The 254,093-nt window shown below is 40.6% G+C and overlaps 2 protein-coding genes and 4 long non-coding RNA genes across 14 annotated transcripts; 4 read left to right on the forward strand and 2 right to left on the reverse strand.

The window, feature by feature from the left end:
• Positions 1–5,335: 5,335 nt before the first annotated feature.
• On the forward strand, positions 5,336–68,283 carry ZNF475 (zinc finger protein 475). 5 transcript variants are annotated; one of them, XM_083818710.1, is made up of 7 exons: positions 7,383–9,140; positions 14,379–14,595; positions 18,862–19,750; positions 31,062–31,242; positions 34,692–39,766; positions 52,746–52,876; positions 64,537–65,429. In XM_083818710.1, exons 3-5 carry the CDS (start codon positions 19,070–19,072, stop codon positions 34,841–34,843), a joined length of 1,014 nt encoding a protein of 337 aa, XP_083674836.1. In that variant the 5' UTR covers positions 7,383–9,140; positions 14,379–14,595; positions 18,862–19,069; the 3' UTR covers positions 34,844–39,766; positions 52,746–52,876; positions 64,537–65,429. The 5 variants fall into 5 exon arrangements, with proteins under 5 accessions (XP_083674838.1, XP_083674837.1, XP_083674836.1 ...); XM_083818711.1 differs by lacking the exons at positions 14,379–14,595; positions 34,692–39,766; positions 64,537–65,429 and having other exon boundaries at positions 7,377–9,140; positions 52,746–53,487; XM_083818712.1 differs by lacking the exons at positions 14,379–14,595; positions 18,862–19,750; positions 34,692–39,766; positions 52,746–52,876; positions 64,537–65,429 and having other exon boundaries at positions 5,336–9,140; positions 31,062–31,201.
• Positions 39,014–52,700, reverse strand: LOC310890119. The gene is made up of 3 exons (XR_014577038.1): positions 51,197–52,700; positions 48,895–49,070; positions 39,014–47,783 (listed from the first exon to the last, which is right to left on the reverse strand). It is a non-coding gene; the product is annotated as an uncharacterized lncRNA (long non-coding RNA).
• A 221-nt stretch (positions 68,284–68,504) lies between the features above and the next one.
• Positions 68,505–160,318, forward strand: SNCAIP (synuclein alpha interacting protein). 5 transcript variants are annotated; one of them, XM_083819154.1, is made up of 14 exons: positions 68,505–68,664; positions 69,289–69,362; positions 77,860–77,932; positions 104,667–104,769; positions 113,391–113,463; positions 127,805–128,667; positions 130,392–130,571; positions 133,174–133,287; positions 137,728–137,853; positions 141,249–141,418; positions 149,127–149,219; positions 151,736–152,798; positions 154,534–154,604; positions 159,736–160,318. In XM_083819154.1, exons 4-14 carry the CDS (start codon positions 104,713–104,715, stop codon positions 159,818–159,820), a joined length of 2,895 nt encoding a protein of 964 aa, XP_083675280.1. In that variant the 5' UTR covers positions 68,505–68,664; positions 69,289–69,362; positions 77,860–77,932; positions 104,667–104,712; the 3' UTR covers positions 159,821–160,318. The 5 variants fall into 5 exon arrangements, with proteins under 5 accessions (XP_083675280.1, XP_083675279.1, XP_083675282.1 ...); XM_083819153.1 differs by lacking the exon at positions 77,860–77,932; XM_083819156.1 differs by lacking the exons at positions 77,860–77,932; positions 154,534–154,604 and having other exon boundaries at positions 68,506–68,664.
• An 11,642-nt stretch (positions 160,319–171,960) lies between these two features.
• On the forward strand, positions 171,961–176,091 carry LOC310889005. Its single transcript, XR_014576313.1, has 3 exons — positions 171,961–172,134; positions 174,711–174,762; positions 175,681–176,091. It is a non-coding gene; the product is annotated as an uncharacterized lncRNA (long non-coding RNA).
• A 47,822-nt stretch (positions 176,092–223,913) lies between these two features.
• On the forward strand, positions 223,914–232,836 carry LOC310889255. The gene is made up of 4 exons (XR_014576481.1): positions 223,914–224,597; positions 225,184–225,841; positions 228,363–228,512; positions 232,416–232,836. It is a non-coding gene; the product is annotated as an uncharacterized lncRNA (long non-coding RNA).
• LOC310889256 lies at positions 228,360–230,045 on the reverse strand. Its single transcript, XR_014576482.1, has 2 exons — positions 229,858–230,045; positions 228,360–229,341 (listed from the first exon to the last, which is right to left on the reverse strand). It is a non-coding gene; the product is annotated as an uncharacterized lncRNA (long non-coding RNA).
• Positions 232,837–254,093: the final 21,257 nt, after the last annotated feature.

Genomic DNA, 254,093 nt, shown 5'->3' on the forward strand with positions numbered 1-254,093 from the left:
GACGTGCTACCATGCACTGCAGCAGCAGCCCTGAAGAGGGAGCATAAACTCAAGAGTTTCCAGGGCAATAAAAATTGCCCCATTGTGGTGGAGTGAGTTTAGCCTCTGGACTGAAGGCTAAGGCAGTGGACACTCATTCACAGGAAACAGTTACGCATAGATGTCTCTCGTAACTAATGATTTCGTCTTTTTGCCAAGACAAAAAAAAATAAAGGGTTAACTAAAATTTTTCTTTGTTTAAGTTATTTTTCCAGGAAGTTCATCATCTCATGGTCTTCATGCTATGATTTATTCTTCTATTGCTTCTTCTAAATACTGGGTCTGTTCTTTCTCTAGCCAAACACTAGAATCCTCTCCACACCCTTATTACTTTTTGGAGTTTCAAAAAGCAATCTCAGAACTTCTCGTTCTCTTATTAATGGTGGTAATAGAAATTATTTGATATTTCTCCTACCAATCTCTGTTACTGAGGGGTAATACCATGGCAGCGTACAAAGTTGCCAGAGGTGTTGTAGAAGCATAATTGTGAGGCAATAAAGTCTTTAGGGAAAAAAATGTAGGTGTTTTCAGGTGGTCACATAATGAAATGTCATTAACACTGTAATTTGCTCAGAGTAGTCCAGCCTTGGAATGTGTGGCAGTATTTCACTGCATACAAAATTATTGTTGCTTCAGCTGCAGCCATATCCATCTCACTGGGAAGACTTCCAGCTTTGAAGGGAAATTTGGTTGTACATGTCTGAACTGTGTTTTTAGCTGCAACATAACCTTTTCTGTCTTCTGGCTGTCCATTAGAAATGGTAATGAAAACATGGCACACATTTCCCTCAGCCTCAGGGTAACCTTTCCCTTTTACAGGAACGAAAAGTTCCTCAACCCGGAGGGTAATTCTGTTCTGACATCCTTTTGAATGCTTCCAGGGTATGCTTTGTTGGAGTGTCTGCATGCTAATTTGTAGGGTAAAGCTAGAGGATGGTACCTATGAAGGCAGTAACAAAAATAAATAAATATATCAGTCTTCTAATTAATTCCTTCACAGCAACTGAGTCATATTAGACTGATTCCATGGGCTGAGGTCACATTCTTAAATCTTCAGTTACTTGAGTGTGTTATAACAAGAAAGCGTTCAGTGAACCTACTCTTATTATGCAACACAACAGAAAAGAAACATTGGTAATGGGAAAGCCATATAAAAATTATTTCTAAACTTTCAGAAAAGTGAGTAAAAGAAAGTGAAAAATAATGGATGATGAAATGGACTTCCCTCATTTATTATCTCTCTATGAAGAAATGAGGTTTAATAAACAGTAAAAACAAGGAAGTCCTAGCAAATGATGACCTGTCACCTTCACCCCCATCCAAGCTGCTTTTTAAGACATTTTCATACTCTTAGCTTGTTTATTGTTCTTCTGCTTCTTCCAAGTTGACTTTCAGATAGGATCCCACTCAGAGTTTTGCAAGAAGGAAAACAGGGCAACAGAAGCGAAAGAGTTATTAGCTGGAATGACGGTTACAAAAGATTGTGCAAAGTAATTATATTTGGACCATTCCTGTCTTGCCTGGATACAAATATTTTACTGATGTTTGTCCCAGACCCTGTGGGAATTTCTCAGATACATGGATAACCTATGATAAACTTCTGTATTATTTCTTGTATTTTCTCATGTCTACTCTGTGTCCCTTCCTGTTGTTCCAGGATGCCCTCTTTGGAAGATATTACAGCCACTGTCACTATAAAGGATTAAGTAATACAGAAAAATAAATAATAATAAAAAAGTAGCCTGCATTCTTCTCCATATAAATTCTCACTAACTGCATATATACATGAAATTTAAACCACTTCATATAATAAAGCCTGTTCTAGGGAGTATTTTGACCATTGTGTGATTTAGTCTGGCTTAAGATATTCACTAGAAATCAGGTCACTTCTGCTATTTTTATTCCTCAGGTAAAAGTAAATTTTTTTTATCTTTATTTATTTATTTATTTCTATTTTATCTAGTCAGCAAGGGTTAAAAATGGCATACTGGAAAAACTCTGAGAGATTAAAAGCATACTGGTACCATGCAACTCAAAGTGGCAGAAATCTGAAAAAAAATGAAAAAGATTAAAAGTATATTAGTACTATGCAAATCAAAGTGGCAGAGACCTGAACCAGTCAGCTGCACTAACAGGCTATATCATGCCAATGTGCAAGCTACCATAAGTAGAAGAAGAATAATATACCAGAAGTAATATAACCACATTTGTGCAGCTCCAATCTGAGCAGCTTAGATGTTTGAGTATCATATGTAAGGCATATGTAATGCAGCAAACATTTTTCGAGCTTGTCCATTTTTGTTTTTATAATAGTTAAACATTTACAAGCATACATACATATATAAGATGCCAGATGGGAATTTAGCTGAAACACTCTCACCAATTTTTAACATATCGTTAGCATGAATGCACTTATTAAAAAAATAGCATATTTTATATCTATAATAACTAATTCAAAGATCAATTTATTTTATTATTTTTGTAATATAAAGTATATTCTAACATGTTGATGAGATTTCTTTTTTATTTTTCTTAGGGCTTTTAAATTGAAACATCATTTATTTTGTTCCTTATTTCTAATGATGTGAGAGTAATTTTGCTTTTTAAACAGAATAAAAAAAGTTTGTTTGTTTGTTTGTTTTTCCTCACAATTTTATACTATGGATAATTCCCATGCTGCTACCAGACATTTGAACTGATATCTGGACACCTGACATAGAAACAGCAGTCCTGTTTACTACTAACGTGAGTTCCTCCTAAAATCTTGCAATGGAGACAGATATTTTTTGTCTTCTGAAGACACTTGTACGGGTATATAGAAGATGGAAGATACATTTTATTTATTATTATAAGTTTTCTGTAAGATCTATGGCTCAAAAGGCATCAATAATCTTCGTATTTCCTGAATTTCAGATCCTTAACTGCAGTGATATTTTTCTAGTATATTTAACATTCTTGAAATATATGTAGTTACATAACTAAAGGTGTTCCTGATCTTAGTGTTGTGGAATTTATCTCATAATATTGCAACATAAAAGCGTTAAATAATTTGCACCATACTAAAATAAGAAATTAGCATAGATCAGTTAAAATATCAGTACAAATGGCCATTCAGAATATCAGAATGTTGTTACACACCAGACTTGGAAATTCACATTTTCTTCAAGAGTTTAACATACCCTGACATTTACATAGTTTCTTCTTGTGTGTAACTTGAGTGTCACTCTTCTAGCAACTGCATGTCACAAAACATAAATTCAGGCAGATAAAGAGAGGAATATACCCTAAATGACGCTGATAACAGAATATCAGATGCTGACTGACGCTCTCATGCTCACTAGAATACTTGTAACCAAATGAATGTTTACCAATTTAAATGAAGGATTTCAAAACCAGTTACCAAATTGTAATAACAAAAGTGTTTTGATTGTTATCGTGCCATATGACGTAACATAAATGTCATGACCAGCTCAGTAAATAAACTGATATGTATTTACTGATTTATTTTTATTTTAGAAGAACTTTTAAGAGAAAAATATTTGAACTATTTTGGCATTTTCTGTTGGAACAGCTTTCAGTATTTATAAAATTAACTGTAGGCTCAGCCAAGTCTGAATGAACTGTTTCAAACTTATTGCATTGAAGCTCTTTTTATATTACTCAGACTAAATATTTTTATTGTCAAAATACTTGGAATATTTTCTGCAATAAAATTTCAAATTTTAATTCTGAATGTTATGAGATGTTCAGAAAGGAATAATAAAAATTATTGTGAATTGTCTCTGCAAAAGACATCCTTTGATCCAGCTCTAACAGTGGGTATAAGGTGGACACCTTCTTTCTCATTCTTATGTCATAAAATTGAATTACCTTTTCCAATTCACATTTTGTAATTTTATCAGGCTGACCAACTGAAGAGTATGATTTTCCATGTTTTAATTAAGTTACGTTGTAGTAGAGTGTGCCCATACTGTTTTTAACTAAGAAAAAAACACCATAGCTGTTCAACAAAGCCAACCTAAGCAAAGAGTTCACACAACTGAAAATGACAGATACACTAGAATTCATATACATATTTGGGGTTGTGTTTATATGATAGATCTTTTCCTCCAAATGCCATAATACAATTGTAATTGCAATTAACACTTATATGTTCAACTATAGATACTCCTATAACCCTTAGGGGTATCTGCTATTATGTAAATAAAATTAATAAAAACATCAATATTGCATACCTGTTTATTATTATTTTTATTAATATACAATATATCATTATACATATTATTATAATATTTTTATTAATATATATTTATTTAATATATTGCATATATTAATTTATTTGTGTATTGAACTTACATGGCAATGTTTTGGTGGTGTTGGGGCTGCAGGGATGGCCTCTGTGAGCAGAGCCCAGCAGCTGCCCCATGTCAGAGCAGAGCCAGCTCCACCTGCTCCGAAAGGAACCTGCTGCTGGCCAGAGCTGAGCCATGAGCGACAAAGGGGGGGCGTCTGGGAGAGCAGAGTTAAGGAAGGGAAAGAAGTGCTGGGCTACAGCAGCTGGGAGAGAGGGGTGAGAGCCAGCCCTGCAGCCCCCAAGGGCAGTGCAGCAGGAGGGCAGGAGGTGCTCCAGGCACACAGCAGCAGTTCCCCTGCGGCCTGTGGAGAGGCCCCTGGTGGAGCAGGCTGTCCTCCTGCAGCCCATGGGTCCCACACGGAGCAGATCTCCACGCTGCAGCCCGTGGAGGAGCCCCCGGTGGAGCAGGTGGATGTGGCCTGGAGGAGGCTGCGGCCCATGGAGAGCCCCCGCAGGAGCAGGCCCCGGGCCGGAGCTGCAGCCCGTGGAGAGGAGCCCACGCAGGAGCAGGGGGTCTGGGGGGAGCTGCCGCCCACCCGTGGGGGACCCGTGCTGGAGCAGTTTGCTCCTGGGGGATGGATGGACCCCGTGGTACGGAGCCATGTGGGAGCAGTTCTTGAAGAGCTGCTGCCTGTGGGCAGCCCCCGCAGGCTCAGTTCGGGAAGGACGGCATCCCGTGGGAGGGACCCCACGGGGAGCAGGGGCAGAGAGATGACAAGACAGCCTTCTGGAGTATCATCCATTCCTTTCATTTCTATGTCACTACTAGTTACTGGCTTACAAAGAGGTGTCCTGTGTCTGATCCCCACTCTCCTAGCATGCTTGTTCAACCAATTTGCAACCCACTTAATGGTAAATCAAGGCAAAAAAAAATAAAAAAGACACATCAAAACACCAACCCAACCCAACAGTCTTTGTAGCATCTGGGGCAAAGTGCTACAGGCCCTGTTGGGGCAGATGGCCCATGGTGACATCACTGAGCGATGGGCTGTGACCTCGCAGCCCTCGCTGCTTATCTTGGGGCGCCAGCAGAGGCCACGTCAGCCTAGCTCGTGGCTTGACTCCTGCTGAGCGCTTGTGCGAGGCTTGGAGCACCGAGCGAGGATTTGGTAGAGCCGTGCTGTGGGGCCGCCGGCAGCTGTTCTCAGTGCCCGTCCCCACAGTCATTGCCTGTGTTTCCCCGGCCCTGCCTGTCTCAGGCAGCCGGGGCCCCGCGGGACGCGCTCGCAGCAGCACAGGTGAGCTGTGTGGGGACACGTGCCCTGGGGCAGCCCACAGGGGGCACGGGACGGCCCAGCCGTGGGGCTGGGGGGTCCTGCTGAGGTGCCAGGGGGGCATTGCCTCTGCTCGCCGTGGCACAGTGAGTGACCTTGGCCTCTCTCCCTTGTGCAGATTCAGACATCCTTTGGCAGCTGCAGCGCCAGGGTAGGGGAGCAGCGTCTTCACCTCAGCTCTCCCCAGCCCACTGTAGATCCCGGTCGTGATGGATGTGCCATCGGACTGGACCTGCCCAGCCTGTGGGGAAGGTCGGGACGATGTCGCCTGCGTGACCCCCTGTCTCCACCAGCTCTGCTATGGCTGTGCCCTGCGGTGGGCAAAGAAGAATTCAAGGTGCCCCTTCTGCAGGGAGGCAATCAAAACCATCAAATACTCGGTGAGGTCGGCTGACGATTTCTTGGAGTGTGCTGTCCCAGAGCCTGCAGAGCACTTGGCTGAGGTTGAGCAGGATGAGCAGGAGGCTGTGGAGCTGGTGCCCAGGGCTCCTGACCTCGGCTTCCCACCTGAGGTCTGGGCAGCCTTCTTCCGGGAGCACCCGGAAAACGTCGAGCCCCTGCTTGCGTGGCTGCAGCAGGAGCTGGAGACCATCTCCGGCTCCGAGTGGTGGGAGGTGGCTGCGGGCCTGAGCACGGTGGTCGGCTACCTGTGCGTCTACGGGCTCGACGAGGAGGGCTTGGTGCGGGCGCTGCAGCCTTGCCTGAAAAACCAGACCCTGCCTTTCGTGGTGCGGCTCATCACTGCCGCTGTGGAGCTGTGCAGCACAGAGATCCGCCGGCAGCGTGACCGCCAGGACGCCCATGCTGCAGGGGGCCAGGAGGACAGCCCCGCGGCCGCCCACAGCCACGCCACCTCTCCAGGGGGGACTCGTGCCCCTGCCACCACAGAAGAGGAGGAGGCACCTGAGGAGCCAGGGCAGGCGGCAGCAGGTCCCTCTGCCCAGGGCAGGGACTGCTTGCCTGGGGGGCGCCGGCGCGCCCCGAAGAGGAGGGCCAGCAGCAGCCTCCAGGACTCTCCCCAGCCCCGCAAGAGGCCGCCCCGACGGCGGCGCTAGGCGGGCACCCCTCGGCTGGCAGCATCACATCTGAAAATAAAAAGATGTTACTGAAAGAGTCTCTGTATTATTGACGTGCAGACATTGCTGCTGTCCGTACCCATGTTGGTTTCACAGAATCACAGAACTGTAGGGTTTGGAAGGGACGTCAAGAGGTCATCGGGTCCAACCCCCCTGCCAAAGCACGTTCCCTAGCGCAGTCTGCCCAGGTAGGCATCCAGACGGGCCTTGAATATCTCCAGAGAAGGAGACTCCACAACCTCCCTGGGCAGCCTGTTCCAGTGCTCCGTCACCCTCACCGTGAAGAAGTTCTTTCGCATGTTGGTGCGGATCTTCCTGGGCTCCATTTTGTGGCCATTGCCCCTTGTCCTGTCCCCACAAAACGCTGAAAAGAGGTTGGCCATATCCCGTTGTCTCCCACACTTCGTGTATTTATAAACATTGATAAGATCCCCCCTCAGTCTTCTTTTCTCAAGGCTGAACAGGCCCAGGTCTCTCAGCCTTTTCTCACAGGGCAGATGTTCCAGGCCCCGTATGATCTTTTTGTCCCTACGCTGGACTCTCTCCAGGAGATCCCTGTCTTTTTTGTACTGGAGATCCCGGAACTGGACACAGTACTCCAGGTGAGGCCTGACCAGGGCAGAGTAGAGGGGGAAGATCACCTCCCTTGACCTGCTAGCCACGCTTCTTTTAATGCACGCCAGGATCCCTTTGGCCTTCTTGGCCACCAGGTGCTGCAGCCCATGGAGAGGAGCCCACGCAGGAGCAGGGGGTCTGGGGGGAGCTGCCGCCCACCCGGGGGGGACCCGTGCTGGAGCAGTTTGCTCCTGGGGGATGGATGGACCCCGCAGTACGGAGCCATGTGGGAGCAGTTCTTGAAAAGCTGCTGCCTGTGGGCAGCCCCCGCAGGCTGAGTTCAGGATGGACGGCATCCCGTGGGAGGGACCCCACGGGGAGCAGGGGCAGAGAGGGACCGTGAGGCAGCAGTGGAGATGAAGCATAATGGGCTGAACGCAGCCCCCATTCCCTGTTCCCCTGTGCCACACGGGGGAAGGAGGTGGCAGAGGGTGGATGGGGGAAAGGTGTCTTTAGTTTGTTTTCTTTGTTTCTCACTTCTCTAGCTCGTTAGTAACAGGTAACAGATTTTTCTAATCACCTTATGCTGTCTGCTTGGCCCATGATGGTAATCAGTGATCTCCCTGTCCGTATCTCAACTCATGAGATTTTTTCTCATTCCATCTTATTTTCTCCCCCTGTCCTGTTGAGGAGAGGGAGTGAGAAAGCAGTATTGTGAAGCTGAACTGCTTGCTGGTGCAAAATCACCACAAGTTGTCACCTGTAGTCATCACCGGTTTGTAAACTTCAAATAAGTAGAAGCTTATTGTCTCAGGTGACAGAACTGGTATTCCAGGTTAAAACATCTTTTTTTTTTTTTTTTTTTTTCCCATGTGTTTTTCCTGGTATTAGTATATCCTACAAAAACTGATTTAGAGATTTTGATAAAAGTGCCAGGGAAGCTGGTCAAATAAAGTAATGTTTTAAAAACCCATTTGACTGGTTTTCTTCATTAGGTGCATTCCCTGCACATCAGTTTCAGTGTGAAACTGGTACTAGAATTTGTATGCAATAGATCCCCATTGCTTAGGTGAATACAGGACATTTTGCCAAGAATCTGACAAGCTACGCCTGTTGTGCCTTTTCAGGTCTTCAATAAAAAACAACTGAGGTTTGTTATGCAGGAAGGGGTAAAATGGAGGAAGCACAGCAGGCTTGCACTCAGCACTCACAGGGCCAGCAGAACACCGTGCAAGTGTTTGAACCTGGGATGTTGTCATGATTATTTATCATTTCTGTAGAATTAATTTCCACAGAAAATATGAAGCTTGAAAAAGTGAGATTTGGGAAAATATTGAAACAGTTTTGGCCAAAAAGATGTGAATTTTTGAAAGAGAGCAGTGCTTGTGTAGGAGTTAGAGCTCCCTATGCTTTTTTCCTTCTCCATTCCCTGGTCTTAGCGATGAGGCCATCAGTCTCTTTTCCTGTAGTCACAGGGGGTTTGACAGAGAAGTCCCTGGCCGTGGACACAGTCCCTGGCAGGCAAATCTACCACGGAACAAATTACAGGTGTCAAAATGACCAAAACGTCCTCCTCTTCCCTTTCCTTTTCCCTTTCCCTTTGTCTTGGCGGGGGCCGGGGCCGGGGCCGCCCTTCGCGCCTCAGCCGAGCCCCGGGTCCCGCCGTTGCCGGTCCCGCCTTTCGCCAGGCTCCGTCCCCTTTCCGTGACCGCAGAACGCTGCCGGCCAATCGACGCCCGTGGAGCCGGCCGAATTTTGCATGTGTTGACCCGTTGCCGTGGCAACGGCGGGGCCGTGGGCGCCATCGCACGTCCCGCTCCCCGGCACGGGGCGGGCGGGGAGGTAAAACGGGGCGGCGGGCGGGGGGGGGCGCGCGGTGGGGCACCCGGCTAACAGGGGCTGGGGGGGGCTTCAAAGTCTTTTTTTTTTTTTTTTTTTGGTCTTGAAAAGCATAAGTAAATCAGAAAACTTTGCTTTCATTTCCAAGTTGTTTTTTTTTTTTCTTTTTTTCTGAAGCTGATGTTCACAGAATTTCTTAAGATACACTCGTTGAGCTGATGGCTCCTATTATAACTCAACGCCATTGACTTCACCAGAAAGTTATTTAATTTAAATTGAATTCTCTGTTTACTCAGTTCCCAAAGACATGGCTCTGCAGCAGTAAGCTCTGGTCCTAGCCAGGTGCAGTTATGGTTACACAGTGCGGTGGGTTGGGCTCTGCTGGCTGCCAGGTGCCCACTCGGCTACTCCGTCTCTCCCCCTTCTCCACAGCACAGGGAGAAAATACAATGAAAAAAATCATAGGTTGAGATAGGACGTGGAGATTGCTCACCAGTTACCACCATAGGCAAAACAGACTTGACTTGGGGAAGATCAGTTTATTTACAGAGTAGGATAGTGAGAAACAAAACTAAACCCATCATCCCCCCATCCTTCTTCCCAGGCTCAGCTTCATTCCCTATGTTTCTGTCTCCTCTCCCGCACCAAGCAGTGCAGTGGAATGGGGAACGAGAGCTGTGGCCAGGGCACAGCAGTTTCTCTCTGCTGCTCCCCCATGGTCAGTCGGGGAGAGACTGCTTTACCATGGGCTCCCCGAGATCTGCTCCACTGAAGGACCCACGGGCTGCAGGGGGGACAGCTTGCTCCACCATGGGCCTCTTCATGGTTTCTTCTCCATATGCTTTTTCTATTGGCTCTTGGAATTTAAAAAGGCTTTTATATAAAGAATAACAAAGATGACACAGTGTAAACAGATACATAAACAACAGCTTCAAATATAAATTGAGAAAAAGACCACTGTTAAACATAACAAACTACAGAATCACCAAAGCCAGTGCAACCAGTTAAGACCAGTTAAGAACTATTGTTTATCAGCCATGGTCTCTCATGCCAATTAAAAAAACACTGATGATCTGTTCTTGAGGAAAAAAAAAAAAGTAAAAGAATGATGTTTTTAAGATTCATTACCAAGAGAACCCTCAAAAATGAATGTTGTGCTACCAGTAGCCATCATCAGCCTTATGCTGTAATGCCCTCCAGTCTCATGATAGATCTGCTGTGTATTTTTATACTACTTTTAATAGCTGGTGTATCTTACAGGGCATAGGAATTGCCATGGTAATCAGATTATCTAGCTGAATATACTGTCCATATAAAGGCAGCAAAAACCTTTGTTATAAAGTCACCTGTTATTAGCAGCAGTTTCTGTTGCAAAATGGTTACGGTAGATTTACTCTGTAAAAGATGAGAACGTTTTCTCCTTATTTCATCCTGAACAATTTAACTGTGGCAGGGCAGATTATTGAGGGAACTATATTTCCTGCTCTGAATCACTTAAAACTTCTAGTGTCAGGCTCTCAGCACATGCAAATTGTTATCCTGCATCAGGCACAGCACTGCCACATGGCTGGAGGAAGGGATTGTTCCGCTCTGCTCTGTGCTGGTGTGGCCTCACCTCAAGCACTGTGTGCAGGTTTGGACACAACATTAAAAAAAGGATATAAAGCTGTTAGAGAGTGTCCAAAGGAGGGCTATGAAGCTGGTGAAGGGTCTAGAGGGGAAGACATATCAGGAGCAGCTGAGGTCCCTTGGTTTGTTCAGCCCAGAGCAGAGCAGGCTGAGGGGAGGCCTCATGGCGGCCTGCAGCTCCCTCACGAGGGGAGCGGAGGGGCAGGCGCTGAGCTCTGCTCTCTGGGGACAGCGACAGGACCCGAGGGAACGGCATGGAGCTGGGACAGGGGAGGGTCAGGCTGGGTGTGAGGGAAAGGTTCTGCACCCAGAGGTGGTTGGGCACTGGGACAGGCTGCCCAGGGATGTGGGCACGGCACCGAGCCTGGCAGAGTTCAAGGAGTGTTTGGACAACGCTCTCAGACGTAGGGTCTGATTTTTGTGTGGTCCTTTGGGGACCCAGGAGTTAGACTCTATGATCCTTGTGGGTCCCTTCCAACTCAGGATATTCTATGGTTCTGTGATTCTTATTTCCACTGACTTGGGTCAGTTTATACAAGGTGACATGCCTAGCTTCTGTTTTTGTATCAAATAGATTTATTATCTATTTTGCATTTATCCGTCCATTAGTTTTTTCCCCTGTCAGGTCAGCCTACTTTCCTGAAATTGTCACACAAAGTGCCCACTGTGCAGGCACATTCACCATCAAAATCTCTAGAAGTAAGCCAGATTCTGCACATTTTAGTGTCAAAGACAGAGGTGGTAAACAGAGACACCTGTGCTAGGAAGTGCATGTAGCTCACTTTGAGCTGTGTAAACTTACTTGCTTCAATGTCTGCTTGCTCTCACACTCCTGTGCTGTGGAGAGGATAAACATGCATAGCCTGTTCCGTATTTTATGGATATCTAAGATGCCCTCTGCAGTTTGAATGGTGCTAAATATCACAGACCTTTTGCAGCAGTTGATGCTGGTTAAGACAGTGATGATTGGTATCCTCACTGTCACCCAAACTGGGAGTATGTGTCTATGCTGATACATTTTTCTACTTTCTCATTTTTGCACAAGAGTAAATGTGCAGTCAGGATAACATTATTGATTTAAAAAGTGAGGCGAGTGCATTAAATAGTTGTACATGAGTGAAACTAGGATAATCTTCACCTTAAACAGTTATAAAACATCACTAAGTAAAATGTAACTTTACTTACGAAAAGCAAGAACTTTGGCTGTAGAGCATGAAGGAAATCTGAGAGACAATGGCATTGCTGGAGCTGTTCCAGAATTTTTAATTTTGAAATTAATGACATATTACATTTTTCAACCGAAAATGTTTTAAATTTTCCACCTATTTTAACTATTAATAGTCATAATGTGTCATTATAAGGTTACAATTTCTGTTAAATCAAAGGAATTCTTCCTTACATTTGGCAGAGGAGGACATAGTAATGCAGAAGAATTGTTGGGTCTCTAGAACCAGTCTCCAGTTTTCTCTGGCAACACAGTCATAAACTTAAATCAAATGAAGTTAATTAAATAAAACAAACCTAATTACAGCATAATTATACATAGGGTGTCCTCAAATGCCAAGTAAACAATAACTGCTATGGACATTAGTGAATTTTGGATTGACATGTAAAAGTTTAAGTAGGAAGCGAATCAGATCCAAAGAAAGATATAGGCACTTTAATAGGTCAGAGGAAAAAAACAAAAATCCTTAACTAGGTTGAGTGTCAACCGAGTTGACTAGTTAGCCCATCATGGCCAACACCTTAATTAGTTCTTTATATGAATCATATAGAAGCTTCAAGGTTATGTATTTTCCTTCTCTTATGTCTTAATGAACCTTTACACACACACACACACACACACGACCTGATTTTGTTCTTACTGTGCTGTAGTTGATGTAGGTACATTTTTGAAGAAAGTTTTCATTTTTTCTAAATAACACTTCTAACTGTGGAGACAAAGTTTGTCAGAAAATTCTCAGTCAGTTCTAGCTTGTTTGTATGCATCAGGAAACTGTGGCTTTTCAGCCTGGTATTTTTTGTTTCTGAGCATTCTTGCCTTGTCCATCATCTGGCTGCATCCACGTTTAGAGATGTAACCACCAGCCTCTGATAGTACTGGGGAGAGGGTACAGCTATACGTGCAGCTGATGCTCCGATGGAACAATCTTCATGTCTGGATGTTTCTAAGTATGCATTACTCATAAGGCATTTAAGCCAGAGTGCTGCAATGTTAGATTTACAGACTAACAGTGTCATGAAGCTGCCAGAAATGGGGGTACATGCCAATATTCGTGCGTTCAGAGCTTTCAAAACATTTCTTGAGGTTGAAGGATGCATAGAAATGGGTTGTTCTCATCTATGACAAGATAAAACAAGCTGACATAGAAAACTGTGTATTTCTTATGTCTCCGTGGTCTTGTGGTCTTTAATAATGTTTAACCACATAATAGATTGTCCTTTTCACATGAGTGAAGGAAAAGATTGGTGCCTAGGACTAATCAGAGGAGACTCTTCCAGCCATGTACAAAATGCAGCGCCGAGCTGGAAAAATGTGAGGGTTTTAATATGTAGTTAATTCGCTAAAAATATTGTTGGAAACATAAAAATGTTTTGTTTCTTTTTCCTTTTATCTTTCAGTGAAAAACAGATCCAACAGTGAGATAGTGCAAATTATCCAATATTTTTGTCCAATTTATATTTCAGTGTTTTGTTTTAACAGATTTCTAAAATGATTTATAATTGAGCAATACAAAACAACATTCAGGACAAAAAAAATACAGCTGAAGATGTTTATTTAATTCAACATGATTTCCCTTAAAGAATAATGGGAAGCCTCACAGAAAGCATTTTATTTGGAAAGAGGGCCTCAAGCAAGGATTTCTGATACTCAACACAGGATGTCAGTTAGGTCCTTTCTGATGCCTCTTTTATATGTAAATGTAATGAAAACCCATAAATAGAAGAAAAAGAAGAAATATCTTACCTTGACTACAAATGTAGGTATCAGAATCAGGAACCCTGTGACCAGACTGATTTAGTGTTGAGGCCCTAGAAAACCTATGTTCATCTCCTTCTCCTTTTGACTTGAGTTATGCTAAGTGAACCATTTCATATCTGTCCTTCTCTACCTTTTGCCCTCTTTGTCTGAGTTGTTCTTCTTTGTCTTTTTACGTAGTCCAGCCCAGACTGAGAAAGCAGGATCTCTGGACACTACTGTAGTACAATAAATTGTTGCTTGTTGTTTCTCATTTAAAGCCATTTATGACATTTATAATTTCTGTAGCGGTAAAGCTAGGTATTAAAAAACAAATAACTTTTCTTTTAGAATTCTTGTGAATTAGCTTCAGTTTACCTAAATCACCTTTATTAAGTAATCCACTCAACAACAGATGTGAAGTCACAAACAGAAAGCTTGTAACTTCAAGCACTGAAATAGGAACAGGCAGCATAAGTAGACAAGACTAAATGTGGTACTGAAGGCAAACAAAGGGAAAGTTGCCTTATAGTGAAGTGGGGTCTTGAATTATTAAGGGCTTACACAACTCTTGTGTTCAAGATCCTGGATTAACCAGTATCTTCTTTCAAGCAAAAATTAATTTGTTCTTTTTTTTTTTTTGACACTGACAGATTGATCCATATCTGGACTTCTACCAGGCTGTTGTATTTGGATGCTACCATTTTGGAACCATATGTTTCCCCCTTAATTTAATGCATCATTGTGACCTGTCATACACTTCCTCAGGCAGAGCAACCCACAAAGACATTCTCATAACTCCGTTATGTGGGTCCTAATTTTGTAAGCACTCTGCAATTACAGATGACCTCTCCAAAGAGCTTCCTGCATGTAAGCCACTACCACCTCAAACATCACATTATATAAATCCTTTTCATAGCTTATCAAGCACTGTTTTAAAAACAGTAAAGGAATCAGTTGTTCCCACTATTTATACTGCTTGCTTATGGTCCTCCCTCCTAACTCAAAACATGAAAATTGGTTCTGCCTTTAGAGTGAGTCAAACATGTCCAAGGGGTATTTTCTTTGAGATGTATGAGCTTGAAAGCTCCGTGACATTTTTTTTTTTTTTTTTTTTTTAAGCTCTGTGTTTATCTGGATTTAGCTTGTCCCTTTCTGTGCTGGCAAAGGGGAACAATGACGGTAAGCCAGCTGTGTAGTTTAAGTGGATCTTATAGTCAGATACAGCTGCACAAGGAGAAGCCATGCTGTCGGTCAGTATTTGTAAGCTGCACATAAACAGGTTCCCCAGATTATCACAGCTATTTCTATATTTTGTCCAGTGAATAAACATGGTTGTGTTCTGGCAGCAGGAGGCTTTATGCAATGTGTTCTTCCACAAGGTAAACTCTTCTTTTCATCTGGGAGGTCTCCATGTGGAATTCTTGCTAAGTCAAAAGCAGTAGTGTTGAGGATTCATTGGAAACAGCCAATTTAATCCCCCAGCTAGCACAAGTATGTTTTGTTCAATTCAGTTAAGGAATCCAGCCTTATAAAATGACCTTATAATGGGTTTTGAGGAATTGTTTACATGAGAGAATCAAGAGAGATGAAAAACAGAGTGGGTCACTCTTCAGGAACAGGCTGCATACAGGAAATAGGAAACGTATGTGTCAACTTTGCTTCCAAGTTCCAACACTGATGTGAAAGAAGACATAAAGAAGGCCATTTCAGGGTAGGAGTTTCCATTTGCCTGTGTAGGTTGAATCACACATGGCAGCTAAGAGAAAGCAGCATTACTAAAGCCTGGATAATAATGCTATTGCTGTGCTTTCTGGTTAGGATAAGCTTAAAAACGCAGGACAAGAAGATAAGAGATGTACTGAACTATTTGCACTCTTATCATTCTGTTCTCTTCTGGGTAAAGTGAGGCTCCCAGCCTGATGTTGAACTAGCAGTTGCATTTCAGTTCCTTTTAATTAAATCGATGTCATCCATCAGTGGAACGTGCCCTGTCATTGCAGTTCATGAGGTATTTTTTAAGTATGGTACTCAGTGGAACTGTAGAGGAGATGAATATTTTCCAAAAACTATATGCAATGATCAACTGTACCTTCCCACTTTATTAAATAATATCATAACATTTTTATAAGAAAAAAAAACAACAAAGTTTTGTTTTGAAAAGAAATTTTAAATCCAAAACCTGTTTTACTTCCACATCTTAATTACTGAGCTTGAGAAAATAAGATCTGAACAGCTCATACGCCTTTTCATTACACTGAATTTATAGGAACTTTCCAAATAATAACGGTCAACTTGGCAGCAATAAATGTAGACCAAATGGTGTAATCCCCACAAGGAAGCATAATTCTGTTATGAAGTATTTACAATAGCAAGCTTGGAAATCCAACAATAGGGTATATTGTTAATAGGTTCTTTATAGCATCTTTTATTGACTGATTCATTCTTAATTTTAATAGATTTAGTCACCTAACATTCTTCATGCGGCAGTCAGATCGATGTCCACTGTTCCTTTAAGAATCCTCTCAGGTAGCAGAAAATTTTCTGGGATAAATCAATAAATAGGACATGTAGTTGTGAGCGTTAATCTTGCGAAGTTCAGAAGTTCCCTAAGTGTAGCTGGACTTTCTGATGCTCCCTTCCTGTGACCCTCCAATAACCCTTATCTCCCCTGCCTTCATGACCCTTTAATGTTTCTCTGGCTCTCCATTCCCTTCATCCTCCTAAAGAGCTTGGCTAATTCCCAACTTGGATTCATCCAACAGGCCACCCTCCCTGGAAACTCTCCCAGTCTTTGAAAGGGCCTTACAGTAGGGTAGCCTCTGGGCTAGTTTGCAAATTTAAACCTCACACACTCGAACCACTCACCTAACTGAATCATGTACGCTACCTCACTGAAATGGGCAAACTCTTGCAAATTTGTGGTACAAAGTGGTTGGCTTTCTTTAAAGTTAAGATCAGAAAATGTAGACCTTCTAAAAGGAAAACAAGGGAAAAGCTTTGACATTGGTGGTACTTTAGTAATATTTTCTACACAGTTACCTAACAAAGTTTTTGCATTAAGGCAACATTGTTGGTAGGGGCAAAAACTATTTCATTAAAATGTGGCTGCACCAATTTGGAGTCAGTTAGCTGCCTGCGTATTGTTAATTGTTCCTGTCCAAACTGCTTGTAACCTTTGTCTCTTTGTTTTTAGCATGCTTTTCCATTGGATGTTTTACAACTATACACTGTGTAGGCACCAAACAAAAACGTTTTTTGATACCTGAGTTAAAAATTTCAGTGCTATAGTTTTGTGTGTCCTTTAACATACATATGTTATATGAATGTACTGTATATGAATATATATATTATATATGAGTGTATTATATGAATGTCTGATAGCTTCAGACACAAGGGGATGGCACAGCCTTGTAGTTTACTATATTGTTCCACAGACTGCAGTTACCTAATAAAATGTGAGAGGAGGTGTTAACTCCGAGCGCTAAGTACACTGTCCCTCAGGAATTTTATTTTTAGGAGCTAGCTGCAAAATACTTTTTCACAGAGATGCATTCCAGTACAAACCACAGACTGGCTCTGACGATCCTCACATCTTCCAATTTGTGTACAAACATATCTGAGGAGATTTTTTAAAATGAGAAAGTGTGACAAGTGTCCCTGGAATATGGAACCTTGTGAATATTTAATCAAGCAGTGTGGATGCAGCAGTCTAAACATCTTTGTACACCTGGCAAATCGTGAACCTGTTGGCAACTCTTTTTTTTTTTTCCACTGTTGCCTATGTCCTTAATCTATCCCCGAGAATTTATTGGAGGCTAGAACTGACTCAGGGCTTCTCAGTGGTGTAGACAAAGTTTGTCATCTCAAGGGTAATGGCAAAACTGTGTCCTCATCCTAGAGTGCAGGAAAATTCATCCCCTCTGTTCAGACCAGGGAGTGATAAAAGTGAAAAGGCTGTTGAGTGGGAGCAAAGTCTCCCGTGGTTGATACAACAAAAGAGCAGCTCAGGGGAGATCCAGGTTGATCAGTTACCTGAAATGGGTCCGTGGGATTTCTGGGTAGATAAGTTTGGGAGTTAGGAAACCCTGAAGACGTTAGAGTGGTTGAGATCGAGTTTAGAGTATTTGCAAGGGGATTCTTAAGTGAAAGAGATGCCACCTCAGACTATTGTGCCTTGACCTTACCCTTGGTGGCAGAAGAAGAAACAATCAGCTATTTCTTGTGTTATCGATAGACAACGGTGACCCATCCATGCAATCACTTCCATGCTGGTGACTAGAAGCTAGTCTGCTAATTATTCTGTATTCTTGCAATAGAAGAATAACCCCTGCAGTAATGTGCTTACAGTCTGAATTTTATTTTCTGATCCTTGGAGGATAAGCCCAAAATGTTGTCTCTGTGAGAAGTGAATGTTTAAGTGACACAACACAAACTTGCCTGTATGTAGAGATAGACTGCAAACTGAAAAACTGAAATACGTTTGGCTGTCTTCTTGGGACTAGACAAGCGCAGTGTCCCCAGCTTCTTGTCATATGTCATGTGCTTTAGTCCCCACATCATCTCAGTAGACCTTACAGACAAACGCGCTCCATTTTGTTAATATCTCTCTTGTACTGGGAGATCCAACACTTGAGATAGTACCTCACAAGTGCTGAGTAAAGGGGCCTTGTCACTTGCTGCAACCTGCAGACTGGGAAGATTTTCCTTGTTAATTAATCACCCTTTGGAGGTGGATGTTAACATCTCTCTACTAAGGGGCATTTCTCTTGAGGCAGGAAAATTATGTTTAACTATCAATATAAGTAGTTTAGAAATTATAGACTGTGTCAGTTCTGTCAGAAATTGAAAATAAAGAATAACGATTATGCTCAAAAGCACATGTATTTCAAATACTTCCCTTTATACAAACCTTTCCACTTTCCTTTCCTTCATGGCTTTGAACCACCTGAGTCTAGAATTTCAGATTTTCATTGTTCAGGTGATAATTAGGGATAGTTGGTATTTGATGTTATATGCCTACTATTTAAAAATGTAACGGAGTAGTACAGTCAAGTGATCCTTGTAATAAACCACTGGTTGTAACCATAAAAAAAAATAGTATTTATTAATGTGTACTGACTGAATTTGTTTCAGGATCATGCAAGACCAAAAAGCAAAAGATAAACACACAGAAACCCTCCTTCTCTACTGAAACAGTCATTAGATGCAATTTTCTAGCTTTGAAGGCTCTAGTACATTCCAGCCCATTAAACTGAATTTAGGAGCTGGAGGACCGTGCTGAATAATAGACTTTCTCGAGTCCTTTATGGGTAGAAGAGAGAGAACTTGAAATGTACTCTTGATGGAAGCAAATGTCAATAAAAATAATCTGAACAAAATTAGTGACACTCTGCCAAGTGCTGGAGACACCCCTGCTAGTGTCTCTGCCCTCTTGCCTTCAGAGCAGGTTGCACCATCAAATGTGCGGGTTATTCCCCGAATCTTGCCAGAAGAAGTACATCTAGAAGCTGGACCCCAGAGAAGGCGGCCAGGCACTGCAATAATATCAAAGCAGTCAGACTCTTCAAACATGTCTCGAATGCCACTGAATCGACCAATCATCCCACCAAGAAGACCTTGCTTCAGGGTATGCTATATCTGTGGCAGAGAATTTGGGTCACAGTCCATTTCTATACATGAACCCCAGTGCTTAGAGAAGTGGCGTATTGAAAATGATCAGCTACCAAGACATCTGAGAAGACCAGAACCTCGGAGACCTGAGGTCCTTACTGGTGGTTCCTGTACGCTTACAGCTGAAAATGAAGCAGCTTATCAGAGTGCTCAAGCCCAGCTTCTGCCCTGTGGAAATTGTGGCCGGACCTTCCTTCCGGACCGTCTCATTGTGCACCAAAGGAGTTGCAAAGGAAGTGGCAGTGGTGTGGGGTTACCAAGTTCTAACCCCCATAAATCTGGCTCAGCAAGAGAAGATCCATGTAAGACCAGTCAACGGAAGAGCGGGGCTGCACCAGCCACTTTAGACAAGGTAAACTGCTAAAGCATACATTGTGTGAAAGGGTGTGGATGCATTTTGTTGCAGGAGCGACTGAGTTCTTACCAAAATTCAGAATCGCTTTCTTTCAGAAGAACCTTTTGGCTCCATACAAATGTTTCTTTGATGAATAGTAGGCAAAGGTGAGGGGGCTATTGTTTGAATAAAGAAAACTACTTATTCCTATCTCTTTTGACTTTTCTGTTTAAGAGAGTAGTTTGGTACTTGTACTCTGTGTTCCTATGAGAGTTATATTCCCAAAGGGGACCTTTATATGCTATAGTTTATTAGGATAGTCTGTTCAGCAGCTTAGGCAAGCTTTGAATGTTGTGCGTTTTAGTAGATATTAGGCACTTTTATTTAGTTAACATGAAATACAATTCTTCATTATTGTGTAAGCACTACAGTGAATTTCATTTTTTGCCATTATTCTTAACCTTGGCTTGAAATATGAATTTACTGAGGACTGCATGTTCAAAGGCAGCAGAGTATAGCAACAAAATAAATAATACTGCACATTTCTTTCCACTGAATTTGATTTGATTCCAGATCCAAAAAAAAAAAAAAAAGAGAAGCTGATTCACATTACCCAAAAGCTACACAAAGTTTTGGAAAATGGCATATTTTTTTCTGTGTTTGTTTCTGCACAAGTTGTCTTTTTGGCTAGGACTGTTTTAAAAAGATAGATGTCTAAATTTAGGCCTAGTGTCAAAAATAAATGTCGTGATGTTTTTTCTCAGTGGGGTTTGGACTCTAGGTTGCCTATTTTACTTCTGAAAATGGCCTTTAGCTATCTCAGTCACCAAAAGAAAGAAGGAATGCAATGCTATGCAGAGCACTTCTAAAAAGGTTTTAAAAGTTGAAGCATGGTCTTCCCCAATTCTCTAGCTGCTAAATATAATTGAGTTGATTGAGGCAATGGCAAATATGAGGATAAAAATGTGAGGCATTTCAATATTAAGCTACTTGAGGCCACTGACTGATAGATAATAGCAATACCAGGCACTGGTTCTCATGGGGGATTTCGATTATCCGGACATCTGTTAGGTAAGCAACTCGGCCAGGCACGCACAGTCCAAATGGTTCCTACAAAGTGTTAAAGATAATTTTCTGACGCAGGTGGTGGAGGAGCCAATGGGGCGGGGGGTGCTTCTGGACCTTGTCCTTACCAACAGGGATGGGCTTGTTAGGGATGTGAAGGTTGGGGGCAGCTTGGGATGCAGCGACCATGAGATGGTGGAGTTCAAGATGGAACTTGGTGGAAGAAGTAAGGCTAAAAGCAGGATTGCTACCCTGGACTTTTGGAGAGCCAACTTCAACCTCTTCCGGGACCTGCTTGGGGGTATCTCATGGGCTAGGTTGCTAGAAGGTAAGGGTGCTTGTAAGAGCTGGGCAACATTTAAACAGCACTTCTTCCAAGCTCAGGATCGGTGCATCCCTAAGAGCAGGAAATTGGGGAAGGGGGGCAGGAGACCTGCGTGGATGAGCAAGGAGCTCATTGACAAGATCAAAAGGAAGAGGAATGTCTATGAAATGTGGAAAAAGGGCCTGTCCTCTTGGGAGGAGTATAGAAGTGTTGTCAGGGTCCGCAGGGACGCGACGAGGAAGGCTAAAGCCCACCTAGAGATGAGGCTTGCAAAAGAGATAAAGGATAATAAGAAGTTTTTTTTTTTTAAGCATGTAAACAGTAAAAGGAAGACTAGGGATAATGTGGGTACCTTGCTGAATGAGGGGGGTGTCCTGGTAATGGGGGACGCCGAGAAGGCGGAGATACTGAATGCTTTCTTTGCATCAGTCTTTGCTTCAAGGACTCCCCCCCAGGAGTCCTTGACCCTGTCGGGAGGACAAAGGGTCTGGGAAATGGAGGGCTCCCCCCTGGTTGATGAGAGAGTGGTTCGGGAGCGTCTGAGTGGGCTCAACACACACAAATCCATGGGTCCCGATGGGATGCATCCACGTGTGCTACGGGAGTTGGCAGAGATCGCTGAACCGCTCTCTATCATCTTTGAAAGGTTCTGGAGAACAGGAGAGGTGCCTGAAGACTGGAGGATAGCCAATGTCACTCTGGTCTTCAAGAAGGGCAAGGAGGAGGATCCGGGAAACTACAGGCCAGTCAGTCTCACCTCTGTCCCTGGAAAGGTGTTGGAACAGCTTGTTCTGGATGCCATCTCCAAGCAATTGGAAGAGAAGAAGGTTATGAGAAGTAGTCAGCATGGATTCACCAAGGGGAAGTTGTGCTCAGCCAACCTTGTTGCCTTCTATGATGGCATCACCAGCTGGGTAGATGGGGGGAGAGCAGTGGAAGTCATCTACCTTGACTTTAGCAAGGCTTTTGATACTGTCTCCCACGACATCCTGCTAGCAAAGCTGAGAAAGTGTGGGATAGATGAGTGGACAGTAAGGTGGGTTGAGAACTGGCTGACTGGCTGAGCTCAGAGGGTGGTGATTGGTGGCACGGAATCCGGCTGGAGACCTGTGACTAGCGGTGTTCCCCAGGGGTCGGTGCTGGGTCCGGTCTTGTTCAACATCTTCATCGACGACCTTGATGAGGGAATAGTGTCCGTCCTCAGCAAGTACGCCGATGACACAAAGCTGGGAGGAGTGGCTGGCACGCCAGAAGGCTGTGCTGCCATTCAGCGAGACCTGGACAGGCTGGAGAGATGGGCAGGAAGAAACCAAATGAGGTTTAATAAGAGCAAGTGTAGAGTCCTGCACCTGGGAAAGAAAAACTGCACGTATCAGTACAGGCTGGGGGACGACCTGCTGGAGAGAAGCTCTGAGGAGAAGGACCTGGGGGTCCTGGTAGGTGACAGGTTGACCATGAGCCAGCAGTGTGCCCTGGTGGCCAAGAGGGCCAGTGGGATCCTGGTGTGCATTAAAAGAAGCGTGGCCAACAGGCCAAGGGAGGTGATCCTCCCCCTCTACACTGCCCTGGTCAGGCCTCACCTGGAGTACTGTGTCCAGTTCTGGGCTCCCCGGTACAAAAAAGACAGGGATCTTCTGGAAAGAGTCCAGCAGAGGGCCACAAAGATGATACGGGGCCTGGAGAATCTCGCCTGTGAGAAAAGGCTGAGAGACCTGGGCCTGTTCAGCCTTGAGGAAAGAAGACTGGGAGGGGATCTCATCAATGTGTATAAATAACCTGAGGTGTGGGAGACAGAGGGATTTGGCCAACCTCTTTTCCGTGGTTTGTGGGGACAGGACAAGGGGCAATGGCCACAAAATGGAGCCCAGGAAGTTCCGCACCAACATGCGAAAGAACTTCTTCACGGTGAGGGTGACAGAGTACTGGAACAGGCTGCCCAGGGAGGTTGTTGAGTTTCCTTCTCTGGAGATATTCAAAGCCCGTCTGGATGCCTACCTGGGCAGCCTGCTCTAAGGAACCTGCTTTGGCAGGGGGGTTGGACTTGATGATCTCTCAAGGTCCCTTCCAACCCCTACAATTCTGTGATTCTGTGAAATTATGTCCACACCTCAGGTCTTTTATTGGCCAATTTCATATAGTGCAAAGTGCTGCACAGGTACATCTACAGCTGTAGGAAAGGAGATGTTCTTGTTGCCTTATAATGCATTGTACTATTTACTGAAGAACCATTTACCAAATGCATTGTTTTAAGGTGATTGCGCAATGAAAGGCATGGGTGTGAAGCCAAGAGTTTGTCCATCGTGCACAATTCTGTATGTTTAAAACAGGGGGAAGTGGTTGTATGAGGAAAAATGTCCATAGTTATAGTGACACACAAAAACAAGTTTAGCATGTGGTTTGGCATTGAGAATGAATCTGTAAAAATGCTGCCCTCTTGCACAACGTATCGGCTCCCTCTGTGGACTCACTCACATCTGCTGACTTGTTGAACAACAACATTATTACCGCTTTTTACTTCTGTGAGCTCTACAGAGCCAGATTGAAATGTGTTCCAATCTGTTCTTCCCTGTGTGTGAACAGCAGTTTTCCTCATTTACTTCCAATCAGTAAGTTTTTCAATTGCAGCCCTACTAATGAGGCTGTACAGTTCACAGTTTGTAATTGACTCTAAAGGACTTCACAGTTAGTGATGACTTTCAAGAAGGGAAGATGTTTTTTCTCTCTTTGTACTCAATAATATTTTTCAAGCTGTCCGTCTGTACAGAGGTACACTTTCAAAGCAGAGATGGGTATGGAAAGAGTGAAAGAAACATCCTGTGATTGCAGTGGCTGTTCAGGATCGGAAGACTTCTTCTAAGAAGCAGCCAAAGAAAGCATCTCTTCCATTGATTTAAACTCTCTGTGTGACGGTCTCCACCTCCAGTTTAAATTTTTGAAAGGTCCACATATCAAAGGATGTTGAAAAGCACTAAGTTCATGGAAGGACAGCTGATTCACTGTGAGCACAGATAAGGTCAGGGTCCTGTATACAGTCTTCATCTTTTTCCAGCAAATGGTTTTAATTTGCTTGCCCTAACAGCTATTCAGCTGCTTATTAATTCTATTAAAATATACTGCTAGTGGAATGAAATGGCAGTTTGCTTTGGTTCTGGCAGGAATTACATCAGTTACTCCTGATTAATGAAGGGTTATAGTTAAAGCAGCTTCCAGCCCTGTTTTCTGTAGGCTGATGTAAATTCATACGGTGCTCATGGTGGCTCATGAGGGAAAGAGTCACAGTGAGTTTACAGAGAGACTTTGCAAGCTTCTTGGAGGAGAAAAACATTTGGGGAAGTCCATGTTTCTCTTAACAGACCTAGTCAATGTGACAGTAAATTATTTAAGCACCTCTTTTAAAGTCCTGATTCAGTGAAACATCAGAGGGGAGGAATAACTGAAAACAAAGATGAACAAACAAAAAACAACTGAGGCTGTAATACTTTGAATGTAATCAAAGAATCATAGAATGGTTTGGGTTGGAAAGGAAGAACCATAGAATGGTTGGTTGGAAGACCAGCCAGTTCAAACCCACTTGCTGTGGGCAGGGACACCTTCAGGACCAGGTTGCTCAAAGCCTCATCCAACCTTGCCTTGAACACCTCCAGGGATGGGCCATCCACAGCTTCTCTGGGCAACTGTGCCAGTGCCTCACTGCCCTTGTAGGAAGGAATTTCTTCCTCATATCTAACTTAATCTATGCTCTTTTAGTTTAAAGCCATTACTCTTTCTCCTATAACCATACTCCCTGACAAAGAGTCCCTCCCCAGCTTTTCTGTAGGACTCCTTTACGTATTGGAAGGCTGCTATAAGGTCTCCCCAGAGCCTTCTCTTCTTCAGGCTGAACAACCCCAGCTCCCTCAGCCTGTGTTCATAGGAGAGGTGCTCCAGCCCTCTGATCATCTTCATGGTCCTCCACTGGACTTGTTCTAATAGGTCCATGTCCTTCTTGTGCTGGGGGCCGCAGAGCTGAATGCAATGCTCAAGGTGGGGCCTCACAAGTCCAACGTAGAGGGTGAGAATCACCTCCCTCACCCTGCTGGCCACGCTGCTTTTGATGCAGCCCAGGACACAGTTGGCTTTCTGGGCAGCAAGCGCACATCGCTGGCTCATGTTGAGCTTCTCATCCACCAACATCCCCAGGTCCTTCTCCTTGGGATCTCAATCCATTCTCCACCCAGCCTGTATTTGTACTTGGGATTGCCCTGGCCTGGGTGCAGGACCTTGCATTTGGCCTTGTTGAACTTCATGAGGTTCTCACAGGCCCACCTCTCAAGCCTGCCCAGGTCCCTCTGGATGGCATCCCTTCCTGCCAGCATGTCAACCACAGCACATACCTTGGTGTCATTGGCAAACCTGCTGACGGTGCACTCAATCCCACTGTCTATGTCACCAACAAAGATGTTGCACAGCACTGGTCTCAGTACCTACTGCTGAGGAACACCACTCATCACTGACCTCCACCTGGATACTGAGCTGTTGACCAAAAATCTTTGAGAGCAGCCATCCAGCCAGTTCCTTACCTACCGAGTGGTTCATCCATCGCATCCACATACCTCCAATTTAGAGATGAGGATATCATGGAGGACAGTGTCAAATGCTTTGCACAAGTCAAGGTAGATGACATCAGTTGCTCTTCCCCTATCCACCAATGCTGTAACCCCATCATAGAAGGCCTCCACATTTGTCTGGCATGATCTGCTCTTAGTGAAGCCATGTTGGCTGTCACCAATCACCTCTTTATTTTCCATGTGCCTTAGTATGTTTTCCAGAAGGATCTGTTCCTTGATCTTGACAGACACAGAGGTGAGACTGACCAGCCTGCAGTTCCCCAGGACTTTCTTTTTTCCCTTTTGCCTTGTCAGCCACTGCTGTGTGAGCTGCAGGCTCCTGGCGGGTCTCTGCACTCCCATGGACCTTCCCTGGCCAGCTGCAGGTACTTTCGTCTGAGTGTCTCTATCCTGGAGAATTCTTTCCCTTAGCAAGTGCAGGGTCAGCCAGACCAATACTTACTGACAAACTCTTGCCCAGTTTGGTGTTAAATGCCTTTAGTGCGGAACACTCAACAGCCTCCATAAGACGTCGCTTCAACTAACTATCCTCGCTCTGTGAATACATGAACACATCTGAGTTAGTCAAGTCTGACTACGTAAAACAAACAACTGCCTATGCTTAATAGAGTCTCAAGAATGACGTCAGCTCAGAAATCCTATTTCTTGCATACAGTTTGGATTCTGCTGTGATACCTTAGGCAATGGAAGTGATGTCTGGAACTATTGAAACTCAGACTTGTGGTAGAGCAGAATGTGTTTTTTTTTTAATTCTTGCGTAGACCAAAATGTTTGCTACTGCCTATGTAAGTGAGTATTAATGACTTGGTGTGGGTATATGTTTTACAGTTTTTTGGATAACATATGGTGATAGCATTGAGCCTAAAATCCTATCAGATGTGTCACTAGCATCTGGTGCTGCCATCTGCTGTTTTCTTCTTATCATGTTGACTACCTAAAAATAAGATTTTAGTGTTCTCCCTTTACTGTAATTCATTTTAACACAAGATAAGTCTTGCAAACTTGTGTAATAACAAAATATTGATTTGTGTAATAACAAAATGTTGTATCTTCCTCTATCATAAAGTCATCTACTCACTTTGTAAAATGAAAACACCTTCAGCAGCCCTGTAATTCAAAGGAGGATGGGAAATGATAGACTTTGTCTCAGTTGTGGCAGTTTTTGATATCTTCTTAGGTGAGTTCTGGCAAATATGCTGGCAAACACAGAAAGTAGATGAGAATAGACAGTGAAAGAATTTTTTGAATTAAATTTAGTGTATATTGTCACTGCTAGTGGTAGAAGTTCCTGCCTTTCTACTTTTACACAAATGCCGTGTTCATTATACTGATTTTTTTTTTTTTAAAGGTAGCACATCAGGATTAAAATGGGATATTCTGCTGATTGCAGTAGGGTAACATCTTTAATAACCTGCATCATCAGGCAGAATTACCTTGTTGTTCAAGGTCATTTTATACCTTGGCACAAGGTCATTTTATACCTTGGCACGTGACCAGTCCTTACATCTGTCTGCTGTTGTGGTGGGGCGGAGGCTGTGAAATGCTCCTTTGGGTGGAGAGCTGCTCCACAGGTTGCCTCTGTCCCTGGTGCAAAATGCCTCTTGCTTTTCAGAGAGGAATGTCTGAAAAAGGCTGTTTTCATACAGCCTGATGCTGTTACTAAGTCTTTATGCCAATCTTTTTTTCTGAACCTGTGTTCCTTGGGCAAGTAAAGCATACGATGAGAGCTGTGACCTAGAGATGGAGGCCTCCCCTCCTCCCATTAAAATACATAGACAATTAAACAAATAACAAATGGGAGGTGGCTTTCATTCCTGGATGACAAATATTTATGGAGGGGAGCTTGGGAGCCAGTCTTGTTGGATATGCTTAAGAAGAAATTAAAAGCTTTGTTCAGTATGGGAAGGTTTGACCTCATGTAACACCAGAACAGCAGCCTGGGGCTAACCTCAAGTAATGTCAGGTCTATTGAAAACACACCATTTTGTAGCACTCTGAGTAAAATGACTTCATTCATGGTAACAAAGGCATACTTAGCAGTCATGGAGAAGAAAGAAAATACTGAGGCACCAGAGGAAAGCCTAACTGCACCATGAGGTATTTGTAGGTATTTTTATAAGAACACATGTCCTCAGGAACAGACCTTTCTTACTACCCTTTTTAAAAGTGAAAAACAAAGCAGGGAGCAGACAGCCCAGCCACTGGCCTGTGAGTAGTTTGGGTTGGAAAACTGTGGTGATTCCAAAAATAGTTTAGTTTCAAACTGCAGGCCTCCAGATGTGACATTTGGGGTAGGCATACTCTGAAGAGAAAAAGAAATGAAGGATAAATATGATCAGCTGTAGAAATTCCAAATAAAGCATATCATACCAAGGATTCCACAGTTAAGCAATGAATAAGCTATTACTACAATTGGATTAATATGGTAGTATTCTTCAGATTTTTGGTGGGTTTCCTTTTTTTTTTTTTTGTGGGGGGGTGGAGGTTGTTTTTTTTTTTTTTTCACTGTGTGTATTTGCAGGAAAGGATTTGTGTATGTAATTTAATATGTGGGGATGGTCCAAACTCACTACATTTCTGGAAAGTCATTCCATCCTTACAGTGATCTGATTCCTTTGAATTAATTTTGGTTTATGCTATTGTTTCTGCAGTTTTTAATTCCGAAAGTTACAAAACAGATAAATTCTACTTGAGCGGATTTCTTAATCATTTTTTTTTTCACCAAATAGGATTTAGCATTGAATCTGTCTCAACTGATAAGCTTGGAAAAGAGAATCCTCTATTTAGCTGCAGGCCTGATTGTGTTCACTTGCACCATAAAACCCACCTATTAACTCTATCAGTATCTGGAGGGATCACAGTATTGCTCATTCAATCTTTAGGTTTTCAGGTGAGACTATCAGAAAGACCATCCTGGTGAGCTGTGGAAATGTATCCAGGTTGCACTGCACTTAGTTTTGTCCTGTGGGTCTGTGGCAGCTGTTCAACAGTGAGACATTACAATTACTTTAGTACAAGAGTAACTGATCTGAGTGAAGCAGTCAGAGATAATAGGCTATACACAATCACTAGGGAAATATTTTTAAGATAAAAAACACTTGATTTCAGCAGTGATTTTCAATGTTTCTTTTAAATTTATTGTGAATATTTATTTTTAAGTGATTTTTCACCTGGGTCATATCAGGACTTTAAGTCTTCTTGAAGCTACACATTTGTTTTTACTATAATGCTCTATACAGTGGAAATGATTACAACAGTGCAAGCCAAGCAAGCTTGATTTACATTTTTGTTCTAGGATTGCTTTTTACCATCCTGGTACCATAAAAAGCATCACTACATAATGAATGTAAGTCAAATTGATCTGTCCCACTTTGCATCCAGTAAATCAGCTGTTTTACTGAACAGCAGGAACATAGCTAATGGAAACTAGAAAAGAAAATGTGTTGCTGGTGTTCTTACAGTTAGCAGTCTGTTTTAGAAAACTACTTCTAAAACACTGTAAGCATACTCAAAGCAAACATGTACACTGAAATGGGTCCTCTAGCCTCAACCGTCTGTGCTACAGTGTCCTCATCTAGAGCGCTTTGGAGTCTGCAGAGAATCACTCACTGTCTCTGCCGGGACCCAGAGTTGTCTCCAAATCAGGCAAGAGCTAGGTGAAGAGCTGAAGTAAGGAGCTTGGTGAAAGTTGATAAAGAAAAGTTAAAGGGCACTCTTAAATCAGCAGTTGCTATGTTCAGCTGTGAATAGAAAGAGGTGGTTATGCATTCATATTTAAATTACCTTGTTATCAAAGATGACTTAGGAAATTGCATTTGAAAGTTAAGAAGATGAAAAAGTACTCAGATTGACTGTCTTTGGGTAAGTTATATTTCAATTCTATGTGAGAACTTTCCAGACAAAGCCCAACTTTTCCCAGCAAAAATACGCTTTGTAGAGTAGTATTTCTTCATGTAATTGAGTTTACATGTGTGTTACAGGAAAGAAAGATGCAGATTATTCTCTAATGACATTTTCAGACTGTAGCATAAATGCGAGAAGAGCTGCCCAGACTTTCTTGAATACACTGATGGGCTGACAGAGAGAGTCATAAATACTGGAACTGGTTATGCTTTGTCTTACACAGAGGAAAAAATGAAATCCCCACCTCCCTTGTTTGAGTGAGAAGGGCCTCCCGTGTTTGGTCTGGCACGTTCTCCCCCTACCTTTAAGAGGACAGGGAGTAGGTTGTCTCTTACTGGCATTTTTCAGGCAGGAGTGAAGGAAACAGTGACAATTGCGAGAACCCTCACTATGTCTCAAAGTCCTGTCTCTGCAGCACATTTCTGCTTCACACTACTCCTGAACTAGGGCTGGTGCTGACACCACGCCTAGCGCAGGACGTGCCTTAAGACACAGTCAAGTCCATAATCTGCAACACCACAGTAATTATATATTTTTCAAGCTTAGAATGTGTATCTGTGGGCCTTGGGTTTGAGGGATTTATTTTTTCATTTTTTTTCTTTTTTTTTTCTTCTTTTTTTTTCTTTTTGTTGAGCTATTTATTCCTGCAAACAAAAGCAGGTCTGGAGTGCAGAAACAATGACTTGCTTGGAGTCTAGCTCTGCCCTCTCTGCTATCACTGGCAAAATTCACACTGAGGTCTTTGGGATAAACAAGAAACAGTTCCTTTTTCTCCCAATACTGAAATATCCTGGATCAGTTTTAATCCTTCAAGGCCAAAAATTCCACTGGCTAACTTATCTGTAATAGAAGTAACACAGTGTTATGGACCAGAATCACAAGCCTGAGGCAGCTGCCTTCACTGTCCAGCTTAAGGGAGGTGGTAAGGCCAGACACAATGCTTGAATGGGGGCTTTCTGCTACTGGATGTGCGTATCAGCAGTTCAGCTGAGGAAGCTTCTGTTGCTGCTGGCCATGCTACTTCTGTTTGATAGATTAAAAAAAAAAAAAAAAAGGCTTTGATGTTTAAAATGGTTACTGTGCTGCAGCAATCCGATCAAGAGTCAGCATTTCCATGAATGTGACGGTGGGAAATAAAAGAGCTGAAATCTATGTAGCTAAGTATTAACTAGGTGACACACATGAATTTTCAGCCCAGTATCTGCAGAAGGAGCCTACCTATTCCAAATTGCCAGTTTATGCGGCAATGTCCCCCCTACAATCTCCAAGACTGAATCCAGAGGTAACAAAACTGACAGAAACATTCACACTGAGTTCACACGTATGAACCAGTTTCTTAACATACACGCTTGTTTTCATTCAAAGATGTTCTGATTCAAAATTAATGTTGAAAACAGTGCTTATCCTTCTTTACAATTGTTATTTGCAGGCACGAGTGGTAAGACGGCCTCCAACAGTGATTTGTTACATATGCGGCCGTGAGTATGGAACAACATCTATTAGTATCCATGAACCACAGTGCCTGAAAAAATGGCACCAAGAGAATGACATGCTATCCAAGCGCTTGAGGAGGCCAGAGCCCAAAAAGCCTGAAGTCAATCCCGTACAAGGTAAGCTGCAGACCAAACAGGAAACAAGGGGAAGGAAGTGGGAGGAAGAAAAAAAGAATTTTAAGCACTAGTTTAGTAATTTGCAGCTACTTCTTTCCCCCATTTAGTCTGAAGGGAAGGTAGTCATCATGGCTTGTTTTAAGCCTTCTGTTAAGTATCCTGTTCTCTTTTTGTGCTCCATCCAGGAGCAATAAAAGTAGTCATTGCTTTGCGGGACATGCCTCCTGGGACAGTTCTCTTTATGTGTCAGTATATTCTGAATCAAAACACAAAAATATTAGCAACCTGCTTCACCACTACATCATTACTTTTTGATTTCTTTCAAAACTGCAGAAACACATATTTCAAAATGAGCAGCAGGATCCAAGAATAATGTGCAGACTTGATGCTTATAGTCATTAAAATAAAATATCCCTCAGGCAGCATTGGGATTGATAGTTCAGTCAGGTTGTACACCTGTGCTGTTAGCTGTAAAAAAGGCACAACACTAGCACTTACCCAAAGGTAAATAGTAGGTGACCTTGAAAATAGGAGTTCTGTGGTGAAATAAGAAATACAATTCAAATGGATGAGGAGTAGTAGAAAAAAAGGTATTTTTAAACACTGCATAAATATCTATACTGTAGTTTTATGTTTTTGTTAAAATACATGTATAGATAAAAATGCAGTGTCTTCTACAATGAACATCCAGTGGATGTCATTGGTCCTTTTTTATTTACAAGCCTGAGAAGATTACTTTGTGATACACTGTGATATAAACATACTGGGAAAAATATATGTAGTATAAGAAGAACATTCTTTTTCTGCTGATTATGTGTATTTGTGCTTTGGGTTCTTTTTTGTAAGAGGCCTAGATCCCGCTTCTTCAAATCAGTGAAATAGCTGATCCCCAGCACCTCACAGAGCTGGGCTCCTCTGAGTATCCCAGAGGCGTGTGCTCATGGTAGAACCAAAATGAAATCTTAACTGTGCTTTGCCTGGAAGCTGCTCCCAAGACCTCTCCATTCCCATATAAAGTTATTTCAGTTCAGCTGGATGTTTTCCCTGGGCCTGCCAGCTGTTCCGAGATACTTCGTGCCAGGTTTGGACCACTTGCTCACAGGCAGTTAATTCACCCACTTTTTATTTTTATTCTCCGTGATTTCCCACAGTTTCCTTTAATGTCTGGAAAAGTAGATAACTTCTCCTCCAGTTCACTGGGAAAGAATCATACACTAGATCAGTTTACAGCAGTACAAAGAAATATGTCCCCAGAAGACACACAGAGAAGAAAGCAGGACCGGTGAGAACACTAATCATCTGTACAAAACAGTTACAGCTCAAACAGTATCAAATTGAGGCTTGGTTAACAGACGCCAAGCAGCAGAGTTGAATCTGCAGGAAAAGATAGGTTTAAAAGACATTTCAATTGTATTTGCTGTTTTTGTTGTTAGGCTTTTTTAATTACACGTTATGTGGTAAGAAAGATGGAGAAAATGAGAATTCCATCTGGAAGAGGAGGATGCAAAAGGACAATTCAGGTTATTTTGAAATATGCTATTCTTATTTTGAGGGAGTGGAAGCAGAAAGACAACTGTTCTTTGAGAGAACAATCCAGCAGAAGGCTCCCAGATATGAATCAGAGAATTGTCTCATTTATGCAATGAGTCATATCAGGCGCCACGCATCTCCTATGAGGTGTTGTGTGCCCACAGCTCCCCAGGGGGCACTGACCTGCTTCCAGCATCTGTCCCTAAATGCTTGCTGATGCAAGTCTGATCGGTTCTGTAGCTTGAGCTAAAACTGTTCCCCCTGCGGTTGCCTCATGCTCCTGGCCTCAAGAAAATAATCTGTGTTGTTCTTTTTCCGTAAGACTTACTCTCGATCATCTGGTAAATGCTATAACTGACCTTCAGACCACATACACGTACTGCATGTCTCTCAGTTTCTCAGTTTAAGGAGGAGAGGTTACCCCTGTTGTTGAATGGAACTGGCAGTGTTCAAAAAAAGCTCAGAAATATTAACTGCTTACATAAAACTTTTTATAACTTACATAAATCTTTTTCTGAAAACTCAAGTGTCACGGGAAGACAACCGCTGCTCTGATTACACAGTGTTTTGTTTGTGGAATGCCTAACACATGCCTGCAAGGAGAAAGTCATCTTTCTCTCCTTCTTTCTTTCTTTTTCTCTTTCTCTCTCTCTCTCTCTTTTTTTTTAATATATATTCAATAAACTTTCCAAAGTACAGAAAATACACATTCATTTCCTGCAAGTAAAAGGGGTATTTGTCTCAGCCAAGAAAAGAAACTTTACTTGGTTGCTCTTCTAACAAAAAGAACATTAGGAACAGGCATATTAAGAGATCTAAGGCTTATTGTGGTTATGTGAACCATTGGATATGAATCATATTAAAACTGTATGGGCCTTTAATGAAGAGCTCTATCATGTGCCAATGACAGAAACCATGGAATATTTTTAAATGCACAAATCCTTTTCTTTTAAGATTGTGTGCTGCTAAGAGTTCAAAGACAAAAACAATTTTTTAGTCTTTTTCTGTATTGTCACACTTTTTGGAAAGGGTGAATCAAACACATCTTCACATCAAACCATGTAGATCTTTTTCTTCATGAACTTCAAATGTAGACTCTTAAGATCTAAGTTCAGCTACTAAGCAGCCTACCTTTTGGAAATCCATTTGAAGCAACACTGTGCAAGGCCATTTCAAGATGGAAGTAAACAAGATTTTTTCATACTGAAATACAATCTTGAAAATGCATCTGAGGTGAATGTTTAAAGAATGCTCCTGAGCTTTGAGCAGTCCCTCTTCCTGCAGTGGAAAATAACTGAGGGTAAGACTGGGTTAGAATTTAGATGACAATAGGTGCAATGACCTCACTGGAAGTTGTGGCTATGGAGAGCTGTAGGTTTTGTCTGTAAGGTTACAGGCTTACCTAAGCTTTACTCCAGTTATTGGCAAAACTTGCATAGGCTTCAATGGAAGAAAATTGACCCCCCCTGTCCAAAGCAGTACAAAGAGCATATTCTCAAGTACGATACACTCCCCCTCATAGCCATGGTCAGATAACACATGCTTATTAAACAGAATTTGAAGTAAAGCCAAAAAGTGAAATTTGCTGATAATAGTATGTATGCAAAGATGTTAATAATTAGTAGAGAATGCATATCATAACACACAGCATGATGTTTTCTCTGTAGTCTCATACAATACAGAATGATTCAGTTTGAAGTTTATTTAATTCAACCCCTGGGACAAAAAGCAGAGTCTTTTTATATATATTTTTTACTCTTTTACTTCTTTCTTTTCTTTCTTTTTCATTTGCAAAAGCAATATGGTTTGGTTAAACTGAAAGGCTCAGTCAACAGGTATTTCCTGAAAATATTTTCCATAAAGAGTTGAATGTGGGTCTCCAGAATGAAAACTGATACTTTCTTTTTTTAATTTTCCAGCCAAAGGTTTCTATGATCTTGATGCTTTAAATGAGGCTGCCTGGATCAGCGCCCAGAACCAGCTAGTTCCATGTGATATTTGTGGGCGTACTTTCCTTCCAGACAGACTGATTGTACACCAGAAGTCCTGTAAACCGAAACCTGCAACATAAAGTGGATGTGACACACATACATACATATGCATGCATGTTCCCCCTCCCCCTGCCCCCCTGTGTGTGTAGGCATGAAGGTGCACTCATGCACTTGTACCTTTCAACCAAACTACAGAAGAAATAAAACCCAGCTGGAGAGCCATGGGCATAAAAACTGCAGTGCGCTGTTAAATCGCATGATCCAAAAGTTTCCAGAGTAAAACCAGCAGTTGCTACTGCAGGGTAATGTCAAATACAGTGATATTGAGCCCAACAGTAGCAGATATGCTTCCTCAGTTGAGATTTTCAGTTAGCTTCACCTTGAAAACACAGTTTGAGAGGGATGGCATAGAGAATGCTTGAAAGTAATGTTAAATACCACCTTCTCACTCCCACTCCTGTGCTTTGCTTCCTGTTCTGGAAGGATCCTCCCAGGTTGTTTTTTATTTGCTTTGCTGTCCTCATCTCTGTTGATTGAATGCAACATGTACAGGGCAGGGCATTTGGATTTAGCTAGCTGGGCTTTTGAAAAATCTTGTGCCTTCTGCATGTGTTTCCTGACTTATGTGCCATGTTTTGGTATTCAGCAAGGGACAGAAAGAAATGAGCCATAGCTGCAGAAGGTTTTTCACCGCAGAGATCCCCAAGAGATTATCCCGCAGGGATCCATCTTGTGGTCTTGTTTTTCAACAGATCTGTGAGACTGGGAGAGATGGCTTACTGTCAGGAGCTTCCTTGTCAACAGGCACATTTGGCTACAAATGCTGCTCTCAGTGAATGCACTTACTGCTTCAGAAACTGAAATTTCAGAAAACTTTTAGGAAATCAAAGTTTTGATGAGGACTGGATTTTCAGTGGAAGCAAAACCAAGTGATGTTGGTCAGGAAAATTGTTTTTGAATGATCATCTCAATTTTTGCCTCTCCTTCCATCAAAGACTTGTCTAGTCAGTGTAAGGACCTCCAGCTGAACTTGAGTAATCAAAGAACCCAAGCAGCTCCATTGTTGTTGGGCTTTGTCTGTTGTTTTTTTTTCTTCCTTTTTTTTTTTTCTCCCGTCATCAGTCACAAGACAGTTCATTGACTCCAAACAGAGCTTAAATCCATGCAGCACCTCAGCACTCATACCCTTGTGGGGCAGCGCAGTTCCTGAAGCCTGTGACTACTGCAGACGAAACATCCCCATACAAAGGGATCCATCTATGGAGCAGAAACAGAGGCTGGCTCTTTTAGAAAACACCCGAAAAGGGTGCTCTTCTTGGATCATTTCTTGTTTAAGAATGATACCAACAGTGGGATTTGCCCTCAGCTAGATTAACCAATTGTGCCAGAAGTCATAAATGAGAGGAATCACATCTTTCTCATGAACCTGATAAAACATATTTGTATGTCAATCCAAAAGAAGCATGGTGTGTCTGGTGGATGGAATAAGATACCACCCTGCTCTCTATGTTAAATGTGACCACAGCAGTGTCAGTATGGGCAAAAAGGGTAGGTATTATACAAGAAAGCGTTGGGGAAGGTGTTTGAATGTGTTCCTTTGAAAAACGCTGTTATGTTACATTGCAGAATCAGTGACAAAACACATCAGTGAATAGGTTAAACACAAAGGAAGTAATACTTTAACAAGGTACAGCAGAGAGCACTTTTCATTGTTATTTTAGTTTGAAGTTTTTTATTAAGTAGTCAGTGAAGTTATTCAAAAGGTATGACAAAATCCAGTACAAGCTGTTAACCACCAATATGTGCTTCCTGATACCATGAAATAAACTTTATCTTATTATGTTTTCACCTTCAGGCTTAAAGCCCTAGAGGTATCTCTTACATACTGTGTGACCAGTGGGACTTTTCCCAGAGTGTTCACACTCAGTACTACACTTACACAAATCAGATTAAGTGTTAAATATCATGGACGTCCTCATACACACTAAATGAAATATGGGTACCAGCTTTTTCTTTTCCAAGCCATCAAGCTGTGTGACTTGTGGTGTAAGTGAAATGAGGAGTAATGTCGTTATTCAGTTATTACGAGGAACACTCTTGGCTCGAGCCCTGGAGGACTGTTAATTCAGACTGGGAGAGATACCAGCATTCTTTGGTGAAAATAATTTCCAAAACAATCAAGGGCACCTCAGCAGCCCTTTCATCTACAGAATGAAAACTGTATTGTTTGAAGATACTTATCTTCAGAAGTCAAAGGTTCAGTTTCTGCTCTAGCGCAAAACTGTGCAAACCTGCAGATCGGTCCTCGTTAGCATCTCCAGTGTGAGGAGAGCCACCAGTGGACCTGGACCAGTACCATCCCTGCGCCGTTCGCCTGGGAGAAGGCAAGTGACCCGAGGAGAGGAGAGGGGCAGTGGTTTGTGACTGCTGGACTAGCTCCCAGGAGCTGCTGGCAGCGTACGCTGCAGGAACCTGGAGGCTGCTGTAATTCACATCAGGTGCTGGCCCACTGAAGAGTGCCTTGGTGACGGGAGGATTATGAATGTCATGTGTCCCCTCTTCCTCATCTCAGGCCCCTCTGCCTTTTTTCAGACATGAAAAATGTTTGTTGACTACATCTGCCCCACTGTGTCATCAAGCTTCATTAGTCACTTCAAGAGCAAAAACAGTTTTAAACGGAATAAGCACCCCCTGCACAGTCAGTGCAGTCTTTGGCGTTAAACACTTAGCAGCTCAGCTTTCAGTGAGATTCAGCTGCCCTATGTCGTTCTGAAAGTTGGACTCGGGGTGCCAGTGACTAGCTTTGTCAGAAATTTTACCAAGATGAGTTTTTCCATATTTCAATGTAAATTCTCTTCCTGTCTACTTTTCTGGATTATAACCTCCAAAAGCAATAAAATCTGCTTTACAAGCTAAGAAGAATGATTATAAACACTCACAAAAGTACTGATATTAACCGTACTTTTACTGAAGTGGTGTGTCTTGCCCAGAAATATGCCTGTACCTAGGGGCTTCTACCATAGGTCTGAAATAGTTTCCTTGTCAGTTTTCAAGGGAGCAAAATGAAGATTTGTCAAAGTGAGGGCTGCCTCTGCCTATAAGTTTTTGCAGCTGAGCCCTGAATTTAAGATGGGATCTGTGAAACAGGAAGCCCTACCATGCTCAGAGATGAGATAATATTGGGCTGTGAGGGCTGATGGTGAGACAGGAGCATGCAGGAACTCAGCAGGAGGCAACAGACCTCAGAGAGAGCTTGGAGGATGTGACATCTTCCCTCCGTAACACTGTTGGTGCAATGATTTTCAAAATATGTAGAGAGGTAGAAAGCACTGACATGGGAGAGCATATCATCCCATTGCAAACACTACCAAGGTATCGCTGTCACTCTCATCTCCAAGTCTCTCTGCCACGAGCTTTTCTGCTGTGTTCACTGATCCTGATGTTAGTTTGGGCTGACAGTGATGGTGAGTTCTGTGGCAAGATTTGTTCAGTGGGAAAAGCACTGATAGTGCTTTCATGGTTTGCTCTCAGTGGAGTTAAAATAAGATCTTACAAGCATTTTGTGTTATTGCTTGGCATCATTCAGACTTTTTTTTTTCTTTTCTTTCAGAAGAGGAAAAGGAAATGAGAAATTGAGCTACTTTGCCTCCTTTGTTTCTGTACTTTGGTAATTTGTCACTTAACCTTATCTCATCCAGTTGGCTCACAGTGATTCCCAGCTCGATCCTGTGTTTCCTACTGGACATTACATTTAAAGAGCTGAAAAATGTTTTCCTGTACTTCAAAAACAATGATATTCCATTTAGCTTGCTACAAATGTGCTGATAGGAGCTAAAACTATTCTTGGGCAAAATGTACAGAGAGTCAGAATGTGAGTTGACAAGCAAAGTTCAATCACATTAAAAAACAAGCAAACATCCACTATTAGACTGCAAACATAATCCCTGACTGTTGTTTTTATTCAGCCTGTTCCTACCATTCAACTTTTAGAAACAGAGATTTTAGAAAAGCAGTCCTGAAGAACTTAGAAACTTATGAGTTTAGTTACAGACCTTAAAAATTGGATATTAGTGAAACAAGTCTTAACTACAGGTAAGGATTATATGTAAAGTGGTATAATTTATCAAGTTGACAATACTTCAGTCCTTTAGTTACCATACAAGCCTTAAAAGGTCACACATTTTCAAGGGCAATACCAAAAACTGCATAGCAGTCCTTCATAAAAGGGCTTCATACACTCTTTTTCTTAAAGACCATCAGCACTTGGTAGCCTGAGGAACAAAATGCAATGTTAGTTTCTATTTGAAAGGTGGCAAGGAACCTACATAGATCAGTGAGTTCTACATACCATAGACCTGGAAAAAACATGGGACTGTATAGAAATCTTGCTTTCAACTTTACCTCCTGGCCACTGAAAATGTGTATGCTTATGTTTTGATTAAGTCTTTGTGAACAGAATATTTGATACTGCTCTCACTGAAGCAAAGTCCCCCCCTGGCACAGGAGTACGGGATGGACCCAGAAAAGAAAGGGGTTAATAAGATATTGACATGTATGTGCCTTAATTAAATTATTTCTTGGAGTTTTTTTGGATGCTATGCAAACCTTCCTGGGTTTTGTTTCCTTAACAATAGAATTCCATTACTACAAATTATGTTTGTTTTTATTACTCAAGTCAGGTAGCTGATCATTGCACAGGGAATTCAGGGGAGGCTCTCATCTGATTCAGTGTTTCCTTCAGGGTCCCTGTCTGCCCAGGTGGATAGTTTTGCTTCATCCTCAGAGGAATAGAGTTTCCTGAATTCTGTATTTCTATATTATGTCAAAGTGATCTCAAGTAAGTTTTCTACATCTGGAGAGATGCCACACTCAACAAGACAGTAGGGTCATACAACAGGAGCATCCAATTTGTGCACGAGTTCCACTAGGAAACAGAAATTACAAGCCTGGAAAACCCTCTCAAAAGTTGCCTGAGGACGTTCTGTAACCAAGAGTGACAGAAGGTGGGGACATTGTTTTTCATTCTGGATATTTCCTCATCAGTGAAAACAGTGTATTTTTTGCAATCCTATTCACTATTGTCTGACTCTCTTTACCCTGAGCTTCACTCTGTCCTCCCTGAAAACTTTCATGGGCTTTTTCTGCTTCGTTTCCAGCTATTTCCTGTGTATCCCTTTTCCTCTACCTTTTTCTTTGAAGGCAAACTTACTGCTTGTCTTTAGCTACTTAGTTCTAAGGCAAATTAAGATTACTTTTTTTTAATTTTAATTATGACAGTGGTGTGACATTTGAAGACAGCTAATCTTCTGTCCTATCAGTTTGTTCTGTCCTGTATTGATCTTGCCTATTTAGGTTTTTAAATGTTCAGAGCAGGGACATTCTGTGTGAAACATGTCTGTGTTCTCGCATGCTGTTCTTTGGCATCTTACCTGCTCCTCAGTCCGTCTCAGCTCCTGAGGTGTACAGAGCATTATTGACACTAGATTCCTAAATCTGTTGTTCTTAGAAAAAGAAAACTTGTGACATCTACAGTTCAGGGAAAATTGCTCTGATCTGTATAGGGTTGAGAAGAGAGCAGTGACTATAGGACTAGAACCTACCTGATAAATCTTCAGGACAAGGAAAAAACTATTTGCAAAAGTCTTAGAAATATATTATGAGTAGCCAAAGGTATCTGAATTAGGTAGTTAATACTACAGGGGTAGCAAGTAAAAAGTAGAAACTGAAACATGAATACCTTTTAAAAGTCTTTCCACCTTTAGTAGCCTGGTATCTACAAGTGTGTTTTCACTAGTTACCAGACACTTCACTGATGTGTCATTAAAGATACCCAATAACATTTCCAGAATATCTGGTATACACTTCAGAAAGACAAGTGAGGACACTGAGGCTAGCTGAACTCAGCTATCCTGAAACAGCCAACGGAAAGTATCTGCGGGTCCTCTAGTGTCTGCCATGTGTTATGGTCTGTGAAGCTGAGCTGAATGCTGGAGAGATTAGCCTCAGAAAGTTAATAAAAAATGGCTATGATACGAAGTGGCCTGGAGAGGCCTTTCTATTTCTCCTGTGAGACTATAGTCAAAGGAGGGGTGCTTACATACCCCCAGAGATCCAGCTGTGCTTAAATCCATAATTGTACGTTGTCTCAATGACAGAGTGAGCTGTTGCTCAAACTGAAGCACAAAACTATGGGCACAAGCTGAAACACAGAAGTTCCAGCTGAATATGAGGGAGCACTTCTGTACTGTGAGGGTGACAGAGCACTGGCACAGGCTGCCCAGAGAGGCTATGGGGTCTCCTGCTCTGGAGACCTTCAAAACCCACCTGGATGTGATCCTGTGCAACGTGCTCTAGGTGATCCTGCTTGGCAGGGGGGTTGGACCAGGTGATCCTCAGAGTTCCCTTCCAACCTCAACCATTCTGTGATTCGGTGATTCTCTAATGCCTAATAGTGAAGAATGAAGGGAGTTTCTATCCCATACAGTTCACAGTAACAATATACATGCTATGGATGTCTTGACATTTCTTATTAGAAATAGGAGAACATTTCTTAGTTCTCTAAGAGTCCTCTCAGAGCTATAGTTTCATTTCTTCCTGAGTGTGACCTCTCAAATTTTGATAGACTCTACTATTCTAATGAAAAACTGCATGTAGGGAGGTGGAGGTGGTAATGTATGCCCTGTGGTTGCTGGACAGTAACTCCAGGCCAGGAGAACTAGTGCTAACTTGCAGGTTCAGGGTGCACAATGGACATCAGCACATTCCAGACAAGTCTGGGGGATTCTCAGCATTTCAAAAAGCTCAAGAAGAAAGACTCTTGCCCTTAATAGCTGTTGCTTTATAATACAGTTCTAGCAATCCAGCCCCAGGTACAGGGAAAGATCAACTCATAGTTTTCTAAAGCCAAACTTTAACACAACACATTCCTTATTCTCTTTTATTTTTATTTTTTTCCTTCTTCTTGAGTTTCCCTAGTCCAGTTTATAGCCTCCATCTGTCTGTATCATCCACCATTTGAGTCCTGCAGTTGTATTCATGCCTAAAACCTGATTGCAACACTTCTCCCTGCAAGTGGTTGTTTTGCTTGGTGACTTGGTTGGCTCACTTGTGGTCTAGACTTTCATAGTTTCTTTTCAATTTTACTTTTTATTAAGTATTTTCGTTCTTTTAAAGAAAATTGCACAAGAAAACTTTGGTCTGTATAATTGCACTGATGATACAGATATTTAGTTTAAAACAACCTTAAGAAATAGCTACTCTTTGGCATCTAAAAGCTGCCATACCATTCTGAATCCCCAGTAAAACAGAACTGGCCCTTGCAGAGCCATTTAGAAAAAAAATGTCATTGTCAAAATCTGCATGAAGTGATGGTAGAGTGAGGTTTGCTCTCCTCGCTGGTGAAAACAATTATAAAAAGCCAGCTGAGTCGACATAAGTAGTGGGGGTCTCCAATGCAAGCAAGGTGTTTGCCATGAATTAAGAGTGGAGCGGCAAAAGGATGGCAGTTGTTGAGAGCACAGTTCCAGGACATACCCTCTGCTTTTCTACGTTGTGGTTATACAGATGTTTCTGATCAGTTCTGGTTAGGCCAGCCAGGAGATTTGCAGCTTTCTGAAAGGAAAGGCTGTAACTGAAGCTGACCAACAACAAGGTTATGCTACAGATTGTGGCATTACATTCAAATGTCCAACTAATTTCAACTCTTCAAAATCTGACATTGAAAGCAGTCTAAACTTCATAGTCCAAATAGGCTAATACACTCTGTTTGCAGGCACACTTTGCAGCATGCATGGTGTTTATTCTTGAGATCAGGTTCTAAACTCCTTAAAAATATACCTGCTATTCCCATTCATGTTGCATTTCTCGTGCATTACCCTAAGTCTAGGATCAATAGCAAGCCAGAACCCTTTGAAGAATGCCAAACATATCTTATATGTGAAACTTTTTTTTTTTTTTTTTTTTTCCAATTGCATGTTTTCCCGTAAAACTTGAATAAGCATTTGTAAATCCTTTGTTCAGAGGCTGGGAGAACCAAAACAATTACACAAATGAAAGCTGATCTTTTTTAGGGTTGGATGTTTTACCAGTTTTAGGAAGCTGTTTGTTCAACAGCATAATAGTGAAGGGAACAAACACAGTATAGGATAAAAACTGTAGGACTGAACTATTTCTACAATTTTGTCCTTGTGTCTCAAAAGTAATATCTTCTGCCACCTTTTTTTTTTCTTTTTTTTCTTCCATCCAAAGAAATATTATATTCAAAATTTCCCCAAGTATATTGTCTCCTTAGATTTAATTTCACTTGTTTCCTAAAAGCTATTTCAGTGGAAGAGTGAGTATTATTATTACAGCACATTTGATATTTTAATGGCAGAGCCCCATATGCAGCAGTTTTCTACTAGTCTCCACTTTCATGAGTTTTCTAAATCTAGAGAGTTATGGAGTGTCATACACAGAACAGAGAATTGCATTTGTAAAGCACTTTGTTTTACTGCAAACTTGTAACTAATTTTGGCCATTGCTTATGTTATGCCAAGTACATCTTCCTGTAGATGTGCTGCTTTGCATAAAATGATACTAAATGATAAACTGCATTAAGACAGCTGATTACATTTTGAAACTGGATTAATCTTACAGTAGCACAAAGAGCAGTCTAAAATATTTGTGTGACTACCATAGTGACTAAAGTATTCAGAGAATCATAAAATCACAGAAAGGTCTGGGTTGGAAGGGACCTTAAAGACCATATAGTTCCAAACCCCCTCCTATGGGCAAGGACACCTTCCACTAAACCAAGTTGCTCAAAGCCGCGTCCAACCTGGGTATTTAGCACAGAGGAGATGTCAATTATTCCAGAAAGAAACAAACAAACAAAAACCAAAACAGTGCATTCATATATTTTATGTTACCCTATCTCTACAGTATTAGATAGTGCAGTGCAACAAGAACACCCCACTATTCAGCATGCCAAATATATTCTATACCCACTTTTGAACAGATAATTTCATGTGTGGTAACAGTTACCAAACATGCACCTTAAAACGGATTTACTTCCATTTTAACAAAAGACAATTGGCCTAAGTATAAATTCACGAGGAGTAGTCTGCTGGAGGCATTAACGCATGTGGGTTTTTTTGTGTGTGTGTCACTGTCTGCTCATTCAACTTGAAATGATTGACCACTCTGTATCTGCAAGAGACATTTGAAAAACTGGTGTGCACATTTGGGAAAGAAATTGTCTGATTTGCTTTGTTTGCTCATGAATCAGTGAAGCCCAGCAGGTGGCAATATAAGCACTTCTCGTAATTTGAAATCATTAAACTCTTGTCATCCAATAGCATCAGTATGATTTAGTCATTTATAGCTCTAGCCTGCATGGAAAATAAGCCTCAACACAGAAGGTGATTTTAGTCACTAAAATAATGCAAACTCCATGTGCGAGAGTCTGGCATTCTTTCCACCTCTGGATCTTTCTTGTGTCTTTGGGATTTACCAAGTACTATTACATTCATCTCAGGTTGAACAGGGTGTCTTGCAGCTGCTGGGAGCAGATTACATCTAGAAACACACCTCAGATATATATATATACATTTTTTTTTTTTTGAATGACTTTTTGAAAGTTGACAGAGTGAGCTCTGATCAGAGAGCTCTCCTGAAATGCTGGTCTAAGCATGTTTTACGTATGAGTCACATGAAGTAAATATTCTCATCTGGTTAAGGTTTCAGAATGTTTGCTCTATCTGCAATTAATCAGCCTCCTTCAAACACTCAGTATGACTTCAAGGTCAAGTCTCTTGATAGTTAACTGATTGCCAATTACTTTTGTACATGAACGTATACTATTTAGAGATGGGTGAAAATACTTGAGATTGGAGCAGAATGTTTTGCTCCTAAACCCACTCAAACAAAGAGCTCATGGAAAAAGAGCAAGTGTAGGTTACAAAGTATGTATTTAAGGAAGGTGTTTCTAGCTATAAGCTACTTTTTTTGAACCGACCTGAATATCTGTATATGAGAAAGTGAGCCTAGAAGACATCAAGTTTTCTTCTGGGCTTCTGGGTACTGAGGTAACTGGAGATTCTCCCTGGGTGAAATTAAGAACTAAAAGTGCTGCACAGCCTGTGGGAGCTCTGCAAGTACCACAGAGAGATTTGAGAGACGCTAATAACTGTAATGCTTTGCACTCCCATCACACCTTCCCTCCAGAGCTCTCCAAGTAGTTAAAACCCAGCTATTAGTTAAGGCTTACAGCCTCCGCCAGGTGAGCCTCATTAACACTGTTTTAAAGCTGGGGAACTGATTACTGGAGTGCAGCGTTGCCAGTCAGCCCTGGGTTCACTCACTCTGACCTCCAAGAAAGGAACACTAGCTACGCCATTTGGTAGGAACTTGAAGTTTGCAAGAGCCCTGATCTTCTGAACTATAACAACCAATCTACAAATTAAATTTCATATTTAACATTGCAAGATCGGTTCTAGAATAAGTCAGATGCATGTGACCAATCTGTCTATGTATATATGGTTTTAAAGCAAAAGAAGGTAGATTTAGATGAGCTATTAGGCAGAAATTCTTTACTCAGAGGGTGGTGAGGCACTGGCACAGGTTGCCCAGAGAAGCTGTGGATGCCCCATCCCTGGAAGTGTTCAAGGCCGGGTTGGATGAGGCCCTGAGCAACCTGATCTAGTGGGTGGCGTCCCTGCCCTGTCTTTAAGGGCCCTTCCAACCCAAGCCATTTTGTGATTCTGTGATCCCAGTAAAACTTTTGATGTTTTCTATAATGCTGCAGGTAAGTAGGTCTTTGGATGTGGGGTCTTGGACTGGGATTATGGAGACTAGAACAGGTTGCTTCTGCTCACAGTGGTGCAGTTGCTTGAGAAGTGTGTTGGGGAATGTGGTCAGCCACAGACCCCTTACTGCCCACTTGTACAGACGTAATACCTGCTATTTATGTCATGCATCTGGAGTGAAAGATGTCTTATGCTGCAGACAAACCACGTACTAATGAGAGACTAGTTCTCTCCAGGCATTACTCCTGGCTTCCAGGTGCCCTTACATCTCATGAAGAAATCCTCCAATAATTTCCAAACCCACCATATGTAAGGGGGAATCCAGGAGATACCTTTATTTGATGGGAGAACCATTCGGAGGATGCTATAAATACCAGTATCTCTCACATGCTGCACAGCAATTTTCTCAGCATTTGGCCCTCAGCTGTCTGACACTATACTTACACTCTACTTGTAGAGCTGTTGGTGTGGATTTGCTTGTTTGTTGTTTGTTTGTTTGTTCGTTTTTGGAAAAGAAAAAAAAAGAGAAAAGGGAGTGTCTCAGGCCGAGTCAGACAGAGGGCCCAGAGGAGATCACTGTCTGCCTTATGGCCAGGCTATGCCAGGAGCCCAGGAGAGGCCTCATGGCTTTAGACTCAACATGTCTCCTCAGCAGCAGCATCAGGCTGGCTATGACAACAGCAGAGGCCCTGTCAGTGAAAGAGAAGAGCATTTTTTTTTTCTGTTATGCTGTCTGACAGCCAAGCACGGGGATAGACCACAGTCTGACAAGCCAAACTCTCCTGCCAGCACTGCGTCATGGTGCTGCTCATGGTCTGTGACTCCCTGGCCTCAGGGCTCGGCCTTCAGACACGGCCCCAACGTGGAAGGAAATCATCAGGACTCTGGCCCAACATCACCATCTGGGTTTGATGAAAACCACCCAGATTCGAGGCCACCCAGTAAGCACAGGGCACAGACACGTCCCTTAGCCCAGCTCTCCTGTGCCACGCGGGCCCTCAGTTCCAGGAGCCCCGCTTCGGTGACGGTGCAGCACCGCGAACACTTGTTCCAGCCCGGGTGAAGAGGGGGTGGCAGAAAGAGCACGTTTGGGGGGCGCCGGGCGGGGTATGGGAACTTTCAGCAGCTTCCAGCGCTTTCCCACATCACTCCTCCCTGCTGCGTACCACCCACAGGCTGCGCGGAGGGGCTTGCTCTCCTCGCGGCAGCTTCCCATGCCCAGAACGGCGAACGCCGCCCCGCAGCCTGACTCCCCAAAGCCCGGGGCCATGTTCACAGCGGTAGCGACGGCTGCTATTGTGTATGGAGCCCCACGGCAGCCCTCAGAGGCATCCGTCCCCTGCCACAGCCCTGGCGCCGTTCCCACGCTTGAGGGATTGTGCAGCGAGCAGTCGTAAGGGACCAGATGAACATCTCCAGGAGAGATTCGGCTTCCCGAGTTTTGAAATGTATCACAGAACCACAGAGTCCACCAGTTGCTCTTCCTAACAAGAGGAAATGCAAGTCACGCTCATCAGAGTACAGTCATAAGGCTGAAATTTCTTGGTGCCTGGCACAGCCACATTTGTTTAAAAAAAGAGGTTGTTTATTGGGCAAATAAATAAATAAATAAATAAAAATACTAGTAATACAGGCAAGGAGGTGAGCCTTTTGGATTCTAGCATGCATTGATTTTATCTCCTCTTACATTCTTTGAGCTCCTTTTATGGCTTTCCTCCCTCTTCTACTTTCCTCCCTCCTATTTTCATTTATTATCTATCTATCTGACCATGTCCCTGTTAGCTTGCTTTAAGTGTCAGCTGACATATTTTAAACATTGCCAAATCTTGACGGGGAAAGTTTCTGTATAAGCATTGTGTACGCTCTACCACAGACTTGGAATTTTTGAGGACCAGAAACTTGGTGGAATATCATATTTGCAAAAGGAAAAAAAAAAAAAAAAAAAAAATAAAAGAAAGAAAGAGACCGAAGCCTAAACCTTGGCCTCATTTACATCAGACAACGTGCTGAAATTAATTTTTTATTTAAATTTGTGTAACTGAGAGTAGACTTTGGCTGTAGCCATGTGTTCTGTCAGAAGCTGAAGACCACAGCCACCTTTGGGATAATGGTCAATTAAATAACCATCAGGCTGCCTTTCCTGTGCAGGTGGTGCAATCTCATATCACGTGTTTATTCTCCCCAAACATCTGACTTAGTAGATCTGCAAATGTCCCAGACTCTATGAACTGTTCTGTAATGAGGAAGAAGTTAATGGCCAAAATCAGAGATGAGCCACAGACATGAGTTCAAGTCCAGACTGGAGCGTTGCGAGATCTGGGGCTGGGAAGGAACGTTTGGTTCTAGGGTTTCAGCTCATCTAATTAATGTGGAGCAGAAATAGGCTGGGGGAAGCTGTTTGGCACCTGCAGATGTCTGCAGGTGCTCAGCACCGATTTAGTTATGACCCAGTAACAGTATTCGCAAGTGTAAAAAGAAATTGGACTATTCCCCACACATGCATGTGGGATTAGGGAGAACAGCAGGAATAGCTTTTACAGTATCCTCCTGACCCTGAATTCACCTCATCCTTTTTCAGTACATAAACTACTGTAAATATCAGATGTGACATACTGCAGTTTGATGTAAGCCAGTACAAAATCACACATGGTTCACTTAAAGAAATACCTCCCCCTGTAGCAACTGGACAGAATCAAAGATGACCGTATTTCCACTGTTTCCTGTGTGCACCTGATATTTTCTTCTATGAGTTCCCAGTTACTGCTGGAAACATGGCACATCCTGTGCAGTAATGCTAAAGAGAAGAAAATGTTTGCAGTGTACTGAAGCTTTGTGATGGTTTGCTTTTATCCTGGCCATACAATCCACCTCAACACCTATGGTGAATCCTACAATGAGCATTATTTTAAAGGGCGGCGAGAGGTACATTTAAATTTAAGAGGTGGTTTTCTCAGTCTCTGCCCGATTTCCTTACTGAGGACATGGTTCCCATGATGTGCTAGAAGACAGGCAGGGCTAGTGCAGTGCCCCACAGATGCTGCTTGCCAGAGTACAGGTGCAAACTTAAACAGAAGGTGGGCAGAACCCGAACCTGGCTTTGGAGAAGGAAACCTCTAGATACTGGATTACTGGCCATTATTTATTCCCCTCCTCTCCACTGTCCAAGGGTGCCAGGAAGAGCAGCTGCAGCTGTCGGAGGCAGGAGTGCATTAACCAGCCTAACTTCTGAAAGCTGTCACCAGTTTTAAGTGGGGCAATGATTGGCTCCTGTCTCCAAGCCAGGGTCCCCTCCAGGGAGATGACATTTTTCTTACCCACCAGGCATCTGTAGAAGTAATACCCACCTCGACTGGCTGTGACAGCTTTGCCCTGATGCTAAAGCCGTGAAGTGTGTCAGCTTCAGTTGGGTTTTCTCTCAACACAAGCATCAGCTGGGCTCTGCCTCCAGCAGTGAGACGCTCTCCTCGCGCTCCTGTCATGACCTAGCACTGGAACCGAGCCTTCAGGTCAGGTTTCTAACCTGAAGATGAAAGAGAGGGCTATAAAATTTGAAAGTGGTTCCAAAAGAGAATTAATACATAGTTAAAAGTAAAATTCATCTTCTTCTTCCACAAGAATGCTGTCTGTATGTGACCTAAGCACTGGAAAATTCCTTCTGAGAACAAATCCTGTCCTCTAATGTAGCGACAACAACTTCTGACTAACTCCATTGGAAGAGGTCCTGAACAAAGAACATGTCCACAGACATAGTGGGCGACGTTAGGGTCTTATAGGTATTCACCAGTTAAACACTTTGGTAAGCAGACTAAAAATTAAGAATACTGAATTACCGATTAGATTTCAGCAAACACTTGCATTCATCTTTGTCCATACTACAAGATCTCCAGTCTATGTATCTGTGAAATGTTCTAGGAAAAATAGTAATTAACAAAGTGCAGGTACTATGCTGCACTAATCAATTTAAAATCTGCAGGATATGCAGAAAAATCAGATGAAATACTTACTATTACACAGCACTTTTTATTTACTCTTGTCTCTCTGGTGTCTAAGAAATATCTTTTCTTTGCAGTTGTAGATTTTTTCCATAAAATATGTATTTTTATTAATCATTTATTACTAAAAGCAAGTCAATATCACCCAGTTTGCAGACTTAACAGATACACCCCTGTAAACAAGCTAAATCCACATCACTACTTTGTATGTTTGTCTCTGTGTGCTTGTTTAGATGTCTCTGTTAGGCAAAGAAGGGAAAGATTACCTTACAAATGAACTAAGGAGGTGAAATACATGTGGCAGGCTTTTGTTTCAGCACCTCTAAGGTTGTTTATTATATACTAGATTTACTACCTCTTCGTGAAGCATGAAATGTGCTCACAATTATGGGTGCAACACAAATGTGTCATTCTTTAAAAGCTGATACATCATGGCAGGAAATACCACAAGAATGGATTTTATCAAAAACAAGGACTGGGTGAACCTGGCAAGCTGCAAGGTATCAGTAGCCAAAAGATTATCATTCCCTAGTGGATTACTTTTTACAATACAAACTCCATTTTATGCTTGCTCTTGTTGAGCATTAAATACATGCTGTTGCTAGGGAGGGATACTGTAGTTTGAAAATAAAGGCTGTTTTTCTCAAGACTGTTTTGGTTGTTTGGAGCACTCCTGGAGGGTCTGCTCTGCCACCAGTGTGCCCTGTAACATCACTGGAGCGTGGTCCTCCCCTTTCCAAGTAAGGTAGTGCTGCTTGGCCTTCCCAGCAATGTTACTTCACTGGCTCAGGCTTGTGCGTTAATGAGGGGATTGCAGACGTTCAGTTTACAGTGCTGCTGTTGTTAGTCACAAAGCATAACAAACTGAAGCCCAGCCACTTTCTGGAGCCTTTGAAATGACCTTTTCCATTCTTTAGGACCTTGGGTTTTATCTTTGTATCTGTTGTGCCTTTGTGTAAGGCAACTTTTGTAGGAAAAAGAAAAAAAAAAAAGAAAGCTAAATTCCTGTCCATAGAAGCCAATAAAGATATTACCACTGTTTGTTGCTTTTTATTTTTTATTTTATTTTTTATTTTTTTTACAGCAAAAAGCTACAGGGGCATTTACCTGAGGCATGGTTCTCTAGCTGAGTAGCTGAGTAGTTCTGTATTAGCTCATTATTCTGTGAGCATTAAAATAATATTCTGTGTTTCTAGCAGGGAAGTAGTAATTATTTTTTTCTGTGGCATGGAGTTGCAACACAATCTTGGCTCATCACAAAAAAAGTTATGAAGTGCTAGCAATAAATGCTTAAGTGAAGCAACTCTTTAGATCTGCAAAACAACACTAAATCTGGGTATTTCTGAAGGCTCAAATTCTCCTATTTCCAGTGGGTCCATATTTCCTGCCATATAATTTCAACTGGCCTTTTAGATATTGCTGTAATTGTCTTACCTCTAAAAGACAGTTTCACTTAGTTTGAAGGATGGTTTGATGCAAAAGTTCTTGCCTTGGTGAGTACTTCATTCCTTTAAGCCATAAATCCAAGCCCTAATAGCATCAATTCACCTATTCTTTCCAAATCAAATCAGAATTTCATGCCCTTTTCTTTGTTAGAAGAATATGAGTTATACTAATTATTCTCTGGCACTATATGCAGGAGATTTTTCAGTACCTTTGATCAATCTTCCTTTCTTCTCTTTATTGCTTAACATATTTAAGCATGTCTTAGTTTTCTCTCCTTCACTGCAGAGGAATAGGAAAAAACTGGTGATGCTGCACAACCATAATCTGAAAAGTTCTTTGTAATAAAACACAAACAGAAGAGTAAATGCTATGTGAAATAAAATACTGGTCTCTTTTAAAACAGTTTTTTTTGGGGACAATGAGGATCTTCAGGAAGATCATTTGCAAAAAGCAAAACAAGAAAAGGGTTGGTAAAAGTTTATCTCAGAGTTCTCCCACAATGCTGGTGCCCTGTGTGACTCATGCCAGCCTGTAAAATACAGTTCTGATTTCATAATTTATATTAGGCTTTCTCGTATTCCTAATTTACCAGCACATATAGAAACTTTGAAAACAATGAGACTTGTTTTCCTTGAATGCTCATGCAGTGTTTATGCTGCCTTAGAGTGTTTATCCAAAACGTACTCGTTTCCAAAGGATAATGGCACTGGTCCTCCTTTTCAGTGAAGTGGGCAAACCAAACATCATTTAATTCAAAGAAGCAACATCAACAAAAATAAAAATACAAATATTTTAAGGAAAGTACCTGATTTCACTGTTTAGCCATCCTGATTCTTTAACTATCCCTCTCTCCTGATTTGAATTTATGCCCATGAAGACCTCAGTTCTGCAGCTCACTCTGTGTTCAGACACCAACCCAAACCCAAATGTTAGCACAATGTAAGTCATAGCATCCCTTTTCTCTTTATGTAGCATTGTGCACCTACAGTAGTCTGTCATATCTGAAACATTCTGTCTGTGGTAAAGGAATAAGAAGTTTTGTAATTGTGACTGGTTTCTGCATTTTGCAAATTTTCAATAAGAATTATTTGGAAAATAATTCACAAAAAGAAATCCTTTTTTTTTTCTTTTCTTTTTTCTTTTTTTTTCTTTTCTTTTTTTTTTTTTTCTGCATTTGGAAACCATTTCCAAGTTTGCTGTATGAGAATTTTATATTATGACCATGTGACTCTCATTTAAGCTGCAAGATACACGCTCTTACCTTTGCTCCAAGTAGTGTTTTCCTCTGGCATTACAATGGCATTTTCGTGTGAGCAGAACCAGGCTTACTACATAAAACAATAAAATGGGACAGTAAGACCTGTTCTACAGCTCCTTTGTGTCTGTCCCAATACAGACCAGCTCTAAAGCTACTGCAGCTTGCTGTAGCCTGGCCTCTTGTAGTTCAGAATGATCAGTCAAGACTTAATATTACCATGGCCTGGAGGGATGTAAAATAGATGAACCAAAAAAGACAAATAAATTTTGAGCTTTCTTGAAAATCAAACCAAACCAAAACCACCTCCTACACAGTGCTTAGTATTTCAGGGTCTGTTTTGTGATTAAAAACAAAGAAACGGCAGCAACAACAAAAACCCATAATTGTCAGAAACAATGGATTTCTGTTTCAGAGCATTTTCAAAAAATAACAACAAAATAAGCAAAGATATGGCAGATTAATTAACAGAATCTTTTTTTTTTTTTTTTTTTTATGACAGCTCAGTTATCAGAAAATCCACCAAGATACAGCAGCTCCAGGCTCAATCCTTCCTTACAAGACTTCCAGCTGATATAAAGCACTGAAGAGCTGTTGGAAGACAAAGGTGCTTCCTCTCAAGGGACTGTCAAGGTACCCATCAACACAAACAGCTTTGCAACCTCCTTTGTGAAGGGAGCACTTCATACAATGTGAATCCTCTCTCTTAGTAGATGAACCTCCTTGTCTGGCTAATCCTTTCTGAGCTGGAAGGCCCAACTGCAAATCCATTCCCCACCTCAGTAGTGTCAAGACGGACTTGTCAATCATTTCAGGATGACATGTCATGTTTGAGGGACAAGGACGGTACTATTCACCTTGGAAGTGCTACCCAGTTTAAATTGTGACACTGCAGCCACTGACCAAATCTCCACAATTTGGTCTATTGGCAGTTACACCAGCAGCCAGTCCACCTGCCCACACAGGACTCTGGAAAGGCACAATGATCCTTGGAAAGGGGGCGAGAATAAAGGATGGGGAAGTATTCTGGGTTTTGTTGTTTCCTTCTGATTCTGCTTGATATCAAAAGTAGTTGAAAACCTATGATCTGCTCTTTCTATCAACACATTACCGAAGATGGAGCCAGAGAAGCCCCGAACAAGCTCTCTGTGGCCTCTTCTTTCTGGTTTCAGGGGGCAGGAGAGCTTGGGGTGAAGGACAGCCTTGGTGCACCTGCAGGAAGTCGCTGCTATTGCTGTGTGCTTCCCACCTTCTCTGCTGCCCCTCACCCTTCCACACTGACTCGTGTGGATCACTGTCCCTGTGGTAGCTGTGCAGAGGTATTTCTGGTCTCTGCTGGGCTGGAGGCACTGCAACATGGCAAATAATAACAATATAATAATGGAGCGACTACCATAGAAAGGACGTAAATGCTGCTTTAAGGTATCCTGACATAACCAGGTACTGCAGAAATCCCACTTGCGAGAACCATAATAACTGGTATTAAAGGTATCTCAGCTAGTGTGTAGTTTAATACAGCATGTATACTCAAATACTTAGCCAGAGCCAGATGTATTATGGATATGATTGTGTGTGTGTGTGTATTTAAATGAGACAATTAACTTTATAGTTTTACCTTTCTTTCAAACATGGTCTCTACAGTAAAGCAAACAAACAAAATGAACCAAAAACCCCACTCGTATTGTAATTATACCACTTCCAAAATCCAGAAGGATCAGTTATATGAAGCAAAGCCCCTGCTACTGACACCGTATCCTGCCTGCAGCTCTTCTGGATCTGTGGAGCCATTACAGTGAGTGCCTTTTACGAGACATTGCCTCTGATACTACTATCAGACTCTCCAGACATGATACCATGAGAGAGCTGCCAGTGTGCTGCTGTTGCATAGTATGTCACTGAATTTTTCCATAACATGGCTGAAACTGTCACAAGAAATAGCTTAGATTTGGGTGGTATGTGAGTGCACACAGCTTGTGTGCTGGGGGAGCTGCTTAAAGCAGTGAAAATCACCATTTCATAGTAAGAACTAAGGGACTTAGCCCGCGTTTCTTTTATTGTTGCCAACGGCAGCTTCCTTTATCCAAAGAGAGTAAAATATGCTTTTAAGTGCTTGCAAAGCCCTGGAATGTGTGGTTTACAACAGTATTAAGAACTGACCTATAATTACAAATAGACGTGGCACTAGTAATTTATTTGGTAAGCTCCTGAAATGCTGACTATTTCATTCCTTCTTATAGATTGAATTTCGGTTGTACGAAAGCAGGCAAAGCAGAGGGTCATGGTTTTCCCCTGCCTCCCCTTCTCTCAGGAATTCAAACAAAGCATGTTTTCTTCTGCACACGGTCTGAATCTGAACATTTCCTTTACTTCAGAATCCATGGTACCGAAGCATACTGGGCTCTGTCTGATCCAAGCTGATGCTTATGCTGGTCAGTTGTTTTTTATATGGTACTTTTCCTGGCAGGGATTATCTGGTTTGTAACAGTGGGTTCTGCAGATAAAGCAGGAGTTGAAGAAGGTGACCTTAAACAGGATCAGTAATAGCTTACAGGCACCATCTTGCTGTACAAGATCAGTCTTGGTGGAAAGACCTATCACATTTGCAGGGATAAGGAAAGTCCAGACACTGATTGCTTTCTCCATGGCATGCCAAAAGACTTTGCCAGACTAGTCAGTGGAAAACAGAGGCCTTTGTCTTCACAGTCTGCTAGATGTACTTGCTTGAGTGAATCTGAAATATAGCTATCACCTATACCCAGAGCCCTAGCTCTTGAAACAATGTTTACAGAGCAAAACCAGGATTTCTCTCTTCTATGAATAAATTAGTAACTGATTTTGTTGCTACTGATAAAAAAAAAAGCAGATTTACAAGTCAGATCAAGACTTTTTTTTTTTTTTTTTTTTGGCTCTTGTTGAGCTTTTTGTCCACCAGAACCCCCAACTTTCTCTCTGCAGAGCTGCTCTCAGTGAGTTCTTCTCCCAGTCTGTGCTCGTGTCTGGGATTGCCCTGATCCAGGTGCAGCACCTTGCAGTTGAACTTGTTGAACCTCATTAGGTTCAACATGGGCCCCCTTGTCCAGCTTGTCTACGTCCCTTTGGATGGCATCCCTTCCTTCTGGTCTATCAACTGCACCACTCAGCTTGGTGTCATCTGCAAACTTGCTGAGGGTGCACTCGATACCACTGTCTATGTCGCTGACATTTGTCTATGTCATTTACTCATTCCAGTTCCAGACATTAAAAAAAAAAAAAAGTGGGTGACAGAAACAGAAAATATACGTACCTATTAAATTTCCATGCCTCCATCTAGACTTATATGCCAAAGGTAAGTGCACAGATAGCAAAGTGGGTATTTTTATTTGGTCTGAGTTTTTCTGCAATACATTTCTTATTTGGTATCTTGCCTTTATTTTATTTTCTATTTTTCCTGTGTTCTGCTTATTTTGGCTGTCATCCCTTTATTCTTCTGTACCATCTCATGAATACAGAGCCCTTCTTCTCTAGTCTTTAATAACCCAGATGTGACTTCACACTTCATGAATCTTATTTTGAAACCAATTTAATTGAGAATATAGCAAAAGATACAATGAGTAACTGTTTTTTTTGGATAGCTTTACTGGATATTTTAAGTGCGTGCTTTTCATCCTTACCTTCAGAAAAGGTGATCATGAAGGATAGGTGAACTTTCCATCACTGTATTGTTGTTTTCCAAAGACACACCATTTTGTTGTGGTTGTTGGAGTGCCCCAAGGAGTTTGTAAATTCTGCTGTGCTTTCAGCACCTCAATGCACTGCAGACTATCGATGTTTCAGGAGGTGAAAGTTGGGAGGAGGTAGTTGTATTCCTTTTGCTTTGTCTCATCTTCCCAAGTAGCAATTTGTGCAATGCACACAACCAGTAGGGTCTTCAAGTATTTCAGGTGACCATACAGTACAAGCACTTGAATTTGATCTCCACATGTACATAATTTATTGAAGCAAGATGAAAGATTTATGTGATATTTTTCCTTTATTTACCACAAAATTTTATTTAAAGAAAAAAGATAAATTTATTTGCATGATGAATCATGAGCTGATAAATCTAACTCCTGCCCTAGTTTTCAGACTGTGCTAGTCTCCTCTAGTGAAAATCTCATATGATAAACTTTTCATGAATTAGACTTCCAGGATTATAGCTGACAAAAACACTACTTATAAAGGTGTTCTTTCATGCGTTAGGGGAAAGTTTTATCCAGCTTGATCCTATTAAAGACTCTGTTAGCACAGCTTATACTATTACCATGGCAGTGCTCCCTAACACTTCTGTAGCTAAAAGTCTGTCATTATTTCTCCAAACGTTAATCTCTCTGAACAACACCCACCTCTTCTTTTCTCTCTCCTAGACTTCACAAGTGTACATGCTTTAAAAAATGTGCTTTGGCTAAACAAGCAACAGAGATATCTATAACCTAGTTGTGTGAGTTCTTAGGTTGCAATATGTACATTGAAAATGGGCAATAACATCAAAAGCATGTGAAAAAAAACAATAGAGTGGTGGTGGACATATTGCTTGGAATTAAGAAAACAGCTTGATGGAATAAATGTCTATTTCTATCAAGTATCTGTATTTTTGTGTAACCACATAATGTTCTATCTAAAAGTAAAAATATGAAATGAGAGCTTTGGCCTAAGTTACACCCTAAAAGAAAGCACTAAGACCTGTTTTTAAAGCTTTTTTTTTTTTTTTTTTTTCCAGCAGAACAGAGGGATTTGATACTTCAGGGCTAATTTGCAATCCAACCCTGTCCCTATGAACCTGTTCTTTTCTTCCTATTTTAAACTGTGAGAACAGTTTAATTACAACAGTATAGAATTACATCAAATAAATACAAACTTCTTATATTAGCAGTTGTTGCACTCTCTGAATCTCTCAAAAAGGTTTGAGCTCTAAGGGTCTACCTCACTGAATATGCAGAAAGAAAACATAGGTCAAGTAGCAAATCCGTTGACTACTATGGTATGGAAGTGTGGTGTATTTCAAGTAAAATCCTGACCCTAGTGAAGCCAGGGGAGGTTTGTCCTTTTTCTTTTTGGTAGAGATAAAATTACTCTCTACATGGGAGCTTGCAACACTTTTGCAACACACTTTGAACCCTGTACATATATATATATTTTTTTTTCAAAAAGAGAGGCAGCACACTGAAAAAGATTGTTTCAATAAGTTGATCCACTTCTCTTTACCAGAACCAAGGGATGTAGTGACAATACATAGTTTACTCTGAAGAGGTGTGCCAAAACAACTCCAAATTAATGATGGGTTGTCCTTGAGAGGTTGAATTGATCCATACATTACTGAAAATGGAACTGCATTACTATGTCTCATTCGCAACAAATAGAAAAAAAACTAATCTTACTCTTTGCTGTCAAAGTCTTCCATCATCTTCAAGCCCAAAAATACTCAGAAACAGGGAAATGAAATCCATTAACTTCAGATGAAGAGAACTCGAACATACGTAATATTACATTTAGCACACTTACTCTTTCCTTGAAATCTTAAATGTAGTAGGGTTTCTGTAGCCAACCATAACTCTGGCCATAAATCCCCATCTATGGGATATTTTTTCTCTGTATCTTGAAGTTCACTTTATGTATAATACTTTCAGTATTCATGGCTGATTATTTTGGAAATTTAGTTTGTCTCTGACTCAGAGAGAAATGGTGAAAAAGGATAGTGCTCTCCAAAGGACACATATACTTAAAACGTGAGAAATTTGTTATTTATTGCTGATGTAATAGCTGAAATAGCAGGTCAGGAATTAAATTCATTGCACATCAACTTGTTCACCAAATGTTCTGTGTATCCCTAGTACATTTAGCTCAAATCCACTCTGCAATTAGATTGAAATAAAGATGAAAGGGATAGATACCTCAAGTCAGGGATATTCCATCCAAAGTAGCAGCTGACTGAAAGAACACTTGGCAAGGCAAATAACAATGACAGAGATATGCATCTGGGTGTTGTGTCAGAATTACTTCATATTCAACTACATGAAATGTTTTACTGTTTCCTTTAAGTCAATAAGGCTTTGAAAATCTATCCCAGCAGTCCAGGGACGTATCCTATTTATACGCAGTGTCAGAATAGATGGCTAACAATGAGTTGACCCTGGCAACAACACTGGACTTTCATATAAAAGACTAATGAAAAGAATACATTGAAGAATTCCTTTACCTTATCAGTGTCACTTGGGCACCTGCTTGGGCACTACTCCCTGTTCTCACCAATTAAGGAACAATACATTTTATACCCATGTGGTCTGAAATTTCTTTAAGGTATTTCTCTTGCAGTTAACACTGGTCTGACCCATTTTCTCTGGATCTGCTGGCAGTATTCACAGTCTTCTTACATCTCATAATCAAGTTGTCATCCAGACACCCTAGACCCTATATAAACCCTTTTCTGGATGTTTGTTACAGTGTTTCCTATTTTTCTAGATTTATTGTGACTTCATTTTCTGTTTTCAGGTTTCTACCCACTTACATGTTCCAAAATACTTTTAGAAAAATTTTGTGAAGTTGGGGTGATTAATCTTGAGAGGCACTGAGACTTCAAGCTCCCCTGCCTTCCTTAGCTGAGGTGGCTTCAAAGGCAGATGTAGGGTTCTGGTACCTGTCAATGTCAGATCAGAATTACTCTTGCTTTGTCTAGGTTATCCTTAAAATTTACAAATCCTTTCCTAGCTGGTTCATAATTACCTTCATGATCTCTCCGGTGTTGAACTATTGCTTACACTTGCTTTTGCTAACATCATCCTCAAATGAAATAAGTGACCTCAGACTCTTAGATCCACTTGTGAATTTGGCCTTTTCAAGCACCTGGAATCTACAGGCCATTCAGCCTCACCTCCATCCCTGGAAAGGTGATGGAACAGCTCATCCTGGAGGTCATGTCCAAGCATGTGGAGGATAAGATGGTCAGGAACAGTCAGCATGGATTTACCAAGGGAAAATCATGCTTAACCAATGTGGTATCGTTCTGTGTTGAGAAGACTAGCTGGGTGGATGAGGGGAGAGTGGTGGATGTGGTCTACCTTGACTTCAGCAAGGCTTTTGACACCGTCTCCCATAACATCCTCATAGACAAGCTCAGGAAGTGTGGCCTAGATGAGTGGGCAGTGAGGTGGGTTGATAACAGGTTGGATGGCAGAGCCCAGAGGGTTGTACTTAGTGGTGTAGAGTCTAATTGGAGGCCTGCAGCTAGTGGTGTCCCCCAGGGGTCAGTACTGGGTCCAGTGTTGTTCAACTTACTCATCAAAGACCTGGACGATGGAACAGAGTGCATCCACAGCAAGTTTGCTCATGAGACAAAGCTTGGAGGAGTGGCTGATACCCCAGAGGGCTGTGCTGCCATTCAGAGGGACCTTGACAGGCCGGAGGGTTGGGCTGAGAGGAACCTCATGAAGTTCAACAAGGGCAAGTGCAGGGTCCTGCACCTCGGGAGGAATAACCCCAAGCACCAGTGCTGGCTGGGGGCTGACCTGCTGGAGAGCAGCTCTACAGAGAGGGACCTGGGAGACCTGGTGGGCAGCAGGCTGACCATGAGCCAGCAATATGCTCTTGTGGCCAAGAAGGCTGACGGGTTCCTGGGCTGCATTGGGAAAAGTGTTGCCAGCAGGTCAACGGAGGTGATCCTCCCCCTCTGCTCAGCCCTGGTGAGGCCACACCTGGAGTATTGTGTCCAGTTCTGGGCTCCCCAGTACAAGAGGGACATGGAGCGAGCTCAGCAGAGGGCCACTAAGATGATTAGAGGACTGGAGCACCTGTCATACCAGGACAGGCTGAGAGAGCTGGGCCTGTTTAGACTGGAAAAGAGGAGGCTGACGGGAGACCTCATCAATGTCTATAAATATCTGAGGGGAGGGTATCAAAAGATGGAGCCAATCTCTTTTCAGTTGTGCCCAGCAACAGTACAAGAGGCAATGGGCACAAACTGGAGCACAGGAGGTTCTGGCTCAATATGAGGGGGCACTTCTTTACTGTGAGGGTGACAGAGCACTGGGACAGGTTGCCCAGAGAGGCTGTTGAGTCTTCTTCTCTGGAGATATTCAAAACCCACCTGGATGGATCCTGCACAACGTGCTCTAGGTGCTTCTGCTCGGCAGGGGGTTTGGACCAGGTGATCCTCAGAGGTCCCTTCCAACCCGCCCATTCTGTGATTCTATGATTCATGCTTCACCATTACTAGATATCCAAAAAGCAATAGCTGGCAGAAGTGCCTTGATTATTGTGACTGGACAGGAGACAGCCTGTTTTGGCAGATGGAGATTTGGCTATGATGACCAATGAGCTTGTGAGCCTTCAGGCTTCATTATTGCAATGTACCATATCTATCCCAGAATAATTTCCCACAGGGTGAAGGAGGTGACAGCCTAACCCTGTACAAATTCTGGAGTACAGACACAGCATCTGATCCAATAGGTTTCTGGGTTAAACTCCAAGTTCTTGATGTAGATTCTCTGAGGCATTCAATTTCAACTTGGCAATCACATAAAGGGAAGTGTGGGGAGGAGGGCGGAATAGCTTGATCCTCATGCTGGTCCACTGCCAGCTGCCAAACAGTTTAAAGCAACCAAAAGGCACTTCTAAACTACACCAGCTGCTAGCAGCTCCGGAGGAAGCATCTGCCAGGTTAGCACATCCCATGGCCTGATTATGCAGCTTCCATTTCTTACAATAGGGTGATAAATTGCATGTAAGACACCAGCTAGATGTTAATGCAAGGCTTCCTTGGAAATTAGGAAACTCTGTCCTGGCAGCTGACAAGTTTCAAGCCCCTTTATACTGTTCTAGTATGGCAAAGAGAGTGGAAGAAGAGAGAGAAGATACAATTCCACATCTTGCTTTTCCAAGCTCTCTAGGCTAAGTATTCTGGAGTTGTCCTCATTACTCTAGCACACCACAATAACAACAAATATCCAGAAAAAGGGAGTTGTCACTAAGTGCAGAGGCTGGTACTTCCATGGTGGCCCAAGGGTGTGCAACATGCTGCCAAGAAAGATTCAAATAAATCTGTTTTCTTCTGGAGAAAAATTAGGAACCAGTTTCTTTGCCAGTTTGAATAATAATAATAGCTCAAGGGGAAAGACACAAAAGAAATAGGAGGAGAAAGGAAACTCTTCTAGAGAAGAAAGAAAAATAACTGTAATGTAGTACACAATACTAAAAAGACAAATACAAAGAAAATATGAACACTGTGTAAGCCAATGTGTTATCATTGGCTACTATTAAGATCCTTATTGACTTATTGGAAGGAAGAAAATGAAAGATCAGAGCTGGAATCTCCACGGGTGGAAATCAACATCATTCTTCCTTGACTGCAAAAAACTAGGCCAATTTAGAACAGCTGTTATTTGGCTGGTATTTTTTTTCCTACTTTTATTTTTGTAAATTACAGTGATGATCATGGGACAGAGGATGGATTGACAATAGGAGCTGTGAATCTCATGGGACATGTCTGCTGTTTTTAGTTTTTGTAGTCCTTTGAATGCCTAATGCAATGCTATTTGAATAACTAACAAGGTTTTCTTTGGCAGAAACCCTATTTGGTATCAGAAGAACTAAATGAGGACTTCAAATGATAATTAGCTAATTGTGTTATTGCTGGTTCATAATTACATGTTAGAGTGTTGGGAGAGAGAGAAATTAAATTCTGTATCATTGACCGTGTCAGGAGAATTGTTATTCTGAGTTCAGGGGGAGTTACTTTAGACTTCAACTTCTGCTTTGAAAATATGTTGCTGTTTTTTGTTTTGTTTTGTTTTGTCTGTTTGTTTGTTCTGTTTTGTTTCTTTGTTTGTTTGCTTTCCTTACAGAAAATAACATGTTGTTTCTTAATTTCCTTTTGGTCTATTTTGCCCTCACTCCTTATCTGATTGTCAAGGATCCTTACAGAGTACCATCATCCAACACATCTTTATAATTGTGATTCTTTTACAAATGAACTATTGCAAGCAAATAAGAGTTCATATTACTTAGTAACATTGGCAGAGTTGTAGAAAAGGAACACAAATAATTTCTTCTTTACTTCACAGTTCTTTAAATAGCTATATGCTAGGCTTCAGAGATGGCAAACAGATAAATAATTAGACCAGAGACAGAAAACAACAGTGAAATAAAACATGCCATAGCCAAAAGAAAATGCTGTCTGAAATGATCTGGTTTCTTATCCTCTGTGCAAGGGTAAGAAAGAGAGGCTTTCCCTACACAACTATCAGAAACCCTACACAAACCTTAGTCACGTTAAGTCAATTCTAAGAGTCACAAAATAATTCACTTTATCCACCAAAAAATTACAACATTGCTTAAAAGTTTTTGATTTGAAGTGTTAATTATTGTAAATGAAAGCATCATTCTCATTCTCCTGTGTTCTTCCTTGTTCACATTACTATTTCAAATCTTAGACCACAGAGAAGACAGGGAGTTGGTTTTAGCAAGTTCTGGTGAACACAGATTTGCTAAATAAATCATTTGAATCAGAATTTCTGAGGCTTTATCAACGTGGAGAAGAGAAGGCTGCAGGGAGACCTTATAGTGGCCTTCCAGTACATAAAGGGGGCCTACAGGAAAGCTGGGGAGGGACTCTTTGTCAGGGAATGTGATGATAGGACAAGGGGGAATGGCTTTAAATTAAAAGAGGAGAGATTTAGAATAGATGCTTGGAAGAAATTATTTACTCTGAGGGTGGTCAGGCACTGGACCAAGTTGCCCAGATACATTCTGGATACCCCATCCCTGGAAGTGCTCAAGACCCACCATCTAGTATTCTCCATCGAGTAGATGGGGGTGGTGGCATCATTCCATGATTCTGTGATTCTATTAATGCAGCTTTAAAGTTCAGTAGTATCTTGGTCTTGTCAGCCACATAAAAGGATGAAAACCTCAACACCTGATTACAAAAATGAGACCATTTTTTCTTTGATGCTGCAGGTGAAATGGCTGTTTTCTGGGGCAAAGTAGCACATTTAGTAAAAGTTTCCATAAAGTCCTGCCAACACTCATCCATGAAATACCTGTACTCTACTTCAGTGCTATTGCCATGTTCCCTTGATATCATCCTTCTCAATATATTGAAACTCAGTTATTATTTTTACCCGAAGTAGCGTCTTTGACCTTTATAGGAGTATTTTGAAACATTGTCTAAGAGGGCATCACAACGTGTGATCTTTGACTAGGTAGTGCAGTGACTATTAACATCCTTACTTTTATAAGAAGCAAAGCAGACCTCGACAGATGAATCTTACTGCGTCCTACGTGATACACGGAGAAGCAAGAGAAAGAAAGAATTGGTGTTCTCTTCCAGGAATCAATTTTCAGGGCTAGTTTTAGATATCATCTTGACAAGTTCCTTTCATACACATAGATAGATAGGCAGATGTGTGTGTGTGTATGTTGTCTGAGATCCAGCTGGACAAAGAAAAAAAAAAACAGCCACCCTTCTGACTGTTTAGAAACTCCTTATATTATCTCTGTGCCCCCCAAGTTGCTTCCTCCCAGAACTATTGCAGAACTCCTCATTGTAGTAGGGAAGTACCAGACCCCAATGCAGGCATTTGGTCAACTCCCAGAGCTGAAGCTTTTCCACCCTTAGATTTTTATAAGAAATGCACCTTCTTTCTCATGTAAAGCATCATTGTGATTTGGTCTGTAAGTCTTACTTTGTTTTCCTTTTGTGCCTTTTTTACACAGTCAGCTGATTTCCAGAGATTTCTCCAGAAATGTTTTTCATGTCATTATTTTAGCAGTTACTTAAAAGTGAAATGTCTTACTTTGACCTAACACAGGAGATGGAACCTTCTGCCAAGAGACTGACAGTAAGCATAGGTTTAAAATTTCTCAGAGTCATGTTATTAATGGGGGCGTCTTCAAAACAGCTTAATTAGTAACAATGTATTGGTTATAGCTGTAAAAAATCTCATTAATTTGTAGAATTGCTGTGATCAGAATTCACTTACAGCTCTTACAAGAAGTTTATGGGAGTACTTGCTTAAGGCTCAAGTGAAACATAATATTTGGCCATAATCCAATTCATAGTGCTGCACAGTCAGGATTTCCTCCAATGACTCATTCATACCCCTACTGAATTGAAAAGGATACATGTGTAAATCAACATTAAACTTAAACTCCAAGACTTTTGACTTTTTGTCTTATGTCTAAATTGGCAACACACAATATCTATCTGTGTATTCTAATCATACAAAAAATATCTCCTCTTTTTTTTTCCTTTTTTTCTTTTTTCTTTTTTCTTTCTTCTCCAGTGATGTCACATCAAAGAATGCATATCTCACACACAAGAAGGGAGGAAAGCAGAACGTAACTCTGGACAGCCAGCTACACGTGTATTCCTGGTATGACACAGTAGCCGAGCAATCCCACAAGCAAGCTCCGATTATTATCCAAGTCTCAGGAAATTCAAGTAAATACTTGAATATTTTGAAAGGGGGGTTAAAAAGATACTGGAAAAACATGGATGGTAAGAAAACCTGTGAGAGGGGAGAGGTTTTTTTTTTTTTTTTAACAGCATGCAAAGGTAAAACTAAAGCCAGAATCAGAATTTGAAAACACAAATAGACAAATGAGAAGCTGGACAAAGCACACATAATTTAACAGTGAAGCTAATTATCTATTACAACAATGTTGCAAGGAGTGTGATGATGGGGATTAGATCACTTTCTGAAAAATATTCTCCAGCTCAACCAGGAATGATGGGTTTTTATGCCAGAAGCTAGAGTAGCTGATTATGGTAATTTTTTTCTGACCTTTTAATCTGTAATGCCATGTACTAGCTTTACATCCATATGTGTTATATTGAATTATTCTGCACAGTTCTGCTGAATTTGTGAATTTAGGACCTTGGATGTCCCATTGTGAATAATCTGACTGATTCACCCAACAGAACAGACCAAATCAGTAAGCGTTTAATAAAGCCCAGGCTTGAGACTTTTCTCCCCTCGTAATAGCTGCCAAGTAAATGGCCTCTGGAGATTGCAGAAAATACCTGCATGCACAATCCCAGAAACAGAGCTGAAAATGTCTTCAAATTAATTATTAAAGTTTTCTTAATCTCTTCTTGTCTTATGGGTGAGGATCCCATCTGCTTTCTTTTCAAGGCAACGTTTTGCTTTCTGAAATTCATTGACAGCAAAGTGATCCATTGTGGGCTAACAGATCAGGTTCAGACATCTGAACACTGAGGAGACGGAAGGGAAGGGAAGGGAAGGGAAGGGAAGGGAAGGGAAGGGAAGGGAAGGGAAGGGAAGGGAAGGGAAGGGAAGGGAAGGGAAGGGAAGGGAAGGGAAGGGAAGGGAAGGGAAGGGAAGGGAAGGGAAGGGAAGGGAAGGGAAGGGAAGGGAAGGGAAGGGAAGGGAAGGGAAGGGAAGGGAAGGGAAGGGAAGGGAAGGGAAGGGAAGGGAAGGGAAGGGAAGGGAAGGGAAGGGAAGGGAAGAGGGTACCAGGTACAGAGTGTCATGATTTCTTCAGATGTAGCAATTTCATAAATCTAAGGTGGTATATATGGTACTCTTTGTTGTAATCTAAGCTAAACAGTAACTCAGTACTTCTAACAGTTTATGAAATGTTGTCATCATCCTCTCAAAGGGAATTATGCCTATGCTTATATTTGCTACAAGTTTACGCGGTTTTCAGAATGAAAATATTTTCACAATTTGAGTAAAATGTAAGATATATTGTAGGGCAAACTGAAGATGGGAAACCCAAGAATGATTTTTGGAATGTTAGAAGCAAGGTTGGCTTGTCTGGTGTCCCATTTATCTCCACTCAGTAGGAACAAAGGAATAAAGCACCTGGTCTGGGCTCACTCTTTTGAAATGAGTACATAAATTCTGTCAAGCTCTAAAAATGGTCGTTACCCTTGCTAAGCCTCTTGTATGTATATATATATATATATATACACACACACACAGATATATATATCTGTTTTTTAAGAGAACATTTAAATGCCACAATGACTGCTCTGAATGATTGTGATTCATTATGAGTCATCCTACGACCAACCTAAAGCTTGTTTTTTGTTATTTCAGGAGATGCACTTACTCTGTAATTGCTAGTTTTTCCGTAATATGATACCGTCTGCGATGTTCTGTGGTGGGGATATCACACGCCAGCAGTCCTAGGTCACCATCTGGGAGTCCACCGGCTGCCTTTACATATGAAGTACTTAAAAAAACCCTAGAGCTTCAGCAACTGTTAAAACATTTTGTACAGCAGAACACTGATTCCCCGCCTTGCTGCACTGGAGAAAAACAGGGACGTACTTCGCCTTCCTGGGCCTGTCTCTCCCAGGTTCCTGCTGCCTCCGTCCTGTTCCTGCCCACTGTTCCCATCTCAGGAGTGCTGCACATTTCCTGAACAAACACAGGGGCACCAGAGCTGGTCCTGCACAGGGCAACAAGGCTCGTGCAGGACACGTCTCTATGGGCTTCATGCTTTAACTGGAACACGGCCACGTCTTCGTGAGCAGTATTATCAAACAGCACACTTCTAAAGCTGGCTTGAGGTCATCTCTCACAGAAGTTTCAAAACTTATGGAGAGTTTTTCTCATACCATCATAGAAACATAGAACCACAGAATGGCTTGGGCTCAGTTGGCCTGTAGGCCCCCTTTAGGCACTGGAAAGCCACTATGAGGTCTTCGTGGAGCCTTCTCTTCTCCAGGCTGAACAACCCCAACTCCCTCAGCCTGTCTCCATAGGAGAGGTGCTCCAGTCCTCTGACCATCCTTGTGGCCCTCCTCTGGACCCAGTCTAACAGGCCCATGTTCTTCTGGTGCTGGGGCCCCCGAGCTTAATGCAGGGCTGCAGGTGGGGCCTCACAAGAGCAGAGTCACTGACATCACTGGATGTGATCAGTGATGGATGCTGTGATCATCACGGACTTCCACAGACCCGTGACGAAGGCCACAGGATTCAGCTTTTCAAGATGCTGCCATCCTACACAGATCCAGCCTTTCCTGCGTGCACCCAGCTGCATGCTGCACAGCTCTTACCCAAACACCAGCCTCCGCCTCACGGCGTAGGGAATACCGAGGCTCAGCAAACCGTGAAACGATCCTGCAGAAACGTGCTAGAAAAAACAACATGCAACACATTTCCAATCCATCTTACTCCTTTGGGAACAGAGTGACCGGTGGGGAGAAGTTTCCTTTTTTTTCTGCAAGCCTTGTGTCTGCAGGCATTGAACAGGCAGCCCCGAGGGTGTCCTTATGCCAAAACCAGCGATTTTAAGGTCTGTTGTCCTGACTTTCCCCCCCTCTTTTCCCATCCTGGGTGGTTTTGGGGTGTTTTAGGGCTGCTCCGCATGATGCTGGTGCAATGCGCCACCGCCGGAGTCCTGCGCACCGCCAGGACCCCCCCCCCAAGGCACCGAGGGCACTGGGGCCGCAGTGGAGGTGGTACGAGGGGGGCAGGGGTTGGAGGGGACCGAAAAAAAAAAAAAATGGTGGGAGGGGAGGGAGGGAGATGGATTACAAAAAAAAAGCTAAAGGAAAAAAGTTAAAGGAAAAAAAAGTGAAAAGAAAAAAGATAAAAAGAAAAAAGCTAAAAAAAACAGCTAAAAAGAGAAAAAGTAAGAAATAAAAAGAAAAAAGATAAAAAGGAAAAAGCTAAAAAAACCTAAAAAGCTAAAAGAAAAAAGGTAAAAAAAAGATGGAAAAAAAGCTAAAAAAAGCTAAAAGCTAAAAACAAAGCTAAAAAGCTAAATGAAACTAAGAAAGGTAAAGCAGCTGAAAATGTAAAAAGCTAAAAAAAAATGCTAAAAGAAGCTAAAGAAAATCTAAAGAAGTTAAAAAATGCCAAAGGAAGATTAAAAAAAAGCTAAAAGAAACTTAAAAAAAAGCTAAGAAAAAGCTAAAAGAAGCTAAAAACGCTAAAAAAATTAAACAAAAGCCTAAAAAGCTTACAAAACGTAAAGACACCTAAAAAGGTGTTAAAAAAGGCCAAAAAAAGGACATAACAGTAACAACAATAAACACATAATTAAAACATAGACCCCCCCCAAGCCCCCCCCATTCCCGCAGCGCCTCTCGCTCGGGGCCGCGCCCCCCCCCCCCGGGCGCCGGTCACGTGCGGGCGTCCCCGCGCCCCCTCCCCTCCCCTCCCCTCCCGCTCCCGCTCCCGCTCCCGCTCCCGCTCCCGCTCCCGCTCCCGCTCCCGCTCCCGCTCCCGCTCCCGCTCCCGCCCGCACCGTGACGCAGCCGCCACCGCCCCTGGAGCCGCGGGGAGGGGCGTGGCCACCGGCGGGGGCGTGGCCATCCCCGGAGGGGGCGTGGCCGGGTCCCCCCGCGCCGTGCGGGGCGGCGGCACCGGGGCCCGTCCGCGTCTCCATCACCCGGCGGCGGGCGTTGAGCGGCCGTGTAACGGCGCGGCGAGGTGAGGCGAGGCGGGACCGCGTTGTGGCGGCCGCAGCGGGCGTGGGGGCACCGGGGAGGGGACGGGGGTGGACGGGGGGCGAGCACCGCTCCCCGCGGCTCGGCTCGGTGCGGGACCGGGGCCGGGGCCGGGGCCGGGAGCTGCTGTCGCGGGGCGCCCGCGACGCGGGGGAAGGAGGCGGCGGCGGCCGGGCCCCGGCCCTGCAGACCCGCTCCCCGGCGGGCTCCGGCGTCGTTGTCACGGGCGCTACTCAAAAAGCCCCCCCCGTCCCCAGAAATCCCACCGGGAGAGCCGTGTACGCCGCGCTGCCTGCATGTGCTCCTGGCGGGCCGTGAGTAGCGGGACCGGCCGCCCGCTGCGCCGCCCTGCAGCCCGCAGCCCTCCGCGCCCAGCTCCTCGGCGCCCGGTGAGCGCGGTGAGCCGCCCGGCTTCCCGTGCTGCAGGCGTGTCTGGGGCTTCTCCACCTCAGCCGGACACCTGGTCCCGAGGGACACCTCAATAAGTGCCTTACAAAGACCTTCGGTGCAGATCAATCAGGGTTTGACCTGCCCGGTTGTCAAGAAGAAACTTGTCTCGCCACTCTAGTTACAGTTCCAAAATTAAATAGCGATTTTCCCTTTACAGATTCCTCCGGTTAATGTGTAGCATCCGTGCCTAGTGCGAAAAGGAATAGTTTTCAGCGCTCCTCGTAAGGCGTGGTATGTTTCTCATCTGCACATTCTCCGGTGTCAAAAACTGGCTTATGCGAACAGGCTGCTACGTTTCGCCCAGTCGCTGGTGATATCGTAAGCCAGCAGATCCGTGAGGTTGTTCGGGTCTTTGTGATTTCTGATCTATGCCATTGGCTCAGTGTGCAGCAAAAGGGGATGTGGCTTGTATCTTGCTGAGAGGGTGGGTAAAATAGGCATGTTTCAGAGGAAGGGGCCAGTGAACAGTTCTCTCCCAGTCTGAGAAGCCTCCAAGGGACCATCCTGTCAGACAGTGGGTAGCCCAGTGTGGGCTACTCAAAATACTGTGATTACTATTTTGGCGTAGGGAGAAAGACAGTCTTTCAGGTAAGGAAGTCATGTAGAAGGTGATAAACTAGATAGAAGTGGCTCCTGTCCTTAGCGGCGTTTTTTCTCTGAGGACAGAAAATGATGTAAGTATGACTTGATTTCTTTGGGACCCAATTCTGAGGTTACAAGGAGCCGCATGTAAAAGGTAGACCAGTTGGACAAAGTGACTGAATGGTGTCTTTGGAGATGCAGAACCTCCCCTGGGTGCTGTGAAGAAGTGATGGGTAACTTCTCATTTTTTTCATGATTGGGGAACGAGAATTCCAAATATCTACATACTTTGTAATCATTTTTGGCAAGGCGTCAGCAGAACTTCAAGGAGCTATGAAGTCTCTCCCACTGCCCCTCTGCTTCCCAGCTGTCCAGCCTTACTGGGAGCTGAAACCTGTCCCCACACAAAACTCTGTAGTACAAGGTGGCTGCGGTATTTTGGGATCACTTCTTCCCAAGCATATCTGATGTGGGATACTGCCCGCGGTGGTACTGTTCACCATCTCACACAGGACATCCCTGTTCTGTCTACTCTCACAGCAGCTCCATCCTGTGTGTACGTTTGCTTGATTAGAAGCAGGAAAGGGAAAGCATGACAGCCTTGTGCAGCTGCTTTAGTTTGTGTCCTCTGTAGCAGGGATGTTTGAGTAGCACTGTCTTGCTGCTGTGGTGAGATGCCAGCAAGTTGCAGGAGTGCAGAGGCAGAAGCAGCCCCGCATGGAACACACAACTGTGGTGGAGAACAGCACAGAAGATGTGTTGGGAATAGTGCAAGGGTGCTGGCACTCATAGTGGTGGCATCATTTGGTGTCGCGTATACTTGGAGCGGTGACACCAGTGTGGGCGTACTGCACCTCTCAGTGCAGAAGCACAAAGACCAGTAGTTCCAGCAGCCCTTGGGGAATGCAGCGTGTTATCTCCCCTCACTCTGTTTTTAGGTATTTCAGCTGACTAGAAGGGATGTGCAGCAGAGCTCTATTCCCATGGCTGGCTGACTCTGATTACCTGCCTGAAGCTCCAGAAGACATCCGTGAATCACTAGCATGGTTACAGGAAGGAGGAGGGAAAGAGAGAGGAAAACCTACCATTTTGATTTCAGTTTTATTTACAGCTTGGTTTTAAATCCACATTAAATAAATAATTTTCGATTTATTTACCGAGAGAAAGTCTGTATCTTTTCTGGGTTACAGTTGAAACTGGCAGAATGGGAATCTTCTCCTCTTCCCTTACAAAGTCCTGTTAATTGCTGTTAAGTAAAAGAAAACTTCTATTTTGGGGGAGTTAAAGTTTTTTGTAAGAAGCCAGTTTGCCAATGCTTCACTGTGTTTTACTTAGAAAATAGAGATTTTATACAATTGATGTATATTTTCACTGTCAAGATGAAAAATATGGTAAGAAAGCATTGGGAATCAATAGATTTTGGAAGGGTGTGTAGCCATTCTTTTCACTCATCAGTATAGGCTCATAGCTAAACCAAGGGAAATAATCCTGAGATAATTGGCAAGAGGACTTGTAAGAAGGTTGTGTCCAGGCTTGCTCTTTTTCTGGCAGATATATCTGCTTCTCAAAGGAGGCAGAGAAGATAGGCTTACATGGGGCAGGTGCATAGTAACACAAGGGAATATCTCTTTCAGTGCAAATGTAGCTGTGCAATAGATTTGTGTGCTCAATGGAAGGAACTGGGGAACCATGAGAATAAAACACATACATCACATACCTTATTGATTTAAGGTCCCAAGGGAGTTTTTAACTGATGGGGAAAAAATAATTAATTAATTGTTCTAGTAGAAATATCACCTGCTGCTTACCTGTCTGAGGTGGAACTGTAAGCTCATCTTCTAAAGTTATAAGTGATTCTGAGGTGTGGAAATCTCTCAGTTATTAAAGAGAAGTACAAATTAGGTGTCATAGCTTGGCGGCTGGGACAGTCATTCATTAGGTATATTTCCTTGTATATTAAGGAGTATTTATGAAAGCTTATTTTGAATATGAACTTGGTGTATTTGCACTTCATATAGAATTATTGAGTAACACTTGAAAATGTATTTTTCTGGTTAAAATGCAGCATTAGCTTTGTAAGGTTTGCCCTAAGCATTTCCTTTCCAGTTCTGTTTCCTCCCCAGTTTTTGATTGCAGTTGAAATGCTGGCATTATTTTTCTTTGTTTATACCGCAGAAAAAGGCATTGTCTCACTTATCTTTTAAACTCAATGAAATGTATTGCATGACCTCTCCTTGTGTATAAATCCCTCCCTCCCCATCTGTTCTATTGTTACTCTATCAATTTGGAACTTGTCCTTTAAAATGAAATTATAGTCAGGAACATAACACTTCCCTTCAACTCTACCATTTTAGCAATCTGTGTTTACATCTGTGCTGCATAGCTTTCTCGCATGTGCATGACAACACTATGCACATGATTATAATTTGGAGTTATACGGCCCTGTTGGTTATTCATCCATAAGATCTTTTGTGGGATCTGGCTGTAATGGCAGGCATTTTTCTTAAAAATGGGAAAAACCTTTAACTATCCAGACTAACAACATAAAACTGCTGGCATGTTTCAACATGCATGTACGTATCTCATGTTCTCTTTAGTAAAATACAAACGTAAATATTCTGCCTTTTGTATGCTGCACTGTCAGTTCCAGTTGTAGTCACAGTAGTAAATTTATAAGAAGACTAAGAATTGCTTTTGATTTGGCCCAAGATTTTGAATATTAAAGCTGTCATCATGATGAGAGATTTATGTGAATGTTTGTAAGTGCAATGTCCCAGATTTAATTAAAAAAAAAAAAAGAACAAAGCACAACTGGGAAATACAGTGCACTCAGAAGCAGAAGACTACTAGCAAGGTAAATAGGCTGCATGTCATAATCTTTGACCCACAATTCCATTGTGCTTAGGCTAGACATTTGATTATTTTTTTCCCCCATTTGTGCATTCAGATAGTCCTAAGGTATACGTACTAATTGCATTGAATATTAGGAAATTGTCATTCTAGTAACTCACATGTTGAGCGCTGGATAGAGCACAATATTTGTGCTTGTTGCTAGGACATGGGCATAAATTTATCTTTAATTACAGAATGGTATCACTACGAAATGGAGTTATACTTACAAAATTAGTTATTTGCTTTTGATTAACCTAAACCAGGTTATAAATTAGAGGTGAAGGATTTTTATGGTGGATAAATACAAGCAAATGTGAATACATTTTGCAATCTTGAGCTTTGTCAATGTTTTTTAGCTTTATATCTGTAGAACCGTAGTTACCTGGACCCCCTGGCTAACATCATTGGTGTCTAAATTAATGGGCAGTCTTGTGGCAGATGTGAACAAAGAGGGGCAGTGTACCCAAGAAACAAGCAATAGGTTAGACAAAGGAGGATTCAGCTGTTCACTGCACATTTGAATATGATACACTCTATAACATCTTGATGCAGTACTTCCTTACAGGAATTTGATAGGATAATTCTCAGAAGGCTGAGTTTGTTTTTCATTGCTCCATATACATGCTTGTGTTAATTATTTGTGTATGGCGTCTTAGGGCACCCTTAGGAAAGGGAGAACCACCTCTTAAAGTCTAACTATGTTAACAGTAGTTTCTGTTTTGATTGAACAGGCCAGATCTTGGAGAAAAAAAAAATATATATATGCTGGTAAAGCAATTAGTCACAAGGTAAAATAGAATCAAATTTGTGATGCGCTGTTACAGAGCATGTGGTGCTGTTCCAAAAATTAAATGTTGAAATCTGTGCATGTAGTTCAATATGCTCCTGTTAGTGTTCATTTGTGTTAGTGTATCGTGTTGTATCTTTGGTGAATGGTAATGATGCTACTTTGGGCATTAAATTCACTCTTTAGTTCTAGGTTCAGGAAGGCCTTGTTTACAAACAGCTCAATACAACAATTCTTGAGAAGTGTTTTGGGAGCACCGTTATCTCAGAAATTAACATGAAATCATTACTTATTGATCAGCATTATGAATGTGCTGCAGGCATATGTGACACAAATTTAGCAGTTTGAAAAGCTTTAATAATGTGTTTCTGTCCATACCGCATGTGCCAACTTAAGGTGTCATCTCCAAGACTGAAGAGAGATAGGAATTAAACCCTCATCCGCTTCCTCACAGTTGTTCATGAAGGTCACAGTTGAAGCACATGAGCAAATAATGCAATGGGAACTGTATTTCTGCTCTTTACTGTGGTGCTCCCATTGTGGAGGAGTTAACTCACTGCCTCTCTGTACTTCTTATTAAAGTTACCTCACAGAACAATCCTTAGATGCAATGGCTTGAGCAGTGCTGCCCAAGCGTCTGGAGTTTTAGTTGTGCCCATATGCTGCGGTGCCTGGGTCTGAACAGCGAAGTAGAGCGTGGCTGTGCATGTGCTCAGGGCTTCTGCAGACAGACAGCAGCACTGGATTCTTATCCGTGTGCCCAGAACTTTCTGCTCCTCACTACCTCACTTCTTCCCGTGGTAAATTAGCCCTGATGTAATCCCTGCTGCTGTGATTTGATTCCAGCCAGAACTGCTATTATCTGAGACAAAACTAGCTTGTTTGTCTTTGCACTCCCCTCTTAAGGCAGCTAAGTATGCCTTAAGACTTAACACTTAAAAGTGTTCCTCCTTAACTTGTGTTCTGGCTGTGATTTAGCAAAATGGGCACAAAATCTCCCTGGAGTGTATCACTCAGTATACAGGTTACGAATGCGTGTAAATCCTTCTGGTCACTAGCTGGACAAACTGTCATGAGCCATCCTTGAGTGGCCTCCGTCTTCTTAGTGTTTGCAGCTCCCTGTATGACAAACCACCATTTGAGAGGATAACGTCCTGAATTTAAAGGACTTTATCAACTGCTGGGTTTCTGCATTGCAGTAAGTTCTGCCTCTGTTAACAGTGGTTATGGTTGAAGGCGTTATTGATGTCTTGATATTCTTCTGAAATAACTGGCCTTGAAAGAGCAGATAACTAAAGTGCCTCCTTGGATTAGGATTTAGGCATCTGGCATTAGTCCTTTATGAAGATGAGTGAGTGCCATTTACACATAATACAGTTGCCTCCAGCTGCCTGGAGAGTATAATCGTATCTCTGCATTACACACTAAAACTCGGTGAGTCACTGTACCTGAACATTCGGATTAATCTGTCCTGACTCTGCCAATCCCCACAAGAAAGGCCAACCAGCAACTTCTCGTGTTCTCCAGGAGTTCAAGGAAAGCAAGTTGTGTCGAGAGAGATCGTGCCCTGCTGATACAATTTAGTAAAATGGACACTCTCTCAAGCATGTGTTCCTCATGAGGTCCCATATGCTTTACACTGTGTTCCCAGGCCTTTGTTTTTGCAAATGCAGTTTTTAGATGAATGTATCTACAGTAGCACATTTTCTGGATGTGTCTACGCAGCAACTGAGTAGCGTGACTGCAGCTTCATGTGGACAAATCTGTACTACTTAGGAGCAGATGATGACAAAGCTGACAGTGACTACAAGAGTTCTCAAAAAAGGAAAAAAGCAAAACAAGCTGAAAAGGTCCAAGGTCCAAAAAAGGTCCTCCTCCACTGAGGAAGTTTAGATTGGAAACTAAGAGGAATTTCTTCAAGGAGAGGGTTGTCAAGCATTGCAAGGTACTGCCCAAGGGAGTGGTGGAGTCTCCATCCCTGGCAGTATTCGAGAGGCGTGTGGACACGGCACTAAGCGACATAGTTTAGTGGTGGGACTTGATAGGTCACACAGATGGTTGGACTTGATGGTCTTTTCCAAACTAGATGATTTTGTGATTCTACCTTTAACGTATAAATGATTTGAAGACATGCCAGCCTAGACGTAAGGGCGGGCTGTCCAGCCCTTCCAGACAGATCGTTAAGCCATGCTGATGGCTGCTTTCATCTGTCTTCACTGCTATTTTTAACTTTGCTGTCTAGATTAGCACTATCATGGATACTCCTACACATGTTGAAATCAATTCATGACTTCATGCCCACTACTGCTCTGCTATGTTGTCTGCGGATGCTTTGCATCTGCGTGTGTGTCCCTTAGTCTTTGCACTGATACTGTCTAATTTTCTTTTCCACTGATTTTAGTTGTTTATTTTGGAATTCCTTTGTAGGGAATTATAGGGAGGGCTCCAAAAGACAGGAGAGACTTCTGGCAATGTTCCACTACAAAATTCATGTTATAGTCCGTTTTCCAAGTTAGATTATTTAGCTCAGCCTTAACCTCCAGGCGCAGGCCACAAGTTTTTGCAAGAAGTAAAATCAATACAAGAGACCGGATTGACAGAGCAATGTCAGAAAGTTATCATTTTATAATATTCTACATGAAAACATTGAATTTAGAGCAGAGTTATATGAAAAAAAAAATTGTGAAAAATACCAGTTACTACAGTAATGTGGCTACTTGTGAAGCTACATAACACACATTTGTTACCATATATAAAACACTGTATGTCTCTTTTGAAAGGACTTGCATATTCAACAGAAGGTGTTGTGTAAGTATCTTTTTTTTTTTTTTTAATATATATTTCAAGGAAGAGCCCTGCCTTGCTGAGATTTCCTTGGGAATTTTATTTTATTTTATTATGGGTGTAATAACGATTATTTCTTTACTTTGTCAGATTAATTATTAAGTTAATCCACAGCCTTCTCAATGAAATGTGCTTCCACTTAAGGTAGAGAGAGCAAAGTTTGACAGCAGCAAGCGTACTTCCACATTAGATTTTAGTAATTTTTATTCAGAAATATACTGTCCTTCTGACTTAAAAGCAAATAAACAAACAAACAGTGACAACAAAAAGCAACAGAAAACAACAAAAATGATCTGTATCTAGGGGTATAGTCTGAAACGATCTGCTGACTGTCAGTTTCTTTTTACTGTATAATTTCCATATTATTTAACTAAGACCCTTAGAAAAGATGGGTTGGAAATTGAGGTTAGGACATAAAAAGATGTTTTCATGCAAATTTTTTCATGCCATGAAAATATTTCACATAAAAGTGAGTATTGTCAGACAAAGAGGAGTACAAAATAGACTCTAACAAGGCATATGTTTCTGTGACATGAGGCATGTTGTAAGGTGAAGTTGAGCGTTTCAGCCTGGTGGAATGTTGCACTTATCTGCCAAGAAAATATTTTGTCTCTGGATAAATGATTGTACTGAAATAAATACTCATCTTTCCTTAAGTGGACATACTTTCCTTAAGTATTTTCCTTAATACTTATCTTTTTCCATAAAAAATAAAAAAGTATTATGGTTGTACTTGATGCCCTCCAGAGGAAAATGCTTTGGTACATTGGATGGAGCACAAGATGTAAGCATGTACCTGCTAAGGCTGATTCTAGCACCAGGGGACCTTGAATGAGTTATCTTAAGCTTTTCATTTATCCTTCTGTCAAATGAGGAGAAACTGTATTTGGGAACCGGGGTAATAGAATTGTTAATGGCGGTATCATTTTGTAATATGGAAATCTAACATTACCTATTACTTTTCATTATGAAAAAGATTTAGCCCTTTCCTGAACAGCACCAGGACCTTCAAGGTTTGAAGGTGCTAGAGTTTGAGTACATCACCTATGGGGTGCTTAGTCTTCTTCATTCCCCTTACTCATCCTGCGTAATGCTACAGGAGCCCTCCTGCAGGACTGTGCTCTACACAAAAAGCTGGCTATATACTGGTAGAGAACTCGGTGTTTCATTGCAGGTGAAGCTCCTGAGGAAAAAAACAGCCATCACTGGAAATCATATAAATAGTTAGAAGATGTTGTGATGGTTACAAAATCAGGTGCTCTCAAATTAAATAAAAACATGAGAGAGGGTTTACTGTGCCAGTTTGTGCTGCCCTCACTCTCCCTCCTTTTGGCAGGTTGCATAGTGGTCAGGGATGTTTAACAGATATCTTGACTCATTTGACAGGGGATCTGGAAAGCGCATAGATAATGGGCAAGGAAACACTGTGGAATAAAGAGATGTCATTGTAATTAATACAGACAAGGCAACATTGACCAGTCCGTGTCCCTGCCTCTGTGGTGGCAGTCTTGTATGATGCTAAGCAAGAAACCCAATTTATTATGTGGCAGGTGGCCACAAAACCTTTATGCTGTCACACTCAGGTTGCCTAAATTAAGTCTCTTGGTTGTTTGCTATGTAAAGGAAATGAACTGCAGTGAGAGCTGTCTCCCATTTCTGGCAGTGATCAACACGGTCTGGAGATACAGATACACAGGTAATGTTATATGCCATTTCTGATCCTTTCCCTTCTAGTGCACTATTCTGTGGCTTCCTGTAAGTCCCCTTGTCTCTGTTTCCAGTTTCTAGTTGGGGTCAATAATGCTTTATTATTTTTTAATGGAGACTGTGGATGAATTAACAACTGCAGGTGGGATAATTGGACAGTACTGGTGTGCATACTTGAAAATGCTGTGAAGATGTAAATGATCTTCCATTCAGTTTAGGGCTTAGACAAACTAAAATAAACAAGACATGGCTAGGTAAATGCTGGAAGGGGGAAAGAAGAAATGAAAACAGCTTCCTGATTTTCTGAATAGCTTTGGTTGTGCCCTGTATGAGGCAGGTATCCCTCTGAAAAACACTAAAGTGTGATAATTCTGTTAGACTGTATCAAAGTCAATATGAGTAAAGGAATGTCCCAAATGCACACATTATATAATATGGTAGGTTTTTATGTAGTGACATTTATTAATTAAATTTCAATTTTTAAGCTATGTTAAATTTTTAAAGGATTTTAAGAATCCATAAAAGAAGACACTACTAAAATACAGCTTAAAATAATAGCAATACTCTACAGTTAGAATTTAGTTTTGTTATAGTTCTAATGTCTGTACCTCTGAGTGTTAATATTGTGTTGTATCTGCTGCCCATATGGTTTAAAACAAATAGTATTCATAGCCGTGTAGCAGTACTTTATCATAACACAGCACTGTATAATTGCAGAAGTGCAGTGGCAGTCTATTTCCAATTATTTTAATTAAAAAAGAGTCATGACACTTTAAGAAGTGTCTGATCTCAGGGGCACAAATATCTCTCAAGAATAATTTGGTTGTTCATCTCTGAATTTGCCAATTTCTATGAAACTACTGGTTAAACTTCTAATAATTTAATCTGCAACATCATAGGCTCTGTTTAGGGAGTAGAATGTGAAAAATTTTCACATTTTTTGTCGTTTGTCCATTTTAATTTTATCAAAATGAAGACATTTGCATAGATGTTAATGGTCAAGTTCCAGGGTTAATTGTCAGAAATGAATGTCTTTATTTGTGGTAAAATTGTTAAATGTTTGTAATAGTATGTTTTAAAAGTATGTGCCTGTAGTAATATATGCATACAACCAAATTTGTGTAATTCATTCTGTAGTCTCAAATGAAAGTGGGGTGGTCTAAGTAACTAGAAAAGTGAGTTTTTGTGGAAAAGCTTTTAACTTCAGGGTTTGGTTTTTTTTTTTTTTTTTTTTTTGGATCTGGCCACAGTATACTTAGATACACAAATGATGGATACACTCCACATACTGTGACCGTTGAATGGAATGTTACTTACATAGGAGTTTTCCCTTGAATTTATAATTAAAGCTTATATGAAGCAAAAAAAATGTCATGGAACTAAATTCAGGATATATATTTTGGCAGGCAAATATAAATGAGGCAAGCTCTAAATTACTGATTTTTAATACAGCATTTGAATGTTATAAACTTAAGAGGGTACTATTTGGCATTAGTACTTTCCCAAGATATTTCTAAAAGTAATTGAACAGACCACTGTGGGACTACAGGGTGTTGAAATTCTAATGGATGATTATTGAATTGAGCTGAGGAATTTAAATGAGAAAATGAAGGACATAGGGAAGTGTTTGAAAAAAAAAAAAAAGGCCTTTTTCTGATCTTAAACATAATAATAATAGTAATGAAAAAAACATAACCTAAAGATGCTGTCAGTATTCAAAATATGTTGAGCAATGATATCTCACATTACTTGGTTTATTGAAACAACAGTTATAGATGAAATGTGTTCTTCAGTGAAAAAAGAAGCTTAGGAAGGTTTATGGGGATGGTGTATTGATTCAATTAGTTCCATATTTTTCTGTGATCGGGGCCACTGTGGAAGGTAAGTTGAATAAGGGTTTTGCATGGCACTAAGGAGATAAACAAAAGTCAGGATGTGAATATCATGTCATGAAATGGCAGTGTCAGATACTGTGATTTATTGAACTGATTTTACTGACTGTAGAAATATCTTCTGTACAGTTGCTACTGCAGTGCTAGAGCCCCCAGCGCTGCTGCCATTGATTCAGTGGAAAAAGGAGAGACCTGAATTTCTGATTTTAAATGAGAGTGCAATGAGTCACATCTGCTCTATAAAGCCGTTGACACAGAATTCCCCACCTCCCCCCAGACCAACACATGGTTTGGAAAGACTGAGCTCTGCTATGGTTGATTTCATCCTAACATGAGCACTGGAGCCTACATTAGCCGTGGTACTTGAAATAAGCCCTTTGCTGCTCCATCTTATTTTGGGGCCAAGTATCTGATTCCTGGTGGATGCCATTGCTAGGGTGTATTATTTTTGGATTTTTGCACGAGAGCTAGGCTACCAAAAGAAGGCATCCTTTTTATTTCTGTAGCTCATGAACTTGCAACAGCTCTGCAGATGGTGGATATTCATTACCTTTGCCAAATACTTTAGAAGTTGTGAACGTTTTTACAGCACAGTACTTTTCAAATTGTACCTGGAGTACTATTTGACTATTGGTAAAACAAAATGTCATGCATATTTCTATGTATCCCTTTCTTCTGGAGTTGATGGGAATGATATGTCACCATTAATTTTCTCAGTGTTTGGTTCAATTTTCCTGAAAATTCATGCTTCTGAAGTTTTGCTCAAGGAAATACCACCATGCTCACACATGCTTTCTCATGTTGTATTTTTTTACTTTGGTAAAGTTTTATGTTGTTGTGAAATGGTATAAGGTGATACATGGGCTATGCACTTTCAGCAGCCTTTGAGGGTGTAGTGGTTGAATTTTCATTTTCCTGTGTGTTTTCCATAGAAAGAAGTCACGTTTGTTGTCTTGACTAAAGGTCTATGGTGCATTATGGGACTTGAATTGGAATGTGTAAGAGGAGCAAAGCAAGACTGTGTTGGCATTCAGATAGTTAACTCCCTCTTATTTGACAGTGTTACTAAATAGCTGCACAAAGCTCTGCCGTTTCTTTGCTTACATTAGGAGAGTACCAATGGCATCAAACAACCCAGGAGTTCTGTCAGCTGATACCCCAGTTGCCATTTAGTAGTTCGCTTCCTGAATTAAGGAAAAGAAATAAGCATTATCTTTAATGTGGAGTATGCTGTATTTCAGTCACTAGTATTCTTTGAAATGATGAAGTGAACTGCAAATAATCTTGACCTGAAATAGAACAACATTTTATGTCTCTGTTCCAGTGTTCCAAGCAACCATGACTTGATTCATATAGGTCTTTGGTTCAGTCTCAAATCTATGTTTAATGGAGGATTTACAGAAATGTTGAACAGCACTAGTACTTGTACATGATTGATGCAGTGTTCTATATATATTTTACAGTTCTGTATTATAAATTATTTGGTGTTTTAGTATTAAAAACAGATGACAACCTATAGCTTTAGTATTATGTATGCATAGAAGATGGATAAATACCCATACATACTCTTTGTATTTGATTGTTGAACCCCTATACTATATTAAAATGTATTATTCATTTCTGCCAACAGCCATGAGTCAGTGGAAAATAATGAGCGCAATCATTTGAAAAATGCGCATTCACAATTTGCTTGTATTCATCTCAAAGTTCAGACTGCAGATGTGTAACCATTCATTTTACTGTTCTCAGTGATGCATGTAAGCCTCTAGAGTATTCACATTTATGAACTTCCTGCATTGTCATTGATATTTAAAGTAGAGCAGATAGGTAACGTGAAATAAAATTTATTTGTGCCATAGAATTTACTGATATAAGAGGTTGTTAGTTCAGCAGCTATATTTTCACTTGTAAAGTAATAAATTAAATTTTTAGTGGGCTTTTTGTAGTAATCGCAAATGTGTTGGCTCCCCCCCCTCCCCAAAGGAGTCATGCTTTGGAGGAGAAAGTGGCTTCTTTTTTTTTTTTCCCCCAAAATTGTGCAGGAATTGAAGAAAAAAAAAAAAACAGATGGAATATCTTTTAAGCTTACTTTGTTAAGCTTTTTTTTTTTTCTTCAAATTTCACATTTCTAAAATGACAGAAGAATTGAATTGTTAATTCCTGCTATTTCTGCTCAATCAAAATTTTTCAGGGAAAGCTTCATTGTATGCAATCATCCAATCTGTATGCGAATATGTGATTTTAACCTGGGTTTATTGTTAGCATTAAATTACTGATATTCAGAACAAACATATTTGAAGACTACTTTGGGTAGTTCTGCTTACAAAAATATTTTTAAAGCAGAGAGGATATACAATGAACTAGTTACTAGTTGCCCAATTAAAATGTGAGATTTTGTATATTCTGTGCTCCTAAATGTATCAGTGGCAGATTTCTCACCCTTATGCGTGTTCTGCTTTATTACTGATTGGTCCAGATTTTGCTTCTGGTCTAAATTATTCATAGCTTGTCAGGAAATGTATTTTTTTCCTTTGGTTCAGTTGTTTTTGTTTAGTTTTGCTCCATTCATTGACCTTACTGTTTTTATTCACCACTTCAATAAGAAAAGAAAAAGCCCTTCTGTAGGCCTCCTTAACAGAACTGCTTTTTTACATGTTATTGAAATCTTGCAATTTCAGAGGTTGTTTTGCTTGTAGGGATAGTGCAGTGTGATTAATCATAAATTTAATCTTACGAGAACCTGCAAAAGAAAATATTGCAGTATCAACCCGTTGCTGTAATTTTGGCTCTTTAAGCAAGAGGTCAGGATCTAGGAAAAAAATAAATCCTTCTTTTATAATTTTAAAAACATGTTGAGATTGATGGCTGTGATGAGGAAGAATGTGGAACAATGTTTTAACTACAGGTATCATGTAATACAATGTTCCCTAAGTGTATTTTAGATTTCCAACTGCAACATGAAAAATGCAAGTTTCACTAGGAACAACAGACTCAAAAATTCTTTTGCCCTATATGGAGAGGTTTAAAACAAACAGTATGCTTGAAAAATTGTAGTACTTGCAAAATCTTTTAAAAATATTTGCAGATCACAAATTTTCCAAGACATGAGCCTCCTGGATGGCAGCATAATAAATTATTGGCTTTGAGGGAAATTACTTCCATAAAATTGAGAAAGTGAAAAACAAATTGCCAGTACTGTATTTACATCACCATAATTCTGCAGAGAGAAGGAAGTTATTCTCTTTCTTGCTTTGAAGTCTAAATTTAGTTTATATTAAGAAAGCAATAGTCATCTTTTTTATTGCATCCATCATTCTTGCCTTGTGGAATACTCTTAGGTGCCTTGTCCTGGCTGGGAGAGGTGGCGAAGCTGAACTGTCAGCCAATGCCAGAGCTGCTGTGTCCTTCGCTGGTTGAAGCATGAGGATAATCAGCATCTGCTCTTTTCTATACTCAGAGGGAGCTTTTCAAAGTTCTGAACTGGAAAGTGGACATATATCACTACTTCTAGGGTCTCAGTTACCTTCTCCTGAGTTCAACTTTTGAGACTGGTTGATTTGGCATTTCTGTTTTGCAGGCTGGTAGGCGAATCTCGATTATATTAGCGGCAAATCCTTACTGGTTGTTCACTGTAAATCTGAATTCTAGGCTCTCTAGTACATCAGATAGTGCATGATATTAAGTAAAATGCTTATCATGTGCACTCTTGGTTTCCATATATACATAAGTACACAACAGTGTGTTTTCTGTCCTAGTGGGCCTGCCAGCTGATTCTGAAAGAGCACATGGATCTTATTTAGATTCAGTTTCCTCATCGTGGAAATAACTGCTTAAAAGGTTCTGCTACATTTTTAGAGAATTTGCACAAGCTTTAACTAACTTGCAGTCAAATAGGACGTTCAGTCATCTTGCAGGAAAAAATGTGGTTTAGTAAGTGTTTTTGGTGATGGTCTCTGTCACCATTTGAATGGTGACAGGGGATGTTACTATCTTTAGCAGTTACAGTTTTACAGAAGTGGCCTCTTATTGAAACTGTTCCACAAGTCATAAGCTTAGTAATTTCTTTGTGTGAATCTCCAGCATGCCCTATGGTTCTACATGTGTGAAAAGGTCAGTTTCTCATCTGCACTTGCAATTGTGTTGGATCTTCGAGTGTTTGAACAGCTGAAGAGGGTGAAATTCTTCATAAATGGTCAGAACGTTGAGAACTTGGCTGTTAGAGATGAACTCTATTTTGGGACCAGAATTTCTGTAGTGTGTGGAGGATGACTTCCTGACACGGGTGGTGAGTGAGCTAACTAGGGAAATTCTCCCACCTGACCTGTTATTGGCAATTAGTGAAGGACTTTTGGGTGTTGTGATAGCTGGAGGTTGTCTCGGGCATGGCAATCCTGAAATGATAGAGTTTTCACTCTTTGGTGAAGTAAGGAAGGTGGTTAGCAGAACTACTACCTCAGATTTCTGGAGGGCAGACTTTGGCCTATTTACAGACCTGGTTAACAGAGTCCATTTGTGAGGTGGTTCAGGAGTTCAGGAGGGCCAGACCTTCTTCAGCAACAAAGCCTTAATGGTAAAGGAGTAGGCTATCACAGTGCACTGAAAGTCAAGCTGGCAGGGGAGCAGACCAGCCTGGATGAACAGAGAGCTTCTTGAGGAGCTCATGAAGAAAAAGAGTTTATGAACTGTAGAAAAAGGGGCAGGTAACTCAGGAGGATGATAGAGTTGTTGAGAAGTTGTGTGGGGAGAAAACGAGAAGGGCCAAAGCCCACCTAGAACTCAGTTTGGCTAGTGCAATAAAAGACAACAAAAAATGCATTTATAAATACATCAACAGCAAAGGAGAGATTAAGGTGAATGTCCATCCTTTATTGGATGTGAGCGGAAACAGTGATGGAAGGTGAGAAGGCTGAGGTCCTTAATGACTTTTTTGCCTCTGTCTTTATTAGTAAGGCCAGTTGTTCTCAGGGTACCCAGCCCCCAGAGTTGAAAGACAGTGACAGGGAGTGAGATGAAATTCCTATAATCTAGTGCGAAAATGTAAGTGACCTATTGCATCATTTGAATGTTCATATGTCTGTGGATCTGGATGGGATTCATCCAAGGGTGCTGAAGGAGCTGGCAGAAGTGCTCACCACTTCCAGTAATTTACCAGCTATCCCATTGACTGGAGGTTAGCTAATGTGACACCAGTCTACAAGAAGGGCAGGAAGGAGGATTCAGGAAATGGTGGGCCTGGCAGTCTGACCTTGGTAGCGGGGAAGGTTATGGAGTAGATCATCTTGGATGTCATCATCCAGCATGCATGGGACAACTGAGCGATCAGATGCAGCCAGCATGGGTTTATGGAAGGCAGGTCCTGCTTGACTAACCTGATCTCACAGAATGGCTGAGGTTGGAAGGGACCTCTGAAGATCTTCTTCTGTGACAAGATGACCCACTTAGTAGATAAGGGAAAGCTAGTGGATGTTGTTTACTTGTACTTTAGCAAAACATTTGATACTATTTCCCACAGTATTCTCCTGGAGAACCTTGCTGCTCATGGCTTGGACGGGTGCACAGTTTGCTGGGTGAAGAACTGTCTGGATAGCTGGACTCAAAGGGTGCTAGTGAAGGGAGTTCAATCCACTTGGCGGCCGGTCACCAATGGCACCCCCTAGGGCTCAGTCTTGGGGCCAGCTTTGTTTAACATTTTAATCAGTGGTCTGGATGAGGGCATCAAGGGTATTCACAGTAAGGTTGTGGATGATAAGAACTGCAGGAGTGTCAATTTGCTTAAACTTAGGAAGGTTCTGCAGAAGGATCTGGCTAGGCAAGAGTCCAATCACATATTCAACAAGGTTAAGTGTTGAGTCCTGCACTTGGTTCATAACAACCCCAAGCAGTGGTATAGGCTTGGGGAAGAGTGGTTGGAAAATTGCCCAGGAGAAAAGGACCTTGGAGTGCTGGTCGATGACAGACAGCTGAACGTGAGCCAGCAGTGAGCCCAGGTGGCCAAGAAGGCCAAGAGCATCCTGCCCTGCATCAGAAATAGTGTGGTCAGCAGGAACAGGGAGGTGATTGTTGCTCTGTGCTCGGCACTGGTGAGACTTCACGTGGAGTACTGTGTTCAGTTTTGGACCCCTCACTACAAGAAGAACATTGAGTTGTTCAAGCATATACAGAGAAAGACAATGAAGCTGGTGAAGGGACAAGACAACAAGAGTTAAGAGGAGTGGCTGAGGGAACTGGGGTTGTTTAGTCTGGAGAAGAGGAGGCTGAGGGAAGACAACATCACTCTCTACAACTATCTGAAAGGAGGCTGCAGCCAGGGGGGTTTTGGTTTCTTCTGTCAGGTCGTAAGTGATAGAAGATGAGGAAACATCCTCAAGTTTCACCAGGGGAGGTTTAGGCTGAATATCATGAAGAATTTCTTCACAGAAAGAGCAGTTAGGCTTCCCAGGGAAGTGGTAGAGTTGCGATCCCTGGAGGTATTAAGAGACATATGGACATGGTGCTTAACAACATGGTTTAGTGGTGGGTTGATAGTGTTAGGTGGATGGTTGGACTGGATGATCTTAAGGGTCTTTACCAACATAAATTATTCTATGATTTAGGGTTCACTTGCTTCTGTTATTCTACCTTCTACAAATTCAGTATCATTTTAAGGCAGTAAAGGTACAAAATGTAAACATCTGCATAACTGCATACTCAGCCCAGAATCTGTACTGTAGTTCACATGCAATATTATAATGCTGTGGCCGTTCACCAAAAAAAAAAGAAAAAAAAAAGATGGTTGTAACATAAAGGACTTTCATATTTTACGTGAGTTTGAATCACTGACAAGAAGAGTCTGACAGCTGCAGGCAATGTCTTTTATTTATTTATTTATTTATTTTATTTGCCCAGCAGGGGTTCTTCTGCAATTTTAAAGGCATCATCTTTCATCTCCTAAAAGTACTTGTAAGAGTTACAATTGACTTCTGAGTAACAAGAGTATCCTTCTTGGAAGACAGATTTTCTAGATAGCAAGCAACCTAAGATCATATTCATCAGTGGCAGTTAAATGCTGAATTGACATTGTGATGCAGAGTTCTCTTTCAGACTATACAGCTATGATAAAAAAACAATGAATCATCTGTGTAATTGAAACACCGTATGAATATTCTAGCCACATAAGATTCCCAAACTCTACAGTACTCCACAATGCAAATTATGGGATTGGCAACACTTCCATTTGTGTAGTAGGGTGTATGAAACAGGAAATCCATGTTTCTCCCTGCTTTCCAGATATAATGGTAATATACCTTTACCTTGTAACAAGTGAATGGAAGAAATTGGAGCTGGTGTAAAATGAATAATCTCTTAAAACAGTTGCAACTGGCACTGATTTTTTCTGAACGGTATTAAAGCTGTCTTTCCTGGAACTGGGACAGATCCTATCTGGAGCATTGTTGCTTGTTTCAGTGTATGTATATGTGGGAAAAAGATGTAGTAAAAGAAATTTTTCTTTTCTGGAAAACTGGAATAACTGTCTTACAACATTGCCTAGCCAACTGTATGTATTTCCAGTGAAGTGACTACACTTGCAGATTGGTCACATGCCAAGGCTGATGATGTGCTTTATAGATGCAGAAAGTTATGTTAATAAAACTAGAAATTATAGTGCTACTATCCACAAGCACAGACTTTCCTATGACAATATTGTTTACCTAAAAACTAAATATTATAACATTAGTGCTTTTTTTTTGCAAATCACTTGCCCAGATTTTTAACCAAATCTAACCAATCAGTGTTTCTGCTTACTTGTCAGTTGCGGATAACTACATATTTGCTTATGAAGCTAATCTGCTGTCTGCCAAACATTCTGAGTTAGATTTTTTTTTTCCCTCAGTAAATAGATGTATTCCCAGTTTCTTGTCTTATTCTTTTACACCCTCGTAGAACTAGAATTAGAAATGTTGCTTGCTCTAATTTTTGGTGAAAAAGATTGTAGTATTTGGACATACATAGAATCATAGAACCATTAAGGTTGGAAAAGACCTTCAAGATCATCTGGTCCAACCATCACCCTACCACCAATGTCAACCACAATGCCATGTCCCTAAGCACCACGTCCAACCTTTCCTTGAACACCCCCGGGGACGGTGACTCTACCACCTCCCTGGGCAACCCGTTCCAGTGCCTAACTACTCTTTCTGAGAAGAAATGTCTCCTACTTTCCAACCTAAACCTACCCTGGCACAACTTGAGGCCATTCCCTCTAGTCCTATCACTAGTTCCCTGTGAGAAGAGGCCAACCCCCAGCTCCCCACACCTTCCTTTCACGTAGCTGTAGAGAGCAGTAAAGTCTCCCCTGAGCCTTCCCTTCAGACTAAACAACCCCAGGTCCCTCAGCTGCTCCTCACAGGACTCGTGTCCAGGCCCTTCTGTAGCCCTTCTCTGGACATGCTTTCAATAATCACTGTTAACAGATTATACTAAACATAATAATTGTTTTGGTAGGCCCAATGGTCATTACCACAGATGAGTTCGAGTCCAGTATGGATTATCTCAGTGGAGGTGGAGGAGCTGGGGGAACAGGAAATGGTAGTTCAATAGTGATAGCTAAATCCTACTCTTTATATGATAAGCAACTCAGGCACATAGTTCCTGTATCACAGAATCACAGAATCGAGGGGGTTGGAAGGGACCTCGAAAGATCATTGGGTCCAACCCCTCTGCCAAAGCAGGTTCCTTAGAGCAGGATCTTACACTACAGTCTCTTTCAGAGGTCCTCCTAAGTGATATGGTTGTGTAATTTGACTTGTGAAGGCTGGTGGCTAGGAGTCAGAACTGGAAATTTGTTAACAGCAATCAGAGATTAGAGCCGTCTTTTTAGCTTCCTTTCTTGTTGCATTAAACAGAAATGTAGTTGGTGTGGAGCAAAAGTGAAAGCTACCAGTGAGTAAAAAACTTAGTTACAAATCAGTACTGATTGTTTTCCCAATCTGTTTTATCACTAGGCCGTGTCTGCTGATTTTTATTAAACTCCCTAGTTCTCACTGTCTGTCTCACTACATAGTTTGATAGCTTTATGAATGATTTACACCTTTTTCAGTTAAGTTTGAATAGAGTATATAAAAAGAAAGTAAAACGTGTTTCAACAGTTTTGAAAGGATCATCCTTTTTAATATTTTTAGGTTTTTTTTCTTCATTACCTTTGAAAGTCTGACATCATTGCCCCAATTTTTGATCCATTTGAGGATGACTTTTGAGTCATTCAGCTTCTTCATATGCTTCAGTAAGAGAAACTTGACTGTTTTTCTCAGCTGCAATTGTTTCCTTATCTAGCACCAGTTTTTCCTACTGTTGTCACCCATATCCATGTATGCTGGTGATTTTTCCAGACAACAAGGCTGCTTTTTGGCTCCTTCATTTCCTTTCCATGTGTCCTTAATTAACAGTGACACCCACTGAAGTAGTTGGAGTCCTTTAGGCAGAGCACTTAAAATCATGAGCTTTAAGAGAGTCACATGTAATGGAGCAGGGGAGTCTGCATATTAGTTTGGAGAGTAAAATCCTGTATGGAAAGTAACAAAAGTGCAAATGAAAAGTTTTTCTGTTTGTTTAAGTAATTTATAGTGTGGAGTCAAACCCAAGAGATAGATTTAAAATTTAGCAGTAGAACGTCTGTGGTCTAGTTTCCAACTGTAGTAGCAAGTCATTGTGGCCAACTGACATACAAAAAGTTAAAAATACTGCTGCAATATTTTTGCCTGTGGTAAAGGAAAGCACCGCGGTTTAAAAACTAATCTTACCATCTGTGGTATTTCAACATGGAGGGCATAGGTTACAAATTTCTGTACATTCATTAAATGTCGTTTTTTTTTTTTTTTTTTTTTTTCCCCTGCATTTTCTGCAGTTATTTCCATCAACATAGAGTAAGTGTAAGTAAGAGTAAAATACTGGTAAATCAGAATGTAGGAGTTCTAAATCCATGTACAAATGTAGTAAGTTACTCAAGACAGAAGTGCTCACCCTCCAGCTACCTGTATTATCTGTATAGTCTTTCAAACACATGATTGAAACATGCACAAATTGAAATGGTCAACGTTGCTCCAGTGAGTGGAAAATAACAAGGTATGCTTGTTTATCTGTCTGATGAACAATTCTGAAAAAATGGCAGTTGAGAGAGGAGTTGATATATTCTTTCAGGCAGTGTATACACAGTAGTCCTAGCAGAGTTCTGACTGATAGTGGTTCTAGTTTTGGGTGAAAATAGGTAATTACAGTAGATGATAGTGGATGCCAATGATGATAGTGACAGAGCTCTTCAGGAAGACTAATTACTAGGTGTGTAATTTGAGATATGAAAGGAACGCATTGAGAATAAAAAAAATCAATATATTTTCTGCATATTAATTTTTCTCCAGTTGCATTCAGAACGTTTCCATGTCCTGTGTGATTGTTGTTTTCTTTCTTTAACTGAATTGTTTTGTTTGATGTGAGAGGATGAAAACTCAGAAAAGAAGTAGCAAAGAGAAGAACAGCTGAGAGAATCATGCTGTCCATTTTAGATTATAAAGAGTGATCTGCATTGTTCAGATGGTGACTTTTTAAAAATCTTCATTGATGTTATCATTTCCCATCCAGAAATTTGTGAATTTTATATGTCCCTAATGGCTTATAGATATTTAGCTGAATGACAATTAGTAAGGGAACTGATCTGTGTGTGTTCTTTTTGATGTATAGGTCAATAGTAATAATAAAAAAAAAAAAGTACGATTAATTTCAAAACCTCTTCCTTCCAACCACATAAAAAATGACGTCTCTATTGATTTCTCTGATAATTGTCGTGGAAAAATGGTAGGAGTTTAACGATATGAATGTATTGAAATGCATTTATCAATAGACTACGTATTGGATATACTACATTAGAAATAGGGGGTCTGGATGTGAACTTTAGTGGCCTCTTTCAAGGCTTATAGAAATGCAGAAATCATGTAAAAAGGAGAAAAAAATATTGCAGTATACCTGTAGGAAAAGGCAGACATTTCAGAGGAAATGCAAGAGCAAGGTCCTCTGTATTAATCTAGCAAGTTCCTTAAAAGGACACAAAACATAGTCTGTTATACATATGTTCTAGATTTTATAGAAGAGACTTTGTGAGAAATATTTTCAGAGCCTGCTGGGATATAGTTGAGATTATGGCAATTTCCCATAAGAACATGTGTTTACCAGCTCCAGCTTCCTTTTGAAACACTATAAAGAATTGCTTTCATGACTTTTTCTTTTTTTTTTTTTGGGGGGGGGTGGGGGGGATAGAGGGATGGGGGGGATAGGGGGTAGGGTGGAGTGGTGGTGGTTTTGTTTCTTTTTGAACAGGCAGAACAAACAGGATATCTTGGTCATAATGAGCAGCATAATGTAATGATAAGTGCATCCTAATTGCATCTTGTTTATATAATGATTATGCCCACAATTATTTCAATGGGTATTCCTGTTTCTACACACCCTAAGAAGTTTTTAAGCACTATTGTCTCTTTTTTGTTCTTTTTTTTTTTTTTTTTCAGTTGGAGACTTGAGAAGTCCATCTATGAGAAGGACACTAAAATTAGAAGTATTGAAACCATGCCAATGTGTAAAAATGTATATGGAATGAAAAATTGTTTATCTCTGCCTTGGTTTTAGTTGTCAGTGTTGGATATCCTACATTACTAGCATTATGATATCCAGTAAGCATCTGAAATCGTAGAATCATTCATGTTGGAAAAGACCTCTAAGATCATTTAGTCCAACCATTAACCCAGTACTAAAGTCTACCACTAAATCATGCTCCTAAGTTCTACATCTACATGCTCCTTGAAGACATCCAGGGTTGGTGACTCAACCATTTTGCTGGGCAGCTTGTTCCAATGCCACACAACTGTTTCAGTAAAGAATTTTCTCCTAATATCCAATCTAAACCTCCCCTGGCACAAACTGAAGTCATTTCCCTTAGTCTTACCACTTGGTGGTTGGGAGAAGAGCCTGATCCCTACCCTGCTATAGCCTCCTTTGTGGTTGTTGTAGAGCACAATAAGATCTCCCCTGAGCCTCCTTTTGTCCACACTAAACACCCCCAGTTCCCTCAGCCACTCCTCATTAGATTTGTTCTGTAGACCCTTCACCAGCTTTGTTGCTCATTTTCGGACATGCTCCAGCACCCTGATGTCCTTGTATCCCAAAACTGAACAGAGTGTTCAAGGTGCATCCTCACTAGAGCTCAGTACAGAGGGACAATCACTTCGTAAGTTCTGCTGGCCACACTATTCCTGATACAAGCCAGGATGCTGTTGGCCTTCTAGCCACCTGAGCACACTGCTGGCACATGTTCAGCTGGCTATTGACCATACCCTCAGGTTCCTTTCTGCCAGGTCCATTTCTAGCTACCCTTTCCCCAGCCAGTAGCGTTGCCTGGGGTTGTTGTGCCCCAAGTGCAGGACCTGGCTCTTGGCCTTGTTGAACCTCATACAGTTGGCGTTGACCCATTGGTCCAGCCTATCCAGGACCCTCTGTAGAGTTTTTCTACCCTCAAGTAGATCAACACTTGCTCCTAACTTAATGCCATCTGCAAACTTACTGAGAGTGCACTTGATCCCCTCCTCCAGATCACTGATGAAGATATTGAAGAGAACTGGCCCCAGTACTGAGGTCTGGGAGACACCACTAGTGACTGGCTTCCAACTGGATTTAACTCCATTCACCACAACTCGTTGGACCTGACCACACAGCCAATTTTTAACCCAATGAAGCCTACACCCATCCAAGCCTTGAGCAGCCAGCTTTTTCAGGAGAATGCTGCGGGAAATGGTATCAAAAGCCTTACCGAAGTCTAGGTAGACCACATCTATAGCCTTTCCCTCATCCACTAAGCACATCACCTTGTCATAGAGGGAGATCAGGTTTGTCTAGCAGGATGTGCCTTTGATAAAGCCATGCTGACTGGGCCTGATCACCTGTTTGTCCTGTAGGTGCTGCGTAATGGTACTCAAGATAATCTGCTCCATGAGCTTTCCCAGCACCGAAGTCAGACTGACAGGACTGTAGTTTCCCAGACCCTCCTTCTGGCCCTTCTTATAGATTGGCATCACCTTAGCTAGCTGCCAGTCAACTGGGGCCTCCCCTGGTAGGCAGGACAGCTGATAAATGATACTGCCTTTTATTTAATTTCACACAAATTTATATACTAGCAAAATAATGGAAAATAAATGCTTAAAGGAAGAAGTAATTGTTAACAGAACAGCCTCCAATACTAATTTGTACATCTCTTCAGAGATCTGTTTGGAAGAATCTAGTGTTATGGCTCTGGAGAGGAGAGGGGTCCAAGAGTACTGGTCAATATAAAAGGATTACCTCCATGCTCAAGTAACATCCATCCCAACAAGCAGGAGTTCAGGAAAAGGTGGCAGGAGGCCTACACAGTGCATGGATGAACCAGGAGCTCCTGAGTGAATTCTGACATGACAAAGAAATGTACAGGAGGTGGAAGCAGGGGCAAATAACCCAGGAGAAATGCTGAGCTGCTGTCTGAAATTGCAGGGGTAGGGTTAGGAAAGCCAAGGCTGACTTGGGGTTAATCTGACAAACGATGTGAAAGGCAAGAAGAAAGGTTTCTGCAAAGAAATAAACAGCAAAAGGAAGGATAGGGAAAATGTGAGGCCATGTCTGAATGAGATGGAGAACTGGTGACAAGTGACATGGACAATGCCAAGGTACTCAGTGCCTTCTTTATCTCAGTCTTCACCACTCTGGCTGGCTGCAGGAATCCCTGGCTACAGAGACCAGAGTGAAAGTCTGGAGCAAGGAAGACTTGCCCTTGGTGGAGCAGGACCAGGTTAGGGAGCACTTAAACTGGAAACACATAAGCCTACAGAGTCCGATGGTTTGCACCAGTGAGTGCTGAGTGAACTGGTTGATCTCAGTGTGAGGCCACTCTCTATTATCTTTGAAAGGTTATGGCAGTTGAGAGAGGCTCCTGAAGACTGGAAGAGAGCAAATGTCACTCTTGTCTCCAGGAATGGCAACAAGGAAAATCTAGGAAGTGGTACTGGTCAGCCTCACCTCAACGACTAGGAAGTCAATGGAGAAAATCTTCCTGCAAAGCACTTCCAGAGAGATGAAGGACAAGCAGGTGATCTAGAGTAGTCAGCATGGATTTATGAAGGAGAAACCACGCTTATCAACCTGATAGTGTTGTCACCTACAGCGAGGGGACTGGTTTGTGGATGATGGGAGAGCAGTGGATGTTGTTTACTGAGGCTTATTGGCATTGTCTCCCATAACCTCTGCACAGAAAAACTTACAGAGGGTGTGTTAAATAAGTGGACAGGCAAGTGGATTCAAAACTGGCTCAATGGCTTGGTCCAGAGGGTTGTGATCAGCTATGCAAAGTCTAGCTGGAGGCAAGTCATTATTGGTGTGTCATCAGGGCTAGTACTTGTGCTAGTACTAAGTTTGCAGATGGTAGAAACTAGGAAGAGTGAAAGACTCACTAGATGATTGTGCTGCTATTAAAAGGGACTAAGGGACTTGGGCGTACTTGAAGACAGAGCAGATAGGAATCTCCTGAAGTTCAGCAAACAGAAATGCAAAGTCCCACATCTTGGAAGGTATAACCCTATGCACCAGTACATGCTGTGAGCTGACCAGCAGGAAACAAGCTCTGCAGGGAAGGACCTTGTGGACACCAAGCTGGCCATGAGCCAGCAACATGCCCTTATGGGGGCAGAAGCCTTCTGAAATGCATTGGGACAACCATTACCAATAAGTCAGGAAAGGTGATCCTCTCTGCTCAGCCCTGCCAAAGCCACACCTGGGGTACTGGGTCCTATTCTAGTCTGCCCAGTGCAAGAAGAACACGGACTTCCTAGAACAAGTCTAGCACAGAAACAAAAAGACAATTAAGGGACTGGAGCCTCTTTCATATGAAGAGAGGCTGAGAGAGCTGGGACTGTTCAGTCTGCAGAAGAAAAGGTTCAGGAGAATCTTACCCACAGGTAAAAAAAAAAAAAAAAGGAAAAAAAATGGAACAACAGTGGAACATTTCATTTGAGAAAATCAAGTATATTTTATGGTGAAGAGGCTGATCTCTTTGTGAGGAAAAAGTGACCCTTTCCCTTTCATACTTGAATGATAAGAACTTCATACTTTGAGTAGAATACCTTTTTTTTTTTTTTTTTAATAATATTATTTCATGTACCTCTACATGACTGGATTTTATATTTACAAGTAGATCATTTTAAGTTGATAGCAGTATTTCACCTCTAGCCTACATTTGATAACAAGTTCCCCATTCATCGATTAGAAACGCTTCAGCATTTTAGAGTCATGCTGTCACAAAATGTTTAGTTGAAAGACCCTCGAGAGAAGTTTTGAGAACGAGTCATAACTGAGGACAACATGAGGTTAAATATATATTCGTAGAACAGTTTAAAGGAAGAAGTAGAAGCTCATTACCATTTAAAGCCGCTTTCTAAACAAGTGAAGGGAACAGATGTTGTGCCCAAATAGGGTCAGTGACTGGCAGGAAGTAGTTTTCTGTAGCTTAGGTGAATGGAATGAAAGTAGCACTGCAAATAAGCTAGGTAGAACTACAAGATGATTTCTACACTTGACTAGTTTAATAGCCTTTGACAAAAAATTGACTGAGATGAATGAACAGTGCATTGTTTTGTTCTATCCCCCATCAGAGGTAAAATCTCATTCTTCCCCCCCCACCCCCCCCACTTATTAATATGGAGAATTACTAAGGAAGGAAGGAACATGATTATTAGTTATAATTACTTTGTGGTCCCTGTATGCAAAACATGTAACAGTATGTAACGGAGAGAGGAAAGTATGCTGCTGCAGTGTGCTCAGTAGAAATTATACCTCTGTGCTTGGCACATCTGTGAAAGCACTGCTTTTCTTACTAGCACAAGTCGTCAGGTGGATAAGTGGCAGAGCCAGGCCAAGTTCAATTTCTAGTGCAAAAGTTAAGGTTGTTAGAAGCTGAAGTAAATCACACCACCTGCATTTCTTGCAGATTGGCTTTGGACTGCATCAAAGGCAGCAACAGTACGTTCTAATCCAAATGCACTCGGAGTTCAGTACATCCATTGTCCTACTGTGGCCTTTGTTTTTACTTGATCACTGCTAACAGTGGCATTATAGAAATAAGTTATAGTAATGGACATGGAATAGTGTAGCATGTAATATTGCTGTGTGCTCTAGAGAGGTTTCTGTCTGGTCGTTCCCTCCCTTTGTACATACATGTACAGATGTCATATAAAGAGGTGAGTTGTTGGATCTAGTTTTGATCTGCATATCAGTGAATCTTAAAGACAATAGAGTTAGCTAGTGGGAAATATCTGAAGCAGTTGCCATATGAGCTAGAGTACAATGAAGTAAACATATTAATATTGAACAACTGCAGGATATCTCATATTACGAGTAAATAGGCTTGTAGTAGTTCAAAGGGGAAAAAAACCAACAACAATCAAATACGGCAAAATAACATCTCTTTTTAAAAAGATTAGTTGACCTCTTATTTATTTTGATCTTTCTATTAAGATTAAGCAGACAGTGCATTAGCTTTTGTACAGTGCTTGAATCACGTATGCTGTTTCAGTTTTAAAATAACAAATATTAATTTCCAACTCCAAAGGTTTCTTCTTCAAGGCTAATTGAAACAAACATACTTATTTTTCTAGGCCTCACTCCAGAAAACTCAAGTGCATGCATTCTTGCTTAATGCCTGGAGTCCATTTTTCTTTCTGCTTGAATCTTGAAGGAAATATAAAACTGTACGGTGCAAAGGATGGTTTTATTATGAGAAATCTAGAGTGTTTCTTAGTGAAGAGATGCCTTCCAAGTTTTATTAGAGTACAAACAAAACTATTCAGTAAGTCATGTTGCTCAGTAGCCTGAATATTGACCTCATATTTGTTAAACTGCTGTTTACTTTTTCGACACGCTGCAGATCCTGATACGTATGTGCCTGGTACAGTGCCAGTCATTGTAACCGTTAAAAATACTTGATGTTAAAATACCTCAAGTTGTGAAGAATTTTCTATTCAATTCATAAGAAGATAAAGCAAGTGAACCACACACTATTACCTGTCTTCACATGACTTCTTTAAAATAGGTTCCTCTGAAACTCCATAAAATTGCTTTATATGCATGGTTGGATAAATTTTGAGATCTAGAAGTCTGTTTACATTTGACTAGAAAAAAATACATTTGTTCTCATCTAAAATCTGTGCTGAATATGCATTGACTGCATTAGGAACAGGACTGGGCACAGCATCTGTGCCTCTTTAGGGCTGCGGGTGCATTGTTTCTGCATGTCTCGAATGCATGGTTTTTCTGAAGTTATATTTTAAAAATAGCATCTTTTGCTTGTTGGAAAATCATTGTACTTTGCTGCATTCCTTCTTCCTGTACTATCAGCGTAGCTTGTGCAATAATGGTACTTGCATGCTGATTAAAAGCAGTGCTTTTACTTTGACTTGCTGTAGAAGTACCATACTGTTATAAATTGCTGCTGTGAACTTTTAAACTCAGGAAAACTTCTGAATAAACGTGATAAGGGATAAGGTAATCCCAGCCTCAGAATTCATTCCTTCACTGAAATAAATCACATCATTTTCAGCCTCACTGTTAACTTCTCATTTTTCTTACAACAAGAAGTTCTTTAAAATTCATCTTTATTTTTTAAAATCTCCTCCTGCTCCTATTAAGCTTTCCCCTATATATCTTTTATATTTTAAAGTTGACTAGACATAAAATTTCCTTTGCATGATATATTTTTTCTTGGCTTACATAGAAGGAAGAAAAGTAAATAAAACAAACTAGTACAAAAGAGGTGCTCAGTCAGTGAGAGACAATCCAGACACTGAGCAGAACAAGTAATAGAAAAAATGTTATTTCACATAATTAGAAAGGAACACTTTGGGAGCCCTAGAAGGTTACAAAAAGTGGTTAACACTTCAGACTGCATTGTAGTGTCACAAACCTTTGAATGACTTAATAGTGTTAACACAGTCTAACCATGCCAAGTTGTCATTTTATTTCAATGCATGAACCTGAAGTGATACCTTCAGAAACAAATAAATCCCTGTTTGTGCTACAGTGTTTCCCTTTACATTCTTAAGTCCGCTTGAATTTTTACTGATCATATTCAAGTAATTTCCCCCTTAGTGTTATTGAAGAGAATGTTGATATAAATGAGGGGTTTTCTAAAAGTGCATGTTTGTATAGTATTTAAGGTTTTGCTCACACATGTGACATAAAGATGAAGCTGCAAGCTTTTCGTGTCTTTGATGCTTTCCTCTTACGTTCTGCGTTTATTACCTGCAGAGGTGCCATCTGTATTTAGTGAATAATGATTTTCAGTTGTTCTGGGGAGCTCCTACACAACTTCATATAGAACCTCCGCCAAAGCCCATTGCACTGTGTTTGCATCATGTTCTTTATCTAATTGAATTACTCTTGTACTGAGGGGCTCTGTTAATTGACAAGGACACAGACTATGCAAAAAGCCAGACAGACACAGAGAGATAGACCCAATACCTGTCCCAAAGAGCATATAGTCTTTAACATAAGACAGCACACAGCAGACAACAGTAGCATAAAGCAGTAAGACAGGTGTGATGGCTGGAGAGGCAGTGGTCTCAGCCAAGACTAGCTGTGCTAGGACTCAACGACCAAGCTTTTTTGCTTTCATTCAGTAGTGCAGCTCCCATGTTCCTTAATTATGGCGGTGCTTCTAAATGTGTTATAGTGCTTTCCTTGTGCTTTGTAGTAAAATAGCTAATACAAGGCCAAATTCATTTGGGTAGAACTTCACTGTTACAGTGAAATACAAAGGTGGAGGAACTGAATTCAAAGTTCTTGGTATTTTCTACTGCTGAAAGATGATGTGCTTTCCTGAACTGTGGGTTTTAATTGGGTGCTAAGCTTTTCACTGTCATTCAACATAATGCAAATTTACACCATTCTACTTGTTTGACAGTGAAAAAAAATATTTTTTTCCTGTCTTTTTTTTTTAAGTTCTCCTGACATTTCTTAATGCTAGAGAATAAAATTCAGACAGTTAACAGATTTCGAGTGTTATTTGAAACATGTATTGTGTCCTTATTTTAAACATGTAAAGCCTTCATTTTCCTGCCCATGAAGCTTGTTCATCTTGAGCTACTATAGCATCTGATGCTTATGAAAGGGCAATATGTTTTTTTCTTTATCTCAAACATATAATTGTAAAATGTAACAGTATCCCCTAATTAAAAAGCAACCATCATGGCATTCTGAGATTTAAAGTTCTAAGTCTTTAATATTAACTGTGCTTAAGGAAACAGCCTTTTCCAACCACTATAGAAGTATTTACATCTGATTTACTTTACATTTGATTGAAAATTTAAGTAAATCCCCAAATATTTTGGTATAGTTGTCCTGAGATGTGGAAAATAAAATCCCAAGTGGCATTCAGCAGGATTTCTTGGTTACAGCTGAAGTAGACATTTAATCGACAGCAAATCTTTATTGCTATTTGTTCTTGCTATTTATATATCCACAAATAATTAAAATGATACATTCTCAGTTACCAGTGATCAGTTGTTTTGTTTTGGTTCAATAAAAGACATTTCCCTTGTGCACCCTCTTGGATTTAGTCTTTCACGAGCAACACTGAGACTGTTCTTGGCTGAGGTGCTGGTTCAGATTCCTTTCAGAAGCTACTGAATTCACTACAACCTTGTTACTCCACAGTTTTGCATTGAACAAACAGAAGAAGAAACTGAACTCGATGCTTATTTACTTTCTGCCTCCATACCAGTGTTTTCATTCACTCACAGTTAACTGACAATCAGGCAAATTTTCATTTGTTAAATGAACATCATTTCATTGATGTTAACTGACAATCAGGCAAACTGACAAATCAGGTGTGTTGATCTGCTCGAGGGCAGGAAGGCTCTGCAGGAGGATCTGGATAGGCTGGAGCGATGGGCTGAGGTCAACTGTATGAAGTTCAACAAGGCCAAGTGCCGGGTCCTGCACCTGGGGCGCAACAACCCTAAGCAGAGCTACAGGCTGGGAGATGAATGGTTGGAAAACTGCCTGGCAGAGAAGGACCTGGGAGTACTGGTTGATAGTCGGCTGAATATGAGCCAGCAGTGTGCTCAGGTGGCCAGGAAGGCCAACAGCATCCTGGCTTGCATAAGAAGCAGTGTGGCCAGCAGGTCTAAGGAGGTGATTGTCCCCCTGTACTCGGCTCTGGTGAGGCTGCACCTCGAGTACTGTGTTCAGTTTTGGGCCCCTCGCTACAAGAAGGACATGGAGGTGCTCGAGAGAGTCCAGAGAAGGGCAACGAATCTGGTGAGGGGTATGGAGAACAAGTCTTATGAGGAGTGGCTGAGGGAGCTGGGGTTGTTTAGCCTCGAGAAGAGGAGGCTCAGGGGAGACCTCATCGGTCTCTGCAGGTACCTTAAAGGAGGCTGTAGAGAGGTGAGGGTTGGTCTGTTCTCCCACGTGCCTGGTGACAGGACGAGGGGGAATGGGCTAAAGTTGCGCCAGGGGAGGTTTAGGTTGGATGTTAGGAAGAACTTCTTTACTGAAAGGGTTGTAAGGCATTGGAATGGACTGCCCAGGGAGGTGGTTGAGTCACCATCCCTGGAGGTCTTTAAAAGACGTTTAGATGTAGCCCTTAGTGGTATGGTTTAGTGTAGGACTTGTTAGTGTTAGGGCTGAGGTTGGACTAGATGATCTTGGAGGTCTCTTCCAACCTAGACGATTCTGTGATTCTGTGTGAAATGTTCATCTGTGTAGCCTTATTCTTGCTTGATGTGTATGAGCATGGGTAAGACAATGGCCATTGACTTTACAATGCAAAATCAGTGGCAGGACTGGCTTTTAAAGCATTCCCAGTGTTCCCACATTGAGTCTTCTTCATCCTCGTGTGGCAGTCCATACCAGTCCCTTGGGACTGCTGTTGGTGTGGCTGTTTTCTGAGTCTGTGAGGTGAGACAAATCCAAGACTTGATCTAGGTTCAAAAAGAAATGCGAACAATGTAAATTTTTCACCTGTTGGCAATGCCTGCCATCAGCGTAGAGTGGAGTTTTAGCGTTCACAGAAAATTATCAGATTTGTTTCCATTATCTAATACGTCATTGCTTTTTTTGTTTTGTTTTGTTTTGTTTTTACTGTGAATTGCTTTCTTTGTCTGTTTTATTTACTTATTTGTTTATTTTTTTATTTATTTATTTAATTTATTTTCCTGATTCACCTAATTGTATTGAATGTTTGTAACAGGATTTGGGTTCAGACAAATAATTTTAGCATAGAAGGACAACATCTGAGGAAATCCTCTGTTTTGGAAAAACAGTGACAATTGTTGTTTGAAAAGGAGAAGGATGGTGTTTTTTCTATTTTGTTCTATTTTGCAACTTAATCACTGTTCAGTATCTGTTGCAATGCAACATATGCAAGATATTATTATGCCAATACTACTATTGCCACATTTCTGTGTGGTAATTTTCAGCTTTATGACTTCTCCTAATGGAAATGTGTCATGCAACAATAAAAACACTTTTTGTTGAGTACCTGTAGATGATGTTTTATGCAGTTTTCTCCTATTTGCTTTGAATTCTTTGGGCAGACAGGATTTCTTTTACTTGTATAAGTGTGTATGTATATGTGTGTCTCTCTCTGCAAGCCAAATTGCCAGACAGGAAATGCCTTTTGGGGGTTAAACTTCTATAAAATGTTTAATGTACAGCTTCCAAAATACAATTAGGAAAATTGATTTGGAAATAAATTATTCATCTATAGTCATCCATTGTTGGCAGTTGCAACTTTGATTGTAATTATTTTTACCTTGAATTTCACCAGTTTGCTTATTGTCTGCTTGTGAATGCTATTCAAATTGTGTATACCTCTGATGATATGCTGGATTCAGCCATGGCAAAGGTCTCAAAACGGTCACAACCCTGGGTACTGTCCTTACCATATGGTTTGCATTATATATGGTGTAGTTCCACCCTGTGAAATTGTTTCAGAAAGTGCACCTCCTGAATAACACTGTAGGTACCGTCATGGAAAATCTTATTTAGTAATAGTATTTGTTCACTGAGTTGATGTCCAGTTTCACTGCATTGAGAAAAACCTGAAAATCTGTAATTATAGCAAACGAGCATAAGTTTTGTACCCTTTCTTTACACATAACCAAGCACCATCTTCAGAAAGAGAATCTTTCAATAGAGAAAATCTGCTTGTTTTGGTTACTGACTTTCTCTTCAACCCTTTTGTGTCTCATAGTCTTTTTCTTTTGAGGAGACAGAAGACACTATTTGGGCAAAATAATGTTACAAGACTGTGGACAGACATGATGAGGTTTATACATCTCCAGCTGAAATACAGCCTTTTCATCAGCACATATGGAGGCAGTATTTTTTTTTCCTCTATGGCTTCTTGCAATTTAGAATTTAAAAATTTCCAAAGGATGAGATCTTTTCATTTGAGAGTCTGGAGATATGTGGTAACCAGGATTATAGTTCTTTTGTCAGTTATATTTTTTTCTTATTTGGGCTGGTATGATTTTCCAAAATAAATCAGTTTTAATAGCAAAAAAAACCCCACAATGTTGAGGTTACACATTAGGATGGTTTATTATGTGGCGTGTTTAGAGTTGCTTTATTTATCTCTTCCATTATTTTTTAAACATACTGGGATTTTATTTTTTTTAAAATCCATTTAATATTAGTGAAAACTTGCAACTTTGTTCTGTGCTCCATACCACATCATTGTAGCCTTGTTCCATACTAATTGTTTTGCCTCATTTCTTTGTCTTCTTCTGCCCTATTACAGTATAAAGGAGATTCTAGTAGCTCCACAGAAGCTATTTTGGCTCTTAAATTGCTCACTCTAAAAATGGTTGACAGTGGAGATTTTGCATCATTTGGCCAAATATAAACTGTACCTATGCAACAGTGATCACCAAGTGTCCATATATATATACAAACAATACAGAAATTGGTTTTTCTGGGGTCTTGCACTTGTAAAAGCAACTTGGTTGTTAGTGTCATGATGGTATAGGTGACAGAGCACTTTGCCACAAGTAAGCTCTAATGTTGCCCAAATACAACATGCTAAAGCACAAACCTTAAAAAAAGAAGTATTCTGAAATTCTATGCTTCTGTTAAGAAAGCAAAATTGGTAATGAGAAGAATAATCTGTAGACTTGAATGTTACCCTTATTCACAGATAATTCCTTTCATTGCAAGGATTTTATCTGATTTTAGTGATTCCCTCCAAGAATAAACTGAGTATTTAGGAAGTTTGAAAAATGAACACTTTCTGATTAGTTTTACTTTATAGCTCCATTTTCTTACATAAATTTGGAATGAGGGCTTTGTATTGTGCTTACCTTTTTGTAGCTATCTCATTTCCCTTGCTTCACTCAAGGCTAATAGCCAGAGTGAGAGACAAAAATAGGTAGCTGAAGTTGTTCTTTCACAATTATAAAATTATACTGAATACATTGCCTTCAGTAGTTCAGTGAAAAATAATAAAAAAAAAGTTTTCCAGCTCTTTCAGCTTAAAACTATGAATGTGCTTCTTGGTTCTTCTTTCAATAACTTTTCAACAACACCTGTCTTAGGATCAGCTTTGTGCTTGTCTGGGTTGTTATCAAGGAGAAGGAGACTCATGATTAAGATTTTGTCTGCCAGTAAGTTTAGCACCTGCAGAAAAGTGGACAGTCTTACCCACATGTAAGTGACTCATACAATGATTTTATTTAGACCTACACAGCTGACTTGTCATTATTCATAAATGTATTTCTTGGCAATTGCCATATGGATAATCTGGGCTTACATTTTTTTTTCTTCCTTCAGGCATTTCCTTTTGTTATGTACAAGTGTTAGCAGGATTAATTTCCTTCCATAATAATACTTAACGCTTATGTAGTGTCTCACATCATGTAAAAGAGATCATCACTTTTTTTCAGCTTCTTCTAAAATAGCTTCCTCTTCCACTTTTATTTCTGTTATACTTGTCTTTATTGACAATGCAAGACTTCATTCTACTTGGGATTAAAAAGGTTATGAGTGTTTTATCTTTGATCTTCTGAATGTTTAAGCTGTGATTTGTTCATAAATATGTATTGAATTTTCCAACCAAATTTCTTGTTTTGGAAGAGAATTTTTGCTTCCTTTTCCCCTTGCTGTGAGAAAATGTTGAGGAGCCCTGAAAATCAGTGCACATAGATATACTTCTGCTTTTGCCTTGGTTATTGTTCAGGAGGAAGTGATGTTTCAGACTGAGGACAGATAAACTACCAATTTGTAAAGCACTGTCTGCATTGTGTGTCTGTATGGAGAAGTGGAGATAAGGTGTGATAGGATTGTGGTTTCTGTGCGCAGCATGCTGCTCAGTTCTTTTCTGCCTTCTTGAGCAGAGGAAAATTGTAGTAGCAGAAGTTGTTGTGTTCTGGCCAGTAAGGTAATAGCATCCTTAAGAGAAGATAGGTCATTAAGGTCTGTGGTTAAAGGGTGGTGAGGGTGCTCAACAGCTTAGGTGTTTATGCTTATATTGAACTTCTAGGAAGACAGAGTGATGCTGGATAAAGTATTTATGACTTCCATTTCAAGTAGCACTTAGCTATCCTTTCTAAAAAATCAAATGACTTCTACATGATACGCGGACTAGAGTTGAAAAAATGTTTAGCTTTTAGTATTAATTTATGGAAGACTTGTCCATGCACCCTATATGTTTTCAACAGTCTAGTAACTATATTAAACTATTTCTGTGTGTTTTTGACTATTTAGTAGACAATCTATTTTTCTTTTCTTAACTAGGTCTTTACTACTACGCTGAGGCACGCAAAATGTCCATAGAAGAATAATGGAAGCCCCTGAATACCTTGATTTGGATGAAATAGATTTTACTGATGATATATCAGTAAGTACATGCCTTTTTATTTATTTATATTTAAAATTTAATATAAATTGAGAGATTTTTAGATATCTCAGTCCTGATATAACAAACAAAACTATTGTTGCAAGTCACATTTGCTTATACTTCATACATGAGAATGTTTAAACAGGTTGATTTTTGAATAAAATAAGGTATTTTGTAAGGAAAATCTCTAATCAGCTTAAGGCCCTCTCCTTGAGGTGGTAAAAATGATTTGCAAGTCAAATGAATAAATGAGTTTTATTTCTGGGTTGCTTATGTACTCTAATTGTCTTGAATGAATTACATGCTAAGGCTAGCCATAGACACCAAAATGATGTTTTATTTATTTATTTTTTAATAAAATACATTTCATTTGAAAAAACAAAACAAAACAAACAAACAAACAAAAACTCCTACCTCTGACCTGTGAATTGCTCCTTCTTCATGTGAGTTGTTGTTTTGCCCTTACTGACAGAAGCCAGCTCCAGTCCAGCAAGATTTTATCAGTAAGAGTAATACAGCTTCTTGTGACATGGGAGAGTGCAGGAAGAGGCAGAAAGACTTCCATGGATTTGAAGTACTGATCTTTAATGTCACACCTAAAATAACTTCAACTGTAATTGCAAGCAAAAAGGCTGTTGTTCTAAATTATATTGTTAGGGGTTCTTACAGAGAGCACTGATACAGTGTATTCTGTTACTCATAATAATGTTGCTCCTGCCAATATTCCTGCTTTTTTGAGTTGCCAGTATGCTGAATATCTGATAAACAAAGGACTTGAATACACAAATTAAATCCACCATAAGAAGAATTTATTAATTCAGTTTTCAGGTCAAAGAAAGTATGCTCCTATCTCCTTCAACATTCTTCATAAACTTAGTTTGGGGTAGTGTTGTTGTGTTTTGTTTGAATTGTTGTTGTTTTTTAAAACAAAACAAAAGAAAAGGCCTGTTTTTTTCCTTTAGTATTGGGGACTCTTGATTCATTTTAAAACATTCCAGATGCTTTATTCACAGACAGATTCCTTTTGGAGAGGATTTTACTTTTACCTATTGTAACATTGAAATTTATTAAAGAGGAATATGGCAAATGCCCAAAATATTACAAGACAATAAGCCAGTCTCGAAAGAATACCTTATTCAGGGCAACTTTCTTTTTATTACTGTTATATAGTAGATCATGTCCTGGTATCTGTTTCTATGCTCAGTTTTGCAGAACTGTAAAGCATAATAGATGTAACCTCTCCATGTCTCTCCCGTTGTGACTGTTGCTGCATACTGCTGGGTTAGGTTACTCACTTTTCCACTGAACAGCTCAGGCTGCCTGCTTTAATACACTGTTCTCTCATTGGATGCTGAACAATGAATTAAAAAACAGCACAAATTATAGAGGTAGTGGTGTTATTCCCACTTCAGCAGGTAAAGGAACAAAGGATTTGTTGCCAGGAGCCGGATTAATAAGAGAATTCCTGGTTATTGTAGTGCTCTACTTGCCTGTTACTGTGTACAATTTAGAGATACCTGACCTTCACACTTTACCATTAGCCTGCCATGGAAATAGCAGCTGCACAGCACTGGAGTTAGCAATTTAAATTGCTCCTTTTAGCCCTCTGGTTTTAATCCAGTGCAGAAAATACTGGCTAAAAATAAGGGCAGCAAGAAGGCTGTTAAATGATGCACTTGTAAAAGTACCTGAGTTAGAAAGCCACTGTGTTAGCGAAGGTCCTTGTAGACCATTTCAGCAAAAACAATCAGAATGTAATGGGCATAGAAAATGGACTAGGATTTGTTTTAAAAGGCAAATGGACTTGTAAGTGTTCTTGCTTTGTTTTTTGATTAACATTGTAAGTAAGTAAATGAAACTACATTTATCCAAAATAGCATGTTTCTTTGGAAAACTAAGATGATAACATTTGCAGATCCACCTGGTATAGTATATTTGAGTGTAATTTAGACAACAGAATAGTTTTATGGGACTCTAGCTTACATTAAACAAAAATAATATTCTGTTCACAGTGACATTAAAAAACAAACTTACTATTTTCATTTATTACTTCATGAATAACTATTCAGAAAAAAAAGAAAAAAAAAAGCTAAGACCTTTGTTGCATTAAATGACAGTATGTTTTAAACTTTCCCTTTTTCCCTTTACTACTCCTGATTTTCCCCATAAATTTATCCCTGCTTCTAGGTTGTATACCATTGTTATGGCTACTTGAAGTTTTCCTCATCCTTTAATTAAAAGGCAGAATTTCTATTGCACTGGCAAATTAAGCAAATTGAAAGTATAATAATAATTTATTGGTTTACAGAAATAATACCAAATGACTATACACAATATATATAAACCATATCTCCTGCTGCTAGATATTTGTAAGCTAACTGAAGCTCAGTTTGTAGATCATTCAAATAGCTTTGTAAGAAAAAAAGCCTTGCTCTGTGGAGCCAATGCAGGACTGGGTCTAAAGTTTGTGAAATGTGAAAGCAGCGAAAACAGTGAATGGGTTAAAACACAATGAAGAAGCTGCTTAGTAGCCAAATATTTCAAAATACTTTAAAAAACAACTTCACGTCCATCATCACTTGGCAGGGCATCGGTAGTCAGGATTATGGCCTATCTCCTGACCCCCCACTTACCAGGTGCAGGACACCTCCTGAACTTGCTGTAGCCCAACCTTGGCTATGGACAGAGTTGGTGCACCTCTCGGGCTTCCACAGATGTGCAAATGAGGCACAGCCAGACTTTCTCTACCCAGCAATCAGGACTTCAGGGCTCAGCATGGAGAGTCCTACACAGCTGTGCAGAGACAGTCACTAGTCACTGACTGCAATGGCTTGATTTGTTTCCCACCCATGTGATTAACACCTACATAACTGTCTTTTTTCCGCTCTCTCCCTTCTCAGAATTTAAAAAATGCAGATAGCAACTAAAATATACTTAGAAGATATTAGATTCAGACAGACATTTTGTACCTTTAACAGAATTAGTGTCAATATAGGTATCCTTTGAAACTAAAGCAAGAATAGCATTAAATGTGTATATAAAATTGTATAAACAATGCATAGCCCAAATAACCGAACTGGTATTCTGAAGATGCTGACCGCAGACATTAAGTAATAAACTTTTTGCAGGGGAGAGACCAACTACTCTTGCCTCACTTGTTCTTGATGGAGCTAGCTGCTCCCAAATAAGCATCTAGGACAAAAGGTAGCATTACAGAGTTATAAATGATTAAGCAAAAGTAATATAAAGATATTAACTTAAGGGGATTTGAATATTAATCATAGAATCAATTAGGTTGGAAAATACCTCTAGGATCATCTATCTCAACCATTGACCTAGCACTACCAAGTCCACCACTAAACCATGCTACTAAGCTCTACATCTGCACGTTTCTTGAATACCTTCATGTATGGTGACTCAACCACTTCCATGGTCAGCCTGTTCCAGTGCTGCAAAACACTTTCGTTAAATACATTTCTCCTAACATCCAAACTAACCCTCCCCTGGTGCAACTTGAGTTCATTTCCCTTCGTCTTATCACTTGGTGCTTGGGAGAAGAGCCCGATCCCCACCCCACTATAGCCTTCTTTAAGGTTGTTGTAGAGCGCGATAAGGTTTCCCCTGAGCTTCCTTTTCTCCATACCAAACAACCCCGGTTCCCTCAGCCACTCCTCATTAGATTTGTTCTGTAGACCCTTCACTGGCTTTGTTTGCTCATCTTTGGACATGCTTCAGCACCTCGATGTCCTTCTTGTAGTGGGAAGCCCCAAACTGAACACAGTGTTCAAGGTGCAGCCTCAACAGAGGGCAATCGCTTCCCTAGTAATGAAGTGCTTTATTTTCCACTATAGCAAATAAACTGACATGAGGCTATTGGATGGCATACAGCAGTAACAACACCTGGGAACGTTATGAAGAAGGAGGGTGTCTGTTTTCTCTATCTAAACAAAAACAAGGAGCTGTGAATTTCAGATGAGGACATAATCACAAGGGTCTTGATCCAGTGGAGGTAAATTAGATGAGCTTGGGTACTGACTCCAGCTGAACCAGGACATAGCGCTTAGTATTTTGGGGTTGTCATTGTTCTGATGACATGGTCTGAGAGTCATGCTAGCTGTCCAACTTTGCCATTTGACGCTGTTTCAGGAAATATTAAAGGTGATCTTGACAACAGAAACTTAAAATGTCATTTTCACTTTTTTTTTAACTCTCATACATACATTTCTGTGCCACAATTCGTGATCCGGTATTTCTTCTTTCTGCTGCTTCACAGGTATAAGTGAGTCTGCAAGTGGCATACAAGTTGCACAGCCAGAACAGCCTTGCTAGAGATTGAAGTTTTCTTTCTCATGTCTTGTGTTAAAATTCTTTGCATTAAAATTTGAGAACCAAGTGAAATGTAAAATGTTGACATTTTCCATTCATTCAAATTCTGTAGCCCAGTTTTACGTGACTTATAAATGTTTGTATGACAAGGGAGGTTCTGTTTTCCCCTGAATTGGTAGTGTCTGTTGAAGAAAATTGGGAATATGGGAATATCTTACATTTACACGGAATAGTTGTTACTGCCTCTTGACTTTTATTTCCTGTTAATACTTTTCCTCCATCTTGCAAAGTTATTAAGGGTTTTCTAAAATTAACTATGTCAGGTTGGCCATAGGAATGCCTTAAAAGCAGGGGAAAAACAAACAACCTTCACACAGCAGTCAAAAAGACCATTACGTGCATTAACCTGGGAAGAAGCCTGTTACTGAATTTCACTGTGAACCACAACACACTTTTGTAAAATTGCAAAGAGCGCAGATACTTAAAGGCTGTGGATGTGGTTTACCTTGACCTCAGTAAGGCTTTTGACACCGTTCCCCACAACATTCTCCTCAAGAAACTGGCTGATCATGGCTTGGACTGGCGTACGCTTCGCTGGGTTAGAAACTGGCTGGATAGCCGGGCCCAGAGAGTTGTGGTGAATGGAGTCAAATCTGGTTGGAGGCCGGTCACTAGTGGTGTCCCCCAGGGCTCGGTACTGGGGCCGGCCCTCTTTAATATCTTTATCGATGATCTGGATGAGGGCATCCAGTGCACCCTCAGTAAGTTTGCAGATGACACCAAGTTAGGTGCGTGTGTCGATCTGCTCGAGGGAAGGAAGGCTCTGCAGGAGGATCTGGATAGGGTGGAGCGATGGGCTGAGGTCAACTGTATGAAGTTCAACAAGGCCAAGTGCCGGGTCCTGCACCTGGGGCGCAACAACCCCAAGCAGATCTACAGGCTGGGAGATGAGTGGCTGGAAAGCTGCCTGGCCGAGAAGGACCTGGGAGTATTGGTTGATAGTCGGCTGAATATGAGCCAGCAGTGTGCTCAGGTGGCCAAGAAGGCCAACAGCATCCTGGCTTGCATAAGAAGCAGTGTGGCCAGCAGGTCTAGGGAAGTGATTGTCCCCCTGTACTCGGCTCTGGTGAGGCCGCACCTCGAGTACTGTGTTCAGTTTTGGGCCCCTCGCTACAGGAAGGACATGGACGTGCTCGAGCGAGTCCAGAGAAGGGCAACGAAGCTGGTGAGGGGTCTGGAGAACAAGTCTTACGAGAAACGGCTGAGGGAGCTGGGCTTGTTCAGCCTGGAGAAGAGGAGGCTCAGGGGCGACCTTATCGCTCTCTACAGTTACCTTAAAGGAGGCTGTAAAGAGGTGGGGGTTGGTCTGTTCTCCTACGTGCCTGGTGACAGGACGAGGGGGAATGGGCGAAAGTTGCGACAGGGGAGTTTTAGGTTGGATGTTAGGAAGTACTTCTTTACGAAAGGGTTGTTAGGCATTGGAATGGGCTGCCCAGGGAGGTGGTGGAGTCACCATCCCTGGAGGTCTTTAAAAGACGTTTAGATGTAGAGCTTAGCGATATGGTTTAGTGGAGTACTTAGTGTTAGGTCGGAGGTTGGACTCGATGATCTTGAGGTCTCTTCCAACCTAGAAATCTGTGATACTGTGATACTGTGATACATTAACTGGCAAAGCAGTCTGATGTGCTGACCTCTCACACTGTCACCTATGCCTTTAGTCATGGTCCTCAGCTCTTGGTTGACTTGGTTACTTTGATGGGGAACTGTGAGAAATGGGGTTTATTTTTGTATGTAAAACAATTTAAGATTATAGAACAAGAAGTGGGAAATGATGAGTATTAAAAGCCATTGAATAGGCAGTGAATCTCAGTGAATTTCTGGGGGAGAGCTGCAGTCTCAGCCTCTTTTTCTGTCACTCTGGTACCCCTAATAACCTTGAAATTCTGGCTGAAGAAAAGCTAACAAACATCACTGATAGATCAGAGCTGGAACTAGAATATGTGAGAAAGCAGTTATAGAAGGAAGAGCTGGCAATGTTATGGTTGGGAAAGGTCCATTTTAAAGAGCAATTTTAGTTGCTTGCTAGACTGAAAGCCGGTTTTCCACAACTTGGCCACAAAATACAGATGGCAGAAATGTAAGTGTGCAAAGTCTGTGAGGACAGAGGTGAGTGGGAGGAAATCTGTTAATGAAATGAAACCAACATGATTAAAATGCATAATCAAATTTATAACATTAAATTAATTTTTAGTAGTGGGGAGGGTCAAACATAATTGAATACATTTTAGTGCAGTATTGAAGCAGAAAAAAAAAACGTTTTTCCAGGAAAGAACAGGAAAAAAAGACAGAAAGAGAAGAGGTTTTCTTAGGTTTTCTTTTTTTTTTTTTTTTTTTTTTGAGGGTGCCTGACAAAACACATAGCAATGGAATACAAAAGGCCTCATTCTAATTGAATTACAAACTGTGTAATAGTTTAAACTGCACCAGCTGGTCTTATGAAGCTACCATATTCCTTGGAGACATGTTCCTTGGATTCTCTTAAGAATCTTACTAGACCAGTTCAACATTGCCTTCTGAATCTTTGTGCTGAAATAGCAAGATGTATAGCTTAACAGCTCAATCTTTATTAAACAATAACTACAGTGAAGCAAAGCACATGGTGTTTGTGCATGTGTGTGTTTAACTTGTATTAATTTGTATTTAGTAGCATCTTTGTCTCAGTTCTTCTGCTGTTTGTTGCTTTAAGTTGTCAGATCCTAGAGCAGTCACAGCCTTATAATCAACCCCTTGTTTAATGGGGATTGGAGTCACTGGGTAGCTCTGCTACACATACTAATTAATAAGTTCAGTGCTCTGCTACACATACTAATTTATAAGTTCAGTGTTCATCCTGGGAATAGTTATGAGAGATTCTTGTTGTAGGTGAGGTTTATCAATACATCTCTGAATCAGGCCAGAAAAGGAAAAAGTGAGGCATGGGAGGTTTTTGAGGCTTAATAAAGTAACTACAGTCAAGTGAACAACAGTCTTACTTAAACTTGCACCAGAAAAGTAAATAACTTCTGCAATTGATAATGGGGTTGGCTTTAGATTATTTTGAAGTAGAGTGCCAGCTGTGCATTAGGTGAAAATCAAACTCTGAATGACAAACTGTCAGCAAAAACTAGGACAATGTATGACCATTTATATTTTGTGCAAAAAGCTGGTGGGGTTGTAGTTGTATAAGTAGTTGTTTTGCTTCATTGGTCAATCACATACCAGCAAAAAATATCTGTTTCCTTGAAAACATATGGTGTTTATGTATTCTTTAATTTTTTTCAGTTGTGCTTATTCTAAGTGCTTTTTTATGTCTTAGTTTCCAAAATACTGTTTTTAATAGTTTTTTTAATGGGCAAAGCCATTGATCTTTCACAGGCTTAATGATTTTCATTTGCTTAAGTGAAGATTCCTGTAACATTTAAACATTAGGTTAAAGAAGGCTTCATATTAAGTAACTTAATTTGTTTTATTTTTATTTTTTTATTTTTTTTCCAGAGTTTATAGTTTTATAACTCTGGATTGTATGTAGTACTGAGTAATGATCGTATGTATTCCACAAATTTATTAAAAAAATAAAAATAAAAAATTCTGTTTTGTAAGATACCCTTTTAATGCTGAATTCAGAGAAAAACATACTGATCATTATCAGTCATATACTGTCACATCGCAGTAACAATGCAAGATTTTTTCAATAAAACCTGAATTACAGAAATCAGTTTGCTGTCTGATAATATGCATGTATATGTATCCATCTCTGAAAACAGATGTCTTAGCTGTAAATATTCTTCATTAGTTTTACATATTTCTTTGTGAAAACTTGAATTCTAGTTTTTAATTATGTAGCATCTTGCAGTATAAATTCCATAATACATACCAAGATGGGCAAAGTGAGACCCTACATCTTTACTGTGAAGTCTAGATTTATTCTTACCTTTGATGTATCTGTGCATTCCATGGAAAAAATGTGTAAAGTATATTTGTGACTTGAATAATGATGATGTACAGGAAGGAGAACTCTGAGGTTGGGAGATGCTTTGCTATGGCTTTGAAAATCTCTTTGAGATCTCTTGAGGTGGGATACAAAAGCAAACATCATCTGCTTTTTTCATGCAAAGATGAAAACCATCAGGCCACCCGAAGTACCCTCAGCTTGGTAGATCTAGACAATGCCAATGGTATCAGGACCTCTTGGAAAGTCTTACATTTTGTCTTTTTAAAGAAATCATTTCATTTATATTTTTTCATTTTTTTTACAGTATTCTATAACTTCTCTCAAGACCATCCCAGAATTATGTAGAAGGTGTGATTCACAAAATGAAGACAGATCAGGTATGATTCCTACTTCTGTCCACCATCATTTTCTAGACTGCTTTTTATCATGTACAACTTGGCAACAATTGCTTCTTGGCAGTGTTCTGTTTTGTTTTCTCTCATTTTTGTACAGCTTTCTGGAAACATGACTTTTTTTTTTTTTTCAACAGATGTTAGTTCATTAGAAGGAAAAAAAAAAGTTCCAAAAAAGGATTTGGCTGTATACAGATAAATGTAGGGCTTCATCTCAGCAGCTCCAAACCACAGTATATGCAACAATTTACTTGAAAACCCGAGAAACCATTGGTGACAAGACGTAATAATGTAGGCGCCAATGAAAAAATGTTGGATACATTTACTACCCATATGGCCACGACCAGTTTGAGGGATGATGTTTTGCCAGAGTCTGAAACTGTATCAAGGATGCTACATGATAGAATCCACTCTAAGGCATACTGTACTAGTTAAGATTAAAGCAGAGTTTTTGAGTTTAATAGTGTAAACTAAATGAAGAATCATGGCATACAGATGAGAACCAGCTGGGGACCTTCCCCCTTCTCTCCCTACCCCCCCCAACAAAAAGTGCATTCAGTGTTGTTTTTCACTCTGTAAATCAGATTAATCCCTTTTTGTTTTTCTCTTCCTGATGGAGGAGAAATGAATTGGTGAGAGGAGCATTTTTGTTGAGCTACGAAAAGTTTATTGTGCTTTCATCTGATCCTTTAATTGAATTTTCATTAATGTTGTTGAATCAAAGACTTTTATAACAGAAACGGCAGACCTGGAATTTGTGGGATGATAGAAGGGTTTAGGAACTGTGCTATACTTTGGCAACTTTCATTTCTGTATTTCCTTTCAGAGAATTGTAAATTTCCAAGGTGCGTAACTAATTTGAAACTTTATATGAGCTAGTGCTTCTGCCAGAGTCATTAAAGACCAGGTCACCATAGCCCTGTGCCACTGCCCTTGACGAAAAGGGAAGTGAAGCTTTCCTTACCATATGTTCTTGCAGTATTTTTACCCACACAAGGCACAGTGGTTATTGTGCAACCAGCGTTACCTACTGCAAGCAGAAAGGCAGGGAATAAGAGGAAAGGGAGAGGGTCCCCAGTCTCCCCACCACCTCAGTTTTCTGTGTCCCTTCCTCTCTCTGTTCTCTCTCATTCTCCGCCTTTACACCCTCCATCTTTGCCACCCCTTGCCCATGTCCTTGGCCCCTGTCCTCCGTCCTATCCTCATGCCCAATCCATCCTCTACCCCATGCCTTTCTCACCTTGTTTTGTCTCTGCTGTTGTCTCCTCCCTGTTCTCCTCCAATTTCAGCCCCACATTCTCCCTCGTATTTTTGCCCCTATACTCCCGTCTCTTTCCTCCCCTTTCCTCCCTCTTTCCCCACTTCTTTCCCAAATATTTTCCTTTCTAACTCACATTTCCTCCCCACTCTTTTTCCCTCCCATTCCTCCCCCTGTCATCCCCACCATCATCCCACCAAGTCTTTCCCAATATTCTTCCCACTGTACTTCTAGACCATTCTTTTTCCCATTCTTCTCACCATTGTCTCCACCATTCTCCTCCCCACTATTCACCACTCATTCTTGCTCTCTTAATTCCATCCTCAATGCACTTTCCCTTTACCCACCCCTCATTTCCCCCCTTCATTTTCTCCCACAGTGCTATTTGCCTCCCTCCCTCTGCCTATCAGTATTAACAGGTGATTACGTGGCAGCAGAGCATTGCCTCATATTTTCACAGAAATAGATAGTCGTTCATTCACTTCTTTGCTCCATGAGCAAGGTGAGCCAGAGAAAGAAAGCAAGAATTGCACATAAGACATGTTGTACTCTTAGGTCTATTCATGAGTACTACTTAGCCAGAGTGACAGAATCAATGTCTGCTCTCAGGAAGAAGAGAGTATTCATTTAAAAATACAGATAGTAGTCTTAAAGGAAAATGCCCACAAATGGCGAGGATGGGGCATTGGTCATGAGTTCTTCTTTAAGACCCTAGGATACTGACAGCTTATTGTATAGTCATGTCTCATGATCGCCTCTGCAATCAGCCATTTTTCAGTGATGACTTTAATTACATCTCCACTCATCCATTGCCTTGAAAAGGAGTTGACAGAAGTAAATACAGGCATTGCTGGAAGACAGTAGCAGCACTGGGGAGTCTGCCAGTGGAAGTTAATTCAGAGCTTTGTTTAAAATTCTTGAGTCAGAAAATAGGTCTTTAGTACTGATAATAATATCAGCAAGCTGGAAACAGTACTAAAATCTGTTTTTTTCACTCTATTTATCATTTAAAAGTTTTGGTGAGTTGAAAATAGTACTAAAATCTATTTATTTTCTTTTTTTTTTCTGTATTTTCTTTTTACCCGGTGAATACACATACATAGTGTTGTACAGAAAAGTATCACTTTACATCCCTGCACAGACTTTGCTGAGATATCAATGGAGTTGCATCAGTCAATGCTGTGTAAGGCCCCATCTGCTGATTGTTCATAGTTGCTTCTGCTGTGGTCTTCTGCCTTCCTCATACCATAGAACATTAAAAATAGTTGCCCAAATTACTGTTGTTGTGTGCTATTTTTGATGAGGATATATTATATCCTGCACTGAAAGATATATAAACATATATATATGTATCTGCACCTATATATATATATGTATATATTTCAAGACCCCACCTGGAGAACTGTGTTCATCTCTGGGGTCCCCAAAACAAAAGGTGCATGGACCTATTGGAGTGAGTCCTGAGGAGGGCAACAAGGATGATCAAGGGGCTGGAGCATCTCTCCATTAAAGACAGGCTGAAGGAATTGGGGTTGTTCAGCCTGGAGAAGAGAAGGCTCTGGGGAGACCTTACAGCAGCCTTCCAGTACCTAAAGGGGGCCTGCAGGAAAGCTGGGGAGGGACTCTTTCAGGGAGTGCAGTGATAGGACATGGGGTAATGGTTTTAAACTAAAAGAGGGGGGGGGGGTTAGATTAGACACTAGGAAGAATAATTCACTGAAGGTGGTGAGGCCCTGGCACAGGCTGCCCAGAGAAGCTGTGGATGCCCCATCCCTGGAGGTGTTCAAGGCCAGGCTGGATGGGGCTCTGAGCAACCTGGTCTGGTGGGAGGTGTCCCTGCCCATGGCAGGGGGCTTGGAACTGGATGGTCCTTAAGGTTCCTTCCAACCTAAACCATTCTGTGATTCTATGATATCATAAGTTATTAGTGTGAATGATGTTCCTGCTATGTTGTATCTGTATTCCAGTAGCAATTTAAGTAATTATGCATAGAAAAATTCAGAAGTCTTTCAAAGAGCTGGTAAAGCTTTTTGCCTCATACTGACTCCTTTTCAGTTGAGGTAACATTTTTTCTCTAAAACAGAGAATGTGGAATTAGAACCCTACAAGAATTAAAACAAAACAAACAAACACAAACAAACAAACAAACAAACAAACAAACCCTAAAAGTTAAAAGTTAGCTGTCAGACTAGATATGTGAGGACCCTAATAATCTAAAGAACGAATTGTCTCTTTCAGCCCTGTCTCAGAAAAAATATTTAGTTCACTAAGACAATTAAGACAGAGGTATAGAGAAAAAAAGTTTCAACTTTAATATACATATAAATACGCTGGCAAACATTTTCACCATGAGATTGTTAGAACAGATTTAAACCACAGTTCCTTTTTCTGGAATTACATTTTTTAATTACATGGCTGGTCTTTCTGTTCGTTGTTCACAGATAAGTTTAGCAAATTACCTTGTAAGTCCCATTTTCTTTCCACATTTCATCTAAATGTTGAACAATATGTTAGTAATGTGTGGAAGTGTTTGGTTACATTGTTTCAAATTGCTCTAAACACTTTCAACCCTAGGCAAACATACCAGTGTTTACCAGTCAGCACACTTTCTCACACATTTCTCATAAACCTTTCACAAGATTTATTTTTTTAACTATTTCTTTCTGCCTATAACTTTTGCTCAAATTGTTCTTTTGCATGAGGAGAAATTAGAAAGTCTGAGAAATTGAACTGCTTATAGTTCTTCCTCCCTGAATTGATCAACTCCACACTGCCTGCTCCCTTCCTTAAACTGCAGTGCCCATGATCTGTCACTATGGCAAGGTGTTGGTTTTTTTTCCTCAGTATCTTGCAAGATGTGTCTGAAAGTCATGCAGTTAATACAGTCTCACTGTGACTCCTCCATGTTTTGACTCAGATTGAGGGAATTCTCACTGGGGAAAATTCCAGGGGATTCCTGGAACCAAAGTATATCTGTCAGCAGCCATGGGTTACAAGGTAAAATATTTACAGGACTAGAGAGAAGGTGTAGGCCAAATCCTGTTTTACCCACAATAATGTGAGATTAAGGATAATCATTTTTTCTTCCATCATCTTTCAAGAGAACAATCTTTTTAGGTAGTATAATAACCACTAAGAAGTGCATTGTTCTTCTTCAGAGATGGAGAATTAAAGAACATAGTTTAAATATGGATCTAGCAAACTAATTTTTCAGAAAAGAAGTGTTAGCCAGCCTGCCCACTGAATTCTGGCGTCAGAAATCAGTCCTTTATGCTTTTGTTATTAAGCATGAAATTGGTTACTTTCTTTCTGTGCAGGTTTTCTAAGGCCACTTGAGTAAATGGTTCAAGACACCTCATAGGATCATGGAATATCCTTAGCTGGAAGGGACCTGCAAGGATCTTCGAGTCTCACATCTGTGTTCAACAGGCTTCTCTAAACCTTATCATTGTGCTGAAGTATATCTGCCAGCTACAATGACTTTTGGTTGTCCTTAAATGTTTGTCTCAAATAAGAAAAATATTCTGCTTTAGATCTTTATTTACATGTTGATAAAAGCAAGTTTATTTTTAGCATCCTTTTGCAGTGCTTTATTAATTCCCCACATAACCGTTACCCATGAAAGAATTCAGAAGATCAATTTTCTATTTGAGAAAACTAAATTAATGAGTGTAAAATGTCAGGAAATATAAAATTGCGCACAATTTTTATCTCAAGCTCTTTGTAATTTTTTAGCTATAACTGAAATTAAAATTTGATCTGGAGGCAGTGTCATATGGCATTTATTTCGAAGTGTCCACAGAGTTCCAAATACCTCCCAGGTAAATATGTCTGAAATAGTACTAAATTGGTTGGATAATTCCTTGGTAGAATACTGAAGAATTATCTCAAATAAAAAAAAATAATAAAAAAAGGAAAACAAAATTAGAATGATGACTATACATTGACGCTGGTGATAGCTATTCAATTTCTTTTCCTACCTCATTTTCACATCCTTCCTCTTCCTGTTTTACATATTTGTGCCAGGAGAAGCTCTTCTGATTTTTCAGTAGAACTTGACTTGCTACCTCCCTTTTACCTCCTTAGATCTGTCTGGACAAGGGTAAAACCAATTTGTTCATTTTGAAAATTTCCTTGCCTCTTCTATATTTTTTACTTTAGAAATGACAGCTTTTATAGTATTCTTCCTCAAGACAAGATATGAAAAATTATTCATTTACTGATGCTCATATTAAGGTTTGGATTACCTGGAAATAATGTATCCTTATTTAAAAGGACGAATTATTACTTTTCCTTCTTTCTGCCATTTCCAGACTCTTTCTTTCTTCTTTACAGTAGCTTCAAATTCACTTAAGTGGGAACAAACCCACTCCGATTTTGTCTGTGCAGGGTTGATCTTTAATTCAGACTGTCATCCATAGCACTCACATTAAGAACCGTAACATGTACTCTTGGAAGTTATTAATATATTAAAACTGTAAAACAGTGCCACCTTCAGTTACAATTGCTAAATATTATTTCAGTTATATTAATAAAATAATAAATAGAAAGTTATTCATAATTGCTTTTTATTATCCATTGATATGTAAGGGACATCCCTTCCTCCCTTCTTTGGAGCTTCAGTATTGCTGCCTGTTTTGGAGACAAATCAGTGTTAAAAAGTGTGAGAATTTTTCAAAAAATTTTTCTAGTGTAGACAACACCTTGTTGCTTGTATACAAAGCCAGAATTACAGTTCTGTAAATGGATCTGCGATGAGTCTTTAGTGATTTAAGACTCTTTACTGAAGTTCTATAACAAAGAAGATGATCAGGTGTTTTTTTCAGAGGTTAAAGAAAGTAAAACTCCAGATGTGAATCTTTATACACACTTAGTGATCCCAAATAATTACATAGTTCTTGAACAATATGGTGAAATATTGCATTTTAAAAAATATAGGTATGGGCATTTGTCAATAGTAATGCCAGACTTCCTTAATGACAATGATGGAAAGTAAAGTGCATAGTCACGGAGTTTGTAAAACACGGAGGAAGTGTTTTGGATAAGGCATTAGAATGCATTCATCCTTTGGTGGCAATAGAGCCAACCTAACAGAGTTTGTTCTCATAAATAATCAGAGCCTACATGGTAAAGAAGCTTGCTGTTATGTTCTCAGCAAGGGCAGAGAGTACCTTCCTGTATTTTGTACTGGAAGACTTCCAAATATGTAGTGACAAGTTGTTGAGGCAAAAGCCCACAAACCGTCTCTTCTCTTGTCTCTTTGACAGTTTTTCACATTGATTCCAGTCTTGCTGCTATGTGCAAACAGATTGTGTTCTTTCAGGGTGGTTACATCTTCATCATAGAATAACTGAAGTCAGAAGGCACATCTGAATCTGTCTCGTCCAACTCCCTGCTCAGAGCAGGTCTAGTTACACCAGATTGCTCAAGGATCTGTTCTCTAAATGACTGCTACAACAGAGAACATTGCAACCAGCTCACTTTGAGAAGGTGTTATTTAAGGAGCAACCATAGTACTCCTGGCTCGTTGTCAGCAAATAATAACCATATTTAACCTCAAAGATTCATAGGCCTTTAGGAGATCTACTAGGCATGATAAAATTAGCAGATGGACCTGCCATACTGTAGGACTATGGGCTTCATTGCTCAAGCAAAATATTGTTCTCCACTACTCATAATTTTCCTGTGTTTTGTGACTGTGCAGGTATAGATTTTATAGAAAACAAAGGTTGAAATACAGTGAATTTAGAGTTAGCACAGTCTGGATCAGGTCACTGGACAGAAGTAGCATTAATAGCATTTATGATTGATAATTATTTGCATAAAGGGATGTCAGGCAGTTTTTCTTCTGGACAATGGTTCAACACAGTTGACCATTAAGGTGTTGCTGTCTATCCTGAGAAAGAACAGGGACGGCAGGCTAAAAATGCTACATAGTGATATAACAATGATGAGGGTCACCACTTTCCACCCACAGAACAGGAATGAACTAATACTCTTTTTCATTCCTGTTAAACAGAGGTTTATCTGTCAAGTGATCTGCTAGAACAACATGGACTGAATGCCAACTGATCTGCAACTGACTCATATCTTTACAGCTGTTTCCTGCTTGCTTGTACTACTGCCTGTTGTATGTCCCAGCTGTTCAAGAGCAGCAGTCATGGCTACAGAAATCAGTCAAAGCATAAACTAAATGAGACTGTGGTGATGGTGACAGAAACACACTTTTAGAAGTTTGGCCGTTCCCTCAGATCCGCAGCCAGTCAGTGCTCTGCAAATGTGAATTGTTCTGGGTTCTTTGTTAGGTGGATCCATGAAGATCTTGCATGGCAGCATCTACAAATTACACTCTGCAGTACATTCAGTCCACTTTGTCATGGTACTAATGCTTGATATACAGCTCTTTGTCACCTCCTTCTTGTGTTCCAAGTGCTGTAAACTTCATGAAGCCACCAGCAGTTACAGAATGTTATTGTACCCTTGTGCCAGGGAGACAAACTCTTGCATGAACATCAGAAATGAATTTCAGCAGTAGTTTCCTGAAAATAAAAGCAGAGCTCTTTATTTTCATTGTAGTCAGGACAATTTAAACATATTCCAATGTCTGGTATTGGGTTGCAAGAATCATAGAAATTGCCTGTCAGAATTCATCTGTGCGTAGGGTAGTCTCAATGGCTGGACAAAACTCATATAATTACTATATATTTCCACAGATGCTCCTATACCAGATAAGACTCTCTCACACACTTCTCCCTGCCCTAGATACTTAGATAACATTGAAAAAATGCCCTGAAGTCAGCAGATGCTTCAAATTGGAAACATGTTTTAAAGATCTCTCTCTCTCTCTGTCTCTCTCTCAAAGTTCAAGATAAATTTTGATTCTTAAAATCAAATATGACAAAGTAATTGAATTGACCTATAAATTAATAAAACTGTAAATATGTCCACAGGCCTCTTTAATCAAGTTTTGTGCTTCTTCCTCACAAAGGGCACAGAGCATAATATATGGTAAAGAACTACTTTTGCAAATCTGACTTTTGCAGATTTTCTTCAGGTAATATTTTCTGCCAAGGAAATGCTTTGCTACTTCAGGTGTATCAGACCTACACATCTTTACTGAAAGCAATGAAAAGTCTTCCCAGTTTTTTTGTCATTCTTTCTTAGTACTTAAGCATCACAACAGTGAGATTACCCAAGCCTCTCGTATTTGTGATTAAAAGTTAAGGAAAAAAAAAAGTCATCACCTTTTAATATTTGAAATATTCTAGCCACATAGCCCAAGACCCAGAAGGCTCCAGAAGGGTCTGGGAGAATGAAGAACCATACACTGTAGGAGAAGATCAGGTTCAAGACCAGCTAAGGGACCTAAAGGTGAACAAGTTCATAGGACCTGATCAGATTCATTCACAGGTCCTGAGAAAACTGGCAGATGTAGTTGCTAAGTCACTGTTCACCATAGCTGAGAAGTTGTGGCAGTCTGGTGAGTTCACACTGACTGGAAGAGGAGAAACATAACCCCCACTTTTAGAAAGGGAAAAAAGGAAGACCCAGAGAACTACAGGCCAGTCAGTCTCACCTCTGTGCCTGGCAAAATCATGGAGCAGATCCTCCTGGAAACTGTGCTGGGGCACATGGAAAATAAAGAGGTGATTGGTGACAGCCAACATGGCTTCACTAAGGGCAGATCGTGCCTGACAAATCTGGAAGCCTTCTACACTGGAGTTACAGCATTGGTGTATAGGGGAAGAGCAACTGATGTCATCTACCTTGACTTGTGCAAAGCATTTGACACTGTCCTCCGTGATATCCTTATCTCTAAATTGGAGGTATGTGGATGTGATGGTTGGACCACTTGGTGGGTAAGGAATTGGCTGGATGGCTGCTCTCAAGGAATTGTGGTCAACAGCTCAGTATCCAGGTGGAGGTCAGTGATGAGTGGTGTTCCTCAGCAGTCAGTACTGGGACCAGTGCTGTTCAACACCTTTGTTGGTGACATGGACAGTGGGATTGAGTGCACCATCAGCAGGTTTGCCGATGACACCAAGATGTGTGGTGCGGTTGATGTGCTAGAGGGAAGGGATACCATCCAGAGCGACCTGGATAGGCTTGAGAGGTGGGCCTATGAGAACCTCATGATGTTCAATAAGGCCAAATGCAAGGTCCTGCACCCGGGCCAGGGCAATCCCAAGCACAAATACAGGCTGGGTGAGGATGGAATGAAAGCAGCCCTAAGGAGAAGGACCTGGGAGTGCTGGCTGACGAGAAGCTCAACATGAGCCAGCAATGTGTGCTTGCAGCCCTGGAAGCCAACCGTATCCTGGGCTGCATCAAAAGAAGTGTAGCCAGCAGGGTGAGGGAGGGGATTCTCCCCCTCTTGTGAGACCCCACCTGGAGCACTGCATTCAGCTCTGGGGCCCCCAGAAAAAGAAGGATGTGGACCTGTTAGAATGGGTCCAGAGGAAGGCCATGAAGATGATCAGAGGGCTGGACCACCTCTCCTATGTAGACAGGCTGAAGGAGTTGGGGTTGTAAAGCCTGGAGGAGAGAAGACTCTGGGGAGACCTTATAGTGGCCTTCCAGTACATAAAAGGGGCCTACAGGAAAGCTGGGGAGTAAGTATTTACCAGGTAATGTAGTGATAGGACAAGGAGTAATGGCTTTAAACGAAAAGAGGGGAGATTTAGATTAGATATTAAGAAGAAATTCTTCACTATGAGAGTGGTGAGGCACTGGCACAGGCTGCCCAGAGAAGCTGTGGATGCCCCATCCCTGGAGGTGTTCAAGGCCAGGCTGGATGGGGCTTTGAGCAACCTGGTCTGGCAGGAGGTGTCCCTGCCCATGGCAGAGGGGTTGGAATCAGATGGTCTTTAAGGTCCGTTCCAACCCAAACCACTCTATGATTTTGTAAATACTGGTGCACAGAAGAGATCTGTTTTATCCAAGATTATACCAGACTTATTTTTCAGATTCTGGAATTATTTTAGCTGTTCCACATTCTAGTCCACTGCCTTAAGCTTAAACCATCCTTTATTGTTGTTTATAAGAGAATAAAGTGGTATTTATTTGATCCAGACTTTTAATGGCCCCTGCCTGCGTTCATAAATATGGAGATATGAGCAAGACACTTATCCCCTGGAGCAGCTGTTGAAGACTACTTGCATAACTCCTGCTGTGGTGGTGTTTTGGAGGACATAGGCATTGCTTGCCTTTACTTTTTCAGAGAACAAACATCTGAAAACAGAAGAGAGGAGATTCAAGCAATGCCCTGGTCCATTCTGTCCAATGTTCTCGGTGTTTTGTAGGAGGAAACCATGCTGTAACTGCCTAAGCAGTAATGCAGTCTATACAGCATCCAAGCGAATAATTGCACCAAGGATTGCATCTAGCAGTTTAATTAGCTTTCCTCCGTAGTGCTTATGTGGTTAAATGCCATATTCTAATCCTTTATTAAATGCAGTGTGAATTCATCATCCCTATTAAGTAAAGAATATGTTCATAAGTCAGTAAAAATGTTGCTAATTGTTCTTAGTGTCCCAGTTTGTTTTTCTGGAGCTAGTATTTGTAAAGAGATGCTCCACCAGTATGTTGGGAAGGAAAACAATGAAGAATGTGATTGCCTTACTCCACTCTAGCTGTAATGAAAGAGAAATATATGACTGTGCAATGATCCGAGACAGATTTGTAACAAAGGTCATTGCTTCTTTCTGGTGTCCGATTTTACAATATTATCATCAGTGGTTTCTGTAAATACTTGTTATTAAGGTTAGAAAGTAGAAAAAGCAAAGCAACAAAATAAATGAAAGCTTAAAGAAAGTGACGACAAACAAAATGTTGATGCCTTTTCCTCTGTCTAGACCCCTGTGTTGAAAGCAGTGTTTTCATAAAACGCAGACAGAATTCATTTCCATACTGAGTGCTTAATAGTTCCTGTCAGAACAAAACAGCTGGGAAACATATGGTATCCATTTCCCTGTATCACTTGGAAAAAATTTCACATGTAAATAAAACCAACATAAAAGTGTAGGCCTTTGAACCTAGAATCTTATACAACACATAAATAAGTCAGTACAGTGCGTTCTTTGTATTGGCCCACTAAGTTACATGCCTTCTGATTATTATTATTTTTATTTCTTTTTCGGAAATGTATTCTTAAGCACTTCCAAAAGTATTAAGGTAATTTTCAGACATCCGTAACTACTAAGCTATACTAATCTTTCACTTCAAACATTAATGTTGCACTGAAAGTGTATATATCTGTTTCCTTAGGAAGGTGTTCGTGGCAAATTATGTGTTTTGACCACAAATTAGATCTCCCTGATATGCAGTTAGCATGTGTAATAAATCTGCTATGTTTAAACTGCATTCTTGAGTTTGAGAATGTATTAACTCTTAATGTACAGTAAGAGGAGCATAGAAGGAGAAACTGCCTAAAGGCTTTAGTGTTTTTAGTATTGTCTCTCTAATGAAAAAAAAAAATAAAATTCTTTACCAGAGTTCACTGATTAATGAGAACATAAATATCACCAACTGGGACTGTAGGAAAGAATGCAGGTCCAGTAGGACTAAGAGCTCAGGTATCTTTAGCTCCCTTTCTTCTCTGCAAGTCAGACTCACTGGTCAAGCTCCAATGTGCTGAAATAATTCTCTGGAAGTTCCAGAGCTATAGGTATGTGTGTATGTGTGTGTGTGTGTGTAAACCTATGCACATTAACAGATGGAAAGTTGGACTGAGAAGCCCAGCATACGGAGGAGAAATGGAAAAAGAAACATTGCAGTTGAATAAGTAGGCTTAATTTTCAGATCAGAGAATAGTTTAGGTTGGCAGGGACCTCTTGAAATCTGGCCCAACCTCTCCACTCATGCGGAGTCAGCTAGAGCTGGTTACCCAGGACTGTGTCCAGGTGAGTTCTGAGTATCTTCACAGACATAGAATTTACAGAATCATAGTGTTTTGAGTTGGAAAGGACCTTAAAGACCATCTAATTCCAACCCCCTGCCATGGGCAGGGGCACCTTCCACCAGACCACGTTGCCCAAAGCCCCATTCAGCCTGGCTTTGAACACCTTCAGGGATGGGGCATCAACAGCTTCTATGGGCAACCTGGTCTAGATCTTCCAGCCCAGGACCACTCCTGCCCAGCTGCTGGGGCCCAGCCCTGTGCCCCCAGGGACCCAGGGTTTCTGCCTAGGCTGGGGGATAGAGCTGCTGTTTCCCTTTTGCAGGGTCAGATAGTGCCAAAGCTGAGCAGTTGTCCAAGACACATAGACACATTTGTATCTTCTGGTGGCAGAGGTACAAGTTTACTGGTACAGGCCTGCACACAGCACTCTGCAGCTTCACAAGCACACACACATTTGTGGATCCTTCAAATGCCTGGCATGGCCCCTTTGTCCACCCAGCACCCTGCCCAGATCGCAGGCCCCTTACCTGCTTCGTGGGTCACCTACTCACTGGCTGGTCCAGCTTGAAGCTCACTGCAGACAGGCAGTACTCACACACTTGCCGTCACACACACCACACTCTCAAGTCCCTATGGCACACCAGCATGGACCCCCTGCATGCCTGATACCCTGGCAAGGACCTGAGGGCCCTGCTACTTGTCAGCTAGTCCAGCTGAAAGCTAGCAGGCGAAAGCACGTGCACACCCTGGGCACACCAGGAGATCAGGTGCACAGCCCAGCTAGACAAGCACACTGACCTTCTTAATTTGTACTGAGCCTTTTATACTCTTTTCTACATATTCCTTTTGTTCCTCTTGCTCCCCTTTCCTCTTACACACCCCCATGGATTTGCAGAGGGCTGCAGTTTTTGCAGCCTCCTAGTCCAGGCTCCCCCAGCCCTCCGGTTCACAGTATTATCATCTGCAAAATCCAGGTTGATCTTCCTGGAAGCTGCACCTGTAGTTAGATGGCCCATCCACTAGTGTGACTGGGAGATTTATTTCTTGCCAGTGTCCCCATTTTTGTTTTGTCAGATCTGTGTCTCAGCATTTTGCTCATGGTTCTTTACTTCTTACCAACCCAGCCCAGAAAGCCTCACTCAGACAACCTTGTTAAATAACATTCCCACATTCCATCTTTCTTTATCAACTGGTAAAACTGACCAAGTTTTGGTTCCCATCACTTCCTCCCTTATCCCTTGTTGCATTGGAAAAGGTTCTTCACCAAATGCCCTTAAAGTAGCAGATACTCTGCTTCTATATAACCTTACACTTCCCTTCAGCTGGAATTTCATGTGTTCCAGTTTGTGCCCATTGCCTCTTATCTGATCAGTGGGTACCACTGAGAAGAGCCCAGCTCCCTCTTCTTCCTTACCTCCCACCATGTCTTCTTACCCGTGGGTAAGATTCTCCTGAACCTTCTCTTCTGCAGGCTGAACAGTCCCAGCTCTCTCAGCCTCTCTTCGTATGAAAGAGGCTCCAGTCTCTTAGTTGTCTTTGTGTCTCTGTGCTAGACTTGCTCTAGGAAGTCCGTGTTCTTCTTGCACTGGGGAGCCAGGACTGGACCCAGTACCCAGGTGTGGTCTTGCCAGAGCTGAGCAGAGACCTCACCTCTCTTGACTTGCTGTTTTAATAAAAACAGGATTTCCAATTCCTGTGTCAAAAAATACATCTTCTAGAGGTAAAAAGCCTTAAAAGAATAAAGTATTGCTGTAACTAAAACAAATTCACTTAAAATAATTTTAACCAAGGAGGTTGTCCTACTCTTCTTATGTATCTCTGTTCAACTAGAGATGTGCAAAAAGGGGAGTGCAAACTAGCATATCTGGGTAAGGCCACTGTGAATGCCACTGGACTCTTACAGGTTCCTATTACTTGATTAAAACTACTTTCTTTGTAAATGATTACAACGTATGTCCTGTCTGAAGATTTCTCTTCTAGAGTGTGAATTTCTTCAGCTGTTTTCTTAGAGATGCAATTAAATCTGTTTAGATATGAATCTGGCATGGTATCATATAATTCTGGCTTCCAGTGCTTAGCCAGGTATATCTTTGAAGCATGCTATATATATCATGTCATACATCTGGCAGTGATCAGCAGTTCTAAATCATATTCCTCTATTTCTTCAGTTTCCAGCAGCAGCTGGAACTGTGGAGTCTCAACTCTTATCGGAAATGCACAGAAACCAACAGGCATTGCAGATGTGTGCAATAAATTCAGACCAGTGAAGAGGGTTTCCCCACTAAAGCACCAGCCAGAGAGCTCTGAGAACAGTGAAAGTGATGACCAAAAGAACCAGAAGGGAGAATACCAGAAAGGCAGCGAATCACAGCCTGCACCTCCAAATGATGACCAGAGCCCAGGAGAAGGAGAGAACCTTAAAAGTAAAAACATTGAGCCTACTGTTGTGCTCGGGGAGCTGGAGCATTACGACCTGGATATGGATGAAATTTTGGATGTGCCTTATATTAAATCAAGCCAGCAACTCGTTCCTTTCACAAAGGTAGCTCCAGAGAAAAAAATTTTGGGTGTATGTTCAACAGTCAATGGTGTCAGTGGCAAGACCTGCCCTACAGGGAGCACAGAGAACTCGCCTTGTGGGGTGACACAGTTCTGTGTTCTCTCTCCTGTGAAAGGCTCTCAGCTGAGAAAAACGCAGCCCATTGTCCTTGATCAGCACAAGCATGTAACAGAAGAATTAGAGCTTTCCCAGCCTTTAGTTAAGTGTAGCTCAGTCCATGAATCTGAAGCCCAGGGCAAGGGTTTCCTCTGTAGGACATTTGTTGATCCTCAGGCTCACAAAACTGAGAAGACTATGCCAAACTGCCACCTGAGGACTTTTCACCTGCAGACAGCGGTGGCAGAAAACAAGCAACTTGAGGAACTGAATATGAACTGGAGCAGTGCAGGGGGCCCAGAAGAAAGGAGTGAAGAGGTGAAAAAATTTAAAAGCATCTTAAACATTGTAAAGGAAGGGCAAATATCATTACTGGTAAGTATCATCTTTTTCATAAACCATGTAGAATAAGAGGGTTCTGTGGTGTGATTCATTACATCAGCAAAACTTATGAAGTGCGTATTTTGCATCACCACCCTTTTTATCGTGTATGCTCCTTAGAAATTGGGCAAATTGGCTTCCAGATAGGAAGTTTTCATCTTTAAAACAAATATATACCAAAACCAGGATACTAGTTTTAAGCGAGCATGGACAAGATTGCTAGTTTATACAGTAAACTGAAATCATATAGAAGGTAGGCATTTTAACTCTTGAGATCATTTGAATATCAAATTTAAATCTTAAATGGGCTTTGCTTTTCACAACATTTGTGGGTTGTTTTGTTCAGTCACCAGTGGTTTACCTCAGTTGTTATTTAGAAGCTGACAGTGGGAACAGAGGGGCTTCTGTTGTATTCTGATTATTATTCAGGAGTGTTTATGCTGGCTTGTTGCAGCAGCATTCTCAGGCAGGGCCATTCTCTAAAGCCTCAATGGCCTCTGACCCATATGAAGTTTTCAGTAAATTCTAGCACAGTGATCAGACACTATCAATGATGTTTTCCAAAGTAACTAAACACAAGTGAACACAATGATGCAGAGCATGTGATCTGCAGTCAGAATGGCTGGTGGAGGCCCTGTGTATGTATAAGAACTGTTTTTGTTAGATTTTTGTTTAGCTTCTCTGTTTACCAGTCTAGCTCAAGCACAAAGGCATGCTATTAACGTAGCAGTAAAAACAAAGACAGACATTCAAAGACTAGACAGAGGCAGAACAGTATATTAGAATGTTCAATAAGAAATAAAAGTAGATGGAATTCACCCAAAACAGGAATTGGTAAAAATAATACAAACAAACAAACAAAACAAGGTCATAATAGGTAGGCAGGTGGGCAGAAAATATGTATTTTTTTCCAAACAGATCGAAATCTGTAAGTAAAGTATGTTCATCAAACAGTACTCTGACAAGTCTGCACAACACTAGAAACTTGTCATTGTTACTGCTTAACTCTGTGTTCTTTCTTCCATTTTCCTTCTGGGGTTTATCAGTCTAATTGTTTTGTCTGAAAATTAGACTCGGGCAGGAATAATGTATTAAGTCATGGTTGTGAATTACTTTGGGTAAATATTCCAACAAATTATTTTTTAATGGAAACAAGCTACTAAATAAGAGTCTTCTGCCTCATGTTTTAACTACAATTTAGATTATGCTTAACAATACAAGCTACTGCTTTGTGGTGAGGAAAATTAAACAGGAAGATTTTTAAGAGTCGTGGATGATTTCTCTTCAATTACACATAATTATAATGCCTTCTGTCCCTCCTCCCCTCCCTGTCCTCACCCCCACCCCTCCCAAAAAAAAAGAAGAGAAACCAATTGCAAAATTGACAGAAATTATGAAAATGTATTTTCTTACAACTGCATTGTAGAACAAACTAGTACAAAGACAAAGCTATTCAAGAACCTTGCACTTCTTTATGGCATTTACCTTAGATGGAGAGAAATTAAGCAGTGAATGAACTCAATGAGCATACTGCCTCTATCCTTTCACTAATGGTAGCCAGTTGCTGTACCAGGAAATTAAAAGCTGCTGGTTGTGAGTTGTAAAAGAATGTGACTATGGGAAAATGTCTTTTGTCTTGTATCTTGGGTTCTGAGGCTTAGAGTTCTGTGTATCTTTCTTATCCCTAGTTGTAACTAACATAACGCCTTCTTTAACAGCCACATTTAGCAGCAGATAATCTGGATAAGATTCACGATGAATGTGACAACAATCTGTTGCATGTAGCAGCATCAAAGGGACATGCAGAATGCCTGCAGCATCTCACTTCTTTGATGGGTGAAGACTGTTTGAATGAAAGAAACATTGAGCAGCTAACTCCAGCTGGATTAGCAATAAAGGTAATTTAGTCTCTGTCTCTACTGTAATGTAACATAAAGGTGTTTTAGTTTCTTTCTCTGACAGCAGTAGGCATTACATCCAGCAGGATGTCATTTTCAAGCCTTTTGTTAAATGGGAACAAAAAAAAACAGTTGTCTGGTACCTCATATGCAGATAAAAATGGATTACTATGCAGGATATTCTGTCAGCTGTATACTACTGACATTTTTATACATTGCTGTCAATGAATATATGTTCATTTTTAAATCTGTTAACTGTATAAAAAATTGCTATATTCTGAGGAACATTCATTCAATCAGACTCAGTTGTGTCTTCAGAAAGTGTAAGAGAGTTAGAAAAAAAAGGTGTGAGACCATGTTTACAAAGCGTGAAATAACTCTGATCCACATCTGGAGTTGAAACTTGGTTATCTTGGTTATCTTGGTTATCTAGAACAATTGCATCGAAGTTAAAATGTACATATTACAGAGCAACCAGTCAGAAAATGTGATAATTAATGTCAAAACTTACAGAAACAACTATTATGTAGGGAAATGTGAGGATAATTGGTGTTGCTACCCTAAAGTAAAACCTAGAGGTGTATAGGAAGGATAATTTAGCCAAACTAATTCTGGGTCTTCAGTAAGATAGGATGGTCGAATGCTATTCATCTTAGTCACGGAGTACCTTAAGACGGAACAATGACAGGGTGACAAGGGTTTCTGATTTTTCAGATATATTTTTTTCAGTTTTTAATTGGTTCTTGGGAAAACTTTAGAAACTGGCAGAGAAGTGGTGGACTCCAATCTGCAGGTTTGCATTCCTCTCTTTGTATAAAAACAAATCTGAAACTTGAAATTGATATTTCTTTCCTTTCCAAAATACCTTTTCCTTTCTATGAATGCAGAGGGTATTTTATGTTTTCTGTGTTGTTCTGTATGAGGTTTTAACTGAGGGCTTGAAATGATTTAGCTATAAAGACTATAATAACGGTTATGAAAATGACAGTTGAATAGTGAAATAATAGCAGATCATACCTGCATTTAGTGATAATTGTGATAAATATAATCGTTGAAAGAGAGGACACTGCAGCAAGAGACACTGCTAAAAGCTGTTGCTTTTACACTGGGTCACAAACATGCTCTGAAGAAGATGTTCGTCTGTCTTTCATAGAATCATAGAATGGTTTGGGTTGGACGGGACCTGAAAGACCATCTGATTCCAACCTCCTGCCATGTGCAGGGACACCTCCTGCCAGACCAGGTTGCTCAGAGCCCCATCCAGCCTGGCCTTGAACACCTCCAGGGGTGGGACATCCACAGCTTCTCTGGGCAACCTGTGCCAGTGCCTCACCACCCTCTGAGGGAAGAATTTCTTCCTAGTGTCTAATCTAAGTCTCCCCTCTTTTAGTTTAAAGCCATTACCCCTTGTTCTATCACTGCACTACCTGACAGAGTCCCTCTCTTGCTCTCCTGTAGGCCGCCTTTAGGTACTGGAAGGCCCGCCCCTACAAGCCTTGTCTTCTCCAGGCTTAACAACCCCAACTCTCTCAGCCTGTCTTCATAGGAGAGGTGGTCCAGCCCTCTGATCATCTTCATGGCCCTCCCCTGGACCCATTCTAACAGGTCCACATCCTTCTTTTTCTGGGGGCCCCAGAGCTGAATGCAGTGCTCCAGGTGGGGTCTCACAAGAGGGGGAGAATCCCCTCCCTCACCCTGCTGGCTACACTTCTTTTGATGCAGCCCAGGATACGGTTGGCGTCCTGGGCTGCAAGCACACATTGCTGGCTCATGTTGAGCTTCTCGTCAGCCAGCACTCCCAGGTCTTCTCCTTAGGTCTGCTCTCAATCCATTCTTTGTCCAGCCTGTATTTGTGCTTGGGATTGTCCCAGACCAGATGCAAGACCTTGTACTTGGATCAAGGTCTTTGCAGCATCTACATCTCACTTCATAGAAACTTGTAAACCTCCCTGAGCATGCATAGTAATTTGGAACACTTGAGAATGGGCTGTAAAAGGTGTTCAGGGCAAGAGCCCTCTCCTTGTTTTTATTTGTACAGTATTGATCGCAGGTCCTAATCCAAGAGGTTTAGGTGTTCAGATACTAAATACTTAATAATAACTTAGGAAACATACACTTAATTATTGAGTTTGTAGGGAGATAGATTGCTCACTCTGCTCCAGTAAATGATCTTATTAAACATGGAGCCTTGTTGTGTGAGTGATAAAAGCAGAGCTATGGCTTTGGTCTAAACAATTGAACAATAGGGATCAGATTGTGTATGTAGTACTCTTTCACTGCCTCTTGAGCTGGTGTCTGCTGTGATGCCATTCAGCAAACATTTTGTGCCAACACATTTGCTCAGCTGTAGTTTTAGGAGGGAAAAGATGGAAATCACAAAGTAAGTTTGAGGTGACTGCAAATTATAAGTAGTCAAATTATATTTGATCCAGGACAGCAAGATAAACAAGTGCAATACATGAGGAAAAATAAAAGAAAAACTTCAAAAAAAAAAAGGAATTTTGTGACATACTACATTTCTGATACACTTTTCCCTGTTTAGTAGATGTGTTTGGAATGAAACAGCTGGAATTTAAATAATTTTTTTTTGTTGTTTGTTTAGAATGGTCAGCTGGAATGTGTTCGGTGGATGGTGAGCGAAACAGAAGCTATTGCAGAATTAAGTTGCTCCAAAGATCATCCGAGCCTTATTCATTATGCAGGTTGCTATGGTCAGGTATGGTTTTCATTTACTTTTCGAAGAGATTATTGAGATGCTTATACAGGAATTTCAATTTAAAGCATCTTTATTATTTTATGGCTTTTAAACATGGGTGTTCATAAATAGTTTAAATATTGAAAGATCTTTTTCCCATTTAATCTGTGTATTTTTTCTGTGTTCTCCCTCTTAAGTCCTTTTTTTAAGCTTTAAATAATGTCTCGAGGAAGATTAGATGCCATATTACGCCAGCCTATCAATCCCAGGAGCGTCTACTAAATTTAGTCTTTATGATCCCTTGGGAGTCCCCTTGGATATTAGAAAATCATCAAACATTTTGAATAGTTCACATTCCTTTTCCAGGAGGGACTAATCTCAAAAAAAAAAAAATGGCCAATTGTGGCAATTTATGAATTCAGTATATTGGCAGTAAAATGAAGTGTGACAGAACTTAATCATCTGCCTAACTCTAGCCAGTCTTATTGAGAATTACATATAAAAATACGTTGTAAACCAATCCTGTTCCACACCTAACTTATCTATAAATCTAATCATGGGAAACCACAGAAGTACAGCATTTTGGTGTTTTGCTTATGTCTGGGGAAACATATAGCTTGATTGGACCACATTCTCCTCCCACAATCTGTTTTTCCTAAATAGACCTTGCGGTAACCCCTCTTCAAAGGACCTTCTCCAGGATTTACTATACAAGTAATAGTGATTGGTTATTCTTCTCTAATGCCTTTGGCAGATGGACCAGTTGTATCATCCAGTTTCTTCAACAGACATTAAGGATAAATGCAGAAAAAATACTATTTTTGTGCTAATGCTGTTTTCTCTCTTACTTAGTAAAAGAGAGGACAAGCAAAACGTATTCCCTAAGAAAATGTGCTTTTTCTTTCCTGTACAAACATGGTTATCTTATTCAGTGCCTTACAAATATTGTGGCGTGTTTTGGCTGTTAGTTGGTTCTTTGCAAGGGTGGATTTACTATAGGGGGGTGGAAAGAGAGGGGCAGATCTGGAAAGCTATGGAGCTGGAAGTCTACCCTTTCTCTTGCTGTTTCCTAAGGCAACACAGACACTTTGTTCTTGGCTGTGCAAACACCTCCATTACTCTTTGCTCACCTGCTATGCAGATATTACTGGTGCAAATTAGGAATCTGCCGTATATACTGATTGATTTTATCCTGCTTTCTGTAACAATATAGGCTTGTAAACTTACAACTGATGTAAGGAAGCTGGGAGCCCAATCAGTACTGGATTTGAGAAAGAAATGTTTACTACTGAGAAGAAACTTTGGAAGAGAAAGCTTCATATGAACTTATGTTCATGTCTTCTTTTCATTAGCCTAATTTTGTCCTCATCTCTAAATCTCTAAAGATGTTTATACAAACTGAATCCAGTCAAGTCCTTTTTTTTTTCAAGCTCTGCTGTCTACTGCCAGGAGCAGATCTGGCACAGTTTATCTAGATATTCTTTTCAGCTCAGGACGGAAGCTCCACCAGTTAAGAAACACCAGCTACAGTCAACCATGCATGAATTTTACAAAGGTGATATAAAAATTACTGCCAAATTTTCTTAGTTAGCTGAACGTCAAAGAAAGTTCATATGTAAGGTCAACTATCTTTTTTTTTATAAACTATAAATGTCTTACAAACATGAAGGAATGTTGAGGCTGAAGGGAAGCCAGACTATCTTGCCCAACTGTGTTAGGAAGAAAAAAAGAGTTGAGATATTCCAAAGCGTAATTGGCACTATCCTCAAAGTTTTAATTTATTTTACCATTACTTACATGAGAGATAATCCGTGTAAACACTGGTCTTGGCAGAATTACAAGAGTAATATTATTACAAGGAAGACCTGTAATTGAATCATTTTCTATCAGAGTCAGCCCATCCATTGTTTCCCTAGGCATTAGGCATGCATACCATATTTTTCTTCAATAAATATCATTTGGAATGGGTAACAAAAGTGATTTCATAGCAAAGCTCCTATGTTAAAGGTCATCAAGCCACAGTCATGACCAGACTCCAAAAACATCTCAACAATACTGTATTTTGTCAAATGAGAGAGGAACCACATAAATTCGTCTGATGAAAGAGAAGAAGAGCTTATAGCCAACTGGTAGCCTGGTCTGCTTACCTCCTACCTAGGGCTTCTTTAACCATGAGCTTTTGCAAGAAGTAACCATGGTGGGCAGGGCTCTTCACGCCAGGTTGTTGGTGCATGGTAGATCACATACCAGCTGTTCCTGACAGCACACAACGGGAAGGAGTGATGGTGCAATCCCAGGTGCACATATTAGGTCCTGACTAAGAGCTTCAAAGGGCTGTAGCTTCTTTCCAACATGGATGCTGTCCATGATAGCATTGACCACACTGGTAAGAGACGGAGGTTGGGGAATGCCAAGTGTTTGTTACCTGCAGGCTCAAGAGAGTCAAGAGGGACTTTGGGGAACCAGAGCATGACTGAGAGCCTCAAGGGGTTTCCATGTGCCTCTCGGCAGTGGTGTAGTGCAAGAGACCACAATGTGGGCACAGTGTGTGGCATTCAGATATGCAAATGCACATTTATGCACCTCAAGATGATTGGTTTTCCCTTTGTAATGTCATTTTTGTGTTCCTTTCACACACCTCAGTCTTTTATTCAGAAAACCTAGTATCTACTGATTTTTTTTTAATCAATTTCAAGTAATGGGGCAAAGATTGACTGTTGAGTCTGTACTCTTCACCATGCTAATGCTTTCATTTGTAGTATATTTAATCATTTAAATGGTCTTTGCTAACTGCTCTTTCTGTTTCAAAAGCCAGCTGATGGAGCCAGTCTGCAGCCTGTCCCAAAACAGAAATTATGTATTATGACGTTTTCCCAGAATCTTTTTTTTAGAGAGGTTTGCATTGGTGTAGGTGTGGAATATGCCAGAGCGATGATAACCACTGCTACAACATATGTCCATTGAAGGTCTTAAAATTACCAGCTGTACTGAATAATTTGTCAGTATATATCAGGTTCTGTTACATAACAAGTATGTGACTATTTTACATTATCTTAATCTTATAAATAAATTTTATTATTCTTCATTTTGTCTGAGTAAATTGATGATTATAAACCTTTTCCTAAGAAAAATTTTCTTCCAGGTACATAATAGGAGTTTTACAAAAGGGATGTATTGTATATTTTGATAAATGATTTTTTGTTTTTCTGTATGTAAGTGAAGAAAAATGAAGTTATTTTACCTGTATTTGTCATGTCAAGGATACATCTGTTAAAAAATGTAGTCATTTGAGAGAAACACAAACTGTTTCAGTAGGCTTTTAGTGTTGTGCCTGTGATGAGTTAATACACAGACACTTCTAAGTAGAGATGATGGATTTTAGTCATCCAGGTGCTTGATTTCTATGTTGATAACATAATGACTGGAAAGCCTAATTTGCTCCATGATGATTGTGATCATAAAATTATAGGCCATGCTCGATGTTTTGGTCACTGTTACATTTTGAAGATATATATAATTTCATAGCTATAACCGTTCCAGTTCCACAGAGGAATGTCTCTAAAATATTTTTCTTTTTATTATTAAAACATAAGGGAAATTCACAGGAGTAGTGCAATCCTTCTCCACTGCTTGCCAACACTACAGGCATCTCCAGAAATTGCTCGAAAGTATTTTAAAAGGGATATGTGATCTTAAGTAATTCCTCCATGCTGGCTGTCATCTATATTTGGCATTCAGCCAGGAAGTGTAAATACCTATTCCTTCGCCCTGTAACAAAAAACAAAATTGCTGTTAAAATGGAAACGCAAAGAAGATAAGTTCCAGACAATTTGTCCCTCTGAAGTAGAAAGCAGAGATCCAGGTGCCTGAATGGATGGAATATTCTGGAGGAGACCTAAAGAATCTGAGGTTCCATCTCCTTTTCCTTGAAAATCAGTGCACTGAGAGCTCAGGATGGACAGATGTCCTGGGTTTAGTTGCCTTGCTTCTCTTCTTGCACAACAACTGGAGCATGATGATAGATTTGAAGAATCTAACTGCTCATCTCTGTGATCTGTACATATTCCTGTTGTAATTTTCCAAAGAAGCTTGTGAAGTTTCACGAAGTGTCAAAAAAAGATCTTCAGACTGACACACAAGCTGTTGTGCTTCAGGTGTCCTCTACATGACATAGGCATGCATGCTTTTCAGTGTACAATTTGTCAGAACGTGTTACAGCAATGTAACGTCTTTTTATAAGGCAGATAAAAATATTTTGGTATATTTCCTTAAAAAAAAGCAGTCAGAGACAAACTCCTGATATACTAAGTCCTACAAAGTTCAGAGAGGCTGAAAGCAAGGTCTTATGAAAGGAATTATTGATCAGTATTGGCACCAGATGGCAGTACCAGTATTCCTCCTGTACCTCTAGCTTTTCATCATTTGTTATCTTTTGTGGCATCTGTTTCTCCCTTCTCTTAGGAGAAAATACTTCTGTGGCTTCTTCAGTTTATGCAAGAACAAGGGATTTCACTGGATGAAGTTGACCAGGATGGAAATACTGCTGTTCATATAGCTGCTCAACATGGCTATCTAGGATGCATACAGGTAGAGTAATAGCTACATCAGAAACCTAATTTAAATCAAATTTGAATAATAACAACTATTAAAACATTTACAGGAGGTCTTACAAGTAGGAATAATTATTGATACCCTAAAATATGCTGCAAGAAAGAACTTTTAAACAAGTAGGACTCAGACTAAAGTACCAGAAAGTTCTACTTTCTGGATTCTATTCTGTTGGATGCTATTGTATTGATGCTATTATAAATCTAAAGTAATCACGCTCCAAGAAGAAAGCATGATTATACAGTATATAGTATATACACAAAAATACCTAATATGTTTTTATGTTAAAAAAGAGAGGCCAGTGTAGATAATCCTGCTCTTCTTACTGTTATATTTTCTTTGTTTCTTTTTCCATTGAAGAGCTGTAGCTCTTCATCTTTTCCTTATGGAAGTCTAACAGTTGCAGTTTGTTTTGCATTGAAGGACTTACACCTTTAGCAAACCATCCCTTCCAGACTTCTAATCTTTAAATCTATCTATGCTAAACGAAATAGTGTGATGGTGATTTCTTAACCAGCTCTCAGTGAATCAGGTTGGCCACTGAGTGGCCAACATACAGTTCTGTTGTACAGAGCTGCTATAAAGGATAGTTTGGCCTGCTGAGAAGGCTTACACAGCTATAGTGCTTTTGAGAGTCAGATCTAAATAAACCAGTTTAGATACCTCTGTACAGTACCAGTGGTCAGTGTAGACATAACAAAAAAGCTCTGTGGTTGAACTTGATGGCTAGGTGCAAGTATCTAGACTATACCTGGAGTTGAAGAACACAGATATACCCTTTGTTCATCAGAGTCGCTAGAACCATTAGTCACGGGAGTACATTCTAGTATTTGGGATTTGTGATAACTTTGAGTGAAAGCTGTTTGGAAAAGAAATAAAAGTAAAATTATTTCAGATGATTGCAGAAAGGTGTTTCACGAACGAATAAGTCATTGGGAAAGAACAGCTAAAAGAGTAGATGAAGCCAAGAAATAGAAATCAATAGAAATAGAAATCAAGGTGATCAAGTCAACATGGGGAAGAAAACGTCTAAGGAGGAAGAGTATTTCTCAGAGTCTAAGCCCTCAGCTTATACCAATAAACATGTTAGTCCTGTTACCACAGGTGAACTGACCCACAGCACCTCTTAGACCACTGCAAACACAGAGGATTTATAATAGTTCAACCCTAAAAGAAATACACCTAGTTAATTCTTGTTAGCTAACCTCTCAGGGAGCTAAAAATATTTGTGTACACTATAACATTGAAGCTACAGATGCATAGCTGCTTATTATTATTATAGCAGTTTATTTATATATCTGGGCTCAGAGAAGTCCTAACTACATACAAGCCAGTTTGAGAACCTGACACAATTTAAAAAAAAAGAGAGAGGGAGAAAACAAGGTAGCAATTGAGCTGAATGAATAGACTTGGGAAAAAAAACCAGTCAAGTAAATTTAGAGGACATGACCACCTCTGCATTTTCTTATTGATGGAACATGTTTTTTCTTTTAAAGGTGTCAGGAGTGGACCCTATACAGACTCTTATAAGAATCTAATAAATAAGTCATAACACCCATGCAAAATTTAGTGTTTTTGTTATTGTATTCTAGACAATTGCTATGATTGGTTGGAAAAAAAGTTGATAGAATAGATGTTTATGATTTACTAATGGGAAGCTGTTGTTGTAGATCTGGGCTTACTGTTGTTAACCTCAACAGTTCCTCATCAAGATGTACAATGTACTTAGGGGAGAAATGGAAGTAAGTTATTTTGAACAGAGTGGTGACATCTGCAGGCTGTTTTCATGGATAAAGCTGAACAAGAAAGAGAATTGCCCTGCTTCCTCTATGAAAAATGAACCTTAATAAATGGCTTAGAATTTTTAAAACTATTTTATTTTAGATAAATATGAAAATCAAATAGTGATTTCTGTTGATGTGAAGCCACAACGAATAAATCATGAAAATATCTAATGACAACAAAAATAAACAATTTTAGTATATATCACTTTATTAACACCTCACAGGGCTAAGTGCAGTTCATGTTTTGCTGTGCTGTGAAATCAAATAAGCCCCCTGCCCAGTGAGATAACAGTCTGGTTTTAAACAGGGTGCAATGTATGATTTGGTAAAAAGAAAGAAGCGATAAAGAAAGCAGAGGGAGTATGAGTACCAGTACAGAAAATGGAGTGTAACAGGGAGTCAGTCATTCCCTTGCTCTTGCAACATGCCTATCACTTTCCAGACTATATGATTGCCTTTTGCAGGTTCATAACTCCTTATTATTGGTAAGTTAACCCCAAATTTTTGACATAAAATGCAGTGCAAGACTGTTCATAAGTTTCTTTTATTTATAGGTTTAGCAAATAAGATAGCCTACCATTCCTCTTTTCTGTCAGCAGATGTAAAGGTCTCTGTGCCTGTTATTCTGCATCAACAAGGCCACTCTAAACCCTAGTTGGCTTACCAGCTCTGCCTGAATAAATCAGCCAAGAGCTCAGCCACCCACTTCCTCTGCATCTGATGATGCTGTAGTTTTTAGACACTTTATGGTTTTGTTCAGCACTTTTTCCAGACTGCTGTATGCAGTGTGTATCTGAACACTGCTGCAGGCACTTAGGTCTTACTGTAGGCATGAATAGTGTATAGCACTGATTATCACAAACAAACGACAAAGAGTGAAGGTTGGGTTTCAGTTCTTGCTTCAGTTATTGGATGTCTTGAAGTCAGCCTGACATAACTTCTTTTGACTTTACAATGCTCTGGATTCAAGTTCCAGGGGTAACTGAGAGACCATACTCACAACCTGGACAGTTCTCCAGCAACAAGCTAGGGTTCTCAGCTATTATAGTGAGTAGCACATCAGTATCCATCAGAATAAGAGGGATTGTTTTTTCTAAAGACTAGGAGCTGACAACTATTTCAGTATCTTAAAAAGATAATAGAGGGTAACCAAGCAACTATAAAATGAGACTTTTTTCAGCATTAAAAAAGAAAAAAAAAAAGATTGAAATTGTCATCAAACAGATTTCTTTCTGCAAAAAGAAATTTGTGCCTGCTTAACCTGAAGGATTTTTTTGGAAAGTATCTACTGTAGCTTTCAGATACATATATTACATGTCTAAAGGCCATTGAAACTGCAGCAATGAGTGTAGTATAATTCGTCTGAACCACAGAATACTATTCTGTTACCCTTGCCCCTGAATAATAGATTTTAGTAGTATGTATTTTGAGTTCAAAGTGCATACAGACTTGTCAAAGTGATTGGTTTTTCAAATTTTTCAAACATTTTATTCAGGAGTGGTTTGCACCCAGAAGTTCTTGTTGTTGATGAGAAATCACAGCAGAGATTTATGTTTACAGATGTCAATGTTTTCGTTTGTGTTTTTACAGACATTGGTTGAATACGGAGCAAATGTCACCATGCAAAACCATGTAGGAGAGAAACCTTCACAAAGTGCTGAGCGACACGGGCACACCATGTGTTCCCGCTACTTAGTGGTCGTGGAGACATGTATGTCATTGGCCTCTCAGGTTGTGAAGCTAACTAAGCAACTAAAGGAGTAAGTGTTTAATTCCTAACAGAGGGTTCATTCTTAAAACAATACTGTTGTCTTCAGTTTGTGTGTCCATTTTCTGCTTCTCGTATGTGATCTTTTCAAATCATGTTTCTCCCTTATTTCAACACACTTTCTTGCCCCTTCACCTTTAGCAGCTAGTTTTTCAGGCAGTTTGCTGTGAGCATAGACGAAGGGAGTGGGAGTGAAAAAAGGTAAGCATGAGATACATATATCTATATGTAAGCAGTACTGTCCCTTTTCCATTGAGTTAACATCTTTGCTGATCATAATTTCATTTCACACAGCATGATTTTCTATATAGCAGGTGTCTCTTCACAGTTACAGTGTTGATTTTTGATGTTGTGAGGAAAAATGAAAATAGTAGTTGCAGGGTGTTTTTTCGACTTGGAAGATAACTAAGCCTACAGCGACCACACAGGATATATCTGTGTTCTGCTGTTTCTTCACAGAAACTGGCATGAATATTTTAGTATGTTTTTTACAAGTGCTCTGTAAAGAACCTATTATACTGAAACATTAATTTATGCAATTGCTTGCTTTTATTATAGGTGCAGTAACTGTGATTTAGCGTGTAAATAGCCTCAAGACTCTTAGAAAACACCAGCACTGATCTAGCTTAGTTCCAACTTAGATACATGGCCAAGAGCTTCTCACCTACAACAAGCCATGAAAATGCTGGTTGAAAATAACGTTTAATGGGACCATATCATATTATGCAAACAGCATGTGGACAATAGTACTAGGTGTAATCTACAAGGTTTTATTAGCATGTGATCTGCAGAGTAGGCCTCTGCGAGAAGAGGCTAGGGGCTGCCTGGCAGCAGATATGGATGGTTTCAGCCAGCTCCACAACAAATCAACTGGAGGACATGGCAGAGTCTATCAGCCAAGTTGATGGTGCCTCAGTGGAAACATTTTAATAAGGGCAGAAGATGACAGAGAGAGAGGAGGAGAGAACAAAAGAGGGACAAAAAGAGGGAACAGCAAGGTCAGAGGAGAGCAGGTGCTCCCCAGTGGAGCAGGCACACCCCCAAAGGGACTGTGACCCATGGAGCACGCACGCTGGAGCAGGTACACTCCTGAAGGGACTGGAGCCCATGCATAAGCTTATGCCATATCAGTTACAGAATCACAGAATCACAGAATCATCTAGGTTGGAAGAGACCTCCAAGATCACCTAGTTCAGCCTCTGACCTAACGCTACCAAGTCCTCCACTAAACCATATCACTAAGCTCTACATCTAAACATCTTTTAGTCCTCCAGGGATGGCAACTCAACCACCTCCCTGGGCAGCCCATTCCAATGCCTAACAACCCTTTCAGTAAAGAAGTTCTTCCTAACATCCAACCTAAACCTCCCCTGGTGCAACTTTAGCCCATGTAGAGGACCCACACCAGAGCAAAGGAAAGAGTGAGAAGGAAGAAGCAGCAGAAAGAAACTGATACTCATTGACCCTGACCTGTGTCAATAATTACATCACTGAAGAGGCTGGTATAACCTGCAACAATAGCAAGGGGATAGGAGAGCTGCCTGGAGGGAAGCCTGGCAATGAGGCAGGAGAGGGACTTGGAGTGTAGATGAACCTGGGAGTGAAGTTGAACCTTGAAAGGGAGAGGATAGGAGTTTTAAATGTTTGTCTTTTTTGTTTGTTTGTTTATTTGTTTCCCAATACCTGAATCAATAATTAAAAATACATGCTGATTGGCAATAAATTTCCAAAGTCCAGTCTGTCTGAGCTGTGATGGTAACTGGTAAGTGATCTCCCTGGGTTTCTCTCAACCCATGAACTTTTTCACTTTTGTTCTTCCTATTTTCTACCCTTGTCCTACTGAGGAGGTGAGGGGGAAGGGAATGAGGGACTGGGTGTGTGGGTGCTTAGCTGCCAGCCAGAGCCAACCCACCACTGTGATACAGTTTTTATTAGAATAATAAAATATAAAACAAACTAGATAAAAGTATTTTATTATAATCGACTCTCTGTTTTATACTGTTTTTAGAGAAAGAGTGTGTAGTAGTAGTACTTTGTCTTTGCAGAATAACTTACTGCACTTGAAGTATGCTTTTTATGTTTATGCCTCAAAGCTTTTATGCTATAAAGGCATTTCTCTTCAAGAAATCATCAGTCTCTTTTACATTTATACTCTTGTAAATACAAACAGTGAATTCAGGATTATCATAATTTTCATAATTTTACTTTCTGGCACTGTGTTCACTAGGCTTTTTGAAATAACAGGTGTTTTGTTGTTTGTTCATTTGCTAAGGAACACTAAAATATACCGATCAAGTGATATAAAGAAGAAGAAAAAAATGTATTTCCTGAATAGCCTGCATCAACCCTTGACTCATCTCAATATCTAATGATTTGTTTTCCCCATAACTCAGTAGGAAAACAAACAACAAGCACAGGAAGTAGAAATGGCAACCATGGATTCTCCATGCTTCAGTCTCTTCAGTGCTCACTCAGTACTTGATACATGTTACCTCTCATGTGGAAAAGAAACCTCTTATGTCAGATAGCAGGCTATTTACCCCCATAGAAACAGTGTGGTTCTGACTTTCCTGACAAAAGCATTATCATTTTTCCAAGCATCCCCTCTGTCCTCTCACAGTCTTCATGCACAGGAAGTCATTTAAATGATTATCTGACTCCTGATGTGTTCCTTTGCTTGTCTCAGCTGGAGTTAAATCTGCTTCCCTTCAGCAGCATATTTTTTCAGGCTTCTTATTTATATCCAGTAAGTGCCACAGCAGCTTTTTCTTCCTCTTCTACAAAGAGACATGAATCTCCTGTGCTACCCTGCTACAGTTTACTGAGGCAGTGAAACACTGTATTTTCTGCCTGAAAGAATAGTTACTGCATGGCTATTTGGTCTGCATTCTTCAAGCTGTGAGTAAGCTCCTAAAAAAGCACTGCACCATATTTAGAGGCCTGTTCTCAGGAGTCAGGGTAGATGATGGAAGAAGACTTTTACCATCGGTAGAGGCTGCTTAAAAATCCAAGTACAGCATGAAGCATGTGGCTGGGGCAGCTTCTCCAGGTTCTCAAGGAACCTTGTCTGTAACATAGCAAAGGAATTCAGTGGTTGCAACAACTCTGGAGAAAGCAAAAGCATCAGATTAAAGTCCAGTTTGTAGTCTAAGTCACTTTAAACTTCTTTTACGTGGGAAAGGGTCCCACTTGGTCAGCTGTGCTGGCTTTGCTATATTTTCTCCACCTACTTCCGCTGGTGTTAATTGTTTTAGATACAGCTGGATCATGATGGATCACTTGAACGGAAGGGTAGTAAGTATCAACACACCAAGCGCTTATCTGCTGCTCTGCAACTTTCTCTCAGCTGCTGTAAACATGAGCTGATCATGAAAGCTGCTTTTATTCTGGGCTTCTTATCAACCAGAGCCTCTCTCTGCTATGTGCTCAACCACAGGAAGACTGGAATGGTTGACATTGTGCAAGAACAGCAGCACAGAAACTGTTGTAGACTGGCACCTAGCAAGACCCGTCTTCAAAAGTCTGAATCCAAAGAATAAACCTTCTTTCATTCTCTTCTGAGCTGTTCCAGTCATCAAGACAACACAGAGTAGTTCTAGAGAGAAATTATCCCAATCCATCACAAGCCTTGGAGCCATTCCTGAAAAGAAGGCAGAAAAGAAAACAATAATATCACAGTGTGCCAGAGTTTTCACATCTTGCAGCTCTTTGATCCAAAGCAGTTCAGATTAAAGATACAAACATAAGAAGATTACAAAACCTTCTGAGTTGGATCGAAGTCTCCATTCAGAAAGAAAAGCCTTGATATTTGAAAGAAGGAAATAAGTTGTAACTAGAAATTGTCCATCAACCCGTCACAAGGGGATTAACTGAGATTGCCGCCAAAGAGCGAAGCAACCAAGAAGTCCATTCCATAGCTAAAAAAGGAAAGCAGCCCACAAAAATAATAATAACAATAATAAATAACAATAATAAACAAACAAATAAATAAATAAATAAAATGCTGTTACTGGATTGAAAATAAAATCTTTTATCTGCATCTTTTGTTAACTGTAGAGGTTTGGTCAAACCAGTAGGATTTTCTGAATGAGAATACCCAATGTAGTCACAAAAGTTTTTCACAGAGCCTATCAAAATAGTGGTTTCATTTTGCTTTCCGAATTTCTGCCTTACAATCTTACTTATTCTCTCTCTGATTTCATGTGTCTACGAAAATGTTAGGTGCCAAAGTAGAAAATTTCTGTCTGCACAAGTGTATGGTTTCCATCACTGATGACGTTAGCTGTAATGACTTGTATTGTCTGGCCTGAAGAGACCAGGTCAGAACCAATGACATAAAATTAATGCTTGCCTAGGCTTCTTTTACAATGCTGTTAGATGACAGACCTGGATTCCTGAGGGGTCGCTCCATCCTATGCTTGTGGACCTGGATTTACAAATCAAATAATGAATCAGACACTTACTAATAACTTATTGATACACTATCAAGCCAAAATCTCTTGCAAAGCAAAGGTCAAAGCAGACCATGAGGCAAAAAAAGGTGAGAAATGGTCGAATGTTCTCTGTTGACAATACTTTTCTGTGTTCTGTAGACAAAAGCCATGCTTTTCCTGAAACTTCATAGGGATAGTTGTAAAAATGACTGACAAAAGATTATTGTAGTGGTGGTAAAGTAAGGTGTGTACAAGTTGCTGGGAGATTTTTTTGTGGTAATATGTGTTGTATAGAAATATAATAACAGACAATATAAACTTCAAAATGGTTGTCTTTTTCTGTTTTTGTTTGTTTTCTTTGGTTGTTGTTTTTGTTTGTTTGTTAGTTTTTTTAACTTAGTTAAGATGTTTTGGTTTTGCTATATAGGGTTGTCCTTGTTTGTTTTATTTGAAACAAAACAAAGGAGTAAGGCAACAAACCATGGAAACTTCACTAGAGCCTAATTCCTTAGCCTGTTCCCTGTTTAGTTACTGAATACCCTTGATTTCGTTTGGAGGTAGATGTGGTCCACAGTTATTTAGGTATCCTAAAGTAAATAGAGCCTCTTACTGTGAGAAACTAAGTTGCGTTTTTGCAGTAGAGAACTAATTTTCTGTATTCCAAGGTAATTGTGTAGTCATAACAAGGAGAAATGCTAAGTAAATAAGTGGACAGTAGAAGGCCTCACTGTTCCAAAATGAGGTGGAAGCTTGAGAAAAACAGGATGAGCAGTGTGAGAACAGTAAAACAAAGATCACAAGTTCTCAAAACATAAGAAAGGGGGAAAAAAAGGGAAAAGGGAGAAATTAAAGGTTAAAAAAAAAAAAAAAAAGAAAAATTATACATATATGGTATAGAGGAGCATCAAGTAGCTTGTGAACCTGTAGTACTCAGCCAATGAGGAAATAGGGGAGGTGATCAGGTGTCAGGTAATAGGGAATAAAAGGTTATGATTTGTTTACTAAAATGCACTCTTAATTGACAGGATGCCTGCCATTGCAATCGTGCATAAAATAGCTTCACAGAAGATCCTGTCTGAGGAAAATTATTTGAGATTTTTCTCACATTACCTATAATGTTACAGTGGTCTTGTCTCCTGAATCAGCCTGTTTTTAATACTTAGCAATATTGCTGTTCCAAGGAGCTGAGATCCCTTATTTTCAATGTTATCATAGATATATGTGTATGTTATATATCCTTAGGGATACTGCTGAAAAGATGTGTGGGTTTCTGTACTGTGAGGTAATTATTTACTAGTTGAACTGTGAAAATGGAGGAAACTATAATTCTTTTAGCAAAATAAAATTTTTAAATGCAATGAGGATTTTAACTCTGCAGAAGAGCTGTGAGACATTTCCATTAAAGCTAAAGGCTTAAGACATTAATTACATTATTTAGATATTCAGAAAATAGAAGTTGAAAAAATATAAAGGACAAGTAAACAGCTAAACTGCATCACAATCAAATCTCAAATCAAAATTTCCCTATCTGTCAAAAGAGAGTGTCTCTGCAAAGAGTTGCAAGGTAAGCCAGTGTCGACAGATGGTAGGAGTGATTTTAAAATAGTGTAAGGAAATATGTAGGCAAGAGGAAGGAAATTAAAGGAAGCCAAGATCTACCTAAGGCATGATTGTGCTGTAAAATGTAATGGCAAGGCAGTATGTCAAGATCCCATCTTTATTTCTCTATTACATTTCAGATCCACGTTGATATGTTACAAGTAAAACATTTAATTTTGTCAGCCCTGCAAGTACAAGCCCCTAGTCTGAAAAGTCATCTGGATTCTTTCTGGCTTTGACATTGCCAGTTATAAAGACTGCATTTGGAACATGGTTAGCTCTTCTGCTGTTGGTATGTGAGCTAGGAAAGAATCCAGCTCAGTGTTGGAGAACTGCGTTAGTTCTGCAGGTCTAATAAGAATAAAAGTAGTGAAAACATATTACTTCTCCAGCAAGAGAAGTATGGCTTGGAAGAAAAAGATAAGAAGTCACTTTCACATGTTCATTTTTTTCTGATCAGGACCAGGGAATAAAACCGAATGTGCTGATTATATTCCAGGTGAAAGACAATGTATATACACTAATGAAAAGCTGGAAGTCTCTTCTTTTCCAGTAGTTTCCCGATAATTCTGTTTGTGCAGAGTTTAGAGGCACTGAATCCTACATATGTCACTAAACAAGATCGAATATTATCTGTTTTGATAACAAGCTAAAAAGCTGTTTTGATGTTAGAACGGAGGGTCAAAATTAGATTGGGGCAGGGACAGGGATAAGAACTTTTGTAGGAAAATCCTTCATTTTGGTTGAACTTCTTGAAGATTTGCAAATTACTTATTAAACTAAGTCCTATGGAAAAGTTAGCAAGACAACAGAGAATGTTCTTACAGTTCTGTGGTAAATGGAGTTTCCAGTATGGATGTCACTTTCATACCACTGGTAATTTATATCTACTACTCTAATTTTTTTAACATTGGACTCTAAAATTATTTACAGAGTAATGTAGATCACAACACCACACTGAAAGTAATAGACTGCAGGATGTACAGCAGTACTGAATATAATGTGGGTGCAGAGCACAGGTAGGACTTTCAGCAAGGTTGGGTAGTAAGTAGATATGCTTTTATTGTACTCCCTTGGAATACATAGCTCCATCCTGCAGCTGAGGAAACTTGGACTTGCCCTTCCCAGTAGTCAAAGATTCCTCCCTGAGTTCATTTGCAGGGAGAAAAGGAGAGAGCGGTTGTCTGAGCCATTGTTTGCACAGCAAAAGCCATCCACCAAACATGGCAAGTGACTTCTTACTCTGTCCTTTTCCTCTTCCTTTCCACAAACAAGCAAGAACCAAGTGGCCCTAATTTTGCTCTGACATATCTTTGTTTCTGGAATATTACTTTCTGTGAGTGACTCAAATCCAGTGAACTGCTGCTTATGATCCCACTTTTGTCCTTATATGAAGTAAAATAAATAATCTTTGATAAAGGAGCATCTTTATGTTGGTATTGTACAGTGATCACAAAATGCCCTCAGGATTTCAGAGACAATTTGTAGAAGTACGGACTCTGCATATGTCATTATTTAAAATCTCCGTCTTTATTTACTATCTAAATTATAAGTTAACAAAGTTTCTCTGTGGAATACAAAGTTGAACAAATAGTATCATTTATCCTGTAGCTTACTAATGCTGACAGTTCTAAAATTCAAGGTAAACAGTCTTACATTTTCTTGCAGGCAGACAGTAGAACGTGTGACATTACAGAACCAACTCCAGCAGCTTTTAGAAGCCCAGCGGTCAGAGGGCAAGTCACTGCCCATGTCCTCAAGGTAATGTGACTGCAATTCTACTGTAGCATGGATTTACAGTTTCATGGTGTAATGCTTATCAGGAAAAGCTGTGACCTGTCAAATAGTAGATGTGTTTTGTCAAAGCAAATGTATTTCTTTTACCTTATGGGCTTGAAGCTGAGCTTTTAGAACTTGACAGTGTATAATACTGTATAAATGTTTGACATTTTGAATATGGTATTAATAGTCCCAGTTTCCCACCAGAGTAAAAATCAGATTTATAGTGGAATAGAATATATTTTGTATTAGATGAATTGCAGTGAATCCCAGAAACCCCTAGGAAAGTTGTAAAGTTTGACCTTATGTTGGTCCACCAAACATTACTGCCAGCTGTGATTCATAAAGCCAGTTACCAACAAAACCTGCTTTCAGGTTAATAAGACTCCTTACACTCATTAAATCTTTTGCCTGCAGTAGCTTGTATAAAAAGTCAAAACTCCAGAAATTTTATGTATTGTTTATACTCTGTCAGTGCAAGTCCCAGAAATAGACACAAAATGAGCAGCCTTAAAGAAGAGGAAAGGAATCCTTCCAGTAGAGGCCCATGTCTGGAGCCTAGAGTCTCCTGACATTTCTCTCTGACTTTTGCCATAGATTTCCAATATGGTGCATGGTAATCAGGTAAGCACACAACTTCCCTCCAATAGCAATCTCAAGATGACATTGAAATAAATTAAGTAACTCAGGTGCAAATAGAGCATAGTGTATCATGACCTTCTAATTCAGTTTCCTCTCTGGAAGATACATGCAGTGTTTCACAAAGTTTTTAGGGAATTAAATATATGTTAAAATAGAAAGCCAGCATAAAATCTTCTTCCACTGGCATCGGTGGCCTGAACTTTGGGACATCATGTGTAGGAGCAGTGACTGCTTTCTGTTCTGTTTTTACAGAATCTCATGCACTGTTCTGAACAAGTGCACCACGTCCATGAAGTTCATGTCAGTGTTTCAGACAAGTGCAAACAGTTATAGCAGTAGATAAAGACATTGGGATTGGTGATGCATTTCTTTCAAAGAATTTTGGCTAGGAAAGGGCTGAAAAATCTGAACTCCTTCTGAAGTAGAAAACCACACTGGAAAGAGTTGTTCTGTCCTTTTTTTTTTTTTTTTAATAGACCCATGGTCTTTGTATTCCATGTCTGCCAGCTCAGCAGGGGCAGTGGGACCAAACGCTGTCTTCCAGCTCATTTGGTTTCTGTGATTTTTGCTGACTGGACTTTCCAAGTGGTCTTTCATCTGTGTACTTGTGAGCACCAGGACCATTTCACTTTCAGTGTCAGATAAGATCAGGTGAGAGCAGACCTCTCATCATTCATTATTGCTGTAAAAGAGTAGGTTTCAACATCATTTTAGTTAAATACACAAGCCTGAAAATGATAAACTATTATTTTAAATTTGATTTCATAGTTGGCTACTACTTTTTCTTCCAGCTATAAATCCCTTGTGGATTTTATCATCTTCCAAGCAGCCAGAAGCTGATCTAAGAGAATCTAACCATCTTGATAGGATTTTCTATTTTAGACATATGCATATTCTTCAGTGACTGTTTTGGTTTGCCTGTCTTCTGGCAGGGAGAAGAACTCAAAATGGATTGAAGATGAAATGGATAGTATATACACGTGGATTTTGTACACTGCTTATGAATTCAGCAGGGTAGAAGTCGCCTGCAAAAAAGAAATAAGATTTATAGAGTCACTGCCTTACACCAACCTCAATTTTGTCACTTTACCATTGCTTAGAGAAAAAGTGGCTTAAAATAAGAACTTGGATTATCAAGAGCTCTGACATATGTCATGGGGAAAGAAATGGCCTCTGTAATTTATGTTCTTTGCAAATCAGACTTAAGATAACTGTTTCATCACTATATAATATTTGGAGTTTTAAATTTAATTTATCAATCTAATTGTTCTGAAATAAATTAATGTCACTGTTCACATGCTTTTCAGTATTTCATATCTGAGAAGGTTTTGAGTGTGAATGGATCTGATTTTTTATGATGTCTTACATAGCTATTACTAGTACCAGATGAAGTTTAGATTTATGAAATCATAGCTATGCAGAGGGCTGATACCTTATCAGTATTTAGAATAACCTACTTTTGTATTATGATATGACTTGCCCAGTAGGCATTTGTCCTTGTGGCTTTTTTTCACCTTCTAAACCATGTCAGCTCCCACAAAGAGTAGTTTCTCAAACGTTTTCCTGAGAAACTCATCTTTGGCATTGAAATGATGATCCTAAGTTTTTGTTTTAAGGAGTTTTCTTTGTAAAAGAAAGTAAAGAGGCTCAAATCCTAATTAGGAATGGAAGCAGAGTTGCATCCTTCTCTTTGTGTTCTTCACTGTAGCATCATAGTAATGAATTCCACGTGAGTAGCAAAAAAGAGGATAAGTAACAATAATCTGAGACAGACTTGTAAACTGGAAATGGCAGTTTTGCATTTTATATGTGCATTAATTTGGCCGTGGTATTTCTTCCTCTTTTTTTTCTTTAAGCTCGCCATCATCCCCTGCCTCTGGCAAACCCCAGTGGAAACCATCTGAAGCAGATGAATTGTCTCCACCAAAAAGTAAATTGAACACCCAAGAAGGGATTCAGATTCTTGGCAGCTTGGGAACTTCTAGTCGCACTCGAGCCAAGATAAAAGATGAGGACTCAGATAAAATCTTGCGCCAGTTGTTGGGAAAGGAAATCTCTGAAAATGTCTGTATGCAGGAAAAGCTGACTTTGGAATTTCAGGATGCTCATGCATCCTCCAAGAACGTGAAGAAGATTTTGCCAGAGAAAAGGGAGCTGAAGTTAGCCAGACTGAGGCAGCTTATGCAGAGGTCTCTCAGTGAGTCTGACACAGACTCAGCTAATTCTGAGGACCATAAGAACACCGCTGTGAAAAGAACTGACAAACCAAGGCCTCAGCCCATAGTGGAAAGTGTTGAGAGCACAGAGAGTTTGCACCTGATGATTAAGAAACACACTTCAGCAGCAGGGCGCCGCTTCCCTTTTGGTACCAGAGCTTCTAAGTCAGTGGATGGCCACAGCCCTTCCCCTACTTCAGAGAGTAGTGATCCAGATAACGAAGCCCAGTATCAGTCTGGTACTGTACCTCAGAGCCAGTTTTGTGGAGACAGCTCTCCGTCCAGCACAGACAGTGCCACTGCTCAAAAGGTTGCCACAAGCCCTAAGAGTGCTCTCAAGTCTCCATCTTCAAAGCGCAGAACCTCCCAAAATTTGAAACTCAGAGTAACTTTCGAGGAGCCTGTGGTGCAGGTGGAGCTAGCAGAGTCAGAACTAAATGAGGAAAAGGACAAAGATCGGGGCAAAGCACTTTTGCGGGCTCCACCCAGCACTGGGGAACCAGCAGGAGACCAGCTAAAAAGGCCTTTTGGAACCTTTCGATCCATAATGGAGACGCTCAGTGGTAACCAAAATAACAACAACAACTGCCAAACAGCAAACCTGATCAAAACCTCATCGACGCTGCCTTTTACGTCATTAGGAAGGAAGACAGCAGACAGCAAGGGAAATCCAGCAGCTCTCACAAAAGGAAGAAACAAGCCAGTGAGTGCACTGAAAGGAGGAAGGGCCCTTTTTTTTTTTTTCTCTTTTCTTTTAAAGTAATGAATGTTTGACATCTGCTTCTTCCTATTTTTCTATAGCAAAAGGATGTACACAAGTAATTTATTTGAGCAAAAGAAAGCCAGTCCACTGTTTTAATCTTTGAAGGCTTTCTCGAGGAATGGTAGGCATTGCTAGTCCATCCTTTTAGTGCATGTGTTCTGTGTTGAAAGCTCTCCACAGAGACATGACTCATCTGGAAATGATGTTTAATGTTTCTCTTGAGTGACAAGTCATAAAAAGAGAATTTCATACTTGAATCCATGGTATTTTCTGAGGAGTAAATACCTGAAGGGCTAGTCCCTTTTTGTCCTGTAGGCATGACTGACGAGGCCAACAGGATAAAAGTAAGTGTCAAAATATAAAGAGTAAAAATAGCAGAAGGGGTTCTCCATGCTTCTGTGGCATCTACTGCCATCCCTTAAGTATCTAAGTTGCCAGTACCCACCCTCTTCTCAGAGCACACGGTCTTCTGTTTGCAGAGTGTATGTTTGATCTGTAGCAAAATGTACTGAGTCCAGATCATCCCCTCTCTGTGAAGAACAGAGCTCCCTTTTGGCGATCACAACAGAAAAAGGAACATGTCCATCTAGAAGGCTGGCTCTCTTGTTCAAAAGAAGGGAGAAATATGCTTTGAACTAATGTGTCTTCCAAGAGAAAGACGTATTGAATGGGAGAGACAGGTAGAAAATAGTGTGAGCATGGTGTGTGTGTGGAACAGAAAGAAGTTTGGGTGTCTGGAGATATAATAAAGGATTGAGTGAAAAAGAACGGTAGATCATTTCATCTTCTGTGAAAGACAGGCTGAAAGGGGAGGGGTGGATGGAAAGACATGAGGCAAAAGAATAATTTCAAGATAAAAAAAGAGAAAGAACATAAAACAGGCTATGTGTAGGAGGAGGAACAGTGAATTATATACTGCAAAAAGTATGATGAGGTATTGGAAGAAAAACACAGGAAACTCTTAAGCACAGAGTAGGCAAAATGAGTATGGAAAAATCAGAGAACTGGGAAATAGTAAGCAGTCCATATTAATGGGTACTGCTAGAACAGTGTGATATTAGAACATGAAATGAAATTAAGAAGATCTAATGGGCCAAATTAAAGTGGAAGTTGATTTATTAAAGTTTAGTCAGAATCACAGTATGAACTGCTGATTTCAGCCTTTAAAGACACAGTGTCTAATCAAAGTGCTGATTTACCATAGAAACATTTTCATAACCCAATGGCAATTTTTTTTTTTTCAAAAGGGTGGTTCAGATTTTGTAGTGATAGAGGAAAAGACGGTCTTTCTTCAAAGATGTTCTGATAGATTGCAAGCTTATGAGTGTTTTTTATAGTTCCCGAACAAATTTAAGGATTTAGATGAGGTAATTCTAACAGTATTGTCGCTTGCACTGTAACATGCATGTTATCTGTGAAAAGATCATGTTTGCATGTCGTTATGACATGCATGTTTGCATGATGTTATGAACATCAGAACACAGAAGGTATACATTTTGATACCAGCCCAAAGGGCCACAGCTTGTATCTTGAAGAGGTAATAGATTCAGATCTTTTACTAACTTAAAAAGAAATCTGTTAAAATGTTACCATGGCTATTTTGATAGTGTTTCATGTTATGCATGTGATAAGCTCAGTGCATGTTTTTAACTGATTTGATGTTGTACTTCCTTAGGGGCCTTACTGCAGCCACACCAGTTTTTCCTCTAGCACATTGAATGAAGAACATCTGTGTAACTATGCTTGGTATGTGCATGGTCTGTCGCTTTGTCTTCTCAAATTGCATGTATTTGCTAACATTATTCATAACTGAAATAATAGAATTGTTTGATGCAGAAGCAGGGAAATAGATGAGTAGATGAACATCTCAATTCCTAGAAAAGCAGAAATTTATGATGGATTTTTGCTGATGTCACCATTGAACTGGCTACAGGATTTCAATTCCAAGTGAGTATAAAAAGTAGTCATAAATCCACCAGGGAGTATAGTTCACTTTGGCTGAGTATTCAGCCTCTGTTGAATGGAAGTGAAGTACCAGATGAGAATGGAAATTAAATTTCCTCTCACGAGAAGACCAGAAACACCACAGTTCATCTCTAAATGGAGAGTACAGAGAACACGAGGCAGAATACTGCACTTCAAGTCTAGTGCTCTCCTGTTTTTGCAGATTTTTCTTACTGTCCCTCAAACTTTGAAGTTAAGTTTGTTAAGATAACTTTGACTCATTTAAACTGCTTAATGAAGATGTATTCCGGAAGGACTATTCAGGCAGGTAGAGACAAGTCCCTCAAGGTCTGTAAAGACAATGTGGAAAAAAACATTTTATAAGATGTATGTTCATTGTAGAAGCAAATGCTTTGTAAAATTTACCTGTCATTGTTTTTCAACTGGTAAATTTTAAATTAATGTGATTATCTGTTTTTTTTGTTGTTGTTTGTTTTGTTTTGTTTTTGTTAAACTGAGATGTAAATCATAGAATCATTAAGGTTGGAAAAGACCTCCAAGATAATCTGGTCCAACCATCCCCCTACCACCAATGTCACCCACTAAACCATGTCCCTAAGCACCACGTCCAGCCTCTCCTTGAACACCCCCCAGGGATGGTGACTCCACCACCTCCCTGGACAACCCATCCCAATGCCTGACTGCTCTTTCTGAGAAGAAATGTCTCCTCATTTCCAACCTAAACGTACCCTGGCGCAGCTTGAGGCCATTCCCTCTTGTCCTATCACTGGTTATCTATGAGAAAAGGCTGACCCCCAGCTCCCTACACCTTCCTTTCAGATAGTTGTAGAGAACAATAAGGTTTCCCCTGAGCCTCCTCTTCTCCAGACTAAACAACCCCAGTTCCCTCAGCCGCTCCTCATAGGACTTGTGTTCCAGGCCCTTCACCAGCTTTGTAGTCCTTCTCTGGACATGCTCCAGGGCCATGGTGTCCTTCTTGTAGTGAGGGGCCCAAAACTGAACACAGTACTCGAGGTGCAGCCTCACCAGAGCAGAGTACAGGGGGACGATCACCTCCCTGGTTCTGCTGGCTACACTATTCCTGATACAAATCCTTTCATTAGGCCTGGAAATGTTTGTTATTCATACCAAAGTTACACATTTGAAGATACTTCTGGAAAAACTATACATTAGTCATCCTGCAGTTCAGGAGCCTAAATTTCTTTCAAATTACTTTTTTAAAAATGTTTAATATTTTTTTTTGTTCACTTGTTTGCTAATGCCAGGATCTTCCCATATTTAAAATATCAATTCCAGTAACGCAAAGGAAAGCCTTTTTTTCTGAAATCATTGGCAAAGTGTATGTGAAACAAAGAGCTGTAAAGTTCCAGGAAGTTTCATTCTGTCTTGAAAACAGGGAAATTCCAGTGTAGAAGGCTGCCTGTACAGCAGCGGTTTGAGGTAACATCAGCGGGCAGTCTCCAGTCAAAATGCCCAGCTGTGTGTCCAGTCCTGGAGTAATAAAACAGCTGTTAATCTCACCTTTATGTTAGAGTCATCTCATAGATTTTAGCTAGTTGCTGTAATTCGCTGTTGCCTTGTGTAAACGCTCTTGTGTGAGAAGTCCCTGGCAGGGTGGCATTTCCCCTGAGGCAGTAAAAGATGGTGTAGGTCTGGCTGCAGCTACTGGAGTCTCATGAGGACTGAGCTCCCACGTCTTGCCATCCACATGGGCAATGCTGATCCATGCACCGTGTCCTGAAGCTGCTGTCCTTTTTCATGCTCTTATGGCAGTGGAGCATGTAGAAAATCAGAGCAGGAAACAAGGAACAGAGTGCACTTAGAGCAGAGCTTGAATGGGCTGTTACTGTACCAACAGAGTAGGACAGAAGTGGGCAAATTGTGTGCCAGATTAAGTTTTATGAGAGTTACAAATTTTATGCAATATATTGTGCTTTTCACAAACCAGAACACAGATCTCCGGCCTCTCAGAATTTCTAAGCCAACCCTTGTTGTACTTTTCAGCATGTGTTGTGATTTTTGAAAGGGCACAATGGGTGCCTATCATTAGTCCACTGCATGCTGCTGTCTAGCCTGTGAAACTTAAATAATGGAAAATCATCACCATCAGGTGTGCTGTGCGTCTCTGTATGTAGTCTGAACTCTTCCATGGGTGTTCTGGGGAGGCTGTGTAATTACAATTTCAGAGCAGTTTTCAAAAAATAACCTTTCTGGAAACAGTGCAGTCTTTGGTGTTTTAAACCTGTGTAGACAGTTTCATTCAGGGGCATAGTCCCAAACCCATTTTAACTTTGGACCTTTATATAAGGGATAGTATTAGCATCTTCTGAAATCTGAAATCATTATACAAAATCTACCTGGAATCGAATGATGTTCTTTTCAGCCCATTTTCGGTGATTTTTCTTCAGCTTCTATTGCATTTTTTATTGTTTCATTAAAATACCCAGGTACATCTGGGCTGTGTAGTTTATTTTTTCAGGTTGGTTACAGCTTAATCATAGAGAACCTTATTAAATTTCGTAGGATCCTTATAAAATTTCAGACTCATTATTTTTCTGAAGGTTCTAGCATAAATTTCAGATGTGTGGGATATCCTGGGATATTTTTCCCCCTGTTGGAAGGATCGGCTCGTTTCCTGTGTATTACAATTCCAAGCAAATGCTTGTAGTTTTATCCATCTTTCATGTAGGCCAATGAACTGTTCTTTCCCACACTTTAACTCATCTGAGATCTGCAGAACATTAAAGTAAGCACTAACTCACCATATCAATACAAAGCCCTGTATTAGCTGCAGCTATCAACAGCTAAAATTGCTTCATGCATCAGGGGCAATCAGCAGAATCTACCATCAGGTTTCTGTCAGATAGTAAACTGGGTATGCCTCTAAAATAGTAAGTGGATCTAACCTAACAGATTTCCCACTGCCAGATATAGTACGGGATAAATTGCAGCTTCATCCCAAATATGTGCTCTAGAAAAAGGATGTTTATCTGTATGTCTAATAAAACAGTTTTGATTCAAACTAATACAATATAAAATCAATATAGAAATAATCTAGCTCTTGTTCCACAGAATTTACTGTTGTTCTCTTGTGAACTGTTATGATGGTATATTGGTGCCTGTTGCATGAGGGGTCGTTGGGTAGTTCTGGGGATATTTCTGTTCCTACAGGCACCAGAAGATACTAGAAATTTGGTTACTTAGTAATATTACTAGTTAGTAATATAGTAATATTAGTAATAGTAATATTAGTAATATTAGTAGTTAGTAATATAAAAGTGACCCTCTTTAAGATCACAGTGCAACTGTAGAATGACAGAATGAGGTCTTTGAAATGCCTGGCTGCCTCTAAATGTGAGGACACAGTGCCTTTCACCACTGCAAACCTGAGCTAATTCAGTAGTTAATTGATCCAAATTATCTTAGCCTTAGAAAGCATCACTTCATAAAGCTCCATATTTAACACTAAACATATTTCTGACAAGTGCAACATATGCTAAGTGCCAAGACTTTATGGCAAAAAGTTAAGTGCTCCTGTTTTACCTCCTCCACTCAGTCCTGCAGATTCTGCCTCCCCTAGCTCGGTTCTATGTCTTTTGCTCTAATGTTGGGTATGTAAGCCACAGTACGTGAGATGAATGCAGGGGACTTAAAGTAAAATGCCCCCTCCTACCCTCTTACCAGCATCTGCAAGGATAGTCCCTGAGAAGGTCAGCCACTGCTAAATCCTGAAGTAGCCACAAGGATATCTAAGCGTACTAAGAATCAGCCTTTTGGTGATGTTTGGTTCTTTGTAGTGATTGTAGACTGGAATAAATTAGAGTGAAATTCTGGTTTGCAAGAATCAGACTCACAGATTTGTAAGCCTAAGACAAAAGTTTTATACACACTCTTGCCCTTTGCTGTGGATTTTTAACCATCAGGATCTGTTGTTTGCAGCCACCAACCAGCTAGTCATGATTGTATTGTAGGAGTTTCACCATTCAGCAGTAGTAACTAAAAATGAAAGCTTTCTATGAAAGTTGCTGTGGGCTGGATGCTTAATCCAAAATCCTTCATCTTAAAGGTTACTTGACAGGAAGGGGAACCATCTGGGGATTCAGAATAAGGGCATATGAAAGGAACTGAAGAAACTTAACATTGCAAATGTTTAATGTTTAGTTTTTCTACCTTCAATTGGAAAGTAACATTTGGGTCAAATACACAATAGACAGATTTTTTTAATTAAATTTTACATAATGTGGAAATGAAGACATTATAGAGAAACGATCCTTATCTATGCATTTGGTAAAAGTCTTAACCATTACGATTAAGATATTACCTAATTACAATGTTAAATAAGGTATAGTGCCTGTCTTAGAAAGAAGTATAGTCCTTATCATTTTTTCCTATTGCATGTGCCACCATCTTCTCCTGAAGTAGACACATAAAGGAGGTCCAGTGAACCACCTTGTGAAAGTGCTTATTTCTCTCTGACGATTATTGATGGAATCTAGAAGATTCCCTTTCAGGTAGAGTCAGGAACAAGCAGGATACATGTGATAGTTGTTGTAGTTGATCTTTTTATCAGTGCAGTACTGTTTCCTAAAGGATTTAGGGCATTTGGAACAGTCTATCCATTATTACCAGAACATTTTGACAATTTATTAATTATTGCTCTATTTTTAAAAGGTTTCTCATCTTTTTATTGCTTTCCAGTTATGATTGCAGAATAGGAGCTATGGGAAAGTCAGTAACAATCTACAGTATTAAGAAGTAATGTATGTAATATCTGTGCAGAGAAATAAGTCCAAAGAAAAAGAGTAATTGAGAGTTCAAAACTTGCAAATCAGATAAAACAGTAAATAAACACAAGACAAATCCCTCTAATTGTCAGTGTTACCATGAGTAATTTTCTTCTTTTTCTCTCCAGGCATGATGACGTCAGTAAGAAAAGACAGAAATCCTACAGTCAAAAGAGTTCTGAAGAGCCAGAGCTGCAGGAATTTTTCCTCTAAACCACATCTCATGATGTCTCACTTTGTTTGAAATGCCTGAAATAAATCCTTTTGAAACACTAATACGAGACATATCCCTCACCAGCAAAACAGCAGCTGTTAGGATGCCTTAATTCGTAGCAGTTAGACCATATACAAGACTTTTTTTATGATATGTGTGTATATGTAACTTGTTTGTAAGCTGTACTGTGTAAAGGCATGGGTGAGCAAAAGTAACAATTTGAAAATTGTTATGACACAGGCAACCTCCAAAATGTTTGTTGGGCCACAGAACACGTTTTGTACTTTGTCTTTTGCATGGATATATTGTCATATAACTTTAGTTCCCTTTGTCAATGAAATATACTATCAAAGTTTCAACCAGGACTCTGCCTACTCAGCTCTTCAATGCGACTGAGGCAAAAGCATTGATTTTTTTCAAGTAAGTTTTGTCTGTTGTTATTTCTACTTTTGTAAAAAGGAAATAAAACTGTGTTAATAGGACACACTGAGTGCAAATACTTCTCATATTTAACTCTTTTAAGCTTCAAGTGTTTTGTTTCTCTTTTCCGTGTTTATTTGATAAGGACGCAATGTCCAATATCAGAATTTTGGTACAATCAGTTGAGTCAAGAATTGCTTGAATGTTCAATGGTTCTTTTCAGTTTTAAAATACATAGTTTTTTTTTTTTTTTAATGAAATTTTAAGTTATCATTTACTGTTAACTTGCCAAACACTGGCAATGTGCTCAGGTCTGTTCAAATCACCAAGTGACCTGCTAAGACCCCGACCATACTTTTTCAAAGTTGTTATTATCCTTGTACTGAATGCACTTGGAACCTTTGAGAGAAAGTGAATCTTCAGTGGCTTACTGAATTCACTGTGTTTCTCATAAATTACAGTACATTCTGTAGGTGTGTCACATACAGCATGACATCCAAAAGCAGACTAGGAGGCAATCTTCACCTGAAGCATTTATTTAGACCAAACAATTACGTATGTATTTGTTTTATTTATATTGAGCCATTTCCATTTGAAGACTGCTATGGTTTGATGAGAAAGATCCAGATACATGAGGATTTCTTTTAATGATTGTTGTAATAAAACATAGGGAAGACAGAGGAAGCTTGCCAAAGACATTTTTTCAAAAATGTTCCACAGAAGATGTACCACGATGCTGAAATTATGCAAATTAATTTCCTACAATTTCATAACTTGTCAGTGAATAATGTGGGCACCCAAGAGGATTTTGATGATGGGAGTTACTTTTTTTTTTTTTTGCAGTTTTTCTTGCCTGTTTTTTGCTGTGCACACCTTAACCTCTGGCCTTCCATTCCATGAGAATAGTTTTCAGGGGCATCCTGAATATGATTCATCTGACCTTTTTTAGATGTCAGCACCTTCCTACTTACTGCAGGGGAAGTGGAGGTAGTAGAGCTGTTGGAAGAGTTACTTAGTAGTTGGATACCTATAATTAAGTGATGTGAATGTACTTACTTGGTTCACTCTTCAGAGTGATGTCATGTTTGGCCATACAGCTGCCATACACCAAGATGACTGAATGCCCCAGACACCCTACTTAGAGGCTTTGGATAAGCACAGAGTACTACTGGATAAAATGGAGCCAATTCAGAGATCAGAAAAAAATACAACTTGAAATAAGAAAAGCATCCACTTAACAGAAATGAAATTCTGAGTTTCTTTCCACAGTTCTTATCTGTCACTTGGCAACGCTTTGGTTTTTGAGCTAAAGTAATAAACTTAGCACTGTAGCTGACCTGAGCTGTGTTGTTTAAAGAAACAACCAAACCTCCAAAAATATCTGTCAGCCAGGAACAGCAGTACCTCTAACTGGGCCTCCCATCGTCTGTGTGTGCATGAAAAATCTAAATGCAAAGTGAGAAGAGACACATGTGCTGCAATTGCCTGTGTGCTGAAATAGAGCATAAGAAAGAGAAATCTGGTGTCAGTGGATGTCAGAACAAATTTGTAATCTGCATTTTTGAGAACATGAAGATCATTGACTGTGGTCATGGCAGAAGCATGAGCTGAATAAAGATTTGTGAAGGACAAATATTCAATCTGAAAAAGCAAATATACATTTTGAAAGGTCTTAACCCTCACAAATCACCCTTAAAATGACTCACCTGACTTGTTTTGTTTTTCTTTTTTTCTTGTGTGAGAGCAGTGAACAAAGGCTTGAAGGACACAGTTTCAATCTTAAGGGATACTGTGCAGACAAAAAGATAAAAGCATGCCTGGTGATCTTGAGTTACTGGAAATTTGTGAAGTCCACCATAGCTATCACCGTAGCTCTAGCTGCAGCAGGGAATAAATCTGAACAACTGTGAAAGGATCTAAAACAGGTTAAGGTGTAAATATTGTCAAATCCTGGAATAAATAAATTACCAGATGTGGAGAATGAGGATTCAAAAGTCACCTGCTTTTTGCTGGGTTTCAGTTTCTGTACAGTGTATTCTTATACAGCACACATTAAAACAAATTACACAAGAAATTGTAGGGCAATAGGAGATTACTAAATGACATAGGATTGGGATGCCAGAAGACATTCAGGGTTTGTGGTTAAAGATATCTGCTAGGTAATCAAAGTTGTGTCCTGGATAATTGGATAATTGCATACAGCTGGAAAGCCTGGGTGTTTTCAGTGAGAGCTGCACATGCTGCTCCTATGACTCCCCACTGTTCTGAGCACACTGGGGCAGAAAGCAGTTGCCAACTTGATGCAAGCATGAAAAGTAGTGTCTGGAGGGTTTTATCCCTGGAGAAGGTGAACTCATGTATAAACTGCTGGTTTTATTGTTCCTAATTTGTAGTTTGTCTCCTACCTAGGGCCCCAAAGCCTACACGTGGTACACTCTGATGTCATTCCTATTAGAGAAATGCTGATTCTGTGATCTTCGTCTGGCTAAAGCGTGTGCTCTGTATATTTGTATCCTTAGTAGCTATAGAATCCAGGTGCCATAACTCCTTCTGTTTGGTTTATAATCCTCCAGGCAGATCCCCTTGGCATGGGTCTAAGTCAGGCCTCTGTCAACGAAGTATAAGCATTTCCCAGAAGAGCTGATCAGGGATTTTCCAACAAACATCTTCAGAAAATATCATTTGACTACAGCTTTCAACAGCAGCACAAAAGGTTTTAAATTACAGCCCTTGCCAGAAAAGGTCTTCCCCTGTTCCACTGGGAAATTTCTGGTCAAAAGGAGGGAGTGGAGTCATTTGCTAGTGAACCTCCCTGTGTCCTAGTAATGCTCTATCTGTGGGCACTGTGGACATAAAGAATGGCTTTTCATGTTCACTGTCTCGCAAAGACTGCAGAATAAGACCTTTCTGTGTATGTCCTGTAGATCTGTATCAAAGCCAATTGATACGGCATTTGAGAGCCCTGAATTCACAGTTTCATATTGCATGGCTCTCCTAATTTTTGAAGAATGATACCATTCTTCAAAATGAGCGAAAGTCATTTGCTGGGAGCTTTGTTTTTTGTGCTTGTCTGATTGTTTTTTTTTTGTTGCGGGTATTTGGGATGGACAACACCCAGATACGTGCAGTATTAGGATGTGAGTGTGACACTTTCTGTCATCAGTAGAATGGTGGGCTATGCTTTGTCCTGTAATAATAAAGTAGCATTTTAGTAATATTTTATTTATTTCCCTTTCAGTCTCCAGGCTAGGTGGTACATATGTTGGTTTACTAGGTTACAAGTGAGTAAAATAACTATGTTCAGCAAAGTTGGTGTATGAAGGAGATGGAGACAAGCAAACAGTTCAGATTTAATATTCACTTCACTGAGACTGTCATTCAGAAACCTTCTTGTAGCATCAAGCTGACATAAGATCAATATTATGACAAAATATGATTGACAGCATAGCCATAAAAAATACTCAAAAATCCACTTATTTATAATAAAATGGCAACTGTCTCAGAATGTGTTGTCTGAGAGGCAATCCACTGCATGTTTTATCACCTACCATTACAACAACATCAGAATATGGCCGTGCAACACAGTTGAAAGTAAAATGACAGCACATCATCTGCTCGGCATGAATTAATACATTAGTGAATGGATCTTGTGGCGCCATAACTTTTGTCTGCTTGTGGAGTGAGATTCAGCTCCCTAGTACCACAGAAATATTCTTTTGCCTTTTAAAAACCTACTTAATGAAAATCTGACAGAACGGACTGTGAAAAAATATGGTCTCTGCATTCATAGTATCATACTAGTAGGCTTAATTTTCTGTCATGAAGTGGTTTCTCAATGACATAGTGGGAATAATTTCTCAAATTATAGTGCATTTCCTATTGTAACATCAGAAATGTCTGACCGTACATCAACTGTGACCAGGTATAACTTGTTACCTAACTGGATTTTGAGAAATCTTGTTTCATTGTTTATACAGGTACAAATTGAGGTACAAATACTAAGTTGCAAGTAAGTAGGTAATTGTGCATGAGGACCAAGTAACATAGATGAGCACTGGCTAACCTGCAGTTGTCATCCACTGTTTCTGCACAGTATCACGGTTAAATCACCTCCTTGCATACACCAGACATATTACCACTGTCTTTACCCATCTTTTCTTCATTATATTGACCAGTGAATGCATAACTTTGACCCAAGTATCAGAGACTGCAGCCAGGAGAAACAAGGTAGATCCTTAATATGCCACATAACCTCTTCAAAATACAGAAGGGGTAGTACATAAACAGCATCCACCATCCATCCCCCTAGCACACATTTATTAATGCTTTGCCAGCTCTCCAGATACTCCAGCTTTTGTACCATGGGCTGTTTTTGTCTAACATATATGGACTGCTATAAATACCAGCTCAAGCCATCTGTTTCCTGAAGAGAACATTACTCTTTGTCTTTGACATCTGCACAGCCACTTCCTTTCCCACTCTGACTGCTAGGTGTTTTGGTATTGTGCTTACCAGCAAGCAGTGTACGGCAGGAAGGAAAGGATTTATTCTGGGTATATTTGGGAAACTGATAAGAAATCCAGAGGCCGTTAGAACACAGAGCTAGCTTTTATGTATCTCTTTTGTCAGAGTCAGTAGTACTGCTCCAAGAAAAGATGAAATAAAATCATGTGGGTCTGCAAGGGAAGCAAAGAGGCCTGGAATGAATTTAACCTGCTTCAAGTATAGATGTGAACATAAATGTTGATGGTGTAGAGATTTCTGTTGTATCTCAAAAAACTGCGGTGTGGAGATCAAGTCACAGGTTTGGCAATGACTATGGTCCTGCTATGCTTATGTGTGTCTGTGCATGCATGCAGATAGATTAGATATCTATATGGAAGTGCTATTAGTAGAAAAAGACAATCTTTGCACTTTTTGTCACAGCTGTGGATATGGACAGCCAACCTTAAAAAATATATTTAACAAAGAAGCACATGTGAAGCCCTAAGAAAGCAATGAAAACCAGTAATTTACTGGGGAAAATAAATACATAAATAAATTAATAATAAAAAGAGTGACAAAGGCAAAACAACTGTGTTCCAGGGCATAACTAAAAAAGAGATTGGGAATAAATTGCCCCTCTTTGTTGCTCTACACATTGTCTGCTATGTGTAGACCAAGCAGCAGTGAATATAGAACTGTAATAAAAGGGAGAGAGGTAATGTGTTAGTAAAACTTTCCACAGTAATGATAGCACCATAATCAATAGTCTGGGGGAAGATGTGTGAGAGTCATAATTGGAGAATTTTAAGAACAAGTGGGAGAAAAAACTGTCAGAAATGTGATGGGGCAGGCAGCTGAACTTCGATGACCTCCTGAGATCCTTTTCAAGCTGCTCTCTTTTAATGGGTCTGTGATTCAGCTGTGGCAGAATCAGCCTAAGAGAGGAGAAAGCTGTTATGGTCGTTACAACTCGTGTCTTTTATAGCACTGTCAAGACAACCAGCAGTTCTGCCAGAGGTCTGTGATATGGCATTTATTATCTGAGAGCACTGATCAAATAATATCCACATATGGGTTTGCTAAGGAATCTAATAGGTGGCATACATTTAGACTTCCTTGAGAATGTCTGTCTGAACTGTGGCAGCTTCTAAAATGTGTTTCTGGTCCATTAGGAGACCGGATAAATTCCTTCTCTTCAGTGCAAGGCCGGTTTTCGCTGGGTACCAGGTTTCTGAGCCATAAGAAAATGTTGTTTTCCAGCATCCTCAGGTTTTGCTGTACACACAGTGGTGGTGCAGGAGAAAAGAGGAGAGAGATCGCTCACTGAGAGTGGTCCACATTTAGTGAAAGGGCCTCCAGCAGCAACTAAAGTTGCCCAGTTTGGTGAAGAGAATTTGCCATTGCCATAGGAGCAAGTGTGGGATGGCAAAGTGGCAGAGCTGAGAGTGATCCTGGCCCTGTATGGTGCCCATTTCCTTCAGCTCTCATCCCTGTTGCTGAAGTGTGTTTTCTGTCTCTTCCTTGCTGGAGGTACCCATCAAAAAGCAAGCCAGAGATATCAAGAAGATAAATGTGGCTTCTACCAGCAGCAAGGGAAAAAGTTACTTTTTCCATTCCGGTGAGAAACGGTTGGGCTATTGGCATGGAAAGGTCGCAATGGCAAAGGGCCCTTGAAAAGCAGACTTGCTGGGGCTGCTGCTGCTGCTGCCAGGTTCTGGGAGGAAAAGAGGAGAGGTAGACTGCATCCTCAGCCACAGCTGCTGCCCTGAGCACTCCTGCCTCTCCCCTAGCCATAGCCACTATTGCTTCTGCTGCCTGGACACCTGCAAAACAGCATCAGGGCAGTCACACTGCTGTCCTGGTGCCCACACGTCTGTCTGCTCTGCCTGTGATGGGAACATGGCTTGTGCAGAGGATGAGAGCTGCACTGACAGAGAAAGTGTGTGCAAACCAGGCTGGTGGTGAGCCTCTCCCTCTGCTTCAGAGGAAAATGCCTGTGGGATGCTGTTGGGTAAGTCCATTACAGGTACTGCCAGCTCCCTTGGGACCTGGTGTTGTGGCACACGCTGCACCTCTCACTGCCTGCTGCCATAGTCGGGGCTGACTCAATGGCATTGCTCAAGGACCCACTTGGCATTACACACGAGATTGCTGGCTGCACATGTCACTCCAGGCCTTTTATTTACGTGGGCAAACCATCCAAGTTCTTTTGTTTTCTGAAGCAGGATGCCTGGTGGTTCCCCTAGGAGAGACGATGAACTTCACCTTGGGGTGAAGATTTGCTCCCCAGGACAGCGGCTGAGGCAGCTGCATTTGTACAAAATACTTTCTCAGGTGCTTAATAATGAGCATATGCTTTAGGCCACTCTTTTTAGATGATGTTTCAGTTCACAATTGTCCTTGAACTTTATAAAATCTTACCAGAAATAAGAAGTATCCTCAAAATACTTAGCCTAACTTTTTCCTTGTCAATGATTTTGTAAGAAAGTATTTTTCAATGCACAGCTTTTAAATAAAGTGCAAGTGCTTCTGGGTGCAATGTTCTGACTGTTCTCAACTAAAAGGCACTTAGAAGTCTCAATTTCTTGAAAGTGTTTGCCTAGCATGTTCCCAGGCATCCCCTTCTAAGCTTTGTCTCTGAAGATTTTTTCCCACCGTACTCTGAAGTACTTAGGAGACGGACAAACATATTTATGGGCAACACTAATTATCTGATGGAAAATTCACCATTTTCAGTAGAACTGTGCTTTCTTTGTAAATGTAATGGTGGTGAAGGTAGATACTATAAAGTATACGTCAAACCTTTAAAAGACAACAAGTACAAAGAAAACTCATAAAGCTGAGCAAATGCAGCAACAGATGACACAGTAGAAGAAACAAGGAGCAAATCATTTTCATTCTGTAGGAAAAAAAATAAAAGGAATGAAAAGAAAAAGCATTCTCCTTCTTTGCATTTTATTATACTTCTACAACAAACATCAAAGAAGCACATATTTCAGGCAATGTTAAATCGGCAAAACATCCATATGGAGATCAAATGCTTATCTGTGCTCCAATTTGTTTTGGAGTTTTGTTTATAAAAGTCTGCTACTAGAAAATGAGTAATTCTCTTTTTTTTGAATTAGATTTCTTTTGGTGCAGAAATTTGCCACACTTCGGGAGGAAAAAAATTGTCATCTTTAATGAGGTGTTATTCATCCCTTCTCAGCCTTTTTCAATGGAAAGAGAGGAAAGATTTCTACCTCAACATAGAATTTTCAGGGGAGAAGTTGTGTGTGCTTAACAGATGTGTTATCTGCTCTGAACAGGCTTTAAAATACGCCCAGACCATATGCAGCAGAGACTAAGTAGGAGAGAGCTTGGTGTTGATTGAAACCAAAGAAGCTATGCCACTTGGAGATCTCTGTTGCCCCCTGTTAGAGAAGTGCTGGGCTCTCAAGAGACCACTTCATGCTTCTCCTGTAACAGTACCTATTGAAGCTTATGGAAGTCACCATTTCTTGGGCAGGTAAGTCAGACATGGGAACAGAACAAATTTATTCTGGGAACAGAGAGAGCACAAGCATCCAGGAACAGGGGAACTCCACTTCTGACAGAGAGAGATTTTTGTGCCTCCATCCTTGTCCTACAGATGGATAGGTTGGTAGGAAGGTGGGCATTCTTCCATATGTATATTTAAATCTGTATATACCAAAAGAATTCAAGATGTTGCACATGTCTAAGACACAACTTGGCAGTTACCTGCTAAACTAACAGGTGTTCTCTGGCATTTTGTGCTCATTACATACATTTGTGTAGCACAGCTTGTGTCAGCCAGCTGCTGCGTGTTCAGAGCGATGGCACCTTCAAAGCGGTGAAGATCTGCTGTGCAAGACACAAGTGATCTGTACAGGAAATATTTCAGATAAAAGCCTTCTTAGGAGCCAGAATTTTCCTGATGACATATTTAGGTCTTGATTCAATATCAGTTTGGAAAGAATTTATTTACAAACTTTTTAAAAGTTAAGTTCAAACTACATTTGAAACTCAGTATTCACAAAATCATGTCAGCGGTATGAGCACCCAATTATCACCTATCCTTAGTGCATTCATTTCCCTTTCCAGGCACTTTTTGTGTGCCACTTCCAGGGCAGCCAGGCCCAGGATTTAGAGCATAGCTCTCACGTGGTCTCCAGAGCCTGGCACTGTGGTGTTATGGGAGCAACCTTCAGCAACCTGCTGACAAAATGGTAATTGCAGGGGCTGAGCTGTCAGCACGCAGTGCTTGCAGGCGAGAAGGCAGGCACCGTTTGCATTCGGCCACGCGTTTTTTAAGCTGCAAATGAGCTGTGTCCTGCGTGTAGAGCGTAGGAGGCAGTGAAACTGCAGCTGCAGGCGGCGGCCGGGGATGCTCCGGGCCGTGCAGCCACCAGGTGGAGACAGAGCAGGGCACGGCACGATGCTAGGGGCCTTGCCTCAAGGCAGGGGGAAACTTGCTACTAAAAAGGGCACCGTCTGCCTTAATATTTAGTTGCCTCGATACCTTTTTATCTAATAACAACATAAATTCTGGGGGACAGAGAACTGCACGTTCCCTTTTATAACCGTGATTCTTGCAATTAGTGTGCGCTACAGCGCAGCTGGGGAGACAGCAGGGATCACCTCCAGGGCCTGACACCTCCCCAGCTGTGAGACCTGCCTGTGAACGATGAACTCAAACCTCCCCTGCCAAAATAATCAGCCAAAATAATGATTTAGTGGTCCACAGTGGCAATGACTTCTGGAGGAAAAAAAATAATAATAATAAAAAATAATCTGTCATTATTAATTTAAAAATCATGGTGTTGCTCCAGGCAATAGACCTGCAGATCTCAGAGGTGTCATAATTACCTGGATAAGATGGGTTCTCACAGCTACCAAAGCTAATCAATATCTTCTGCTCTCAGGAAGCGAGATTTGCTAACTGCCTAGCTGGCTGAATGTCTCTGCTCTGGTTTCTATCACACCTTATTGATAGGAAAGGAAAAATTGGCAGCTTATTGATTTGAGAGTAGCTGGGCTGTCAGACATTGTTTTTCACTGCAAGCCCATTCAGTGTGGTTTCTCTGACATCTCTCAGAGCAGAACCATCCTTTAATAGCCAAGATAACATGGAGGCTCAAGTACTCTGTACTACAAAACACATGCAGAAAATCTGTCATTTCTTGCCTGTGCCTGCCTGTGATTGTGGGAGGAATAGATTGCTTTGCGCTCACTTTAAATTAGCAGGTGCAGTACAGTTTTCGGCTATTCAAACACAGAGATATGAAGAGGTCTTCAAAATATGGGGGAGAAAGACCCAGCTCTCACAGCATACAATTGTTCTGTAAGGTAACAAAAATCATTTAATCAGGAATTTTGTTCTGTTCAGAAAAGTGTCTTTGTGTATGGCTCTGGCTTTGATCCATTTTGGCTATTGCAACTCCTTTAGTTTGAGTTTGGAAAAAGTGTTCCATATGCTGGTTTTATGAACCATTTATTTTGCAGCATTGAAGTGAATGCTATTTCTGGATCATTCAGGCCAACGGGGTTACCTGGTTGTTAATTGGTTGGGTTTGGCTTTCATGGAAGTTTTTCGTGTTTAAGAATAAGCCTACACAGCAGGCACATATTATTCTTTTGTTACTTTATTTTCTCTCAGATTCCAAGTTTCTAAGAATATTTCTTTTTTTTTTTTCTGTTTCTAACTCTATTTCTAATAAAAATAAAAGAAATAAAATTATTTCTAATATTTTTTCTAATATAGCTAAGCTTCTGCTAGTTTTTACATGGATTCTACTTAGCGGGTAAGGAGAAGCAGCTGTATGTGATTTTGCAGGAAGTTCATGTATTCACCTCGATATGATGTGAGCTGGATGTTTGTGTGTCAGTGTTAGCTTAATTTGCTTTAGGAAATCTCTGTGTTAGAGCAAACAGGAAGTTAAACTGAGGACAAAAAGTTTCTGAAGAAGGCAAAAGCTTAACTTTATACCTCTTTTGAGCACCCATTCCAAGATTTCTTTAGAAAATATACATTACTATTACTTTTACTTTTTATTATTGTTATTATTATTTTATTTTGCTATTTTGCTCTCTTATTTAGTCATTTACACTGTATCCATCCTGAAGAAATTTAGCCATCTGTACTATGTCGTGTGAGCCAAATACTCCTTCAAATGAAGTCCATGGGAATTTTGTCATTAATTTTCAGCTACACTGGGAATTTTTCCCAGTGTTCTGCAATTAAGTAATGCCTTGCATTTCCAGAGACCCTCAGTGCTTCCCACTTGCCGCAGACCTGCCCCCAGGATCCCTGCTCCTTCAGGGAGCTCGTTTCCAGTTATGGGCTCCAGGCTGTCGTTCAGCCCCCCGGGTGTTGGGTGTGCATATATTTAATGTTTTTATATCAAAAGCAAACAGTTTTGCAAAGGTGCTTGTGTCTGCATATGCTTGGGCAGGCTGTGAGCTTTGACCAGCAGAGGCTGGCCGGAGGTGACGGAGGCACTGAGCTCCTTAGGAGCCAGGGAGACAGCTGAGATCCAAAGAAGCAGTTCAATTCTTTCTCATCATCTGCAAAAACATGTTCTCAGCAGGTTGGCGTAGCCTGCTGGGGGCGTGTGTGTGTCTGTCTCACAGCTCCCTGCTGCTGGAAAGGCTGTTTCTTCTCCAGACCTTCAGGCAACTTTGGTGAGGAAAGACCTCTGGCAGCGTGAAGGTGGAACTCACGAGCCCTTCCTATGAGAGGCCAACTTTAGAGAATTATATTAATTAATTAATTAATTAATTTAGTCTTTTGATTTGAAAACTAATATACATTTTGATAGAAACTGCAAAAAACCCCCCTTAGATCTGCATGGATCGTGTTGGAGCCTGAGCTGCCACGGCCACTGATTGCTGCTCAAACTCCTCTGTACCTTCCTCTATGCTCTTTCTCCTTTCCCCAAATTCTGGAGGGAAGGAAAGGTTAAATCCATGTCCTCACAGAGGGGTAATAGTTCTTCCCAACAGACAAGTCACAAGCAAACTATTTAATTGTAAATGTCTCACTGAAGGATTGGTACACGAGTGAGACATGACTTCATCCTTTAACCCACATGCTTCACTGGTCTAGGGAACCCTGGTGGGCTTGGCCCATTTTGGTCATAGTTGTCATGGGAGAGCCTTAATGACTTAGTAAGGTAGCTTAAAAAATCTCCATACAGAATCCAGCATATGGTATATTTATTGGCAAATGCTAATCCCCATAGGAACGAATTCTGTAGTAACAAATGATGAATTATGTGGCTTCATAAGCACTCATGTCATCAAATGCACCATTGACCTTTTTACATTTTCAGGGGGATTTTCTGCTCTGCGCAGTTTCTCTGGTTTGGAAGTGAAGCAGTTTAACAATGTGTCCTGAAGGAAACAGGTAATCAATAATTTCATTTTTGGTTACCGTAAAAGGTAAATGAGACCCATATATTTGTTGGGCAAGTAAGCAATCCAGGGGTTAGTGAAGGTGAAGCAGGAGCTAACAAAGAAGACAAATGCTCACAATACAGGAACACAAAGTAGAAATCCTTGTTGGGGGAAAGAAGTAAGGGTAGGTCAAATATATCTCACAATGACAGAGAGAAAAATGTTTATTTTAAGCATGCTTTTTGGGCAAGAAGCAGAGCTGGGAAAGCACCTAACTCCAGTGAATAAATCTGTTATGAATTTTAGCTGAAGATGCTTATAAGGTAGCCTGCTGTTAGCAACCAGGAGGGTGGATCCCATTCAGATTAATCTGCTAAGTGATCAGAAACAGTTGTCTGAATCCCATGAATAAAATTTTGGGCTTGGGCTTTCTAAGACACAGGAACTGTAGGATCTGTCTTGGGAACAGGAGAAGGGGTTCGTGCAGTGACCAAACTGGGAAATGCAGCAGAGATCAGGGTGCAGCCATGCCTGCGTGTCCTCCTAGCTGGACGCTAACCTGGCTGCAAGATGGCATTGAACCACCTATTCAGCAGAGCAGTAAGACAGCTGCTGGTCCAGAACACCATCCCCAGCAGAGTGGTCTTCTCAAAGTAATGTTTTAAGGTCTGTTACCAAAGATCAGCTCTCAGTACGTGTATGTAATGCAGACAGACCTGAGTGCACAGTGCGCTGTCTGTGCTGGTCAGGCACCCACACACAGCAGTGCAGGCAGATCTGGGACAAAGAAAGCTTTATTTTTTCTTGTTGACCCTTGTATGTGTTAAATTCAGAGCTACACCCTGCATGGAGCCAGCTGACAACTTTGAGCTGTTCTGTCCTCGTCTTAATCACCGCTGCAGCCTGCTGTGCCCAGGGCTGTTTCTGAAGGCTGGTGCCAGAGCTGGTGCCAGGTCAGGCAGCCCAGCTGGGGGAAACCAAGCCAGGGCTTCACAGGCTGCCTCTGCTGCCAAGTGAAACCAAGGCACCCGTGGCTGCTGGGTGATGCATTTATTTCTGTGCTGGTCTCTCCCTGCATACCATGCAGCAGCTGAGATGGACTAACACAAGGTGGTGGTGCCATGCTTGTGCTGCTCAGCTCTGGGTGGGCAGATAGCTGTGGGTAGCACCTCTTCTCCTTGTGCCTGAGGCTGTGAAAGGCGTGTGAGTAAACAGCGAGTTATCTTGGTTGTTATTTACTTGTGAGGTTGCTGTCAGCAGAGTCCTGAGAAACAGCTTGTATTTGTTTGCCATGTGTCGCACTGGCACGCTAAGTGCTTCTAAAACCAGTGCTAGGGATCAGTGATTAGCCAGAGGGAACAGGTGAGCTCTCATGGATTGCCACCCATGTTTCTTCATGTTGCTGTGTTTCCTATGGTGCTTTCCATCCTTGGCCTGTCTGAGCTGGACCTTACATCATTGCAGAAGACCAGCAGGTGACGTTGAGGTAAAAGTGCCACTTTTGTTACAGTCATGAAGACTGCCTATGACCATGGTGTGGGTGCCTCTCCATCACACATCAGGCTGCCCATTCATGCCCACAGAACAGCTCAACCTCCTCTCTCCTGTCCCTGCTGCTCACCTTTTCAATCCTCAGGTCCCAAGGTTCATAAATGCCTTCTCAGCACCGCAGAAACAGCTCTTGAGGTCCCACTTGCCCTAGACATGTGAGGCAAACCACACCAGACCAGCACAGGCACACTGAAAAACAGAGAAATTTAAGCAGACTGAATTGCTCAGGGCTTGGGCTGCCAAGGGAATTTTTGGGCCCTGAGAACATTTATACGCCTCGGGCCTGGGACGCTTTCTCCATCCCATCATGACTAATGGTCCTAATTGATTGGAACTGCCAAGCCCAGCTGCCAAGCAGAATATTTTTACAATCCCGGGTCTATTTATGCACTGACAAATGCAAAACTCGGTGTCAGAAAGGAAAGTGCAAAGCAGAACTGCAGGAAAAGAAACACATCTGCGGAGAGGGCTGTGAAAGAGCGGAGGCCTTTGCAGCACAATGGGGTGGGACCGGCTGAAAACCTGTGCCAGGTGCCACCATGGGTGGGCTCCCCCAGGGCTCCAGGCAGCATGTGGGACATGATTTGGGAAGGGGTCCTAATCTGAAACATCCACTGGCCTCTGCTGGAGATAGATGAAACACTTGTCTTTCTGATTTTAGTCTATTTCAGGGACAAGTGCTACCCAAATTTGTCACTTGCATCAAAATGCATCAAGATAAAGAACCAAAGCTATTACAAAATGACAAAGAAGCTCAGTAAGAACAGATTGTTTTTACTGTTCATGACTGGGAAAGAAAATATTTAAAAAACAAAAACAAAACAAAAACATTTTCCTCTGAGGCAGGACTGCAGCTTGTTCAGGGAGGCAGAGGAGAAAGTGTATTTCCTGGTTTGACCTCTTCTGCTTGCCGGACTCATCAGCGCACGTCCACTTGCCAGAGGAATCACCCTGGAGTGACTTTGTACACTAGCACATGAGAACCAAGCTCACCCAAACTGAAATATCTTTTCTCTCCTTGTACTGCCTATGAAGGGCAAGAGCACAGTGATGATGGTGGAGATGGGTGTCCCTGCCCATGCATGAAGTAAGTGACCCGATCTTTTAAGTGATCCTCCATAAGCAGAACTGCTGCAGTCCTTTGCCACCATAGGGCTGGGACAATGGCTGTTGAGTTTTGCCCTTTTGTCTGCCCCCAGATGTGAAAATTGATTGTGTTCTGATTGAATGGCACCTTGGCTTCCCGCTAACACCCTAAATTAGGGCTGTCGATCTGCCCACCTTTCACAGCAGCACAGGCTGGCGCGAGGGGCTATCCACACACAGTGCGCCCTGCCACTGCTCCCATCCTGGCACCGCTGGCAGCAGCAGGGCAGGGGCAGAAAATTGCCACTTGACCCCTGTGAGGGGACAAGAAGCTGTGGCACGGCCGGGCAGCAGCGGGCACAGTGGAAAAAAGCGTTTTTAGGGTGGTCGTATGGCCCCTCGCCCATCTCCTCGGGGAGAGGGGCGGCCAAACCCGCTCGCCATCCCTCCCACAGGAGGGATGCTGGGCTCTAATATTCCCCCCAAAAACAAAAACGGCTGAGCCCAAGAACGCCGGCGGCAGCTGAAAAAGCCTGTTTTTCTCCGGAAACTCGTTTCCTGGAGGAGAGCAGCAGAGGGGGCTCTTGCCCTGCCGTGCGGCACCGGCGCTGCCGGAGGGGAGGGAGGAAACCGGGACCCTGCTCCCACTCGGGGAACTAGAGCCCGAGTTTAGTTAATGCCCAGCAGGGGCACTAGGGAGGGTGGGCAGCCGTGTCCTTTTGCTGTTCCCTGCTCCAAACGCCTTTTCCTGCAAGGGGCAACCCGAGAAAATGCTCTTCCCCATCACCATCCAGTGCAGGGTTCGGATGTTTGCGCCCCCTCACTGAGGCACCAGCGTGGGCATGGGTGTTTTGGGCATGGGTAGGCTTCTAAAGAAAAGAGAAATCTAGTGAGAGTGAAGTGTTCCCTTCTTTTTCAGGAAAATCAGCCACTAAGTGTGGCACACAGTCCTATTTGACTTTCTGTGAAAGTAACTGTGAACAGCACACATTTGCACCTCATGAGACAAGAACGACAGACAGTCCGCAAGGAGAGAATTTTCCAGCTTATTTTCCCTGTGTATCAAGAGCATTGTATGAAACTCATTAAAAGTATGGAGTGAGTTTTCCCTAAAAAGGCTTCAATTTTTAAATCATGTACAGAATTAAAGAACAGATTGTGAAGAACAGATTGTGATGTAGCACTCACCCATCACCAGATTTCATCTTATCTCTGTGCCTGAGCCAACGATGCAGCACTAGTGGCGATGGGGCAGTACACAGAAATATTCATGATGGAACCTGCTTGTGAGACCCTGTCCTCACAAAGTGTAACTGTGACAGCAGCTATCACTGCAGAAAGGTTTGTTTTGGTAAATGCTGTTTCCTGAGGGTTCTTGTTCTCTACAGGAATAAGAGTGAAGAATTGTCACATATGATTCACTTTTATACCATTAGTGTTTATTAAGCAAGAATTATGTACCTCAGCATAAAAGGCAACCAATCTATGCTGCACCAGCCTACAATTTAGACAGAAGACAGAAATAGAAGGAAAAAGAACAGTACAATAAAAATACACTTTTTTAGAATCACAGAAGGGCTGAGGCTGGCAGGGACCTCTGGAGGCACCTGCTCCAACCCCTGGTCCAGCAGGGCCACCAAGAGCAGGGTGCCCAGGACTGTGCCCAGGCAGATTTTGGAGGTCCCTAAGGAGGGAGACTCAAAAACAACTCCAGGCTTCTGTGCCACTGCTCCTCACCTGCACAGCAAAGCCGCGCTCCTGGTGTTCAGAGGGAGCCTCCTGTGTCCAGTTTGTGCACAGAGCCTCTTCTCCTGGCACTAGGCACCACTGACAAGAGCCTGGCTCCATCTTTCAGCCTCCCTTCAGGTATTTATACGTGTTCGTAAAATCCCCTTCTGCCTTCTCTTCTCCAGGCTGAACAATCCCTGATCTCAGCCTTTCCTCACAGAAGAGATGCTCCAGTCCCTTCATCGTATTCATGGTCCTTCCCCTGGGCTCTCCCCAGGATGTCCATGCCCCTATCATATTAGAAAGCCGAGAACTGGACCCAGCTCTCTGGTGTAGCCTCAACAGGGCTGAGTAGAGGGGCAGGATCACCTCCCTCCACCTGATGGCAACTCTGCTCCTAATACAGCCCAAGTTACCATTGTCCTTCTTGTGACAAGGGCATGTTGCTGTCTCATGTTCACCTTGACATCCACCAAGATTCCAGGTCCTTTCCTGCAGAGCTGCTTTCTGTCTGGCTCCCCCTCCACCCATACTGGTTGTTTCTCCCCAAGTGCAGGATGCTGCATGTCCCCTTGATGAACTGCATGAGGTTCCTGTCAGCCCATTTCTCCGGCCCGTCAAGGTCACTTTAGATGGCAGCACGGCTCTCTGGCATATCAGCCACACCTTCTAGTTTTGTGTCATGAGCAATGTTGCTGAGGGTGCATTCTGTCCGATTGTCCGGGTTGTTAACGGAGATGTTAAACAGGATTTGAGCCGGTACTGGACCCCTGGGATACACTGTTAGTTACTGGTTCCAACTAGACTTTATGCCACTGATCACCACCCTCTGGGCCCTCTGGGCCATTCAGCCAGTTTTCAGCCCGTCTCAGCGAGACATAGAATCACAGAATCATTAAGGTTGGAAAAGACCTCCAAGATCATCTGGTCCAACCATCCCCCTACCACCAATGTCACCCACTAAATCATGTCCTTAAGCACCATGTCCAGCCTTTCCTTGAACACCCCCAGGGACGGTGGCTCCGTCACTTCCTTGGCAACCTGTTCCAGTGCCTGACTGCTCTTTTCTGACAGGCCTGTAGTTTCCCAGGTCCTCCTTACGACCCTTCTTATAGATGGATGTCACATTAGCAAGTCTCCAGTCATCTGGGATCTCTCTGGATGACCATGACTGCTGATGGATGATGGAGAGCGGCCCAGCAATCACATCCACCAACTCCCTCAGCACCTTCAGATGGATCCCATCTGGCCTCATGAACTTGTCACAGTCCAGGTGGAGCAGCAGGTCTCTGACTGTTTCCACCTGAACTGTGAGGGATTTCTTCTGCTCCCCATCCCAGACTTCCAGGTCAGGAGGCTGAGTACCCTGAGGATAAGTGGTCTGGTTAGTAAAGACAGATGTAAAGAAGGCATTAAGAACCTCAGCCTTTCCCTTATCCTCAGTAGTCATGGAGATTCTCCTTGGCCCTCCTCTTACTGTTAAGATATTTGTAAAAACATTTTTTGTTATCTTTTACCATAGCAGCCAGGTTAAACTCATGCTCAACAGCTGGTCTATGGGGACCTTATGGAAGAAAATGAAATGTCTGAGTCCTCAAATGGGCAATTTTTTTATGATTATCTGGCAAAGAATTTGTGTAGAAGTTGTAAAGAACTTCACCATTGTTGTTTTCTTTTTTTTTTTAAAGTGTCTGGACAGGAAGACAGCCTGAGATGGGGAATAAAGAGATAAAAGCATTAAGTTACATACTCTGATTTTAATACTGAATTAGAGTTTTCATGCATAAAGGAGAACATAATTTTCCTTCATGTTGTTTTTAAATAGTCAGGAAGAAAAGTGTAGAAAAAGTGTGGAAAATGGGCAACAACTTGAGAATTTGAAACAAAAGCAGCCCATCCTTTCAACAGCTATGCAGCATGTGTGCCTCGGCAAAGGCATCACAAGGTAGCACCAAACTGGGCTTGCTTGGGACCAATCACCAGGTCAGTCTGAGGGCACCTGCACACCTCCATGAACTTGTGCCACCCTGACGCCAGCTGAGAGCCTTGGAGCTGTCTGATGTCCACACCTGCTCATGGGTAGCCAAAAGCACGAGGAGGCTGGCACCTGGGCTAGCAGTTATCACCCAGTGATGCTGCAGCACTGAGCACATTTCTATGGACCTTCGGGGAGCTTTCACTACGAGCAGTCACTGCTTCCCTCAGCTGGGCAAGGAAGCACGGCTCTTCATGGCTTCCTGCTGAGCAGGGGCAGAGTAGTTACACAGCTCTCACCACCTGGAAGCATCACATCAACACTGTGCCTCCTTCCAGTTTGTGGCTCAGCACAGCGCTGAGGTGTCCCTCCTGTCACATTCCCATGGGACCACTGGCCGGAGGTGCTAGGTCCCTGTTATAGTGCAGGTCTACCTGGAGAGATCCAAGTCTGCCTTGGTGTTTACTGTGTCACTTCTATCGTTATGCATTAGTGCTGTTGCTTCTTGCTGGATCTTGGTTTTACAATAAGTCTTCTGAAAATAATAATAGGAATAATAATTGAGCATAAATAATGTGCAGTAATGATTATTCCTGGGGACCTGGTCTTCCATATTAACCCAGAAAACCAGCACTTACTGGCTTGCATTATACTGCTGAGGTGCTGCTAACCTGATACTACTTCTTGTACACCTTGACTAAAAAGGTAGCATTTGATTTGGAAATGGTACATTTTTTATTTTAAATGGAATAGAAAAAAATTGATTTTAAGCCCTAATTGCATACATGTCAAATAACACATCACATTTAAAGGCTGCCATGGGAGCCAAACAGTGTAATTGTATATGGACAGTGTTATCTAATTTACCCTGGTTTGTATGATTTACTGGCATGTTTTGCTGTGAGCTGCATTATTTAGTTGTTTGATAATCTCTTTTTATTTTCTCTTGTGATTTATGAGATGGAATTTCTGTTTGTTTTATATCAGTGTGTTATTTTGTCAATCACAATATCTTTGTGCAACAGTGATGTACCAAAAAAAAAAAAATGACACTGGAGAACAACCCACAGAGTATATGTAATGTGTGTTTTAAGCGTTATTTATGGAGAAACATATCAGAGGAACCAATTTGGAAAGCAATGGTTGGTTATATGTAAAGAACAAATGCTGCAATCAGCACTCTGTGGGTTTGCTTGCATGTGTTTGTGGATCTGTACAGTTGTCTACATGATTAATGAGCACAAAATGAAAATTCCTTTTTTCCTTTCGAGCCTTTGTACTTTTCCCTTCTCTCTCCTAATAGTGGAGTCATATGCTCTGTCTTTGCTGCACCGCATTTCCTCCTCACCTTCCCAGCCGTATCGGGACCGAGCACAGGGAAAGCGTGGCTGTTGTCTTTCCCCGCCAGCAGACTGCATATGCAGGCTGGGGGAACTTGGTCATTTTCGTGGGATTTCGTCACTTTGGGTTGGTGGAGGAAAAGGGGATGGCACACATGCTGAGTGGTCAAGGCACTGTGCATACATGACAAAGACTGAGTGTAGAAAAATAACTTTATTGTGGTCCTTAATATCTCCTAGTGAGATGAGGATGCAGGTACTCCGACTGATCTCTTTCTACGCTATCAGATTTAGCATTTCATGGTATACGTAATTTTAAAAGCTCTTTAATGACTGTTAAATTAGGTTTTTATCTGGGAAAAACACTAAGAGCAAGCACTTACTGAAATGAAATAAAATATGCTTTAGACCTGTGAAACATATGGTTTACTATGAACTCTCCAAAAAACATGGTAATGCAGTGACAACAATGAGATTGCTATTGTAGGAAGTAGAGCAAAGAATCTTGTGAGGGTACCCAATGCTTAAAAGAAAAAAAAAATCATATTAAACATATTCCATTTTATTGGAACTAATTCTGCTGAAACAGATAGCCATTCATAAAATCACCCTGAGTCCCCAGCTTTTGTATGATGATGGATGCAGTACACGCAGGCAGCCTTCCTGCGTTCTTACAGAGGCACAAACACTCTGCCAGATTGGTGCTGTTCAGTTTTGTACCTCTGAATTCACAGTTCTGTTTCTGGCAATAGCAAAAATCAAACTGGCTTCTCTACAAGACAAAAATTCACCCACTACATTAATTTATGAGCTGAAGCCTTCAGTCTCTAATTATGACCTCAAGTATTTAGTATAAATATGGTTTGTGTAACATACAAGTATGTCAGCATGATATAATTGGGAATTTGCATTAATATAAAGAAAAGAATGAAATTACCTCTCCTGAAAGGGAACAAGTACATGAGTCTGAAATAACTTGGGAAGCTGGGGCTGGTTTGTTGATTTCAAAGAGCTTTGAGGGGCATGCAGACTGTTTAGTGCAATGTTGGTATAAGGTGTGCTTATACGTTTAACGCACTTCACATATTTGTTGGGGAGAAAAAGTGAACCTATTTTTAGAAACAAACTTTGCCAGAGAAAAGGGAGCATGAGAAAGTGCAGTTCCCACCTAAGCTGTGAACTGGTATTTCCGGGTTAAGAGACCAGCAGCCTCCCTGTCCCATGTGGAGTCCCTACTCACAACTACAGTTTTACTTTTTTTTTTTTTTCCTGCCTTTATCTCTGGACTTACACACTCACTGGGTGCGAGGTATTTGGCCAGAAGATGACAATCTATTTCCTCAAAACAAGAAAATCTCACAGGTCTGGGTGACTTCAAAATTTTCAAAGCAAAAAAACAAGCAAACCCCAAGATGGAAAATGAAATAACATAATTCTTTAGCATCAGAGAGACTGCTCAGAAAAAATCAGGAGTATTCATACTTTATTATTGTTATTATTATTATTATTATTATTATTACTGTTATTATTATTACTACTACTACTACTAATAATAATAATATTTCTAGGCAACCAAAGAGCATTTCCAAAGAAGATATAAGACAAGCAGAATTCTAGTTTAGATGGAGGAAATAAGAAACAGGTATGGTATTTTGTTATCTTTCTGCCAAAATGTAAAAATTCAAAAAATTAACTGCAGAGGCCATGTTCACAGTGTGTATAAATCAAAGGCTTTCCTTTAATCTATTACTAATCCCTTACTTATCTCTCCTACTGTACAGGCATTGTTAACAAAGATACAAATGGAACAGAGACACGCAGGCACTCTAAGGGAGTTAAATTCCAATATTTCAAGTCCAAAATGCAGAACACCTTCCACTGAAAATGGCGTTATTTAATTATTAATACACAGCGTATTTAATTATTAAGATCTATAAAACATTTTCACAGTAGTTAGTAGCTCCCATATGCACATTTGTAGATTATTGAAACATTTTTTTTTCTTTCCTTCTTATTTTTTTTAATGATTATTATGTTATATATGGGAGATTTTTAAAGATAATGTAATAATCACCTTTGAACTATACCAATATACTAAATTCTCATTATTGTTTAGGAATAAATAATGGGAATGTAATTAAACTTCCATTTTTTCACGTATCTTTTATGAGAGCTATTGAGTTAAAATATTTACCTTTTGCTAGAAAACTACTTCTGGTGGAAAAAAAAAAACAGAAGTTGGTCCCTAAATGATATTTCAGTCCTTTTCTGAAAGTTAGTCCAAAATGAAGGTTGGTGGAAATAGTGTAAATTATTGACAGGGAATGCACTGCTTATATCTGAAGAACAGACCATTCATAGTGATAATGAATTTGGCATTTGAGTGTTCCAGAGACCTGCACGCTTTTGTTAAAGGATATCATGCAACTGGAATTTTCAATCTGCTTTATTTCAGGCAATTTTAAAGAGACATGGCTACAAAAATGAAACGCAACTTTGACTATTTAGGTTAATCTTGGTTTTGTTTGATTCTGTTACATATATCATTTTGACTATAAAGTTGCAGTGAAGGGGAAAACCTTTGCAGATATGAACTTGTATAATCAAGTGTTTTTAATTCCACATCCCTCAGGGTGTATTTTAATGGCTAAATGTGAAGGATTATCAAGTCATCGAGTGCGGAGGTGCCTGTGACTACAGTATTTAATACTAGATATTTTATGAGAAATCTACACCATTGTTCACTTCATACATGATGTTGCTGGAGGAGGTGTGAAGCAAAGTTACAAACAAACTGGGGGAAAAAGAAAAAAAAAAAAGAAAAAACTCTTTAGAGACTGGATAAATAGTAAGAAGCATGTTTAATACAACTAATTTATAGATGAATGTGGTGCCAAGCCAGAATACATTAACAAGGTAAGGCTGCAGGGTCTCTAGGTAAGATAATATATTGCTTTCATTAAAAAGCAATCTGCATGGACCATATCCACTAACACTGGAAACTCTGCAGCTGTCACCTTTATCAGGGGAACAAGAGCAAGCCACTACATTTTAATCACTGGAGTTTGTCAGGAACGAAAAACAGCCAGCTTCCCACAAATCAACAGACATGTATCCTGATAAGGAGAGTGAATTGGAAAAGGACAGCTACACCCCGCATTACACCACCTATTCTGGAGTGATCAAAGCGCTGTAATTGTAGCAGATAAATCTACTGAATTAGGCTCTGGGATGAAACACCCGTCTTTTCACAAAACAAATGTGTGGTTTCTTGGGTCATCCATGACACAATTCACTTTTTATTTTGAGTATTTCCAGTAGCTTGCAAAAGCAGTGGCAGAGAAAAATAGGATGCTTGTATCCAAAATCTGGCGGCATTTTTCCAAAGTACTCTTTCCTGATCATTACACAATTATTAATATCTGCACTGCAGCTACTGAGCTATTCTTCTGAGTAGCTCTGCCAATAAAAGTAAACATTTTTTAAAAAATATTCCTAGTCTTTACATTTTGTCATATCTGATATATACAACAACAGATACTATTTCTCTATGATAATTAGTCTTTAAAAAGACAGCAATATGGAATTAGGAGGAGCAATGCCTGAGATGAGAACTTGAAGATTCTTGCAGAATACATATTGTGAGAGAAAAATTTTAACCTCTAGTGTAATCATAGTTATATGATAGCTATAAGGTAGGCAATGATAGTTGATGTGACCCCTGTAGAGATAACATATTTAAAATAAGGATTTCCTTTAATGAACAAAGAATTAAGCATAAAACTGTCGTAGAAAAATCTGTTGTACAGGGCAAATATGCAAATATTTGCTTGTTTGTGAATGGATGACTTAAGTTTTTTAAGGCATGGAGGGAATAATGGGCGGTTTTGTTGTGGGTTTTTGGTTTGTGTTTGGTTGTTTCTTTAATGAATTAACACATTAAAAGCAAATTAGGTTTTGGGGAGACGTACTTTCATTTGTAAGAACTTTGGAATACTGATTAAAATAAGTATCATGTAAAAGATGTCTTTTAAAATGAAGTAATTCTAATTCTGTGTAATCAAAACTTGGAGGGAATTAAATAAATTGGTTTCATAGGATACACAGTTCTACTCCCCACTAACCTATTAAATTGGCTGGGATTAGCCAGTTTCCGTGTGCTGGTACAGGCTTTGCTGGCAGTCCAAGTGAGAGCATTTAGCTAAACAGCTTATTTGTACCTGTAGATCAGGTTCTTCACCAGCAGTGAGAGGGGAATAAAATAACTATTCTTCACAGAGCAGCAGTACTAATTTTGAGAAATACAATGCACCGAGGATCATTACTGTGATCTGTTATTTGCTGCTCATTAGAAGATCAAATTTAGATGGCACATTTCTTCTTATTTATAGCACTACAAAGCATTTTAGTATTCAGAAAATATTCCAAATAAATCAAGTATATCTATAGTGTTGGAAACCTTCAAGGTAGTCCATGTGTAAGATGCATTCTCCATTGCTTATCTGCATACAGTCAACAATCATCAAATGGTAATGGTACAGATCTCAGAATTTCAATTTACTTCACGTTTATAGAATTAGGTTGCTGCATAAACTTAGGAAGTGCCCGGGCAGTTGTGCAGTTCATACACCCAAGCTCCCACCAAAGGCTTGAAAACTGAGACTCTAATTTCTAGGGGCAATTTCATATGTTCATATGATCTTTAGCTGTGTGGCTGCTTCCCCCCACCCCTTCCCCACCCTCATAAGGCCATGCCAGTGCACACAGAGGTCACAGGACTGTTCCTCATTTCTTTTGTCTGACTGTAGGCCTGGCCAGCTACGCTTGAAAAGGGCGTGAGGTGATTGCGGTGTTGCCATTGCTAAGCAAGTAACTACACAAACCAGACCCCGATGTAGTTCTGGTTGTACCAGAAGCTGTGACATCCAGGCATCCCCACTCAGCCCCACAGACACAGGCAGAAACATGCATGCCCGTGTGGTCAGCTGCACTGTGGGATGCATCCACAAATACAAGATTTTGCCTGGTTTCACTAAGGGATATTTATTTTATTCTATTTTATTTTACTTTATTTTATTTTATTTTATTTTATTTTATTTTATTTTATTTTATTTTATTTTATTTTATTTTATTTTATTTTATTTTATTTTATTTTATTTTTATTTTATTTTATTTCATTATTTTATTTTATTTTGTATTTATTTTTACTACTACAGAGATGGAGATGGCATAATTTGTTCTGCTGGGTGTAGGAAGCTCACTACATCAGCGAAGAAGTGCTACCTACAGCTATTTTTAGGCTCTCTTTTATTCTACCAATTTTCTCAAAGTATGAGAGAAAGATGTTACTAAAGTCTTTTGGAAAAAAAAAAAAGAAAGAAAAACAAAACAAAACAAAACAAAACCACAGAATATCACATTTGTATCTTCTATATCTTCCAAAGGTTTATGTATGAGGAAATCCCAGACAGAATTTTATAATATGCTTGAAACCTGTTGGTTAGCTGAAGACCAGAAAACCAAATATAAGTCAGTATATTGTTACGTTTCACCCTTCAGAATCAATTATTTTTATTTCTTCTGCATTTCAACAGTCCTTTTAAGGGTAAAACAACATCCAGAATGGAATGAAAATCAAAGATTTCTTTTCAGCTATCATTTTCTTTTGGAATAAAAATTCATGTAATCCATCATCCAGAGAGCTACTGAAATAAAATCACCAATAGTCTGTCAACCCTACTAAGAAAGTCCCATTGTCTTTCTGTTTTCTTGTACTTTACAAGAGAAGATCCGAGTATTTCATGTTGATAGCTTGATTGGCTGCACTGGGACTCTTTAAAAATACTAAAAAAATCAACAGCCTGGTACAAATCAAACACAGGCCTCTATCAATCATGCGCTTGGAGTATTATCTGAGGTTTTTACCCAGAAAGATGTCATTAAAAGTTGCAGAAATTAATTGGTGCCATTGGCTGTAATGGCCTTTCCTGACACAGTTTCTCAAATGTAAAGAAAATTATGGATAAGGCAAATTCCTCATGGGATTTTTATAGATGCCTGCTTTGTTCTGTTATTGTTTATTGCAAATGTTATTACTGTGATCTATTGCCCCATCATGCTTTGTCTGTAATGCTTATGCCATTTTGCAGCCCGCAACAACTGAGGGCTTCCGTCACTGACCAAGAGAGCATTTATTTTTAAATTCTATGTTTTATATATTCCCGTAGCAATCTCTGGGTGTTAATTTTGTATGTTTAAAATTTCATACTCAAACAGATCTTGTTTTGATTGATTAAATGTTGCCAATGATCTTCCTAGCACAATTGTGAACCTTCTCTCACTATGCGCATCTTCTACAGTTGGTTTAGTTGCTGTACAAAGCAATATTATTTCAGTTGATGCATTTTGAATATCCGTGAAATATGTTTGTTACAAGGCTGTTTTCACTGTCTTCATTTTATAATTTAGTAATTATAAGATTATCTTCTTAACTACAGGTTAGATTATCCTGAGAGCTAATCTTCAAGAAAGGTAAACCTTCTAGGAGCAGAAAACTGTAAAAATGCAGCCTATGCCTTGCAGCAAGTGCAAATATAGCAGTAAGTGAGTCCAGAGTTTTAGATTTAAGATTAACAAAAGGTTTCATATCTAATACCAGAAGGTCTTCTTAATAGTACCACTGAAGCTGGATCATGCCATTATATAGCACTGCATTTTTCATTCATTCTGGGGCTTGAAAGACCCATTTAAAGGTATTTGGGATCATAAGTCTTGCTTTATTAAAACTTCTGCAAATTAAACTTTAAAGTATTTCTTCATTAAGCATCCTCAGAATATTCTGTGTAATTTATTGGACCTTTAGGTTAACCTGTTCACAGTGCTTTCTGCAGAATGCCATAAATTGAGTATGAAATGCTCTGGCAATGTAATCAAAACCCAGCAAACACAGGGGAAGAGGAATACCTCCTGCTATATTATAATTTCAGCTATGTAAGAGTGTTGTTTCTGTGTGTTTGTTTGTTTGTTTCCCTAGTCTGGGCTTCAGGCTCATCATACACAAACATACGTGAAGTAACATAAAAGGATCAGAGTCTCTAACCATCTGCCCAGCCCTTGATCACTAAAACAGTGATGTTTAGCCTGTCTTCTTCCAGTATTAATCTGCTCTTGTAGTGTACATTAATAGCCTCTCTTCTCCCTGTCTATTTTAACTTTGTGTCTGGTGGTGTAATGACATTAATCTTTCAAGTTCTAACTTCAGCATATGGCTTTTGAACGCACATTTTCTCTCTGTGACTGTCGGTTTGTTTTTGTTTGGATAGCTTCAGAGCTGTGCTTCATTATTTGAATTGATTATCCTGTGCTAAAGTTGTAAATCCTTTCAGAGCCTCAGCAAGGGTTCACTGAAAATGGCAACAATGGGCTGCATGGCCCCAGGGATCAGTAACATAAAGCTTCTCTTCTGTACAGCTTTTTGTGGTGCATGTTCCTCACAACTGATAGCCTTACCATAGGGCAGGCCTCTGGTGCTTATTTTACACAGCATTGCAGTCACATCCTGGTTCTAACAGTCAAACATAGCCATAGCAAAATGTGACCATTGTCGTGTACACTTCTGTTGTCACTCTCAGGAAAAATGGGGTCTGCATTTTAATAATTTAAGAGGTTGAACATGGCCTCTGTCATGAAGGCAGTCCCTGCCAGGCAGAGTTGTTGGGCTGGAAAGGCTGACAAGTCCCATCCTGAGGATCTCTCTGATCAGTGGGAAAGGACTGTCTCTACCCTTTGCTGGTGATTTCCAAGATTACTGCTCTGCCATCTTCCTTTCTTCATGTTTATGGTCTCACTCCCTGCTCTCTGTTATGGGCTGGATGTCCCATACCATTTAATGGCCCTCCATGGGGCCAGTAGGGACCCACAGCTGTATGTCTGGTGTGACATTGAGTCTTATGGATACCCCATCAGAGTGGCACAAATCTAAGCTGGAGCTCCCAGTGACACTGATCCTGTTGGAACAACTGGCCATGTTGTTTTAGGACACCCCCAGAGAGAGCAGGGCCACTTTGCCATCTGCATGGCAGGACACACCATGCTTCCACCCAGTTTGGGTGTCTTGGCAGAAGGACCCCTGTCCTGCCCTGTTACAGCTCATGTACTTCCAAAACACGTTCTTGCTTGAGAAGTGAGGGGGAAAAAGGAAGAGACGTCCCTGTGTTCCCTGAGTCAATTAATCCCAGGGTTCCTTCCTCAGGGCTCAGCTACCACATAACTTGATGAGTGCTTGCTTTTGCTGTCCCACACAGGCAGGTATGGAACCATCCACCTGCTGGAGATTGCTTACGTTAAAGCAGCCAGGGCACATGTATTTCTATGGCACCTGGGACTTAAAGCAGCGCTTAAGGCATGCTGACATCTTGCCTCCCCTTGTCTGAGCATCTCTGAGCTCCATATGGTTTTCCAGGTGCTCATAAATATGCTGAAGCCATTCTGTGAAGGTGTGACACAGACGTCAGGTCATATGGCATATATTTGACAGTTGCAGTAAAAGCTGGAAGTGCTCATAGTCAGGCACATTTTTAAAGCCAACTGTTCATCATATGATTTAGATTACCCATTATTTTACAAAGTTGAGGTCTCTTACCAAGCAGATCACAAAAAAGCTATGTTTGCCAAACTGTTTTCAACACCCTATTCAACTCTCTGTAATTCATACCTAGAGAGCTAAAGTGACATGTCTGAGGTCTCATAACCACTGTGTGTCCTTGTTTGTACTGAAAAGAGAAACTGGGCTGTAAGTCAAGTCCCTTGCTTGTATTTGTTTAAATTCATAGGAAGAGAATCCCTCGGACAGTGTTCTATTTTTAATTTCTCATTCAGATACACTTGTACAAATGCACTCAGAATCAAGGCATTAGAAAGATTCTGGGTGCCCAAGCTAACCACCCATATCTGGCACCCTCCCTTGGCTGATGGTTCCCACATTAAGACCCTGAGCTGATGTGAGGAGCACCACCAGGGAGGGTGGGCAGTCATTTTTTCCACACATTATCTTCCCTGCACCTTACAGGGTAAGGGAGCAGGCTGATCTCACCCACATCCGATTTCCACCAAGGGCTGGTCAAATGGTACTTGATGAGTGCAAGGACATCATCTTGCCAAATCTCAGCCCCCTGCTTTGTTTTGCACCAGTTTGCAGTAGCAGCAACCAACAGGTCTCAGAGTGGTATTTCCAATATGGGCAGCATAACACAGGCTAATTATGCTCTACATATTGCTTTTCTGACCACCACCACCCTTACAAAGAAGAGCTGTAAAAGTAAGCCTGCCAAAGTGCTTTGGGAGTCGAGTCAGGTTCTCTGGGAGGATATAATTTATGGAGCCCAATGATCAGTTGACAAAGCAACTAGAGAGAAACTTATTTTTATCTGGTCATCCATGTAGTCAGGCTACAAGCCTCTGTGTGAAGATCCTATAACATACACACAAAAAAAAAGAAAAAAAAAAAAAAAGCCTGCTGTGCTTCTAGTAATGTTGAAGAGATACAAAGAGGACCTTCTGATTCCTCACTGTGCAATTATGATGCTCCCAGAGGTACAGGAATAGTACATAAGAGCATTATGTGGCCTGTTTAAAGCCCTAGAACAAGAGAATGCAGACCTGGCCAGCACTTTTGCAGAAATGAGTATGTGCTGGATCCTCAATTTGTGTAAATTGGCACAGCTGTGACTAGCTCTAGTAGGGAACTTAAGCGATTTAAAACAGTTGAGAGTCTGGTTCCCTAAGCAGAGCAATGAGAAATGTAGGACAGCTAAAATGAGACACAGACCATTAAAAACACATTGATAATCGAGATTTTATATATATATATACTCACACATATATATACACAAACACTAAGTTTGTCTTTAATCTTTAATGTTTTAATTTTTGCCGTCTATGAGTCAGAACATGTCGAATTTTTGATGTATTTTCAAAGGTCAGGCCCGAAGCCACGCTCCTTTAGAGGCCTTATGACTGTTTGTGCTTTTTTTGATGTTTGTACCATCATCCAGACCTGATAAGTAGATGAATGACCATGATAAATGTGCATAATGAGAAAGTGATAAGAATTCCAGCATCTGACATGAGTTATGTCTCTCTTGTCCAGAAATGGAGATGCTCTACTTTTATCTTTACTTTCTAATTTCTTAATTAGAAAGAAAGCATATTTTCCACCCAGTGCATATGTATTTGGCAAGCATGTTGTCTAATAACAAGACATCTCAGCCAATGACCTTATTATAGATACTGCTGTAATTTTATGTTTAAAAATGTCTCTCCTCCCTGTAGAGAATGAGCCACAGGACAAAGCTTTATGCAGTGATATATAACAAAAATTGCTAGACATAAAATCTGATGGGATCCTGACGATTTGAAGAAAAAAAAAAGGAAAGAAAGAAAATAAAAGAAAAAAGAAAAAGGGGTTAGGGCCCAATCCCACAAGCTTTTGAAAATACATGCTCATTTACTCACATATATGGTCTGATTCAAGTTGCTGGGATTAGTTATATGAGTAATGACACACACATGTATTTAGAAAACCTAGCTATGCAGATCAGATTTTAATCTCAGATGCCCAGAAAGTCTGGATCCTGAAAGCCTTATATGGTCAAAATTCCCTTTAATGAGATTTCTCCCATTGATAGGACTCTGGCTTTAGAGAGACAACAAAATCAGAGCCATTAAAATATTTTTCTTAAATGAGCCACTGCATGTTGCTGGAGAATTAGAGCTGTGTATTTTTTTAACAAATAGAGTCTGTATTCAGGAACCTTAGTTTCCTAGAAATCAAATGAACGGTCTGAATTAATTTATAGCAGGGATGCTTTTAATCCAGTGATGGTCTTATGTCTCTTCTCTGCAAAGATTGACACACTTGCATGCTTTTTTGTGACATGTATTTCTGCTGAAAGGAAAAAAAAAAAAAGGACATACATTTGTGGAAGCAGAGCTTAATGGATTGAACCTACTTCTCTCCTAGTGAGTGGCAAAACTGTTCACTTGAGTGAGAGGAAGATAAGATTAACCACAATAAAGCTATACTAAGTTAAGAAATTCTGCATGCTGAAAGCTGCAAAACTGTATTGGCTTCAAAGCTACAGAAAGAGAAATTCAGTCATCTCTTTTGATTAACTACTGCACAATTTCTGTAATACAGTATTTTATTCTGACATTTAATTATTTGCATCACTTTACTGTAATAACACCAGATTACTTGTGCTTAAAAGCTATCATGAACTGGTAAAAGCAACTATCCCAGGTGGCTATAATAGTATATTGTGCATTACTTTTTTGTTTGTTTGCATAAAAATGCAAAGTTTATAAACATTGGCAATACAATGTGTAGCAAGCAAGAGAGAAACGTTTTGTGGAGGATGTTTATTTAGATTTTCTTGGTTTCCTTTCAAGCTAAGATTTGTTTACTAGAGGCATTACAATTTAGTGAGACAAATTAGGCTAAACTTTTTATCTCTGGTGGTTTGCACATGCACTGATTGAACTAGTATTTCTTCTAAAGATTGCCCAGGAAGATAAATGAACAAGAGGAGCAATTAGAGTAAGGAAAAACTAAAGATTGGCTGACATGATTTAAGTTTACCGCTAAGGCAGTTTGTCATTTTGTCTCTATAATCTCTATCAGAATTGACTAAAACCGTAAACATAAATCATTATACTAATTTATTTCAACACACTGTGGTCTGGGAGAAGAAGATTTCATTTTTTTCCACAGACTTTGGGGGATTCAAGCATTTGCAGAACTTTTTTTAATATAGTAAAAAAACAAGATAGCCTAAAGAATCATTGATTAGTATTTCAGCTTCTTTAAAATCTAATTTTTTTGGTGGTAAGCCAAGAAATGCCCCATTACTGTTGCTAAAATAACTTTTAAGAATTCAGAATAAATGGGCATGGATTTGATTTTTTAAGTGACTGTATAAAGCTTAATGCATGACAAAATGTAATGCAAGGCCATCAGTTAATACCTCACAGTAGACCAGTTAATAAGCAACCTTCTCTCCTGAGATGCATCAGAACAAAGTCTGTGGGATGGTGGGATACCTTTGTGGGAGAGAAATCAGTAGATATCTGAGGACATCCTGCAGTATAAATCTCCATTGGCTGTCACTAGGCCTGTTATAGACTCTCCAAAAATAGAGCTCTGTATATCTTCATTAGGAACTGTACTAACAACGCTGCCTGCCTGCATTTTATTCAGAAGCCACAGCAGAGCGAGGATTATATTATGTTGTTCTCGTCAAGTGAAATATTCTTTATCAGGGACTTTAAGGGAATGATTTTCCAATGCCATTGACACATATAAGCACTGACCTCTCTGGTTGTGAATGGTCCATTCAACTCACTGGAGCTCCTTGCAGATGCCCATGGCAGCAGGACTGCTGCCTGCATTGTTCCCCCAAAAGAACATGTCGAGATATTTAGCCTCCCCCATGCCTGCACTCCTTCAGACCCCTGACAGCATCACCTAATTTCACTGTCCACCAACCCTACAAAACCAAAACAAATCAAGATCAGTTCTGGTCCCTAGATCCAATGAAGGAAGGAGGTAGAGGCTACCTCATGGTCTGGGAGGGCAGTTAAATCAGGTTAACTAAGTTGCAAATGTTCAGAGTATGTTTCTAAACATGGGCCAGGGGTGATATTTCCTACAGAAACCTTACTTAAGAATAGGTAATTCAGTAATCACTGGAACTGGAAGAGTCTGGTTTCCTGTGGATTTGTGCTTCCTGGTTAACTTGCTTCATAGCCAAGAAGAGTGTCTGGCACAGACATGTCTTCTGTCAGATTATCTATAGGTCTCTGTGCTCGTCCTTGGCAATTATTTTCATGAAACCTTATGGAGTTTCACTCTCTCTTGGACCATTTCACCTCCTACAGCTCCATGTAATCAAGAGTTCAAATGGTATTATGACAGACAAACAAATGGGGTTATATACAGACAAATATTACACATACCTAGAGGGCATGATTGCACAAGCCATAGGAAATTATATTAAACCAGGATCCATCAGTATTTTCAAGCAGAAAGCTTCAGGGTTTTCAGAAGTCTAGCTTGCCTTGATAAAAGTTTCAGATATCAGTCTGTGTCTGTACTCAGATTAATTTACACTAAATTCAGCACAAGGAAAATATGGCAAAAGAATGTGTCTTTCATTACTTTACTGCTGCTTAACATAATGCACACACCACAGATATGCACATTTTATTGAGAAATGTGTATAGGATTTAATATTCCATTGGTTTCAGAGGCACATCCATTGCAGATGGCAGTTCAGAAAGTGGGATGAACTCTGCTATCTTTATTTTTCTTTCCTTCCATTTCATGAGTTTCTTCCTTTTTTCACTGGAATGTGTATGTAACTGAAATCTCACTCTTTTCTGATTTTATATCTAGACCAGAGCTTTTACCAATTAAGTTTTGTGAACTTTTTTTTTTTTTTTAAAGTGGCTCTCAACAGCCAAATTCCCACAGAAGACAATAGAACCACAGGGACCATTACTTATTTTCAGCTTGATTTCCTGTGGTAGTTTTTAAAAAACTTGCTGCAGAATATGTTAGCTGAGCTTTTCATCTGTATTATTTTTTTTTTCTCTTCTGTGATGGCTGTTAGATCTGGAGCATTAATTTCCATAATTAATGGTAATGTGTGGGAACAAGAAAATGCTGATGCCCAGAAATGCTAAAGACTTCTAAGCTTCTTTGAAACTTTGTTCTAAAGTCAAGATAAGCATTAGTAATGTAATGAACCAAGATTAGCAGCACTGCTGGCTTGGCCCTAAAGCAAAAAGTGCATTTTCAAGGAAAAAATATTGCAGTGCTCTCTATACCAGCAGGCCAAGGAGGGCAGGCTGACTGAAAGCTAGAAAAATTCCTGCTCTGTTGAAAACTCTCCAGAAGGAAACAAAGAGACTAAAAGTGATAAGTCTTTGCCTGTTCAGGAAAGGCATTTTGTGTTGAGAAAACGCTCATCCCAGCATTGAACTCCAGAGGGCAATAGTCCACAGCAGGACCGGTATGCAAGCGTCTACTGGAAAAAAAGGAAAAAAAAAAAAAAAAAAAGAGGTGATTTCCGAAAGCTTTCATGATACTACCAGCAGGGTTGGGGTCATACCAATACTCGTATGATAAAAGATTGCCAGAACCCCAACTGGTAACAGAATGTGGGACTGATAGGAAAAAAAGAGAGTTTACTTGGCTCTTAAAACTATCAAAGAGAAGTTCAGTAGCGCACTGCAGAAAAAGCAGGGTATTATCTAGGGGGGTGGAAGTCATGTTGTAGAAGCATGTCAGAAAGATCATGTAATTTGGATAAGTCCTTGTGTGTGCTTATTAACAGCTTTAAGCGAAACAAGACAGGTGTATAAAATCTCGTGATTATTTATTCTGATTATACTTATAAAGTCACATTTTTCACATCCTTAACAGGGAAAATTCATATAACACAGGGCTTAAAACTGCCATGCATGCCTGTAACTAAATCCAGAATCTGTTCTATCACTGCCTTCGTACTGAAAGCACTACATTTGCCTGTTTTAGATACCTGAGGGTCACATTTCCTTCTGCAGAGATAACCTCTTGGGGCAGCTGCATTCCACTCTACCCAGGAAACTACCATGCAGTGAAACTAAGGAGGATTTTGTTTCCTTCTTATTCCTCTTGACTGAGAACAAAGTTTAGAATGGAAGCATGCACACAATACAAAGTGACACTGAGTGAGATGATCCTATCCAGTATAGAAGTAAAATCCAAATCTGCATTTAACTCTTTGAGTTCAATGTGAGTTTAAAATAGAAGGAGTGGCAATTTTGAAAGCTCCAGTACGTGAGGTCACATGTCAGGCAGAAAGGCTCGTAAGAAAACTGTGATACTGTGTTCAACTTTACAGGTTGGTAAACAGTTCATAGCTAACAGAAAACAAGTGATTCAAGCAACTTACTCATACAAGGTTCAGTACATTTCCTCAGTAACTGATCTTGTGGAGAAGATAAAACAGAGCTTCCCAGAGTCCAATAAAAAAATTGATACACCCTAACATGGAAAATGATAAGTTAAAGATTAATATAAGAACTGTGAAGCTAGTAGGTAACAGGATAAAAATGAGGTGACAGCAGGTTCTTTTGAATATGAGATTAAATACCTGGTATGATGTTACAAAGTGTCTGAGTGGGCAGTGATATACTCAGCAATCTTTGCACAAAAAGTGCAGAGTGCATTTATAACAATTGTCTCAGGTGCAGAGCAAAGAAAAGCTGTCAGTAGAAGGGGCTCCAAGGGTCCTTCAGGAATAGCCAAACAAGCATGAGGTTACAGTAACAGAACCAAAATGGACTTAATCATAAAAAGTGCTAGATTAATAGCATAGGCACTGGTAAAAATCTCTGCTTTGAGTGACCAGCTTTGTACTTGAAAATGAGAGAGGGAGGGGAAGAGCAGCAGTCATTGATCACAATATAGTCCTCAATCATGTATGAGAAGACAAATAAATGATGATATAATAAACCAGAAATACCATAAAACTGACGAAGACTTGCTGAGACTTCATGGGGATGTATGGGACATAAAGTTTTAGTGTCTGTTAAACATAAAAAAATTCTGCAGGTGTTGAGAAAGATGTTCAGGGACAAAAAATATATTACAAAGTCATTTCCCTTTACTTGTGTTGCTTCTGTGTGTACTCAAGGTGGAGTGTTCTTATTCTCTAATCTTACAGAGGACGGTTCTTTATACGTGGATTTGTAATTGTTGTAAATCTTGTAACTCACTTCCTATTCTTTCACTTTCACCCTGGCTCTCCTTCTCAATGGTCTTTTTTGGAGAGGTCTTTCAGAGCTCTTTTCCAATGGTGTCATCTTTCTGAATGTGGAAATTCAGTATCCTTGGCATCTGCCAAGGTTTCTTGTGTTTCTTGTGTTTCATCTGTTTCTTGTGCTGTTTCTAACTTTGGAGTCTAAAATGTTTCCTGTGTACCAGGTAAATATGAGTGATATCAACAAGCTCAACTTTAAATTAAGGTTCTGCAGTTATTTAAGAAGAAGATTTCAGGTTAAGACTAGGTGTGATCTTTGGATCAAAACAGAGACAGGCCAGTTAAGAAAGTTACACGAAAAATACAATAATCCACTACCTACCCTATGACCGGTGGTATGTGTGTGTGTGTGTGTCTATTTCCAGTGCAAGAAAGAGACATTCAGTAGATTTCAAATCCTATATTGGGTAGGAAAGGAAAAAAATTGCATTGAAACAGAAGCTTACATGGGGAATTCTTTGCCTCAATGAGCGTCTTGGCATCAACATTAAAAAAAATCAAAACATTGAAGCAGTACGTCAGCATTACTCAAATACGCAACTAAGGCTGCCGCGTGTGAATGTTGTACCAAGAATTTCCATTACTACTGTTGTATATTAATCTTAATTTATGTGAAAACAATAACTTCATTCCTAGCATAAACTTCATCTGTATTAAAAGCATATTGTACCTTACAATGCCAAAAAAGTGCTGCAACACTGCAACATGAGTTTATATCCACTAATTCTGTAGGTTTTTTTTCCACCCTTACCTTTCCATATCTCTCCATTCCATCCACTTGCTTTCCAAGACACACACTAACTAGATTAAGCATATTATGGGATAAAACAATTAAGTTTTAGTTATAAATATATTGCATGCTGTTTTTCTTGAAGCACAGTTTTATTCCTTGTATATTTAAATCACGACCTCCTAAATTTGTATCCAGCCTTTCTGACCTTTTTTGTCTGTGCCTGCCTGATGCTCTTAGAGTGCTGACAGCAGTCTGCAATGCTACCCTACTCCTAGTTTTGTGAAGAGTGGATGCATCCACTGAGAGAGCATGTCCTGTATCCAATCTGGTCACAGATTTGCTGCATCTCCAACACTTAAAAAAGCCCCAGTAAGTTCATTTCTAGTGTGTTTCCATGCAGGGTCAAAGTAAAAAGATTGCAAAAAGTAACAAGGGGCTCTGTTCTGAGGTGTAATCAAACCTTCTTGCACAAAAGCCAGCTCCAAGCTGTGTTTAGTTCATTTTATTTGTTTTTCTAGGGATATCTTACTGAGGTACCGTCTACACAAGTCCATACCACTCAAGTATATTTTATTCAAATGCATCTTTCAAAAGGAAAGAAAAGGTATGATGAACAAAATGTATGATTGCTAACAAGAGCTCACGCAACTTTCAAAGTGTGATGTGGCAGGCATCTCTTCACACACTGGGCAAATGGCACAAGGTACCAGGAGACATTAGGTTTTTAAAAGTGAAGTTAAACTGATAAATTAGACCTCATTTATTGAACAGCAGTTACAGCCAATTGCCCAGGGAGTCATTTGACACCTTTGAAGACCCTGCTAACTTAATTGGTGATAGTTTGGGGGCTGAAGGAAACATTTAAGCCTGTAGCAGCAGGACACCGTGCAGCATGAAAATGGAGAAGACAGGCATTCTCACTGACAAGGGGAGTCATATATAGATTTTTGTGTCCATTGTTTTCGCTTATTTGTGTGTGTGCTTTACTCAGTCAATCAAATATAATTGACACCACTGGGTTCTGTTGTTTTGTGGATGACAGGAGCAAATGCAAGGGAAAAAAGCTGGAAGTAAACTTCCCCCTGAAAGGCTGTGCAAAGGTTTTTCCACCGGGCTTGTGACATTTTTTGCTCAATTGTATTAATTGATGTAGTGACAAGGCAGTTGGAAAGATGATGGATACTGATCACTACACTTTTCTCTTCCTTTTTTTTCTTTCCTTTTTTTTTTTTTTGAGGTATTTGGGCATTAACATAAACTCTGCTTTTGTGTAAGCAGTAAGAATGCAGCCAGTGAGAGCTTAAGGTGAAGGTTTAAGCACCTGCAGATTGAATTTATGGGACTCCACAGTCACAACTGGACATTGCTACAGAGTGAGCAAGAGAGGTTGCCTTGGGACAGACACTGAGTTATGACACCCCATGTTCCCACCCCTCTTCTGTTCATTTTTTTCCCCTGCTGTTGGATCTCCCCAGATGTTTCAGATATTTGCACCAGCTCAAAGAACATACTTAATTAAAAATTTCCTGGTGTTTCCCTAGATTTAACATATTTTCAAGTTCAGGTTGGACTCTTGATTGCATGAATGAAGAGGGAAAGGAGACCTTGGTTCCTATTCACAGTTAGATAGCCAGTTGGCTACCTCCCAGCTCTGCAGAGTACAAGTATGTGTGATGCCTGGATTCAGGGCACAACATAGTAATTACCATGTGCATTTCAGTGAGGATGCAGACAAAATCATACACAAATTTATTATTCTGCCTCACAGCTTTCCTTAGAGGACACTGTAGTCCCAGCACAAAGGAAATGTCCCCACGTACACCTGACCAAGTCCAGAGACATTGGGAATGTGGCAACACAAGTGTAGCTTTGAATATAGATGCCAGGTCTGGGCTAATACAGACATCAATCAGTTGGTTTCCTAAAGGATGTCATCTCTGGAGTTTTCTCAGTATGTAAATTGCTTAATCATAATCTTAGTGTTTTTTTCTGAAAAGGCACCAACATCAGTTCCTTGCTTGTGGACTTTCATTAAATTGAGGTTGCTGAAAAGGGGGGTTTGTAACAGTCTAGACTATTAAAGGAGAAAGTCTGAGTCCTCAACACAAAAAAAGAAAGTACACCTGTGAATCAACATTAGGGGGAGCATAGGTATTGTCTATGAACACACAGATTAAGTGAATATCGAACCAGTCATATTCTTCCATTTAGTCATTGTCTGTAGTCATGGTTCCTAGGTTGGGATGATTAATGCATTTCATGCATTAATCTCCTAATCAGAAACCTCACTTTAAATGTCCTGCCATCTTCTGCTGGATACCATTACCTATCATCGGCTTAAGACCTGCAGATAAGAGGGGATATTGCCCAAAGAAAACTCTCTCTAGAAACCTCATCCAGATACACAGTTTCGTTAAGAAAATTCAGGCAAATTCAGGAAAATCAAGGCATATTCTTTTCAAAGAGAATTGTCTCCATGGGTGACTCTATGTCATAACTATTTTCTTAAGCAACTTGAAAGAATTGTGCCTACAATTTAAGTGATCTGCAATCACTTTCTCCTGTTCCACTGATATTGTGTATGATGGTGGCAATTTAGGAAGAGAGTCACAAAAGAACTTAACCTCTTGCTCCTTCTAGAAATCCTCAGTATAAAGCAAAACACTCTTTTCCTTCCCACAGGGCAAAGATACACAAAAACAAACAAACAAACAAACAAACAAAAACTGGCTATGTTTTGGTCCAAGTTAACCAGAAGGAAATATGTGGAAGGAAGAGACTCAGCTCTGTCCTTCTCTGTGAGCTAAGAAAAAGGAGGCATCTCCTGCAGCCAGACCAGTAGCTGGGTAAATTTCCTTTTGCCAGATTTCTAACTCAGTTCTTCTCACACAGTGCACCTTGGTGGTATAGTGCCTCACAGGAAATGATACCTGGTTATGGGCTGACTGTTCTCTTCTCTCTGACATTGGACACAGTTTTGAACCTGGTCTCCGGGAAGCATCATGACCCCAGGGCTGTGGGATGCCAGAGGAAGGTTCTTGTGTTGACTCATGCTGGAGCTGTTTCAGAAATGGGTCTGGCCACTGTCAAGCCTGGCTTCTGCTGTTGGTGGCTATGGGAAGTAATTCTCTGCTCTAAGCAGTAAGGAGTTTAGTGCCAGGTCTTGTCTGATAGTGCAGGAGCAAAGGTACATAAGGGTTTTGCTGGGGGACATGAGAGTCTAGAGACTCTGTTTTTCTGTATTTGAAGACAGTAAAATTATTTTACATGTATAGTTGCAAATCCCCAGGGAAAGTGTAAAAAAAGGGAAACCATTGTTACCCTCTGATTCCAGCTTCCCAGACTTTCCAGTTTGGACTCTTTGGTGTACCTGATATGTGTATCTGACTTGTGTGCCTGGTGGTGTGCCTGGTGATGTTCCCAGTGTGTAATGTGTAATGTGTGAAACAATCAGGTCTTCTGGAAGGGCAGATATCTTTAGGGGAAAAAATAAAAATAAAAAATGTGGTAAGGCTATAAAATGGGGCCAAGGACACCTAAACTCTTTCAGCTCCCCAGCACATCCTCCACTCTATCCAAAAGATATCAGGCACCCCTCCAAACCTCATAGCCTAGTGGACAGTGGGCATCACGGGGATCAGAGATAGCAGATGCCTCCCAGTGGCTGCTGAAATCACTGAGTGCTCTGTACATACAATAAAATACTGGGATATAGGTTTAAACTTAGAGGCTCACAGAAGGAAAAGTGTCACTTGTATGAGATTGAAATTTTCTTGCCTATGTAGAAACTCACAAATTATAAGGAAACCAAACCTCAGCATCTTGAAGCAAGGCGTGAAACTTAAAATGTTAATGTGAAAAAACTGCTTCGAGACTTTCAAATTTTATGCCAAATTCTTAAGAATATTTAACCTGTCTTCAATATTCAGATGTAGTACAATGTGGAGAACATGATTTTCCCAGAACAACATACCCACTACACAGAGGAATAAAATCTAGAATTCAGTTCTTCTGCAGCTAACGTACAGCTCCGTTCTCTGAAACATACTGTTACTGCAAGCTGCTGATTCTACCAGGGAATCAGCACATCACTTGTGTTAGCAAATTAGTAGGTAGCTTCTAAAATGTGTAAATAGAACCAAGCATTTTCTGCTGCCATAAAAAGCAACACACATCTGAAAATGTGGATTTCTGGATTTCTTGCAATGTGTAATGAAACATGTAATGCTTTCTGTTAAGTCCCCTTTGAGGTCCAGCAGTACAGGTCTCTAAAGATAAGGACCTATACAGAAAAGATGATTTGGACATACACAGGCAAAATGGAGTTTGGAACTTTTTCTTTTTTTTTCCCCTTTAGACCCACTATTGGTATCACCTTGGCACTGACCTTACTAATGCCAACATCCTTCTAAATTTCATCATATATATTTCAGATAATTGTATCTGTCATGTGTCTGTATCAGGAGCATGGCCTGACATCACTGAAAAATTCTGTCAGTGGGTATTTTGTTTGATTTCTAACAGGAGAGTTTTGTTCCATACAGCCCTTGTATGAACAGAGAAACAAGCTATTTTCAGACTTTCCTGAAACTGAAATAACTTCATGTTCGTACAAACAGTGTGAAACAAATGTAAAGACACTCCCCCCTGCAGATGTTTTTAATTTTCTGGTTAATTCTCTCAATGTAATTATGACAGTGTGGGAAACTTTGGCAACAGTGGATGATTTTGTAGTTAACATCCTTTCTGTGCTTCATTATGAATTTGGAAATACTCCTCTGTGATAGGAAGATAAAATCCAGTATAGCCTGGGAGTTGTAGCTTTGGAATCAGCTATGTCTCCATAGTGAAGTGAGTTTTCTTTTCAAATAAAAACCAAGAAAATTGAAGGTGAGTAGTGGTATTTCTTGTCGAGGCTGTGAACATCCTAAATTAAACATCATGATTTTTATTTTTTTCAGTTATCCTTTTCTTGTCTGCATGGCAATTACATATGTCCTTAAGATAAATAGCAATGGAAATCCAAGTGCAAATTGAAAAAAATAAATAATAGAATGAAGACTGAATTCATTCAAAGTAAAACATTTCCCAAAGTATTCCATAATCAATCATCTGTTGGAACAGTGATGCCTTTAGTAAAGATCACTAATGCATGATACAGCTCATCATTCAATTTACCATCCATCTATTGAAAGAAATCCATGCATTGTTAATTATTATTCTTCCTGAAGTATACTGAGTGCTTTACAGAAGACATAGACAAACATGACTTTTATCCAAGTGGCTTACAGCGTATGCTTCAGTGGTATCATAGTAAATGCGACAAAAATAAAGACAGCAATGGGTGTAACCCAGTATAAAAAATACAAATGTGTGAATCTTCACTGCAGAATTGACATACTGTATTATTTTTTTCCAAAGTACAGTCTCATTGTAATGTTGGTCCCTTCCTACTTAGTCATAACATGTATGTTTTTCAGAAGCATATTGAAAGCTGATCAAACATTTTTTATTTTCAATCTGTAAATTATTTGATAGTATCCTTTGGATGTTTATACCTATGTCATTACCTATGTCATAACAACATGCTGATGGTTGATGGTGTATGTTAGATAACATGTTAGATAATATGTTAGATAACTACAAGTCTATCTACAATTGTATTTCAATGCTCTTTTATTTATATTTAAATGCAGATGTATGCTTGTTATTTGGACAAAGCCAAATTTATCTGTTTATCCACCAGTCACATTTTACAAGAACAGAAAAGCTACAACTTTCTTTTAGAGAAACTTGATGTAGCTGAGACGGCATGTGCAGAGACCAGCTCTTCCATGCACAGAGATGCACCAAATCTAAGTGCATGAGCCAAGTCAACTCACGGCAGTTTGTGCTACTCCTTTCAGGTCTCTTGATAGGTAAATTTTGTCTTAAGATACACTAGGACCCTGACTCATGCCTACTGAAATCATGGATGTACATCAAGTAGAGGGCTTATGTCAAGGCAGGGAAGGCTGAAGCAGCTGCACCTTAGGTGCCCATCGGATCATTAACGCCTTGTGGCTTTTCTCTGCCACCACTGCAATGCTTCTTCAGTTTCCCATCCAGAGCACAGCTGAATGTGGTCCTAGAGGTAACTTTCTTGCACCAAATCGTGTGGGAGCTTGCCTTTTAAACACCTCCATTACTGAGATGCCTCTGTAATTAGGCTTATCTAATAGTGTTTATCAGAAAGTAGTGTCCTTTCCTACTTTGTAATCAGCATCTAAATTCTGTACATTAACTCAACATTTTAATAAGGCTTCAGAAGATCTCAGTCTGGAGAGTGTATCAAGGAAGTAAGCAATATTTTAACAAGTAGCATGCATAGAACATTATGTACATGTGGAGACCATTATGTGCGTGCATTACTTTTGATAACATCTTGGATTAATTAGTCTGCAATCAGCATACCTGCAGTATAAAATACTGTATTTTGACAATTTAATAACTGCAGCCCATCAGAGCACTTCATTTCCAGTTTTTCACTCAGAGACAAGGCAGGTGCTTAGATGTATATGCAAGTATGCTAGAGTCCAGTGGGCCTTGAATGAATGCAAACAGCTGCCAACATTTATTGTAAAATCAGAACATCCTTTAGTAAATAAATAAAAGATTATTTTTTGTACAGATCTCATGACACTTTTTTACTAAACTTATACTAAAAAGGTCAAGGCTGAGCAGTGAAATTTAGTAATATAATAAAAACAGAGAAGGGTCAGGAAATGTAGAACAAAGTAGAGTCTCTAAGTGAATTGTCTTATGCTACTGTTTTTGCTGAACCTATGCAAATGGCACATAGGTCTAAACTTTGTGTAATCACAATGTGTGTGTGTACGCTTGCATTTGCCAAGCAGGATGAATTTTTCAGCTGATTTAAACCAGCATATTGGATCAATGCTGTTCGTGTTTTACATCAGTGGAGAATGCTGCCTGTACTATGCAGCTGGCATGCTAAAATAAAAAGCTAGGTTTTTCTTGAACTTGCTTCTAGGCTTACCAGAGCGGGAGGCAGAACTGGGGGGCACATGCCTTTAACAGTTTCATAGGTGAATGAAAATGTAGTGTACCAGAAATATTTGACACCAGATGCAGTTGGTTTCATGTAATAGACACAACATTTGTATGGTTCACTCTAGCTTTGACACCTGCTCTTCACCAACCCAGTGTGATTGTGCCTGCATGTTGGAGTGAAGCTGACAGCATCCTTGCAGGCCCTCCAGGGGCTTGTGCTATTACTTTCCACAGTAATAGATGAAAAACGAGCACAGCAAACTGTTGGTGTGGTTATCCAAAGTTCATTTTCTCTTTCTGTTTATTGTCCTGCAATTGTTTCTTTAACCCTCTCTATTGATCTAGGGAGGGAAGGCTTAGTGCTGTGCCACAGTCACCTGCTCCTTAGGGAAAGAATAAATGATCCCAGAAAAGAAGGGGGAGAAAGAAGGGGAAAAAAAAAGAAAAAAAAAAAAACACTGAAGATTGACTGGCTGGCTAGGGGCCCTAGTGGTTTCCTTCTTACACCAGAGCATCATTTAAGTCTATGTTCTCCCATCTACCTTGTTTGCAGTAAATAGCTGCCCATTATGTCAGGTCAGGCAAGCGCTGTGGCGTCACAGCTCAGCAGCCGTGATCAGCTTGCCAAGCATGCAGGGGACAGCCTCTGGGGAGCAGGCACATGTGTCAAGTTCTTGAGCTGTCAAGGCTCAAAGCGACAGTTTATCTGGAGGGTTTAAAACATCCTCGCGAAGTTTCCCCTTCCTTCCTTCCCCCCTCCCCTTGTTGACAATCTGCTTGAAAGAAGACAGATGCTGGAGGAGTTTTCTTTAGACTTGCTTTAATTCCACAAGGTGCAATACAACAAATGCAATTCTGCCCGTTGTTTAAAAGGCCACACTGAGGAGAAAAGCACATAGCTGGGGGGGGAAAGAGGTGTTCCCTTATGCGGGCATAAATATTTCCAGATAAGTTTAATGATGACATTATGTCATCCTTATGTGCTTTGACCACAATAAACACACTACATTAAAGTTCCTAGAGCAAACAAAGAATTGTGGCTGAGATGATGTTTTTCAATCCACTCTTCAACCGCATTTAGCTGAATATTTTATAGCCTTTTAACATAGCACCAAGTACTCCATGTGACATATTTTCCTCTTAGATCATTCTAGGCTAACAACACAATAGGATTGTCTGTGGACTTGTTTGCATTAAAATTTTTCCTGTAAACAGAGCTGAATTGCTTAGGAGAGCATATCTTATGATGCCAGTTTCATATTACTGCCACCTTCACAAGATGATTCTGCTCATGGTACAAATCCAGAGCCGTTTTTTAGTAAATATCTCCTTTAAAAAAAAATAGGAGAAGAAGAAGAAGAAGAAGAAGAAGAAGAAGAAGAAGAAGAAGAAGAAGAAGAAGAAGAAGAAGAAAAAGAAGAAGGAGGAGGAGGAGAAGGAGGAGGAGGAGGAGGAGGAGGAGGAGGAGAAGAAAATTATTCTATACTGTCTTTGCACTTTGTCATCCTCTGATAACAAGGAAGCACATTTTCACTCCGAGCAAACTTTTTTCTTTCTGTTTGCCTTTTGATACACATGAAAGATATTTTCTATATTTGCTTCCTAAGTTGCACCTATATGAGGAGAGGAAGCCTTCAGGCCATCCTCTCTCTTTTTACTATGCTCTCCTACTGTCTTCTGCAAACATTATCCAGGCAGGCATTAATAGCAAACCTTCCTTGGACACCCTCCTGCCATTTGCCATCTCCACAGAATAAAAGAAATTATAGAAGTAATGAAGAAAAACTGGAATGTTTCTCCCCCAACACTCTCATTTCCATGTTAGATCTCCTTGAATAATTGCCTTTGTCCTTCAGAAGTTTAGAAGAGTTCCCAACAGGAGAAGCATAGCTCAAGCCAGGAATTGACAGAAAGGTGCATCAGGTTTCTTCTGTTGCAGTCTCAGTTCTCCAGACATGTTAAGGAGTGCCCCTGAGCTGCCTGCAGACACAAGTGATCAAATGCTTTGGGCTTCCACATAGATATCTTCAAACTCGGGGCCAGCAACCTGGTCTGCATGGCATCCTCACTTCTCTGTATGGTTTTCCAGTGCAGTTCATGATGCATACAAAACAAAGAGACACTGGTTAATCCTTCCTCTAACAGGTAACCAGTCAGACCTGGAGTTAGCATCATGACCCAATGTTAGCTCTCCTGGATTTGCATTGTGCAGAAGATGCAGTTGCAGTCAGTCTGGAAAGCCTCTTGTCACAGAAGCCATCTGACTAATCAGAGAGGTCTGTTATGACATCCAACCATACTTTACTATCCATTTCTTCAGAAGGAAAGTGTTCATAATGAGCATATTTGCAAGAGATCAGCTGATGGCTGAACTTCTTCACGGAAGCTCCTTGCTAAATGCCTTCATGTTGCCATGGTGTATTCAAAAGACTCCTGTGATTTTCTTCTGATTTCCACACAAAGCCAGAAAAAAAAAATCACAAATTTATGCTGGCCCTGTTAGCACTAGCAGTGACATCAAGTCCGTTTCTCTGGTCTAGACAGTTTTCTGTGCCTCTCTCAGATTTCTTAAATGTGTTACATTAGTTATTGCATCCAAACCTGAGCTGTCAGGTTAGTTACTGCCAGGAGGGCACTGCCAGGAGGGCACTTAATCTCACTCAGACACAGCCTTACAGTAGCACTAAGCTCTACATGTATGACCTGCACTTTGCTGAACTTGTGGCATGTACAGCCTAGAACTGAAGAAAAGGAAGGCCAGTCACTGTGGTATAAGTAATCTTTCTTTTCCCAGACAATCAGCAGGCCATTTAGATAATTTTTATAGCGAAAATTGTTGCAGATCAAGTGTCACAATTTATTTATCACTTGTTTGCTCTGCAAGTCTGAGACATCCCCTCTACTTTTGCCTGGCTGCTCACCAGGCACTGGCCAAGGCACAGAACAGGTACATCTGGAGCTCTTTCAAACCTGTAAACCGGGCTGGTATGTGATGGCACAGAAATGCCAAAAAGTAAGGTTTCCAACCTGGAAGTCAAGCTTCCACGATAAAAGAAACAGAAAAGTAAACTTCTCCAGCAGCAAAATTTTACTAGTAATGCAAGTAAATACACTGATATTTGGGCTCCTCAAGCCTATTCTTACAGCACAGGCCAGGCATGGTTCTGAGTCACGGAGTGGGGTTTGGAGTTACACCTTGGTACATGATCTCCAGGCGGGCTCTGTGCTTCTGGGGCAATCTCTTTTCTCTCTGCAGCTCTCTCACAAGGGAAGCACAAGCTGACCTTGCAAAACTAAACCTGCATTATTTTCAGCCCCAGCTATCCCCTCTCTTATCTGTCCTACTTCATATGAGTGTCAAGGAATGGCATGCTTCCTGTTTGCTGTGTCCAGCATCCTTAATCTTTTCTTCCACTAGGTAACTGCACATTGAGTGAGAGACTGAATTAATGGAGTAATTGTAATACTCCATGTTAGAGTTTCTTTACATCCATTGCACAAGCCAGTAAGTTGCGAAGATATGCTCATGAGGCAATTAAACTTTTTTTTTTCTTTTTCTTTAATGCAAAGGAAGATGTGAAGGATGTATCCTACACGTAGGGCTGGTCTCAGAATAATGAAAGCAAAATAAAATGTCGACCATGCTTTCTTTTTCCTCACTGAATAATAACAGGAACCTGTGGAAAGTATGAAAGTATGTGTTCTTAAGGCATACAACTAGATGATGCGGTTGGCATCATCATATTTTTGAACGCGTGATGCACTATGCAAACTTGGAGTTATTTCAACAAAGATATTCAGCAAAAATGTTGCATTTTTCTTGTTGTCTGTTTGCTTGTTTTTCTTATGTGCTTTTCACTTGTGCCTCCATGGAGAGGAATGATTGTTCATACCACATTGGAAAGAAGGAGTTTGATTATAGCAACTGCAAAGTACTACAGTGACTGATGAATACAAATTTTAAAATATTTTTCCTATTACATAGAAATCAATAACCTCAATATATTTCCTCACAACTAACATGATTCCAAAGTCACCATTTGTTCTGTCTCTTTTATGTCTTCCAATAAATTGAGAAAGTGGTAAGGTTAACTATCTTACGTGGCATTCAGATTTGCTTTTGACAGTGGCCTTGCACACAGCAATCCATGACCATGCCTTTTGAAGGAGCTCTTCTCTGCCATATTGAGGCTTTGAAAGATGCATTGCTATCTTTAGAAAGCCTTTCTCAACTTTGAAATGTGTTTTTAAGAAGATGTATTTAATCTTAGACGGCAGAACTGTATGGATTTGGCTTTCTCCACTAAATTTCAAGATTTCAGAGAGTAATAGTAAGAGAGCTCAGGATAACACTGTTATGATTCTGTTAGTGCCCTACTTGTTATTAGGTTCAGCGAAAACTTGCTAAGCCATCCTTTAGGATATCAAGACTATACATTTCAGAAATGCTCAGAATTATAACTAGGAAGCATTTCAATTCATAAAAAGCAAGCTGTAGCCAGGAAAAGAGGATTTATCAGAATGACATCTTAAAGTGATTTTTGCCGTTAAAATGCATCAAAATGAATAACTGAGCCATACTATTGCTATTCAAGGAAAATTTACCTAGTGATTAGAAAATGTCATTAAAAAGAAAATGATTGGCTTCCCTGATAAAATGTGTTGACCTAAATGATATTCCTCAAAGGTAAGTCAGAGTGTTATGTGATGTTCTCTTATTGATTGTTGATTCTGTGTGCACCTCTGGGAACAGAAACCACAAAGAAATGTTTTGAAAGGAAAAAGAGTGACCTTTTCTGTGGAGGCATTTTAATACTATGTGATGCTGAAATAACTAACTGAAAGTTTAACAAAGGTGTGGGGGGGATTTTCCTGAAAAAGTAGGCATTTTTATATATTCAGGATGAAATCAGAGTTAAAATACAGCAGCTGCTATCTGCTGTGTCAGCTATAACTTCAAACCAGCACTTTAAATTCATGCACTAATATTGGAGAGGTAATCTAAAATGGGTTTTTATTTTTTTTTGTTTGCATAGGAAGTATAAGAACACTCTCTTGGAGAACAATAAACTGTCATATCACCATCAGTGTTGAGAACAGTAATTTCTGCAGTAAGGTTTTGCTATCCTCTATATCACAAAAAAATATATGTACTTTCCAGGGTTTGATATTTCAGCCAAAGCTAGTGGTATTGTTTATTAGCCAAGGTTCTGCAGTCTCATATCCTTAAAAGAAGAGGCTTGGTAGATGCTATAAGAGTGGAAGGAAATTAAACTACTTTTATGTAACTGAAATAACTCAAAGATCATGACTACTTTTAGTGCAATATTTGAATCATGTTACTGGAAATCTTATTTCTGGCCATCTGTCAGGCTGACTTATATATGCTCAGTTATATACAAGGCTTACAGGGAGTACCATGTGACTTATTCTTCATCAGTTTCTTTATGGTCTAAAGAGAAATAAACAATCCATCCTAAGCCTAATGTATTCCAAACCCCGAGAGGAAGAGAGAGGGTAAATGTGGATCTATAGAGGGTTATGACCTTTAAGAGAACTCCAATTACAGGTACGGTGGGTAATTTCTCTTGGATCTTTACATTCCTAGAGACTAAGTAGTTACTATTCTCGTGTTCAAGATACAGCTATATAAACTAACATATATCATGAAAGTATTCCTAAACATTTTAGCTGGAATATATTTTGTACATGGTATTCATGAGTCACAGGAACAATTTAATACTGAAAATCAAACAATGCAGAATGGAAATAATGAGACACTTATACTAGAAAGCGTTTTTGTGGCATAGTGCAAATATAAATATATTTTGTTTAGACAGAATATTCCATCTGTATTTTGTATCTCGTTATTGCTAATTTATAGTAGTCATAAAGCTGAGTAAACTGAGATGAGTAGCTAGTATTAAGAACTAAATCCAGAGTTGGGATGCCAAGTCTTAACTGGGGATAGGAGGCCAGAGGCTTAATCTTCACCCTTCCTTCCAAGGAAACCAGAATTCTCATTTTTATTTTTATTTTTATTAGTCTTAGAGAGTTGATTAAACTGTTTCCAGGTACTTAACTTTCTCGACTTTTTTTAAAATCCTTTCTGAAATTAGAAATGAAGTATGGAGAAATGTACAATATATCCAATCCATTCCTGGACAGGAAAGCAGACGAGGCAAGTATTCAGCTGAATCTTTGTAGCTTCCTTGCAGAGCTATCAAAGGGATACACAAGCAGAATTTCTCCTCTCCAAAACTGGATAACAGATTTGCTCACTTTTATAGTTATTGTTTGTGTGAATTTACACACTCTAGTTTACCTCTGCTCCCCAACAGCATTTGAAGCCAGGGAAGATATCTCATTTTTGCCATGAGTTGGAACAATGACTTTTTCTTTGGATCAAGTTTATAAAAACTCTGAAATTACATTTTGGTAATTTATGCTACTCTACATAATGACACACAAATTAACCTCACTGTGATTGAAGATGTTTTAATTTTAATGTACAGAGGATAAGACAATAGAAACACTGTGCAAGTGTTATGTGGTTCAGTTCATGTACTCCAGACAAGAAGAGGAGAGGAGGAAATACCTCTGGTGCAGAATGTGGGCTGGAGGTCTGCCTGCCCAGCAGATCAGCATGCACCAAAAATTAGAGTATGTCAACATCCACCAGAACTCAGCAAAGTGGATACTACAACAGAAAAGGCAGGTGGGAAAGGACACTGAGCAGATGGCTTGTGACTTTCTCTCCCCAATAAGATGGCATAGCTCTGAGTGGGCAGTATGGGGACTGAACTCTGGTTAGAAGAGAAATCTTCTTTTTCTACATTTAAATATTCCACAAAAACTGTAGGGAGCCTGTCAAACTTGGAAACATTTTCCTTCCAAAAATCAGATTAGGCAATTCCTTCACAATTCATTAATGGATAGGACTGTAAAGAACAGAACTTTTCCATACTTGTGCAAGCCCAGCATGTTAAATAAGAGAGCAAATCGGATGTTATCCTGTGTTTCTTCTTCATCCCCATGGCACAGGGAATTCTCCTATTTGTTAGCACTGTTCCTCCTTTCTTATGGAGAATCTGGCTCCAGGGTAGTAAGAGGAAACTGAATATCTGGCAAAGAAGAGCACTGCAGAGGAAAGCAATGCTTTGATACTAGTCAGGAATTTTCCCAGCATCTCCAGAGCTTTCTTGGTTTGAAGAGATGGATCAGGACATCAGCTTCACAGCTGGCCAATTCTTCAGGTTCTTTCCTTCCATAACCAGTCTGTTTGTAATTATAAGACATGAATGCGGACAGAAGCACTACCAACAATGCCATAGTTCAGTACTCAAACCTGATGCATGCTCTATCACTAGAGCATCCACTCCATATTGCTATCCAGAATAGCAAACTTCTCAATTACTCCTTCACTTCCCTTCATATTCAGTCCCTAGGTTTCAGGATAGCAAAACCACCAACATGTTACCAGTGTTGGTACTCCATCCCTGATCATAGAATCACAGAATGTTTTGGGTTGGAAGGGACTTTCAAGACCATCCAATTCCAACATCCCTGCCATGGGTAGGGACACCTCCTGCTTGACCAGGTAGCCCAAAACCCCATCTAGCTGTCCTTGAGCACTTCCAGGGATGGGGCATCCACAATTTCTCTGAGCAACCTGTCCCAGTGCCTAAACACTGTCAGAGTAGAGAAGTTCTTCTTTCTATCTAACCTAAATCTACCCACTTTTAGTTTCAAGCCCTTACCCCTTGCCCTATCCCTACACTCCCTGACAAAGGAGATATGGAAGCAATGTAGAGCAGACAAATTAGAGTACTGTGTCTTTATTGCATGCAGAGGCAGCTGGGATGGAGCAGCTTCTAATGGTGTTCCAAGCCTACAGGCCTTCAAGGCCCGGGCTGCTTTGCACAAGCAAGAAGAGCTGGGCACATGGTAGCAAGGCAAGGCCCCAAGCTCTCTGCCTCTTCCAGAGCTCTGGTAGGAAAAAAGTGAGATGGAGAGTGCCAGGGCACCAGTGGTGTCTGAGTGCTGCAAGAGCAGCCAGCAGTGGCATAGTCCAAGGCGCTCACCAAAAGCCCTGGCAAGGGGCCATGCTCCATGCTACAGAGGAAGGAAAAAAAACCCTGGGGACTTGTGCCAATCTGCCATGGGGAAAAATTCCTTCCTGACCCCAGAGGGCTGGTGATCAGCTGTTCCCTGAGCATAGGTGCAAGACCTGCCTGCAGGCCCCACGTGCTGCTGCAGCTAAAAGCCCTGCCTCAGCCCTTTCTTCCCTCCAGCTGGAGCCATCTCAGGGGCTCCTGCAAGTGCCAAAAAGCCGCTGGCCTGATGGCTGCATGAGGAAAGCATCCTCTGTGGGTGGCAGGACACCAGTGGGGGCTCCAGAGCTTCATGGCAGGGCACAGACACTGGTACTGCCTGCAACAACTTCGCAGCCCTGTTCTTACAGCTGCTGCCACTGGCTGCAGAGGGGGGATGATGATGGCCACCTCTGCTCCCCTAGCTCCAAGAAGGCATTTCCCAGGGCAGGCCACCAAACCCACCCTTTAACAAGGCTGTCCAGCTGAAAAGGCCAGGGAGCCATAGGCCCCTCCTGAGGGTGGCTGTCGCTCTTCTCAACTCACCATACACTTGTGTCCATTTCCAGAAGGGAGCTTGCTGGGAGCTGCAAGTGGAGCAGAGAACCTCCAGAGGATGCTCCAGGCTCCAGTTTTTGTCCTTTGGCCCCTTCCACTCCTTCCATGGGCTCCTCCAAGACTTGCTCTCTGATGTCGTGGGGCTGGCCCCAAGCCAGCCTTATCCGCATGGCCAAGGCCAGCAGGCTTGCAGGGGGACACATCCCGTTGTATCCTGCCCTGGGCCACTGTGACTGGCAGCACTTTGACACGCAGGTGCCAGGGCCCTGCCACAGCCCTACACACCACTTCTGGGCCCGGTGGGGTCCTGAGGAGAATAAAGGTCCGGGGGGCTGCTGGCCCCAACAGGGCATGAGAGGCTGTAGAATAGCCCCACACCAAAACCTCTGGGGCTTTTGCTCCACTGCAAGTTGAAGTGGTGTCAATGGGAGTGCACCTTGGCAGCCCAAAAAGCCAAGTGTATCGCAGGCTGCATTAAGGCCAGGAGAGCCAGCCAGTTGAGAGGAGGGCTTGTCCCACTCTCCTCTGTGCTGGTGCGGAGCTCATCTCAAGTCCTGTGTGCAGCTTGGGGTGCCACAAGAGAAGAAGGACATCAAGCTTGTTAAGCACTTCCAAAAGAGGGCCGCCAAGATGGGAAAGGCCTAGAGTGCACAAGGCAGCTGAGATCACTCGGTTTACTGAGCTTGGAGAAGAGAAGGCTGAGGGGTGACTTCCCTGCGCTCTCGAGCTTCCTGATGAGGGGGAGCAGAGCAGCAGGTGTCCATCTGTCTCTCTGATGCCCAGGACTAGGACAGGACCAACTGCAATAGCAAGAAGCTGCCTCCTGACCAGCTTCAGCCAGCATATCAGGAAAAGGTTCCTCCCTGACAGGCCTGTCAGGCACTGGAGCTGGCTCCCCAGGCAAGTGGTCCCAATCCCAAATCTGCTGCAATTCCAGAAGCCATTGGAGAAGGCTCTCAAACACATGGCTTCCTCTGGAGGGAGTCCTGTGCGGAGCCAGGAGCTGAACACAGTGCTCCTGGTGGGTTCTGTGGCTGGGGGTCCAGCAAGCTGTCCCTGCCCTCGGTGGCCACGCGCTGGGCACAGCTGGGAAAGCCTACAGGGCTCCCTGCCCTCTGGGCATATGTTTCCCGCAGGAGGGGTGAGAGTCAACCCCCCCAGGGGCTTCTCCTGCCACACGTCAGGCAGCCAGGGAGCTTGTTGGCAGAGGGCAACCTTGCACTTGCTCTCAGCCTGAAGCAGTGGAGTGCAGCCCTCCTCTGCTGGGGCCAGGATGTTCTCCACTTGCACTTGCCATAAGTCTTGCTCAGGCTGAGGGGCCACAGGAGGTGACTGTTCCTTCACTTGGACAGCTCCCACGAACAAAGGGAGGTACTTTCTTCTAACTGGTACCCCTTGAAATCCCTCCTGGGGAAAGGATGGATCACAAGGGAGTCCAAGAACAGCGCGGTGAGAAGTCTGAACCTGACTAGCAGTCAATCCCTTTCTCTGTGGTGGTTTTACTGTGCTAGGCAGCTAAACACCACAACTGCTCTCTCACTCCCCCTCCTTAGAAGAGGAGGGGAAGAAGTAAAGGAAAGAACAACTCACAGGCTAAGATAAGGATAATTTAATTAAAGGGAAAAAATAATTATTAAGGAAATATTATTATTAATTAAACAATTTAACTAAAGGGAAAAAAGGGAAAGGGGAAAAGGGAGGGGGAAAGGGAAAAAACAAAACAAAACAAAACAAGTAAAGGCTATGTGGAAGAGCAGAGGAAAGAAATTACTCTCTAATTCCCACAGATGAGCAATGCTTGACCACGTCCTTGAAGCAGGGCCTCAACACATGTAGCCGGTGTTCAGGAGGGCAGATGTTTTCACAACAAGAGCCCACCACTCCCCTCTTCTTCCTTTTTCCACCTTCTATTGCTGTGTGACATCATATGGTATGGAATATCCCTTTGGTTGGTTTAGGTCAGCTGCCTTAGTAATGTTTCTTTCTCACTTTTTTGTCCACCCCCTAGGAGGGTTAGAGAGAGTCCTGATGCTGTGCCAGCACTGCTCAGCAGCAGACACAACACTGGTGTGATACAACTGCTATTCTAGCTACAAGTGCAGAGCACAGCACTCTATGGGCTGCTGCAGGGAAAGTTAACATCCCAGCCAGACCCAGTATATTCTCTTAGAGAGAGAACAGCCAGAGAGAAAGGTGGTGGAGTAGCTTTTTCCCCAGCTCAGCTGTAGTTCATGATTAACTCCTCTTACATCAGTCCTCCATTGTCAATCAGTAACAGGCCTAATGGGTGAGTATTAACAGGCACTCCCTGGTCATCTTTCCAACCGTGCAGTCTGGGCTCTGGGGATTACCAGAAGAGTGCATTTTGGAAGGTACCAGAATGGCAGGCTTGGTGGAAAATACCAAAATATCCTGCTCTGAACCACAGTCAAGATGGAAAAGTACAGAGAATCAGAGGATGCATCAGGGAGTGGTTTTGTTGGAAGAGACCTTACAGACCATCCAGTTCCATCCCACCCCCCGTGCCATGGACAAGGACACCTGTCTCTAGACCAGGTTGCTCAAAGCCCCATCCAGACTGGCCTTGAGCTCCTCCAGAGATGGGGCATCCACAACTTCTCTGGGCAATCTGGTCTAGTGCCTCACCACCCTCAGTGAAGGATTTCTTCCTAATGTCTAATATAAATCTACCCTTTTTTAGTTTAAAACCGTTACGCCATGTCTTATTACTACACTCCCTGACAAAGAGTCCCTACCCAGCTTTCCTGTAGGCCCCCTTTAGGTACTGGTAGCCCACTTCAAGCTCTCCCCAGATCCCTCTTGCTTCTCTAAGCTAAAAAAAAAAAAAAAAAAAAAAAGTCCAATTAGTTGACTTATTTAGCAAATGTATACTCACCAGGGCTTGCTAAAACCAAATCCCTCCCTGAGCTTCTTTGTGTTATAAGATCTGGATTGGTAATATGAAGAATGAAAAGCACAGGAAAATTGTTACTGCCTACACAGTTGCTTGTTTTATGTGTGTTTTGTTTTGTTTTGTTTTTTATGTTTTACTTATGATTTTTTTCAATATTTTATGTACCTTTGCTGCTGTTATTTCCCTTTAATGTTTGTACTCTTTTTTTTTTTTTTACTATCACTGACTTCACTTACTTTTCCAATTCGCTCATACAACCTGTTTGCATTTGATTTTTTTGTTCTTATCTCTCTTTGTATTTGATTTCATTGTTTGCACAATTCATACCAATTAAACATTCTGTTTGCACAAGCTACCTGCCTTCCTTGTGAGAGGTTTGGGCATGGAGGATCAGGAGAACATTAAGACCTACTGAGGACCCATTGCCTGCCATACATAGCCAGTCACACTGGCAGGCAGAAGGTGGAGGGGGGAGAAATTGATGAAGGAATAAGACTAGACCAAATAGGAGCTAGTGCTGGGGGAAACAATTACAGAAAGCAGCACTCAGAAAACATCAGGTGCAAAACATTTCAGGTTCTCCATAAAACAGTGACATGGGGTTTCCTTGCAGTACAGAGCTTTCTTGCTCTCATGAGCAGCAAAACACGGAAAATGGGTCCTGCCATTTCCCCTTGAGTGTCACTATCCAATCCTTCATTTGCTGCAAAACATAGCAAACGACAAGTATTCAATTGACTAACAGAGGGTCAGCCTTGAATGTGGTACAAGTGGGTTTCTGTCTTTCCTTTCAGACCAATAAATACATATAGCAACGCCACACAGAAGTTGCTGAGGCAGTAATTGATGTCCCTTGGTAAGGTATATTGATGCTCATGAATGTTTTTTTTGGAGCAAGATCCAGGGTGCAACTAGCAACTCTGCTCTGTTATCATCCAGGGCTCCTGAGGATGCTACAGTGAGGCTTGGCTGAGTAGTCTTAGCACAGCTGGAGCTGTGAGGCACATGAACATCACACTCGGTTGTGTTTCAGGTTGTGGTAGATGGCCACCACCAACAAAATGATGTCTTTTTTGTCTGACGAAGAACTGTAATGCCCAAGAGGGAGCAAATAAAGATTACCATTTTTTCCATATCTCTAGTGTAATCTTTAATGCCCATACTCACAGTGGTCCTTGCTTAGGCACACACATCAAATCAAGACAGTGTGGAATGTGATCAAGCAATGTATTCTCACAGACTGCAAAGACCAATGACCTTCCTACTCCAAATGGCTCAGGTAAAATATGGAGCTACCAGGAAAAGTTGACAGACAAATACAAAAACCTCTATTCCTTATGGTTTAAGGGAACAGAACATTCATTCACTGATGCAAAGTGCAAAGGCCAAGATCAGAAGTGAGCCCTGTGACAATCAACACCTTTTCATGACCCTCCCAGCTTTGCAGGCTGAACTGCAGTCACCACCCATCCTTCTCTTTCCTATACAGACACAGTAGGTCAGGGTAGACGTTCATAGGATCCAAAGACAGGGTCCAACAGAATGAAATACTGCCAGTTTTGAGACCAGGTGCAGGTCCTCCTGGAAACTGTACTAAGGCACATGGAGAACAGTGAAGTTAAAATAAAAGAAAGTAGATTTAGATTAGATACAAGGAAAAATGTTTTACTCTGGGCGCTAGATGATCTTCAAGATCCCTTCCAACCCAAACCCTTCTATGATTCTATAATTTTTTCCCCTGATTTCCAGAGTTTAGTCTAAAGAAGCCTCCCAGTCCCCCACACCAGGTGCTGTATGACAGCCTCATCTCCCCAGAAGGTTTTCTGATGAGCAGTGGTCACTGATCCATCCACTGTGAATCACTGTAGACACACACATGGGCAGAGATGAGAGAATCTTGTTCCTTCTTAGTTCACATGACAGTCCTTGCTTCCAAGGGCTCGTTTTACCCCCTATGTCTAGTGCAGGGCACAAAATTAAGACAGTTTTACAGCTGTTTCCAGGTGCCTAAAAGAATTTTCCACCTACCTGGAAATGTTCAGAGGGAAACTAAGCCACAGCAACTTCTCCCAACAAAGGGACAATATCGTACATTTTGGGGGAGGCAGAACAAAACTGTAATCTTATCCAGCACTTATATCAGTTGTGTCTACAGGGACACGGTGAAATAAGGTCCTGAAAATCATCCTGGCAGTTTTGTAAACAAATAAAATACAAGATCTTATCCAGTGTATAATTTTATTTGCTCAGGTGATAGATTTATTGTGTTAATATGAAACACGACTTTAAAAAATTGTGATTGCCTGTAATCTAGCCAGTCTTGATTGTATCAACATTTTGCTGTAAGGCAAAAATGTGACTCTGAAAAATATCCTGATCTTGTGCAATCTGGGACTTACATGGGAGAGATGTTATCAAGATGTATCCAAACATTAGTTACAACTCAAGGAAAAATAAAAAGAGATCTGTATGGCAACACTAAACTGTGTTTGTCTTCTTCAAGGCACGGACTCTCATCCATTTACTGCTACAGACTGCTTTGTAGGTTTAAAAAATAATACCTGGTAAGAGATTGTGCTCTCTGCTGTGATCGAAAAAAATATAACACACAATGAAGTTTCCTGCTGCCTGCCTTCCCCCTCCTTCTGGTCTATTTCAGTGTCTTTTTACGCCAAAACAATCCAATTAATATTAACTCAAAAATAAGATTACATTTCCAGCTGCCTGCAGACAGATTCCTCTATATTAAGTATTTTTGTAACTCCACAGTGACTCAGTTAATTTTGGTGCAAAGTAATTCTGTAAATTTCTTTTACAGATTAGAACAAAGCACAGAAGGGGATGCTGGTGGAGTATCTATCATTAAAAAGGTTCAGCAGTTCCTCAGGAGAATAAAAGTTTTAAAAGTGTAGCAAATCCTGGTAGATAAGTGAAGAAGGAGCTTAAAAAAATCACACAATATAAATGTGGACGAATGATCACTGTGTTTGTAAAGCAACTTTTTTAAGAGTCTGCTAATCTAGAAATTATCTTATAGATAAACATATCTAACTTTTATTTTGTGGCACTTATGATAAACACATTATTAATATCACTTAAAGGAAGAAGATATATCATCAGCTCCTTCTGAAACATCATTGACTTTTGCTAACCTGAAGAAAAGGCATCTGAGGCTATTAAGCATCAACATGGACTCCGATGGCCTTGGTGCAGTCTCATAGCTTTTTGTACATTTTGGTAAAGTCAGTTCAAAATCAAATTCCTTCTCCTGGACACAACTGATAGTAAGAAAGACCTTCATCTGAGGTTTGTTTTCCATAGAATGGTTTGTGGGAAGGGACCTTAAAGATCATCCAGTTCCACCCCCCTGCCATGGGCAAGGACACCTCCCACCAGACCAGGTTGCTCAAAGCCCCATCCAGCCTGGCCTTGAACATTCCCAGGGATGAGGCATCCACAGCTTCTCTGGGCAGCCTGTGCCAGTGCCTCACCACCCTCTAAGTGAAGAATTTCTTCCTAATGCCTAATCTAAATGTATTTTATGTTGAACACTTACTCAGTATTATAAGACAGAACAAATATACCTACCACAAACTAAGCATGGGCCTTTATCTGATATGCACTATCAGTAGTAATCTTCAGTAGTTGATCATTGCAAGTCAATAGCCATTTAGGATTTGTTCTCCTTTTAGTTCCACATGAAATATATATTTGAGATTTCTAATTGAATGGGTTACCAGATGATCCATTTTGCAGTTATTCAGTAAAATAGTGAAAGGAAAGAGTCTGTGATTGGATTTCTACTCTTCTGCCCTTAGTCCGTACACATATCCTATTGATTCAGGTAATGCATCCATCAGGGAAATAAAAATGTTAAGCCTTATTTAATTAAACCAAATTACTTTCATGGCTTTTACATACTTCTGTTTATTTTCACCCTTCTGGGAGTCCCAGTAACTTGTGTTAAAAGCTTTGCATTTTATATGTAACCAAAAATATAAGAGCAGGAGTTAATTTTCTGAATTGCAGTGATATGTAAACTATCAGATAGCCCAAATCAAAAACATTAAGTGAATGTCCTTTGAAATAACATTTAACTTTAGAAAAGAATCAGAAAGCCAGCAAATCTCATATTACCTTATTTGAATCTTTGTTGCTGTATTCTTTTATGTATAAAGCCTTTCATACATTCAGAATGGCAGCTGACTGCAAAGCAAGTTCCAGGTCTGAAAAGTTCTCAGCTGGAGACCAGTAAGAGATAAACATTTGATGGTAATTGCCTACAAAATACAGTTGCCAGCAGTAGTGTCATTTCAGTGATCAGTGATCATAACATATGAAATCTGCAGGGTTGAAGACAGAGTTTCATATGTATTTTGGAAGACCCACGCCTGAGCCTTGTTAAAATAATTCAAATCCATAGAATTCTGAGATTACTTTGTGCACCTTTGAACTCCAGTTATTGCAAATCTGTTAATGATGATGTGAAATGTACTTGCTTCAATATGCATGTTTCCGTGCACCCATGTGATAACAAAATAGGAGAACATAAGTGTAAAACCACCATATCCCATGGCTATCCCCATTCTGACTTGGTCTCATTATGTCTGTGTCATACACTTGCCTGGAATTCACAGAATCACAGAATCACAGAATCATCTAGGTTGGAAGAGACCTCCAAGATCATCTAGTCCAACCTCTGTCCTGACACTAACAAGACCTCCACTAAACCATATCACTAAGGGCTACATCTAAACGTCTTTTAAAGACCTCCAGGGATGGCAACTCAACCACCTCCATGGGCAGTCCATTCCAATGCCTAACAACCCTTTCAGTAAAGAAGTTCTTCCTAACATCCAACCTAAACCTCCCCTGGTGCAACTTTAGCCCATTCCCCCTCTTCCTGTCACCAGGCACGTGGGAAAACAGACCAACCCCCACCTCGCTACAGCCTCCTTTAAGGTACCTATAGAGAGCAATAAGGTCTCCCCTGAGCCTCCTCTTCTTGAGGCTAAACAAGCCCAGCTCCCTCAGCCGCTCCTCGTAAGACTTGTTCTCCAGACCCCTCACCAGCTTCGTTGCCCTTCTCTGGACTCTCTCGAGCACCTCCATGTCCTTCTTGTAGCGAGGGGCCCAAAACTGAACACAGTACTCGAGGTGCAGCCTCACCAGAGCCGAGTACAGGGGGACAATCACCTCCCTAGACCTGCTGGCCACACTGCTTCTTATACAGGCCAGGATGCTGTTGGCCTTCTTGGCCACCTGAGCACACTGCTGGCTCATATTCAGCTGCCTATCAACCAGTACTCCGAGGTCCTTCTCGGCCAGGCAGCTTTCCAACCACTCACCTCCCAGCCTGTAGCGCTGCTTGGGGTTGTTGTGCCCCAGATGCAGGACCCGGCACTTGGCCTTGTTGAACTTCATACAGTTGACCTCAGCCCATCGGTCCAGCCTATCCAGATCCTCCTGCAGAGCCTTCCTTCCCTCGAGCAGATCGACACACGCACCTAACTTGGTGTCATCTGCAAACTTACTGAGGGTGCACTCGATCCCCTCATCCAGGTCATCGATAAAGATATTAAAGAGAACTGGCCCCAGCACTGAGCCCTGGGGGACTCCACTAGCAACTGGATTTGGCTCCATTCACTACTACTCTTTGGGCCCGGCCATCCTACAAGCAGCTTCAGAAGGAGCTCTAAATGAATTGCAAATCTGAAGAAACCAATTTCTTCACTATATTGAGGAATTTTTATAATACTTTTTTTTAGAATATTTAGATTCTCAGCTGACTTAAACTGTCATAATTGCTATCTAAATTACACTGTTCTTTCCTCTGTAAGTATTCCAAACTACGCAACAAGAAGGAGGCTATTCTTCCCGTGGAGTTTATTTCAGTAATCTATTTTGAAACGTAATTTCCAGGGAGGTAGTGGGGGAAATCTCAAATAAGCAAACACATTATCTTAGACCAGCTCACAATCCTATCATTTCTGCTCATTTTTTTCATAGACACTCATAATGGATGCATCTGTTACTCAGGAGGATAGTAATTATGCTAAAGCACTGATTTGTTTTCATTGAGAATGTTTGTGTAAGTAACTAGATGAGTACAGAGTGAAAATTTAAACAGGAGGCATTACATGGCAATTTCCTCAGCATCCTGAGACCATAGTAGGCTCTGTCAGATTACAATGGGCTTTCTTCTTTGCAAATTGGTTATCGCACAGAACTTTTCAACCAAATAAATTATTTTCCAAGCTATTTGCTACCTGATATAATACAGAAAAACAAGCTGGGTGTCTGGACTTAAAAACACAGATTAATTCATCCTGTTAAGTCTTTCTTTCCCGTATGCAATATATATACAATTACAAATATATTGCTCACAGATATTTCCATGTTTCACTAGCTCAGCTAAGTGAAGAAAAAATAATGATAGGGGCTTTAACAACTGAAGTATATTCTAACAAAATTTCCCCCATTAATGTTGCAAGAACAAGAAACATCTCCCCACAGATGTTAAGAAAAAGCAATAACTCTGCCCCTGTTGGAGGAAAACTTATGTGCTTCCTAGAATGATTAATGTTACTTGTGAGTGAGAGAGCTTTTTCTTTTTGCCAGATACCTGTCTTAACTGTTGGCACTCGTGTCAAAGGACTGTGAGCGAGCAGGACAGGACAAGGCAGCCAGGCCAGACACGGGACAGGGTGACAGAAAATGTAAAGGGGTTCAGTACATCATGGCTGGGAGCATGCCAGCACCATAGCTAGCCTGAGCAAATCGTAGTCCCGATTAGGCATAGTGCAGTAATGGAAAACCATCAGATTCATTCAGTATTCAAGGTGGGCAGCTGTATAACAATTTGTTTCACAACAAAAAGTTGACAGAACAAATCCAAAACAACTCTGTGTGCATGTTTACATGGGAAGCTATTGGCATCAGCAGTGCATTTGAAGGTGTGCTTCAAGTCCCTTATGCTTTTTGTAACATTTTCAAATTCATTGCTGTCTTCAAGATGACAGGAAATTCAGGTCTGCCTTCCTCCTGGGAGATCTTTATTCACAGACAAGTCAAAAACCCTTGACAAAAGGCAACCAAGGGAACTTGCTGACCTTTTAGCTGCCTGTCTAACATCAGTGCAAGTATTGCTTCCTGATAAAATGAGAAATTCAATTTAAGGGGAAACGTAGCAGGTATTTGAGTAGGCTCTCATTTTATTTTACTTCTCGGGCTGTCTCTCAAACAGAAAACAAATGTAAATAAACAGGACTCCGTCCTTCATTCCCTGGTGCACTTACCAGAGCTCACAATGCACACAAAGGTAACATCATTCTTGCATCATTGTCCTCCCCTCTGTCTGCTGATTTTTATCTCCCCAAAATAAAACTGTCATTTATAAATCCTACCCTCATATTATACCACCATTTTTTTTGTCCTTAATTTTAGGAGGAGATGTCCCAGTTATATCAAAAACTCATCCTTTTTTTTTTTTTTTTTTGAAATTAGCTGAGTGCTTAACTTCCATAGCTTGGTTACTATGGTAACTTCCATAGCTTGGAGGAGAGGCATAATGGGAACATGCACTAAGGTTGCTGGGGGGCAAAGGTAGTCTAGATTTGTGTTTCAACATATCCAACACCTTTTCAATACGAACCCCTTTACATCTACGTAATTTGCCCCTCATGAACTACTTGCCCCAAATATGACCAGCATGGAAGCCTTGAGATGGTGACTTGGAGAGACTTGGTTGAGGGATGAATCAGGGATTGGAGCATCTCTCCTATGGGGAGAGGTTGAGAAAGCTGGGGCTGTTCAGCCTGGAGAAGAGAAGGCTCAGAGGGAGATCTTATTCAGTATGAATACCTAAAGGAAGGGTGCAAAGAGGAAGGAAACAGACTCTTGTCAATGGTGCCCAGTGCAAGCACAAGAGGCAGTCGGAACAAACTGAAACACAGGAGGTTCCCTCTGAACATCAGGAAGCCATTCTGTGCTGTGTGGGTGCCTGAGCATTGGCACAGGTTGCCCAGAGAGGCTGTGGAGTCTACCACCTTGGAGATCTCCAAAAGCTACCTGGACGTGGTCCTGGGCACCCTGCTCGGGGTGGCCCTGCTGGAGCAGGGGTTGGACCAGGTGCCTCCAGAGCTCTCTGCCAGCCTCAGCCCTTCTGTGTTTGTGTGATGCATACAGGATAGTCAAAGCCAATAGATATACTGGGTTCTTCAAAGGAGAAGAGTGTCATTTTATGCTTGGGAAGAAAATTAAAAGAGCATGTGTCTCCAAGTTTGAGAAAGAGGATGACATTAATGAGGCTTGCATTAATACATTATCATTTGCAAATATCTCTCTTTGTACTCTGTCAGATTTTTTTTTTCCTTTATTTTACTAACAAGTACAAATATTTCATATGTTGTTACTTTATTTGCTTTGGGGTTTACATAAGGATGTATTGTTTCATTTGTATATAGGAGACAAACAGTAGGATATTTGCAAATAGAAATTCTCCAATGCTTGTAGAAACCAATACACGAGTCTAACAGTAAGTCATGGTCTGTTATGAAAAGTAACCCCTAAATGTAGAAAACTGTAAGTACAATATTTGATATCACAGCTTTATTTATCTGACTTGATTTGTATGCATTACATATATTTGGCTTCATTAGCTAAAATTTGCTAAGCTGGTCAGAACAACTGTATCCAGAAGCTATGCCTTCAGAGTTTGTTCCCTTCCTAAAGTTACAATGGAAAAAATACCTGTTGTGAAGAGTCACATAAAAAAAGGCAAAGTCTGTGCTTGGACTTATAAAGCAATTCACATTGTATTGTCTTTTAATTATTTGTTCTTTACCATTATCACCTGTGTTGCAATTGGTGCTTTTAGGAATAGTAGCTCTCTAGCTCTACCAAGTAACGTACTACAGCTGACCCCTGGAGTTCCTTGTGGTTTCAGTTTACTGCAAGTAGCTAAAATATACTTGCTAACTCACTGCCTCCCTCCAAGCAATCTGCAAAATTTACATCTAGTGAATGGAACAAAACAGATTCCTATTTCCTGCATTAGATGTGCAGGAATAAATATAAGCCTTATGGCAATCTGCTTTCTTAACAAGCCTTGCCATTTACATAGCACTGTATTCAAGCACGTGGGACATCCTCCAGCACTGAAGCATGACTCCCTGTCACAGTAACCTACTAAAATTGCCTGGCACCATGTAGGCCTGCCAGCCAGCACCCTGCAAAGCATGTGGAGCATTCCTGGGACTGCTCCTAACAGGCAGCTCATGTGCAGCCAGCTGGTTTTGGACTTAAAGAGATTTTATCTGAACAGCTGTGGACTGTTCTATGCAACTTGGTCTTAGCTGACTCCTTTTAAATAATAACATGGATTCAGCCTATTATCAGGGCTCGTACATGACTGCTGGTAAGCTGTGGAGAAAGTGGAGCTAGTAGAACTTGTGCCTAAGCACAGCAGGTTTTGCAGCAGTCTCCTTTTCACCATGTCCTTCTTCTGCTATCTTTACATTGAAGAATTTCACTGCAATTGAACAAAAAGCACAATCCAGACATATTTTTCTTCAGGTAAGTAATATTTTTATCTGCTGTAAAGATGCATGTGGAAACAGAGGTGACCAGCACTCTGATGTCAAAGTCTATGAAATAGCTGAAGTCTCTCGTCTTCCTCACTTGTGTTGTCCCCTCAGCAAAGCTGCAGTTGCAGTGAACGTGGATGCGCGAGTCCCAGAAATGCTCCCCATGTGATACCAGCAGCAAAATTAAAACTATTAGGAGTGATTTTGCCTTCATTCATATCCATGGTAACAAACTTTACCATGCATACACTGTATGTGAAGGTCTGCAATACTGATTTCTCTTCCTTTTGATTGAGCTGTGAAGTTGTTTTCTCACTGGTATTTTTGCTATGTATTACCGCCCTTCCTGCTTGAGCAGTGGGGTAGAAAAAAGCTTATTGAAGGTACTTCATGGGAGGCCAGAAAAAGACAAGGAATTTTGAAGAAAAAAAAATGGAAATGTAGAACCATGTTATTTCTCCTGAGCTTTCAAAAGATCCAGGTAAATGCTGCAGAGATAGCACAGAAATAAGATTTCAGATTGACACCACAGAGCTCTGTAGTATCCCTCCTAATTATTACATATTACTCCATAGGACCGACGTTTTTCAGAATGTCATTATCAGGAACCTTGGATTAGTGATGGCTATGACAACTAGAATTTGATGATTGAAATGCTGTCTGCATGCTCCATCAAAATATCAAAAGGTTTCTCACTGGAAAAGAAAACACACCTCCCTGTGTAATACCACATGTCCTGCATTGCTTCAGTGATGGTGTATTCAGGATACTGAAGATATACAAAGGACATACAATAATCAGATCATACCAGCTGCTTCATATTCAGTCCACATTTCCTGCCAGAAGTGGCAACCACCCTTTGAGAGTAGCCTTAGCTTCCAAGTGGAAAAAGAAAAGGCAAAAGAAACTGTCATAACTGAGCCAGCTGCCTTTCTAGGCAAGTTGCCTCTTCAGATTTATATTTGCTAAACCAGTCCACTTCGTGCACTGCAGCAAGGTGGTCTCCACACACACCCATGTTCTGGTAGTGCCAGTTGGTGCACATAACCTTCAGTGCAGTAGTGTGTATGGAGAACAGAGACTTTAATTGGTGAAACTGGGGAACAGTTTATCAAACGTCAACACCTGCTAGACCTGCTGCCATGAGTTGTCACTGTTCCTAGAAGTCATATTTTTGAAACATTCAGAGAAATTGGTTTCTCCAAATGTCAAGCCGGAAACAGAAATGCAGAGGTAAGGAGGTTTTCTGATAGCTCATTAAGATTTTTACACTTCTGCTCTCTGTTCTGAATAAAATTTTGATGCCACAGGAAACCCCAATAGTTCAAGCTACATGAACCACATATGAACACTTGAACTAAAATACAGAGCTTCTGACATCTGTCTACCTATCATTTGTCTAATGAGTATAGTCTTCCTTGAAGAGGAAGGCCACGGCTAGCAGCACAGAATCCCACAACAAATTTTGGAAAAGTTAAGATGATCACTTCCTTGATGCTTATTGGTGTTTCATTTTGGCTAAAAAAAAAAAAAAAGGATCACATTTATAAAGTCATCATTCTTTTTATTTGAACTCAACTATTTTGCACTATCATGTGTTTGCAATACATTAGGGCTTCATTAAGATTTAAGTAGTGTTAATTTAAAAAAAAATAAAAGCTACATGCAGTACTATAATTTCTTCATCGTTATTACTAATAGATAATAATAATGCGGAAGTGGATGTCACATTGTGATGGATTCACATGTGAAGATTGCTCTTTCAAATATTCATCACAAATATTTTAGCTAAGCAGCATAAATTCCCCCATAATGTTAACTTCAGCTGCCTGTGATTATACTCTTTATGGTGGCTCCCTTGAAAAATCTGAAAGAAATCCTTCCACAAGGGTGAGCTGAAGGACTCTTCTCAAAGCTGTAGTGATAGCTGTTGCTACAGCGTTTCTGAGTTACTAATCACTGGCAAAGGAGCCATTCAGTGGCTATTGAAAAGAGATTATTTCATCCTCTCTGAAGGTGCAACAGGGCACAGCAGTGCTGTGGCTCTGTGGAAAGAAAATGTTGCTCTACTTAAATATTAATATTAATAATAATAATACAGATATTTCCATAAGGAGTAAAGGCATACCATCCTGCATAGCAAAGTCTCCTTGATGTTTTCCTTTCAGACATGAAAAGGAAGGTAGTCAATCACACTTTGTCTTACCCCTGCCATGTCCCATTATGCGTAAGTACCAACTTTTAAGATAGGGTAACAGTCTTGTTGCATAATCTAGATTATATTAAAAGCTAACTTGTTTTCTAAACCTGGCTGCAGCATTCACAGCCTGGAAGAGCCCAGAGGCACTATGTAAAATGCAGCCTCAGAAGAGAACACGGAACAGTCCCTTGGTGGAGTTAACCGCTAGGGATGGAAGACTTGGATGCATAAGCTGGAGCAAGGAGGGTGTAGGAAGGACTGAGAAAAAAGGGCAGATGTAGTGATCACACAGCACAGTCCATATTGGCATGTCTGAGTTGCACTGGTCACAGTCCCTGATGGCATTTACCTACTTGCAGCTTTGTTACTGGACCCAGCAGACACCGGCTATTACACATTTTAAAACGAGGTTCCTTTTGGGCTGCTCTTTCACCTTTCTTAATCACAGGCTCCCCAAGGCCACATTGGTCCCAGCTGACTGCCAGGCACCCAACAATGCTAACTTCTCCAAAGCCATTTTTTCTTTTTGTGACAGCAGTTTCACATGTCCTGGGGCACTGCAAAGCCACTGAGCAGCTGGGGCGTGTAACACTGGGAGGAGGTTTTTGAAGTAACCCTGCAACAAGGTGCGCTCAGTGGGGCTGAAGTGAGTCACCAGGTCCACCACAGGTGACATCTTTCTCCAGGAGGTGACCTCTATACAGTAGGAAACATCCAAACATGGCAGTATGTGTCATAAAAGAGAGGCATCTTAGGTGAAGTTACCTATTTGTTATGGTTTATGAAAGGAAGTTCCTTCCGTGTCTTGCCACAAGCACCAGATGGTGAATAAGAGGTAAGGAGAGCTGGAATAGTTGTCCCCTTAGAACAAAGAGCATTGTTCTGTGGCATAAAAAGAGAATGGATGTAAAGAGATGCACATCCCAGACCGCCGTCCCACACAGCTCCCCTGCCACAGCACTGGTGCCAAGGAGCAGGACCAGGCACAGTGCTGGTTTCAGGGAGAAAAAAGGTAAATTTCTGCAGAGCTAAAGCCAGCAGGAGCAACTCATCAAAGAGCTGTCCTGCTGTAAAGGACCTGTTGGGCTGGCGACAGGCTGAAATAAAAGTCCATCCAGCAAATGTCTGGCTCCCTAAGTGCACTCTATATTCTGTTCGGACCAAGGCTGAGGATGCTGTGGTTTGATGGAAGGGAAGCAAAGCAGGTGTCTGAGCCTTCAGTTCTTCACCTAGCCCTCCCTTCCTCTGCAACGTGCAGAAAGGATGATGGAATACCCTGGAGACGATTTACAGTTCACTGAGCTATGCAACCTACAGGATTCAAACTGAATTTAGAGATAAATCAGGGGTAATCCAGTGGGTTTTCCACAGTTTATCCCTGCAAAGCTTGTCATTCCCTCAGTATATTATTGCTCTTGAGCCTGTTTCTGACAAGAGATATTGGTAAAGTGGGCAGATCTATTAAGGTTGAATCATATTTGATAGAATTTACTAGTTCATATTTTATGTGCTAGCAATCCATCTAGAAATAATATTTTGTCCTAATTTTGCCAGATATTTTGAAGATCTCTGCACCTGGCATAAGGAAAGTGCACTCTCTGTGTTCCTGCTTGAAATCCTTGTCCTTGCAGTTCCCCCAGCAGAGCTACAGGTTCTCAGGAGACCATGGAAGAGACCCAGACTGCTGCATGCTATTGATCACAGGTGAACAGGCTCTGGTAACAAATCCTAGAGATAGCTCGCCACTTTTTTTTTCTGAAGACCTTTTCAAACCTTTATCCAATCACTGGGTGGAAAGCAGTAAATTACAGCAGCAAGTTCAGGCTTTGGAATTGCTTAGCAGGCAGGGTGCAGCAGGAGAATGTACAGGAGTTTGAATTATTGTATGCTGAAACCTTCCACATTTACATTTGAGTCATAAGTTACAGAAGTGAGCATAAATAAGAATTAAATATCTGCAAAGTCTTTTTTCTTCTGTCCTTTGATTACAGCACTATTTTATTTATGACTCCCAAAAGAAAGCCAAACTTCTATTATGTGACATTTCGTCTGTAAATTGTTAAAGAATCACAAAAATGAAATATTTCACAGCGGGTTTTTCCTCTATTGCTACCTGCCTGTGGTATTGGCTTGGTCCCTGTCCAGACCCTCACTTTAGTAGATGATCTTTTTTTGCTAGTAGAGAAGCATCTTATTATAGTTTGCCTTTTCTATAATTTTCTCTTAAGCCAGGTGATTTAGATGCACAAGGTATTTGATGTTTCTGCCACTTTCTAGGCTGCTGTAGTATTTTCACTGCTAGTTCCTGAAAAAGGAAGGAAAGGAAGGAAAGGAAGGAAGGAAAGGAAGGAAAGGAAGGAAGGAAGGGAGGGAGGGAGGGAGGGAGAGAGGGAGGAAGGAAATTTCTGGATGACCAGATGACAAGTTGTGCACCGAACAATGTTAGAGTTGATAAAGGTGTTCATTTGGGTGGTCAAATCAGTATCTTCTTGTACCCCGCAGTGCATCCCTGGGCCACAGCTCTGGAACATCCCTGCATTGACAGAAATGCTCCTCTGAGTTTCATCCTTGGTTTATTTCTTGCCATGTCAAATTTATTTTTCATTGTATCAACACCATCCTTAAATAGTTCTTCTCCCTCACAGGTATTCATACCTAGTTGTATTTATGGAATAGCTTTTTCTATCCTCAGCTTTCATTTTGCTAGACTAAATAGCCCTAAAAATATAAGAAATAGTGCCATGAAGGGCATAAATCTGAAAGTAACATTTCTGTAACTTTATAGTCTACTGCCTCCTGCAGCCTTTATTTGTATTTATTTCATTCTTCCCCAAGCAGAATACCCCCTAAGTATTGCAGACATGATTACTAGTCCAGTCCATTTCTATTTCTGTCATATTTGGTTTCACGCTTTGCATTGGTAATGGCCATTCTTCCAGCACGCTGTCTGAGCTTCTTGCATTAGTATAAAAACATTTTGGTTATTTCTCTCTGGTCACACTCTAATTCTTCAATGAATTATATTCAGCCTTTTCACTGTTGCTTTTACCTGCAAGACTTCTGCTGTTATCCATATTAGTCTTCATTTTTCTCATCGTCTTTCTTTCTCTTCTCCCTTTTCATCTACTGTTTTACCCTTTCACATCTGGGGTTTCTATAGGAAATGTAGATTTGGAGGATACACGGACTTCGTGACTATGCTCCCTTCGTTTAGAATTCTTATCACTCGTGGCAACCTCCATTCCCAAAAGCTCATGCCCATGGCCCCAGGCGGGGTCCATCTGCCAAATAGGGCTGCTTCTCCCACGCAGGTGACCTTCCTCATCCTATTGCCCTTTCACTGCTCCCTCTCTAGGACAAGATGCCATTTTTAAGCATCTTCCCTTTTCATCCCTGATCTCTTTATAGGGGATCTCATGCTGCCATTTGTCTTGGAGGGAAAGCTTACCATAGGTCCCATCAGGACTATTCCCTTACCTTACACATGCAGCCACATCCCATCCTTGTTCCTGGTGGTCAGTGACTCCTTCCTGGGGCTGCTCTGGCACCAGCAGGACCCACTCCTGATGAAGGACTCCTAAAACCACAGGTTCATTGCTACCCAACAGTGCCAGTGCTCCCTATTGCCACAGCATTAAGCCCTGGGCCATTGGTGATCTTTGTGTCCAGCATTTCCCAGGACTAGCAAAGGGCTCTTCCCTCTCCTCTGCTCTTTTCTGAGAGCAGGAGCCGAGGAGTGCAGGTACCAAAGGGTGACCCAGTGCTGGGTGTGATTCCCACCGCACAGCTGTTCCTGCACAGCGCTGCCGATGTGAGCTGGGTGCTCGGCTCAAACCCACACAGCAACGTCTCAACAGGGAGAGCGTGACTGTACCTCATATCTGCACCACACAGATGGTGCACACCTGAGTGTTATTTTCCAAGAACTGCTAACAAAAGGTCCCTGCTTAAGACACTACTCACTCCTCTGACACCAAGAAGTCTGTTGAGTATAAGTAGAAGCATCTGACTCTTCATAATTCCTTTGGGGTTGTTCAATTGTGTCTGATAATGAGCTTTACTCATTTTATATATACACACACACACACACACACATATATGTATATATATCTTTTACAATCATTTTTGTTTAATTTATTTACAAGTTTGGTGTTTCATTATTCTTTTGAGAAGGGACTTGTCCAATGAATGAAGGAAAACCATGCTTAGGCAATGTTCCCAAAACCCAAACAAACAAAAAAAACCATTCTGTTCAATTGTGAAAATAAAATAAAAAATAAAAGGAAAGCAAGGGAAGGGAAGGGAAGGGAAGGGAAGGGAAGGGAAGGGAAGGGAAGGGAAGGGAAGGGAAGGGAAGGGAAGGGAAGGGAAGGGAAGGGAAGGGAAGGGAAGGGAAGGGAAGGGAAGGGAAGGGAAGGGAAGGGAAGGGAAGGGAAGGGAAGGGAAGGGAAGGGAAGGGAAGGGAAGGGAAGGGAAGGGAAGGGAAGGGAAGGGAAGGGAAGGGAAGGGAAGGGAAGGGAAGGGAAGAAGGGAAGGACTTTTGTAAAACCTCTGTTTCAGCATTTCCTATTTTCTACTTGCTTCTTATATAATTTCTTTCTGACCTGTGTTGTAACCAAAGTCTGATCCTGCAAACTGTTAACACTTGGAATTAAGTTTATTTTTGCACAGGCTTATTTTGAAGATCTGGCCAGGTCGTAATGGTCAGAAGGCAAACTGCTGTTTGATCATTTAGCTCATTCCTATCTGTTTTGTGGCAAATCATGGCAAATTATGTTATGTAAGAAACCATTGCTTAATAACAGACACACATTCAGACACATGTTTTGTTAAGCACTGCTGTCTTCAGCATACAGCATTGACAGGAGATGACAGAGATGATAACTTGCCCTCTGACACCTTATATTCTCATTCTCAGTCCATTATCCTAAATGCTGGAAGGGTCTGGACTGAGACCTCCTTGCCATCTGGCTGTCTTTCAATGTTTGTTCCTGTAACACCTATCTCTATGCTATTTATGGACTGAAGGGCACATATGGAGCAGGCTCACCACCCCATAAGCCATTCTTATATCTGTGTCAGCATGTGGAAATAGCAGAGTCCGACCACAGGCTGTGTACACACACCGCCAGCTAATCCTAGCAACGCTTATAATATGTATTTTGAAAGAAAGGTGATGTCCAAAGAGATCTCTCCAATCTGTTGTTGTTCACTGTTGTTCCCACATGCAGAAAACAACCCGCAGCAGAAATGATGCACCCCAGCAGCCCAAACAATAAAGACAAAAAAATCCTAGCATACAGAGTTTGAGTTAAGCTGCACACAATGGAGTCATTTCTGCTTTTTTCCATTAAGAATATGTTATCAGTAAACTCACAAATAAAACTATATCACATTGTCATCAGCCTTTTCTTAATGTACTTTGAAAATATTCATCATCTAAATCTGTTTCACTCTCAAACCCAGCTCTGGAAGTGAATCAAAAAGATTAAACACGGCTCTCCTAGCTCAGGCTTTATCACACCAGACAGCGAAATTCCCTCTTCTTCCTGCCTCTCGCTTTTAAATGTTTTTGTAAATGAATTTATTGTTCTTATTTCTCATTAGCACTGCCAATTCGGGGAAACACATTGCTGCTATGAAGATGGAGGCTGTTCACATGTTCCTTTCTGGGACTGGTGTAACGGGTTTCTGTAAGGATCATATCAAAAAAAGATAGCAGAGAGTGTCAAGATTCCTCTTTCCTTGGCCAAGAAGTTTCCCCAAGATTTCTACAGTGTGCAAATTGAAAAAAAAAAAATTAATTTTAAAAAAAGAAAAAATGCTGTAATTCAGCTGTGTCATCATACAAAGGTTGTCATCTCAGAGTGGGTATCCTGTGTCTGTGGTTTCTGTGCTTCCATCTTAAATCAGCCTCATCCTATACCATGCAAATTCCAGCAGCCCTCTGAGTGTCACCAATCTGCACATACTCTACATTTGCCTTCTTAATTGCATTAAATTTCTCAGGAGAAATATTGGCCCACATATTGTCTACCCAAAATATTTTTTGTCTGTAAAGCATATAGCTTTAATCTTGGAATCGAATAATTTTTAAATCATCACTTGTACTATATTAGTATTATGCTGCTTTCATACATATTCTGTCTTCTCCTCAGAAAAATAATTTTGTTTTTATTCTATAGTGATTTTTATTATTCTTTATGTCCATATTTTGGGGGATTGAATCAGGTAAATCACTCAGTATTACTGCATAATGTTGTCCTCTGACAGAATCATTGTGTGCTCTCTTGCTTGAAAAGTAAGTTGATAATTAAAAGCTGCACTTTTCCCTTAGCTCACAGTGTGCTTTTTTGCTTATTTTTAAAAAATTAAATTCACTCAACAGCACTCAGAAATTAAACTCTGATTCTCAAATGTAACAAAGTTGTAGCTTGGAGTATTGATTTGCTAACTGAACTTTTGTGGCATTATTAGAAAAGTGGGTCATCAAATGAAACAAGGAGATAGAAATTCTGTTTTCCAAAGGACTGTTATGAGCAAGGATTTTGGAAGATTAACTGAGGGGCATGGATTCTTTGGGGAAAACACAGGAATTCTCAAAGAAATAAAAGAAGCAAATATTCCTGATTTCTAGTGAAATGTCAGATTCCTTAAGCAATCACCAGACTCAATTAGGTGATAAGGTAAATTGTTATTTGGCTCCCTGCACATGTTTGAGATCAGACACTCGACTTCTTCCCAAAACACTGGCTGCTGTTTTGGCTCTCCTTCCCTCTTCATTGTTCCTGGAAATCAAACTGGATGTTTTGACAAAAAAATCTTTTCCCTGCTTTCACACAATCTAAAAGCTGTCCCTGTAAGGATTTAAACTGTATTCAGGTAGCTGCTGACTTGAGAAGAGGATTATGTAGTTGAGCCTGAAACCTGAAAGGCATGGTGTCTTTGTAGGTTTTTCTCCCTCTTTGGGCATATCAGGAACATTTTGCTCTGTAGCTCTGATGAGTGTTATGATACGAATGACTGAAGACCAAACTGCTCCACCCCCAGTGCTGCAGCAAAGCTGTTCCACAGAGATACTGTAGTATCAGCCCATGAGGACGCTGCAGAGGCTGTCCTCCCTCATGCTTTTAGTGTCCCCGCTCTGACATGGGACCCCACAAGCATCTGGCTGCTGTGAGAAAATGTGCAGACGTCCTGAGAGATTAGATATCCCCATCTGAGCTTCACAGAAATGGAAACTAAAAGTGATTGAAACATGTCAAAGTCTGCATGCCCTGTCTCTTCCCGGAGGGCTCATCCCATAGCCGGGTGAGGGACAGCCCTGACCGCCTTCCCCCACCGCCCCGCATGCAGCACTGCCCTGGGCACGAGGCGGTGCTAGGCCCATGGGGAGATAAGGGCTGATGGATGGCCTGAATGGCCTGCAGGACCAGATAACGCCAGGGACCTGGGAGCAAGTATGTGGGGAGCAAGTATGTGGTGGGAGGAGATGCTCCCTGCGACCACCACGGCCCCATCTCCCTCCGCCACGTGGGAAGGAGGCAAGGCCTGAGCCCCCGTCTTTTGTTATGGAAGCATTCCCACCTTCTTCAAGGGAAACTCTTACCTCAGAAAAAGGCTGGAAAATGACCTCATACCTTCAGAAGCCTCTACCGGGCATCCTGACCCACACACCTACTCCTCCATCACACTCCTGGTCCATTGTTCTCTTAAGCACCCAGTGAGCTTGCATGTGTGTGGTTATTCCCTGCCTTGCTGCCACTTCACACCCACCTCATCTTGCCACCTCTTGGTACTGCGATGCAGGAAAGTCTTCCACCCTTTGTTGGCATCATCTTCAAGAGAAGACGATGACTCTCTTTCATAATATTGAAGACTTTCTTGCAACTGGAAAAATTGTGGAAAGCTCAGAAGGAGAAAAGGTATTCCATAATTCTTTCAGACAAAAAAAAAAAAAAAAAGCATAGGAGACTTCTAGAGTTGTGTTTCCATCTGTTTTAATTAGACAGTTCTACTTGCTATATTAAAAAAAAAAAAAATTAAAAAATCCCTTCCCCAAATTTGAAATAATCCTTTGAATCTTAATAATACATTGTTAATATTGCTTCTGCCACAAAGGTATCTGTGAAGATGAGGATTTTTTAAAATGAATGTGAAAAAAACAGGTGTTTTTAAAAATGTGAGGTCATGGAATGTGGGAAATGAGATGAACAAATTTATTCTACTTTGAAAAGACTTTTAACATTATCAAGTAAAGCTGGCTGATGATCTCTTCAGGAGTGAAATCTCTTCAGCAAATGAGTGTTTAATAATCCTCATGCTCTCATTTTTGTAATCACTTCAGTCTGATATTAAATATGACTTGTTCAGATGTCTCTCTGATACAAGGTATGTGTGTCAGTGTTTGGACAGAGAATAATTGGATTTATATCTCTGTTATGCTTTCAAATTGCTAGGTCAGATTTGGGTCTCTGGCTGTAAATTCTTCAATTCTATTCTAAGTCAAAGGAATGTGACAGATTTAATACCTAGAATAAGTTATTAACTGCAATGATGCATAAACCAGTGGCACTTTTAGAAATCGCAGCCTATACTGCTCCTGTTTTCCAAAGGAAAAAAAAATTAAATCTTATTTCTTTGTTTCTTTCAGTTCTTGTAAACATTTTTCTTGATTAATCCATGAAGAGCTTGAAACTGATGTGTCCATAAGTACAATCTTCTGTTACTTTTTATTGCAGTAATAACTTCTGTTGGAATTAGTTTTACTTTCAAAATTAGTATTTAATTTATGAAAGTGAGAGGAATTTATACACACTCACAACATTAAAGCATCACTATCTATAAACAGAAAGTGCCTGTTCCTACCATGAACTGTTTATGAAAGACTAATATAGAATTACGGGCTGTGTGGAAAGAAATCAAGAAAGATTAGGCAAGCAGGGAACTTTGCCAACCTGTGCATGTGCTCAGCTGAAAAATAGATGGAGTGACCTGTTGACTTTGTAAGACTGAAAGTACTTGGATTTGTTTCTCCCACAGATTGGTTAGTTGCTGTATGCTCTGTGCTTTCCATGCCAGCCTGCTTTATCCCTGTGGCGGCAGGGACCCTGGTTTGGACCTCGGAGATGTGGTTTCTACATACCATTTTGCCAATAGTCTAACTGTCCCCTCTCATATTTTGGAATCATGGCTTAGCATTACTTCTTTTCTAGCCCTCTCACCCAATTATCCTTTGTGAGAAGAGGTTCTTAACACTTCCTTCTTTAGTTCATAGATGATAGTTAGTGGACAGCTTAGTAGAAGGCAACGTACTAGCCCTGCCAATATGATTCATTTTTCACTTAATTATATTAGTGAATTTGTCTATGTTTGACAGACTAAAGGATCACTGGCCTACTTTGTGTTTGGAGGAAGGTCTGTGGGAAAATGTAATAATGTTTTACTATATAAGCTGATACAACCAAAAAAAAAAAAAGTGTATCTGCAGCACACAAACCAGATATGGAAATTTTGATATGTGAAACATAGTCATATATTGCCTCAGTTGGTATTTGCTTAATATAAGCTAAAAAACAAGTGCCATACGTCATACATTTCACATGCTGATATCCTCCAAAATCCTCAGCATTGTGTATACCATTATTGCTAGATATCAATTCTTTCTTTGCTGCTATTTGGATGAATGCCTTCAGAAACATGCCTTTTTTTTTTTTTTTCCTTTTTAAACAAAACAGGTATTTTTTTTAACCAGAATAATATTATCTTCTTTTGTTGTCCAAATTGTAGAACTGGTCTCCTACATTACTTCAAGAAAAATGATGTAAAGTAGGTCCTTGAACTTAGGGCTCCTATGTCCCAGAAAAACAGCATAATTTCAGAATTATGTCTCTCATTATGACTGAAAAATTTATCCTAGATCCAAGAAAATTATGTTTTTGTAAAAAGTTCACATCTCAGTATGTTTTCAGAAAACATTTTTACTGAATTGTTGCCAATTAGCCCTAACCAGAACACAGAATATAGTACATAGCGTAGAGCAACTCTAGAAGAAATATACTTTAATGAGTGTTATATCCTTTCTACTACAACAGCGGCGTTTTGGGAAAACTGTCTACTAGTCTAAAGCCAAGAGAATTTATGAAGCTGTCATGAAAGCCTATGAGAACCATGAAACCTGAAAAGGACACTTTTGCTTATTAAGTAGCATAATAATCACAAGACATGATGACAATGTATTGTCCTTTTAGGAGTGCTCTCAAGAGAACCTTCATCCTTCCCATTCAGAAGCCATGTTTAATAAGTGTTAAATATTTTCCCTGAGATAGTCCGTACTAGAAGGTCTAACAGCTCTTAGCTACTAAGTAGTTAAGCACTAGTGGTAGGGGAAAATGACTGGGCTGGGAGACACTATTTATTTATTTATTTATCTTTATGATCCTGGTAATATCTCTATAAACATTTATTATTGCCTTTTGCTTTTTTGAAATATTATACAAAGTAGTTTAATATAAATATGACATCATCATGGCTAAGTTCTTGGGCTAAAGTGATAAATTATAGGAAATCTTGAAGCTGAGACTGCTGTGCTATCTTTAATTCACAGTGTTGTGTCTAGTTATGGCTGGGACCCCAAAGCAGTGGGGAACAATCTGCATCTATAAATCATGACCAGTCATATGCACTCTTGTGTCCTCAGACTTATTTTGATATGAGAATCAGTTTCTGATGTTTTGGGTACTTTGGGCTTTTTTTTTTTTTTTGGTTTATGAATAGTTACTTTTATACCAAATGATATATTACACTGTGACAGTGATCAAAGACATTTTTTCTCTTGCACGCGTTAGGCAAGGTCACTACACAGGGCACCACTTACTAGTGGCATCAATAGCGCCTGACCATGGGAGGCCAATATGGCAATAGGAAGCACGCAGGATGGTGCAACCAATGGCAAACAAATTTGTTAGAAATGCTTTATCATTTCACATAACCAAACACTGTAGCTGCTCTACGGTGGCAATAGGTGGACTGGAGACATGAGAAGTGATAGAATTCTGTCAGTGAGTTGATTTTGATGTAAAGCTCCACAAAATGCAGGAACAAGAATTATCAGCAAGAAAGAAAAGGTCATAGGGATTTCAGAAGATTGTTACTAGGATCCTTCCATTGTTATTTCGTAAAATAAACAAAGCTACTGTGGTGAACTTCATGACTTTAAGGTTATTTGATTTTTGGTTGATTTTTTTTTCTTGTTAAAAGTGGGAAAAATCTCAGTAATTTGAGAGGTATGTCCAAATGAATTGAAATTAATTCAGTTGAAGTTTCCAAATTTTATCTTTTAGAAAGAAGTAGCAAAACCAAAATCATATCTTGGAAAAAATGTTGAAATGGGCTTTCATTTCATTCTTTGTTTGATGTATTGAAGGTAGTTTTCATGATGTCATCCAGATAGTTTAAATAAACTGTTTGCATATAAGGTTAACAAGCTGCAGTGGTAGCAGGGTCTGTGTGGGATTATATTAGAATTAATTTGATCAATTGCTCTTAGTTCCAGAGGTCTCCAGATGAGACAGAAGCCAGCATATGCAGTTTGGCAGATGAAGAATCAGTGCAGTCAACACATGCCGTGAAGGTAATGAACATTCTTTCAAACTTCATTTTTCATCCTGAGCAGAGAAGACAACTAAGCCCAGACACTGCTGCTCAGAGCAGCCAAAATGATAACCATAAATAATCATAATAGAGGGCCCATAGTTTAAATGCATTTGAGAAGGATAAAATAAGTATTTTACCATTAAGATGATGTTGTTAAACCTGGAATTTTCATTATGATTTGCCCCAGAGCACATGAAGGTTCCTTTACCTTGAGATGCAGGTTCTGAATTAAAAGATCGCTGAGCATTTTTGTTTGACAGATGGCTTGAAAGAAGAAGTTGGGGTAAACAGCATTTAGTCAGATCAGGGGAAACTTCTCTGACAATGCATTTCACTTCCATGGCTGAAGTGAAATTCAGGAGGATCAGGTCTGCAGGCCAGCTCCCACAGAAGGCAGCAGGAGGCTCACCCATGAAAGGCTGCTGTCGGTTCAGAATTGCCCAGGATTCGTACTGCTGTGTACACAGACCTCCTGGTGATTCATTAGGAGCTTCTGACAGTGCTGGAACTGTAAAATAGGACCGCAGATTTTCTACATTCAACAGCAGCAGCAAGCAGCCAGCCATCCATAAATTGAAACTGTTACATGATAATGAGAAAAAATTTGTTATTGGATGGAAATTTGTTAGAATCCAAGCATAACTAAAATGATACCTTAGTGGAAATTGGAATGAAAATTGTGACAACAAATGCGAAAATGTTATATGTCACGCATTGTTATGCATATGCACTCTATTTTCTGCCAACTGCGTTTTCTTTCTTTTCCTGTCTCTCACTAATAACCTCTCTATGAGTAAGCCAGATGTGCATATGACAAGTCAGCCACAGGGCCATGAATACCAGTTTGTTGTTGCTCCTGTTTTTTAAACAAATGTAACGATGTTGCTTTTCTAAGACAAAGCCATTGTACATTTAAATTTCAAAACATAGATTTAGCGTGTTATCCTTTATTTATATATGAACTTAGTATAAATTTTCATTTAAGGGTAGGTGCAGTTTCACATTAGGTTGAAATTGTCAAGTGGCTTGTATGTGTTAAAAGTGTGAAAGTTCATGATTTGTTTTAAACTATGTAAAATTCAGCTAATACAGTGTTGGGTTTTTTTGTTTGTTTTGTTTTGTTTTTCTTTTTAAATGTCTTCTTATAAATCTAATTTATCAGTTGGAAAAGAGAAATAGTCTTTGTGACTAATTCCATGCAACTTTTTTTAATTTCCACATTTTAAAGTAAGACTATGCAGAATTGAATCACATTCTGTTTCTTTCTGTCCTGTCCTGTCCTGTCCTGTCCTGTCCTGTCCTGTCCTATCCTATCCTATCCTATCCTATCCTATCCCATCCCATCCCATCCCATCCCATCCTATCCTTTAACTTTAACTTCTTCATTCCAAAAACCTGTGATAGCAATATTTGCAACCTGGTGATTTTTTATACCACAGACATTTATATTTGCTGCAAGCCATCCTGTTCTGCTTTCAAATTCTGAGATGTACAGTCTCAAAGAGATTTATCTCTACCTGCACAAAGGCAAATTGCAATCAACCGAGCTTTGATGCCCAGATTTCCTCTCACCTTCCAACACAGTCATCTCATCTGCATACAGCTATTACTTAATGATTAGATCCACAATCATGCCCTTGTACTTTTCAGTCACGTAGCCATCCCACTGTGCTGCTCTTGAAGAGAGATTCTGGGCAGAAATCCTGCAGGACACCTGGCACATTGATTATCCTTATGTAAGTTTTAATCTTCACTGCAAGAGCAAAGATGGCCTTGTTAGAGGCTGTATTATCTCTGCCTTCCTCCTCCACATCTCCCACTGTTTTTTCAATAGCTCACATAAGTGCTTTCTCAGCCTCTTCTGCGTGCAGCACCACGAAGAGGCAGCAAGCTATCTGCAGCACATGCACACCCAGCAGTGGGTGGCCATCGGGTGTACAGCACACCAGGTCATTAACGTCTGCAGTTCGCAGGGAGAGCAAGGAACATGGCATGTATAATCAACACCCACTGTTCATTAAGTGCCTCTCGACTGCTGTAGGTGGTGGTGCCTGCCAACTGGTAGCAGCCCACTGCAGTCAGCCTTGATAACATTATTTCCCTATCAAAAATTTGGCTACCGCAGACATAATGAAATGGTGACAGTAGGCCTTTTTACATGTTTGCAGTGTTCAGGCACTGGGAGGTAGGACTTCCACCATAGCTTTTACTAGATAGGAGACTGTGCATCACCTGGCACCACAGCAGTCCTGGCTGTCAGGACACGCTTGCCTTCAGGCTGTCTCGCTTGCTGTTTTATCTAAGAGCGCACATCTGAAGAAACGCTTATTGACTTCAGTGAGATTTAGAGCTTATATGTACAGGAACACTCAAGAAAACAAATTCAGGTTAACAAAAGGTGTGAATTTAAAGTTGTGATTACTTTAACTGTGTTACATTCACATTCTCATTCAAAATTAAAGTGGCCCTAATTTGATTTAACTAAATTTACTTCCAAAGTAAATTAATACATTATAAATGAGAGTTGGCTACACAGACATTTAATGTGGTTTAGCCAATCCACTTTAGAAGTTAAATCAGATTGATTTTTCTGCATGTTCTAGACAAAACCATCAGCTCTTAAACCACCTAGCTCTGAAATGGAATGTTAAATCCTATTTCTTTCATGTGTGTAGTTTAAAATGTTACTCACCAGCTCCTCTAAGGATTACCCTGCATGTCTGCAATCCATGCATTATACCTAGATATATTCTTTAAGAACTGAAATATTACTTTTTTCATTTGAAGATCTTCTGCAACTGATAGTGGAGGATTCCTACAGAAATGTCACCCAACGTCTCCTGACCTTAAATCAGCAATAACCGAGTGTTTTAAAAAACTATGTTTTTTCAAAACAGCTTTGAGAGCTGTTCTGAGTCTCCAGAATGAAGAGAAATTAACAGATTACTGTTACCTCATAAAAATGCAGAACAAAAGTCATGGCCATTGGTATTTGTAGGTAAAAGTTAAACTGGACTGCATCAGAAAAGTTGTTCCAAAGTTAATATCACAAAGTCAACCATACAGCTCTAGTCTCTTCATAAATTAAAAGCTAATGACATTGGACTAGGACGTGTGACACCAAAGACTCACATTAGCTGCTGGGCCACTGTCAGTGTGTCACACACTTACTTGCTGCCTCATGCAACAGCAGAGTGAAATATAACAAAAAAGCTGATGGAGGATGAGGCTTGATAACACCCCCCCATTCATACAGAGGTAGGGAACGATATTTTCTTAGAGCATGGCATCACTTAATACGTTTTACCTATATATCAGATTTAGAACAGGAGAGCAAATACTATTTTTCACAAAGCTGAAGCATGCTTTGCTCTCCTGGTGAGAACTGTTAGTATATCATTAGTTTGCCATTAGCTCAAACAGCCCCAACTGTTGATTGATTGATAGATAGACAGATAGAAGAACTATATTTATTACATGTATGTCCTGTAAAGATAAGTTAGAGGAAGACTTATGAAGTGCCTCAGTCAGTTAGTATAACAAATTTTACTGGCAGTCAATAAAGATTTGTGCTCCTAACCTTCCTGGTGAATTTGATGAGAAAGGGAAGATACGTCTGCCTAAGAAAGTGCAATTGTATCACATCCTAGTATACAGATTCTAATTTAATTAAGTGTCCCTGGAGAGTTTCTTTTCTGATAGCACACACTAAGACTGTGCTGCTGCAATGGCTGTTATTGCTGCCAGTGCTTCCACTATGAGGTTGGCATGGATAAACTACCATGCTACGGTCATAGTTCAATTGTGTTGCATAGATGAGCCTGAGGATGACAAAACATCTTTGAAAAAATGATTATTATCTAAATAACATCCAAAAAATTGGAGGCAAATTTAAGTTAATATCTAGGAAAGTTAGATATGAAGGGCCTTAGGATTTTTAAAGTTAGGTTATAAATTGTAAGATAGATTTGTCTTCTGGCATTTTGCTCCTATTAATATTTGATTTAACTTACAACTGGAATAACTAAATAGCTAAATTAGGTTTGCAGGTAGGTAGATATTCATGCAGATGACTTTCATGATTTTAACATCTGGTCTTAAAACCTTATCTTTTCCTTTCAGATCCTTTGGTATTTCAAAGACCTAAGGGTAATAAATCTTCCGAAATCAAATATATAAATGCCCAGAAAAATGTCACATGTTTAGGTCTAAAGCAATCTAAATCTTATTACTCAGCACAGTCCTGTCTAGAAGCCATACAAAAATTTAATGTCTCAGTGTGTATACAAGCTGCACTCAGAAGTCAAAGCTAGTTCTTTGGTTCCAGCACTGCATTTTCATACTTCTTTGAGGGTAGTCATGTAAGAGATGTTCCATACTTAAGGAATTTTCTACCACCCTTCTGAACTAGCAGTTGTGCTCATGGAAATAGAAAAAATGAAATTATCTATGAAAAAGAATGCACAGGTGATATGCCTCTTAGTCACCTTCATGTCATGCTTCAAGTCCTACTCAAAAGCAGTACCCTAATCACATATAAACCATTTCCAGAGTTCATTCTTATGCTATTAACATAAGGACAATTTGAGAAACAATAAACTACACTAAAAAAATGAAAAAGCTTTAATTAACTGTGGAGCAAATTGATTTCATTTTCTGCTTGGTAAAGGCTATTTAATATTCATTCCTGAACATACAAAGATTTCTCTGGGACTGATAAAGCAAAGTAGTAATGATAAAAGCAGAACACACTCACGGAAAAGTCTAACCTATGCTACCGACTCCATGACATACAATGTTTATTGAAAGTGCTGTTGGTTGCTTGATCTCCTAGGTTCATGAGTATATGAACAAGTCAGATGATCTGGTACAATATATTGGAAAGCCTTATGTCTAATGCATGCGGATCTATTTGCGTAGAAGCTGTAGTTAAGCTTCAGTAAAGCTATACCAAAAATAAATAAACAAACAAACAAATAAGAAAGGTAGCATTACACATTTGTGGGAAACCCATGAAACAAGCTGTTTTCCTAAGGTCACTGCTATCAGGCACCTGTGAGGCATTTACACTGCAGCACCAGGAGAGGTCTCTGGTAGCACCTGTAGGTGTTCTCCTGTGCAGCTGGGCTGGCTCCTGGTCCTGTGCAGGCTCCCACCACACTTCTCTGCTGCTGCTCCTGCTGCAGCTGCTCGCAGCTCCCGGATCACTAGCCAAAAAGAACGGGGAGATTCCACTCTAAACTTCAACATCACGTTTCATTTTGTAGCTCCCAGGGAACAAGGTGCTTGACTTCTGCTGTGTCCCCTGCTTCTTAGCAGCTCTTTCCCGCTGTCCATCCTTTCTCTGTGCCACACATGTATGTCCCACGCTCTCCTCCAGTATAGCAAAAAATTCAAAAGGGCTCACAGGGGTATTTCTAGATTTCTGTATGAAAACTGGCCTCCCTGAGAACATTTTGAAATGTGTGTGTCTCTCCAGTCAGATACCTTACTCTGCATCAGAGCAGCCTAGATGCACAAGTAGCACAGTAAAAGTTTCTCCTCCAGTAGGAGTCACAGCACCTATAAAAGTTTCTTTGCTGGTTTTCAATTTCCTTTTACAAATCCTAAAGTTTTCAGCAGACTATTTTTGATGATCCTTTTATTAATTTTAAGGATGCAGGGGTCATTATAAAGATGTAGCACAGCAATCCCTCTGACTGTAGGTTCTGTAACAAGCATGTGTGTTCAGTTTGGGTTACAACAAATTCTTCTCCCATAGTATTTTGGGTCCTTGGTCATAGATAGATAAGAGTCAGAGCACTTTTGGCACTGGATGAGAACATGCAGCACACAAAGGTATCTACTACCCTTAGACAAGTAGTTTAAGACAAGAAACTGTAAGTAGTTGAAAAAATGGGAAAGACTAACGAAATGGTACAGTTGTACAACAGATGTACCCATTCATTTTCAAGTATGAAGTCTCTACTAATCAAAATAGGATTTTACCTGCCCATTGAAAGAGAGTACTCAAGTTTTAAATGTATTTTTATGCCAGACTTCTTAGGCATTAGTGTTAAAGCTGGTAAGAAAGACCAGCGAAGTGTTTTCTCTACAATAGTGGCTGAAATATAATTTGATTTTATTCTTCTTAAAAATGCACACATTGATTTTGTTCAAAGTTCCAAGAAAAAATTGACTATTCATAAGACAAAAGCATATTTCAGCCCCAAAGGTAAAAATCTGAAATTGGTGCAGAGGAAAATACCACTCCAATGAAAGGCTGCTAAGTTTATTTGCCACAAAAGAACACTTGCCCCCAGATGTTTACAGACAGGGGAACACATACGTGCATCTGCTATATACAGCATAGGCTTGGAAGGTTACCTACATTATTTCAAGACTTAGTGAGGTCCAAACCCACGACTGTGGCTGAAGAACATACCCACTGGTTCAAAGGAGCTGGTGGCACCATTAAGGTGGCCTCTGTGCCTTTCTGCTTTGGACCAGCTACCTAGAAGTCTTCTCTCCTGGTACTTCTTGAAGGCAGTTCAGCTGTTTTCAGTCCTCAGGGATCAGGATGGTAGCCAAAGGTCATGGCTACAAACAATGGCTGTCCTGATGTGCCTGAGCAGCCAGCCAGAGGCTGACACCAGGGTTTCTCTGCTGGCTGGCTGCCTGCAGCTGGTGCTTACACTGGAGCAATCCCCGCATGACAGACAAGTCTGCTTTTGGGAACCAATCTGCACTGGCAGTGGAGCAATAAAAATATCTACTGTAAAGGAGAAATGAGACTTGCTGCCTCAAATACTACCTGTGTTCTGGAGCAGAGCTGTGCAGCAAATCCCAGGAGGTGTAGAGTTACGTGGGAAGTTAAATTGGCTGAAAAAAAAAAAAAACCCTCTCTGGCTCAGTCATGGTCACTTAGACTGTAAGACCTTTTGGGCAGGGCCAAAACATACTGCATTTGTACAGCACCTAACACAGTAGGCTCCCTGTTGATGATGTGGGCTCATGCATGCTATTGCATTACAAAATACTAAGAAGCTATTTAGTTATGTTATTACTGTTTGGTGGATGCCAGAAAGTACAAATGGTACTTTTGAAAAGCCTAAAAAAAAAAAAAAAATTAGTTTACCTCTGTGGTGTTTGAGTGTAACAAATAAATAGTCACTCTCCAGCTCGTCAGGAGAAGTCTAATTACAGCTCACTGAAAGCAGACAAATGAATGTATTTGCAGTCTCAGTTTGCAGTGCAGGCACACACATGCACATCAAAGTGCAAGAGGAATGATGATGAATACTTGATCCACTTCTATATTCCTTTTTCAAGGCATGGGATTTGATATCTGTTCAAAGTACAAAAGAGGGGATAAACAAGCATCAGTCATTTTTAACAAGAGAAGTTCAGTAAAGGGAAAGAAACACAAAATCTGTCTTCAGTTTATGCTACCCATAAAAGAAACAAATTCAAATGTTGAGCTTTTGAGGGAATGCAAGGAGAAAAAAAAAAAAAAAACTTCAATATATATTAAAAAAAAATCCACATTTTGACAGAGTCATTTTGGAAAGGGAAAAAGAGAAAAATAGATGTAGGAGACAATCACTTTTCTGTATCCTGCACAAACACACCTAGACAAAATAGCCTGTTAGCTTCAAAAAACATCTCTCTCTGGTATGGAGAAGGAGCTCCCACTGACACCAGGATGGTCCTTTTGGATGTCAGGGGGCATGGCCTCTCTGCCCTGCGACTTTGCCACAACAAGACACACTCCAGATGCAGCTGTCTAACACCAAGTTTACTCCACAGTCAGTAGCAGTCAGTGCATTCAGACTGAAGTATTTTGACAGGTAGGAGGATACCATGGCACAAAGCCATGGTACCAGTGTTGAGGAGAGGCCTTGCCAAAATACACTCCCTAAAAGCTAGCTGCTTACTCTAATCACACATCATTTATTGAATATGAAAGACAGTCTGATACAAGCAGGGTGCAATGACCTTGCAATTTATTTCACTTTTCTTTGTCACAGACAAGACACATTTGGGTCAGACTGAGGTTCTTATCCACTCTCTGACCAATATATGCTTCCCCCCCTCCCCTTACATTAGTTTTCTTTACACAGACCAATTAGGAAAAATTCCTCTTCAGAAGTTAGCAGCTCAGATACAGTGCAGGTGTTTACACTGACCTGTCTCAACTGCTCACTGTGAAATCTGTCCAGAACACAGTCCAGTATCTCGGTGGTCTCCAGATAGCACAGGGGCCCTTCCTTTCTGACCTTGCCTTGCTTGTCCAGGGCTGGAGTGGAGATCAGGACTGCAGTGACTGGAAATAACATGTCCTTGCATGGTGCATACGGACACCTAAGAGCTTGGGCAGACAGAAAAATAATTCTGTTTTTGTTGTTGTTGATGATGTTTGTTTGTTTTGTTTTGTTTTGCTTTGCTTTGCTTTGTTTGTTGTTGTTGTTTGTTTGTTTATTTTGTTTTGTTTTTCTTGAGGTACCCTTTTGGGAGCATCTTAAAGTATCACTCTAAGTTTCTCACTACTGGAATGTACAGCCCGTATTAAATATGTCTGTACAATTCCAGGCATCAGGTGGTTTTCCTGAGTTTTAACTGGTTCATTTCTTTCATGGCAAACAGCATCACCAAGTGTAATATGTACGTGCACAATAAAATGGAACATGTATGAAAACACTAATCTTGTTAGGGACCTCCATGTTTTGGCTGCTCCCCAGTGCCTGAGCTCTCCTCTTATCTGCAGGTCTTTTTATTTAAATAATTAGTGTGTTTTGTTGATGTCACTGGGTTTGAAAGCTTGAATGACTCAGAGTTTCAAAAGATACATTTACCTCCTTTCACTGCATCAGTCTCTTTCAGTCTTTTCATAGCATACAAACCAGTGGACGCTCCCTGAAAACTCGATGGACTTCATTTACCTGTAGACAACCAGGATAAATATATTATTGACACATATGCAGATAACAGGCCGTGGGCAACTTTTGGCAAGTGACCATCTACTGACATGACAAATGTGCTGCATTTGTGCCAAGTGCCATAAACAACCATGTACTTGCTGCTTTTTTCTAATCCACAGACAGGGTAGTTCAGAGATCTATTCTTATGAAATATATATGCTGCTTGAGTAAACATAGATTTATTTACTTAATGAGGTTACCTGCAGGAAGTCACGCAACTCAGGATCAGAAAGCACCATAGGTGTATTCATTCAGCAGGCCCTGCAATCTCCTGTGCCAAATATTCTGTTGTTCCACATGTACGTAAACCTTTTGCTTTAGCTCTACTAGTTAATATCTAAGTTAATATTCAGAGAGCGCTTACTATTATTCTCCCAGGAAAACACTGCATTATTTCATTTTGCCTGAGCAGCTCTTCCCCATTTATTAACATACTCTTCTTTCTTTGTGTTTCACAGTGCATTACTATGGTTTCCATTTGCTTTCCTGTTCTCTTGATCTGAGGTCACAAAATATGATAGCACAAAGTGCAGTCCAAGCCTTTTTCCTCATAAATGAAATAGAAGCAAAACATTTAGCTCTGTATTGCTTTTAGAAATCAATGACTACTGAAGGATTTAGGATTTAGGATTCTTTCACAGAGAGAGAGGGGTTTACAGAGAGTACTAAGGGTCAGGGTTAGAATTACATAAGGCAAAGGTAAATAAGGTAAGAAAGAAGTTGCATACTCCTTCAGCCTTGAGAGTCTTTACTCCTTGGCACTAAGGATGTCATTAAATAATAACAAGAAGAAGATTCCTTCACTTTACAATGCCCTTGCAAGAATGAATGGAGAAAACTTTCAGTACTATTAGAGTCACCCAGACACTTCTGAATTCCCTAGTGAGCTGGGATCCAGCCAGTTTAAGAAAGGGTTCTACCAGATATCACATGGTGGATGCAGCAGAGCATCACGTATAAGTCTCTCCTGAGTCCCTTCTCTATTTCATAACACTGAAAGCCATGCAAACAAATGTTTTGTTGAAAGAGCTGGAGAAATAAACACAACCTGATGTGAGAACATGGTTAGGGAAAATCAGCTCATGAAAGCCAAACCTTACATTAGTTTTGGACTTCACTGATTATTTTTTTTTATTTTATTTTTATTTCTTGGCGCAATTGTTACCTCAGCTGCTGCTCTGGGAATATTAATGTAATGTTTTTCTTCATAGCCTTTAGGGCACCAATTAATGAACTCTTTGTGATAGTTACTATTTGTATAACATAAAATATATCAAGTTTATCTACTTTCCCATGGTGTCCAATGAGAGGGCAGTACAATCATTCTCCTCGCTGAACTTTGATTCTAATATCAAGGAACTAAATCTTGATTCATAGGCACTGCTGGTGTAAATGCCCTGACTGTACCCTATGTCAACCCACAGTGCATCTATCTTACAGAAAAACTCCCTAAAAATTATATTTCCAGCTGCTCTCTGATGGACTAGCTCATAACTTTCTTCAGTGGAGCCTTAGACTCCTGTCTTCCTCATCATCATCTGTGCTTTAGCACATCCATTAACAGACCTTTGGGGATGGATGTTGTGGAGACAGCACAAGACTGGTGAGAATCTTTCCTAGCATCAAAGCTAGCTAACAACTCCAAAACAGAATGATCTCCTAGGAATTATGCGAGCCCCTGCACCTTGTCAGAACTACCACGAATTTTTACTTCAGGGATGTACTTTTGTTACTTTCAATTTGTCTTCTGCAAGTACTTCCAAGCTTTTTTGCTTCTAAATGCAAGTTCTTGCTTGTAAGTGCTTGTAAGAATCCCTGTCACTGGAGCACACTGTTCTTGCCTACAGAAAAGAAAGGTTGCCTGGGTAAATCCCAATATTCTTTGGGGCTTTCCAGGATTCTCACTGAAATGACAACTGTTCAGACTGGATCAACATCTTCTATTTGTACAAGCAAACAGCATGTAGGAAGTTACTATATGTGCTCTAAGTTCTCTCTTGTTCCTTGTTTTCAAATGAAAAGGATCTTTGCTATTAGACATTCAGAAATACAGAATGCTTCTCAATTACTTTAATTCTTCTTCTTGTAAATAGATGATAAAATTAAACGTCTAAGCCTAATGACTTATAAATAATGCAGAGTTTGAAATTCCTCTTCTGAACATGCTCGTTTTCTTCTTCTTTTTCATTTTAGATCATTATTTATAAACTGGATTTTCAAAATCCAGTTGCTAACCTTGGGGTTTTCTTTGCAGAGCAGCACTGAAAGGAATGGTAGGATATTTGGACCAGAGGTTGTCACCAGTTCTTCCAGATGATCCCTACCCTGACAATGGCACTAGCTGCAGAACTGCACAGATACAGCAATAGCTTCTAAAAGAGAGAGGGGGAGGGAAAAATTCTCAAAAAGGAAATTGAAAATTGATTAAAAAAAAAAAACAAAAAACACTCTGCAAGCTCTTACATTATTGAAATCCAACTTCCACCACATAGCTATCAATTTTGGTAGCACAAGGGTAGCATGGTCTGTATGATCATGGAATTTAGAAAAATAAGACTCTGTTTTGCAGGCACTTTTCATTAATTTTACAGACCCTTCTGTTTTACATAATTTTCTTCTGCCTTCAGACTTACCTTGGGTGTGAGAGCACCTTCCAAGAAGCTTAGGCCAGATTTTTCACTGGGAGCTTTTTTTTTTCGAACAGATCAGATTCCCAGAAAAAGTACCCAGGTGGGACATCACCTGTCACTTTTGGCCTGGCTTTCAGTCATGCTTCTGGAATCAGGTTCATGCTGAAAGAGAAGAGAAGGAGATATGATGCCCAGAGGAAACAAGCAGCTGCCAGAGAACAAGAGCAGAAAAGAGCTGCTTGGATGCAACACGAAGTAATCATTGTGTTATTATGTGGTGTGTCCAGACCACCACATAAATGCAATCAGAGTAGATGGAGTGGGAAAGTCTTGAGATAATTATCAACAATTACCAATATCATTTTTGTGCTTCTTGCATTTCTGTTTGCTTCAGTGGAAAGATACCTTGCTGCTGGTGGTTCTTCTTGCTCTTTAGCAAGTCATTTCATTAAGTTGTCTTTGCAGCAGTATCTGTGAAGATAAAATAAAAATCTAGCAAAGAAGAAGAAAAAAATCTGTAAAATAACATGAGGAGGAAAATAAAAATAAAAAAAAAACAAAACAAAACATAGTTAACAGAGCAATGTGTTGGAAGACAGGCAGGGAGGTTCATTGTATTGTACCAGTCTCTGCTTAGGCATGCAATATTTTTCTCTCTACCTTGAAATTTTCATTTCTGTTTTTTTTTTTTTCCCAAAAATTAGAACAAGAAATCAGAAGAAAAAGATTTTATGTTCTAAAAATGATCTGTGCATTTTGTCAGATAGAAGACAGATAAGCATAAGGCAATAGGATAACTAGAAATTTTCTGAGGTCCTTTCAGCTCCATCTCCGATGATCCCATGATAAGGCAGAAAGCTATCACAGGCAGATACGTAACTGACAAAAATAACTGATCGGGTTGAATAAATGTGAGACAGAAGATCATTTTTTCAAAGAATTCTTAAGAAAATACTATATCAAGGATTTATATTGTGACAGAATAATCTAAGTGATTTTGGTTTATGTTTTAGGATTACTATCTTGCTTCACGTGAATCTGAGCACTTGTTTGTGTTGGATGCTTCCCTTTTAAAAATTCCCCTGTGGCTTCCTTTGCAGATATAAATAAAGTTGGAAAAAATATGTGAAGTGTGGATGAAGGAGGATAAACAACAGATCCAGACTCCCTGGTACCATTCAATGGCAGCAGATGCCAAAAATAACAAATAAGTTTTACAAGCTTTATGCACTAATCACCTTTTTTCAAGAAATCTGTGAGGCAAGAAAAAATGAGTTGAATTCTGCGCCTCTCAATAACCACTTTCAAAAAAATCCATATATCTCCAATGCAATCAGAGAAACCAGTGCTGTTTCTCGCTTTTATGGCTACAGTCTAAAACTGAGCTAAAGGTGTTAGCCTACAGGAGTTGTGTAGATCTAGAGGTAACAGGTCTCATCCTGTGACCTAGACAATCTCCCAGTTCCAACTAAGACCACATATTCCTAGACCACTTTTGAAATACACTACTCAGAGTGCAGTGTGAAGTGGCTCATGAAAGAAATAATCCAGTTGTGATCAACTCCACCAGTATTAGAAAGTCTTCTCATTATCTACCCAAAACCTTTTTATGTGCAAACTGAGCCTTACTTATTGCATATGAGGAAAATGCAAAATGGTTCATGATCAGCTTCTTTACTTCTTAGTTATTAGACTAACATCTTGTCCCCCATTGTTTTCTCTGCTTTTCCTCACAGATCATGTTATGCAACTTCTTATTTTTCTTGCTGCTCTCCTTTAATGTCCTTTCAGTTTGTCTACATCTTTCTTACTCTGCACTTACAGACACAATATTCTTGATTTAATGCTTGACCATTGAGCTAAGTAAAAACAACAACAACAACAACCACAAAACAGTTTTTCATGTCTTATATAAAACTGCTTCTGTTAATATTGCTAGAAGTCCTAGAAAGAGAACTGCCTCTTTTGCAAGTGATCCTCTCATGATCAATGGTCTGCTCTACACTTGGAATTTTGCACTTAATATTTTCTTCTTGAAGCAAATATGCTTTTATCTATTTATTTATTTATTTATTTATTTATTTATTTTGAATTGCTGAATCATAGAACGGCTCAGGTTGGAAGTGACCTTAAAGATCATCTAGTTCCAACCTCCTGCCATAGATCATCTTACTCCAACCCCCCTGCCATGGGCAGAGACACCTCCCACTAGGTCAGGTTGGCCAAGGCCCCATCCAGCCTGGCCTTGAACACCTCTAGGGATGGGGCATCCACAGCTTCTCTGGGCAGCCTGTGCCAGTGCCTCACCACCCTCTGAGTGAAGAATTTCCTCCTAATTTCTAGTCTAAATCTCTTTTAGTTTAAGACCATTCCCCCTTGTTCTATCATTATCTACCCCAGTAAAGAGTCCTCGTCCATCTTTTTCTAAGACCCCTTTAAGTATTGAAAGGCTGCAATGAGATCTCCCCACAGCTTTCTCTTCTCCAAGCTGAACATCCCCAGCTCTCTCAGCCTGTCTTCATAGGAGAGGTGCTCCAGCCCTCTAATCGTTTTTATGGCCCTCCTCGGGACCCACTGTAACAGCCCCACATCCTGCTTGTGCTGGGGTCCCAGACCTGGACGCAGCACTCCAGGTGAGGCCTCACAAGGGCAGAGCAGAGGGGGACAATCCCCTCCCTCGACCTGCTGGCCACCCCTCTGTTGGTGCAGCCCAGGATGCAGTTGGCCTTCTGGGCTGCAAGCACACACTGCTGGCTCATGTCGAGCTTTTTGTCCACCAGAACCCCCAGGTCCTTCTCTGCAGGGCTGCTCTCAGTGAGTTCTTCAATTTTTTGAAATTGTAATAGGCAATTCTCAAGTTTGTTAATTCTCAATTTTAGAAAATTAGAAATTTTATTTGAAATCCTCTTTTAACTCCTCCCACTTAACTACAAATTTTGTAGACCATCTACAGATTTAGTAAGTGCGATTCTGTTTCACCAACTAAATCACGGATTGAAAGGATGAATCACAATAAATACCTGTGGTATCAGTTTGCAGGATATCTTCATTTTGTATGTGAAGCATTATCTATTCCTTCTTGATACGGCTTTTTGACTCCCTGTCATGGTAGATGGATGAGATAGCAAGATGTAGCCACTTCCTGTCAGTTTCAGATAGCTTCTCAGGGAAGCTGATGTGTCTTTTATAATGCATATTATAATAATTACTCGAAACTATGAAATGAAATTTGTTTGTTTCCTAAACTCAGCAAAATATTTAGGGTTGCCAGCCAGTGGTGTGCAATGGCTTTGATCTAGCAGATTACCATTTTCCATATTGCAAGCCATTTCTTATTTTTTCAGTCTTTAGTGTATTCCTTATCTTCTTGGCTGGGCAATGCATGGAACATTTTTTATCTGGCTAACCAGTGCACAAAGTTTTATGATGCTTTTCTAGTGTACATTGCCATGGCTTTTGTGACTGAATGTGGTATCTGTTTTATAAAGAATTGTGAAGACAGGCTCCAGTGATATTATTTGCACAGTAAGTTCTGACACACGAAGTCTAGTTCTTTACCAGTACAGCCACTTAACAAGCCTAGAAAAGTGATGATCATTGGATAGTCTAGATTTGAACACCAGAGGGAGTTTATGTAGGTCCACATGTAACACGAAATACTCTGTAATCTCAGAAGACAAGAAATATTTCAGAACATAAATTTTAAAACAAGGTCCGAGAATACATCTATGGAATATAAGGATATGAGTGGTAACCCTAAATTATTCTGGGTATAATCTGTGTTTCCAAGTGTGGTTTAAATACCTATGTTAAAAAAGAAGGTCTCTTAATTTACTGAATTCATGAACATCATGCTGCTTATGCTAGCTTTGACATAAGTGTCTGTGAAAATGAAATCTAATGCATTGTTTTTCATTGAGGAAGAAAAAATACAAAATCCTTTGACTGAGACTGATGATTTTTTCCAGAAGTAACATGCTCATCTAAAATAATAGGTTCCATGTCAACATACAGACTTAGCAGAGAGAAATGCATTCTTG

This window comes from Anser anser (genome assembly GCF_964211835.1).
Source record: "Anser anser genome assembly, chromosome: Z".
NCBI classification, from domain to species: Eukaryota; Metazoa; Chordata; class Aves; order Anseriformes; family Anatidae; genus Anser; species Anser anser.

Bases quoted from the DNA above. Each gene is read 5' to 3' on its own strand.
- SNCAIP (XM_083819154.1), top strand. From the start codon at position 104,713: ATGGAAGCCCCTGAATACCTTGATTTGGATGAAATAGATTTTACTGAT. The intron at 130,572-133,173 runs GTAATTTAGTCT...TTGTTTGTTTAG, and splicing joins CAGCTGGATTAGCAATAAAG to AATGGTCAGCTGGAATGTGT. The intron at 152,799-154,533 runs GTGAGTGCACTG...GTACTTCCTTAG, and splicing joins CAAAAGGAAGAAACAAGCCA to GGGCCTTACTGCAGCCACAC.
- ZNF475 (XM_083818708.1), top strand. From the start codon at position 59,146: ATGGAACAGCTCATCCTGGAGGTCATGTCCAAGCATGTGGAGGATAAG.